The sequence below is a fragment of the Macrobrachium rosenbergii genome, chromosome 3 (genome assembly GCF_040412425.1).
Source record: "Macrobrachium rosenbergii isolate ZJJX-2024 chromosome 3, ASM4041242v1, whole genome shotgun sequence".
Taxonomy (NCBI): domain Eukaryota; kingdom Metazoa; phylum Arthropoda; class Malacostraca; order Decapoda; family Palaemonidae; genus Macrobrachium; species Macrobrachium rosenbergii.
In genome coordinates, this window is record NC_089743.1 from 70,315,695 (window position 1) to 70,604,052 (window position 288,358).

The window sequence follows — 288,358 nt, forward strand, 5'->3', positions numbered from 1 at the left end:
AGGATCTCAGGCCCCCAATGGGATGTGACTCGGCTCCTAAGGGAGCCTGGCTCGTGCACCGTGCATGTCTTTACGAGTCGTCAGACAGGATCTGACCAAGACCATCTTCCTGCTAGCCCTGGCATCAGTGAAGAGGATTTAGGTGAACTTCATGGGCTTTCCTTCAATGTTAAAACACTGAGGGATGGGGATCAGTTATGCTCGATTTCGCGGCAAAGACTCAGAATCCCTTGGTCCCTGATGCACGGTTGAGTCCTTCACGATCCCCTCCCTAGAGGACTTTGTAGGTAATGAACCAGACAAGATGCTACTGTGTCCTGTTAGAGTGTTGTGGGCGCTATCTGAAGAGGACTTGACGCCTCCGGTCTGAGTGTCGACAACTCTTCATTAGTACTGGCTTTAAGGAAAGAAGTGTCCAAGAACCATCTCTTTCTGGCTTCGTGGAGACAACAAGGAGCGACTTCTGTTGCAGGAGAAGACGACACGCCAGCGCTGGTCTGAGATCTCACGCGAAGTCCGCAGCATTGGTCCGCCCTCGCATTCCAGAAGGACATGTTGTTCACAGGTGCTGAAGGCAGGTGTGTGGTCCTTCTACTCCGGGATGTTGCACACAAGTCCTTGACACTTTTTCCTTGGGTCCTGTGGTGGTTGCTCAACAAGCTGTGTAGCTACTCCTGCTCCTCTAACAGGACAGGTTGCATCTCGCTAAGTTGTATGGGTTGTGATTGGGAGAATGAATGTGGGAGGACTGGCCTCTCTTCTTCTCTCCCCATCCTGGCTCTCTTCCCACGGCAGAGGAGCTGACGGCTGCTACAAGCTGAATCTGGTGGTTGATGCAGGTAAGCATCCAACGGAGCTCTGCCTCTATTTTCCTGCTCAGGTTGATAGAAACAACCCCACTCCTTCCTCTTGCAAGGGGGGGAAGGAGACTATGACAATAAGACAAAACACAGTGCTTGTGATTGCCTTTATGTCATCCGACGTCAAGTTCTTTCCCAGCCTACTTTGCATGAACTGACATTTCCTCTTTCATGCAAAGGGACCCAGAAGTCTGACAATTGATCCTGTGTTTCTTATAACCCAATAATTTTGTCAGAGGTAGTTTTCCCTTCCTCGCTCTCATTGACCAGGAAGGAAGACAAGGTGGTTAACTCCAGTCAGTTCATAGAGACTCACTCAGATTCCTCCTCCAGCCAGTGAGTTCCTAATGTAAAGGGCCGAGGGTTTGTATATTGTTGGAACAAATCACAATTTTTAAAAGTAAATTGTATTTTTCTATAACCAATATAAACCCGAGGTCCTTTACATTACATTTTTATGCGCCCACCTCATGCCACCCCTCAATCTGATACCTAGGCCGAAAGGCAAATTGGAATGCTTATATCCGGCAGCGGTACTCCTACTTTCCAGACGGTAGTTACTGCCTAACCACCTTGTTCAAAAGTTCAACAGCCATTTCCAGCCCACGCTGAAAGTAATTCCTAGACTGGTTTGTTAGAAAATACAATTTACTTTTAAAAACTGTGATTTTTTAAAAGTAAATTGTATTTTTCCTAACTATACAAACCCGAGGTCCTTTACATTACATTTCATACCCACCTCATGCCACCCCTCAATCTGAAACCTGGGCCAAAAGGCAAATTGTAATGTTTACATCCGGGCAGGGGGTACTCCCGCCTCCCGGTTGGTAGTTAACTGCCTAACCACCTTGTTTGACAGTTCAACAGCCGTTTCCAGCCTACGCTGAAAGTAATTCCTAATGTAAAGGACCTCGGGTTTGTATAGTTAGGAAAAAATACAATTTACTTTTAAAAATTGTGATTTTGCCTTAAAAGTAATTCTCGGATGTTACGGCATTCCATTATAAAGTAATCAGTGTATGTTACGCCTTTTCATTAGGCATTAGCTTTTGCAATTCACGAACTGTTTACCAACCATAGGCTACTGGTGAGACACCAATAATGTTTTTGCTTTAAAGTAATTTTCAGATGTTACGACATTGCATCACTATCTTTCATTAGGCCATAATTTTGGCAATTTATGATCTGTTTATCGGCCACATGCTTTGCGCAAGCCACCGATAATTGCCTTGAAAATAGTTCTTGGGTATTTTGCCATTTCATTAAGCCTGTAACTTTTGCAGTTATGATTTATTTACCGGACCTATGCTCCCTGGAAGCCTCCAGTAAATAAATTTTTTTACATAACCGTCACACCTTCCTGTGCAGAACTCAAAGTGTTAGGCAGAAAGTAGTAAGGAGAGAATTGGGAATTTTTGTTGGCGGCTACGAGTTGACATTCTCGACATCCGAGAACCATCTCACGCTACGAACCTTGCTGGCACCAATTCTCTCCTACTAGCCATCTTACCACATGCTCCCACACCTGGGTCCCTTGCTTCCCTTTCCATACCTTTGCCAGTCTTGTGTCTTGGTTAACAGATGTTAACCTTGTTATAGTGAAGTGTAGTGCAGTGGAGGAGGTGACTACTCATCCCCCGATGCTTCTAGACAGAAGGACCCTGTCAAACTCCCCTGCAAACCTGGGAGGAAGCAAACTGGAAGTCCAAGGGAGGTCGGGGGGGTTCCACACGGGTTGTTGCTCCCTCAGTCGAGCCTGTTGCGGTCCCAGGTATCAGTAGACAGCCACTGGAAAGGCGTCTTGTTTAAGGTAACTATCCGCCCCTATCGGATTTCATAAACCCAGTCCGTCAGACTCCCCTAAACCTGGGAGGAGGCATACTGTCGGTCCATGCGAGTCCGAAAGGGTTTTGCCCTGGATAGTTACCCCTCAGTCGAGCCTATTGTCCGTAGGTCTTGATCGACAGCCATTGAAAAGGCGTCCATAAAGATGTGCTTGACTTGGCCGTAGTGGCACCGATGATGTTTTTTCGGTTATGGATCCCAGTGTGAACAAGATTAGGATTCCAGTGTGGACAAGACTTTTGGGATCCCAATGTGGTTAGTTATGGATCAAAGTGTAGACTAGTGGCACCAATGGCGTTTTTTCGGGTATATCTCAGCCATTGTAAAGATATATTTCCCAGTTTTGGTGCATCAAGAGAGCGCCCAAGTTCTGAGCTTCCAAGGTACGAGCACTCTAGTTCCGAGCTTCCAACTTCCGAGCGCCCGAATTCCAAGCTCCCAACTTCTAAGTGCCCAGATTCCAAGCTCCCAGCTTCTGAGCGCCCCAATTCCGAGTTCCAAGTTCCGACCTCCCGCGTTCCGTGCGCCGGAGTTCCAAGCTCCCAACTTCCGAGAGCCCAGTTCCAAGCATTCATATGTGTCTGAGTGCCCAGTGTCCGAGCTCGCATTTGCCCGTCCACCTGTGTCCTATGTCCACTCGTCCTCCTGTCCGTTTCGAGCCAGCTATCAGTTATCGGACACCACACTTGGGACTACAGATGCTACCTCTTCACTTTTCTATGTCGGTTTCGTGCACTCCTTTGCTTCGTTGGAGACCATTCAGCTTAATCTTAGTAATTTGTTGGGCCTGTTACACCATCCACCAAAAGTCTAGTGTCTGAGTATCCAGTGTCAGAGCATCCAGTGCCAGAGGCTGGGCGCCTTGGATTGTTTCCGTCCCCTGTCATGTGAGGACTTGGAAGAGTTTTTTCCACCCTTGTTTTGTATTCTCTAGAAGGAGATCTCTGGTGCTCTCTTCTACTGTGAGATTCACACAGTTGCAACGGGCTATTGCTACCAAACGACGCCGTTCCGACACTAGTCTCGGAGCTCTCGACATTTTTTTCTTGAACTCTGCTCCTGACAATGGGCTGCATGACCACAGTTCTTCATTTCTCTCTATTAGACCGTAGACGAAGGTCAAGAGGGAGACGGTCCAGATAGATCTTTCACCCATTCTCCAGGACAATTGGATAGGAGCTTGGATATGCAGGGAGCACTCTTCCAGATCCCTGTCCAAACTCCAGAGAGTTTTTTAGTTCCGCCTTTTGGAACAGGGCTCCCCAATCATGGGTCTTTGCTTTGACCTCCCGATTACTAGCTCTTCCTGCATTTGACTTCCCCTTTTGTCTGGACATTACTTCAGTCTTTACATGTCAACTGACTTCATTATATTCAAAGAAAAGGGGCTTGGAGGCTCTTGACAGTAACCTTCACCAGGACAGGGAAACACAGTCAGACACCTCTGTGTTGTTTCTTAGCCCAGGTTTCTCATTTAGTTGGATTTCCAGTGGTGGCTGTCTGAACATGACGTGTGCATGGGAATTCTTTCTTCTGCTGACCTTAGTTCTAGTCTTCTCAGCACCTCAGATCTAGGTCAAAGGAGCCCATTTGAAGAATCGGGAAGATGTACAGGACTCGGTCCTCAAGAAGAATGGAACCTCAATTATACTTTGGAGAGCTAAAGTGAGCCTCTTATATCCCGAGTACTGCTAGACCCTAGCTCTTTGGTAGTGTGTTTGGATTAGACCTCAGTCCTAACACATCTACTTAAGCAGGGAAGCTGGATCCAATGTTTCCTCTCAACCAATCAGCAGAATTCTTCCTCTGTTGACAGATCAATCAAGTCTTAGTCATTTGATTTATTCAGGGACTAAGTGTTGAAGGATCTACTGGGCCGTCAGAAGCTTGTCCTTCCCATCATGGCCTTTCGATCCCCTGAGTTGTCAGAATCTCATTATTGTATGAAGGAAGCCAACCTCAGTTTCCAGTTACTGGTGGACTCTTCAAGATCTTTCCCCAAAGTTGTCTTCACAGACAACCTAGCTTCAGAGATACTACCACGGGGGTCCGATCTTGCCCCGACAGGCGCTGGACTATCCATAGGATTGTCTTTCAAAGAGTCTTCAAGATTTGTTGCAGAGGCTATTACAAGATTCAGAAGTCACCCTCTTCCTCTGTCTCCCAGACTTAGTGGTTCTCTTCCAAAGCTGGTGTCTCAGACTCTTCGTCTCTTCTTTTTAGACACCTCTGACCCTGCTGCAGATTACCTCTTTGTTTCTGAGAAGATCTAGGTTCTCTTGCTTTCCTTGAAGCGGTACCGACCTATGCGTATCTTTGGTTAAGCACAGAGACCTGGATCTTTCATCTTCTCAAAGACCTCCCAAGCTAGGAAGCAAGAGATGTGTTATCCTCATTTTTCCTTTGATTTTAGCCAAGAACAAGGATACATTCGAGACCCAGATCCGTTCGTTCTCCCTTAGAGCTTAACGGACATCCTTGCTTCCAGGAGCTCCGGCCAGCTCCCGAATTCCTAACTCACCTGGTGTCCAGCTCACGTGACACCAGCTACAACCTGGCACCAACGCATGCTCCAAGCACCCAGGACCACTCACCAACTCTGATGGAAAAGAGTGAACTCTGTCCAATTGGAGTTTTTTTTATATATATATATATATATATATAAACCTGAACAGGATTTGACAATCTAGACGGCTTTCTTGCCCTTTGATGTTTGGTCAAGAGCCCCTCTCCCTTGGATTAAGATTGCACTGTCCTTCGTCCTTAAGAGAATTTCTGAAACACTCAGATTCAGAAGAACAACTTTGCCTTCTTTTAGTGAAAGCTAAGGTCATCCGAGCAGCTTCTGCTTCTTTAGCTTTGAGGCACATAAGTCCCTTACTTCCATTTGGCATCAGCCTTCTGGAAGTATATCGTCCTTCACGTCTCATAGATACATATGGCCATTACTTCCATTCTGCATCGACCTACTGGAGGTATAATGGTCCTTCATATCTCACTCACTATCTTAAGAAGTGAAACCTAAACGTCTAGCCTTGCTGGCACTCGGCTCTTCGGGTGCCAGCTACAGTCTGTCGCAGCTTTAGAGCTTCCACAGCCTTGAGCTGCTAGCTTACCTGGCATCCAGCTCACCTGGCACCAGCTACAAATCTGGCCCCAGCTATAGAACCCCCAACATCCGGAGCTTCGGGCTCCCCAGGTGCTCAGCTTGCCTGGCACTAGCTACAGTCTGGCGCCAACTTTAGAGCTTGTGGCTTTCGTGATCTCCCAGCACCTCGGCTGGCACCCAACTTGCTTGGTGCCAGCTGCAGTCTGGCACCAGCAATATTTAAACCAATCCATGAGCTTCCACAGCTTGCCTGGCGCCAACTCCAGACTGGTGCCAGCTAAGTAGCATGTAAATTCTGCAGTACCACAGGATAGTGACTGGCATGGTATGGCAGGAGGAAGCATAAGGTTTTCTCCTACTGTCTCTTCACCTTCTGGTGAGGTATAGAGTTTTTTTAGAAACCAGGAGGTACAAAGTACCTGGAACACCCACCACTCTCAGTGGATGGGTTGTGGTGTTATTTCAGTGTAGGTGACAGTGTATCTGGTTGTTCTTTACATTGGTACTGCGCCCAGGGCAAGGGCACCTATTAAAGTTTTGCTAGCTATTTGATAACTCCTTGGCTGCATAACTTCCACTGATGCTTTGGTAGCCATCGGAGTACTCCTTTGCTACAAAGCTCCCACGTAAGTAGAGGCAACCAAGGGGCTCTACCACCACCCCAATACAGGTTAAGTTGAGTGTCAACCAGTTGCAGTTTTATACTGCAGGCTCTCTTGACTAATAAGGAACGACAAGCTTTGTATTCAGTGCTAGCAACTTTTCTGTTTCAAATTCACTACATGACTTAATGTTTTTGGAGTAGAATACTATGTCCATGTATCCCACCTGTTGTCAATGTGGGTTTCAGCTATGTAATTACTTGGTAAGTTATTTATACAAAAATTATGTTTTCATAATAAAGTTTTATATATACTTACCAAGTAATTACAGAATCGGTGCCCACCCTCCTCCCCTCTGTTGGACATAAGGCATAAAAGGAATGAGAATTGTTTGCTAAGCTCCAATATTCCATTAGTGGGACAGGCTGATCACCTACACAAACTATATTGAAGTGCTACCTGCGAAATTTTGAATCTAAGCTGCTGTTAAAGTGGAAACTATAGCTATGTAATTACTAGGTAAGTATATATAAAACTTTATTTTATAAAAATGTCATGTTTGTATGCTTAGGAGAAATAAAAATTGCTTTGTTCCGACACGATATACAAACCATCGATCCTTTACATTAGGAATTACTTACGGCAAAGCTGGACAGGGCCATTAAACTTTTGAACAAGGTGGTTAGGCAGTAACTACCGCCAGGTAGGTGGGAATACCCGCCTGCCCAGATATAAACATTCCGGTTTGCTTTCGGCCGTCATGCGTTGTAGACGTGTTTTCGGATCTCTTGGCCTGACTGTCGTTAAGCTCTTTATTATCCCAGTGTGATCTTTCTATAGTTTTGTGTATATATTGCGTGTGTTTGATATTTATTAATACAAACCCACGATTTGTGATAGCCCTGCATAAGCCGTCGTTCCTGTGTCTGGGTCTTGGGTTTGATGGCCAAGGGCGTATTTAGAGGGGCATAACCGAGTGGCAGTGCTTCTTTTCCAGTAGCCCTTTATTAAGATACTGAAGGCGTTCCCCTGTACATTCGGAGATATTAGATTGGGACGTAATATCTTCGCTCCCCTACATTGATCGGGACATAAGAGTTCGTTTCCCTTCTTGGGCTCCCACCCTCCGTGTACAAGGGCATGACTACTTTGTCCCTACTAGCGATGAGTGTTGTTTTCGCTGCCTGTGCTTAAGTGTTGCCGGGGGAGGTTGCAGGCATCATCGGTAAGTTCCACTTCCACGGCGCCCTTGGTGGCCTCCCCTCCTTCCTTCTCTCTCCTTGTAGGTTCTTCCTTAACTCTCCTTCGGTAGAGACCTCTCTCCATCGCCCTCTTCGCTCACTCATCGGGTGAAGACCGCGAGGGGGGGGGGGAAGTAGTCGGGTGACCTCTTCTAGGGGCCTCCTCTCACTGTGTAGGGCAGTTCCCCTCATAGCGAGAGGAGTCTCCCTCAACTAATCATCTTTGCTTTTTCTTTCAGGTTGACAGTGAGCATTGCAGACACAGCAATAGTTGGCTGGAGATCTCAGGGGATATCTTGCATGAAGGAGTCCCGACATTCATTGAGTATTGCTTCGGGATCGACCACAGTACCTGGTTGAATGGCATAGTTCCACGTGGGGATCGTTCTGACCCTGTTCCCGCCGATGTGGATCGATCACTGTCATTGCTGGCCTTCATGTATGCTGTGGCACTGCCTCTGGCGTATCTGTGGTCCATCTGCTCCTGCTGTTTCCTATGTTATGTTCCTGTTAACTTGACGACAGTCTCTGGGCGGCTCTTCCTGGTCTCCTGTCACTGCTGGTGACTTTCATGTGACGTTCCTTGCCGTTGCTGTAGTTCCTGCCTTCCAAACCGCTTCCATAGCTCCTGCATCGGCTGTCCTGATCGTGCCTGCTGCTTCTCATGGTGGTCGTGCCCGGGGCCACTTCCGTTGTGTTCCTGCCTAGCTGCCCTGTAGGTTACAATGTCTGCCATCCTGTAGAAGATGTCAGTGTGAAGGTGAAGGAAATTGCCCTGTGGAAGTGACGTTCCTGGCCACTGCGGTAGCTCTTGCCTTCCGAACTGCTGCCGTAGCTCCTGCATCGGATGTCCTGATCCTGCATGCTGCTTTGATTTCGTCTTCTGCTGCCTCTTCCCTTCCTCTCCTGAGGTCCAAGGGGGTCCCGGGAACCGGACAGACCTACATCGGCCGAAGGAGAGGAAGGCTGCTGCTTGCCTCTTGATGCCCTTGGATGTCTAGGGACTGCCTCCTTCTGAGGAGGCGGTAGGTCTCTCGTTGGCTCTTCCTGACATTCAGGGTTGGAAACTGATTCGCATACCCCAGGGTTTTGTGTTTCGGGGGCTGCAGGCGCGCAGACCTCAGTTTGCGATCCCGTTCCCAGTCCTAGAGGTTCTGCCTTTAAGACGGGGGCTACTTCAGGCGCTCATTCGTGAGCCGCTCAGAGTGCTCGAGATTCTATGGAATATCGAGTATCCTGATCTGGTCTGGAAAGTACTCTCCCCGGCCCAGTTCGGGAGCAGTGCGAGAGAAAGGGCCGAGGCACCCAGGTGTCTCAGTTTCCCAGAGTGCTTGCCAGTGCTCAGTCAGGTTCCCAGCCTGGTGTCTCGATCCTGTTAGTTCAAACACCAGAAGAAGCAGGGAAGAGATTCTCTTCAGGAGTCCTGTGGGAACTCTAAGGGACTGCAATCTTCCTGGAGACATGTTTCTCTCGTTGGCTCTTCCCGCCCTTGGAAGGGAACCGATTTGCATTCTCCTGTGGGGTCTGGCGTTTTGGGGGCTGCAAATGCACGGCCTCAAGAGGCCGCGCCCTCGTTGCCAGTCTTATAAGTCTGCATCTAAGACTGGTTCTGTGCCTGGCTCTTTTCGATTTCTTAGGAAACCAAAAGCAGCCACTCCCAATTTTTGGGAGTCTCGTGGGTCGCTTGTATTCTATGAATTATGAGCGTTCTCCTGACGAGAGACACAGGACAAGAGAAAGTGCAGAGACACCCAGGTGTCTGGGTGCCGAGACGCCAGGTGTCTCGATACTGCCTGCCAGCTGCTTCGGTTGCTTGGCCGGGTTTCAGCCTTGTGTCTTGAACCTTAGGGTTCAAGCATGAGGATAACAGACACAGAATTCCCCTTTGAACTTTCTTCTCGAGGGGCCTCAGCCTCAAAGGAGTTTTGAGTTCCACCCTGTCCAGTTCTGATTTTGTTCGCGCGATCGGCTCAGCTCAGCCCCTGGTTGCGCTTGCGAGACTGGCTCGGCTTGCCCCACTTGCCTCCCAGTCCACCGCATACCACCCCTGGATCTCGTTCGTGTGATCGGCTCGGTTCAGTGTGGCTCGGCTTGGCCCCATTCGGTTTTCCGAATCGGATTCTCAGCTCTGTTCGAGTGAACTTTCTGCCCTTCCCAGGAAAGTGCTTTGCCACAGCACAAGCACTCTTCTTCCCCCATATGGCAGTAATCTCCTTTGGTTGATTATCGATCACAGTCTGCCTCTCCTGCTGGTCTTACTGGCAGGACAGGTAGAGGTACTCTTTCTCCTCATCTGTTCTCTTTTCCTCTCGGTTGTTCCGAGAGGCGCAAGACAGAGAGAGAGAGAGAGCTCCGACAAATTTGTCTTCAGAGCTCGGCTGCCTGGCGTGCTTTGGGTGTCGGTCCCCCGATTGGCTCGTGGTACAACCAGCTAGCCGAGGAGGGTATCTTGGGATCTGTCATGGTCTCCCTCCAATGAGAGAGGTACAGGAGTTTCATGATTCAGAAGCAGCGAGGGTCTTCCTCTTCAAGTTGTGATTGCCCTCGTTTTTCGGAACTTCCCGCCCACAAATCGGTGCGAGGATCTCCGGGACAGGACCGCGGCTTCCTCAATGAATAATCTTCATCACTCACAACCCTTGCAGTTCCCGAGGGGCCGAGAGTGTTGGGGACTGCCGCGGTCCTTGTTTGCGAGAGCGTTCTTGACTAGATGAATTCCTTTCTTCGGACAAGTACAGCAAACCCCCCATATTCATGGGAATGTATCTACCCATTATTTGCGGAAAATTTGCCCATTCACGGTATTTTCCACTGAGAAATATTCACTAATTACTGTATTTTCATATTTTCATGACTAAATGCACTTTTTGTGATAAAACTATTAAAATACTCACAAAAAGTGCATTTAGTCATGGAAATATGAAAATACAGTAATTAGTGAATATTTCTCAGTGAAAAATACCGCGAATGGTCGAATTTTCTGCAAATACAGTAATGGGTAGATACGTTCCACAGAGAAATCCACAAATACGTGAGTCCGCGAATCGTGAGAACGTGAGTATGGGGGTTTACTGTATAAGCATTTTTAGAGGGTTTTTCTTGTGTTTAAACTATCAAAATAGGCAGTTCAAAGTGTTTTTATAGGGGTTCTAAGTATTTGCGGACTTTAACTATTTGCGGGGCGGGGTGCGGTATGCATTCCCCGCAAATACGGGGGCGTTTACTGTAATTCATTCAGGTCAAGACACCAAACTTCTCCCCTGCCTCAACAGAGTACGAATTCTTGCCTCGGAGGGTCTTGCCGACTGCAGTTCTGTGGGCAGTTCTGGTGCTAAGAAGGACTTTGTCCCAGTTCGGATCTCCAGTTCCGTAAGTTCTGAGCTGGCTCGACCCTTAGGAATGAACCTTTACAGTACTTGGTTCTGCCTTTCACTTTCAGAGATTTGCCAGATACCACGGTAATCAAGGTTTGTACCAGGGGACTGACTTGCCCTTTGGACAATGGCCAGGACCTTTGGGTCTTAGTCATCTCAAGCCAGCCCCCCTCAGCTCCTAAGAAGTTCCAGGCTTCGGAAGAAGATTGCGGAACACATAGCCCTCTTCTTCCCTTCTAGGAAAGTGCACATAACTGTGTCTCTTTCCACCCTTTTTTCCATAAGGGAGGAGGGAAGAAGGAAAGAGAGAAAGAAGTATCAACCGGGAAGAAGTCAAGTCCCTGGAGCTGGCAGCAACAATGCTGAGGCCTTAGGTGTCAGCAATTCTTTTCATCAAACTTCCATCCCGCTTCCTCTCCGTGCTCCCGATTCGGGAAATGCCAGCCCGGCTAGAGCTAATTGTCTCGGTATCCTGTCATCTTGCAGAAGCTTCCCCGTGGTGGATTCTGAATGGAGGTCTGCTTCCATTCCTCCATCCTTCTTTCCTCTTCAGAGTATGAGGAAAGAGTTGGGCTAATGCTTTATTGAAGGAACCTTTGAGTATGCTTGCATATTCCCCTCACATTGTGTGTCTACTTACGGATTCACCAATCGAGGAATAGGTGCACACCTGCAAGATTTTGTCTTGAAGGTGTGTGACCGAGATGATTAGTACCTTCTCACACCATCCTGGGCTCAAGGCAGCCTTTTGGCCTCAGGAGAATTCAGGATGAGTTTTGCGACACTCAGTGGTTTCGTTGAACAACAAAACCACAGTAGTGGCATTTGTTGACAAACAAGAGGGAATAGTTTTTTCCTCCTGTTTCACCTGTTAACATTTGCAGGTACTCAAGTGTTGTATAGCGCACTTGACAGCTCAGTTAGCCAGATGCATTCCGGTGGGGATGTATTGGTAGGCAAACTTGGCCTCAGGTTTAAGTGATCGGGATGGAACATGCTGCTCACTCTTTTCTTCACGAAGATTCACGAAGAGACTGGTCAACCGAGAAATCCCTACCATCTTTCTGTTGCCTCCTTGCACAACAAGTCGGTAGTTTTTCTTGCTCCTTTGTACCAGACCCAGGGGCCGCTACGGTGAGGCATGCTGTCTTTTTGGGAAAAAATCGATATCTACATTTTGTTCATGACACTTACCTGCCAGATATATATATATAGCTGTATTTCTCCGAAATCCGACAGAATTTCAAAACTCCGGCACAATGCAGTGTGGCCAGGTGGTTAGTACTCATTCCCGCCGCTGGGAGGCGGGAATCGGGAACCATTCCCATTTTCTATTCAGATTTTCTCTGTCGCCGGTACTGTCAACACCTGTTGTCAGTACCTCCGTCTCTGGATTTCGTTGCTTGCTGGTTTTCCACTTAAGTATTCTCTTGACTTTTGGTATTGGACCTTGGATTGTGGATTGGCACACGCTTTTTTCTGGACTGTTTTTTATTTTGCTTATGACTGCTCTTTAATATGTCTGGATCTAGTTCTGCTAGTTTTCGTGTATGTTGCATGACTGATTGTAAGGTGAGGCTACCAAAAGCTTCGGTAGACCCTCACTCGGTTTGCTTGAGGTGTAGGGGGCATGTTTGTTTGATAGATGATCGATGCAAGGAGTGTGAGCCTTTTGTCTGATGCAAGCTGGAAGTCGTATGATTCGTATGTTCGCAAGTTGGTGCGTGACAGGGTCAGGAGGTCCTCCTCCAGGAGTGTGTGCAAGAGTCAGGTTATTTCCTCTCCTGATAACCCTAAAGTAGTTAATGTTGCACCTGTCCCTGTGGTTTTGCCTTCGGGCCCTGAGGTTGTGTCTGCGGAGGGTTTGGCCCTGGCGGAGATCATGAACACCATCCTTGCGCTTGAAAATAAAGTGACATCGCTTCAGAGTGTTGTGAAGTGCAGTGTTCCCCCTAGTGTTGTGGAGGGGGCGTCAGATCGGCCCCATAATGCTTCTAGGCCTGAACCGCTGTCAGACTCCCAGGACTCAGGGAGAAGGACATGTCAGAAAGCCGCAAGAAGGTTATGGGGGCTTCCCACGATCTGGCGATCGCCGGCGGGTCTATTGTCACTTCCCAGGCTGCCAAGGATCGTGCTTTGGCACGTATTCTCAGGACTGCTTTTCGTCCTCCGAGGCGTCCTCCTCGTAAGGGGTGGAACTCGGAAGGACTCTCGTCCTCTGAAGAGGGACTTCATTCAAGAGGGACGCTTCTCGTCAGTCTTCATCGTCCTGTTGGGTACTGTGAAGCTTTCCCACCACAGAAGAGGACCAGGACGTCGTCTGATGAGGACGTTTGTGAGCGTCCCCAGTCGCTCTAAGGAGAGAACCTTTTAGCTCCTGTGAGGAAGAAGAAGGCGCCCCTCGCCCCTCGTCTTCCCATAGGGTCAGCTCTCCCCCAGGCTTGATACCTCCTCCGTCCAAGAAGATTTTGTTGGAGATGCAACGGCAGTTGTCTTCTTATTGCAGAGAGGGATGCAGTGCCTCGTCGTCATGAGGACTTAATCCTGCCCGTCAAAGAAGTCCAGGAAGTCCCTCTCCTGCTCCTTTTTCTTCGTCTCCGTCTCCTGCTTCGTCCGCCTTGTCGCCCTGTTAGTTCACGAGTTCCCCGTTCGTGGCGCTGCGCCTAACGTGACGCCTTGCGAGCTGCTTCCCAGGACGCCTGGTTGCTGCTCTTCATGACACTCCTGTGCAGGACGCCTGCTGGACATTGGGCGGACGCCCGGATGGACGCTTCAGGACGCCACCAGGACGCCCCTTCCGCTGCTCTTCGAGACGCCTCCCCGAGCTTTCTCTTTCTTCTGGGAAAAGAAGATCCCTCTTTCGTATCGGACCTCAAGGCCTTCGTTCCCCTAAAGTGTTGGGTGACTCGGTTGTTTCACCTGTTGTTGAGGGAGAAGTTTCTGGCGACTCGGAGCCTGCTGACGTCGAGCTTTCTTCTGCTTCCTCTTCTTCCGACTATCAGGTGTTGACTGGCCTTCTTAAAGACTTGTTCGGAGATAAGTTTAAACCCTCGGCTCCTCTCTCTCCTCCTTCACAGTTGGCTTCTTCCAAAGCGAGGAGAGCGCCGGGGTTTGTGAAGATGACTTCTTCTTTGGCTACAAAGAGGGCTTTTAAGAAAGTCAACGCCTGGATGGAGGAACGGAAGGCCCATGGCAAGACCTCTTTTGCCCTGCCTCCGTCTAAGCTTTGTGGCAAGGCTGGTATGTGGTATGAGACAGGAGAGGATATCAGTCCTAGAGTGCCTTCTTCTTCTCAAGGGGATTTCACCAGCCTTGTCGACGCTCCCAGAAGGTCCCATCTGTCTACTGCTAAGGTTTCCTGGACTTTGTCCGAGACAGATCATCATCTTAAGGGACTCTTCCGCACCATGGAGGTGTTTAATTTTTTGGACTGGTGCTTGGGAGCCTTAGACCTTAAGCTGAGGAGCCCCGATTCGATCAGCCTGGGGGAGCTCTCTAGTGTTCTTAACTGTATGGACAAGGCAGTCAGGGATGGATCAGAGGAACTGGCTTCCCACTTTGGTACGGGCCTCTTAAAGAAGAGGGCCTTGTTTTGTGACTTTATCTCTAAGTCAGTTTCTCCTTCGCAAAGGGCAGAGTTATTGTTCGCCCCTTTGTCTAGCCATCTCTTCCCCCAGTCTTTAATTAGAGACATCGCTTCTAGTCTTAAGGAGAAGGCCACGCAAGATCTTCTGGCCCATTCTTCGAGACGTCCGTCAGCTCCTTCTACTTCAGCTTCAGTTTTGTCCTCCAGGAAGAAGCCCTTTCGCGGAGGAACTTCTTCCTCTAGATCGTCTCCGCGAGGAAGAGGTTTCACCAGAGGAGCAGCCCCCTCGAAACCTAGGGGAAAAAAGTGACTCTTTACGCCTCCAGACACCAGTAGGAGCCAGGCTTTATTTTGCGGGAGCCTGGAGAACGAAAGGGGCGGACTCCTGGTCCCTAAAGGTTCTAGAGAAGGGTTACAAGATCCCCTTTCTCGTCCTTGCCACCCCTGTGCATCGCCGTCAGGATCTGTCGCTTCTTACCATCGAGAGAAGCAACAGATTCTTTTAGACCTCCTGGAGCAGTTGATAGAGAAGAAAGCCGTGGAACAAGTTCTGAAACTGGATTCTCCGGGGTTCTACAACAGACTATTCTTAGTCCCGAAACAGTCGGGAGAATGGAGACCGGTCTTGGATGTAAGCATCTTGAACCGCTTTATTATGAAAGAGAAATTCAAGATGGAAACGCCCCAGTCTGTTCTCGGGGCTTTAAGGCCAGGAGATTGGATGGTCTCTCTGGACTTGCAAGACGCGTACTTTCATGTTCCCATACATCCTCAGTCAAGAAAGTACCTGAGGTTTGTGCTGGGGGGACGAGTCTTCCAGAGCTCTTTGCTTCGGTTTGTGCACTGCTCCCATGATCTTCACGGTGATCATGAAAAATGTTGCGAGGTGGCTTCACCTGGCGGGTGTTCGTGTTTCGTTCTACTTGGACGATTGGCTCATCCGAGCATCTTCTCGGGTGAAGTGTCTGGAGGACCTGACTTTGACGCTGAATTTGACGAAGTCCCTGGGACTTCTAGTGAACCAAGAAAAGTCCCATCTGATCCCGACGCAGTCCATCGTCTTTCTGGGGATTCAGATGGATTCAGTGGCTTTTCGAGCTTTTCCATCCCGAGAACGTCAACTGCTTTGCTTAGAAAAAGTCTCGTCTTTCCTAGGGAAGGAAACATGCTCGGTGAGGGAATGGATGAGTTTGCTGGGGACCATTTCCTCGCTGGAGAAGTTTGTTTCCCTGGGAAGACTTCATCTCAGACCGCTCCAGTTTTTCATGGCGGAGAACTGGAGGGACAAGGAGGATCTGGAAGAGACATTGAAGATCTCTCCATTGGTCAAGGATCACCTGAGGTGGTGGCTCGACCCCTTAAAACTAGCAGAAGGGGTTTCTCTACGCCTTCAGAGCCCCGACCTAGTGTTATTTTCCGACGCGTCCAGGGAAGGATGGGGAGCAACACTAGGAGGGGAAGAAGTGTCAGGCACCTGGAGAGGGGAACAGGTGTCCTGGCACATAAATCTCAAAGAATTGGGGGCTATCCTGCTGGCCCTTCAATTTTTCGAGGACCGAGTTTCAGGCCGAATTGTTCAAGTAAATTCGGACAACACCACAGCTCTAGCTTACCTCAAAAAACAGGGGGGTACTCGATCCCGTTCCCTGTTCACCCTAGCGAGGGAGATCCTGCTTTGGACACATGCACGGGGGGTCACGATCCTCACGAGGTTCATTGCGGGCGTGGAGAATATCCGCGCGGACCTTCTCAGTCGGCAACATCAGCTTCTACCGACCGAGTGGACCCTTCACGAGGAGGTGTGTTTAGAACTGTGGAGGTTATGGGGACGTCCTCTAGTGGACCTCTTTGCTACGTCCAGGATGAAGAGACTCCCTCTTTATTGCTCTCCTGTCTTAGACCCAGGAGCAATAGCTATAGACGCCCTCCTCTGGAACTGGAAAGGCTTCGATCTTTACGCTTTTCCTCCCTTCAAAATTCTGGGAGAAGTGATCAGGAAATTTGCAACGTCGGAAGGAACAAGGATGACTTTAATAGCCCCCTTCTGGCCAGCAGCGGATTGGTTCCCAGAGACCATGACCTTCCTGGTGGACTTTCCAAGGACGCTTCCCCTGAGGGTGGACCTTCTCAGGCAACCTCATTTCGAACGGTTCCACAAAAACCTCCCCGCTCTGAGTCTAACTGCGTTCAGACTATCACAAAGTTGGCAAGAGCAAGAGGATTTTCGAAAGCAGTGGCAAAGGCTATCGCCAGTGCCAGGAGACCTTCATCTAATGCGCTCTATCAGTCCAAGTGGGCTATTTTTAGGAAATGGTGCAGGAGCAACGGAATTTCCTCGACCACGACCTCTGTACCACAAATAGCAGACTTCCTGTTTCATCTCAGGCAAAAGAATAAACTGGCAGTCTCAACTATTAAGGGCTATAGGAGTATGCTGTCGGCAGTCTTTAGACACAGAGGCCTAAATTTGTCCGACAACAAGGATCTTCACGATCTCTTGAGATCCTTCGAAACTGTCAAAATTCCTCAACTCAGGACGCCTTCTTGGAATCTGGATGTTGTCCTGACGTTCCTTATGTCAAGTGCTTTCGAACCTCTGTCTTCGGCTTCCCTCAAGAACGTGACTAGGAAGGCTGTCTTCCTAACTGCTCTGGCGACGGCTAAGAGGATTAGTGAAGTTCAAGCCATTAGCAAACATATTGGCTTTAGGGGTCCTAATGCTGTATGCTCCCTAAATCCTTTGTTCTTAGCCAAGAACGAAAATCCTTCAAACCCTTGGCCAAAGTCTTTTGAAATCAAAGGTTTGACGGAGATTCTTGGACAAGAGTCAGAAAGAGTCCTGTGTCCTGTCAGGGCTCTCAAGTTCTACTTAGCCAGGACCAAGGAGACTAGAGGCCCATCGGACAGTCTGTGGTGTTCGGTGAAGAGACCTGATTTACCTATGTCTAAGAATGCCTTAGCATTCTTTTTAAGAAGCACTATTAGAGAGGCTCATTCTACCTGCCTAGAAGGTGACATGAGACTTCTGAAAGTCAAGGCCCATGAAGTAAGAGCCATCGCGACTTCGGTAGCTTTCCAGAAGAATATGTCCCTTAACGATCTTCTGGGTGCCACCTTCTGGCTTAAGTAATTCAGTGTTCGCTTCAGATCACTTCTTATGGGATGTGAAGACAACATTTGAAGACTGCTCTTCGCTGGGACCATACGTTTCCGCAGACACAATGTTGGGGGAAGAGGGCAATACTCATCCTATCCTTTAGGGGTTAGGTAGTATCTTTTAATCTTGTTGTTGTATTTTTGGTTGTTGGGTGGCCATTGAGGTGGACGTCCCAATTTTTAGCCTATGTTAGGTTCAATGGCTTAGATAGGCTCGGTCAGGTGGTTGGTCGTTGCTCCTTTTCCCTCTCAGTATGGTCGTATGATCTAGTCCTATTGTGGTCACGCCCCTGTGGATAGGTCATCTAGAACTCACCAGCTTTATAGGTCCCTACCTTGCTGGAGACTCTAGTAAAGCAGAAGCAGGCTTGGGTGACAGTAACCTCGAAGTCAGCTATGCTAACAGGTAAGGAACCAAGGCGTTAATCGCCTACATTTGTTTGTTTCCTAAATCCTATTCTGTCTCTTCCCACCTCAACGGTGGGATTCAGCTATATATATATCTGGCAGGTAAGTGTCATGAACAAAATGATATTTTAATGATGAAATAAAGTTTGTTCATACTTTACTCTAGGCAGATATTATACTTTTAGTGCCCACCCGCCTCCCCTCTTGAGACAGTGGCACTAGAAAATCTGAATAGAAAATGGGAATGGTTCCCGATTCCCGATTCCCGCCTCCCAGCGGCGGGAATGAGTATTAACCACCTGGCCACACTGCGTATGCCGCGAGTTTTGAAATTCTGTCGGATTTCGGAGAAATACAGCTATATATATATCTGCCAGGTAAGTATGAACAAACTTTATTTTATCATTAAAATATCATTTTTCCCTCTGTATTTGTCTGTTTTGCTAGGGGTCCACAAGCATTGCTCACCTTGAGTTACAGACAAATGCTTGAAGACTTTGCCTTTCACTCTACCTGAGAGCCGAGGCACTAAGAAGAGTTCTTGACCCAACCTCCTGTAGTAGCTACACAAGAAGTGGTTCTTCAGGCAGTACATCCCTGTGTGTTCAGGACTGGGAGACCTTCCAGCTTTCATTGCAGGCATAGGCTTTCTCGCCAAGTGGCAACGGATATAGCTGGATACCTCTTGAAGTCCTCTGCAGCACTGTCCCAGGAACTGGATCCACCTTTGCTGGTGGGTGTCGTTGACAGAACTTCTTGGGTCAGAGTGGCTCTTCAAGTCTGGACTTCCTTGTCTTCTCCGCCGAGGGTTGCTTCTCTCCCTTTCATTTGTGAAGAACGTAGGCCCTTACGACCTGGTCTTCTATCTGAAATAGCCGCAGTCTCCTCAGTCGAGACTTAGCTACAGACAAGAAGCTTCTTCGGTCTTGCTGTCCCAGGGAACTGTTCCCTGGGTGGCATGTGACTCTTGTTTAAGGTTCCTGTCCCATGCTCTGCACACGCCCTTACGATAGTCGTTGGATAGAGATGTGCCCTCTTAGGACCAGTTCTCATCTTGCTCCGACCTTGGTGTAGAAGATGGAAGAACAGGTGAAGGAGATCAATACCTCGACTCCTTCTCGGATGTCGTAGGTGGACTCTAAATCCATCGGCATCTATTGTCGGGTTCGAGTCCTGCTTGTTCCTTGGACTTTGTGTCGATGATCCAGATCATTCGTTACTTTGTCCTATTAGGGAGCTGTGGTACTTTCCAAAAAGGCTCGACATTCCTAACCTGGATGTCGTCGACGTTTTCGCTAGTACTTTCTCTCCCAAGGAAGAAGTGTCTAAGGACACATCTTTCTCCTGGCTTCGTGAAGCGGTCAAAGGAGGTACTCAGCAGCTGGCAACGACGATACCGGTACTTTCCACCCGAGAGCTCACGAAGTCAATGGCTTGGTCCATCCCTCGCATTCCGGAAGTTTCTGTCAGTCTGGAAGCAAGACGTGGTCTCATAGACCACACTCTTGTATTCCTGTGGTCTTTACCACAGGCCCTTGGAACCTTTTTTCCTTGGCCCTGTGGTGGCTGCTTAGCAAGTTGTGTTTTCTTACCCGGCTCCTTCAAGAGGACTAGTAGCATCTCACCTAAGGTGTTGGTTCTGGAAGTGAGAAGGATACCAAGAGTGACTGGCCTCTCTTCCTCCTCCTTCCCCGTCCTCCTACTTCTCCTCCTTCGGGATGAGAATAGGACTCGAACCAATACTTGCTGGATCTGGCGCTGATGCGGTAAGACTACACATAAAGCACCCATTCTATTTTTCTTCTAGAATCATAGAAGCAGTTCCGCTCTTTCCTCTAGCAAGGGGAGAAAGGAGAGACTGGCAGTAAGGGAAAGCCTATCTCGGATTTTCCTTACTGCCTCCGACTCTAGATTCTTCCCAGCCTATTTCATACGGGTTACGTTTCCTCACTCATGCGAAAATGTCCAGCATCTGATATTTGATCTTGCAGTTCCTACACTCTGATCAATATGTCAGAGGCACGTTACTCCTCCTCGCTCTTTTGAACAGGAGGACTACCCCAGGTGTGCAGAACTCCAGTCAGTTCAAGAGACTCGCTCAGATTCCTCCCTCCAACCAGTGAGTCTTCCTAATGTAAAGGACCGACAGTTTTGTATATCATGTTGGAACAAATCACAATTTTTGAAGGTAAATTGTATCTTTCCTAACTATACAAACCTGAGGTCATTTTCATTATATATTATGCCTGCCTCATGCCACCCCTCAATCTGAACCTGGACCGAAAGACAAACTGGAATGTTTACATCCAGGCAGGCGGGTATTTCCTGCCTAACCACCTTGTTCAAGAATTTAATGGCCGTGTCCAGCTTTGCCATAAGTAATTCGTAATGTAAAGGACCTCAGGTTAGGAAAAATACAATTTACTTTCAAAAATTGTGATATTTTAAAGTAATTTGTATGGGAATACCTTCAGCACAGCTGGAAACCACCCATTCAATTCTTAACAAGGTTGTTGGGTAGTCCCACTCCTCTGCCTGACAATACATTCACTTACCTTCTGGCCCAGGTATCAGAATGAGGGGTGGCTAAAGGTGGGCAGTCTATGTAAAGACCTCAGGTTTCTGTATTAGGAAAAATACAGATTACTTTAAAATTTGTTATTTGTTCCTAAACAAAACAAACCATTGGTCTTTGCATATGGAAGACTTACTTTTGGTGGGAGGATCTGAGTAAGCTTCTGAACCGACTGCTGGTTCACCTCACCTGGACCTCTCTTCCCGGTCACGTAGAGCAAAGGAGTCCTGTGCTTCTGATCTATTGAATATAATATGTGGTCAACTGCCAGACTTCTAGACCTTTCAAATTAATGGGTATTGAGAAGCATCATTAATTCGAAAAAAGTCTGGATGAATCTTTAGCGTTGGAAACAATAAAGCTACAGATAACCAACAGGTTTGTTTATTGTCAGTCCCTCTCTCCCCTTCCTAGAGAGAGGGTAGGACTTACTCCTATTGATTTAAGCACATTAGATAATAGAAAGGGTGCTCAGTAACTCACCAGCATCAAGCCCATTCTAGCACGACAGCATGCCAACCGATCGTCTGCCCATGGGGAGAGGAGGGTTATAACAGAGATAGGGAGGAGCCATTCACACACACTCACTCTCTCCTTGTGACCGTACATCTTAGGCATGATGCTACCTGTCCTGCTAGGGGAACTGGATAAGGTACACAACTTGTTAAGCAGCCACCTTAGGACCCAAGGAAAAAGTGCCCAAGGACCTATGGGCAACGTCCCGCATGCACAAGGAGGTGAAAGTGGTCTGTTGCGACCATACCCCTGCCTTCAGAACCTGTTGAACCGACAGGCTCTTCCTGAATGCGAGGGACGAACCAGTGCCCCTGACCTCATGAGCTCTGGCCTGGAACATACCATCTCGCACTTTGTCAGATGTAGAGTACCCCCATTTGTTTGTCTCATGAAGGCAGAAAGAAAACGGTGTTCTTGGACAAATTCTTGGTCGAGCCAGTACTAAGAAAGAGTCGTTGACACCCAGGCCTGAGCTGTCGAGTCCTCTTAAGGTAGTACCCAAACACTCTAACTGGACACAGTAGCATCTCATTTGGATCATTACCAACAAAGTCCTCTAGGGAGGGGATCAAGGACTCAAATCTGGCATCAGGGACCGGTGGATTCTGTGTCTTCGCTGCAAATTCCTGGACAAATTCAAGCAAGACAGATCCCCATCCCCTTAAGTGCTTAACATCAAAAGAAAGGCCATGAGGTTTGCCTACTATTTTCGCTGATGCCAGGGCAAGCAAAAAGACAGGCTTGAGGGTCAGGTCCCTGTCTGACGACTCTCATAGGGGCTGCTATGGTGCATGAGTCAGGCTTCGAAGAATGAGAGTCACATCCCACTCAGGGGGTCTGAGTTCCCTGGGAGGGCAAGATTGTTCAAAGCTTCTCATCAGCATAGGTTCCCTGGGAGGGCAAGATTTTTCAAAGCTTCTCATCAGCATAGAGATCTCCCATGAGGAAAGTTGAACGCCTTTCAGGCCCTGTAACCCCTAACAGCTGAGATGGAGAGAAGCTTCTCTCGGCGAAGGAAGACAAGAAAGTCCGCCACCTGCTGATAGTGGCTCTGACCAGAGAGATACCCTGTCTACAACACCAACCACAGAAGACGGCCCATTTCCCCTGGTAGACAGCAGCAGAGGACTTGCAAAAGTATCCAGACATCTCTGTTGCTGCTCAACGAGAAAAGCTTCTTGCTCGCAAGAGATGCTGGATAGTCTCCAGCTGTGCAGAGATAGGGACTCTATGGACTGGTGGAACTTCTCGATATGTGGCTGGCAAAGGAGGTTGTGCCAAGGAGGGATCTCTCTCGGTGCCTCGGAAAGCAGAGCTACCAGGTCCAGGTACCATTCGGTGTGTTGCCGCTTGGGAACCACCATAGTCATCCTGAAATTCGGAGTGATTATTACCCTGTTGATCACCAGACGAATCAGACAGAACGGAGGAAAAGCGTACGCATCGAGATTGCCCCATGTGTGTTGAAAAGCATCTACTGCTGCCCATAGGGCCAGGATGACCGAGCAGAATGCCAGCAACTTCCTGTTGTGCCGGGTTGCAAACAGGTCTATCATTGGACGTCCCCAAAGGACGAACAATCATTCTGCAACCTCTGGGTGTAGGGACCATTCTGTCCCTATCACTTGACACTGGCGACTGAGTTTGTCTGTGACTACGTTCCTCTTGCCTGGAATGTATATGACTGACAACTCCACCGAGTGTGCTACTGTCCACTCGTGCACCTGTACCGTTAACTCGTGAAGCTGAAGGGATACCAGTCCCCCCCACCCTTGTTGACGTATGCTGCCACCGTGGTATTATCGCTCATCAGTACCACAATACCCCATCACTCTATCCCAAAACTCTAGGCCACAGCCCTCTCTGGCTACTCTCTCGGCAGGAAAGAGACCCTCTCTCCACCACTTGCACATACAACCAGTCTGATCCTGGAACTGAACCGGGAACGTAAGCACTAGTGGGCAGGCTGGGATGGGAAGGTGAATGATCCCATTCTCGAGCCCTAAGCCTGTCTGACTCACATCTGTGGTATAACCCCAGGAGGTTGAGGGGACAAGTGAGAGGGGCCTAGTACACTTCACAGACCTACCAGAGGCCAAGGCCCTGACAAGAGAGGAAGGCCATGAGCGGTTGTCAACCCGCGGTAACGACGGCTGCACAGATCTGGGAGAGCAAACCTGTTCACACAAACATGCACGGCGGCTGACCTGGGGAGACCTGGGGAGAGCGCAGGCATTCACTCGAACGTGCACACGGGCGTGAACATAGACTATCCTGATGACTATGCTGGAGTCTTCTTTGACGCTTTGACCTATACAGGTGAAGAAGACTGGATGGGGGACCTCCTCATTGCTTTTCCAGGTGAATGGGACCGTGGACCAGCTTCACCTTTTCAGAACCCTGGCACTGTTTCCTTGCAGGAACCTGCAGGGTGTGAGGCAGTGCCTGCACACTGTGGGCTCATTCCCTCTCATTTGGAAGTGAAGCAGACTTCCCAGAACCCATTTTGGTGACACTGGGTTTCAAAGAAACCCGTGTACCTTCAGTGACACAAGTCTCCATGGAGATGCATATGCACACCGCCTGAAGCAGAGGTGGAAGGTTCTTCCCTGGTCCTAGTCCTAGGAGGAGACTTCTGGGAACCAGTAGTAGTGACACAGGTATAGGACGAGACCTGTGTACCTGTTGCTCCCGCGTCACAGGAATCTGGAGAACCCTGCTGTGGCACGGTCTCCGTGTCCATGGACATGGGAGAGCAACCAAGAGATCCCTGTGCCTTGTCCATGGAAGAGGGCTGCTTGTACAAGGGCCTACTGGCCTTCCTACAAAAGGGAGCAGCAACCTTCTTCCTCCAGTCTGTCCGTGTAATGGAACCTTTGGAAGAAGGGGAGGAGGTACTGTAACACAATGAAGATGAACTATGCAGTCTGTTCTTCAGCTTCCTCTTGTCACGTATTTCTCCACCAAGGCTTGGAGAACATCCCCTGAGAATGAGGATGTTGGAGGGAACATGGAGGACGACGGAATCGTGGCCGAGTGAATCACTGTAGGGGCCACAGCCGTGGATGTGGTTCCAGTCAACATCATAACCGTGGCCATAGTCACAATTACGGAGGCAGCAGTCAAGGAGGCGCTGAGATGGGAGATCAGAAGCTTGACAGGTGGCTCCCCGGAGATACCTAGGGAGGGCCAGAGCTCCCTAAGTTCCCCCAGTGTTCATTGCATTTCCTCCAAATCTGCAAAAGTCGGGTTAGAAGAGGCTGTCTCCCTTTGTTCTGAGAGGGATTCCTCCCCACCAGAACAAACAAGAGACCATCTGAGAGTTGTCGTCCTGGTCCATGCCCCTTCCCCCAATTGTCGGTGCAATAGGAGTACAAGAGGGAGAAACTTCTCCAAGAGAAGTAGCAATGAGAGGCAGCTCCACCAGAAGGAAGGAACTAGAAGGATTGGCAACCTTAGTGTTACCAGGGGCGTGTAACCCTGTGGTGGTCTGCCCCAGATATTTTAACCAAAGAGAAAGATATTTCCAGGGCAAATCCCTCTCTGATACTTTGAGAGATGAAGCAGATATTTCTGCTATCATCTCTTTTTTGAAGTGTGTTAAAATTTTTAACAATGTTTAGTTTATTTCTCAATATATTTATTACATCATGTAGAATTTTAATGACATTAAATTTTTTATTATGTATATATCGCATCATTCATTAAACTTCATACCTTTATTTATTGGTCACATCACTTCATTTTATTTATTAATCATTTCCTTCATGAATTCATAACCTTAACATAATTTATTTTCTCTTCATTACAGCACTGAATGGCCTTCTTGGCCCCAGTGCCTGGGCTTTTGCCCTAAAAATCATCTATCCATCCATCCTCTGACAATGTGCGGGAAGCCTTCCTCTTGTATTTCCTCTTCTTGACGAACTGCACCCATTGCTCTGATGGCCAAGAATGACACTCGTCACAAAGGCTGGAGAGGTTGTACTCATGCCAGCAGCAGTTAGTGCATAAAGAGTGAGGATCAATCTTGATGGGGGAGAGGTAGCATTTGCAAGGGACATTACCTATGCCCGGGCAAAAACAACATGAGGCTTCCCCCTTAGGCCGTAATGAGTCATGGGTTTGCATAATCTCCTCTTATGCAACACAAAAAGATATAATCAAAAATCAAAATATCACAATAAACAAAGAACGATCACACAGAAAAAAACAGGATCGGTTAGGTGCAAAACTGGTTTGGTGGGCAGAGGTAAGCGAGAAGCGTGCGAACTGTCCAACTGCCAGAAGGTAAGTGAATGTACCTATTGTCAGGCAGAAGAGTGGGACTACCCACCTTACCACCAGTAGTTAACTACCCAACAACCTTGTTAAGAATTGAATGGCCAGTCTCCAAGCTGCACCAAAGGTATTTCTATACGTAAAGACCAAGAGTTCATATTCGTGTAGGAATAATATAAACATTAGTTGTACCAACTAATTCATACATGTTATTTGGCTATACAAGAGACAGCACATTGCATTTAGAACAAACTAATGCAATGTAACTAATTACTCCATCACATAACATATAATACAGCACACTTGAAAAGCCATTACTGAATTCTGTGAATGGTTCACAATTGCCAATACACTGAGTTATCCTTGATGGATAAGGCTAAGCTTGCACATCACCAGTTCCTAGGTTAATTCTATCCAGCAGGCATTTCAATCAGTCACTGTGATTTCAGTGAAATTTATTTTTTATATATAAAAAGTGAATGTATGATTGTATATTTATGTGATGTACATGTATGTGGATTACATGGGCTATATTGATAAACCAGCTAACTATTACAGTATATAAAAACATTTCTTAGCTTTCCTAAATCACAAGAATATACATCTTTACAATGACATGGCTATCTATCAAACTTTTCCTCTTTATTTAATGTGCCTGTGAATCTTGCAGTTGATATACATACAGTTTTAAGTACTGTACAATTGTGAAAACTAACCATTTACTTAAATTGTATAACTAATAAAACACAAAGTTACAAAAATTCTTTTATTTATTCTACAATGTACATAACATGATTACAATGGATATGGACATGACATGGAGGATATGATGAAGATGAATGAAAGGTAATTATAGGACAGAGATCAAAACATAAGAAAATGTGAAACAATTATGATAAAAAAACTATTAAAAACCTCATAAGATCATGGAAAAATTTGTCTGTATAATTGTAGCTATATCATTAAACAATTCCATGATATTATATGTATTTTTATCTTTATTCATTATGAAACTGTAAGAAATTTATGGCAAGCATGATACTAAGTTTGCAAATATTCAAAACAATAATATAAAACAGTTAATTACAACAAGAGATTATATATATATATTGCTTGGGAAATATGAATAAATAATAGGAAGTCACTCTTTAAAATAAATTATATATCCATATGTAAATAAGCAGCATATATTAAGAGAGTATTTAGAGAGAAAGGGAAATGCCTTTCAAAATATATAAAGAATACTGTCATATTAGAAAAATAAAAGAAAAATAAGTGTTGATTAACATGTTGATTAACATCCTCCAGAAAGCACTATTGGGTGCAAGAAAGGCACATATAACATCAGCAAATATCTCCAGGGGATAAAATCCTCCTAAAACCTAATTGTTCACATGATAACTACCATCAGAAACAATGCAGTACAATACATAGTATAAGAAGACTATTTCACTTTGAATATTAACCTGTAATTATGATGGAAAATCTTTAATAATTCAAATCAAAGTTGAGAATTTCTTCCTTGAGGAGATTTGCTCAAAATATGGCCTTACAGTTACAATATTCCATAAAATCTTGCTCAAGAGACTCCACCTACTTCAAGAGATATTTTGTAGAAATAGACCTTAAAAGATGCTCATGGACATTTTAAGTAATAAATAATCTTGGTAGGATATACATCAGATCAATACCCACATGTACTGTATACAGCCAATAGAAAAAGGTAAAATTATTTTGACGATACAATAACAGTGGTAATTACAAATTTTAATTTCAGACTTGGCATAGCATCTTAAGAAAATTGATTTCAAATCCCACAATCCTAATCACTTCATAAAAAATGACCATAATAAAATGCTTGGAGATCCTAACAGGGGACAACCAGTGTAACCGAAAAACGGGTTCAGTGCTGTAACCTGAATCTACATAAATGATAGGATATGATATACTGGTAAACACAAGAGTGAACAGTAAACCATTATGTTTGAGCCTTTCATCACTTTATAAATCAATGTATGTAAACCTGGGCATTAAAAAAACAACTACAAAAACACACACTAAATAAGGGAAAAAGGTCACACAATTAGAACTGGTCCTCTTTAGGAATGTGATGGTGGAATACTTTATATATGTTAATGTCCTACCTCATCTTGACTATCCATTTCAATATTTTTTTTTGTTCCATTTTAGTCATTTTAGAAAAATTAGTTTACACTTAACAGAACCTAGTTGTATTCATAATGGTCTCAAGCAGCCATGACAAAGAGTTTTAGCAAAAAGAATTAACTCCTACAAAATCCATCTAAACAGATATACAGACATGACCAAACCTTTGAATTCATAGGACTCTCAATTTAATAGAACAAAGTCATTTCAGTAATATTTAAGTAAACAGTACACTGTATCTGTATTATCACATTTTCTCAGTACTGATACAATAACATCAAGGTCAGGATACCATAAATGAAAATATCTGTAACAAGGTCAAGTTGTAAACGTGTCTCCCTTAGTAATTCAAAGTAATGCATTAATAAGACCTACAGGAATTCTTCCATACTTTACCATCTTTGAAATATATATAAAAATTGCATATTTCCATTGCCCATGCATTAAGCAGTATCTAAGAATTATAAAATGGAACTGATCTGTTATTTTAGAACATTTAAATTGAAGAGCATTTAGTACTTTGATAAAACAAACTGAATGAAATAAATTCTTTAATAGCAATTTTCCACTAAACTTGAAATTTAGATTTCATTCAGTAACATAAACTGTCAGTAAATATTATGCTTTCATTCTACCAACTTGCATTCATTTCATCATGTGCTTTGTTGGGAAAAAGTCAGAGAAGATTCATGGATTAGTAATCAACACTAATAACAACTTGAAACTAATTCTGCAAATAGAGCTTCAGTTATCTCAATACCTTCATCTCTAGAGTACACAATGAATAACCTCAATGATATAAAATTTCCAGTAGTCTTTAAAAGATACCCAGTAACTGGAACACATTCATCTAAAATGAAATTACTGTGAAGTATTGTTTACAAAAGTACTAGATCCTAATTTGTCACTGAAGAAGACTTTTCAAATGACAGAACAGAACAACAAAACAGTTTATCCTGTAATTTTAAATGCTGTACTTTTATTTTACAGATTTTCATTTATTCTCTGAATGGCTATATGTCCACTGCTGGCGATGATATATACCTATTAAAATAAGGTACAGACCTAGCAAAGCAAAACAGAGAAAAAATCATGTACTGAAGCAATGTCCATGTTGCGGAAAGAAATTAAAACTTGAGTATAAGAAATTATTATCCCACCCTAATCATGCATGAAGCATTACCAATAACAGATAATAAGAGTTCCAACAAAAAAAAAAAAAAAAGGGGGTACTTTTGGAAACAGTTTTGTGACTGTCTCAAAAGTTGTAAGTACTAACCACTGACCTGTAGTAACTTCTTATCTAATGCAGGTAAAAATTAACCCTACAACAACATTTCAAGTCATATCATAATTGTCATCAAAAGCGATTAACTGTTTTTAATATACATAGGTATGAAGCAGTAAATATATGTTAAAACAGAGCACATCAACCTTCTACGCATTATGATATCACTTTGTCTATTAATAGGGTCTGGTAAAGAAAAAACAGGAAAATATAAACTACACATTCAGTTACAATTCTACATACAGTACTTCAGGCTGTAGCATGAACCCAATTTTAAATGCTGAAGGCCAACATTTATTTCAATTTCAGTCAAAATAAAAAGTAACCATTTAACAAATTTTCTAGTACATGTAAACAGAACTAAGGGATTGTAAACTTTCCTTGCAATTTCTGTAAAAGTGACTACAAACAAGATAGTTATTATGTATTAAATTCCTTTACAAAAACACCTAAAATATTAATAATTTTATTAAATATACTGCATGTATATTTAAAAGTTGGATACTAAATGATATCTTTAATTAAAACTTATTTTTACATCTGAATTTAAATGTCAAAATGTAAGGGATACAACTGACTGAGTTTTAAAAGATGCTAAGCATTAAAATTTATAGAACTGTACTATACTAATCATTGTCTTGTCACCACAAGTTCTAACACTTCCATACAAACATTAAATATCAAAATGTGAATCACATTAAAGTCTTTGAGGGCAATAGGCAATTACTAATTAATTTATATAAGTTATGACAATATCTAATTTTCAGTACTGTATTATAGTTCTCAGGCTATGACAAACAAATAGTGCTCAAAATAAGTTGTCATAAACAAGAATATTTTCTTCATATTCAAGAGGGCTTAACCTCATGCCAACAAATAAACCCTAATTTTTTGGCACAAAATCATTCTGGTGTCAGCCTCTATGACTGAGAATGTTACCTCATAAGCAGAGACTGTATTGTATAAAATACAGGAATTTGCTTCTTTGTTTAAGGAAATCGGACTTAACCCCTGACAAAGCTCAGAAAGCACGCTCAATACAGCTAATTTTTTAAACTTTATATTTCAGAAATACAAAGAACCAAAATAAACTTTTACTGTGTATAATGAATGTGAAATAAGCATCATGGAGCAAAACATTTGTAAAAAAAAAAAAAAAGGCAAAATTATATCAGGAAGTTAAAGGAAGTAGAACTATATCAAATGCTAGGCCAATCACTCAAGTCTCAATGTGCTACTGGTAGTAGAATATTTGTCTGTTTGATGAACAGTTTTACAATACTTGAAGGTTCACAATCACAGTCTCCTTAGTTCCCATACTTTGGGTAGTCATTTTGGGCAAAATTTCATCTGGGCAATTAATGTTTGATGGGGCTACTCGGTCTGTCTTTTGATTTCCATCCACTGCACATACTTAGTTGAATTAACAACAAACTGTCATGGTGTAAATGTCATATTGTCATGAACTTTCTAACCCAATATATTCAATCACTAAAGAGTAATGAACAGAAATTGTGTAAAGAAAAGATTCATACAAGAAAGTTAATAAATGCGATGGAAATTATTGACTTACCTAGTGAACAGAATGTCATACCTAGCTCTGGTAACATTTTTCCTTCAATCAAACTTTTGGGATATAGTCCATAAACCTGGAATTTTTTACTGTCCACCTTTAACTCAAAACTAAGATTAAATTCCTGGTGGACCAAAGTGCATTCTACAAATGGCAGTGAAAGAATAAAATTAACTGATAATCATTTCTGCAAACAAAAATATATGTCTGCCTGCATACCTCAAAATGTAGGCTTAATACACTTCAGCAAGATATAAAATATATTTTCACTCATATGTTACTTTACCTTTGCTACCGCTGATCTTGGCATGAAAAATGAACGATATCACCATTGGGGTACAATGCAAATGCCCTGAAACGAACATATAATGAATTTTAACAAAATAAACGTATAATAAATTTTAACAAAATACATTAGACATAAAAAATAAAAGATATTATGATTTATTCCCTACACCTTTGCCAATATTATGATTTATTCCCTACACCTTTGCCATCTTTACAGTCCAGCTTCCTAACAGAACACAGACACTGCATCACAATGACCAGCAAGTAATAGGATGTAACAGGAAGATGAAGAATTTCATAGGAACTTTTAAAGAAAATGTTTAAGCTTTCAAAGATGAAAAGAAAGTTACTTGAATCATATAAGTAATGGATTACTCATTAGAACACAATAGTTTGATAACAGTAAAAGATGGGAAATGGTAGAAATATTTGTCTTTTGTGAGTTTTGTATTTTTGTAGTCTGCTGGGAAGAAATGAGACAGGACTTAAGCTGATGTGAATTCCAAAGATGCACAAGAAAAACCTTTACTGAAAGTGACATAAAAGAGTGCCATCTAACAACATAAGCCAAACAACCTAGTACCTTCAAAGCCAAATTCTTTGGGAATGAACTTGAGAAGCTGTGGAGTGAGACAAAAGAAAGACACTAAATTTTGAAGACTTGGCCTTCCGCACAAAACAAAGGAATTTTAGGAAAGGTGGATTAACAGGTAACTACAAGTACACACGGTATCTTGAAGGTCAATAGAAGGCAGAACTTTTTTTTTTTTTTTCTCCAGATTGTGAGGATGAAAGGATCAAGAGAACTGAAGCTTTCTTGAGAGTGAAAATCTGACTGTAGAAGCTGGTTAGGAGGGTCAATGCTGAGTTCTTTGGCCTTTTTCCCAGCATGAGAATGACTGCGATACTGAGCTGGAAAGTTCTCAAAGTGATGGATATGAGTAGAAAGTGATTGGCCATGTAGACATTGGATTATCACTATTATTAGAGGCAGTCCCCGGTTTACGACAGGTTCTGTTCCTACGCCGCAGCATAAGCCGAAAATCGTCAAAAAGCCCAAGAAAACCTTACTTTTAATGCCCTGGGTGTATTGAAAACGATGTAAACTGCATTTTTATTGAGTTTTTCATCCAAAAAAAATTCCAAATTTTTATTATTCTGCCGTTTTGGAACATATTTCTTCTGTCGGACTGGTGTACAATACGTCATAACCCTGGAACATGCATAGTAAACCAGGAAATAATTTCTGATGAATATATTTGAAAAGCGTCGTAACCTTGGAACGTCGTAAGCCAGACCCATCGTAAACTGGGGACTGCCTATTGTATTTTTTTATTATTATTATTATTATTAAGCAGTTCAACCAGACAACTCAGTCGAAATCCTAAACTCCCATTCTTATAATTTTTGTACAGCTTCACAGATCTGGACTGATGATAGAGGGGAGTTGCCTGATCTCTGAAAAATCTTGATACAGTATTGGCAAAGCAACATAATAGCCAAGCCAGTGACCTCCTGGCCCATAAGACAAAATACTTGCAATGACCAATAATCATGAAAAAATTAATAAGCATTATACAGTACAATTTCTTGTAAAACCCAAAAAAAATTTATCTGAAAAAAGGAGAGGATTCTCTCCTACTACAAGATCCACTTTCTAGGCCTCATAGGCCTAATAAATCATGGAAAAAGGGCATTTATGGAGACCTAAACCAGATGAGAATTCAGAGGAGTTCACAAGCTGATGTAAAAATGTTAATGATGATGATGACGGTCTGACATTCACTATGACAAACTGGGAGTCACAAATATATTTAAACGTAATAGTTGACTTATATTATCTTCCTATGGTATTGGGTCATGCAGGCTATTCATCAAATATTCATGGGCATGGCCAGTTAAAACAAAAACTTATTTCAATCTGGCACTTTTAATTTTACTTCACTTTTTTTTAATGAATTCTATTTTCAGTTTTATTAATGCATTCATCCTACCAATAATTACATATAACCCATTTTAGTGAGGCTATAAAATTGCTTAAGGTTAATTTCATAATAATTTACACTGGCTTCATATAATTTATGGCATGAAAATTCCATAGCACATATAAAATTAGTGATGCTAACACAGATTTAGTTATGATCAGATGTAGATATAAAAAGAAATAAAATATCATATATGGCAATAATAACACAATATAAAAAAAAAACTGAAAATTGCAAGAAGGGTACACTTCTTTGATACAAACACTTGCGTGTTTGTTTCCCAATGACGTAATAAATGAATATAAATGTAAGACTGGATTTTAATTCAAAAGTAATTGTATTTTTGTTTTAAAGAGTGAGATTAGTCTTCCTGTTCATTGGTTGATGCAATGCTAATAAGTTATTTGTACTTATTTTAGCCCTGAAAACTGAAATTTTAATTTGATGCTAAATTTATGAATGATTAAAATCTGACTCCATACATTAGTTTTTCCTTAATATTTTTTCCTTAGCTTAATCTCCTGTAATTACTTTTGCTTCTTAATTAAAACAAAAAAAATGTCCTGAACATCAAGAATTCTGGATCTCTGAGGTTTTATTGTATACAGATCCTGAGATGGCATTTGAGAACACCCAGACAAGCACCGTAGTCAGATGAGCATTTTGAATATGGTATCCGAGATTTCCAGGAAGCAGGTGATGTTACTTATGAAAGCAGAAGATACAAGAGAGATTCGGCAAGCAGGTAATATTAATGTTACTATGTCGCAACACAAGATTCAAAGTATGACAGTGGCAGGTACATTTTAAGAATATGAGATGATATTTGGTTTCACTTAGATAAGGCAGAAACCATAGAGAAAAGATCCATTTGAGATCAGTGAACCCAAGGAAATGCTCCCATCAGATAGAAAAGTAACTGAGAAAAGTATGAACAAGTTCATAAAGAGAGAACCATAAGAGCATTAAATGTAAATGACATAAATGAAAGACGTCTTAAAAATGGAACTAAGAATGTGAAGCAACACTATGGCCTAGATCTGCAGCCTCTGGAATCTCCAACTGCATTAAAATTCACTTGCACAAAAGACAAGGGTAGCAGTGTACTGTAATATATACTGTATTGCTATCAGACTTTCCCACTATCTCAGAGCTTCTGGGTATTCTGGAGAGTAGATTGGGAATGGTGCCAGTTGATAAGATTGGAGACAGCATTGGTCCATGGAAGGTAGTTTGTTGAAAAGGGACACATACTACTCAAGGCTCTACTATCTGCTTTCGTTCCACTGCCTATTGGCATGGCAGGCATCCCCCTATTTGGAGGAATGTTGCAAACCTCAACCCCCACCCCCAACTTCCCCTACTACAGCTAGAAGGGGAGGCTGAGAGGGCTCCTGACCTTTCCTAAAGGAAGATAGAAGTTGCTGGAGTTCTTTGTCTGTTTCATGAAGGGGAGGTTCCCCGACACTGGACAGAGCGAGGCGTGGTTGTCCCATAAAGGCTTGGCCGGAGTTCACTTCCTCCTTTAGTGTGCACGCTGCAAGTCCTGGATTAACTAGGAGGATACTGATGTCTGCACAATCACATGTATGCAGCTTGGCATAATACTCATTGGAAATGTTATGTAGTGGTCTTCCAAGTTTGAACTCTGTTGCATGCACGTGATCAAGGAATTGTGTGTTCGTACACTGGAAGTTCTAAATGAACCAAGAAACACCTGAGGGTTTGTGTGATCATGCATGTACCAAAATGACATGATACCCAGTGGTATCATACAGTGGCAACCAGTCACACATGATGTTTGTATATGCATGATCTGGGCTGGGGATCATACACATGACGAACGGGAGGTAGTGCCAACTCTTCTTTGCATGCCTCAACAGAAGTAAAAATGGGAAATGTTCTGGAGAGACACTAGGAGTCACTTGTTCATGAGCATGCTCAAGAGAACCTGGTGTCAACCCTATCTATGGCAGATGTCCCACACACACATGAGCAAAGGCATCACCAACCAATAAAGAAGAAAGGTGCTCACTTGAAATCTAATGAAACTTTATGCGCGAGGGCTTCTGAGACCTCTTCTTTGTCCCACAGAAGGAAGATGAGGAGGAACAGGAAGATGAGCTCAACAATGAGGAGGAAGAAGAAGAAATGCACTTGGGTTTGTGTTTGTACAGAGAAAGTTGAAAATAAATACCAGCAAAATGAGGAAATATAGTGAATGGAAGCCAGGTAAAATGGTGATATGAATGTCAACATAGCTGGTAAAAAAATGGGCATAGCTTATTTGTATAGTTATTGGATGATTAATATAACATTTTTCTAGGACGAAAGAGGCTAGTAACATTTTTCTAGGACGAAAGAGGCTAGTCATAAAAAAAAAAAGACAATACAAAGCAAGGTAGCAGTATCTTTTGCAAAGTGTTTAGAAGAGACTAATGTCTACAGAATATAAAGGGATTGCTGAGCCAACTATCCTTTATGATTGTGAAGAAGGGTTGTTGAATGGGAGAAAATGTTGGAATGCACTTACTATCATTTGTGGAGTAAGAACAGCTGGCAAGCAAGCAGTGCAATTATAAGACCATGTGGTAAAATGTATAGCTTAAATAAAAAGATGGATTAATGTACTCAGAGGTGGTTTGGTCATGTGGAGGGAATGGAGGTTAGTGAATACTGTAAAGGTTTTCAAAGGAATCAGAGGGAAACAGAGAGAAAGTTGGGTGGACAGGATAGAAAAGATAATGGAATGGAAAGGCCTTAGTACTGAAGAACTAAAAGAGTATATGTACAAACGAGGAGAGTGATGCAGTGCATTTAGAGAGGTTTCCGTCACTACCACTGAGCCTTATGTGTAGGAATATGAAGCGGGTGGTGTGAACATTTTCCCCAAGGGTTTTTTCCTTGATTCACACAGAAGGAGAATGTATATGGCACTGGAACTATATCCCCTAGTAGGAAAAAATGCATATTAATGAAAATCTATTACAGTAGTTAGGTCTAAAATTTAAAATTATCAGTATTCAGTTAAAAGCAATGGATTACTTACGTATGCTTAGTGAACCTCCTATGACAAACTGCACATGATGTAACTTCAGATAGCGTTATTTTCCTGCTCTGACATGCAACTATATCCTTACTTGCCTAGAAAAAAATAGTGCAAAACATAGATTTAGTAATACTTTCAATTCCAATTACATCAGTTATTGCTATCTGTTGCAAATCAAGTACTGTACTGTAAATATTAAACAAAAATACATATTTTTAAACAAAATCTATTGTAAAAACACATACAAGTCTTCTCCTGCAGTCAGGTATGACTTCAGGGCTACAGAGCTCACATCATGTAATGGGAGGGGGCCAGTTAAGTAAAGTAATGAGTTTGTAAAATAAAAATTCGATATTGTTTCAAAAACTTTTTTTGATACACCCATTATTTGACATAAGCCTGAGTAGTAATTTAGGTGGGATGGCCTTCTGATTTTTTTCCGGCATGGCCAGACAACTGAAGCTAACACAGGGTCATGGGTTGGCCAGTGTCCTTGCTAGCAAGACCATGACTTGCATCTATACTAAATCGTAATAAAAGAAATATTAGGGATAATATACTACCGTGGTCTTCGTCATTCCAGCTTAACAGAGGAACAGAGGTCATTTTAACTAGATTAAGGATTGGGCAATGCTGTTTAACCCATCAGTTTTATTTTAGATGAAGCAGCCCTCCAGAGTGTGCTTACTGTGACGAGAGACACTAACAGTGGAGCACATTCTGGTAGTCTGCCCCAGATATTTAACCAAAGAGAAAGATATTTTCAGGGTAAATCCCTGTCTCTAATATTTTGGGAGATGAAGCAGATATTTCTGCTATCATCTCTTTTTTAAAGTGTGTTAAAATTGTTAGCGATATTTAATTTACTTCTTAATATATTTATTACATCATGTAGAATTTTAATGAAATTAAATTTTTTATTATGTATATATCACATCATTCATTAAACTTCATACCCTTATTTATTGGTCACATCACTTCATTTTATTTATTAATCATTTTCTTCATGAATTCATAACTTTAACATAATTTATTTTCTCTTCATTATGGTGCTGAATGGCCTTCTTGGCCCCAGTGCCTGGGCTTTTGCCCTAAATATCATACAACCATCCATCCATCTATACTAAATCGATTAACTAATGAAAACATTTCCTTAATCTGTCCTCAGTAGCATAGGAAAATATGACCCCAGAATGTAAGTCCTAGGATACAGGAAAAGGATAAGGAGAAGAGGAGGATGAATCAGACAAGGAAGTAACCGAGTTAGCTTTTGATATCACGGCTAGATGCGACTATTGGTCCAACACAGTATATATCCAATGATTTATGTCTCAGGTCCTTGAAGTAAAAATGCACAAAAGTCAGGAGAAGCAAAGATGCTTTTTACATATATCCTGCTCTACCTACATGATCCCCTCACCTTAAGGTGGATAGTTTCTTATTCTGAGGTGCATGAATAAGCCATTATAATGACCTGTCTTATTAAAGTACAAACAGTATTTTTTAACACTTCTGCTATATTCATACCACTTGATAAAAATAATCTTGATCCCCCTTTCATTACAGCTTCAGTTTCCCAAAGACAGTATTTACAGCTCTCCCTACCTGCACTAGTAAAGTGGGAATGACAAACAGGTAAAGGTTAAGGTTGTGCTAAATATGATTACATATTGGCCACAAAACCAGATAAATAACTCGGTCCTATGCTGCTCCAGTTCTTGGAATAGGAGACATTGCATGAATGGGCTTGCGATGTGCTAATGGGCAGGATGCTGCTGCAGTGGGTCTTTTCTAGTATCAGATTTAATATTACCTGGTTTGCTAAATTTTATTTTGGCTAAAGCTTAAATGTGGAATAGTTTGCCTAGTGCAGTTGTGGAATCTTTAAAACTCTAAATGTTTAAGCAAGGTGCAAACCCAGTCCTACTTTCTGCTTACATCTCCTAAATTCAGGTGTATCAGCTTTATTTTCTATTCCCTCATATTTAATTATTAAATCACGTTTTCCTATAACCTGCTTCTCTGCAGGATGACTTCCCTTTGGAGCCCTTGGTAACTATGTACAAGTGGGATGAGGTAACAAATAAATATGGAATATCACAGGGATGAGGATTGTTTTCTACTGTTTAATGATAATTGTGAGGACCAAAATAAAAATATGAAAATGGTGCAGCTCCTCCTTAGGTTGATACACATTAATAAATTTATCCACACGCTGACCATTACTTCCTGGTTCTGGGTCATTCCTATAATGCTTATGATTGCACCTTGGAGTCCACAAAGTTGGCTTTGTGGTAAAAGAACACAAATGAAACCAAGAGTGACTGTAAGGCACATCCAAGGTGTAGTGAGAAAGGAAATCAATGTTGTTGACATGAAAAAGACGATTTCAGAGACACTGGGGTGCTGCAATTATAGGTCACAAAATAAACAAGCAAGCACATGAACTTCGAAGATGCCCAGATTGTGCCTTTTCACTGGTTACAAGGAAGATTTAATATGAAGAGTATAATGAGGCAAGTAAGTCTCATAAGATGAGATTGATGCCTGGTAGTAAGCCTGTCTTATCAGCCTTCAGCTCCAAAGGTGTGGAAATCCATAAAAACATATCTGGCCCCATTTCTTTTAAGTGCTCATAGAAAGATTTGAAAGCTCTCCAATACATTGTATCTTACTCTAAGGAGGATTACAGGTAGATCTTTGCTAAAAAAAAAAAAAAAAAAAAAAAGCCTTGGTAATGTTGTAACTATTGCAGAGGCTAACCTCTAGGAGAACCAATATCTAGTTTTCCACAATTTTCCCTCCATGCACCATCTTAAGAGGGGTTACACAGCTGTATCAAGTGGGTATTAAAACAATATTTTCATTGTCTTTCATGTTATTTCTACTCCTTTTTTTTCTTATTTTATATTTTTTTATTGCTTCTGTCTCCCCTACCCCCTTGATCCCCTACCTACCACCCCCACCCAGGGCAGACAAACAGGTTTGTAGGGGGAGGGTGGATGTCTCCCATACCCTCCTGTTTCCTTATCTACCCCACCCCCACCTGGGGCAAACAAAACTGTTTGCAGGGGGTGGGTGGCTGTATCATCCTCCCCTGCTGCCACCTGGGGCAGGGCAAACAAGATCCACTCAGATTTTATTATCACAGATTATTTTTTTCTATAGTTTGGGATTCTTTTTCAAGTGAATGGGAATTGGCCTCATGAGACTGCTGTCATACTCAAGTATTACACTAATGTACTGTTTTCATGGAATAGCACCTCAGGCCCAAAAAGGAGCATTAGTGGGCTTGCATATGTTGCACCCTGATGTACCTTTCTGCCTCTCCCTTCTGTCATGATCTCTGCAAGGAGTCTGTTTTGGCAGAACTCGGAGAAAAGGCCTGTCAGCAGAACTACTGAGCCTGCATACCTGGGAAACAACACTACCAAGAGTTCCATCCCCCTCGATCTGGGACCACCTTGACATGAAGAGGGGGCTCTTGAACCCCAGGAATCTGTTCCAGGGTTTGAGTCCAAGAGTCCCTTAGACCATTATATATTTCTTGGAATTAATTTTTGTGGAATTTTCTGCTTTTGCTGAAATTTATTGGACCTGATTAACAGGAAAAAATATCATAACTGGGATTGGGTTTATATCCACAGCTAAATAGTGGGAACTGTAGTAGGACCATCAGCTGCCTGATAATGTTCAAACCTGAGAGATATCAGGCGGAACTATTCTTTAGGGCTGGACCACGGATTCCAGGGGGATCCGGTTCTGGGGATAGGACTCTTGGCATTCTATCTGGTTTGCCCATAACACAATTAGAGTGGGGGATGATAGTATTCTCGTAATATCTTCGGTCCTAGCAAGCACAGAGTCATTGGCTTCTGGGGCCATTATAATCATGTTGCTGCCATCCTGTGGGTGTAGGGACGTGGACATTTGGGAGTCAGTTCTCACTTTTGCCATTGGTGGAAGAATAATCCCCATGAAAGGCTGATGATATCTTTTTAAGGTTTTCAGGTTTATTATTATTTTTTTTTACCTCTCTCAAATCGTTGTGTAGCATTTGTAAGGTTTCGAGTACCCCTGGACCCTGTGATGGTCTTGTTCTGGCACAGATGAAAACCTCTGCACCCACCTTGGAGATTGAAATTTCTCCAAATGTTAATAACTTCTCGAAATATAAATTGACAAAAAGTAATAACAAATATCCTGATCCTCTCTGACTCTCCTCCCCTGACCCCTAGACATGCTTCATTGATGATGACTTCAAAGCAAGGACACGGACTTCTAAGAAATCTTCATCCAAAATTAAATCCTCACCCACAGCCAGGTTGTGTGAAAATTTGAGAATGCTCCATGAAGACTTACCAGTCTGTTATGATTATGAAATGATCTTGACAGCTCTGAAATCATTTGGAACTGTTGTAGAAATCAGGATGAACTTTATTGATAGTGAATCTAAATGGGAAGCGTGGATTACCTTTAGTAGCCATGATGAGGCTCTAAAGGCTAATAGTATGATAAAGTGCCATACAAATAGGTCAAGCTACAGTACAAGGAGCCTTAACAGACAAAGTTCCCAAAGACATGGACGTTTATTTGCCATCTAGATGGGCTCAGGATAAACCAGAGGGAAACCAGAATGCAGAAACAAGGACTCCTAAACCTCCCATGTGGATGGTGGCTTCAGCCATGAAGGAAAATTATAACTACTATAAATTTTGCAGGTTTCTTCAGAAAAAGATGGGAGAAATAAAGAGCGGTGATATTTCTTGTTTTTGGGAAGAACACCGTTCTTATTCATGCCAATCCACAACCCAAGCATGTTTGCTGACCTTGTTGGACATAAAAGATGATGAAATGATTACGTAAGATCAAGTCCCACTTTGGCTTTAGTTATGGGAGAGGGTACTATTTGATAAAGACCTTTATGACATGACAGAAGAAGAAGAAATTCTGATGAGTCCCACTTCAGTTTGTAAAGCACCTTCTCATGTCATATTTGAAAAATGAAAGGGTATGAGAACGTCCTTTCCAGCAAAGACCAGCAGTGCTATCATTGCTTTAAGTTTGGCCCCATCAAAAACTGCAAAAATGCTAGAATTTGTATAAACTGCTCTGTGTCCATCATGATGATGAATGTAATAAAAAGCAAATGTGTTAATTGTTAACTGGAACATAAATCCAATAACAAAAAATTGTGAAATTTACAAATTTGAACTGTCTGCATAAATGAAGCCAATGCAGAGCATATAATATTGGTTTTGCAAAAGACCAATTAGGACAACAACCTAGGACCTATGCTCAAGATCTTAATTAAGCCACTACCCCTATCTATCACTGGGGTGCAGTGGCAGCATCCGCCTAATGTAGGTGCATCAACCCCTGTGGTAGTGGCCCAGCCATCTGGGTCAGGTGCTTCAACTTAGCTAGAGCACAAGCCTCCAAGGCGAGGGGATAAGATGGCATAACCCAACCACCTTGGAATTGTCTCAGGAAGAGTCTCTGCCTGATTTATGAAGACTGAAGCAAAAAGCACTAAAAGAGGGACACTCATCCTCTCCTCCATTAAAGATGCATCACTTAGTAATAGATACTGAAGTAACTAAGCTCGAGGTGAGAACCCCAGCCTGGAATTTAAATAAACTGACAAGAAAGGTAAATAAAATGACACCAGTAAACCAACAGATAATAAACCAAACCTGTCAAAACCAGTCCTTTCCAAATCATCTCTTGATAATGCTCATAAACAAAAGAGTAAATGAGAAGGCTCCATTCAAAGGGCCTTCCACCAAGCCCAAAAAATAGTTTTCACATCAATACTACAATTGAACTATAGAGGTCTTAGGGTTCAAAGTGAAGAGCTGAAGGTATTGCTCCATGACCATAGCCCAGGTATTGTGTCTCTCCAGGAAACTATGCTTGGAAGCACACAATATAATCTTGGGTTAAATTATAGCAAATATAATTCTCCACCACCAATCGGAGCTAGAGCTAAGGGAGATGCAGCAATTATTGCACATAAGTCATTGCAACACTACTTGCTATCAATTAATACTCATCTCCAAGCTATAGCAGTAACTTTCATATTAGACAAGCAAACTGTAGTTTGCTCCATCTATCTTCCTCCTGATTTGGATTTCACTTACAATGATATTCATTTACCAATCAATCAGCTTCACATTCCTTTCCTCCTCCGTGGTGATTTTCATGCTCACAACTCCATATGGGGTGGGAACACGACAGATACCAGTTGGAGGGTATTATGGATGATCATAATATCACTATACTCAATAATGGAGCCGTGACTTACCATAACATTTACTTCAATACTTATTCGGCTATCGATCTGAGCTTTTGTTCATCTAGTGTTCACATTGATTATGAATGGTCAGTAAATGAATATCCAAATGGGAGTGACCACTTCCCAATTCATATAAAAACAGTTAAGGATCAGCCCTCTGAGGAACCTCACAAATGGAAGGTTGATGCAGCAGACTGGAAGAAATTTAGTGAGTCTGTTCACATGGACAAGAATGTAAAATCATTTCCATACATCTTGGAGGCATATAATTACTTCAATGACACCTCCATCAACAGTGCAATTACCTCTATTCCAACAACAACAGGGAACCCCTCTAGACCAGCAGTTCCTTGGTGGAACAAAAGCTGCAGTAGTATGAGAAAGATCACTAGAAAATGCTACAAATAGTATAAGAGGAGTTGGAACTGCCTAAGCCAAGTTATTTGCCAACATGCTGTGGTCAAGCAAAATAAATATATTTTAAAAGCAAAGAGAGTCATGGATGTACTACATTAATGGCATTAGCTCAAAAACACCATCCAAAAATGATATGGAAGAAAATTAAAAACTAAAATGGCAAGTTTGTCCCTGAACCTTTGCCTACCCTTAAGATAAGTGGTGACCTAATCACCCAACCTGATGGTCACAGAAAAAATTAGGAGAATATTTCTCCGAGAATAAAAAGTAATAGAGAACTACTCTAGAATTCCAAGACATCAGAAATGCCCAGTTTCTCTCGATTTAAGTGAAATAATTTGAACCATATAATGTGTAATTTACACCGCTGAACTCAAAAAAATGCCTTGCAGAATACCAAACCATCAGCCCCTGGTGAAGATAAAATACTCTATGAAATGCTGAAACATCTCCAGAAAAGTCAAAGAAATTTCTTTTAGTTATAATAAATGAAATCTGGGAAAATGGTAGTATTCCTAAGAGCTGGGAATTATCATTAATCCTCCCTATGAATAAACCAAGCAAGGATCCTGCTTTACCCAGCAGCTACAGACCAATAGCTCTCACCAATTGTGTTTGTAAGCTGATGGAAAAGATGACTAACAGACTTGTATGGCACTTAGAAACAAATAAATTGCTTTATACATTCTAGTTTGGCTTTAGGAAAAGTAGATCTACTGTACTTTAGATACCTTGGTCAGGCTCTCAAACCAAATACTGTACAACAAAGTTTTGCTAAACAGAGCCAAACATAGGAGTTTTCTTTCATTTGGAAAAGGCATATGACACAACATAGTGTTATGGTACAGTAAACCCCCCGTATTCGGGTTTACTGTGTAACCTGAAGAAGCCCCTACACTGTATCCTATCCTGATATGGTAAGATAAGTCAATTCATTGTCATATGGTTAACACACCTATTGGCTCTATCCCTCTATTCACTGTTACACCTTACAGGAGCCCCAATAAAAACATAAAAAATTAGCTGAAGTTTCTTCGGCACAAGCGAGTTTTCTGTCCAGTGATGGCCTCAGCCATGGCCCATAAAACTCTTAGCCACAGCCCATGAAACTCAGCCATGGGCCGGTGGTGGCCAATATTGCTGGTACCTATAGCACTGCTAGAAGTACGATTATGGCTAACTTTAATCTTAAATAAAATAAAAACTACTCCGGCTAGAGGGCTGCAATTTGGTATGTTTGATGACTGGAGGGTGGATGATCAACATACCAATTTGCAGCCCTCAAGCCTCAGTAGTTTTTAAGATCTGAGGGTGGACGGATACAAGTTTTCTTTTACAGAAAAATAAAAGGTGAGGTGATCCTTCACGTGGTTTTTGTGCCACAGTTTTTCTTAGAACTGCTAGACACAAAGGTTTCTTGCTTTCTGTCCCAATATAGTTGGACGAGACACCTTATCGTCATACAATTAACACACACATTATTTATCCTCTTTATTCACTGCTAATTTCCCACAGGAACTCTGAACAGAAGAAGGGAAGTGATCCCTCATATAACATTTGCCATGGACCATTCTCATCTGGGCCACTGGGGTTATTCTCTCAGGAATGAGACTATTTCATCACCTGTCATGTTCTTTATTTGCTCCTGAGGACCAGCAGCGGCTACACCATCAAAAAGCAGACTTTGGCATAGAAAAAACCTATTTTTGGTATTTGCTGTAAGTCCTCAAACCCATCTGCTTTCCCTGACAAAAAGGTATTGGAATCTTTGGTGGATGATTCTTTCACACCTAATAAAATAATGGATTAACTGGCTCAGTGTAGGCAAGATAAAAAACTTCCTTCCTTGAATCCATTTATATTACATCACTGTACTAACAACAGGACTATTTTCCAGCCTAGAATGGCTAAGGGAGAATTCATAATACTGGTCTCTTTGGGAGCCCAATTGCAACCATAAGGTTGATTCCCTTGAGGACTCCCAGCAGCTCTCAAAAATATGTTTTCCTATGTAAAAATCTGTTTTATACAAATGTTTGCCCATTTCTGAATCAAAACAGTAGGTAAAATCAAATAAATCATGACTCCTTTGAAACTTTGCAAGAACTTCAACACTAATACATACAGACCTGTAATTTGAGTGACTGCGTGAGTCCTCTAAAGATCTGCTTCTTCCTACAAATAGCACCTGTGTAACTCAAGGAGGTATGGATAAATGGCTGCAATACCTGCAACCTCACTTCATCTGGCAATATTTTTAATGCCTGGAAATAATGTAGCAAAAGTTAGCACTTTTATCAATATTCCCTTAATATAAAACATATAATACCTATGACGTCCAAACCTTTAAATCCACTTTATTTTATTTATGTTTTGTAAACCATGTTATAGTTTTGATACTTGTTAAATCTCCTATAATGAATGTCACAAAAGTTATGGTAAACAGGATAATACATTTTATTCACTAAATTCTAACTTGTGGAGAAATAGAATAATAATTTTATTTCATAATTATTATTAAAAAATATTCTTTATTTTTTATAAAAATTAAAGACTGATTGTGGGTGGAATAACACCTACAATAAAGCTATACAATACTACCTACAGGCTGTGAATATGATATGCACAATGCAAATAAGAGGCACAGAAAATCATGACTCCAAGATGGGTAGCTCCTACCTGTGATAAGTCAATGCAGTGTAGGTAATTCTGAAGGATGTTCAAAGCTGTTTCCACTACCTTCTGAGTTTGCAGCTTACTTGGAGAATTTCCTGGACTCTCACTTGATGTTACAATCAATTTCAGAAGTATGAGATAAACCTAATTGGAAAAAAGTAGGCTATATAATACATGCTTATGAGGTGAAATGTAAAAATTAAGTTTTAAAACAAAACAGATTTTTTCATATATGCTCATTGCTCATAATACAGTATAAGCCCCCATTCACAGTCTGAATGTTCCTGGACATGTATACACCATGTCCTGTAGGCAAAAGAAGCATAATACCAAAAACCAATGTTTGCACAAATGCATGCCTTTGGCCCAACAGTTGGCACCTATCTGTCCTCATATATGACTGATGGATTTTGTATGTAAAATGAACACGCACAGGAATCATATATAATCCAATTGCAACTGAGGTAGGAGGCTGAGTGTCCCAAAGTTTTGTGAGGGTCTGACAGATCTGATGGAATATTCTGGGAAAATTAGGTAAGCAGCCAAAGATCAAAAAATATCCCAACTGGGTACTGTAAGCAGCTGAACACCCTGAGAATAACAAAATCAGTTTAAAATTCCCAATATATTCATAGTAGTGTAGCATTTCCATGTATTGCATAAAATATGGCCAAAATTTCAGTTTTCCTCTAAAAGGTAAGAGAAATTGATAATTCCCAGAAATGGTGAACAATCCTCCTTAACTGATTAGCCTTGTTTTCAAGTCTCCACATACTCTTGAAGGATTATCGGCTTCAGCCTTAGCCTTGTTTTCAAGTCTCCACATACTCCTGAAGGATTATCGGCTTCAGCCAGGACACTTTCTAGAAGGATGATTCCTTCAAATATGCACATCCTCTGAAGTGAAAATCAAAGCCAGCATGGAGAGGAGGCCATGGCACTATCTGACTACTGATGGTCTGAGTTTGGTAACAAGGTCAGCAGCAAAGGGCAAATCCATGGGAGACCAACCTCCCGTATGAGTATCTCTTCCTGGCAGGTCATGTGGCTCTTTCATGTGCCTAGGAGATACTATGTCTAACAGGAGATTAGTTAATATATACAAATGCTGAAAGAACAACTCTTCAAGTAGTTCACAAAGTGCCCTGGTACAACTATAGAGAGCCAAGGAGAGGTCACACTTAAGGAGCTGGATTGACTTGCATAGTTGATCCTTTTGAGATATTGAAAAGCCTTTTCATACCCATGGAAACTGTCACTTCAATGCTTTGGAGTCCCAGCTATTGTGAGATGGTTGACATGTAACCTTCGATGGAGAAGGATGTCTGCGGTCACAAGAATAGAGATGGTGGTCATTCTGATTTCCATCTCACTTACAGCAACTATAAATCCAGTCTACTTTCTTATCATAGTCTCATCATCAAGAGCTGGTAGCAATAGGGGATGGCTGCAACAGCTACATCTGAGACCTACCTTGATAACTTCTGAGAGTGAATTTGCAGGCTGCATGGGAAGTTGTCATACTTCAGGAAGTACACTTGCTTCAGAAGACCCCCTAGGTTGGCAGGATCTTGGGATTATCCACTATCAGTCGAAGAAGGTCTGCAAAGAAGTCCCACTGTGGGCTAAAGCAGTGCAGTCAGCAACAAGCCAGGTGCCTGAGGTCCAGAACTTGGTTAGTTCTTGCAGGATCTTGGGATTATCCACTATCAGTCGAAGAAGGTCTGCAAAGAAGTCCCACTGTGGGCTAAAGCAGTGCAGTCAGCAACAAGCCAGGTGCCTGAGGTCCAGAACTTGGTTAGTTCTTGCCTCACAATGGAGGCTGAACACATCCAAGTTGTCTTTAGGCAAGAAGCAGCAACCAATTTCTAGGCTGTTGGATTCTGTTAAGTTTAAGCAAGCAAGTCCACCCAATGCATACCACCTCTAGGGCTGTGCAGACCTCCCTAAACTAAACCTGATGTTTCACTTTCCTGACAGACTTTGGGACAATTTCCACACTACTGGTCTCTGCCTGAAGAAATAAACCACTAAGTGATAGAGGTTTGGATCTTGTTTCTTTAGGTTCCTGAGATAGGTTACCCTGCCAATATTGTCATTACCTCAGTGATGTTGCCTTCTACTAACAGTAAATAATTAGAGATCTAAGACTTTTTTTTAAGTATACCTTAGTTTTACCAGACCACTGAGCTGATTAACAGCTCTCCCAGGAGCTGGCCTGAAGGATTAGACTTATTTTACGTGGCTAAGAACCAGCTGGTTACTTAGCAATGGGACCTACAGCTTATTGTGGAACCGAACCATTATAGAAGGCGAGGGTGAATTTCTATCACCAGAAACAAATTCCTCTAACTCTTCATCAGCCGGCCAGGGAATTGAACTCCGGCCCATCGAGTGACAGTCCGCAGCTCTACCGACTCACCCAACAAAGAGCATAGAGATCTAAGAACAAGCCATCAGTTTCAGAAGGTGATGTGCTGCTTTCTGTCTGCCTCTGACCAGCTTCCCAATGCTTGTTGATTTAGGTATGCCTTTTCATGTGTTGATGCATTCACAAATACATGAACTCCTGGAATCAGGAACTAAAAGGATTCCTTCTGAGCAACCTCAGCCTTGCCATAAATGTAAATGCAACAAAGCCTCAGCCAAGGCTACTGCTGGTGAACATCTACTGTAGTTGCAGGGACCTCTATGTATAAGTTGTGCGGAACAAGATCCTCCAGGGACAAAAATATGCTGTATTATAGATCACCCCTGGAGGACTTGCTTGTCACTGCAACTCTGGGTTAACCAACAGCAGTGTTCTTAGTTTGCTAAGGGACAAGTTTGCAAAACTAGTGGTGCCCTCAATTTTCAGATGTGATGCTTTTCTGTGTATCAGACCAAATGGAACTCATTCTCTGAGTGGTTCTATAAGCAGAGCACTGATCAAGTCAATGCCATTATTCCAGTAGTAGCTGATTACCTTCTTTACACATCACAACAAGATTACATGCCAGCTCTTTCTAAGATTTTTTAATTCCATGATAAAAATCTGGGGTCCTCAATACACTTGAAGAGATTATGTTAACACTTCAAGAGTGAAGCACTTGGGAAGTCTTTAAAATCACTGGAGTGGGGCTTTGTCTTGGTTCTCAGTAGTCACCAAGGCTCCTTTGAGCTTTTGAGCTAAGCCTCTCTTCCAGTCTTCATGTTAAAATAATTTTTTCTACTAGTTTTTGCTTCATATATGAGATTCAGCAAACTCTGAGCACTGTCCAGTAAGGTGAAGCATAACAGGGATTTGATAGGCCTCTCTGTTGCAACCAACTCTAACCAAGACCCAGTCTTCCAGCAACTGGGATCAAACCACTAATTCTTTTGCCACTCCTTCACTTGCTGCCCTTGTTAAGAGTAGGGAAGATCTCTTTGGTAAACATGATGACCTGACTTCATCTCCTGATGATGAAGAACTAAAGACAAGGTACATCATGATTTCCCCTTGCTACAAATTGCTGTCGGAAGGAAGTACCCCAAAATAAAATGGTCTTCTGCCTTTGGTGGGATTGTGATAAAATGACTAATGAAGAAACTTCAAGTCAAGGTTCAGGCTCCCAAAGTGGGGCCATTTGGCCTCACTGCTGTATAAAGAAACATGGATGTTACCTCAATTTCAATGGCAGGCACTTAAGGTGCCAATCTATTTTTGCAAATTTTTATCATAGGGATGTCTCAAATGGTTGGATTTCTTTTCCTTGTAGTCAGTGGTGGTGCATAGTCAGGTTGCCTCAGCTTCTGTTGAAGTTCTGGATCCCACTGATCTTTCTTCCTTCTTGATTTTTCTTTTTATTTGACATCCTTACGGCATAAATCTACAGAGCTATTAGCTTACAAGCCTTACAGAACTAAAGCTTTCGCCTGTCTTTTTTTCCACTAGAAATGCAGTGATATTCCCTTTATTTTAGCCCATCAGGGTTTCAACAAGACTAGTGTTTCTCTAACTCTTACAGAGCCACAGACACAATTGCTAATCTCAATCCCAGGTGCACTGCATGACAAATCCTTAGAACCCAAATAAGTGATTCATTGTTTCTTCTTTTTTATCTTTCCCACCTAAGTTGAATAATGGTTTTATGGCAAAACAAGTGAATTTTGTTTCCAATACAAACCCATTACTTATAACTGGAGATGTCTTCCCAACCTGCCTATTCTTACAAGCAGGTTTACAGACCTAAAATGTGTGTGACAAAAGAGTGGTAGTAATTATTGTGACTAGGGTTTACAGACACAAAAAGTGACAAGAGGGTAATGACTAGATTATCTGTAATTGTATGCTAAGAGCTTCCTTTGAACTAACATTTCTCTGTTTGCAAAAATACAGTTGTGCCCATGATTTCAGAGGTCCTAAAATCAGACTATATTATTCGTATTGTGTTTTTAGATGAAAAAATAAATTTTTATTTTGAAAATATAGCTATTTTCAGTTGCCCTGTAGTGTTTTCTACTGGACTTGGATGTAAATTACATGCATTATATACAGTAAACCCCCATATTAGTGGTCTCATGATTCGCGAACTTACCTACTCGCGGATTTCTCTATGGAACATTATATACACATTATTTGCTGAAAATTTAACCCATTCATGAGTATTTTTCAATGAGAAATATACACTAATTACTGTATTTTTCATCTCATTTTCATGACTAAAGCACTTTTGTGATAAAAGCTATTAAAATACTCAGAGTACTGCTTAAAAGTTATGATAGTTACGAGTTTGCAATTAATACCCGTCGACAATATTTATAAAATATTTTTAAATTTACGCATGGGCTGCAGGCAGCAGCGTGCAATCAGGCAGCAAGAGAAGCCAAATTACAATAGACCAACTTCTTTTCCTCCCATCTCTTTATCAATCTTCTAGTTAAAAAAGTAAAAGAGAATGATAAAAGTATTGTTAGTAACATTATACTCTTGCGTACAGCCGTAAACAACCAAACAAGAAACTGTTGTTTAGCTTATCACCGAATTGGATAACAACAGCCGTTTTGCTTGCGTTTCAACCATCGTAGTGTAATAAACAATTACCGTAGTTATAGTACAAATGACATTAAGCAGAACAGGACTGATATATTTTTACATTATACCCTTATTTGGTATGGATAAAAAAGATGCAAGAAAAATATAAAATTTAAGCTACAAATTGTAGCTGAAGCTGAGAAAACAATGTTCAAGCTGCTGTGATTATAAATTATTGTGCATCGGTAACATTGATGAAATCGACCCGTAATTAAAATGGGAGAAGTATTTTAATCAAGGAAACTAGGCATGAAAGAACAAAGTACGCCATTTTACGATAAGCGACAAATACATTAAAGCTCGTATTATGGTGATCGGTGAATGACGAATCTTTATTTATTTTGTTAAAACACAGGACCCCAAACGCTGATAATGTCATCTATCAACGAAAAAATAGCTGAATTAATTTCACAACGAGATGTATTTAAGTTATACTTCGACTTGAAAACACTTCATACAACGAAAAATAACCTTGCCCCATATAAATAAAGTATCTAGAGATTCATTTACGCTAACTAGAAGCAAGAAAAGCACTCTGAACTGAGTTAAATACAGCAAAATAAACTTACCGCATAATCGATTTCCTGACCAAAACACTGCTTGCTATGATCACAATTTATAATATAAAAGCAATATAAGAATACAGGCAGTCCCCGGTTTACGACAGGTCCAGCTTATGATGTTCCGAGGTTATGACGCTTTTCAAATATATTCATCAGAAATTATTTCCTGGTTTATGACGCATGTTCTGGGGATACGACGCGTCATACGCCAATCCGACGGAAGAAATATGGCTCCAAAACGGCAGAATAATCAATATTTGGAGTTTTTTTTTTATGAAAAACTCAATAAAAATGCAGTTTACATCGTTTTCAATACACCCAAAGCATTAAAAATAAGGTTTTCTTAAGATTTTTGACAAATTTCGGTTTACGACGATTTTCGGTTTATGATGCAGCGTAAAAACGGAACCCCCATCGGAAACTGGGGAATGCCTGTATATACAATATTATTGGATACAGTGAATTAAGGCATAACATTTTAAAAGATCCATGGCAACGATGCATATTCATCATGTTGACGTTTGTATAATACGATATGTGAATATAGAGTACAGTAAAATGTAGGCTAGGCTACCGTATCCGTATAAGATATATCATAGTGTAGGCTAAGCTAATTCTTGTTTGTTATTCAATTTCTCTTTGTACTGAATTATCATAAGTCACTCTGCATGAACCTCCAGAATTAGCTGATATTAATAATTATACCGTGTATGTAGAGAGTATACTTTGTAGTGTAAGCTATGCTACCATATATGTATACATGGTACCGAATACCCTAGGGTATTTGATATACGTTTTTTCCAACAAACGATGGGTTTTTTTTGGAACTTAACCCCATTGTAAGTAGGATAATACCTGCATTTTTTGTATTTTCTGTGTGTTTGAACCATCAAAATAGGCAGTTCTAAGTGTTTTCAAAAGGGTTCTAAGTATTCGCACGGGTTTTAGCTATTCGTGGGGGGTGTACGCATCCCCTGTGAATAGGAGGGGTTTACTGTATAATGGAATTGAGTCTATAACTGAATAAACTAAATATCTTAATATACACACAGGGACATACAGAAAATCTTTGATAGATACAGAGAGAGCAAAACAGAAAAGGGGCGATAACGAAATTAAGTGATCCCAGATGCTGAGTTTAACCATTTGTCACCCTTCGAATCAAAGTGTTTATCACATACAGCACTGGGCAGAAGAGCTGATTGAGATCTTGACCTCGCCCGGTGACCTCTCGCACACAACATTATCTTGATAACAACCGTTGAATAAATTGTATAGATAATTAAACTTGAAACATTAATGGAAAAGGGAAGCCCATCTGGATGAAACTTGGGAAAATTGTACCAGATTTTGACACAATGAATACCCATATATGCCAAGACTTTGGAAGGCTCAGCACTGAGAAAAAGGCATCAGGGCAGGGAGTGTGTGTGAGATGTGTGGAGAGGTGACAGTGAAAGCTCCAAGTGACTTGTGAGCTTATATAAAATTTCTGAATGCCCGTAGACTAAGTGAAATTCTAATTCCAAGAATTTTACAATGTGCCTAAGACTCAGTTACTACTACCCCTTAAAAATGTGGAAAAGTTATTCAGTTTAAAGACAAAAGTAAATGTATTTAAAGGGAAACATAATTTTCATTTAATCGAAATATTTAAAAGTAAAACTTGTGAAAATTTGGAAGATAGCCGACATCTGAGCATGATAAGTGAAGCTCCAAGATAGCTAATTATTGTGCAACTTGTTCCTACAGAAGTGAAAGCATGCAGCACAACAGACAGTTTTCAAGAAGTGAATACCTTCCCCACAACATATATTAGTAATGCCTGTATTTAAATTAAGTTCTGAACTTAACAAACAAGAATAATTCTTCATTAACAGTCTTATGGTTATCTTATCAGAAATGCATGGAACCTAACATGATTAAAATCTAAAACTCATAGAAAGAATAATAAATGACATTTAATTACCATAAGTTATCATGTACTTGCCTCACTTCCATTGCCTTGCGGTACATAATGTTTGTGACAGTACTCGAGGGCTTTTCCTATATCTCCCAGAATCATTGTATATATGGTCAGAGCCTGTTGGTGCTGTCCCAAACGACCAAGAAGTACAGTTCTTTCTCTGTGAAGCACTGTTGAGTAAAAAGTGAAATCATAAATGATCTCTAAAGTATACATGCAGAGGGGACTGCACTATATTTTTTTATAATGTGGGTAAAAAAAACAGTGATGATGGAATACTGATATTGTCAATATTACAAAAGAGCAGAGAAAAAACATTAAGGCTGAAGAGCGGCAAACAAAAAATCAGTTCAGGAATACAATAGGCAGAAATTACAAGAGGATACAGCCCAAGATTTCTGGTGAATTGCCCATACTGTGTATAAAAAAGTTCTTTCCTATTTCACTCTGTGAAAGTTAGGGGCAATACACATTCACTGTGAAAGTTAGGGGCAATACACATTCAATCATTTTAATTATGCTTGCTACAGATGATTGGAAGATCTGGTAAAATCTATGAAACATGGACCATCACTGGTACCACGTATAGTTTCCTTATGCTGGGTGGTATACATTTATTGTCCTCAAACCTTTGTCTGTGCATGCCATAGTCCCTTTACCGTTGCATTCACCAGAAATGGATTCAAGTTCCTTTGTTTAAGGGTACACATTTTTTTCTTTAAACCTCCAACTGAAAACTCATGAGGACAAGTTCCTTTGTTTAAGAGTACACATTTTTTCTTTAAACCTCCAACTGAAAACCCATGAGGACAGGGTCACCAAACTACAAAACCTAGAGGGCTCGAAAGAGAAAACAGCCTGCAGAGTGAGAGGCAAGTTATAGGAAAAGTTGATAAATAAATAAACATGAAGGAACAGAAAACAAAACCAACACACCTGAATTCAAGAGACATCAGCAGAAAGCAGGAATGAATTTGCTCTTTGCTTAAACATTTGGATATCAAAAGATTCAACATTTTTAGTTATGCCAAGTACTTTTTCCAAAGTTTATTTGTTTTTTACTTTACTTCATTTCTATGTATCCAATAGTTTTATTAATCATTTGTTATAAAAATTATTTGAAGATGAATATAATTTTCTGTTTTATTTGCAATCATGTACTGTAGGCTGTACAATATGTTTATCATTTTTAATTATGTATAGTTTTCCTACTGTACTTCTTTTCTCACTACATGGCATTCTATACAGATAGTTCTAAATCAGCTGATTGTATTATCAGTGTATACAGCTATACTGAGATGATAGCTATAGTGCAAGCTTGGAATCTAGCATGCCACTCAAAATACAAGTAGGCCTATTTCACAATACATTCAGATGCTAAGAATGCAACAGACTGCAAAAATATTTGTAACTCATTGCATCCACTTGTTTCCCAAGTTTGGGAGTGGCTATACCACATATTTTGTCATGCCTCCATATCTTTCTGCTGACTCCTAACCCATATTGTAATTCAGGGAAATAAGGTTGACACAAGCAGAAAATGCTGCTGACAATAGCATACTTCAACTAAATCAAGTTCCCCACTTGGACATGAAACAACCCATAATGTCATACATTTCAAAAAAAAAAAAGGCAAGAGAGTTGGTCTTCCTCTCTCCTAATCAACAGTAAGAATTATAAAAGCATAAGAATTAATTCAAACAATAATAACAATACCTGCCCTCCCCACTCCTCACTGCTGCATACTTGCACTGTGAAGGATTAAATATATTATCAACAACAACACTACATCAGTGAACTACTGTGCATTTCAGGGCCATGTCTTATTGATTTTTGTTGATAAAATCTTACCAAAGTATCAGATATGGATCATATTTTGGAAACAGCTATGTGAAGCCTCAGCCTAATTGGCAAAAATATGCAGTGCTATCTAATTTTGATAATTAAGGCACTTATCAGAGTAAATCAAAGAAATTTAAAGGAAAACTTAGCTAAATCTAGCAGGCTCGTAGACAGAGGCTAGTAAAAACATCATTACTGAAGGCTCTCCCACTCGTTGCTACTGTAGCATGATGTACTTTACTAGACACCCTGCCCATATACTTTATAAATGAAGACTCAGATGTTGGTAGTAGTAGTAGTACTGTAGTATATGGAATTCTCATATTGTTTCTTGATTCATGTCTCTAAGTACAGTACAGAAAGGGAATGGGCATCAAATGAGAATATTAATTGTGTAATACAGTTCCATGGCGCAATTCTCATTTCCTTTAACTTGAAATATGCGCCAAGGCTTACATTAACACTCTCCGTGAAAACCATTGTTACCTGGAGTTTCTGTTGCTTCATATTGTCTCAAAGGTTCCAGTTCATGTGTATCTGCTTAGTCCTGCTAAATGAATGTAACATAATGCAATGTACAACTCTTAACATTAATTAATGCATGACAACACAATAAATCCACAGTGCTTGGTACAGCACACTACTCCCCCCTTCATTATTTTATTTGTGTGCTTCTGTGACAGTTTTGTTGTTTCTACATACTTGATTCATTTACTTGAAGATGACACTAATGTTTGTTATAGGGTTGTTCAGTGGTTATCAGTGAGTCAATGTATTCCCAGTTTTATCTTTTTTTATGGATTTGAAGTAACTCATTCTCTCTCAATTTTCAGTTATTTTTGATTATTTCATTTACATTGATTATATATATATATATATATATATATATATATATATATATATATATATATATATATATATATATATATATATATATAATATATATATATATATATATATATATATATATATATATATATATATATATACACACACACAGTGCACTGGCATAAATTTCCCTTTGTTTAAGTGGAACAAAATTAAAGCCTTTTTGATATATATATATATATATTATATATATATATATATATATATATATATATATATATATATATATATATATATATATATATATATATACATATATATATATATATATATATATATATATATATATATATATATATATATATATATATATATATATATATATATATATATACACACACACAGGAGTCTTGACATAAATAAGAATTAGGAACAAAATTAATAAGAAGCCTTTTGTTTATATATATATTATATATATATATATATATATATATATATATATATATATATATATATATATACATATATATATATATACACACAGTGGCGCCCTTTGTTTAAGTGGAACAAAATTAAAGCCTTTTTGATTATCCTTTATTTTTTGAAAATCAGTGTATTGCCACGTTAATAGATTAATATAATATATTAGCAAAATTAATATAATGCTTATCAGTTTAATAATGCAGTAGATAACGCCCTTTTTTCAATTTTATATCTTATAATGTATATTTTCTTTATTATTTTCTTTAATTAATTTGTTAAATCTTAATTTTTCAGATATTTTATACAACCATGAGATTAACAAAGGAACAGAGAGTAAAAGCAATTCAATTGTACTATCAAAACAATAAAAATGGTGCTGAAATCTGCAAGATTGTTATCAGCTGAATTTAACCCCAACGACGCTGGGCGTATCATAAGTCGACTAAAATTGTCTGGCGGGTGACAATTGGACGACCATAATGCCGAAACAAAAAATTTCAACTTTCAGTCAACTTTGACTCTACGAAATGGTCAAAAACGCACCAGAAGCTAAAACTCTTACATTCTAGTAATAGACAATCATTTACCTTCATTTTTGCAACAAATTGGAAGTCTCTGTACAATATTTCGATTTATGGTGAATTTGAAAAAACTTTTTCCACGTCCGCGTAATCCCGGCCAAAATTTAGAAATTCTTTGTCATTTTGCTTAATTTTGCACAGTTTTATATTAGCCATTACTTAAAGTTTTATATATGAAAATGTGCGCAATTTCATGTAAAATACCCATGGTTGTAGCTTTTTGTCAGTTTGAAATATTTTCATATAAATCACGATAAGTGCAAAATTTCAACCGGTCAACTTTGATTGACCGAAATGGTCAAAAAACGCAATTGTAAACTAAAAATCTTACATTCTAGTAATATTCAATCATTTACCTTCATTTTGCAACAAATTGGAAGTCTCTAGCACAATATTTCGATTTATGTGAATTTAAAAAAATTTTCTACGCTCCACGTTTGTGGTAGCTTTCGGCCGAACATCTCAGAAATTCTTTCATCACTTTTGTCGTAATGTTTGCACGTTTTATATTAGTTACATAAAGTTTTATATATTAAAATGTGTGCAATTTCATGTAGAATGCAACAAAAAATAACTCATGGTTGTAGCTTTATCAATTTTTGAAATATTTTTATATAAATCCTACGATAAGTGCCAAATTTCAACCTTCGTCAACTTTTGACTTCGACCAAAATGGTTGAAAAACGCACTGTGAAGCTAAAAACTTACATTCTAGTAATATTCAATCATTTACCTTCATTTGGCAACAAAAACTGGAAGTCTCTAGCATAATATTTCGATTTATGGTGAATTTTTGAAAAGAACAAATTTTCCTTCGTCCACAAGTACGGTAACTCTGTAGAACATCTCAGAAATTCTTTGTCACTTTGTCGTAATGTTTGCACCGTTTTCTATTAAGTCGTTACATAAAGTTTTATATATGAAAATGTGTGCAATTTCATGTAGATACAAAAAATAACTCATGGTTGTAGCTTTTTATCAATTTTGAAATATTTTCATATAAATCGATAACTGCCAAAATTTCAACCTTCTGTCAACCTTATTTCCTGAAGAAAATGGTCAAAGAACGCAGTGTAAGCTAAAACACTTACATTCTAGTAATATTCAATCATTTTACCTTCATTTTGCAACATATTGGAAGTCTCTAGCACAATATTTCGATTTATGGTGAATTTGAAAACTTTTTTCCTTTCATCCACTCGGTAACTCGCCAAACATCTCAGAAATTCTTTCAATCACTTTGTCGTAAATGTTTGCACCATTTTATATTAGTTTTTACATATACAGTTTTATATGAGAATGTTTGTAATTTCATGTAGAATACAACAAAAAATAACTCATGGTTGTAGCTTTTATCAATTTTGAAATATTTTTCATAAATCATCGATAAATAGAAAAAATTTGACCTTCGGTCAATTCTTAATCGACCAAAATGGTCAAAAACTGCAATTGTGCTAAAACACTCAGTCTAGTAATATTCAATCAATTACCTTCATTTGCAACAAACGGGAAGTCTCTAGCACAATATTTCAATTTATGGTGAATTTAAAAAAAAAAACTTTTTTACGTCCACACGTTAATTCATGCATCATTTGTGATAATATTTTCTCTGTGTTGATTTGATCGTTTTACAATTTGTTATATACAAAATCATCGCAATTTAGTGTACAATACAAGAAAAAATAATCCGTTAGCTTTAATCCATTTTGCTCACAGCGAGTTGTATACAATTATATATGAAATTTTTTTTTCACGCTGTCATATATTTCAATATTTATATATGATAATGATATTTTTCATTTCTGATGGCTGCATACTAAAACTTAAGGCAACACAAAAAGGAGCTAAAAATGAACTCTTAATCTTAAAAACTAAACGCTATGATTTTTTGAAAAAATTTTTTTCCGCTTGGCGCTAACTCCCGAATGCTGCCGGGATACAGCAGACACTTTTGTAAATAGAGGCTCAGCATTTAAGGGTTAACATCCCAAGGGTGCAAAGCCGAAATATCATTTGTACTGAACATTATTAAACCGAATAAGCATTATATTAATTTTGTTAATATATTAAATTAATCTATTAACTTGTGGCAATACATTCATGTTCGAAAAAATAAAGGATAATCAAAAAGGCTTTAATTTTGTTCCACTTAAACAAAGGGCGTTACTTATGCTGCACCCTGTATGTATATATACAAAGGGTGTTACTTATGCTGCACCCTGTATGTATGGGGGTATGTATATATATATATATATATATATATATATATATATATATATATATATATATATATATATATATATATATATATATATATATATATATATATATATATATATATATATATATAACTTATATATATATATATATGTATATATGTATATATCTATAAAAGCAAATCCCACAAGGGAAAATGTGGATTTGCTTATACACGAAGTCACGATGCATCTACTGTGATTTTTTTAAGCATGTATGTGTATAAATATATGTGTATAAATATATGTGTATAAATATATACATATATATATATATATATATATATATATATATATATATATATATATACACATACAGTAAACCCCGTATTCACTTTCTCATGATTCATGGACTCAGCATTCATGGGTTTCTCTGTGGAACATATCTGCCATTATTAGCAGAAAATTAGCCCATTCATGTATTTTTCACTGAGAATATTCACTAATTACTGTATTTTCAAATAATTTTCATGAATAAATGCACTTTTGTGATAAAACTATTAAAATACCAAGTATGCATTTTACAGGTTTTTCTGTGTTTAAAAACTATCAAGTGGGCAATTCTATGTTTTTAGAGGGTTTAAGTATTCACTGTTTTAGCTATTTGCTGGGTGTGACACATCCCCCGAGAATATGAGGGGTTCACTGGGGTTCACTGTATATATATATATATATATATATATATATATATATATATATATATATATACTATATATATATACACATATTTCATTTATATATATATATATACTCATATATATATACACATATTTCATTTAAGTATATTGTTAATAGCACTCTGTAGGCTCGAGTTCGAGTCTCCGCCGGCTAATGAAGAATTAGAGAATTTGTTTCTGGCACAGAAATGTTTCTCACTATAATGTGGTTGATTCACAATAAGCTGTAGGTCCCGTTGCTAAGTAACCAATTGGTTCTTATCACGTAAAATAAGTCTAATCCTTGGCCAGCCCTAGAAAGCTGTTAATCAGCTCTGTGGTCAATGCAAAACTAAGGCATACTTTTTCATTTAAAGTATAACTACACTGTAGTGCTGAATGGTACTCGTAACTCAGTCCGAGCTTTTGGGCTATGCCCTAATTGTAATCCACTGATTATACGGAACTTTATTGAAATTGAAGTAAACATGAAATAAAAATACACAAATATTATAATATAAAATTATGTAAAAGGATATGCAATTGTTTGTTTAAGATTAACCCAGCCTTGTGCGAATCAGGGTCTTGTGCTTTGAGCAGACCATAAGTGAAGAACTTCTGATGGAAATAGAAAATAAAATTTCAATAATTATCGCACATCCTACTCAAGGTATTGCTTATTGTACAAGTGTCAAATACTGTATATGTCTTTCTATGATCATTATCATACTACTGGGAACCCTGCTATTACATCTGATGTCAGAGTTTATGTCACAACTAGCCTCTCCCTGGGTGCTTACTAAATTTAGCGAAGTTTCCCTTTACACTTCTTTGGTTTACTCAGATAAGTCCCTTAATTATCTACATTAGGTATCACTGCATATTTTTGCCAATTAGGCTGTGGCTTCAAATAGCTATTTCCAAAATACGATCCATATCCGATGCTTTGGTAAGATTTTATCAACAAAAATTAATTAGACATGGCCCTGAAATGCACAGTAGGTTGATATTATTGTATAATTAATGTAAGAAATTTGACAAGGCCACTGAATGACAACACTAGACTCATAGGGCTCTCATGAAGGATTTGTTCTTGTTGGAAACTAAAAATAGAACAATGAAAAGTTAAAGGAGTAAAACAGCAAAGTAAGAAGACATCAGAGGTGACAGATGAGAAGTAAAAGACAGAAAGCAATGCATCCAGGGCCAAAGGGATACTGCCAAGAACTTACAGTAAGGTGTATAGTCTGCCGTGCAAGACAGCCTATATGCCATAACCACTTACAGGGATATTTATAACTATTTTTCATTGCACTGTATTCTCTCTCAGTCACTGAATAATCAAGGGCTGAAACGTCTAAAGTTTTACTAACTTAAAGTGGATTAATTTTTAAATTTTGCCTTCCAACACTTTTACTGGGTTCTAAGCATTGGCTTTGGCAGATAAAATATTCACTGAAAAACTGTAATTCCTAACAATAGAAAAGTAGCAATGGAAATAAATCTTCAAGTACGTTCATAGCTGACTAAATAAAAACAAACTGTAGATAAGACTGACTTACAATCACTGTTGAAATGTGCTAGCAAGCTAGCCGGAGTGTAGTATTTTGATTCATTCAAAAATAGCATTAATCTGTTTCTTGTTTCTTCCTTTTTCTCTTTCTCCTGAAACAAAAAATGTTTAGAGTTTAGAGAGTACTAATGGAAACTTTTACTGAAAAGCAAATTGAAAAATACTACCATTTATTTACAGAATGAAATAATTCAGTTGGTTCACTGTAAACAATACAGTAATAAAAGGGTACTTCAGTTATGGTTTTGTTTACATACAAGTCAAGAAAAGTTGCATACACTGGTTAGGAGACAATGAACCCATCATTTTACAGTTGCTTGTTTTCCAGTCTTGCTCATTCAAAAGAATGATCCAGTTTGCCACTGGCAAATCTGGGTTCCCAAATCTTTATTGGCAGATCTGTGGGGTTGTAGGGGCAAATCACTAATAAATCGTTTATAAAATTGTATTTGCTTTGGCACTGAAAGTTTATGAATTTATGAAGGTCTGAGTAGCTATTTTGGCAGAAGAAACCTAAGCTGTTGTTCAGATACTAATTCTCAGGGAATTGGAACCAGTGAACTACTAAACAACCATATCTGAGAGTCCATGAAATAGGCCAGTGCCCTGTTAGTAAAGCTACACCAGTCTGTACTGCAGGACTGAATCATTCATGGACCACCACAGCAAGAAACAAGTTCCCTAGTTACCCACACTATGCAGTGAGTGACAAGATAGATAAAAGGAAGAGGAGTCACAGCGAGAAGCATCCTCTCCTTCCTTGGAGGGAATAAAAACCTGGCCTGTAGCTACAAGAGGACCAACTGAAAACGAGTCAAAGGATTTATGAGTTAAGCCCTAAGTGTAAAAATGCACACAAGGTACTTGGGGACATCCACAGAGCAAAACTGATCATAGAAGAAGATTCTGTATTTCCTTTAAAGGCTAAAGATGGTCTTAATTATACCAGTTTTATGCATGCTGGTGGATAAAAACAATCAGTTCCCCCTTTCTGAAAGCTTTCGTCCTAAGTAAGAAGATATACCCTGACTGCTCTTTCAGGTCAAACAGGAAAGTCTTCCTTGTTCCCAAGCTGAATAGGAAAGGATGGAATAGCAAATAAAGGTGGAAGATAAGGTTGGGAGGGAGTTGTGTTTCCACCTTGAAACCAAGCACATAGGACAGGTCAATATGCTCCCAGTTTTTTCTGTGAGAAACCTGGCTACAGAGGGCACTGAACTCACTTCCCTAAGTGAGGCTAAGACTACCAAAAATGTTGTCTTCATGGCAAGATCACTCAGATAAGCATCTTCCTAGGGCAGTTTTAACAAATGACAAGTCCCAGGATGGGGGCCGAAATATCCTACAAGAGAACAGGTTGAGGCTCTACTCTCAAATGCCTGCCAGAGCACAAAGCAGTAGCTTTTGATGGCATAAACTAACAACTCTCTCCATCTCTGCAAGAAAAGTACCAATCTGCAGCTAGCAGATCAGAGACACTGAGTGGTCATAGTCTTTCTTACTACACTAGCCATACAAGAACACTGCCTGTTTGGCCCTATAAACCTGACACTAAAAACTTCCACTGAAGAGACACTGCTGGATAGCCTCTATGAGTAAAGATTGAGGAGACTGAGATTCTTTGGAAATATCTCTAAAAGTAAAGACGAGCGGAGCTTCTTCCAGTCTGGAAGGGCTCTTGGAATGTCCACCAGACGGGCAAGAAGGTCTGAGAACCAGGACTGCATTAACCACAGTGAATTTTGAGAGTCGTGAGAAAACTGCTAGGCTGCCACAGTTTATGTGCAACTTTTGTCACAACTTTGCAGGAAGGGATGAACAGAAAGTTTTAAGAGAGCATGAAGCCTTTTTATCCCCTCAATTGTGGTTCATGCATGAAACATTATGTATACAGCTCCATTCCCAGATAAATTGCATCTTTTGATGCTGTTAGGTTTGATTTAGGCCCAGGTGTTGGCACAGGATAGTGAGGTAACTGAGGTGTCTCCACAGTTTAGTGGAGAGAACAGCATAATCAGCAATCATCAAGGTACCTGATCAGCCTGATAGTTCCTGTGAACAAAATTCTAGCCGGGACCATGACCATAACATGAGTGAAAACCTACAATGACATAGCTAGCCAAAAACAATGGACCTTGAACTGGATGAACATCTCAAAATACTTGTGGATTTGAACCTGAAAGTATGCATCTTTCAAGTCCAGGTGTGCAAAAAGTCACCCACCAGAATGGTGATGGACTGATGCTACTGCCCCTATCAAGAAAGGTGTCAACTGCAGGAAGTGATTCACAGGAGTGAGATCATAACAGGCATCCCAACCATGAGACTTTGGGGACATGAAGACCCAGCTATATAAGCATCTTGAAATCACTGCATACATCCTCTACAGATTCTTTTGCTATCATCAATCTCACCTCTATAAAGGGCAAGAAACTTTTAAAAATTCCTTGCTTATAACACAATTCAAGTAAGTTCTGATATCAATGAAGGGCTTGTCCCCAGAAAGGGATAACCAATAACCTTGTTCACAGGTCTGAACCATCCATGGGTCTGCTGGTTCCAGAATTTCTGGAGACAAGGCCCCACCACAAGCAGACCTAAATATATGTGGCTCAGAGTTCTGTCTTTTTATGGAAATTTTTGGTAAGGTGTTCAACCTTCTCTGCTCAAACGAAATGATGAGTATGGTATCCTCAGGGTAACAAGACAGGAAGAGATATATTGCAATGTCTGCTGGCTGGGAATTTCCCTAACCAGCTGAGTAAGAAAAACACTGCGGTCCATATGATAAGCTTTCCTCAGGTGCTTAAGTCAGAGGACAAGAGCATATTGGACAGACTTCTCAATATGGCATTCACCTCCTTTAGGACAGAAGTTCATCCTAGAAAATCTAACAGCCTCAACTAAATTCTTTGGGTTATCTGCAGCATCATCAAGGTGTCTACTAGTAGCACCCAACTTCCTCTCCCAGTGGCAGTGACAAGCATTTCCCTCAAGAAACGTTCCTGGAGTCTACTTTTGCTGGGTGAGTGTGGAACAGCCTACCCACTTATAATGTTGTCTAGGCATGACATCTTACAAAGGGAAAATCTGCAGAGTTGTTATAGGTTTACCTGCCCAAGCTGTAGAGCACTGCCCTGCATTCTCTCCTCTAGCCTAAAAGGATAGCATCCATAGAGACAGCTGTCAGATTGTTTGAATCATCACGATGGCTCTTCTGGCCTAAGGGGAATGTTGAGTTCTGCATTCTCACAAACTCTAGGGCTTCATAACAAAAGAAAAACTTTTTTGAAGAGTAATTTCAAAATTATCTTCCACATCCAGAACATGAATCTCCTCAGATTCCATTCAAAGCACTGCCTCTCAGGGATCAAAATTGCATCCCCTGATTTTAAAGTAAGTTTGGGAACAAGGTTTCACCTCTTGTGTAAAAAAAACTAAGACTACTAGCAATGTAGAATCAAATGTTTCCTGAACAAGAGTTGCTAACTGAAGGTACATCCAAGCAGGGGGGGCTCTATAATTATTTCCTGGTGCAACCTCTGCTAAATAAAAGGGGGAAGCCTCTTCAACAACCTTCCCAGAGGGTTAGATGATGCTAGTACCAGCAAAAGTAACAGAGTAGTATCAGCACAAATTCATAAAGAAGTACTTTGTGTTCAGACTGCACTGGGTTTTCCCAAAACATAAAGCCACATGCATTCATGTGTTGATGGCACAGTTGGAAGGAAAGCATATTGACCAAGGTAAGCAACAAGCACTTCACTTACCAAAGTGAGTGGTTTTGTGGGTGTGTGGGGACTAATTCACAAGCAATGAACAGTGCACTGCATTCATAGCATGCATTTGGACACCGAGTGTTCATGTGTGTGCAAGGAAGCACTGTGGTACTAAGCTCACTTTGATTCCTATGACACAAGTCAGCCAGCATTTGCAATCCCAAAGAAAATTCTCCCAAGGGTATAGGCCAAAAAATCCCACTCTCTTTTGAATGCCTAATAGAAGCCCTGTTGGTTGATAATTCTTGCTTAGTAGCGATAGGAAGCTAAGAACAGCCATGGAAAGCAAAACCACTACAACACTATTGCACTAATAGAGATGTAGATTTGCTGAACAGACCATATATGTTTGCTGTAAGAGGAGTGTGTAGACAAATTAAGGAAGCAATCTCAAAAACAGCAGTCCCTAGCAAGTAGGTCCTAGAAAAGGGCTTAAAACTAATGTTGAAGGATAAGCAGACAGGCCAAGTTCAGCGTATATCTCAGCACTCAGAGCATAAAGACAGGCCACATAAGAAGGTGATCAGCTACGACGGACAAGAGTGGAAGATCAATAGATTTTTCATGGAATCGAGAGACAAACCACCAAACGAATTCTCCAAAGATGTATAGAAGCAAGTAACTTTTCAACTTCTCATTCTGGATTCTGGAGGTTTTAGAGGCTGCAGAAACAGCACCAGTAGGCTTTCAAGAGGTAGTTAAAGCCAAAACAGAAGGGGTTACAGCCCTTACTTGAGATCCTGCTGGGATGCTTATATGGATTTTTACTATTATACAGGCAGTCCCCAGTTATCAGCGATCCAGTTTTACGGGGTTTGTTTAGCAACGAAAATCGGCAATTTTTGGTGCCGAAAATCACCAATTTCTGCTTATCGCCACCGATAATTGGGTACTGGTGCCGATACATACCTAACAGCAGTGCTGAAAAGGTGCCGAAAGTCGCTGATTTTCGGTTATCGTCACGCCGTCAGAATGGAGCCCCCGCCAATAACCGGGGACTGCCTGTGCTGTTGCCCCAACATTGACTTATTCCTATTATACTGTTGCCACTGGGACTAGGACCAATCTTTACATATCTCACAAGGAACATCCAGGCTTCAAATCTAACCCCAATAGGTATAACACAATAAATGAGGGGCTCTCTCTAAATAAGACGTAAAATTGCAGCACTGTATGCAGTACATCTACACTGAACCATTATCATAAGTTATTACAATAATTAGTTATTTAACAAATACCTAACTGATCACTTTGAGATGACTCAAAATTGCCAAACAGACCTTTTGAAACCCCACAATGTATGTCACCATTCTGTCAACAAAATTTCATGAATATCTAAGTTAGGGAAGTTAACCATCCAAGAAACATGAACCAGGGCTATACACTCCTAAAAGGGCAAAGATGAATAAAGATAAAAGATCAGTTATGAAAAAAGCAAACTGGTCAAGTTCTGGGGAAACAGTCAAACCATCTCTGCAGTCTGACAGACACACTCAGAATGACACTCTTTGGCTGATGAGGGACGTGGGAGCCCACGTGCAGATGGTGAGCCTGAATCTTTCAATTTTTTTTTAGGGACTTTAGAAAAGCAGCTGACATTATTAAAGGAAGCTGTAAAGTGATGGGTTTTTGTGACAAAAAAAAATGCTTGTATCATCAAAACTATGTATTTCCAACAAATGTGGTCACTAATTTTTAAGGGTAAGCATTTGAAACACTGGACACCATTTAAGGGTCATAAGAGGATGAAAAATCTACGTACTAAAGGATCCACGAGAAAAATATTAAATAATCAACTTCAGATGGTCTTTTAACAGAATATACCCTCATTACCCCCAGAAGTATTGTACTGTTATGACCATATGTAAGTACTCATTGCTTGAAAGAGGCTTAAATAATACATAAAAGCAGTTAATATGAAATCGTAGATTATAAGAACTCTATTATACATGAAGGATACCTCTAGGAAAATGTCCTAGCGTGACTAAAGGAATTTTAACCCTGTAAAAAATGGATACTTTTAAGACAGGAGAGATAAAATGAGCCCCTCAGAAATGACTGTCCTCAAATACCATAAATGACAATAAGAATGGTCAATTACGAAGGGAGAGCAAACTTACCCAAGACACAGGATTTCTTATTCAGTATTTTTTCTGACCATTTGTTCATCTTGCCAAAGATCATACTTCTAATAATAGCAATGAATAGGAAGAGAGAATAACATACATTCCAGCATCTAATACCACTCTAGTATAGAATTGGGAAACCATTTGTACTTACTTGTTCTATATTGACTGGGTCACTGGAAGCATATGGTGCTGTAATTATTCTGTGGTACTGCATTATAAGTTCATTATGAATGATTGGATTTGTGTCCTCCCATTCCCAAATAACGTGTTCCTGATAAAAAGAAAAAATTTAACAGACTAGATGAATACAAAAGTTTCCAAATAAACTGCCTCATACAACCAGCAAATTTCCCAAATTTGTTATTAGAAGCAATGCCTTGACTTCAACAAAGTATCTTTGAAAAATTACTAAAGTACATAAAACCTTAATATCTACAAAAGTCTAAAAATTCAGGTTTCTGAACAAATCTAGAAATGGTCTCTGGATGTAACAAAATTCTTAAATTATAAAAAAAAAAAAAAAACAAATTCTGGTAATTTAATGTCAAGAATATGATAAACACAATCAGTCAAATATCAAAATAAAGTTCACAAGCCCAAACAGTACGTCAAAGTCATAAAATCTGATAACTCCAGCAAAACTCAGTTGTCTCACAGTAAAACCTATCTTCAATTCTGCAGCATCAAATGTTCAAGGGTATTCTGCAAAAATAATATTGCTGAAAGTTCTATTGGTAAATCTAATAATAAAATGCTGGCTTTCGTTTGATACTTGGTAAATGTAATGGGATTACCCTTTCATGTATACAAAACTATAGTGTACACATTATAGTTTCAGTTTTGGAAAATTAAAAGGCTTTATAAAACAGGTTTTGACGAAGAAAAAACTTATTTTTGGTAGTCACTGTTGAGTCCTCAAGCAGTTACCCTTCCATGATCTACCAGAGCTCCACGGTGACCAAACTGATCAAAACCTGCTAGAAGAAGAAGTGTTTATTGTGCGTGTGCCACCCGACACACCATCGACAACACACCGACACGAAGACCAAAAAACCATTATTTCTCTTGGTCAATGCAGGATGATCCCTTGCCAAAATCCCATGCATTTTCATCAGGGAAGTGGGAGGGTTTTTGAGGACTCAATAGCGACTACCAAAAATAGGTTTTTCCTACATCAAAACCTGTTTTTTGATGGCGTAGTCACTTGTTTCATCCTCAAGGAGCTTTACAAAGAAACTGACAGGTGACAAAAAGGCTTAAGCTCACAGTTTTTAATCCCAACACCCCAAAGAAAAACCATGTCTGGTCTGAGGTCAAGCCACAAATTTCAAGCCCCATTCTTTATTCCAAATACTCCTCAGGTTTTGGTACCAAAGAACAAGGAACTATACACGATCTTATGTTTTAGGACGTATTTCTACAGTGGCTTACCTATGCATGCTGGGTTTGGTTGCAGTATTGCTGCACCCCTCCAGCAATAGTCAGCATACCCAGCCATCAAGAAGACCCCTGGTTTTCCACTGTAGTGCCTAGGGGTTAGGACTAACCATGCCACCTACTGATACACAGTGTAGTCAAATTTATTTGAGCTCATCACAATAATGTTTTAAAAATACTGTCTCTGATGACCATCCTGTACATTTGGAGACTTCTTCAAAAGAGACATTTCTGAAGAAGGCCAACGACATTCTTACTTTCCTAATATCTTGTGACCTAGGAAAAAAGTGTGGATTTGCCTCTTTAATAAGAGACACTACAATTATTCTCAGCCCTTGTAGAGAGAGTGGTTTATTTGTGCTAGGGTGTAAGAGAATCGGACCCTCTGGGACATTTCCCATGACTTCTTAAGTGCTTGAACCAGGCATAATGTCTTGTCTGCTAAACTGAGTTTTCTTATCAAAATAGGGGACTTCCTTCTTGAAAGATTCTCATTCTTGGCTATGAGTGATGGACCACGGGACAATAATAATTGATCGTCAGCTGTTTGCACGATGTATTGTCCCTGTCTAAGAGAGCCCAGTTCACTAATAAGAGCTCCTGAAGCTAACACAATCAAGAAGATCACCCTTTGCAGCATGTGAGTTGTGGTTGTATTGGTTATGCAGATTGAGGCTGATAGAAGTCTAAACCTTGTTCCAGGGACCGGAAATTGGAAGCCTTGCAGATAGGCTACCAGTCGTAAAACTAGGTTATTTTGCCAGGCCTGGGATTACTTGTTTATATATAATCCTAGGCTTATTTGTTCTAAGATACCGCTTAAACCAATAACAGGATATTTCCTAAAATGTTCTTTCTTAGCCTACTATAGGGTACTGCCTAATTCAGATTATTTAAGATCACTCTTAAATGTATAGACTATATAAAAATAGAAATTTACTAATATATAACCTTATAGTTAGGCTACTATTTTTGTCTAACCCAGGCTATTTGATCTACTGTATAAAACAGTAACCCACTAATGTGTAACCTTATAGCTAGGCTATCACTGACTCTAATCTGGGCTACTGCCTAATCTACATTTATTGCAGCTTGGAATTTAATATCCTCAACACACTTATTGGGCACAGCATGGAACCTGATGGCCTCTCTTTGGAGATTAATAATTGTCTTGAAGATGTCTGTTGTTTCCACAAGAGCAAAGCATCTTGAAACAATGAGCTAGGCTGCCTTTATATCCAGCAGAATAGTGGGTTAAGGAGTAGGTGTCAGGACTTCTACTTATGGGAATGAGTTCTAAGACTTAACACTGCAGTTCAGGGACTTTGTCATCCCAGAGAATGTAGGGTGTCTTATGGGTGTGTTTGTGAGAATTGAAATGCATGCATATAAATAAGCACTTCAAAAGTGGTATACAAATGCAGAATAGGCATTCTATAAATAAAGGCATAGTTAGAAATGGGCAAAAAAAAACTACATAAATAAAATGGGACAAGATATGGATGTTTCACCTCAGATAAATTGAAAGGCTATCTGCAGTTAAAAAAACCACAATCTCAGTGTCCCTCCATATAACAAAGGAAGTTGAGTGGGCACTGATCTCATGAACAATTATCCTTACCTGACTAGCCTTGTCTTTGAAAACCTTTGCTTACATTCGAGAAATGACCTACCTCAGTCAGCAGAACACTGCATTCTTGGAGGCAGGGTTCTTTCACTGGACTACGGACAAGAAGAGTCTGGAACCATCATCTAGATGACTCACCTTCTTAAGGTAGTTGTGGATGGTTTTTACTGGACAAAAAGAAGGCATGGATGGCATAAGGGGCAATGGTTTGTTCTCAACTGCTAGCAGTCTGAGTCTTAAGTGATGAAGTCAGGAGCAAAGAACTGACCAATGGAAGACATTTAGCTTACTCTCACATCTTTCAGACCCAAAAGCTACCAGGAAGACGGTTTCCACTGGTGCTGAAGGGGGTGCAAGACTGCACAAAACTAGTAAAGTTTCCACTAGGACAGTTAAATGTCCTATGAAGAAGCCATCTTTCAAAACACAGTGCAAGAACTTTCTTAGACCCATGGGCATAAACACCTGAAGGCTTTTGAGTTCAGCACTCAAAAGAAGGTTGTCCTAAAGACTTTAATTTCAGAAACTGACAGTTTCTCCTGGAGGTATAAATGGATAAAAAATCTGAAATCATGGGAATAGAGGCACTAAGCAGATTAATGTCCCTCTCTCTGCACCAGCTATGAAATCTGCATAGCACAGCCTGACAGACAAAGGTTGGTAAAAATGGGCAATGGCTGCAGTAGCAACCCCTGAAATGCCTAAACATTTGAGAACTTGCTAGCCTCCAGGTGTGAAGCTGCAAGCTGCCTAGGTTCAAGAACCACTGTGTTAATGAAACAAACTACTAGCATCCATATATCACAAGATACCAAAAAAGGTACAAATAACCAATTGAATGCACTCCTGAATGAAGCTGAGGAAAGTTTGTTAGGAACACAGCAAAAATACAAATAATACAAATAGATGAGAAAAATTCATTATTAGCTGCAAGGAGTACAGTGAACAGTTACTCAACCCAAAGAACACAGAAAAATATTACATAAAAAAGTACACAAAACATCAGCAGATTGGACAAACTATAAAACAAGAATGTTATTACTAAGCCAGACAAGAATAGGACAGAAAGCTGAGATGTAGTGGAAAAAAAACTTAATTTTCAACAACACAACCTAACTATTCTAAATAACCTAATACTAATGAAATATGGCCTAAATTAGCATAAAACCAAGCTGGGGCTACTCCTATGGAGAGAAGAAAATATGTCTTACCCATCCAGAAAATTATGTCCAAATGCTTATTATTTCTCATGGCATTCTACTGAAAAATCTACTTAGACATAATGTGGTGCTCTTTTTTTATAAACTAAAAGATAAAAAAGTTTGCAAAAAACAGTCATTAAAGCAAATTCACTATAACTGGCAGTTTCAAATCAATTGTTTAACTAAAAATCACATAATTATTATTATTCAGAAGGTGAACCCTATTCATATGGAACAAGCCCATGGGGTCCATTGACTTGAAATTCAAGTTTCTAAAGAATATGGTGTTCATTAGAAAGAAGTAACAGAAGGTAATGGGAAATACTGAGAGAAGAGATCACTTATCAAAAAAGAAAAAATAAATTAGCATATTAATGTAAGTAAATTACTAGAATACAAAGAGAATTGTATTAGGGTATAAATGTATTGCATCTTCGCTTGAACTTCTGAAGCTCCAATTGCATGACATCCTTAGGAAGGCTGTTCCACAGTCCAACGGTGTGAGGAATAAAGGACCTCTTGAACTGAGAAGTTCAACAGCAAGGCATATTTACTGCATATTGGTGCTACTGTTCAACAAATCTGGTTGCTCTCAGCAGGAAAAAGGGGATCATGGATCAATTGTGAATGTGAAAATCTTTCTTAAAAAAATCTCTCTTAAAATACAACTTATGAAAAATTAACAAACAAAAGACCATCTGTCAATGTTCCAAGTCACAACTGCTAATTAGATAACAGAAACATACCACAACAAACCACTCTGTCTAAAAGAGATAAATCTCTGGCAGAAGCAGACATCCACATAGGAGAACAGTATTCTAGTAAAGGAAGGACAGATGATCTAAAACAGGTTGCAATGATTTTATCACTGCTATAAATATATGAGGTCTCATGTACAATACCTTACTTTCAGGCACCACTTCCTGACACTTTCATTAGATGTTTCTTAAAAGTAAGATGTGAGTCAAAAGTTACACCAAGAATAGTTAAAGCTTCAGATTCATTCAGCAGAGTCCCAGAATCCCATCCACCTGAAGGGGGGGATGGGGTGGAAAATCTGTATGAGATCTGCTAATCAATAGTGTTTTAATTTTAAGTTCAGCCTCATAACCCACCAACTACACCATTCACTAATCCACTCCTTTTGACATGAGACTAAGGGCAGCTTCATTTTCCATAAGTGGAGATTTTACTACACCCACAAGTGTTGCATCATCGGTATACTGAACAATCTTGTTTTTCAGGCCAACAACCATATCACTTATATATGCTAAAAATAACAGTGGATCAAGAACACTGACCTGTGGAACTCTAGACGCAACAGGTCTTGGTTCAATAACCCATCAACATATCCACCCATTTCAAGATTCTTAAGTTTATACATAAGTGCCTTGTGATTTACTAAATCAAAAGCAGCACTAAAACCTGTTTGAATTACTCTACACTTAAAACCCTTATTAAGATTCTCTTGCAAATGGCATGTTAAATCTAAAAGAGCATTGCAGGTACCTAACTGCTTCCTATATGTATATTGCCTGTCAGCTAACAGTCCTGTACATTCCACATGCTTATACAGCGGCTTTAAAATAAGTTTTTCTGCAACTCTGGAGAGCACAGGGTGAATACAAATTAGCCTGTAGTTACTGCAGTCTGCAGATATGCCACACTTTGGAAAAGGCACTGCATTACTAAGTTTGCACCTTTTGCACTGGCAAAATTACACTGCATGATAATGAAGTGAATAGGCAAACTAAGGCAATCACCAGACAAAACAGCAAATGAGTCTCTGGAAATTTGATTGGTGTACTCAAATTTCCATACAGAGATCAGAAGAGTGAAAGTGCAAACCTTCCTGTATACACTTACCAATTTACTGCCATTTCTTTTTACAAGGAAAGACTTTCTAAGGTAGTTTATCAACCTTGAATTAAGGGTATTAAAAGTAATGGGTTTGTTGTGAAACATACTACTGTACTATCAGTACTAATTTTCAAAAAATTGAAAACTTTTCTTGATAATGAACCAAAGACAAAAACATCTTACAAGATACTCCATGACTAGTTGTTGGTCGTGTCTTCGGAGGATAGATAACACTCTCTGTCTTGAAAGATTCTCCACTTCTCCAGAGCATGCTCTATCCCCTATAAAGATTCTTAGAGCATCCTTGGGATGGGATTTCAAAACCCACTCTGAATATTCACCTATCAGATCTATATACTCAGGTCCTATGGAGAGAAGAAAATATGTCTTACCCATCAAAAAAATTATGTCCAAATGCTTATTATTTCTCATGGCATTCTACTGAGAAATCTACTTGGACAATACTAATTCTTTATTATTTCTAATGGCATTCTACTGAGAAATCTACTTAGACAATACTAAATTTTTATAACTTTCAAAGATGTAAGCTTGCCAATACCTAGTAAAAAATTTATTACAAGCTTTCCTTATACTAAGATTTGAGCAGCTACATCTATCTCAGTCCCTTCCACATAAACAAAGAAGTTACTTGTATGTACTGAACTGCTTTTTGACAGCTTATAGAAAAATATCAGAGACTGACAAATATCTGCCATCCAAAACTGGATTAACATTTCAATGCCCTCCCTGCCAATTTAATAGTGATTATGCTAAGAAATGAAAGCAATAATTTGATAACTACTGTAACAAAACTTACCCAGATTTTGGAGATAAGAAATGGTGTGGTCATGACCATACAAGACTGACTCAGGGTTATCGGAATGTCTTTGCAAAAGTTGGAGAGCTCTTTTGTGATGGCCACGACTGCGATAAAAATAAACAAGCTCACTAAATTTTTCATTTTTTCTCAGAAGGCGTTCACCTTCCTGTAAGCTAACTCGAGTTTCAGGCATCCTTACAAGAGATTCGACCAAGGTGTTGTTATTTGTCTGTTAAATAAAAAAGAGAAAACCATGAACACTGGAAGTACTGTGTACAATAACTCTTATCAATCTTAAATGTGAATATTAACAAGATTCACAAACTTTTCCTTACCAAGATAATATATCTGAAAGCATCTACGTAGCTTTGGTCACATACTGCTACAACAAAAGTTAGGAAATAGAATGTCTAATTACCTACAACTGTGACAATGTTCTTTCAAACCTATATTGAAAGCACTTAAGACCTTTGTTCATATCATCACTCTAGCCCATGTTGCTTGCAAGTACCACTATACTCACTCTATGGTCTGGTAATGCTTTTCATGGTAGTTAATGCTGTGCTTGCAAACACCAGTTCTTTGCAGGCCTAAATCTGACAAATGATGATACTCGTGATGTAAGACTTCACATCAGTTATCAGGCAGGACTGCCAAGGTTCACTTGTCCCTAGTTTTGGTAATTTTTTTTTTTTTTTTTAATATTTTGGAGAGCAATATGCAGAACCCTGCATGGCTTTTCTATGGTGCAGGAAATATAACACTAACAAATTCCCTGAGGGATATTCACTTACAATGGATCAACCTGACTTTGGATGATTACCACTTTTAATGAACAATTACTTTTACAAAACAATCCTTTTCTGACTAGTTTTAAAGTATGTTCCTTGCCATGCAGAATATGCTCTTTATTATTTTAGTAAATTTGTGAAATAAAGTGCAATACAATAACATCATAATAACATCTAGGGCTGATCATAGTATACATGTTCATGTTAGGCAGAGAGAGAGAGAGAGAGAGAGAGAGAAGAGAGGGCTCCAAATACAATCAGCTGTTGTTTGCTCTTTGTTATGGACCATAACCAATAAAACCTTTATGTAAAATACACATGCTATGAGCAAAAATATTCATGGATAAAGCTAATGTGCAACATGGGAGTAACAGATGTTTTGCTTGAATTTTTGTCAGATTTATTTTGCTAATCAGCATTTGAGGTAGTGTAAAAGGCATTTTGCAAAATGTTGAAATTTGGTAATCTTTCCTTAAAATTATGTTTCTGGTTTATTGGTCAAGATTAAAACAATCCAATCTATTAAATGATTTCTTGACTTGAGATACAAACAAATTACATGTACACTGATACTATATATCCATTTGCATACCAAGCAAATTTGGTAAAAGTCAATAACCTCCCAAAAAATATCTGAAATGTAATAACTTTACTTGCCAATCTTTCATGCAAGTTTTTGGAATTTTTAAAGTAAGTCTTACTGCTTTACAAGTTCCAAAATTATAATACTCTCATAATTAGCGAGTAAACTGCTGAGTGCTCATCATCTTGAAAGGGTTGGAAACCACTGCTCTAGTTCAATGAAGTAAATGACCAATCTATACATTACAGTACTGATTATTAAATAAGGTCAGTATAAATGCTGAAGAATAAGCTTGTGATATGATATTGTACATGTAAAGAACAATTACCTTACCTCAATATAACATCTAAGCAAGGTTGTATCAATGACTTGGATCTTCTCTTTCAATGAAGTAGCTGCTTTACCACTCCCACTGCTAGCACTAACATGAGTAATATTGCAATCACTAACTTCATCAATATCAATCATGCGATTGATGTAACGACGTTTCATCTGAAAATTATGAAAAGAATCCGTTTTGAGCTGAGAACTAAGAGAGTTACACTAATTACCTCACAAAGTAACTTTCATATAGTCCTCCAAAGATAGAATAACACAATGTAAATGATTAAATAAAAAAATGAATCATCAAGCACACACTCTTTATAATGCATTACATTATTGTTATTGCTATCAGGGTTATTTCATTAAAAGTAATGGCTGAATCAATTACATTACTTCCATAATAAACAATTTCCTGTCTGTCAGATATTTCCCAGTTTTGCGGGATTTAGATGAACAATGAAACGTCCCTCATATTCATTAGTTCTCCTTGGAGGTTACAAAAACACACTAGAGCATGTCTTTTTCAACTGTAGAAAATAAGCAAAGTAAAACTGCAGTAAGAAACATACACTGTAAATATGGGGGACTATATTAAATGTAATAAGGTTTATGCGTCATACCTACATGAGGCTTAAAGCCAACAAACATAAGCCGTGATCCAGTCACTGGATATGAAAGTTTTTGCTGTTGAAGCCTCGCTAACCATCTCGGGGTTACCTGAGCATTTGGGGTATCATGAAGGCATGGTTTTGGGGGATGTATCTTGTAGGACAAGGTCAAAATCAAGAGCAACATCATTGGTCAATGTGAGGATTTTTTCTAATAGTGGTGAGAAGGAAGAACACATCCTGTGTTAAGGAAGGCTTTCATTGCAATATGCCTAGCACCTCATGGAATACCAATTGTAGTTATCAAGGTCACTATCAGTGATTTATACAGATGATATGATGTACTGATACGTTGGAGTCATGCTGTGTTGATCCTGATAGTGCTACCTCCTGGCATCTTCTCAAATGTGACATGATACCTTTTTAGAGAGCTGTAATGCGGTCATGCTGATGTACACACCAAGAACAAGGCATTAGAATTAGTGACCATGTTCTTTTTCTTCAGATCATCCAGCAAAAGCAAGACCATGCTAATTCTTATCAAGGGGCATAATGTCTTCATGGGCTTCCAGAGAAAGACTATAAATTTATTGGTCTGGTTGGTGTTAGAGGGAGTAATGTGATCTGTAATAATGCTGTTAATAATTAATAGGAGTAGTCTACCATATATCAAGCCCAGAGAATGGATGCTGCCATCCCAACAACAGTATGACTACAACTCACTTCTCCAGGAGAATAACTGTCCACCTACATGAAGGAGAGGTCTACCAGCACTTAATGTGGGAAAATGGTAGCGCCCACCAATGCCAGCAGATAGTAAGGGACACTAAGATCCTGGACAATGACATGGATTACCACTGCCTCTGTTATATGAAGGCCCTTGCCATCCTCACAGAAACTTGTTGCTAAATGTAATCCAGGAGACCCTTCTTCTGACCATCAGCAGGAAAACAGTGAGGCCCACCCCTGGGATAACCCTGCAGCTGCACGTTAATTCGAGCAGTGCCCCAGTTAAAAATCCCTGAAGGGTCCCTAAGAGCCATCCTGAAATATGCACAAAGAAGGCTCCTTTTTCCACTCACAAGGGCCACATGCATAGATAAAAATACGGTGTGGTTATGGGCTCGCCTTTAGAAGTGCTTTTTGCCAACTTTTATATTAAAAAGCTGCACATCTACACATTATATTGATGATATATTTGTACAGACCAAGGATTAGAATGAAACTGAAATATTCCACCGCACACTCCTAGAATACAGCTCTTTTAATTACACAGTTGAGTTCTGTAGTAATGGCCAGATCCCCTTCATCAACTCCTCGTCTGCCAAACTGACAATGGCCTGAACACTTCTATTTACATGAAGAAGACTAACCTCAGCCTCTGCCATAATGGAGATAGTTAGTGTCCTTCAAGATATAAGAGCACCACCGTCTAAGCCTTCATAAGAAGGGCTTTAATGCACTGTCCTTCTTGGCAAGGCACTCACCAAGAACTAAACTGCATCTCACAAGCTAACACAGGCAGTCCCCGGTTATCGGTAGGCATGGTTATCGGCGATCTGGTTTTTCAGCGCTTGTCTAGTGACGAAAATTGGTGATTTTTGGTGCTGATATGCGGCAATTTCCACTTATTGGTGCCGATACATACCTAACAGAGGCGCCGATAACCGAAAATCAGTGATTTTCTCTTATTGTCAAGCCGTTGGAATGGAACCCCCACCGATAACTGGGGACTGCCTGTACAGAAATATGTATGGCAATGGATTGGTGGTACAACAACTGTGAGCCCACAGCTTTGTTAGAATTAGAAGGTGAGGATACATTTTAAATACGTACCTAAAATATGAAAATACCAGTATGAAAATCATCACAGATAATATCTTCACCACCAATGTCAACATGCAGCTGGACCTCATCATTTATTATCAAAGAGCTGCACAAGAAATCTAACCATGAAAAATAACTCTACACCAATGAGAGACCCTCTTAAAGAGACTAATGTGGTATACAGATTCAAACACCCAGTCCAAGAAGGTCCTGGCTCCTATATTGGTATGGCCACCATGAAACTGGCAAGGAGGATCTCTTGCCATGTTGAGAAGGTGCCATAAAAATCCACATAAGAAATGGCCACCATATCAGCATCACAAGGAATGCAATAGTGGGGAATACAGAAGTAATTGGAAAAGCCCCAGACCAAAGACACCTACAGCTACTGTACTTAAAGACACTCTTGATACAGCAAGAGAAGCCCTTATTGAATACCACTCAAGAAGTGTTCCTTCTGCCTACCAGCATTAGATGGTTAGATGGTTTGTTGCTCATATAACTGACACTGCAAGAAGCAACATGCCCGACCATGCAACACAGGGCTTTTTCTGAGAATATTTGCAAGGGAATACCAGATAGTGACGTCACACACTAGCCCGCCACTCAGCAAGGGTGCAGCAGCAAGACCATCAACCTTAAGTTTTTAGCTAATGAGGACATCTCACCAGCCAATCAACAGTGCACATTTTCTCCTCAGCCAATCAGCAGTCAGCATACATTCAACCCACTGCTGACCATCTTGTATACAATGAGCAGGACTTGCCACGAATGACAGCATGCTTCTGCCTTTCGGCATGATCATGCTCAGTGAAGCTAGATCAAAAGTGACAAGAATTTGTCCTGAAGAAATTAAGAGTTAAACTTCACTGGATAAAATAAGTTTGGAGATTGACCCCACTGAACAGTACAGATACAGGAAGAAGAAAAAGTAAAAACTAGATATTATAGCATTGTGGTGGCATTCAGAAGTTTGGATTTGTGTGATGAGACTTGTGTTTGGATTTGTGTGATGAGACTTGTGTTTTTAGAACCATTATATTGTTTCATTTGTGTTTTTTTATTTTTAATTATATTTATTTTGTATGTTTGTTAGTATGTGATTGTCTAAATATTTGTTTGTTTTTCTTTTTTAATTGCAATTTGCTTGAGCATGTTAGGGTTGAGTAACTGAGCTCCCCTTCACTTAAACTGTGAGAGGCTGTACTGTATGTGGAGTAAAGAATTAGGACGAAGACAGAGACAATTAGAAGAGTAATTAAGTAAATATAAGAAGAGATATAGCCGAGGAGCGAGAACCTAGAGAGAGTGTGGAGCAGCCAGATTGAAGAAACCTTAGCATTTTTTTTTCAAGCTACTGTTGATTTGGTCGTGAACTGTTTGATGGTCTTGACACTTAGTGGCTGATTCTGTGCTTTTACTAGGAAAGTGTTGATTTGGGTCATAGACAGTTTGACAGGCTCTGAGCTCAGTGGATGATTCTGTGCCTTTCCAGGAAAGTGTGGATTTGATCATAAACAGTTGGACAGCTTTTAGGCTTAATGTGTGTGATTCTGTGCTTTTCTGGGGGGAAAGTGTTGATTTTGGCCATAAACAGTTTGATGGGCTCTAGGCTCTGTTAATGGTTCTGTGTTTTTCAGGAAGCGGTGGCTCTTCTGGCTTGAGATTTGTGTTAGTTGTGCTTTCTTGGTATAGGTTCATGTACATAATTTATCTAAGTCATTAAAACATTTTGACAAACTTTAGTGCTGCATTAAGACTGAAAGATTAGCTTACGTTTCCATTCTGTAGGTTAATGTTAATAAATTACATTAAGGACAGTCAGAGCTTCTAAAAAGACCACTTCTTATCAAAAATTACAATTAAAATCTTAAAAGCCAATAACATTTAAAACTGTACCATTTAAATATAAATCAGGATACATATAAAAAAGTGTTCTGGATCAACTACCTATCGTACATTATCATCATCCCTAAGGCAAAAACTAAGGTCTCATGCAGAGGTCCTGACATGGTGATCCTAAAAATATCACTGACCCACTTGTGAAGCACTGTGAAAAAAGTGTCATCCTGGAGAACCTGTAGAGTCTCCACAGTTTTATCATCCAGATCTTCAATCAATGCAGCTATCGTTGGCCGAGTCAAGTCTATCCCCCCTATGAATTGAATGAGTGCTGGGAATGCTGGGGGGAATTTCCATAGTCCTAAAGGCCAAGGCATAGAAGTTTGGGAAAGACCCATACCTGACAACAGGCAAGCAAGCATTGTACAACATGCAGCAAGTGAAATAAAATGACAGGATCTATAATGGGGAAGAAGCATCACCAGAGAGAACTGCAAAGGAGAACTAGCAGTAGGATGAGAAGATCCAGATGGACATCAAGCAGGAGAAATCACAATTGAGAGTCAGGGTAATCACAGGGAAAGTAGTACCACAAGCTGCAGTGTTTCAAACAGAAATCATAACAGTTTCTTTTACTGTGATGTTTAGGAGAGAAAAAACTCAACATTTGACTGTTCCTCAGAAAAAAGAGCAGTTGTGTATACAAAATTGCCAACAGCCAAAGACATAAGAGGGGCTGACAGCACAATGAGAAGATTCAGCACTGGGCTCTGTAACTGCAAGTTCAGAAACTCCCTCCTTGCAATGCTTCAGAATACTCTTAAGAGGGAGACAGATCTTGGCTGCAATTCCTACTATCAACAAAGGCACTCTAGGAGATGGGTTAACATGGAGAAGGATGTCTTCCAAACAATATATATGAGCAGAGGCAGAAGACAAAGGCACAACAGAAAACAAAAAACAAGAAACAGAATCAGAATCAGAAACCATCAGCATAGCTGCAGTCAAGGTTACAGTTGGCAGGGTAACAGGATTTCAGTTCATGTCATGGCAACTATGGTGGTCACTAGCAATAATGCAGTCACTGTGGAGATGATATGAAGACCATAAGCATCTCAGAAGGCAGAGGAGGCAATACTGGAAATGGTCCTGGAGTTAACAGGCCAACATTGTGGATACAAGTCTCATCAAAAGAAACTTTACTGCACAACCTTTCAAACACAGGAATGTCTTTTTTGGGGAACACTTATCTAAAAAGACATAAAAGAACAGCAAAGGTTCTATCTACCTCCTCACATGTAGGATGTGGCTTATTGAAAATTACTACTAAAATTCCCCATGAATATACAAATTACAAGTTATTGGAATTAATAAAAATAAAAAATAACCAAAACCTTATAAATGCCTCCTAAACATGAATGAAACAACAATAACCTTACATTGCTGGCGGTAATGAAATTAGAAAAGGAGCACTGCCGAAAAATACTGAGAACAGAAAACAAAGGGAAACTGTTACTGAAATTCAATAAAGAAATTTACTGAAAAAATCCCTGACTGCATTAGTAAAAAATAAGACCAAAATGAAAGGATAAATATACAATTCTCATATTCACAATAACCTCTCAGCACTGAGTCCACTTGCACTTATACACTTAGTAATTTACAAATCATATGGCTAAACATCACCAGAATGCAAAAAGAAGTAAAAGACAAATGAATGAATAAATGAAAATGAAATGCACTTCATACAAAATACAAAAAGATTTCAATCCTTAAAGAGTAGCTCAAAATGTCTGCACACAGTGGAGCCATATAGAAGTATGAGGCCTTGAAGGATGATGGAGTGTGGTCTGGGCATATGCCCTGATTTATCAAGCCGTTGCAGCTACAAAAGCAACTGCATGGAATAAAGCTATATATGATAAATGGATATATAAAGAACAGAAATCACATTTTAGATGCAATTTCTTACACTTGGCCGAAAGTAACATTAATACATGTGATGCAGTGCAAAAGAAATTTATATATATACCTGGCAAACACAAGACATACATGGTAAAACATCAGTTAAAAATGATAAGGAATATTGGATTCTCAAGATAAAAGCCAATTCCAGGTAATAATTGAGACAAAAAGCTATCATTGATGATATATGATAGGAATAAACATCACTTTAGACAAAAAGCTATCACACAAGACATGCAAGAGAAATACTTAGCCCTAGTGAGGCCTGTTATCTCCTTCACCCACATCCATACACACAAACACTGCTGATTAGCCTCTACTAACTTGTTTCCTTATTCCTCACTCATACAAACAGTACTGATTACCTCTCCAAGTAAGTTTAGGGAGGTATCTTAAACTACCTCACTCTGCCTGATACCAGAAACTGTCTCTTATCTGGCAAAATCCAATAATAGACTGTTATCGTGAAATTTTACTGAGACACATTTTGATGATAGGTTCATATTCAGATAGTTCCTCATTGGACAGGTTGGTATCGTTCTCGGATAGCACTCTGCTGGGCCCGCGCTCTATTCTCTGACCAGCCAATGAAGAATTAGAGAAATTTATTTCTGGTGATAGAAATTATTTCTCGAATTATAATGTGGTTCGATTCCACAATAAGTTGTAGGTCCGCCATAGGTAACCACTGGTTCTTAGCCGCGAAAATAAATCTAAAATCCTTCAAGCCAGCCTAGGAGGCTGTTAATCAGCTCAGTGGTCTGGTTAAACTAAGGTATACTTATCTTTATCATATTCAGATAACTCATACAACACAAAATTCCATTATAATTTTAAATGTCACAGAAACAACACTATGTCAGGATATTTTTTGTTGTGGTTAAAAGATTCACTTGTGCATACATTTGTATATTTTAATTATAACAATGGGAGCTTTTGCATGTTTTTCAACATTGTTCTTAAGCTACAAAATGAAAATATGAAAATTAGTCATAAAATAAAATAAAGAAAAAGTATCAATATTCTAAAAATAAACAAGAAAAGTAGTCACAAGGGAAATTCAACAGTTGTTACATTAGGAATGACTTGCTTGTCAAGTAAGAATTTAGTGACATTCAATTCGGTATCCTCAACAGTCACCCAAGGGCGGATCATCAGCCATTAGAGTCAAGATTATACATATGTACAGGCAGTCCTGATTACAGGCTCAGCTTACGCGTTCTTCGGCTATTCATCAAAAATTATTTCCTGGATTACACCAACTAAAGGAAGAAAATATTCTCAAAAGGGGAAAGAATGGTCAAAATTTTTAGGTTTTTTGATGAAAAACTAAAAGAAAATGCAGTTTATGCTGTTTACAAGACATCCAAATGATTAAAAGTAAGGTTTTATTACGATTTTCGATGATATTTTGGGTTACGACGATTTTCAGCTTACGATGCGGCATCAGAACAGAACCCACGTTGTAAACCGGGGCTGCCTGTGTATTAAACTGTGGATCTTTTAACCATTATTACACATCTTTTTCAAAATATGTAGTCTGACCCTTTACAATGATAATTTCCGTGATAAATGAATTATTTGGATACTTACCTACTGTTAAAGTTAGTTTTATCTTTGTTCCATTTGGTGTGATTGGCATTTAAAAAAAACTCAAAATACGCTTGGTTAACCCGCTCGGACTGTCTCTGTAGTCATCTGTTTCCCACCAGATGGTGCTGGAATGTTTACATTCTTGTCATATTTTTTCATGACCACCCACTAAGATGTGGGGAGGCTGGGGGGTTTCCACTTTAACAGTAGGTAGGTATCACAATAATTAATTTTATCATGAAAATTATCATTATTTAGAATGACTCTTACCTACTGTTAAAGTTAGCAGACTACCACAATGAATGAAGTGGGTTAGTGTAGCCAGAGAAACAGTGTACATCCAAGTGAACTAAAAGCTTTTTAAAAGGGAAGAAAAAGCTTCTCCACATTCCTGCCTGATGTGTGATCCTTACTGGTAAGTACTGTCATCAGACGTTGGCACCACAACAGGGTGTAAGGTCCTCATATCAAGACTTGTCAGAGGATCCTTACAGGGGGAAAAAAGGACTCTGTCTCGTAGAGTACTGGCGACTCCTGTGCCTGAGTCGCAAGCCCATAACCAACAGTTCAAAACTAAAGACAACTACCACCATCAGATAAGGTGTGCTCCTATACACCAAAAGTGTGCCTTCATGCTCCCACAATTAAATAGTGGAATTTCTAACAACTAATAAGATAAAAAAGAAAGCAAGGTTACTATCATAGTTGGTTCAAAAGAAAGAGCCCCCACTGCAATGAAAGGACTAAGGGCTTAACACCTCATGCTAAAATTGAACATTCACAAATAATGAGACAAAAACAGTTACAACTCCCCGGAGCTGCAGGACAACCTTCTCTAGAGGAAGGTTTCAAAGGAAATAAAGACATGTTTACGGTATGGAAGCCATGAGCATTATTTCCAAAAATGGTAAAAACTCAGGAATCAACTCTGTGTGCACAGACTTTAGCCATCTTAGACATAGGAGTGCTTGGCCTTCTAACACCACAGCTAAATTCTTAACTTCTCCTCTTACGGGTTTATGACCATCCAGGTAAGCCCTTAAGAGTTCTAACTGGACATGACACAGCCATTATTCCATTGCTACCTAAGCAGTTAAATTAAGCACTGTCACAAATCTGGGAAGGGCTTACAATTCAAAGTCTATCCTCTAAGCAATGAAGGAAAAGAGAGAAGTTGCCATTAGAGCAAAGTCAAAGAATGAGACAGGGCTTTAAGCTCACTACTATAATCTCTTACTAGGTTTAATCTGGACATAAAGACAGCCACTTCTTCATTGTCTATCAAAGCAGTTAAATTAGGCACTGTAACAAAACTGGGAAGGGCTTCCTCCTATACAGTATATCTTTTCTCTAAGCAAAGTGTCTTCAAAGTTCTTAAGTGATGCCTTATCAAAGGGCTTAACTAAGGTTATGTTAACATCTGACGGCTTACGTCTAAATTTCATTGTAAAACATGATTGAGAGACCAAAGTCCCGGCACGAAAGATGGAAAACCTCTTCAAACTTTAAATCGTGAGTAATGTTCCAGTCAGCATGATGCAGAACTGAAAGCAATGTAAAGTGGTATCCTTGATTGCTGCAAGAGAAAACTGCTTTCTGTATCTGAGATACTGGCAGAGCTTAAATCAAGATATCTAGGGGAATGGTTGTTGGATATCACTCAGGACAAGCACCAAGATCAAAAACTGACCACTATTACTGATACACAAGTCTAACAGTGGACGTCCTTTTAGACTTAAGGATTGCTTCCTTGGCCATTCTAGAAATGCCTTTAGCTTATAACAAGCAATTGACAATCTCCATGCGGTACGATGAAGTATGTGGAGGCTTGAAGGAATCTTCTCAAATAAGACTCTGAAAAGATCCTTCCTGGACGAAAGAAGATGAGGAACATCTACCACCAGAAAAGAAAGTTAGGGGAACCATTCCCTTGGGGCCACGAAAGCGTTAACAAAATCATCCTTGTGATCTGCAAAGTTCTCAACTTGTTGAGTATTCCCTCAAAAACAGCCAACACAGGAAAATCCTAAAGGTCTAAATTTGACCATTCTAGAAGGAAGGGATCCACTGCACGTGCCTGAGGATCCTGGCATGGAGGGCAGTAAACTGGCAGGGCAGTGTTTTGGGCAGTCGTGAACAGATGGGTGTCTGGGTCTCCCTAAAGGTCCCACAACTTCTGGCAAACCTGAGGCAAAGAAGACTCTGACTGGAGACCTTGCCCTTACTGCTGAGATGGTCTTCAGTACCAAGGTTTCTTCTTAGGACAAAATGAGGAAATGGATTTGTCTCTCCTTGTCGTCTTATGTGAGAATCGAGACTTGCATAAGACTATTCTAAACTATCAAGAGCTGTAGGATGTTTACACTTTCACTTCCTGACATCAAATGTTTCTCAGAATGGCCCCTAAATCTGCCTCCAAGACATCTGACGACAGTGTAAAGGTTCTTGAGGCCTACAGGCCAACCCATATAGTTCTCAACAGTGGTTGAAAATTGTTATCCTTCTTTCTGTTGGAAAAAAACTTTCAACATGGGATAGTTGATCCTCTCCTCAGATAGACAACTGACTGGGTTAGAAAAGCATAGATAGTCAGCCTTGACAAAATGTCCATTCCTAAGGTTAGACATAAAACAAAATTCTCATCATAACAAATTGGTGAGAAATGAACTGGTCGTCAAAATATGGGATAACTACAGTACTCTGATACCAGGCAGATGAATCCACACTGCTAAGACTTCAACTCACAGGAGAATACTTTACTTTGACTGAAGGAGTACCAGGAAGTAGAAGTGCACGTCCTACATTTTGAGAGAACTTATCCTTTGCCCTTCTGAAAAGCTGCCAGGACTCAATTGAATGACTCACTGAAAAGGGGGTGATATGAACAAACTTTTCTGTGTGAAGTGTGGAGAGAAAGATATTTGGAATTTGATGGGGGTAAAATATAACCAAAAGTACAAAATATCTTTTGCCGAGAACCATCACTACCAAATGTTCTAATTGACACTTTGCCAGACACATCAGAAAATCTGCACACGGTCTTCTGAGGATCCACAAAGCCTACTTGAACTGGGAGTTCAAAACTTCACTTAAGGTTACATGTGTAAAATTTTCAACGAGAATGTGAGCCAGAACTCTACTGCAGCAGAACTCGAGAGTACATTGGGAAATTCTATGTGTAACTTTGGTGCAAAGGGCTAGACCCTAGAAGGAAGACTTCAAAGGTAGTGCTAAGAATTTCTAACCTCGTGATCCAAGACATCTAAGGTGATGGCCTTAACACTTAGGGGTTAAGGAGACAATGATGGACCGCTGTCAAAAACAGCTACTAATGGTTGAGCAGGGCTACTATATGACTTTACACAACTATTTCTGTTACTTTAAAACAGAGTTGCAAAAGGAATAAGACATTCCTCCCATTAGCCTCGGAAGTAGGTCTATATCATCTTCAAGACTAATATAACTATTACCATCATCATATCTTAAATGTATCTATTTATCTGTGATAGATTGCTATATCCACCCCTATGTCCCAAAATTTGGCCACAAAGCCATTAAGTCAGTATTTATTTTTAGATATGAAAGCCTAACCTATGGCATTTAGGCCTATGTTACCCTAGCCTAAGGTATAGTAAACATGGGATAGCTTAGCCTAATGTATTGTAGCCTATGTTGATTTTTTACCTATATGCCTTATAACATAGCCTTCAAAATTTGGGGGGGGGATGTAGACAGAGCAGACATCATTATATCTACATACATAAATACATATATACAGATGCAAGCAAAAACATTACATACATATAAATATTACTCTTACACTAATTGAGCTGTAATGCTAAGAATGAAATACCACATTCAAAGGTACGTTCATCTCACAACATGCCAAATTACCTTACTAATTAGAGGAGTCTTTGATTCCTAGGTCCAAGAACTAGAAACTGCAAGTTGAACAGAGGAAGGTGAAAAACATATAATGTATGTAAGACCTAACCCAGGTCTAAGCAGGTTCAAAACTGAAAAAGATGCAGTGGCAACCGAGAGCCAGCATACACTAAACAGTTTCTGTTTCTCTTCAACTGTTTATCCATCTCCCAAAGGCTCTACATTCATGATAATGCACCCCACCAAAATCAGTGTTAACTTATTTGTTTTAACAGGAGCTGAGGTAGAAGTAAACTAAACAGCACCGGTTACGGATTCAGCTTCGGCAAAAGGAAGCGAAAACGGAATGCAAGCTATGCATAGCTTAAATACTTAAGAAGAATCAACCAAATCACAATTGAAATAAGGCCACCGTGAAACCCTCAGTCTAACCAGAGGACCACATAACGTCAGCAAAGACGTCACGGGATGCTGGTATTAAGTACCAGAGGTGGGAAAGGAAGGGGATTCTTGCATGATGTCACCTCGTAACCCTTCAACAGTCAGAGCTGTGTAACCATGAATACATCCGAGAGGCGAGTACTTGAAAAGAGAGAGCAGAACTGACACACAGCTCAGAATGACTGAGGCAAATGTAATATGACTAAATTCCTAACTCTAGCATCCGCATACATCACAATACACTCTCCAAAAGGGATGGAACAGGAGCCAGCTACCGTTGCCAACTTAAGAGGAAAAACCGCTATGTTTAGCAGATTTCAGGTTGTCATAGTTGGTAACACTGGAGCCAATGAATGGAAGAGAAAAACAGGAAAAACAGTTGAGAGAGAGGTGTTGAAGGGTACAGAACCTTGGTCCCGAGACATGTCTTGGTTCCCTGTCAGAAGAGACAATCAACTGACGCAAGGCAGTCCAGAGGGCAGGCTATAGACAGATGCCAAGGCTCCGACACCTTCTCTCTTGCAGGGGAAACCGAAAAAGGTTAAAAACTGGGGGGGGGTTGATCTTGGCCCTAATATTTTCTATTGAAATCCTATCTAATAAAAGAATCTCCTGAACCACATAAGGAGCAAAAGAAGGCTGAGCAGAATGAGAGAGAGAGGAATTAGAACCTAGGCTATCAAGTAGGTTAATGGAGGAGAAGCAACATCGGAAGACAAAAGGAAAAGACTGAGTAGGCTTCTGGTGTGCCCTAACTGTCTACTTAATATTGGCCTCCGATACTACACAAAATTTACATCCTCTCATCAGATCACTCAAAATACATATCAAGAGAACCACATTTGTGCCTGAGCAGCTAGTCTAACATAGGCAATGCGATCTTGCAAAATCTAAACATTCGGTTTTCACAAAGTCTTCCCTATACAGCCTAATGATTTCATCTCTGCTTGTCGTAGGTGACATAAAGCAAAAACAGAAACAAGCACAATACCGTACAGGAGAAAATTAGCCAGATATCACCAACATATTACTAACACCGATCTGTATAACAGGTCGGCATGAAGAAATATGACACGAACATAAATATTCCAGCACCATCTGGTGGGAAACAGATGACTACTGAGACAGTCCAAGCAGGTTAGCCAAGCGTATTTTGATTTTTTTTTAATGCCAATTGCACCAAACTGTGCAAAGATAAAGCTAACTTTAGCAGTAGGTAAGATTCATTCCAAATACATAATTTTTTTTTATACAAACCCATTAGTTTACATAGCTTTTGTGCATCTGTGCAGCCTTTTGTGGATCAGCACAAGGTTTCAGACACCCTTCCTGTTCCAACCAGCTGTATATGCACACCAATTCCATAAGCACAAAAACAGCTATCTGAGCCATTTAATGTATTGTAATGAACAGCTGAGGCAAGAAAGAAGGGGCAGGTTTCCCTAAAAGATGCATCTGTACGGATAAATTTTACTTTTCAAAATTACATTATCAACCAATTACTTTTGCATAACCTTTTGTTTCAAGATCACAGAAAGTTATAAACTGATGAGTTAAAACAAGAGAACAAGGAGACCAGTCTGCAAATGCATATTTATTGTTCCTATACTGAGCACAAATTTCATGAGTGTCTGTCTCAAAGGAACATAAACTTCTAACACTAAGAACCACCTACGTTGAGCTTTTCCTTAACAGAAGCATGTCAAATATTGGTAAGCTAGGCATACTATATATGCATATTCATAATTGAAATATGTTGTTGATGAATTAATTTCTTGTAAAGGTAGAGTACTGAAGAAGCTTAAGGCTAGAGTAAGAAGGTAGTCTCACTTATGTTTAACAAATACTCTGATGACAATATGATATGTTGTTAGATCTGTCGCAGACAAAGGTGGTGTGTTCAAGAAAGTAACCTATTTGCCAGTTTTCAGAGTTATGTATTTTGTATTCAAGTGTAACATTGCTTTGTTAAAATGTTAGTAAAATCATGTCCTGTTATGTTGGTAAGTTACCATGTGTTCGTGAACTCTACTGCATCTGCGTGCATGTCATGAGTTGTGTCTGGCAACTCCAGGTTACAGTTTTCATTATTTTTGTATGTCAATGCCAACGCAGGTTAAATTGGTTTGCTCATATCCTTCTTAGATGTTTTGAGAGACAGAACAGTCTCAGACTTTCTGCAAATTTGTAATGAAGGATTAAACATCGATCAAAGATGATTAAATGACAACCTCCAATGCCATTACATACACTGCATGTTAAAAAATATGAGCTGCTATTAGTTAAGTAGATTAGGAAATATAATCTTCAATCTTTTCAACTCCAAAACTAGATCTGGGCAGCAGCCTATGCCCCATTTCTGTGACTTTCTCATCACATGGTTCCAGGTTAAGAAGGAAAAGCTCCTGGCACAACACAAAAAAAAAAAGAGATGTACACTTAAAACACTATGAAGAAGAGGGTTAAGAAAGAATTCCAGAGAAAAACTAGTGGGTGAAAATCAGAAAAGGTGGTAATTCTGACTGAAGTGAAGATGATAACCACAAATAATACCTCTCAAACGAATACAAGGTTGAGCAAAGAGGGGTACACATCATCCTTTTGGAAGATCAAGACAATGTTCATAAAATTTTAGTCAGCTGATATTTTGCACTGAAGTGATAGATGCATATGAGTAAATATTTGTAAGCATGTAACCTCATCCTAGACACTTAGATAGTACAAAGTCAAATTTAAGCTAAGTCTTGAAGGTTTTTCATATTCTGAATTATTACTCATGTTACTTTCTTTCCATAGTTTACTTTTATGTATTTATAGTTCAGTAGTTTAAACATACCAATTAAAAATCCAAATTGATATTTCACATACAAAAACTGTTTGTCAAATCCAATTATATAAAAAAAAATCCCATTATTTATCAAAAGTTTGTAGAGTTCACTTTAAAATTTTTGGGTGCTAATCATATTATTTTACAGTACCATCACTACCCAACTTACAAACAAGTTACGTTCCAGACGGCCATTCGTATCTTGAATTGTTCATAAGTTGGTTTGTAATATGTAGTGCATAATTTATTATTGAAACTGAAATATTTCCTGTTTGCATTCCAAAGTTAACTCAAGGGTCATATATTATACTATTTTCACCGTATTTTTAAACCATGCAGTATTATGAACAATTACTTTGGATGTTAGAAAGGTAAAAAGAAGAAAATAAAGTTTAGATTCAAGTAACATTCAAAATTTAGTTTCCATGCTTTGAAAGTTATGAACAGGAGTAGCGTCTAACATTGGAAGTTCATAAAGTAAACAATGCACACCACCGTCTATTGAGAAAAATGCACACTAAACTGTTCCAATGGGGGAAAGGAAATATATAAAACAGTAATTCATCAAAGAACGAGTTAAATCAGGAAGGTGAAAATAAGTAGGAACATTTTACATGTATGAATGAATTTTCTCACGGTTGTAAGAAGTATACATATTAGTCAATCACAAGAATAGTCAGGATAATCAAGGAAGGGGTTAAATGAACAGGTTCTTCTGCTTCCTCGTGTGGCAGAAATTCTCACTAGGCAGAATAGTAATGCAGAGCAAAATTTGAACTCCTGGGTGGCAAGGGGAAGCACTCGGAACACAATTTTACCTTGTGACCCTGTCTGTTTGTATCTCTGAGTGTTCGTAACATGAACGTTCATAAGTAGGATAGTGACTGTACTTTAATAAATATAGGCAACTTAAAAAAAAATTATTAAATAGAATATAAATTAATATAAAAATAGAATTAAAAATCTCACCTCCAGCAAGAAATGAATAAGCTCCTGAATAGCACTTTCCATCTCTGAAGAACTCAGGGAAGGCACTCGACCCGGCAGATTTATTTGGAAGCGAAATTCCTCTGGCACCATTTTTGGAAACAATCCAATAACAAATGCCAACTCTGCAAAAATGAAGTAACACAAAGTATTATTTCAAAAAGTAGTTAACTTATACCTGTCAGTATTCTAATTATATAAAAAGTATATAAAAATTCACTTTCTTTGATGCTACTTCATTACCATAAGAAAAGGTTACATCTTATACTAAGTTAAAGAGAATCTGCAAAACCCAGCAAGCAATTCTCATACTGTATTATATAATCACCAACCACTGCCTCACTTTGATTTAAATCCAAACAGTCCTAAATGCAGAGCCACCTCACTCCATCCATGGATCTCATATACAACATTTATATTTGTGCAGAAACTTCTGCAATCTGTATTTTTAATTATCATTTTTAATATTTTTTTTACTATTATTCTCCACATAATTACTGTCATTACCATTACAGTTATCAGCGATCCGGTTTTACAGGGCTTGTCTAGCAACGAAAATTGGCAATTTTCGGCGCTGAAAATTGCCAATTTACATTTATCAGCGCCAATAACCAAACACTTTTCGGCGCCAATAAACCCCGAAAATCAGCGATTTTCGGTTAACGGCGATTTTCGTTTATTGTCATGCTGTCAGAATGAAACCCCCGCCAATAACAAGGGACTGCCTGTATTATGAATTCTATTTTTTCTACTTCTTCAGCAACTGTGTGGACTGGCAATTATTGTTTTTATCATGTTGTCTTATGCATCTAGAATGTGTGTATTGTATACATATAAAGGATATTATTATCATTTCCCGTGACCAGCTGATGAAGAGTTAGAGGAATTTATTTCTGGTGATAGAAATTCATTTCTAAGCTATAATGTGGTTAGGATTCCACAATAAGCTACAGGTCCACGTTGCTAAGTAACCAGTGGTTCTAGCCACGTAAAATAGAATCCTAATCCTTGAGACCCCAGCCTAGGAGGTATTAATCAGCTCAGTGGTCTGGTAAAACTAAGGTATACTTAACTTATTATTATATTATTATTATTATTATTATTAAAAGACTCGTAGTTCTTGTAGATAAATTTGCCTATTATAAAGAAATTATATTTTTTCTCAATACAGGCCAATTATAAAAGTCATCAGTACTACTGTGAACAATTGCAAAACGTGATGATGATTCTAGTAAAATTGATATCATTGTATACCATATAACAGAAAACAAGATTTGATTATGAAAACTAATCCAAGCCCTGTGAGACAAACTGAAACAAAAGGTGGTTACAGTATTTATAAATCTGTTTTCAAAACAAGGTTTACTTCCAAATGACTGTCAAATCATTTGTCCACGCATGTGAAAGAGGAAGCCATACATTTAAATTTCAAAATGACCTTATACACAAATTGACAGAAATTCCCAAATTATTAATACAGAAATCATAGGAAGGTGTGGTCACACTTTATGGTCAAACATTTTGGAAATGCTTTTAATTTAAGAATAGAAACTAAATCTTATATAAAATGACTGAATTATTTTGTTACCAATGATATTTTTGTTGCCCACTACAAGGACCACTGACCTTCCACTCTAAGTGTGAATTAGCCTACTATCCTCTGAATGCTGCATGCTGGGGTTAGCCTACTAGCCTGTAATTCCTCAATGCTGGCTGATTCTGACCTATATCCTCAATTAGTTCAAACACACATACCATTTCCTGTCTACTATCCTGATTAATCACCATATTTTTATGGTAGAAGAAGATAAAAGAAGAAGAAGAAGATGATGACTCTGTATAACGCTGAGCTTATATTTTGCCTTCTCAGCTTGGCGTATAAGTCTTCAATTTAGCTGGTAAATTGTAAAGCAGCTGTCCAAAGTTCATTTATCATCTGGCATGCTGGTAGTACTTGCCACCACTAAAGGGGGTGAATGGGCACCAGTGGTACATGCAGGGTGTATTTATAACGGGGTTTACAAAAGGGGCAATTTTTTATTGGTTAGTCACAACCCTGCTGATTGATTACCACCTGGGGCTCTGCTTGCAGCTTGAGGAGGAGGGTAGATGTATCACTGTCTCAGGGGTGTGCCTCATTCTCCTGACTGTGGTCAGCAGAAGGAGGGTTTTCTGTAATATTTAGTATAGGTTTCCACCGCAGACTGGCAAGGGCCTCCTTATAGCGGAGGCGGCAGTGGTCCTTGTCAGTGTTGAGGATTCTGGTATTCCTTATGATCTGTTGGCACTGGGGGGCTTTGCCGTGTTCTTTCAAGCAGTGTTGGTACACCGCACCCTCATGTAGATGGATGGCGATCATCTTAGAAAGGCAAGCTGTTATCATACCAATGTAAGAATGGTGGCATCGATTCTTGGGGCACAGTATTTGACAGACGACTCCTCTCCTCTTTACGGGATCACTGCTGACAGAAGGGGTGTTCTCCATGAGGCACTGGGCAGTCCTTCATTTCTTATGATAGACCGTAAGGTCGACTTCAGGAGAGGTTGCATGAGCCCAAATGATCTTCAGGGCTGCCTCGTCCTTCTTGTATTCTGTATTCATGTATCCCCTGTACAGTAATTTTATGGTCCTTGTGCCCTCCAGAGGGGCACAACTCTCCTGCTGATGCCACCAGTCAACAACATTTCTCGACACCCTTACTACTTGACGGTACGAATATCAGTTGTTAGCTAGTGCCTGGGCGACATGTTCAAATTCATTGGAGGTGGCACTCAAGGGAGAGCAGTGGGCGAGGGCAAGTGCCGACATAGGCATTTATTACTGACATTTTGAATTTATCTGGGCATTCTCCACTGCCACTGAGGCAGAGCCCAAAGTCAGGTGGTTTCCTGTAGACCTTTGTGGTGGTAACAAGGACATCCAAGAAGGGAAGGGTACTATCAGCAGCTCTCTCGAACATGAAATGGAGGACCATTTCTTCTTCAAAATGTTCATCAGCAACGTTGACGGAGGTATTATCCATGTACCTCACGTACAAGGCAGGCTTTGGGATCTTATGGAAAACGCGCTACTCAATAACTCCCATACAGAAGTTGGCAAAGAGCACACCAAGGGAAACCCTGGTAACTCCGTCAATCTGAGAACATAGCCATCCCAGTTGATCAACAAATGGAACCTCTGTGCAAATCTCCAGCAGGTAGCAGAGGGACTCTTCTGAGATGTTTTAGTGTCAGGGATATTTCATCCCTGCAGACCTTGTCAAAGATCAACCATATGGTCTCGTCAATAGGCAAATTGGTGCAGAAACTCTATATCTAACGATAAGACGATACCTTGGCACGACAGAATGAGTAGCCTGTTGAGAAACTCCACAGATGATGCAATGTAAAGTTCATTCGGGACGTAAGATGTTAAAATTTTATTTAATGTCTTAGTGAGTTGGTAAGTTGGTGTTGGGCGCTGCCTAATTATGGGAGAAAGAGGGTTGTTGGCTTTGGCTTTGTGAATTTTTATGTTGCAGTAGATGTAGCCAACACCCTGGTTGCCCATAATCTTTGGAAGGTGAACGGCACCTACAGCAGCATTAATTCTTTCAATATGTGATTTGCTTCCCTCCTGATGTCATTGACAGGATTTCTCGTAATACGGAGGAACTTGATGGGTCTCCAAGAATCTTGTTGAGCTTCCTGAGGCACTCCTCTCACCTAATCAGGATGAAGGCAGCGGTTTTATACTTATATCCATACAGCAGATAAAACCTCAGCCAACATCTTAGTCACCCATAATCTTTGGAAGGTGCATCTACAGCAGCATTAATTCTTTCCATAATGCAGCTTGCTTCCCTATTGATGTCATCTACACCAGGAGGGAAGCAAACCACATTACTGAATGAATTAATGCTTCCATAGAAGCTGTGCATCTTCCCAAGATTATGGGTGACTACGATATTGGCTACATCTACTGCAATGTAAAAACCCACAAAGCCAACAACCCTCTTCCCCCATAATTAGCCAGTGCCCATCGCCAACTTACCAAGTGGCTAAGACATTAAATAAAATTTTAACACCTTGCATCCTGAATGAACTTTGCATCGCATATTCCATTGCATCCTGAATGAACTTTGCATCGCATATTCCATAATTTCTCAACAGGCTATGCACCATCGCAGCCTCCACTATAAGGAGGCCCTTGCCATTCTACAGTGGAAACCTATGGTAAATATTACTCAGGAAACCTGCCAACCGCCATCAGGAGAACAATGAGATGCACTCCTGTGACAACGATACAGCCACCCTCCTCCTCCTCCTTGAGCCGCAAGTTGAGACCCATGTCGGTCAACCAGAATCACAGCCAATAGGAAAGCTCCTAGGATTATAACCAACCATTGAAAATTTGCCCCCCCTTTCTTTTGTATACCCATTTTCAGGAATAAATACTCGCTGCATGTACCCCTAGTGCCATTCACCTTCTTCAATGGAAGCAAGCGACTACCGACACGCCAGATAATAAATGAACTCTGGACAGCTGCTTTATAATTTATCTGCTAAAATGAAGAAACTTATATGTTTGAGAAGGCAAAATATAAGCTCAACAGCATACAGAGTGCTTTCTTTTCAAAGAAGTTTGCTTCAGAGAGGGTCTTCCTCTACGATAATAATAATAATAATAATGATAATAATAATAATAATAATAATAATAATAATAATAATAAAAAATATAATGTATCCATACTTTTACATGCAATGATAAGAGATTATGTTGACCCAGGTCCATCTTATCTAACCAACAGTTCCTATACAGTGTAAGCATGCAGAATGCACGTACCTTTTTCCAAGCCTTACCTTGATACATAAGGTCCCTAGGGTTGGATTTTGCAACCTCAACCATCTCAGATAGTACCATTTTTGACAGTATGGGTAAACTAGTAACAATAATAATAATGAATGCTCAGATATATCTATAAAAAGACACATAAACTGTAGCACCATAAGGCACATCATTTTAACTTACCAGAATCACGATTCACTTCCAAAAAGAGATTCATGGAATCCTTAAACTGTTTATGCTGGAAGAAATAAAATGCCTGCATGTGCTTCACATGAAGCACCATCTGTTCTTTGACTTCCTTTGGCTCCTTTAGCACTTCCTAAAATGAAAAAAATGAACTTTTGTCAACAATAAGTACAGTATGCAAAATTTAATCCATTAACATATTAAAATATACAAGTTCCTATTTATAATTATGCTATACTACCTTGAACCAAGCACCAAATCACCAACGAAGGAATGAAGACTTGAGTTTATCTAGTTGGTTACCATCACTATAGGATACACAGACCTCTTGATGTTTACTGGATGGGCTGGGAGTATGCAATCACAGTAAAATAATGTAGTTTGTAAATTCCATTCATTACACTTATTGTACTCAAAATTTTGTAATAGTCCCTACAGCATGTTTATTTCCTATTTAAAAAAGAGGCAACATACAATGTTTCATCATTTTTGTTTAACTGGAAACAATAAAGTTGGTATCTGTATGTCTATCGATGGCAGCTTCCAACTTCTCCTTGGGCAACAACAACTGGGACTCAAAAATATCCCCATTCCAGAGCAACAACAAAGAGTCCACATCCACCGAGCAGCTTATCTTGGCTAGGGCTACATCCTTTCTCATTAAAATAATATTAGCCCATATGCTGGCACTCAGATTAGTTAAATATGAAATAGCTTTAGAACCAGATTAAAGCAATCTGATAAAATTTGTCTCCTCTACTGAACTCCTTGCTGAATCCGAAGAGGCAATCTTAGCTACAGCTGTTGACCATAAATCTAACCAAGATGCCATCTGGAAGATAGAAGAGGCCATCAACTCCAATGTAACAGCTTCCTGACATGTAAGGGAAGGAGATTCCATTCTGACTTGATCCTTCGTCAGACCCGGTCTCAAATGAATGACATCTGGGTTGATCCGTCCACCCAACAGCGGAACAACTGGAGTCAGTATCTCTTGTGTCGAGATAGAGGAGGAAAGAGCAACTTAAACGATCTATTCGACCATAAAGAGTTATCCCGTCCCGAAATCCATGAGTTTACATGACACAGGACTGACTCCGGGTGACTAGAGCACGACAATCAAAGGACGTCTTAATATCTTTATTAGGTCCTAAAAGTGCTTCAATTCCAGTAGGAGCAATCACTGACGGAGTTTCAGTCCTCTTCGACAGATTATTAAACTGACGAATCAGATCTATAACCTCTGCATAAGAGGAAAGAAACTCTTGATTTCCCATGTCTTCTGTTCCATTAACCATGTTGACACTAGAAGGGGAAGGCACCAGAATATCATGAACACTCATTCTCTAAGCCAAAGCACCCCTATCACACGACGCACGTCCGTCTTCTCTTGGCCTAGTTGCGTCACGCTGATGTCCGAGGGGCGACGATCGTTGAATCCTTTTTCTGCTCTTCAACAATGAACCTGGATGTCCCCGTTCCCTCATGTGTGACTGATCTTGTGACGAATTACATCCGTATCTATCTATACTTTTACAGCCGACATGTATCAGGGGACAACTAGGCACTTTCTTGGGAGATCTGGACCTTGAACGTCTGACCAACATCCGCACAACAATTTCACTGTCCAACTGTCTAAAAGACGAACATCCGTTGTCATCCATACATGACTCCTCCGCTTCCAGTAACCTAGATCTCCTGATTGGAGCGTTGTTATCTTTCCTCCTAACTGTAAATGGCCGTACAGGAGACACAGGAACTTCATCGCGAATATTATTCGTCCATTAATCCACCAAGGGCGACCTTCGAACGTTATTCGAAGACACTCCTGCTACATCCGTGCTATTCCTAAAACTGGAACTGACGAAAACTTCAGTCCTACATCCACAGGCTTCCTAGGCTTAACAACTGTGAAAGAACGATGACCACCAACCTCCGAGGCAGAGCCCATGACCGAATCTTGATTTTGCATACACACAGGGATGTGGTAGTCCCGGCTTAAAGGAGATGAAGAAATTGTCCTTCTTTTCTTGGCATGAGGAGCAGCCACAAAGTCCCTGATCCTCCAACACTCAACTGGTGCACGCACAGGTACAACAGCCGAATCCAACGAAGCCAATGACGATTCAGAAGAAGAAGGAGACCTACGTCTTTTCTCCTTGCATACCTTATTAAACTTCTCCTCTAACACTTTTAATTTCTCTATCACCGTTCTCACTAACGAATCCATCAACGTAGAATTTGACGTCATCTCAGAAGACGTAGTTGTTGTTATTGGCACGGAAAGGGTAGAATTTGACATCACCACAGTCACCAAGTTTAGAAGGTGACATCATTGATGGAGCCAGTTGTGACATCACTATACTGTACGAAACACGTGAAGAGTCTGTTGATACCACTACAGGCAATACCAAGGGAGCCCCAAAATGTGGTGGAATTGGTACCATATGTGTTCCAGAGGATGTTGTCGCACTCAACCCCATATAATGGAGGCCCGGGGGAGAAGGGACACCCAAAGAATGAGCGACTGGAGGGTAGTGGGAAGCCACGTAGTGAGACAACAGGCCATCCAAGGTTGGTACCCCTGATAGGCCTAGCATAGACCACATGCCCACCATCCTCTGAGCATCTGGAGCCGGAAAATGAGACAAAGAAGATGCCCCCATCCCAAAAGGAAAGAGGCATAACTAAGCATATAATTACCCGAAACCCCTCCAAATGCATCCCTCAATGAATCTATGGACAAACAGGAAAGGGCATGGAAAACTTCTATTACAGGAGGTGAAACAATTGGAACAGGCTTCTCAAAGGAAGGGACAGCATCATGAGGAGACTGAACAAAGGAAACTGAAGATGAATCCCCATCAATCCAAGATGGAGTTGTCTCCTTCCTCTTGTACTGACCCTTCCCATAAAACCTCTTTCATTGTTCCACTGACCAATCACAACATACAGAACAAGGATTAGTTGCATTACATACGTTCTCTCTACATCTACTACGCGTTGGATGAGGATCCATATTCGCTGAAGTTAGGAAGCGAGAAGGAGGAAAGCCACCAACACCAGGACATTTACTTTGCTTCTTACAAGATCCAGGAGATACACTCCCAGGAGGGTTAAGAGGATCCATTATATTTAAGCACATATCCATAAACAGCAGAAATCCACACACTGAAACACGGAAAGAAAGCAAAAATTGGCAAACCAAATCAGCTTTAGAGAGGAGAGAAAGAACAACAACACGTCCTCTTTCAAAGGCGGTAAAAGAGTAACTGATGGAGCCACGGAGTACTGCTTGGGTGTGGGTATGGGCGGTCCTGCATGACTCGTGACTAAGGACAGATGCCACTAGTCCCTTGCATATACAATTTTATTGATTTTACTGGATTCCAGCTGGCGCCAGAAGTTTATCCTAATGTTAAGACCAAGGGTTTGTTTTGTGCATGAACAACTTCACTTAGTACAAATTAATATTAAACTTGAGTACAGTAACAAAAAACCCAAGAACAGACCATACAATCAAGTCATTAACTCATAGGGGAAAACAAACATTATGCTTACAGTCATCAGCTAACAGTTTCCAGCACTCATGGCAGGTGCTTAAAGCAAGAAGCGATCTATAACTCAAAGAGTTCAGGAGGTGAAAAATAAGGGAAATTTTATAAACTAGGCTAAGGCTAATAAAGTAAGATGATAATGAAATTAGCACAGTAAATGTCATATACAATTAGATAAGAAAAATTTCTATGACACAAGATTGCAGGTCTTGAAAACATGAATTGCACACAAGAAATCCAACCTGATAAATTATATAATGTTTGTAAACAAAAGTGTTTTGGTCAGCCGCTGCTGGTTGGCATTGGTGGCGTTCCCACACATATTTAAAAGTGTATAAAGCCCACACACGCTGCTGCTGTTGTATATGTAATTAGTACCGTGATACGCCACCAGGATGGCACTTTGCTTTGTTTACATCCGCTAATGTCACAAGCTGTCGATTGCCGACGTAACTTATGAAATTTTTCTTAATTTTATGATAACAGACATTCAGTAATTCGGTTTATTTTTAATACTGTATTATTAATTTACTGTAATAATCAGGCTTGCTTTTCAATATTATTATTATTAACAACAGTTTTTGTGTGTACCCGTTACAGTACATTCTGGTAATGCCTATAGGCTACCTAGCCTAGCCTATGGCGCTGGGTCTACCATCGGTAATAAGGTCTCATTGGTCATATGACAATTTTTTTTTATACAGTATGCATTTAAAAATGTAAAAAGTGCTTCTAATACGGATTTCTCTGTGGAACGTATCTACTCATTATTCGCGGAAAATTAGGCAATTCGCGTTATTTTTCACTTAAAAATATTCGCTAATTACTGTATTTTCATATCGTTTTCATGATTAAATTCACTTTTGTGATAAAACTATTAAAATACTCAGGTATAAGCATTTTTAGAGGGTTTTTCTTGTGTTTAAACTATCAAAATAGGCAGTTCTGCATGTTTTTATAGGGGTTTTAAGTATTCGCAGATTTTAGCTATTTGTGGGGGGTGTGGTATGCATCCCCCACGAATACGGGAGGTTTACTGTAATTTGTGTAATGTTTTGTATAAAAAGGCAAGGTTGGGGTAATGACTGGTGGTCAGGAACAGATCAATCCATTTTCAGTTATTTCTTATGGGAGAAATTGATTCGGAATACTAAATCAAATCTCAACGTTTCTTCTGGAACGGATTAGCGTTGAGGACCAGGGCTCTACTGTAATGGTATGGTTAACAAAGAATGCACAGAAAAGCTTCTATTGAATGTAGAAAGTTTGAGGAGCATCAGACTACATAGCATGTACAGTAGTATACATAAAAGTCTATCTGTGCATACTGACTGATGAATTGTAATAAAATAGAAGAAAAACTGTGAGGTGTTTATGATTAATGGTGTATGGAATTGCTTTGTCAGGTGCTTTGAATCTCTGCTATGAATGCATAAAGCTTCAATAATCATTACAATTAAAATTGATAAATGGTCTATACTGTAATAGAAAAGAAAAAATAGAACAACCTGAATCATTACATAATGGTACTATATGGAAAGGTAAAGAAAACACGTGAAAATGTGTGCAGAAATTTGTGAAAGTAGTACGATATTTGCAAATTTCAGTTGACTGTCTATGCAGCACATGTTCAAAATGTGAAGATTTCACTGCAAAGGGTGAGTTTTCTGGCATGGTCAGACATTCTCTTCATAATTCCCTGAAAAAACAACTACATCCTACACATAACCCACCAGGGTAAGAGAAACTTTATGAGCTTTGTGATCTGAGAGACAGTAAAGCATTCTATATTGTATGGGGAAAAACAATCAATTTAATTCATACGCTATTCACATCAGGACAGGCTTAAAAACTTAGTTTTTTTAAACATTATAAAATTTTAAAAGTTAAAGGTATCATAACAATAAAATAAAGTATTATATTTAGTGATTGAAAACAGTAAATTACATTGTACTCTATGTGGTTTGATTGACTACCTTAGTAGGATACTGTTATGTACAGAATGAAATACCCATGAATAATGTCGTAAAATCTAACAAGTACCTATTCAAAATAAAATATAAGTACAAAGTTGTCTGTCACATAGAAAACTGGCATATGACATAGGTGTAAGACAAATGAAAACATCTGAAGCAATTCTATCTTTGTACACATATGCATATCAATAAAGCAATTTAAACAAAAATTCCACTTAACCTAGATACAACTTACTGGTGTGGATGAGTATAGACTACTGAGAAAATGCTTTCAGTATCAATTTAACAAAAAACTATAAAATTTGCCCAAAGTACACTGGAGCTTTTTATGATATGCTGGTTGTTTAGGGATATGCAAGCAAACACACACATATTCTCTTCTCAAATTAAACTTGCAAATAAATTTTAGTTCAATAATAAAAAACAAGGGCAAGATAATAGGTATCAATTGTCGGAACTAGCATCTGTATGTCTGCATCTTAGGTTTAAGAAGCAGCTTATAATAACTGTGCTACTAGAAGTAGGGGCTCCCCTACAGTGGGGATTACTCACTGAAAAGGAGACTCAAATCTTTATTCTTATTTCATCACTTAACATACAGTAAATGACACACCATTCTAAGCAGTTTGGAATGAGTAAAATATGAAGTGTATACAAAATGATAAAGAAGCAACTTGCAGATTTTTAACATGTAGTTCATTTTATTTTCATAAACTGAATTTTGCAGATGTTAAGTGTAGTATTAAAGTTATAAATGAGTACGACAATAATAAATAAAGGAGAACCAGGACAGCATCTAATTAATGGGGTCAACATGGATATACCTCAAAAATGACTCTCCTAGGCACCTAAGTTGCCTATTGAACCAAGATCCAGCAAAGAAAAACACAGGTGCTAATCCGTTAACTGCACAAACAGGTTTACAAATTGATACATGTTTTCCTTGTCAAATTTTGTCAATGGATTTAGCCCACTGTCAAAAACCCAAGAACAATACTGAACGTAACAATAACATACTTACCAGTAATTTCAAAGCCAAGCTAAACTTTTCTTGTTTAACCAACTCATTAACATGAGACACTGCTTGACAACGATGCAATCTCCATATGTGTGATATTGATGCAACATACACAGGATTCACACCCCTACAAAGGAAATGTATTGGTTACTTAGTCAAATTTTTCTCACACTTCCAAATTTAGAGCCTAAATTACCAGTACCATACTTCTGCTTTGAAAGATCACTATCCCAAACAAAATAAAAAACCTATACTTTTCCTAAAATTTATGAACACAAAAACTAACTATCTAATAATATAATAAGAAAGCATATGTTTTTGGCAGAAGAAAAAAATTAAACAGTCGTTTAAATTACAGCTTGACAAGTTTAACATATTTTTACATTCCATCACAAGAATTTTCTTAAAATGTGGCAATCTCACGCTTGATGCTGATGTCTAAAAATCTCAGAACACAAGATCAAGGAAGATCTTACATAATCTCTACTTAAGTTAATAAAAAAACAAACTAAATGGTAGAAAAATTCACACAGGTAGCTAATATGTGTAACATCCAACAAACTTAAAAATCTAAGTTTTCTAAACAAATTTTTCATACAAACAGGGAAGAGGATAGAGATGTACATAGGGTAAAAGAAGGAATCTAACTGGCAACTGGCAAGGGAAAAGAAAAGTTAGGAGGAAAGGAATCAGAATCTCAAAACAGCAGAGGGAAAAGAAGAAAATATTTAGGATTGTACTATGACCTAATAAGATAAAAAAAGATGTAAACATGCCAAATTATACAAAAAAATTAATAAAAGCTGAATATTAAATGATTCTGGAATTCTAGACGCAGTATTTTGAAAACCTGAATGACCAAATGAATATGAATTGGGGGAAGTTAGCATAACAGAAGTACATGTACCAATAAAGACCATAGCAACTCAAGAGGTTAAAAGAGCCTCACAAAAAGCTCCAGGACGATGCAGAATAACAATGTGACTTGATAAAAGCACCAGAAGAGCCAGTAATCAATTAGCTTACTAGAAGATATAAAAACCTGCTAAGTAAGAGGTATGATCAGAAGAATGGGAAAAGCCTAACAGTAATAGTATGCAAAGGAAAATGAGATGCCCTGCATATGGAGCTTACAGACTAGTTGAGCTTATTAATAATAATACATAATATGCCCAAACCTTTATACTAAGCTCCTGACCTAAAATTATTCCTATATAATATATATAACAATTTACACTACAAACAATATCTTCATCTAAATGGAAACAAGTTAACTAACTAGTACACTTCATTACTACTTGGAATACATACTCTAAATACCCAAGAAAATATATACAAATACCTTGAAAACTAGAAAATAAGCTAAACATATGAAAGTAGCAAAACAGACTATTACATAACTGTACAAACAAAACTACCTACATGGACTGAGGTTCCTAGATGATGTAAATTTCACTATTATCAAATAAAAGAAAAGGATAATAAAGTAAATAGGAAAGAAATAAATAATGGAATAAATGGTTAGATTAGCTGACTAATTAAGGTAATCCTTTTAAAACACTCCTAAATGCCAAGGGATCTATGCAAGCCATGAACCAGTCAGAAGACACACAAGAAGTATGAATTAGCTTTTAAGAATCAAAGGGTCTTTATTTGTATGCAATTTAAGACCAAGTTCTGCATTCTTTATCCTTTTGCACAAAAATAATGTGTCTGGAGTTTTATGTAGCATACACACTGGTCTATACTATTGTAAGTAACAGACTTACAGTAAAAAGACTTTTCTGAGTCCAGTCCCGTGTCAGCCGGTGAAATTCCATTACAGCACGAATTTCTAGGTATAACCTTGCTAGATATACCAGAGAAAAAGAGCTTTCAGGAAAGCTGAGGGGTTACTACCCCCAGTCAGGCAAAAATCTTCTTGGAAGGCGTCGGTATAAGAAGGGGTGAGTGAATTACCACTACCACGGAAACCTACTCGAAAGATCGCTCCTATCAAAATCCCCGAACAGAGCGGTGAGCCGTACAGCCCCCACACCAAACACCGCCAGGACGGCGACACCAGCGCCACCTACCTCATTCCATTTTCTAGCACGTGAATCTTCGGATTGTTTTGTGTGTGCTCCATTATTTGGATTTTCTACTGCTTCAACGATGGCATCGAGCAGCTTTACTATTTCCAAGTTAAGTACCATCTTCTTGTGGGGTTTTGTTCTATTTTTGGCTGTTATAGTCTCGTATTTTCATAAATATCGAGATCTTATTATGTACGCAGCCCCAGCCCCAGCCATGTTCGACAGAGGCGTCTCCTTCTGTTATTTTCAGTTGAGTCGTCTCCTGCGTCGTTATAGATTATTTCCCCCTTTGGTTCCCTTCCTGGTGGTTCCTTGCGGTGGCTCCCGCATGAATTACGATCATTGGCCTACTGGCCTTGGTGGGAGTGATGCCCGTGCCTAGGTACCCCACCCCAGGCTGGGTTCCTTTTGTTTTGGTCTTACTAGGCTAATTAATTTTATTGAAGATGGTGCTCTCGTAGTTTTATTTTTATTTTTATTTTTAGTTTTGTTCAGTGGTTTACCTCGGTGTTCGGCAGCCTCAGATCTAACCGCTTCCCGTGGTAGGCTACGCTCCTCTGTTGAGCACATTTTAGTTTTTATGAGTGTTGGTTATGTTTTGGAGTAGGCTTGTTAGCTTCCTTCCCTTGGCCCTGGGTGAGGAGTTCAGGTTGAGGGAGTTTTGTTGCTGTTTTCCTCTGGGATCGTTTTCGTGGGCAGAGTGAGCCCCTTGGTTCTCTTCCTCCAATTGGGGGAATCGAGCTCCTTGGATGTGTTTCCTCTAGGGCTAGTCGCCCCCTTGCCTGCCATTTTCGATCCCGGCTGGTTCTCGGCTCAAAATTTCTCTCCCAGTTTCTTCCTCGGTCCCTTTTACTCTTCTCGCCCCTAGCCTATACTTAGGTTAGGTCCATATTAGGCTTCAGCCTAACTAGGAGTCGGGCTTCGGGTTGGTTGCTTTCCAGTCATTTCGCCTCACCCAAGATTCATGGTCTGGGAGGTACGATGCAGTTGAGCGGGTGAGCTTCTCCCCGTCTCCTGTTCCCCTTCTGGTGGCCTACTCCTTCCTCCCCCTCCCCCCACTCCCTCCTTTCCAGCCTTGCTTTGCTCGTGCGGGTGACGCTAGATGGCGTTTTCTCCGAGTTCGGGACTTCTTTTGTTGGTTGAGGGATTCGCTCCCTCCCATATTGTCCCTAGCATCGCTGTATTGGAGTTGGTGGTTTGTTTACCCAACGCGCTTTCGAGTCACTGTTCACTCCGTCGGTTTACGTTGATACGGTATATATTAATTGCTTCACCCTATGTTATGAACATATGAGCAGTTACCCATCTCGTTTCTCCGGCGGGAAGTAAGGGTGGAAGGTTTTTTCATTATAGGGAACGGATCCCTCCGTCCTCTGGTGTTCTTACCATCACTTATTACTGTTTTTATTTATAATTTTTAGATAAGTCAGTTATCTACAGGAGTACTCTCCTTTATTCATTATATATATATAATAGTGAGTCCGGCCTATACCAGGGGTCTCCGCCGTTATTTTACTGGCAACCCTTATGGTTAGTTCCTGGTCTCTCTCCCATTCATTCCCCGGAGTACTCCGGGGTCTGAAATCCTACCTTCCTCTCTGAGTGATTTAGAGCTTATTGGCACAGTTTATGTTAGGGAGTTCTTCTCCGCCGGAGTATTCCGGTTGCAGTTGAATTTCCCGGCCTTGCCAGCTTTATTTTGCTTAGGGTGGGAGGTTCATGTACTTTTCTTCTTACAGACTGTTCGCTGTGAGGAGCCAGGGTGCACCGCCTCTCCAACAACCCCTCACGGTCACGTAGTTTGTCGGACCCACGCTGGTTGTGCGTCCGCCTTGATGACCTGATCGCTTTGGCACCCTGATGGTTGTGAGGTTTGCTTTGCTCTTTCTGCACAACTGTCCAGGACGAGTTGGTAAGTGACAGTCTCTACATCATTCTCATATTGTATATTATACATTGCTATGAGGCCCCGGAATGGTTTTCGCCCTTAGCTAATTGTTGGTTTTTTACAGGCGGACTAAAATTCCAAGAAGTCTGCCTTGGAAATCCTCCGGCCTGGGTGGCTGGGTTTGGAAGAAACGTCTGGCCGGGGAAGCCCTACGTCCCCCGACGCCAGGTTGAGGGACTTACTACCCCGGCGCACGGTGGCGGCCGCAGTGCCTGAAGATCTGGCCACCCCCATCATCCAGCAGATCCGGGATGAGACCCAGCCACCCCAAGCGGATGTACTCTGGCGGAGGTTTCGGAGGACGCCGCCGCTATTAATCTCGACCTGGAACCGATGAATGTAGAGCAGGACCAGGTGGTAAGTGGTGAGGTAGGTGAGGTTGTTGGGGCGGGCCCCCCATTATTTGACTCCCCTGCTTCATCTGTTTCTTCATTTTCAGGTTTTGTGAAGTCTTCCTCCTTGGGTGATAGAGCTCCATCTGCTATCCCCAAGTTGAAGTTGAAGACTTCATGGAAGGCGAAGGGCTTCAAGTCCTCGTCTTCCAAGAAGGCACTGCCCTTCCCCCCGTCGAAGGCTAAGGTCTCAGGACCTGTAGCCTCCGGGAGCAAGTCTGGTTCCTCCAGCAAAGGCGCGAGTAAGAGGGCTGCAAAACCCTAGCCCTCCTCGCCAACCTGCTTTCGATGCAGAGGCCTTTGCTAACCAACTGTATAAGCGTTTACGGAGGACCTGGACTCGAGATTTAGCAAAATCTCAGAGAAGCTTGCCAGTCATGATAATATACTGGCGGGAATGGCTCATCCACCCCCAGCCGAATCCACATATGTTATCCCGACACCGCGGACCTCCCGCCGCTTGATGTCGGTAACCCTTGGCGGTTCGCTCTCCGGGCCATCCAACATGATGGCAAGCTAACTTCTTGATGGTCTTGGCACGAGACGGTTGGAGGAACTGGAGTTCTTCCCCGATCTCCTGCCCCCTTATCCAGGCTTCGTGAGGCTCACGGAGGAAGCCTGGATTCGGTCGGACAAGGTTCCTAGGGAGACTGTCATCGCCCTAGGACCAAGCTCAGTCGGCTCTCCCGCGCACTCTGGACGGAGTGGCAGGCAGATAACACGGAAGTTGACTCCTTTCAAGGGGAACTTCACCATGTTCGCCCTGGGAGACAACCTTCCCACCCCTTGCTTGGACAAAGTCGCTCTGGCTACGGCGCGTGCTTTGAGGGTATTCGTACCTCAGCTGAGGGAGACAGACCCTACTTCCCTGGTATTCCCAGGAAGTAATGAGTTCTGGACAGCGCCCGTCCCACTTTCACGGTCGGAAGAACTGGACCCTTTGCGCCTCCACGCCAATTTAGCGAGCAGCTCCCCAAGCTGCCGGAAACTCTTTTGAAAGCGGAGTTTGATGCTCGGGTTAAGTTAGCCCGGTCGTTGAACTCCGTATGCCTCACTGAAGCCACGGCCGTCTCCTGCTCGGACGAGCCCTTCTTTCAGGTCTTGGCTAAGTCCTTGCTGGCAGGCTTCCAGTCTGACTTATCTGAGTTTATTTTGGCCAGACTGGAATGTAGGAAGTTCATCTTCGCCGATGCAACTATCCGTCACGAGCCTAACAAGCTCGTGAAAAGCTCGATTTAGGGGACCTAACCTCTTCCCTGAAGAGGAGGTCAGAAGTGTTATGGCTGAGGCTACGGGCCAACCAAAGTCTTAGTTCTCGCTTGGGGTATTTCAGCCTACAAACGTAAGACCCCAGAATCGGCCGGCCCCCAATCGAGAGGAGGTAAGCGTTTCAGGAGGCATAAGAGGACTCACCACCAGGCGGTAGTCCAAGCCTGCCCCGGTCTCGGCAGTGGCACAGCCTTCCACCTCTAAGGCCCACCCACAACAGTACGTGCTGGTCCAACCAGCTGCACCCTCATATGTGGCCTCACCGGCATATAACCCCACATATGAAGGCCGTGGTTATTTTCACGGCCTTGGAATAGGGTTACAGGGAGGAAGAGGTAAACCCCCTCATAGAGGAAAGCCCAATACCACCCCAAGAGGAAGACCTGGACGTGGTAGGGGGAATAAACCCGCCCCCTCCCACTGAGAGAACACAGGTAGGCGGTCGCCTGTTTTGGTTCAGGGACCAATGGACCTTCAGCCCTTGGGCACACAGCATTGTGTCCAAAGGCCTAGGATGGAGCTGGATCAAAAACCCTCCTCCTCTAACCAGGTTTTACCAGCCACCCACAGCAGTCCTAAAGGATTATGTGACAGAATTGCTCAACAAACGAGCAATAAAGAAAGTAAGGCACCTAAAGTTTCAAGGCAGGTTATTCACTGTTCCCAAAAAAGACTCCGATCAACAAAGAGTGATCCTGGATCTATCGCGTCCTAAATCGCTTACATAAAATGCGACAAATTCTTCGCATGCTTACGGTAGCTCAGGTACGGACTCTACTTCGCGTGGAGCCGTCACCACCTCTATCGATCTTTCAGACGCTTACTATCACGTCCCGTTGCGCCGGAACTTCTTTCTCAGTTCCTCGGTTTCAGACTCGGGAATCAGGCCTACTCCTTCAGGGTCATGCCCTTCGGTCTGAACATCGCGCCCAGGATATTCACAAAGCTGGCGGACACGGTAGTACAGCAACTCCGGTCTCAAGGGATATCCCTAGCAGCATATTTGGGACGACTGGATTATTTGGGCACCAACAGTTCCGGAGTGTCAAAAAGCCACGCCCATAGTCATCAGTTTCTGGAGTCGCTAGGGTTTCCAACTGAACAGAGAAAAGTCCCGCCTGACTCCGGACTTCCGGTTTCAGTGGTTGGGTCTCAACTGGGATCTGTCATCTCACACGCTGTCCCTTCCGCCTCCCAAGAGGAAAGAGATAGCATCTCTCACCAGGAGATTTCTCAAAAATCCATCAGCATCCGCCGGTCCCAAGAAAGGGTCCTTGGGTCTCTTCAGTTTGCCTCAGTGACAAACCTGCTGTTAAAAGCGAAGTTAAAAGACATAAACAGAGTGTGGCGGAGTCGAGCCAATGTCAAGCTCAGAGACAAGGTCTCCTCTATCCCTCAAATCTTAAAGACAAGATTGCGCCGTGGGCCTCGGTCAAAGGCTTGTCCAATACAGTTCCGCTTCAATTTCCCCCTCCGGCACTAGTAGTTCACACAGGCGCTTCCTTAGCGGCTGGGGGGATATTCTCCAAAACAAAAGTACAAGGAACGTGGTCCACAATGTTTCAGCAGTTCCATATAAACACCCTGGAAGCTATGGCGGTATTTCTAACTCTGAAGAAAATTCGCCCCCAACCAAGGATTCATATCAGGTTGGTATTGGACAGCGCAGTGGTAGTTCATTGCATCAACAGGGGCGGCTCCAAATCAGCCGAGTAAACCAAGTAATGGTTGCTATCTTCTCCCTAGCGAACAAGCACGGCTGGCACCTGTCAGCCACCCACCTAGCGGGGGAGTGCGGGCGTGGTGGATTCCCTGTCCAGGAATGCTCCGTTGGAGACGGAGTGGTCTCTGGACATGGAATCTTTCAAGTGGATTTGCCGCCGGGTTCCGGGCCTCCAAGTGGATCTGTTATTAGCGGAGAGCAACTTCAAGCTCCCCCTGTTATGTGGCCCCCTAACCTGGACCCTCAGGCGTTCGCCATAGACGCAATGACAGTAGATTGGAACAGTTGGGAGAAGATTTATCTTTTCCCCCAATAAACTTACTGCTGAAAGTTTTACACAAACTCAGGACATTCAAAGGTCAATTAGCCCTAGTAGCTCCCCTATTGGCCGAAGAGCAATTGGTTCCCTCTTCTTCAGGAACTGGGACTACGGAGTCTTCGGATCCCCAAGCCCATTCTGACTCAGACAGTACAAACCAAGACTGTGTCAGCTTCCTCAAGAATTCAGAATGCCCTAGTTTTATGGACTTTGTAAAGTTCGCAGCTCAAAAAAGGAGCTAACATTGACCCCGTCAACACTCTGTTTTTAGAATCAGATAAAAGAGATTCTACTATTAGACAGTATGACTCAGCAGTCAAAAAAATTAGCCTCCTTTCTAAAAGCATCTGAAGCCAAAATCATGACAGCTAATTTAGGAGTTTCCTTTCTTTAGATCATTGTTTGAGAAAGGCCTAGCTCCGGCCACTATTACCACAATCAAGTCAGCATTAAAGAAAGTATTTCTTTACGGCTTTAAAATCGACCTTACAGATTCCTACTTTTCATCTATCCCCAGAGCATGCGCTGCCTGAGACCAGTATCACGCCCACAGTCGGTTACGTGGTTTCTCAATGACGTCCCTTAAGTTAGCATCAGAGCTGGATAACTTTCATTGCTCTTATCAGGATCTGTTAAGGAAGACCTTATTTTTGATTAGCTTGGCTTCAGGTGCTAGAATCTCAGAGCTGTCGGCTCACTAGAGGTGATAATTATGTGAACTTCCTCCCGTCCTGGAGAGGTCCTCCTTTCCCTGATCCGAGATTTTTAGCTAAGAACGAAGACCCACAGGACAGGTGGTCCCCTTGGAAGGTGGTGCCCCTTCCTCAAGACCAGTCTTTATGTCCAGTTTATACACTTAAATCTTACCTTTCAAGAACTCCACAGAGTAAGTCGGGTCCTCTTTTTATCAGGGAGAAAGGTGGTACTCTTTCACTAAATGCTATAAGACAACAAATTTTATATTTTATTAAACAGGCCAACCCAGATTCAGTCCCTAAGGTTCATGATATTCGAGCAGTTGCTACTTCCATTAATTACTTTCATAATATGGACTTTTCGGAGTTATCTAAATTTACGGGTTGGAAATCACCTCAGTGTTTAAACGCCACTATTTAAAAAACGCCAAGAACCCTGAAATTTTCTACAATAGCTGTGGGAAGTGTCATCTCCCCACCTTAATTAATCATATCCTTGTCCTTTCCTTTCCCCCCCGCCCGCCTGCCTCATTTACTTTTCTGCTTATTCTCCTGGTTGATTATACCTCACTGCCTGGCTCCTCATATAGTTGTTTCTTGTACCTGTTAATGGAAAAAGCGTAATCTGATATGCCATTATTGCTCCTTTGTGGGGTACTGGACAGTTTTTATTTGGCTCCATGTACCCCAGATGGATGTATATATTAATGTTAATTGATTTTGTCTCTTACGTGTTTAGCCTAAGTTTACGTGTATAGTATTAAGGTTATATTTAGAGTTATTTTGTACACATTTCATGTTTCACCTTGCTTTAAGTAATTTTAAGGTTTTTTGGGGCTTTTTTCTCCGTCGTGAATCGGCCCTTGTTTCATAGTATTAAGTTTTTCAATGTGCCTTAGATTTAATATAACTTAGTTTTAGAGTTCTTGCTACACGAAAGAGATTGCTTAATTAAAATTATTTTGGTAAAACTTTTGCCTTTTCTTCAGATTACCCTTTATTTCTTTTTCCTGGTTGTTGCAGCCTTGGCATGATTCTCTATCACGATTTCACCGGCTGACACGGGACTGGACTCAGAAAGGGATTTTGACAGAGGAAAAATCTATTTCTGAGGAAGGTCCCGTGTCACCCGGTGACCCTCCCTGTATCACCTAGTACTCTCCCCTCCTCTTGCACATGCCAAGTCTGGGGTTAGTGCTAGCATGGAATGGTGTAGGGTGGCGCTGGTGTGCCTTGTCTGGCGTGGGTTTGTGTGGGGCTGTAACGGCTCACCGCTCTGTTCCGGGATTTTGATAAGGAGCGATCTTTCGAGTAGGTTTCGTGGTAGTGGTAATTCACTCATCCCTTTCTATACCGACGCCTTCCAAGAAGACGATCACTGGGGGTAGTAACCCCAGCTTTCCTGAAAGCTCTTTTTCTCTGGTATATCTAGCAAGGTTATACCTAGAAATTCGTGCTGTAATGGAATTTCACCGGGTGACACGGGACCTTCCTCAGAAATAGATTTTTCCTCTGTCAAAATCCCTTTTATGATATTTTGCAAACTACATGTTATTAATGAAAAGCTGAAATTATCAATAACAGAATACGTAATCAAAATTAAACAGATAATTCATAAGAAACAAATGCTACCATTGTCTTACTTTTTGGAGTTGGCGACTGCAACCAGCTTTGGTTTGTCCATGTATATACTTTGCACATCAATATTAGGCTCAGGAGTTTTAACTTCCACAGATTTTGACAGAAGTGAAATCAAGAAGGGTTTGTCATATGCTGTAATGAGAGAAAATTCTGTTCAAGCAATTTTTAAGGTAAATTCAAGCTCTCTCATACCAACCCATTACTTTACACCAGCCCTCTCTACATAAAAATCATCTTTAGACATGGCCCAAAAGAGAACTATTCTTCTTTTCCACCTTTCTGAATATGAATCTGGATCCTCAAGCAACCACAATGGTTTAAACTGGTCATTCTCAGCAGTCTGAATCAGCTGTATCATGGTGGGTAGGGAGGAGAGTCAATTATTAATATTAAGTAGTCATGGATTTGTATGTGAGAAAAATAAATGTTTTGTTCAAAATAAAATTTATTTCATAATGATTCTCGAGGGCATGCGTAGAGGGCAAATTTCTTGGAGGACTCTTGTCTTTTTGCCAAAAATAATGTTTTTTGCCCTTAGTGTGTATACCTCTCATACCCAGCATTTAAGCCAGAAACTTTTGTGTAATTACAGTTACAGCATATTAATCTGCATTCTCCCCCAATCAGTGCATTTGAAATCTTTCCTCCCCCAATCAGTGCATTTGAAATCTTTCAAGTTACAGTTCTCAAGTCCTACTGACATTGGAAAGTGGTTAAAAGAGTGCTGGGTATGTGTCAGTGCTTGGCCTTCCCCTTACTGCAAAGATGTCATCCAACCAACCTCCAGAGACCCTGGCACCTAACAATACCTGTGTCTCACACACAAAATCTGTACTCGCAAACAATTGTTTTTACTTCATGCAGTACCAATAGAAACACTCTGATGTTGAGTCTGTTATACAATCTGTCAGTACAGCCTTCTCCGAAGTCCATCCTCTAGAAGCAATCTGCAAGAATCTTACTCTCTCAAGAAAATATCACATATCACCAAGTGGCTAAGGACCTGCTCAGTACCCATCTATCCCGATGACCGTAACACACTGCCTCCAAGGGGACCTGCTGATCTAAGCCTGCCTGCATTGTACAACATGGGAGCAAATGACCTCCTAATGGTAAATTCATTCTCATAAAAAAGAGTGGATATGAACACTATAAATAATAATAATAATAATAATAATAATAATAATAATAATAATAATAATAATAATAATAATAATAATAATTGGCAGTTTCAACAGCATTTATTTTATATAGTAAACGCTCAATTCGTCTTATCAATTGCTTTTACATGGGCATGGTGGCAGAAAGGGTTTTTGCAGAGATCACGAAGCCATTTTTGTATGTCCGACATATTGATGACACCTTTATATGTGCTGGTTCCAGCGAAGAGATTGTCGAACTGCGTGCAGCCTTCCACCGACAGAAGTCTCCACTTCACCATTGAACACAGCAAGGATGGCTGCCTGCCCTTCCTGGATGTCTTTGTTGAGCTGAAGGGGAACTTGTTCTCTACCATGGTTTATACTAAACCTGCAAACCTTGGTATGTGCCTGAACGGCGACAGCGAGTGCCCCGAGAGGTACAAGAACTCCACCATCACTACCTATGCCAGGAGGACCCTTAACTACTGTTCATTGTGGACTGATACTCACCATGAAATGGAATAGGCTTCCCAGGTATTAGTTAATAATGGTCATCCCAATAGGAGCATCCAGGCCACCTACAGAAGGACGATGGAGAAGTGGTACAACCAAGAGCAGAGACAAGATACACTCGAGATGATCACCCTCTTCTACAAAGGAAATTACCACCAACGAACAGGCCCTGAAAAATATCATTAGGGACAATGTCGCCCCCACCGACAGCAGCAAGAAGATCCAACTGGTTATCTTCTACAGGAGCAAGAAGACATGCAGTCTAGTGATGAAGAACAACCCTGCCCCTCCCCAAGATCCCCTGAAGAGGACGAATGTCATATAACACGCCATACGTGCCTTTCCGAGATGCCCAGACTTCATCAACATGAAGCATCCATACACCTCACCAAACAGATCTCCTGCCATGCCCAGGAGGGAACCATCTTTAATCACTGTAAGACTGCCCACAACCAGAGGATCCGCCGCAATGACATTGTCGGGCACTTCACACAGGGAAGGAAAAACCGAGCCTTAGTGTGATTCAGGAGACCTTCCTTCTCCCTACAGCTGTCAGGAAAGCCGAGGACAACCAGGCAAGACCCACATCCCAACCTGCGCCCCTTGAGGACGACCTCCAGAGCACCGAAGGTGACCGTCTAGCAAGATCGGCCCCCGCACCCACACACGACTCAAAGACGGCCTGATGTCGAGGACGACGTTAACCCTCGCCCCAAGGACACCCTTCCCACACCTTGAGAATGATCGGTTAATCCGCCTTCCTTGAGAAATTGCACCATCGCCAATCAGCAGTAGGCTTAGATCAAGGAGAAGATGGCCAATCAAGAGCCGCCTTTCTGATGATGTCACGGCCCAACAGCCAATGAAAACAAAGCAACTAACCCTAGAAGCCCACAGACATGGATAAAAGAGGAGAAATCCACGCACTACAGCCACTGCATCCTGCGATAGTGTCCTGAATGATGCCCTTACGAGAAGGGCGAAACTAGTCGACACCCCGTGAGAGCTACCTCCTACACATCACTATACCACCGGAAATGAATATTGGTCGATTGCTCGCAACCATTCCAGGGCAAGAAAAGCAATTGATAAGATGAAATGAGCATTTACTATATAAAATAAATGCTGTTGAAACTGCCATTTTGTTTAACAAAACTTGTATTAAAGAAGGTCTTTTTCCTAATAATAATAAAAATAATAATAATAATAATAATAATAATAATAATAATAATAATAATAATAATACTGTAATAATAATAATAATAATAATAATAATAATATCCTTTATTGTGGCTCAGGCCTATATACATGGAATATACAAATATAATACACACAAACTAGGTACATAAGGTAACATGATAAAAATAATAATCGGGAGTATCCACACAGTTGCTGAAGAAGTAGAAAAAAAATAGAATTCATAATAATGGTAATGACAGTAATTATATGGAATATACTAGTAGAAAAAAAATATATTAAAAATAACAATAAAAAATACAGATTGCAGAAGATCAATTTCCAGCTGGGGACCTTAGGTGGTTACAGAAGTCAGGTCCAGAAGGTTAAACACGAATACTGAAAATTGCAAAACTCTACAATGATATTAATCACAGTAATAATAAAGTAAAGATACCAATAATAACAAGAAACATAGAAATATAATAATAATAATAAAAATAATAATAATAATAATAATAATAATAATAATAATAATAATAATAATAATGACAGGTGCTTCATAATTGCAAAAATAGAGAATAAGTCATTTAAGGAACAAATACCTCATTATCCCATCTTTCCCATAATTTAGATCTTCTTGCCTCACTGCTTAGGATGCTCTGTATGAGCGAACTGATGCCGTTTCTCAGTCGGGTGATCAGACTGGATATTGTTCACCTCACAATGATTTTCAAATTATCCAGGCAGTTTTCTATGAACATCTGCGTAGCAGAGTGATAGTGGGGAGTGTTTGTGAGGTCTCAGAATGTCACTGTGAACAACAGTGATAAGTCTCATGGTCTCTTGGGTATAGTTCATCCAAAGGGAGCACCCATATATACTATAGCAGTACGAGCAGAAGAGCAGCAGTTTTGTTTCTCAGTGACAGAAGGCAAACCTCCTTGCAATCAAGTTGCCAGCTGCACATAGTTTATGATGCCTCTGTTCTATGTCTGCCGTATCTTTTAGGTCGTCCACGATTATGTGGCCCACATACAGAAATTCATGCATGAGTTCCAGATGATGACTTCCGAGGAAAATTTGTGGTTTTGCAATAAGCTTAAATGATCTCGGGAGCAGCGACATACACTGGGTCTTGGTTTCGTTGTATAGGATATCAAATTCCTCTGCATATTGGCAGCAGGTGTTGCTGAGTCGTTGGAGACCTTGCACTGATGGGGAACTAAGAACCATATCGTTGGCGTAACAGAGATTGTTTATTGTTGTTTCTTTGATAGTGCATCCGATTGGGAGTGAGTTCAGTTTGACATTCAGGACATCTGCGTACGTGTTAAACAGGTATGGAGAGAGAATACCCCTTTGCCAGAGCCAGTTTAGGGAGCCAAAGATGTACGACAATATGTTACCCCATTTGACACAGAATTGCTGTGTTGAGAACCAACAACATAAAATGCCAATTAGATACAGCGGTGTGCCTCGTTTGTGCAGTCAGGAAGAGCTTCAGGTAGTATACTCTGTCAAACGCTTTTCTCACATCTACAAAACATAGGAAGACAGGAGAGGCTGATGACAGGTAATAGTTCAGCAATTCTTCCAAGATGTAGATGCAGGTGTCAGTTGAGTGGTTTGCTTTAAAGCCGAACTGGTTGTCAGTAGTATGTAGAAAGGGGAGAAGTCCCACTAGAAGAACAGACTTGATTATCTTCGACGCAATTGTAGTAATTGCAATCGGGCAATAATTGCCAGGGTTAGCTGCATCCTTTAGCTTGTTTTTTACTAATGATATTAAGTGAACAAAGAGTAGGGAGTCTGGGAGAAACTGGTGAATTATGCACGCACTGAATAGAGCAGCTAGTAAAATGTAAACTATTGGATGGGAGAATTTGAAAGCTTCAGCAGGCAGACCATCGCAGTCGGGCAATTTATTATTAGGTAGGTTGTTTGTAGCACCACTGATGTTACCTGGCGTAATACGATCGGCAAAATGAAACTGAATATCAGTAAGGAGGTTATTTACACCCCTTCGGTAGTCTTGATCGTTTATGCAATTCAGGGTAGTGCTGAAGTGATCGCCCCATATTCTTGCGAGAGCCTCGTTGCCAATGGCTTCTGTTCCCTATGACAGCTTTTTAGTTTTGGGATTTAGGAACTGAATGTCCTTCCACAGACGAGGGTAATTGCCAGATTCTAATTTTCTAGACATTGCATCAGCTCTTAGTTGCTTTTCATTCAGTCTGCAGTGCTTAAGGGCAAGTTTGAACTGTGCTCTAGCCTGCCTCATTAGCAGTGCAAAGTGTCCTTCCCCCGGGCTACCACTTTGCCTCCACAGTAGAAACATTTCTTGTGAATGTGTATATAGATCTTTAACCATGTCATTCCATCCAGGTATATTACGAGAGTTGCCTTGAAAAGATCTAAAGGTATCCCTGCCGGAGGCATGCATCAGAAATTATATTTGAATACAATTCTTTCAGATCTCTCCTGTAATGGTCATTTCTATATTTTGGGTTAGTGCACAGTAAGGTGTCTGCTGGTTGAACTATTGACTGCAGCCTGGTTTCTGTGGTTTTCCTAAAGGACCTGGTTTTCTGTTGGTTTTTAAAATCCAAGTTAACAGCAGGTGGGTGATCAGTTAGGGGGTTCACAGTAGGGAGGGATGGGGTACTGAATGACACCTGTAAGGGGATGTGATCATAGCCCATTGCAAGATCGTAGCGAATGTTGCAGGCCACAATGGAATCATGAAGTTGAGGGGACGTGATGCAGCAGTCTAGCCAGGAGGTTGTAATTGTGCCCATTCTGTTCTGTACATTGGTATAGGAAGAGGGAGGGAGAAGCATCACATGGCTAATTTGGAGAGCGTGATTTTGACAGAAGCGAGTAAGTTCGTTATAAAATTGTTTTGTGGGGTGAGAATTAAGGTCCCCAATTATACAAATATGATCAGCAGTAGAATCGTGAATAATGCTGTGTAACTCACCTAGGATCATGCAGTACTGATCAAAATTATAAACATTAATCATTAGGATCTTAGAGTCCCCTACTGTCACTTGAAGCCCCAGCAATCTATCACTCCTATAGGTCAACACATTCACCATATTGTCTAACGATTTGTGCCACAGGAAGGAAAGGCCCCCTTTCAGGTGACCTGTTACAATGTGATCTGCAACTTGCATCGATGAGGTCGAGAAAGCTCTGAAGTCTTCATGCAGATGGCAAGGTCATGAGGCCAGAGGAGCATTTCTTGTAATGCAATGATGCCTTTGAAGTTTTTGCAGAACTTGTTTAGGGGAGGAATGTTCCGCTTGAGGCCAAAAATATTCCAAGAGATCATATCTAATGTATCCATGGCAACTCACAAAGATGGGAAATGAATGAGTTGATGATTTGGGAAGTGATCAAGGGAATATGGGAAACCCTCAGAAGACACACAGCAAGCCATAAACATTTTAAACAATACAGCCTAAAGTTCAGATACTGAAATTGATCTTCACAGGACAACTGACATGAACTGAATGAGAAACACTGGATTCATGACCATTCAGCCACCTTTGGAGGACAGGTGAATACAGATTTGACTGGTCTGCCACAATATTCTTTTGTTTTTGCAGACTGTCACTCTCCCTGCTGGCATGGGAACAGAGAGGTAAGTTCATTTCAAATTAAAAAAAATGCTGTATAAGCTTACATCTAAGACTATAAAAATCTTGAAATACTGCACCTGCAGCAGCTCAGTCCATTTACCTTACAATTTAGTATATACCAAACAGTATATTAAAGCAGTACTGGATAAACCCTTAAACTGACAAGTAACCTTGAATATCACTTTAAAAATTATACAAATATATCATAATTCAATCATAAAGACCTTTAATTTAATCATCTGAGGTAACAATAAATTTGCACAGCCTTACAGACTTAATCTTTCCTGCTCTTAATTTTAAAATACTGATAATTTTCACATTCACTCTGAATGAATTTTAACCACTGAATTTCAATTATCTCACAATCAACACATATTACTCGTAAAATTAGAGTTAAACTGAACTTGACTTTTCATATTTGTAAATACTTGTAATCCAAAAAATCTTCGATACAATTATTGATCAATAACAGCATTACTATAACCAGAAGGAGCACTCAGTGCAAAAATGCATCTCATATTTTACTTACCCATGCCAGCTGGTGTTTCACCCCATTTTAAAGTGTGTTCAAATTTGGCATTTCCATCACTATCCATGATAACTGTTTCTTTATCGTGAGCCAACACCAATAATCCTTCTTCTGGTACCCCCAAAAGAAGAGGATCTTGACTCTTACCCGTACCAATGAGTTCTTTCTGCTCTCCTGTTAGCTGAAGTAATTACAAAAAATCCTTTTACATATGGAATGAGTAAAATTATTCTAATTCCACATTCAATGTGGATTTATGCGTTATTACTCACATTAGTCCCATTCTTCCCAGATTCTCACCATGAATAATTTTGGCAATAGCAATACATCATGGCTATAACTGGAGAAGAAAAAAAACAAAAATACTATTTATGCTACTTAATGCCAACAAAATAAACTGCATACAATTTATTTTCCATATACAGAGGTGCACAAATATTCTGCATGTCCAACAGTTAATTAGCATAAATATGCTAAGGGAAAAAAATAGAAATTCTGACAAAAACTTCTAAACCTTGGGTGAATGCGTTTTAAGAAAAATTCTCTCAAAAATATGGTACGAACACTTATCAGTATTAAATCAGTTATCTTGTTCCATGTATTATCATCACTGTTCAACATTAAGCAGTTTCCCATGACAGGGATGGTTCCTAAGAAAAAACTATGATCACTGTCATATTCATGCATAACTGCTAAACTGTGGATAGCCCCAAAGCAAAAAACTACTACATTAGCAGCCTCATACAGCTATGCAGAAACCTCATCAATAATGCATCAAACCCCCTATGCATACATACATACATACATGCAAACAGCACCATTCACCTCTATCTTCCACATGTTCTCTTGGTTCGAGGATGTTGGGGCCCCTTTCTTTCCCATAATCTTTCATGTCATCTAACCAGCCCTTTCTAGGTCTTCCTCTCCTTCCCAACTATTTTGGATTGTCTACTCTTCACCAACCTGTCATCTGTACTTTTTCCACATAACCGAAAAATCTCAAAAATAGTTGATCCACCCATTCACACACACCAACCCTGCTACACCTCTTGACATCACCACATTTCTCTTCCTTTCATGTCTCCTTATGCCGCATATACCACTTAAACAATTCATCTCTACAGCTTCCCCCATTTTTTTTTATTTGCAGTTAACAATCATACTTCACTGTTTTAGAGGAGAGTTGGCCCCAACCATTCCTTCACACATTCTATCCTTTGTTTCCGTACACAATCCAAGTTTCCTTCCAATCTTTCACAAACATCCTGCTACTTTCTTTCCTTTACCTCTGTGACTACCATCACCTGAAATACCTATTTAAAATACCTATACCTACATTAAAATTATTGTTGCTATTATCATTATTATACCCAAGTTAAAATTCAGAAGAGATCAAAGAATATAAAAATCATAAGCTACAGTTTTAAACCATTCAGATTGATAATGAGCACTGAGCAAGCTCTTGAAAGCTGTCTGTATTCAATCTTATTATACTCAGAAAAATTAAATGGTGGATTATCATTTACTTTGTATTATGATACTACTATACAGTATATATAAATCAGGAGTGGGTAATAGGCAAGTGGCCAGCACACCTGATCATATACAAAAGTACTGCAAGATCTAGTCAAACTGACTATACCTCAGGTGAAAAATTCTTGCGTGAAAGACGCCAACATTTGCAATCAATTTTATAAATTTTTTCAAAACTTTATAAAGCAGGCTTTGTAAATCAAGTGGTTCGAGTTATAAAAAAAAAACCCAACTTCGGAAGTCAGTTTCAACAAAGGGTACTGGAATAAATCATTTAAGGGATAAATAATATCAATGAATGGTTAAACCAGACAGTGGAAATTATGTAAAGACACACTAATGAAATCATAGGAGACAGTACTGGTAATATATGACAAAATAAGGTTATAAAATCCATGTCAGAAGGTGACTGAAAACCAGGACTTTCAAGTACTTTCGTAGTTTATTCTACTTGAAAATGTAGAATAAACTACGAAAGTACTTGTTCAAAGTCCCAGTTTTCACTCACCTTCTGACGTGGATTTTATGATATTCTCAAGGAAGCGTCCCTTCGTGCTGCATTGGATGAGAAAATAAGAAGAAAGTAGTGAGGGAGGAAGAAAAGGGAAAAGACAGAGCAAGAAGAGGATAAAATAATCTGCAATGAAAGTAACAGTGAAGCCAAAAGGGTAGTAGCAAATGCCAAAGATAAAGCACATGATCAGTTATACCAAAGTCCAGAGACAAATTAAGGCAAAAGACAGATTTTCTGTCTAGCAAAAGCATGAAACAAAAGCACAAAATGACATAGCAAACATAAAGAAAATAAAAAAAAAGATGAAAAAGCACTAATGAAAGAAAAGAACATTATTGTGATGGAAGGAGTATGTTGAAAAACTACTAAATGGAGAAAAGATGTGATTCATATGGGGAAATGGGCCTAAAAATTTTGGAATAGTTAATTAGATAATGAACAGAGAGGTAAATGAAGCTCTGGGAGAGATGAAGTGGTAAAGCTGCTAGGCTAGATGGCACACTTGTAAAAGCATAGAAGATATTGGGGACAGAGGGAACAGATATACTGTGGAAACTAATGAGGAAAACTATGGAAAACAATATTATATCAGAAAAATGGAGAGAGCACACTGAGATGCATGAGTTGAAAGAACTAAAAGAATTAAATTAATGGCCTATACAGTACCCTATAAACATTTGAAAAAATTTATAATATATGTCCCTAGACAGGTCATCAAATTTAGGAAAATGACCAGCCATGGTTTGATGATACAGGCAGTCCCCGGTTATCGGCAGCCTCGGTTACTGGCGATCCGGTTTTACGGCGCTTGTCTAGCTTGGCCAACAATAACCAGATTTTTGTCGCTGATAAATCGACAACGGCGCTGGACGATTTCTGTCGGCAGCGCCGCTAACCGGTTATCGCGCCGCTAACTGGGGATCAAGCATATCACTGATTTTCGTTGTCGCCACGCTTGCCGAACGGAACCCCACGATAACCGGGATCAGTTTGTACATAGACTAGCCTACCATGACAAACAGACCAAATTCAACGCATGGAAACAAAGTCATTCAAATGAAAATGACACCACTTTTGTTGAGTCTTGGCGTGCTGTGAATAGAACTTACTATACAACCGAGAGAAATTGAAATAATTCCTTGAAGAGGAAACTTGAAGAAATTACTCAGCCTCATCTGTGGTAGACCAAATTGGGTCAGGCTTGTCTTCCATTCCACCACTACTAACAGATAATGGTAGATTAGTTACTGGCCTTAGAGAAAAGGCTGAACTGCTTCATCGAGCTTTTGAAGCTAAGCAATCAGCTGAGGATGTCCCTCTCCCTGATACTTGTTATCCTGAACCTATTCTTACAAAATCACAATTTTTGAAAGTAAATTGTATTTTTCCTAACTATACAAACCTGAGGTCCTTTACATTAAGAATTACTTACAGCGAAGCTGGAAACGACCGTTAAACTCTTGAACAAGGTGGTTAGGCAGTAACTACAGTCAGGTAGGCGGGAATACCTGCCTGCCCGGATGTAAACATTCCAGTTTGCCTTTTGGTCCAGGTTCACATTGAGGGGTGGCATGAGGCGTTACTTTCAAAAAAATATGATTTGTTCTAACACGATATACAAACCATTAGTCCTTTACATTAAGAAGACTCACTGGTTGGAGGGAGGAATCTGAGTAAGTCTCTTGAACTGACTGGAGCTCTGCACACCTGGTCGAAAGAGCGAGGAGGAGTACCGAGCCTTTGACATATTGATCAGAGTGTAGGAACTGCATGATCAAATGTCAGATACTGGACCTGTTCGCATGAGTGAGGAAGTGTAACTCATACAAAAAATAGGCTGGGAAGAATCTAGAATCAGAGGCAGTATGAAAACCGAGATAGGGTTTCTTGGCCTGTCAGTCTCTCCTCTCTTCCTTGCTAGAGGAAGAAGCGGAATTGCTTCTATGATTCTAGAAGAAAAATAGAATACTTCGATGTGTGTCTTACCGCATCAGACGCCAGATCCAGCAAGTATTGGTTCAAGTCCCTATTCATCCTGAGAGAAGGGAGGACAGGGAAGGAGGAGAAGAGGGGCCAGTCACTCGGTATCCTTCTCACTCCAGAACCAACACCATAGGCAAGATGCTACCTGGTCACCTCTTGAAGGGATCGGGTAAGAAAACACAACTTGTTGAGCAGCCACCATAAGGCCAAGGAAAAAAGGTTCCAAGGACCACGCCTTGCTTCCAGACCGACAGAAACTTCTGGAATGCGAGGGATGGACTAAGCCATTGACTTCATGAGCTCTCGGGTGGAAAGTACTGGTATAGTACTGGTATTGTCGTCGCCAGCTGCCGAGTACCTCTTTCAATCACTTCACAAAGCCAGGAGAAAGATGTGTCCTTAGACACTTCTTCCTTGGGAGAGATAGTACTAGCGAAAACATCAATGACATCCAGGTTAGGAATGTCAAGCCTTTTCAGAAAGTACCACAGCCCCCTAATAAGACAAAGTAACGACTGATCTGGATCATTGCTACAAAGTGCAAGGAGGAGGGGAACAAGAAGGACTTGAACCCAACAATAGATGCCGATGGATTCGGAGTCCACTTACGACCTCTGAGAAGGAGTTAAGGTATTGATCCCCTTCACCTGTTCTCCCATCTTCTATGCCAAGGCCGGAGTAAGATGAGAGATGGTCCTAGAAGGGCGCATCTCTATCCAACGACACTTGTAAGGGCGCATGCAGAGCATGGGACAGGAACCCTAAACACGAGTCACATGCCATCCAGGGAACAGTTCCCTGGGACAGCAAGACCGAAAAAGCTTCTCATCCGTACCTAAATCTCGACTGAGGAGAAGAAGGCTACTTCAGATAGAAGACTAGGTCACAAGGGCCTACGTTCTTCACAAATGAAAGGGGGAGAAGCAACACTCAGCGGAGAAGACTGGGAAGTCCAGACTTGAAGAGCGACTCTGACCCAAGAAGAAGTTCTGTCAACGACACCCACCAGTAAAGACGGATCCAGTCCCTGGGACAGTGTTGCAGACGACTTCAAGAGATATCCAGCTATATCCGTTGTCGCTCTGCGAGAAAGCCTATGCTTGCAAGAAAGCTGGAAGGTCTCTCAGTCCTGAACACACAGGGATGTACTGCCTGAAGAACTGCTTCTTGCGTAGCTGCTACAGGAGTTTGGGTCAAGCAGAATTCTTCTTGATGCCTCGGAAGCAGGGCTATCAGATCGGGCTAAAGGTGAAGTCTTCCATCATTTGTCTGTAACTCGGGGTGAGCAATGCTTGTGAACCCCTAGCGAAACAGACAAATATGGAGGGAAAAACGTAGATATCGATTTTTCCCAAAAAGACAGCATTCGTCACCGTAGCGCCCCTGGGTCTGGTATGAAGGAGTGCAAGGAGGCAACAGAAAGATGGTAGGGAACTCTCAGTCGAGCAGTCTCTTCGTGAATCTTCGAGAGGAAAGAGTGAAGAGCACATTACATCCCGATCACTCCAAACCCGAGGCCAAGCTCTACTCACTGGAGCATCCCCACCGGGAATCCATCTGGCTAATTGAGATGCGAGTGTGCTATAGAACACTTTCAGTACCTGCAAATAATCGACAGATGAAACAGGAGGAAAAAACGATTCTCTTGTTTGTCGATGAATGCCACTACAATGGTTTTGTTGTTCAACGAACCACGAGCATCGCAAAAACTCATACTGAATTCTTGAAGGCCAAAAGGCATGTGAGTCCATTCTCCACCATGGGAAGCTTCTGCAAGATGAAAGGATACCGAGACGATTAGCTCTAGCTGGGCTGGCATTTCGGAATCGAGCATGGGAGGCGGGGATGGAAGTTTTATGAAAAGAATTGCCGAGACCTAAGGGGAAATAGATACTTCTCCCTGAAGGAATCCATTCCCAGATCTTGCAATGTCACTCGTCAGCTCAGAGACTTGATAAGTATCATTTCATCCAGGCATCAGCAGTAGGAGAACTTCTTCCTGGTCGATACTTTCTTTCTCTCTTTCCTTCTTCCCTCCTCCCTTATGGAAAAGAGGGTGGAAAGAACTGATTATCACTTTCCCGAAAAGGAAGAAAAGAGAGGGCTGTGTGTTTCACGATCTTCTTCCGGAAATCTGGGACTTCTTAGGGATTGAGAGGCCTGGCTTGAACTCAAGGTCGAGCCGAGATGACCCAAGATCCCAAGGTCTTGGCCACTGTTCAGAGGATAAGACGGTGCCCTGTTTGAACCTTGATTACAGCGGTATCTGGCAAATCTCTGAAAGAAAGGTAGAACCAGGCAAGGTTTGTTCTAAAATTCGAAGCAAATAAGACTTACAAACTGGAGATCAAATTAAGACAAAGTCCTTCTTGGCACCAAACTGCCCACAGAGACTGCAGTCGGCAAGACCCTCCGAGGCAAGAAGAATTCATACTCTGTTGAGGCAGGGGAGAAGGTTGGTGTCTCGGCCTGAATTAACTCCTTGTCCGAAGAAAATTATTCATCTGGTCGAGAATGCTCTCACAAGCAAGAACTGAGGCGACCCCCGAAACTCTCGGCCACTCAGAAACTGCAAGAGTTGCGAGTGGTGAAGATTATTCATTGAGGGAGCCACGGTCCTGTCCCGGGGATCCTTGCGCTGACAAATCGGCACAAAGTTCTCAGAAAAATGAGGGTGATCTCAACTTGAAGAGGCAGACCCTTGCTGCTTCTGAAGTGTGAAACTCCTGTACCTCTCTCCTTGGAGGGAGATCTTGACAGATCCTAAGAAACCCTCCTTGGCTACCTGGTTGTACTGTGAGACAATTGGGGGACTGACACCCAAAGCACGCCAGGCAGTCGAACTCCGAAGACAAATTCGTCAGGGCTCTCTGTCCATCCCGTGCCTCTCGGAACAGCCGAGAAGAAAAGAGAACAGGTGAGGAGAAAGAGTACCCCTACCTGTCCTACCAGTAAGACCAGTGGGAGAGGCGGACCGAGAGTGATAATCAACCAAAGGAGATTACTGCCGCACGAGAGAAGAAGAGCACTTGTGCCGTGGCAAAGCAATTTCCTGGGAAGAGCAGAAAGTTCACTTGAACAAAGCCAAGAACTCAATTCGGAAAAACCAAGTGAGGCCGAGCCGAGCTGCTCCAAACTGAGCCGATCACGCGAACACAATCCAGACCGGGTGGTATGTGGTGGATTGGGAGGCAGGCGGGACAAACCGTGCCAAGCCAAGCCAAGCCAAGCCAGTCTCACAAACGTGACCAGGGGCTAGGTGGAGCGAGCAAGCCGAGTGAGCTGAGCTGAGCCCAGCCAATCGCACAAACACAATCGGAACTGGACAGGGCAGAACTTGTCTGCTGTGAACTAGTGCTAGTTTCCCGAACTCTAAACTCCTTCAAGGCAAAGGCCCCTTGAGAAGAAGGTTCAAAGGGGAATTCTGTGTCTGCTATCCTGCATGTTCAAAACCCCAGGTTCAAGACACATGGATGAAAAACCCGCCAACGGCCGAAGCAGCTGGCGAACGTGTCGAACACCCGGGCGCCGGCACCGACACCCTGGGTGTCTCAGCACTTCTCTCGTCCTGTGTCTCTTGTCAGGAGAGTGCTCGTGATTCAAAGAATTCAAGCGATTCTGAGACTCAAAAAAAATTGGGAGAGCGGCCGGTTTCCTAAGAAACCAAAGAGCCAGGCACAGAACCAGTCTTAGATGCAGACTTCTAAGACTGGCAACGAGGGTGCGAGAGTCAGTCCATTGTAGTGTTGCAGGACTCCCGAAGGGAACCTCTTCCCTGCTTCTTCTGGTGTTTGAACCGATAGGATCAAGACACCAGGCTAGGAACCCGACCGAGCACTGTTAAGCACTCGGGGAGCGCTTGTAGTGCTGGCAGGAAGAGCTGACTGAGATACCTGGGAGCCTCAGTCCTTTCTCTTGCACTGTTCCCGGACTGGGCCGGGAAGAGTACTCTCCAGACCAGATCGGGATACTCGATATTCCACAGAATCTCAAGCACTCAGAGCGGCTCGTGAACAAGCGCCAGAAGCAGCCCCCGTCTTAGAGGCGAAACTTCTAGGACTGGGAATGGGATCGCAAACAGGTCTGCACGCCCACAGCTCCCAAAACACAAAACCCAGGGGTATGCAAATCGGTTTCCTAACCCACAGGTCTGGAAGAGCCAACGAGAGACCCACTGCCTCCTCGGAAGGAGGCAGTCCCTAGATGTCCAAGGGCATCAAGGGGAAAGAAGCAGCCTTCTTCTCCTTCAGCCAAAGGAGGTCTGTCCGGTTCTCGGGACCACCTTGAACCTCGGGAGAGGAAGGGAAGTGGCAGCAGAAGACGAAATTGAAGATAAGTTGAAGAAGACGGCAGCTACTTCCACAGTGGGACTTCCTTCACCTTTATTCTGACATCTTCTACAGGATGGTGGACACAAAACATCATGGCCTCCAGGAACACAATGGAAGCGGCCCAGGACACGACCACCAAGAGAAGCAGCAGGCAAAATCAGGACAGCCGATGCAGGAGCTACGGAAGTAGTTTGGAAGGCAGGAGCTACCGCAACGGCCAGGAACGTCACTTCCACAGAGCGACTTCCTTCACCTTCACTCCAACATTTTCTACAGGATGGTGGACACAAAACATCGTAACTCATGGCAGCTGGCAGAACACAACGGAAGGCGGACCAGGACACGACCGCCAGAAGCAGAAGGGCACAATCCGACAGCTGATGCAGGAGAATGGAAGCAGTTCAGAAGGCAGGAGCTACATGCAACGCGGGAACGCACATGAAAGTCACCAGCAGTGACAGAAACGATCAGGACGGCTGTGGCAGGAGTCCAGGAAGAGCCGCCCAGAGACTGTCGTCAAGTTAACAGGAGCATAACACAGGAAACAGCAGGAGCAGATGGACCACAGATATGCCAGAGGCAGTACCACAGCATACATGAAGGCCAGGAATGACAGCAATCGATCCACATCGGCAGGAACAGAGTCGGAATGATCCCAATGTGGAACTGCCATTCCAACCAGGTACTGTAGTTGATCCCGAAGCAACATTGAATGAACATCAGGACTCCTTCATGCAAGATATCCCCTGAGATATCCAGCCAACTACTGCTGTGCCTGCGATGCTCACTGTCAACCTGAAAGAAAAAGCAAAGATGATTAGTAGGGGAGACTCTCTGCGCTACGGGGGAACCACCCTGCAGCGAGAGGAGGTCCCTTAGAAGAGCTTGCCCAGCCGCCCATGGCCCCCCTTTGCAGTCTTCGCCTGATGAGCGAGTGAAGAGGGCGAAGGAGAGAGATCTCTACCGAAGGAGAGATAAGGAAGAACCTACAGGGAGAGAGAAGGAAGGAGGGGAGGCCACCAAGGGCACCGTGGAAGCGGAACTTACCGATGAAGCCTGCAACCTCCCCCCCGCAACTCTCCATAGCGCAGGCAGCAAAAACATCACTCAGCACATGTAGAAAGGAAGTAGTCATGCCCTTGTAACGGAGGGCGGGAGCCCAAGAAGGGAAGCGAACTCTTACGTCCCGATCAATGTAGGGGAGCGAAGATATTACGTACCAATCTAATGTCTCTGAACGTACAGGGAAACGCCTTCAGTATCTAAATAAAGGGCTACTGAAAGAGAAGCATCACCACTTGGTTATGCCCTTCTAAATACACCCTTGGCAGTCAAACCCAAGACACAGACACAGGGGAGCAACAGCTCATGCAAGGCTATCACAAATCGTGGGTTTGTATTAATACATATCAAACACACGCAATATATACACACAAATACAGAAAGATCCACCAAGATATTAAAAAGCTTAACGACAGTCAGGCAAAGAGATCGGAAAACACGTCTGCAACGCATGACGCCTGAAAGCAAACTGGAATGTTTACATCCGGACAGGCGGGTATTCCCGCCTACCTGGTGGTAGTTACTGCCTAACCACCTTGTTCAAGAATTTAAGGCCGTGTCCAGCTTCACCGTAAGTAATTCCTAACGTAAACGACCGATGGTTTGTATATCGTGTGGGAACAAATTTATATTTCGCTCCAGGGATGTGAAGAAAATTCTGGATAATCTTGATGGCTGGGGTGGAGAAGATCATGATGGTTTCTTCCCTTTGGTTTTACAAAAGTTCCCAGTTTGTTATCTCCCAAGATTACGAGATTCTATAGATTTTTATGCTGACGTAGTATCTTTGTGGATGAGTGCAAGCTTAATAATATACTGCCTGTTCCAAAGAGCTGGATATCTGCAGACTGCAGTAACTACAGGCCAAGCTCTGTTCCCCGTGCTCTCCAAAGTTGCTGAAAAACTTATTTTTAAACAAATATATGCGCTGTACGTGGAATCTAAAGGATTGTTAGCTGATAATCAATATGCATACAGGAAGCAGTTAGGTACCTGCGATGCTCTTTTAGACTTGGCATGCCATTTGCATAAGGGTTTTGAGCACAGAGTAATCAAATAGATTTTAGTGCTGCTTTCGATTAGTAAATCACAGGGCACTTATTCATAAACTTCAGAATCTTGGAGTGGGTGGATATGTTTTAGAATTATTTCAAGATTTCCTTACAGGTAGGCAGCAGTGAGTTGCTGTGGATGGGATCTTTAGTGAACCAAGACCTATTGTGTCTGGAGTTCCACAGGGCAGTGTTCTTGGTTAACTGTTGTTTTTAGTGATATGGTTGTTGGCCTAGAAAACAAGATTGTTCGTGTATGCTGGGATAATGCAACACTTGTGGGTGTAGAAAAGTGCCTTCCTATGAGTAATGAAGCTGCCTGTCAGCCTCAATCAGACATGGGCCAGATCAGGGAATGGTAGTCAGTGGGGTATGAAAGCTGAACTCCAGTAAAACGACAACACTATTGATTAACAGATCTTGTACAGATTTCCCACCCCATCCTCCCTGGTGGCTGGAACTTTGCTGAATGAGCCTGAAGCTTTAACTATTCTAGGTGTACTTTTGACTCATCTAACTTTTTGAGAAACATCTAATGTTTCAGCAAATGCCACACACAGTTAGGTATTGTTAGTTTGTTCTAACGCCTCATAGTATTTATAGCAGTAATAAAATCAATGCAACCTGTTTTAGGTCATTTGTGCTTCCTTTACTGAATACTGTTCTCTGGTGTGGATGTTTGCTTCTGCTAGAGACTTATCTGTTTTAGATAGAGTAGTCTGTGGTGGTAGGTTTCTGGTTCCTAATAGTGGCAGTTATGACTTGGACCATAGACGGATGGTCTCTTGATTGTCATTTTTTTATAAGTTGTATTTCAACAGAGATCTTACACATCACAATTCATCTCTGATCCCTTTTATCTGCTGAGAGCAACCAGATTCACTGAACAGCAGCACCAATATGCAGTAAATGTGCCTCGTTGTCACACTTCTCAGTTCTAAAGGTATTTTATTCCTCACACCGCTGGACTGTTTAGCAGCCTCCCAGAGGATACCATGCAATTAGAACTTCAGGAGTTCAAACGAAAATGCAATGCATTACTACCCTAACACTATTCTTCTTGTATTTTAATAAGTCTTTATCTATTTATCTATTTATTAATTTTTCTTTTTAGATAAGTGGGATCTCCTCTTTCTGTACTTCACTTTACTTCCTCTTAATTCTTCCTAATACACACCACAATCTTTGGAAGCTTGAATTTCAAGTCAATGGCCCCTGTGGGCTTGTTCCATATGAATAAGTTTCATCTACTGAATAATAATAATAATAATAATAATAATAATAATAATAATAATAATAATAATAATAATAATAATAATAATAATAATAATAATAATAATAATAATAATAATAATATTCTTTATATGCATGCAGATAAAAGTAAAAAAAGCTATTTACTAACTATGCAAATTTCCCATAAACAAAAGTGCCCTCATGCAAAAATATATCATTAAAGCCTAGAAAAGTTTAAGAATATAAACTTTAAAATGGCAAATAAACAAACAAACATATATATACACAAATAAATTAGGGCAAAAGGGTAAACATTCTAAACCAGTACTTTATCTGTAGTTGGAGAAGCTTATTATTCCCCCTTTTAACTGTTTTTTCATTGACAAGAATATTTTTGCTGCTACTTGAGCTATAGGATCATTTACAGTGTGATTTGTAGTTGCCTTATGTTGGATGGTGACCATAAAACTGAAGTTCTCAGACTCTTAAGTTGTGGTGCCATGGCCTTTTAAAGTATTGGGGGGTTGGCCTGCATGAGTGCCCAATCAAGCAGTTTTTAATTATTTATTTTGTTGATGTTTATCTACTATTAATTGCATATAAAGTATTCTGTTTTAATTAGTTAGTTATTATTAACCCTTTGATATTTTGGGGGGGTTCCAAAATTCGCCAGTGCAATTCTCACACTGATAATGGAAAGTTCAGTGTTCTTTAATTACTAACGATGAATTTATTCATCATTGTATACATCTGATTTTAGTATCATTTAGAAGCAAAATAACTATACTTTACTGTAATATGTTCAAAAAGGAAAAATAACAAAAGGTCAAAATGACATGTTAATAGTTTGCTGAAAATTTTTGGTGTATAACATCACATATTTGATGTCATCAAAATATCTATGGTTGGGAAAAGGACATTTGATATCACTAGAATATCAAGGGGTTAGCTACACAATAGTCAGCTTAATTTTTGTTAACTTATAACTAGACCTATTCATTGTTATATAAAACCAGTTCCACTCCTTTCTTCACTTTTCATTTTACTATATCACATATGGACATTCTATTTAGTGGAAGCTTTTGCGCAAGATTATGGGCTCTGGGCTTTTTCATAATAATAATTACACCCATCTGATATTAACATCCATAGCTCTGGCAGTCAAGACACTCAGTTCTTAATTAAGAGAACGACACACCACTGGTAGGCTACTGGACAGCGTAACATGATGGTATTAAGACCCCTTGACAGAATCTAGATAATGGCATTCTGCTAAACAAGCAGCACACATTAACTCTAGTGGCACATTTGCTTCAGAAGTTATAAGAGGTTCCTACTGGAAAATAGCCATAAAGTAACTCTTCCAATAATGGTTCCAAATCATAATTACCTATATTGGTAAATGGAAACCACAACTACTTTAGAAGATAAAAAGAAACACTGTTAGGGGCCAAAGAGACTGCACAAAACATTTATTATTTCCTAGGAAAGTACTAAAGAGAAAGACAGCAAACACGGACCTGAATTTCACTTTGACAAAAAGAAACTAATAAAGATTTGAGGATTTATAATATCTGAGGTTTTATGTAAAACTAACCAAATAGCCCCACCATTTAAACACCTCTTTATGCATTCAAATGTAATTAGATTTATGCAGGTGTTGCCCTTTGAACAAAATCTTGTCTATTTAATTATTGAGGAAAATGAAACCATCATAACTGATGCCCAATGACCTCATGAAATTAAATCTTAGCTTGTAAAAGATGAATAAGTTTATTTTAACCTTCTAAATTATTTAAGTATACTGCACTGAGCATTCATTGCAAACTCATCCTCTGGAAGCGCAATACAAAGGACTGCTAACAAACAAGGACTTCAAAGTACTAACAAAAACTATGACAAATTTCTGTATTTGTCACTATATCAGACTCATCCCAATTTTGAAATCATATAAAGTACTAAGAAAATTAAAAATACCAATTATTTACTTGACCTTTGCAGGCCTTTCAACTAATGTTTTTTTTCCGGTATTCAGATATTATAGAAAAGATAGGACTGGACAACCTATACTGTATGTAGTTATGCTCGTCAAGACCCTTTGCCAAATCCCAGTTGGATGGTTTACGGGATGATCCTTTCAATTCAATGGAAGATGAAAAAGTACATCATTAAAGGAGTAAAGGTATAAAAAGCAAAGACATTGTTTGTTACACAATGAGAAGGGAATGGGACGACTGGCCACAGTTGTTTGGGCATGGGTGATTTTGCTCAGCCCTTTAAGCACCAGCTGATCTGGCACCAGACTTTTGGGGGTAAGCCATTTGGACCATTTCCTCTGGTAAAGGTTCGTCAGTGATCTTCCACAGGAATTACTGAGAGTGACTGCTGCTGCCTCTGAAAAGCCACTTCTTTCAGAAGCACAAAATCTCTTACTCTCCTTCAAGAAAGATTCATGTTCATAAATTATGAACCTCTTAAGAGTTATCACGGTTTCTGTTGCACATACATCCCAGCTTTTACTTAGTAGCTAAGATTCTGTTACTCATATCAAATCTTTGAAACTTGCATTTGGATCACTAAACCTATATCAAACAACAAAGTAACCCATCAACTTTCCAGACCTAAACTTATCACAGTATGTTCATAGTAAGCTACAAAATTAAAGATTTTTGTTAAAAAATGAATGAGTATTGTAAAGTACATGAAGACCAAAGCCCAAAGGTATCTGATCAGATGAAAGGCTACTGTAAAGTAATGGGTTTTTTGTAAAACAAATGTAATTTTTAAAAAATCAAATCAATTTTTCACACAAATTCATTCCTTACACAGTATACAGAGTGAGTCCCCAGCTCCCAACCAACCTGTCTTATGGCTAACTGATCAAAACATGGAAATGGTTCAGTTGGCTGTTGAAAACCTATGGAATAACTGACACAAGCAAGGATCATTTGTTACCTACCTTTTAACTATCTTTTTTTCTTTTGTGTAGGACATTTCACCAACTATGAAATGGGCTAATTAAAAGCATGGGCTTGCATGCCAAAAGTGATTTTGCTTCTGAAAAGCAACAATCTAGTAATTAAGCAATACTTTTTTTTTTACTCCAAAGATATCTTCCTTAAATTTAACATAAAAAATGGAGATACCCATAAGGCTTACATAAAATGTCTAGAATTGTAAAATGTGCTAAAATTACCCGTTATGTAAACACCAATTAATTTATAAATCAAAACATTCCTAACCTGTACAGCAACAAATCATATTAACACTTATTAGTTTGAGATACATACTATACTTTGTTACGTACATTTTTACAAAGTGCTATCATGGGACTGACTCACTAAAATGACATTTACTTACTAGAAAATAAAAATAATTTATGGGGTAAAATTTTACCTTATAGCAATAAAATACTTTTACTTGAATATTCTGGCATACCTGCACAAGCCAGTAGTCATGCTTATATGCTACTGCAATAGCTTCTTTGCACCAAGTTATTGATCGTGGGACATCTGGGAGTGCAATGTCCTCTCTCAAGTTGTGGAACTTCCGTGCTTTCCAGTAATACAGCTGTAAGCGCCTCTTAACAGCCACTGCCATGCGTACTGTAGCAACAGTTTCTCCAGTGAGAGATACCTGGTGCTTTAATATAAATGAACAACTTCAAATTAGGTAAACATCCCATATATATGAACTCCTACTTCACGTATGTTATACAGGCGGTCCAAGGTTATTGGCGGGGGTTCCATTCCGATGGCATGACGATAAACGAAAATTGCTGATAACCGAAAATCGGCGCCTCTGTTAGGTATGTGTCAGCACCAAAACCCAATTATCGGCGCCGATAAGCGGAAATCGGCGCATATTGGTGCCAACAATTGCCGATTTTCGTTGTTAAACAAGCTCCGGAAAACCGGGTCACCGATAACCTGGGACTGCCTGTACTGCCAAGAACAGAGATATGGTGGTCAACAGTAGTTATTAATAGAAGAAATTAGTCAAAATAACCACAGACAGAAAAAAGCTGTGCTATTTGCAACATTCCTACACCCCCAGCTTCTTTGATTTCTGCCTGTAATTTTCAACCACTCCCTTTGGTCCCTTTTGACATTGTTTATCTTCAATTTTTACCTCTCATGTAAGAATAAATCCTTTGGTGAGCTAACCAGTCTAGAAATGTGAATCAGTGGTCTCTTTAAACTAATTTACAATAATAATATGCCTCCATGGTGAGTATACTCTTTTAAAAGACTCTTACAATGTATCTGGGTGCCTAGGAAAGCTAAAACAACTAATACAAGGAAAAACCAATCTCAGGTTTTGGAAAGGATACTTCTATATATGTAAAATGTTCACATTCATTAGACTTAAATATTGTTTTCAACTTTGTTTATGACAGTACTCAAATCAAACTTCTCATTTTACTTGTGATTAGTTCTTACTTAGAAGGGATGCAGAGTATCAACTCTCCAGTATGAGTCTTATCTGGTTATAGATCAATAAAGGAGTTAAGATACAGGTATTACAGTAACTCAAGAGTTCCAGGTACCCTAAGATGTTACAAAGGATGTTACAAGCTAAAGGTAACAGAAAATACATTGTAATTTCTTTACAATGTCACATATTTATTCATCCAAATCATCGAAGAAACTTTAGCCCATTTCAAAGGAAGCCCATTTCAAAGGAAGAGAAAAAGGTCATCAGCCAGCATTCCACACAAGAGTAAATCCCCTGGGTCTCTAGCAACTGACAGAATAAAACTTCTTGTTGTTCAGTCCATAATCTGACAAGTTAACCTGGGCAGGAGGGGGGGAGCTTGTATAATCAGTGATGTGTCTTTACGATAAAAATACAAATGCTTAATTTAAGATTTATTTTTTAAATACTTAGCTCTCCATTATACAAGCAGTTCCCGGTTATCGGCAGGGGTTCCATTCTGAGGAGTCCCCGGTTCCGTTCTGAAGGTGTGATGATAACAGAAAATAGCCGCTAACCGAAAAGTGGCGATTTCTGGCGCCTTTTTGGCGATTTTTGGGGATTGTCGGTGCCAAAAAGCACTGATTTTCGGTTATCAGCACCTCTCTTAGGTATGTGTCAGCGCCAATGCCTAATTATCGGTGACAATAAGCAGAAATCGGCGATTTTCAGCAGCAAAAATTGCCGATTTTCATCACTAGACAAGTGTCGCAAAACTGGATTGCTGTTAACCGAGCCTGCCATTAACCGGGGACTGCCTGTATAGCTTTTAATTCTGCGCCAGCGGTAGTTCGACAGATTGAAACAAAAAAATAAGAACACTGGGTTTTCTATGAATATCCATCTTCTATCCATCTACTTCCACCAACTCCCACCAGGGGACCAATAGGTACAAACACTTGTAGCTAGTCACTCTATTTCTGTCCACTTTGAATGTGGGGAGGTAAGGAGGGCAATTTATATAATGGAGAGGTAAGAACTGAAAAAATACATCTTAAATTAAGCACAGTGTTTACATTTTGAAATGAACATTACCTCTCCATTATATAGCTAATCCAGCATTTGAAAAAGGTGATGGGCAGAGTGAAAATCAGCCAACCCTTTAAAGGCTACTTAGTAACAAAATATTTTGTACAAAACGTCCCAATCTAATATCTCCGAACGTACGGGGGAACGCCTTCAGCATCTAAATAAATGGCTACTGGAAGAGAAGCATTACCACTCGGTTAAAATACGCCCCTGGCCATCAAACCCAAGACACAGCGCAGGGAACGACAGCTTATGCAAGGTTATCACAAATTGTGGGTTTGTATTAATAAATATCAAACACACGTAATATACTGTAAACAGAAAAATACATTAAGATCCCACCTGGATAATAAGAGCTTAACAACAGTCAGGCAGAGAGATCTGAAACCATGCCTGCAACGCATGATGGCCAAAAGCAAACTGAAATTTTTACATCCGGGCAGGCGGGTATTCCCGCCTACCTGGCGGTAGTTACTGCCTAACCACCTTGCTCAAGAGTTAACGGCCATTTCTAGCCTATGCTGAAAGTAATTCCTAATGTAAAGGACTGACAGTTTGTATATCATGTCAGAACAAATATTTTGTACAAAACAAGTGCTTGTTTACCTACAGAATTCAATCCATAGACTACTACTGCCACCTTAGGTGGACTGTCACTCAAGTATGAGATCCTCATCATGAAGATAGCTGAGGTCTCTTTGGAGGGTGACCCCCTTCAGCAGAGCCAACGAAGGATAACTAACAAGTACCTATGTACAAAAAGGTGTACTTCTAGTACTCAACAATGAGTACCTCCAAGCTTCCCAAATATCACAACCAGGTTTAAAAAGCAGTAGGCCAAAAAAGGCTGCCTAGTGATTCAGGACATAATATCCCCTAAACAAACCAGAGGAGTTAATGCTCTGCAATATGCAATCGTACTTAATCTCTGCGCCATGAAGATAAACCAAAGCAAATACAAGATTACCATGCCACTGAGTTACTTCAATATCTTACCCAAAGATATGTTCTTTCCAAATTAAAAGTTGTAGCCATTGCTTACATGTCAACTGGCTTGTCTTCCATTCTTACTTAACGAATATTCAAAAAATAAAAAACATCCAAAAACAAACCAACAGAAAACCAAGTACAATAATCTGTCAACCTCCTATTGGAACCAGTGACAAAAGTAGACTGACCGGCTATGAGTGTTTGTACCTATCGGTCCCCTGGCGGGGGATGAAGGAAGTAGATGGATAGAAGACGAATATTCATAAAAAACCCAGTGTTCTCCTTTTTTGTTTAAATCTGCTGAACTACATTTCAAAAATGTATTTTCTAGATACAAAACAGAGGTAGAGCATATTACGGTCAAGCAACTTCTTGAGAAAGATTATATAGTGAAGTATACAAAGTTCTAAGTGACAAAAAGGGAGTCAAGCATTGAACTGTGATCATGCTAGTGCCATGGCTATGTTGTTTAGATTAATTACACAAGGATATACTGTCTGTTGCTTCCCATCCTATTTCAGACTTGAAACACTTGGCATTCTGCTCCCTTTGGCAAAATGTGAATATATAAAAATATTTATGGCTCACAATGAAACAGATATCTCAAAAAGGATAACGAACTAGAAACTGTTACTGCAGGGACCAGAATAAGATCAGGTAAAGGAGATGCATAAACATCCAAGGATATTATTCTCAAAATGTTCTGCTCTAGTCAAGAAAGCATAAGAAACTTCAGATGATCCACACTCCCAGGTCCATAGTTCTTACATTACTCCTGAGAAAAGCCACTCTTGCCAAATTTTCTGACAAAGTTCACACCATATCTTAGGTGATGAAGGAAAGCTTGTAGAGCTAAAATAGCTGACTCTGCCTTCACAGAGGTTTATCTCTTCCTGGAACTATGAGTGTGAGAAGAATCAAGATCATAGATGGAGAACATAGTCCTTCACCCCCATCCCAATGGGACTTCAGAAGTTGCCTTTAGTTGGAGAAGCTTGACTCAGAAATGAGTACAGGCACTAATTTCTCATTGGAATTCGGTGTCCTCTCCTTCACTGCTGCAAGTTAACAGAATAAACCCTCTGAGCCTCTCTCTTGGGTCAACAACAACTGTTAATTTGGTTGGACTTATTCCAAAGAAGATGGCTGGCCTTATGGCTTGTAAGAAACAATTATTCCATCTAAGAGAAGGACATTTTGGAATCATTGGACCTAAAGGATGCATGCTTTCAGGTACACTTCAACAAGCCATCCACGATATTACTCTGGTTCTCATGGCAAGCTAGGGTCTTCCAATTCAAAGCCTCTGGTGTCACATCTCATATCTTAACTCTTCTTGATTTTGGACCCCCAATTATGTTAAGCACTCTGGTAGGGTTTGTTAGTGAGCCAGGTGTTTGTGCAGAGTATTTAAGGAAAAAAATTTTTTTTTCTTTTCTGTTTTAGGCATGACTGAATGAAGAGAAACCAACCTCTTCCCCTCTTTGGGTGTTTGATGATGCTCTAGAGGCCCTTATGTGTTTTGATTCTGTTGTGCACCTTTTAGTTTGGGGCTGAAGCCCTTTTGTGTGTAAGAACCTATGTGAATTTGCCAATGTTTGGACATTGAGTGGTATCAAAGAAAACACTGCGCTAAATTCAAGAGTTTATCATTGATGACCCAAGGCAGGTACTGATTTCATCCGCCTTTTGTGAATAGTATTAACCCTTAAACGCCGAGCCTCTATTTACAAAAACGTCTCCCGTATGCCGGCGGCATTCGGGAGTTAGCGCCAAAACTGAAAAAAAGTTTTTTCAAAAATCACAGCACGCTTATTTTTTAAGATTAAGAATTCATTTTTGGCTCCTTTTTGTCATTGCCTGAAGTTTAGTATAACCATCACAAATGAAAAAATATCATTATCATATATAAATATTGAAATATATGACAGCGCAAAAAAATTTCATATATAATTTAATACAAATCACATCGCTGTGAGCAAAACGGTTAAAGCTGATCGGGTTATTTTTTCTTTGTATTGTACACTAAATTGCCATGATTTTGGTATATAACAAATTGTAAAACGATCAAAAGCAACACAAGAAAATATTATCACAAAATGATGCATGAATTGTGAACGCTGACGATAAAAAAATGTTTTTTTCAAAATTCACCATAACCAAAATATTGTGCTAGAGACTTCCGTTTGTTGAAAAAATGAAGCCTTGGATTAAATATTACTAGACTGTAAGTGTTTTTTGCTTACAATTGCAGTTTCGACCATTTGGTCGAAAGTTAAAGTTGACCGAAGTCAAATTTTTCTATTTATCGTGATTTATATGAAAATATTTCAAAACTGATAAAAGCTACAACCATGAGTTATTTTCTGTTGTATTGTACGAAATTGTGCATTTTCATATAAAACTTTATGTAATGACTAATATAAAACTGTGCAAATATTACGACAACGTGACGAAAGAATTTCTGAGATGTTCGGCCGAGTTGCAGCAAGAGATGTAAGGAAAATTTTTTCCAAAAATTCACCATAAATTGAAATATTGTACTGAGACTTCTTAATTTATTGCAAAATGAAAGTAAACGATTGAATATTACTAGAATGTAAGATTTTTAACACAATTGCGTTTTTTTACCATTTCGGTCGCTATTAAAGTTGACCGAAGGTTGAAATTCTTGGCAGTTATCGTGATTTATGTGAAAATATTTCAAAACTGATGCGCTACAACCATGAGCTATTTTCTGTTAGATTCTACATGAAATTGCACACATTTCATATAAAAGTTTATGTAACGACTAATGTAAACGATGCAAACATTACGACAACGTGGTAAAGAATTTCTGATGTTCGCCGAGTTACCGCAAGCGGGATCGTAAGGAAAAAGTTTTTTCAGAAATTCACCATAAATCGAAATATTGTGCTTTGAGACTTTGGTTTGTTGCAAAAATGAAGGTATGATTGAATATTAATAGAATGTAAGAGTTTTAGCTTATAATTGTATTTTTGACCATTTCGGTCGAGTTAAAGTTGACCAAGGTTGAAATTTTGGCAGTTATCGTGATTTATATGAAAATATTTCAAAACTGATAAAAAGCAAACCATGGTTGTATTTTGTTGTATTTTACATGAAATTGCACATTTTCATATATAAAACTTTATGTAACGGCTAATATAGAACAGTGTAAAATTACGACAAAATGACGAAAAGAATTTCACACATTTTCGACCGGTCACAAGGGGCGTAGAAAAAGTTTTTCAAAAATTCTATAAATCGAAATATTGTGCTAGAGACTTCCAATTTGTTGCAAAATGAAGGTACATGATTGAATATTACTAGAATGTAAGAGTTTTAGCTTACAATTGCGTTTTTTCGACCATTTTCTGGTCGAGTCAAAGGATGAGAGAGGATGAAATTTTTTGTAGTTTTATGATCACGTCCGCGGCACCCAACAGACAATTTTAGTCGACGTGTGATACGCCCAGTAGGCGTTTAGGTTAATGTACTGCTACATTTAAGCTGTGAGTTGTAGCTGAAACTCAGAAAACAATGCTCAAGCTGCTAATGACTATAAATTATCATGCATCGGCAACACAGATAAAACTCAACCGTAAATAAAATTGGAGAGTAAAGTATTTTAATCAAAACTACTGGGCATGAAAGAACACATTACTGCTGTCTTCATGCCGATAAAAGATAAATACACAAAGCTCATATTATGATGAAATCAAGTGAAAATAGCAAAAGGAATCTTGATTTTAGTACAAAAAACAAACATGCCCCCCAACAGCCGTTATCTATTAACAAAAAAAATAGCTAAATTAATTTCACAAAGAGACATATTTAAGTTATATTTTGACTTAAAAACACTTTGCATAACGAAAACTAACAATGTCCCATATAAATAAAATATCTAGAGATTCATTTACGCTAACGAGAAGCAAGAAAAGCACTCTGAACTGAGGTAAATACGTCGAAATAAACTTACTGGGTAATTGATTTCCAAACCAAAACATTGATCGCTATGATCACAAACAATTTATGATACAAAAGCAATATTAGAATACATACAATATTACTATATTGGATACAGTGAAGTAAAGCATAACTTTTTAAAAGATCCATGGAAAAGATGCATATTCGTTGTGTTGATGTTCCTATAATACGATATTAATATGCGAATATAGAGTACAGTATAATGTAGGCTAGGCTACTGTATATGTATACGATATACCATAGCGCAGGCTAAGCTAATTCTTATTCAAATTTCTCTTTGTATTGAATTATCATAAGTCAACTGTATGAACCTCCAGAATTAGCTGATTTTAATAATTACTATACCGTATATGTACAGAGTGTACTTTATAGTGTAGGCTAGGCTACCATATATGTATAGATGGTACTGAATACCTTAGTGCAGGCTAGGCTATATTCGAAATGTGTTTTTTCCAACAAACGATGGTTTTTTGGAACCTAACCGCATTGTAAGTAGGATAATACCTAGATGATTAACCCAAATATTTCTGAAAATGGAGGGAGTCTGAGAAAAATAAATGTAATATCACTCCTCAAACTTATAGTACAAAGTATATTGTTAATATCTCTACCCTAGTCATATGTCTAAACCACTAACTTGGCTCCACCAAGAAATGGGACAAAAGAAAAAATAAAGGTACAGTAATGGACAGAGAAGCTAAGACTTGTGCTCCCACACTGTATGGAGCTAAGACAAACAAAGGAAATCATAACATGATTAGTGAGTTCCAATAATGAATGATGCTCAAAGTAGATTTAGACCAAAAACTTTTTCTTCAAGTGATAACTCTATTCTTGACTAACATAGCACTGTTCCAGTAAGTATAGCATAGGCAAAATAGGAGTTTATACTGTATATGAGCACATAAAACACAATACAGTATATTGAATTGACAGAGGAAACATGACAATTTTATGATAAAATAGTTTTATATATACATACCAAGTAACTACATAGCTATTAGTTTCACTTAACCATGGCAGTTCAAAATTTTAAATTTGTGGTAACGCACTGTTGTTTTAGTGTAGGTGACTAGATCCCACCCACTACCGGAGATGAATAGGTACAATAGTGCTGAAGAGCCCAATTCATTTGTGCCCTATGTCCATGAGAGGGGAGGTGGGAGAGCTTTGATCACGTAGTTACTTGGTAAGTATATATAAGCTTTATTTTATCATTTTTATAAATATTCTGCTGTTCGCCCTCTATGCAGTTTTATTGTAGAGAAAATACACGAGCGACAGGGAGACGTCTTTGTCCGAGCAGGGTAGGTCAGGTATTTCAAAAAAATAACGTCCATAGCAGGAAGAGGTAGCATTAGGGGCCTAACCCACAAGGAGGGTTTTCACCCAGTAACCTCTAATAACGGTGGACTTAAGCTTCTTTTCCTTTATCCTATGCATTCAGCGATGTCTTTGTCAAATTTTCAGATTTGCCTGGGGCATAGGGCATGGACGCTACCAACTGCCTTGTTTTGACCAAAGAAGGTCAGAGAGAAATTGCCAGTGTCTGAGACACGTGTCGTGTGTACTACCTTCTTTGTACTTGCCCTCTGAGTGTTTTCCTTGCTATTAGTGGTGGAAGATGGCCGGTTTCAAGACTTCTGAGTAGATCCATTGTATCATAAACAACCTTAGTCCCACGGTGGGTCTGAAATGTGCCAAAAGTTTTCTTGATTCCCTGAGCTGTCTCTGTTTGTATTTCCATTTATTTGTTTCCCTCTTCTCCACCATCTACAATAACCCATATAAACAATTGTATGAAGTCTAGAAGAAGAAGAAGAGATTAAGAATAATTTATATTGTAGCGACGATTAGCTATTCCGGTAAATGTGGACTTAAGGGAAGGGATTACATAAATGTTTCAACATTTGAGCAGCCTTGTCTCTCGATCCATTGGAGGAGAAATAGCCTTTTACCAGTGCTAAATGGCGTCACGATAATCCGCTGTGTTGAAACCTTACTGAAGCAAAGGAAGATTGACTGCGTCCAAGGATTGGGCGATTGTTCAAATATTTCCTAGCTCACTACATATTCTTTGTGTCGGGGTTTTCTTCTCGACTAGTGACTTATTCAATTAATAATCGTCTGTCTTTGAGGTTAAATTTTAGCTTTTAAATGACAGGTTACGTGTGTTCTTGGCACTCAGGGCCTCATAAATTACGTTAATCACGTAATAAACTCATCAGCCAAGCCCCCACACGTAACACATAATAATGTCATTTTTATATAATTAACTTACCAAGTAACTACATATCTGAATCTCACATTGACAGGAGGTGGGAAGCATGGACATTTTCTATCTAAAAACACTCAAAACAGGAGATGAATCTGAAATAGAAAGGTAGCTAGAATTGGTGTTATGCTTGTTGTAACCTTACCTGGTGAGAGAGCTGCAGCAGGAAGATACTGCCTCTGGTTGGCACTCATCTCAACCTGTAGTGACGCGGCAGTAAAGCCAAGAGTCGTCTCTACTTCAGTGGAAGAACCTTGCAGTTGAGGAGTACTCCAAAGTCTGACAAGGCCTTACAAAATAAATGCCCTTGCCCTGGGTGCAGTATAATAAATACAACCAGAAATTCATTACCACACAATATTAAAACCATTACCCAACCATTAAAAACCAAGGACTGGTGGGTACTCCTAGTACACGGCACCACCAGGCATCCCAAAAATCAGCATCCTTTAACAAGGTGAGGAGACAAGAGGACTGGAAGGTATATCCCCTATCCTTCTTCCCACAATACCATGCCAGCCACAACCAATGGGCCTAACATATTGCAATTATTATAGACCGTCTCCACATCACGCAAATAATGGGGACACTGATTTTGACTTCCAGTAAGTTGACTGGAGAATTGTGGAGAGTGACAAGTTCTTCTTAAGAGCCAACAAAGTGGCGACTCTCTAATCTCATGAGCTCTTACTTTAAAAATAGGGAGATCGTCTTCTTGAATCTTCAAGTATGACTTGGAAATAAAATTCTTTAAAAAGAAGGCCAAGGCATTCTTAGATACCAGTCATGAGGGGTTTTTTACCGAACACCATAGATTCTGAGAGGGACCTCTAACCCCTTTGGTCCTATCCAAGTAGTACTTAAGAGCTCTAACTGGGCAAAGAATTTTCTCCTGATCTGCTGGTCTAAGAATATCTAACAAGCTCTTGATGGTAAACGAACAAAGCCAAGGGTTGGACAGGGTTTCATTCTATGCCAGGAATCCAAGTGTGAATGAGCAGACCGCATCTCCTTGCGAAAAACCCACTCGCTTACTGAAGGTATGTAGTGCGCTAATCCTCTTTGCCGTAGCTAAAGCAACTAAAAAGACAGTCTTTCTGGTTAAATCTCTCAGCAATAAAGCATGAAGGGGTTCAAATGTAGGGCTGGAGAGTCAACTGAGGACGACATCTACATCCAGGCAACTGATGTAGATTTCTCTTGCTTGGAAGTATCTCAGGACTTAATTAGATCGCTTATGTCTTGATTAGCAGACAACTCGAGAACTCTATGTCTAAACACAGAGTTTAGCATAGATCTATAACCTCTGACTGTAGACGTGGCCAAGCCTTAAGAGGACCTCAGAAATATTAAAAAATCAGTGACCTATGCTACAGAGGTTTTAGAAGACGATACAATGTGTCTTTGGCACCAGTCACGAAAGATTGTCCACTTCGCCTGGTAGACATTAGCGGAAGGCTGATGTCTGCATTTGGCGAATGCTTCTGCAGCTTTTCTTGAAAAGCCCTTCGCTCTGACTAGCTCCCTGACAGTCTGAAGCCTGTCAAAACAAGAGCAGATAAGCCTAGATGGAAGCAATGGAAGTGAGGCTGTTTTAGAAGGCTTCTCTTCTGATGTAGAAGTCTGGGGAAGTCTATTAAGAGACTGAGAAGTACGGGAACCACTCCTTCTGTGGCCAAAACAGAGCTACAAGCGTCATAGACACGTTGGTGTGGGTCATGAACTTGTTTAGGACTTCCCTCACCATGTTGAATGGTGGGAAGGCATAGCTATCTAAGTCTGGCTAGTCCTGGAGCATGGCATCCCGGTGTCCATGCCCGAGGGTCCAGGGCTGGAGAACAGTTGATGGGGAGGTAATGGTTCCCCATCACAAACAGGTCTACCGACGGTTTTCCCCACCGTTTCCACAGGTCGGTGCACACCTGTGGATTCAGTGTCCATTCCATCGGAAGTACCTGTTTGCAGAGACTTAACTCATCTGCCAGAACATTTAACTTTCCTTGGATGAAGCGAGTTATTATCCTGGTAAGGTTGATCTCTGCCCAGAGAAGAAGATCCTTGGCTGCTTTGTAAAGGGAGAAGGAATGAGTCCCTCCCTGATTTTTGATGTAGGCCAATGCAGTTGTGTTGTCCGAGTGGACTGTGATTGTCTTGCCGTAAGTCTCCGTCACAAAATGTTGAAAGGCCAAGTGAATCGCCTTCAATTCCCTTATATTCATATGTAATTTCTTCTCTTCCGGATATTTCCATGTCGTTCAAAAGCGCCTCCTAACCCAGATCTGACGTGTCTGAGTATGTTAGGTTGGGGTTCAACGGGTGCAATGACTTTCCTATTGAGAACCTCTCCTCTGCAAGCCACCACCAAAGGTCCTCCTTGATCTCGGGAGTGATGCGGAACATGAAGGAGTCTGGGAGAGTTTTCCTCTGCCAACTGCCTTTCGGCGCAGAAAATCGCTGATTTCCACTTATCGGCACCGATAATGGGGTATTGGCACCAATACACACCTAACAGAGGCACCAATAACTGAAAATCGGTGATTTTTGGTAATCTGCGCTGAAAATTGCCAAAAAAGCGCCGAAAGTCGCAGATTTTCAGTTATCGGTGGTTTTCAGTTATAGTCACACTGTCAGAACAGAACCCTCGCCGATAACCAGGGACTGCCTGTACTGGGCGCTTCGACACAGAACCGTCGGACACTACACGCTCAGAAACCAGGCGCTCGGCTGCTGGATGCTCAGACAACTTGGATGAGGAACAAGGTGGTTAGGCAGTTAACTACCGATCCAGGAGGCAGGGGTACCGCCTGCCTGGATGTAAACATTCCAATTTGCCTTTCGGCACAGGTTTCAGATTGAGGGGTGGCATGAGGTGGGCATGAAAGGTAATGTAAAGGACCTCAGGTTTGTATAGTTATGAAAATACAATTTACTTTAAAAAATCGTGATTTGTTATGACATGATATACAAACCATCGGTCCTTTACATTAGGAAGACTCACTGGTTGGAGGGAGGAATCTGAGTGAGTCTCTATGAACTGACTGGAGTTCACCAAACCTTGTCTTCCTTTCCTGGTCGATAGAGCAAGGAAGGGAAACTGCCTCTGACGAGATCAATTGTCAGACTTCTGGGTCCCTTTGCATGAAAGAGGAAGCGTCAGTTCATGCAAAGTAGGCTAGGAAGAACTTGGAGTCGTTGATGTTAAGGTAATCACAAGCACTGGGTTTGTCTTACTGTCATGGTCTCCTTCGCGACCTGCTGAACAGTATCTCCGACCGGAGAGATACCCCATCCAGCACCAGCCACAAGAAGGACCACTTTCCTGATATGCAGCTGCGGAGGATCATCGGTACCTGGCCATCTCGTTGCTGTCTGCGATGGCCCAGAAAAGCCTCTCGCTGTAGGAGATGCCTGGCCTTTCTCCAGCCATGAAGGCATGGACTGCCAGGTGATACCCCGCTCTCACGTGAGTTTGACACAGCAGGTTGGGCCAGAGATATCTCTCGGTAGCCTCAGAAGGAGGCTGGCAGGTCGGGATTGCAAATGGCCTGTGGCCATTTGGGTGCCATGTCAGAATCATTCTGAGATTTGGGTGATCATCACCTGGTTGGTCTACTCTGAACGGGCAGACAGGATGGAGAGAAAAGCGTGGCGGCGGTGGTCCACAGATGCTGGAATGCATCCTCTGCAATGACCCATGGGTCAACATGACTGAACAAAGACCTGGGTTTTCTGTTGTTCCGGTGGTGCACAGATGGATGACTGGATGACCCACAGGTCGAACAGCCTTTCTGCGACTTCGTGTGAAAGGATTCTACTCCGATCACCTGATTCTGGCGGCTGAGCTTGTCCTGCCACGACATTCCCTCTTGCCTGGAAGGTACCTGGCTGATAGCTCTACCAGGTGAGCCAGAACCCCACTCATGCACCTGCATTGTCAACTGATGGGCGGGAGGATGCCGTTCCCCTGCTTGACATGCCACTCCCGTGTGTGTCACTCCTGTAGTACCTGAGGTGTCCCCATCACTCGATCCAGAGCTCTTGGAGCCAGGAAGGCTGCCTAGAGTTCAGGATGTTGATGTGAGCGCTTGTCGTCTGGGGTGCCACTCCCGAGTCAGCAACTCCCCTCCAGGTGTGTGCCCCACCCCTCGGTCAATACATCCGAGAACAGCAGCATGTCCGGAGAGGGTATGTGGAATGCTGTACTCCTGTCAAGAGGTTCTGTCATCCATCCACCAGTCGAAGGTCTCTCTCACCTCCTGGAAAGAGGGATGAGAAGGACTGGTGCTCTCGGGCCTGGGACCAGTACTCCTTCTAGTCTCCATTGTAGAGCCATGGTGAAAGACGCCCATGAGGACCAGCTTCTCAGGGACGACAAGTGACGATGATGACTTGCCATTGCCAAGCTGGCTGTTCCTCGGGTGAGAACAGATTATTACCGCCTTCGCTGAACTTACCAATCTGAAGTCTAAAGGAGAAGAACACAGCCTTTTCCGTGTCTATCAGCATACCCAGTGCTATCCTCTGCTTGGGGTTGAGTCAGCTTCTAGAGTTTACCACAATCCCAAGATCAGCAAGCCTGAGGCCAATCCCTGTCCTCAATGTGCTTTCTGACGGGAGCTCTGAGACCAGCCAGTGAGATGCCTCGGTAGATGTATCTGATGCGAATGAGTCCCAAGCTGACCTGGAGAGAGGGCACCGCAGAGAGGGTGGTGAGTGACAGAGTGCCCCTGGTGGAAGACCGTCTCCCGAGGATAGCGGAGAGTACTTGAAGGGCAGATGAATGAGTATTTGGAAATACCCACCCTTCAAGTCCACCGTAAGCATGAAGTCATTCTCCCTGATGGAGGCGAGCACGGATTGTGCCCTCTCCATCGTGAACCAAGTCTGGTGAACGAATCAGTTCAGGGGAGAGAGGTCTATGACCGGTCTCCAACCCCCTGTGGCTTACTCTACAAGAAAGACACCGCTGTAAAAGCCTGGGGACCAATCAGACACGACTTGCACAGCACCCTTGCTCAGAATGGCTTGCACTTCTTGTTTTAGTGCAGTATCCTTCAGTGATCCTTGGACGTAGGAGAATTGGTGAGGGGTGGCCGAGACTCGAAGGGTAGATATCCCTCCCGAAGGATATCCACTATCCAGGTCTTGGCTCCATATTGATGCCATGTTGCCCAGTGGCACGACAGGCAACCCCCCACCTTCAGCAGCAGTTGGGGGGGGGATGCTGTCCCTAGCATTTCCCCTTCTTCTTCTTCCCCTTCCCCCTTTACCAGATTGGAAAGAGGGCTGAAAGGGGTGGGAAGACCCACCCTTTACAGAGGAAGAAGAAGGCTGGGTGTTCCCAGGGGATCCATTCAAAGACTGGGACTTCTTAGGGGCCGAGGAAGAGCTAGCCTGACCCGAGGGCCTGGCAGCAGTGGAACGTGAAGACCTGGAGGTCTTGGCCATTGCCTGGTGAACAAGGCAGTTGCTGTCATCAGCCTGATGCTTGTCCACTGCAGTGTCCACCAACTCCCTAGGGAAGAGAGAGGTAGACTCCAGCAACTGTCTGTTCTGCAGGGTCATTGCCGACTCGGGCCACACAGACCTGGCGAAGAGAGAAAGAACGGCGTCTCTCCGCTTCAGGACCAGGGTGGCCCACAGGTTTGCCGTCTGGTGGGTGAGGTAGGAGATGGCTCTACCTCCAGACTGGCACAGTCTCCCGAAAGCGGAGTCTTCCCCAGGTATGATAGCCCCTGAGGAAGCAGCCACTTTGGATACTGTGAATGAGCACAGATCCAACCAGGAGACTGCCTGGAAAGCTGCCATGGCGGTGGCTTCCAGGGTTGCTGCCTCTTGCTGCGAGAGAGAAACACTCTCTGCAGTAAGTTGCTGCAATAAGAGACCCGGGCCTAGGTGAACCAGGTCTGGGTCAACCTGCTTAGGCAGCAATGCCCTCTCCGAGGGTGTATAGAAGCGCTTCCGACAAGGCAGAGGAGGGGGAAGCAGCTTGTCTGAGCGGTTCAATCGCAGGGAATTGTCTTCCCCAGACAAAAGACCATTCACTTGATCGAGGACCTCCTCGGCAAGCGTGGACCATGGCAGCCCCACCAAAACCTTGGGTTCCTTTTTCAGTCCCCAAAAAGATTCGAGGCACGAAGGACAATCCAAGATGAGGCCGTAGTCCCTTCCCCGAGGTTGTTGTGCTGACGAATCAGCGTAATTACCTCAGCAAAAGTCCTCTGTATCTCCGGGGTGTCCGCATCCTAGGGAAGAGGACCCTCGAGTCCTTCCAGGGTGTGGTCCTCCTGATCTACTCTCCCTGCAGGAGGGAGAACCTCGGCAGACCCCTGTGATCCTTCCTGCACCCCGCGGGCCTACAGCTTGGCTGATCCGAGGACCGAGCCAGGCACATACACCCTTGAGGTAGAACTCTGGGGAGACGACTCGCCGGAGTTCTTCCTGTCCGACTTGCTCCCCCTGGGAGGAGCTCAGGAGGTTGAGGGGACAGGCAAGGAGGATCAGGCGCTCCCACTGGTCTTGCTGGCCGAACCAGCAGGAGCGGTCACCAACCCGCAGTGGTGATGGCAACCCGGGTCAAGGAGAACGCTTTTGCCTGGGCGAAGCGTTCTCCCGAAGAGAGCGGACCGGCTCATGCGAGTCGAGCACTCAGCTTCCCCCAAGCCAGGCTGGCCACAGGAACGCAGCTGAGGACTGGAAGGAGTCGAGCGCATGGCTGGCTGGTGAGAACATGTGCTGTCCTCTAGAAGCGCCCCAGTCTTCTTCGAGGCCGAAACCTCTCGGGAAGACTGAGCAATCTGTCTCGCCAGATGTCCGGACCTGTGGGACCGGCACACCTTCCCAGGAACCTTGCTTGGCACTCAAAGAAGTGCTAGCAGGAAGAGTTGGAGCACCTGCTTGCCCAGACTCTTTCTCCCATCCTGTGCCCGAGTTGGTACGGAGAGAGGTTTCTCCACTACCAGACCAGGGTACCTGGGCTCGGCGCGGCTCATGAATGAGTGTCCGACACAGAAACACTGGCCTTAGAAGCTGGCTTCTTTGGCACAACAGAGGGAGCACAAACCGTGGTCTGCAAGCCCTCGGCTCCTGATACGACTGACCCGGGGGTCAACGAATTGGTTCCCTGGCCCGTGGACCGGGAAGAGCCAACGAGAGATCCCACTGCCTTTCCTGTGGAAGGAGGCAGTCCCTTAGAAGTCTTGGAGTGAGACTCCTTAGCGGGGGAAGAAGAAGAGGTAGCAGATGGCAAGGACAATGAAGACGAAGATGAAGAAGACAAAGACGAAGACGACGACACCTTCCTAGACCTCTTCTTCGACTTCTCCTTCATCATCTTCTTCAGGATGGCAGTCAGGTCCCCATCGGGAGGAGCAGCAGAAGACACAGGTGCAGCCAGAGGCCAGAGGCGGGCACAACCGGGTAGCGAGCGTTGGTGCTCTGGCCCCAGCAGCCCTACGGGTGCAGGTGGAACAGCGAGGCCAGGAAGCCAGAGACGGTGAGCGGGTGGGGCAGGTGGGCATGCAGAGCAGAAGCAAGAGCCAGCGAGTCAGAGTAACGGGCGGATCGGAGTTGAGGAGAACAAGTGTGGGTCGGCAACAGTTGGAGCAGGCACGGGTACGCAGTAACCGTTCTTGAGGGCCAGGCGAGATGCGAGGCCAGGAAGCCAGGAGGCGGCATGGGCGTGGCAGGAGCGGGCAGACACCTGGGTGCCCAGGAGCGAGGCCACTGTCACAGGCAGCTTGCCAAATGATGTCATGGTGACGGTCGACATGGTGGATGTGGTGGCTGCTTGGGTCATCACCAGAGCGCTGGACAGATGAGATAACAAACCTTCCAGTGATGGAATGCCAGGAAGACCCAGGTGCAGCCAGGCAGAAGTGAGGTCAGATACCTGGCTACTGAGAGATGCCTCCACGGCCAAACCTGAAGAAAAGGTCGGGTCAAAAATGGAAGCCTCTACTCGCTCCAGGGGAAAAAATTCACCCCTTGAGCAAGGAGAGGCCCCAGAGAGGATGTCCTGATTGTTCGCTCACCCGCGGCCCTCCACACCCGACGAAACAAATGAGGAAGAGGAGGGGGAGTCCTCACTCAAGGGAGAGGCAGCAAGAAAGGGAAGCTTTCTGGGAGGGAGGAAAGATCCCGATGAGTCAGCCACCAAGGGAGTCGTCGGGGGCGTATAACCCTCAGCGATGCCTTGGCAGGCTTCCTTTGGTACTGTTCCTGCCCTCAAACTTCGCCCAGTGCTCGGCAGACCAGGAACAACACTCAGTACAAGGAGAACTGTGCAAACACACACGTCCTCTGTAAGTGGGGCAAAGGGCGTGTGGGTCCATATCTACGCTAGAACGAAAAGTATTGCACTTCTTCCCTCCCCACCCTAGGACATGCTGGGGGAAGGAGGGCCATGGGTTGCCAACATTCATGTTGCTCATAGCAAGAAAAACAAGAAAGGCCCCACCAGGAAAAACAGCTCAAAGGCAGTCAGGGCAGAGAGCAAGAAAACACTTCTGCAGCGCATGACTGCCAAAAGCAAATTGGAATGTTTACATCCGGGCAGGCGGTAACCCTGCCTCCCAGACAATACTTAACTGCCTAACCACCTTGTTCGAAAGGTCAACAGCCGTTTCCAGCTCTGCTGAAAGTAATTCCTAATGTAAAGGACCGACTGTTTGTATATCGTCTCGGAACAAACTGCAAGAGGGAAGAGGACTGTGCTCTTGTTCCAAGGGAATCTTACGTGGGAGCGGGGAAGTGTGCTCAGTGGAAGGAGCATGCCTTTTCAATGAGCTTGACACTTTTGATAACCTTTTACGCCCCCTGTCCACACTGGTGTATGCTCCCTGTCCGCACTGGTGTCCGAATCACTGGACGACAGAGCACGCACATCCATATGAACTCCTTTCTAATGGCTAACTGCCGGGCCCTGGGTTTGATCAACAAACTCGGTTGAGAGGGCAACTACCTGTGGGTAAACCCCATCGACCTCCCTTGGACTTTCGGTTTGCTTCCTCCCAGGTTGGGGGGAGTCTAACATTGACCTTTGTCTAGGAGCATCAGCGGGACGAGTAGTCACCTCCTCCACTTGCACTGCACTTGCACCAACATTAATTGCACTTACCTGATCCATAATGGCCTGTAACAGAAGACCCAATTGGGCTACAGTATTAACAAGCAGACCAAACTTTTGGTCAATTCTTGGTTCTAGGCTGGCGATCGCATCGGGTTCTGAAGACTGGGAGCCAGGTAACAGAGTTTGAGGAAAAGCCGGAGGGCTGGCGATTGGGGAGAACATGGTAGAGGTGTAGAAGGCACAGGTTGAGAAGCAATATTCAGTGCAGAGAACCTGACTAGCTAAAGCTTTAGCCTCGGCTCTAGCAGCCGCCTTTCTCTGTCTGTCTCTTTGGAGTCTATCTAGATGTGGTTCCAAAACTTTCCATTTACCCTGATCCCAGTCTTTGCATCCGCCACATTTAAGTTCAAACGAGCAAATTTGCCCTCTACAATGGCAACACAAAGTGTGCAAGCCATACTTAGCAGAAGTATGACTTTGCTGCAATACCTAATACTAGACACGCTAGAATCTGACATAACAAGTCACAAGTCTGAATAATAAACTAGCTAAGCTAAAAAATAGCATGCTGCCAACACAAATGAATACTTCCTAAAGGCGAAAGATACAACCATCCGGCGAAATTCAAATCAGAGCTGCTCAACCAAACATGTACAGTTGTTGACCGGCAGAAGCGAATTGGGCTCTTCAGCACTGTTGTGCCTATTCTTCTCCAGTAGTGGGTGGGGTCTAATTACCTACACTAAAACAATAGTGCGTTACCGCAAATTTCAAATTTGGAACTGCTGTGGTTACGTGAAACTAATAGCTATGCAGTTACTTGGTAAGTTACTCATATAAAATAAGTTCACATTCTCAACATCAGTTGAACACTTCTGTCTCTAATAGGCCTAAATCAATGTTTTTCATAATTCTTTAAACTTGAATTAATTTTCTGAAATCACATAAAAATTACACACTTAATACCTTTATATCCAAATCAAAGGCTGATGCACCCCTTGTCTGAGGCATGGTTAAGAGAAGTGGCAAGTTAAACACTGTCAGATCATGTACACTGATAACACCATCTGAAAAAAATTAGTAACTGTCAATAACTGTGGGTTTGTTTAAAATCTGGAGTGCTGTCACAATGAAAAATAAAATAGGAAAAACGTTTGGCTTCTGACACAGTATTTTGAAATTTTCACAATGCACTGTCACTGCATAAAAATGTCCTTATTTCATTGACACCCTATAAAAATGTCTTAATTTCTAAGTACTATAAGAACTTACAACTAAGGAAAATGTTTTTAAACCATATTACAATAATTATTTTATATAAATGCATATACTGGATCAGACTTATTATTAGCACATTTTGTTTGACCAACAAGATCTATGGACACTGGTTCCCAAAAAATGATATAAAAAAATTTGGCAGCCAGCTAGTAACCTTGTACATCCATGAACATAACCTCCAGTACAAAACAACTCCTTTCCTAGCAAGTGTCCACAGTTTGCTCGTACAGTTCCCCATCTAGTACTATTTTTTGAGAAATGTCCTGATAACTTTCACCTTCATCCTCATCAATGTTGTTATTTTATGAAACAAGTGTTTGGGAGATTTCAGTTTTTTCAACCAGTACATGATTACTGTACTAGGATAGTAGTTTGATTAAAAGTACTGTATTTCCTATGTATGCTAAAGTTTCAGCCTTACTTTTGCTGATTAATGTAGGTGTGCACCAGCTTAATTCTTTTTATTCATATAGCTGGTGATTTAGTTTGGGTTACTGGACTAATTCTTGGTTAGCCTTTTTTTTGTTAATCATTTGGTTTTGCTGACTTTTGAGTTGTAATTTTGGTAAATTTATGTAATTTGGTCTAGTTTTCCTGCCTCAGATACTTTGGTGATTTTTCATAAGTTAGCTACCATTTGGTTCTTCATACTGCATTTAGTATAGTAGGCTTTGTTATCAAGATTTAGTTCAGTATCTTCAATTTTTCTTTATTTTTTGTTTCTTTTTACTGTACTGTTTTTGCTGGTTTGCAAGCATACAGCTCTGCCTTATTAGGCTTTTTGTTATTTTTGCACTGTATCTTTTACTTCAACTTCTTTTGTGCTAAGAGTGTAAAATGTTGCAGCAAAGGTGAACCAGTTCATATGGTACAGCTTGTATATATATGTGAGAAGCATTAAAAAACCCTCATCTTTAGCATAGTGTTTGGTGAAGAAAAGGTTGTTCTCCATTCTTTATTGCCCTGCCTGACAGGACTAGCCAGCTGAGCAATGGATACACTTTTTTTTTTCTCAATGATGTAGTAGACATATTCAGATTAATTCTGTGAATCCAAGCTTATCTTCTAAACACGAATCTTGTTTACCTTTCTTCAACAATGAATCTTTCATCAATCATTGGGATCCTTTGCCTTGGTGAGTCTTTATAACAGGTACTTTTGTGACACAAGCCATGACTTGACCAGCATTTTCTTTGACTTGGTCCACTCCTGCTCCTAGCTCAGCCAAGTTTCTACCCAGTGCTGTTACAAGACCTTCTGATGTGGCTTGTGCCAAAGTGGAGGTGCAATACCAGATTCAAGGCCCAGAAGTATAGGGTTACCCTCATCAGGTGTGGCAATGCAGCTGGCTTCATGCTAAAACCAGGCCTCATTTACAAGGCTGCAAACCCCAGGGCCCTCAAGAATTATACCAAGTACTTGCTGCCTGTGTTTTGGTTTCACAACCCCATGGCCTGGATCACCAAAGCCCTTACAGATCATTGGTTCATCCAAAGCTTCATCCCTCAAGTTCCACAATATCTCAATGGCTTGTGTATGGAGTTTCAGGTGCCGTTGATTATGGATAATGCTGGTGGCCACCCTGTCGATCTTTATTACGAGGGAGTCCAGCTCAAGTTCCTCCCTGCTAACACCACCTCTCTCCTCCAGCCTATGGACCAAGGCATGATCCATGCCTTTAAGGCACTCTACACCCATAAACTCCCTCCAGTACCATGAGAATGCAATGGGCACTGAACATGAATTTACGCTGAAGGAGTATTGGCGTAAATTCACGACTGCCACGTCTGCCCATCATCGACTGGTCTTTGGCGGACACAAAGAAAGAGACCCTGAATGCGTGCTGGAGGAAGTTGTGGCTGGAGTGTGTTCACGATTATAAGGGCTTCTCTCCTGAAGAAATTCAACATTTGACCATTGAGAAGGAGGTCCATTTGGCGAGGATTATGGGTGGAGAAGGCTACGATGACATCACCAAGGATGAGCGGTGTACCTCATTGATGCCACGGACTCCTGACGGACCAGGACGGAAGACCTGACGGTCTGCCAATGAGGAAGAAGACACGCTTATGGTTCAGGAGACGAGGAGGCGGATGATACTTGTCTTTTGGAATGTCTGTCCCAACTTAAGAGGATAATCAAGGAGGTGCAGGATGCGGCTACGTTATGGGATCTTTACATGGAACGCTCCTTAAAGTTTTCAAATGCCCTTGATGCAGCATTGGAGCCCTATAATCAAACCCTTATCAGCATTAAGAAGCAGTTGCCTATTACCATGTTCATCAAACAGACAAAGAAAGACCCTCCAAAGCCTCCCAAAACCCCTGAAGAATTGCCTGAAGTGATTGAAGCACCTGAAGTGTCTCCCCAATCGCTGAAGAGCCTCCCCAAGCGCCTGAAGAAGTGCCTCTCCAACTGCCTGAAGAAGGGGAAGAGGCACCCATAGAGGAGATGTAACTCATCTGCTTTGCTGTGCAGTCATATCTTCATCATCATTCATTGGACTGCACAGCTAATTCATCATCATTCATCCATAGTCAACATTCATCACTGGTGAGTACCCATATGATTTACATATGTAATCTTATTATTAAATACTATATTAATATGCATATGTATTTTTGTTCTCTCTCTCTCTCTCTCTCTTTTGAATTACGTACATACCAATGTTTCCCTTGTAAAAGAAAACAGGACGGCATGAATAGTAACTGTATGAAGGAAAATGTGTGGCTGAATACTTATGGGGGACTGGATTATTTTCATATGTAGCTGTAAGCCATATAGGCAGTCCCCGGTTATCAGAGGGCTTGGTTATCAGCGATCTGGTTTTACGGGGCTTGTCTAGCGATGAAAATCTGCAACTTTAGGCGATTTTCGGCACCGAAAATTGCCGATTTCCGCTTACCGGCGCCGATAATTGGTATTGGTGCCGATACATACCTAACAGAGGTGCTGATCTCAGGTTATTGGCAATTTTCACTTATCGTCACATTGTCAGAATGGAACCCCTGCCAATAACCGGGACTGCCTGTAGTATGCACATATATTTTTAAGTGTAAAATGTTTAAGATGACTTTGAAATTATATTAATAATTAATTTCAAAGATTAATACAGTAATAGGATAACAATTTAAGGTATACAGGCAGTCCCCGGTTTACGACGGGTCCGGCTTACAACATTCCGAGGTTACGACGCTTTTCAAATATATTCATCAGAAATTATTTCCCAGTTTACGACGCATGTTCCAGGGTTACGATGTGTCGTACGCTGATCCGACGGAAGAAATATGGCTCCAGAACGACAGGATAATCAAAATTTGGAGGTTTTTTTGATGAAAAACTCAATAAAAATGCAGTTTACATCATTTTCAATGCACCCAAAGCATTAAAAGTAAGGTTTTCTTAGGATTTTTGACGATTTTTCGGTTTACGACGCGGCGTAAAAACGGAACCCCTGTCGTAAACCGGGGACTGCCTGTATTTGATGTAGGATGATACTTTAAGGTACACATTTGGTATTTGAACACTTTCAAGATAGGCAGTTATAAGTGTTTTTAGAGGGGGTGGTTAACTATTCAGGGGGGAGGAGGTGTCTGGTATGTATCCCCTGCGAATAAGAGGGGCCAACTGTACCCTGAATTGGGGTAACGCTTCCCCGAGGATAAAGTGTAGGTACTTGTGAGAGGAGAGATCGATGGGTATTTGAATACACATCCTTCAAGTCCACCATAAAAATGAAGTCGTTCTCCCTGTGGAGGGGAACACCTCCCCTAGCGTCCTCCCTTCTTCTTCTTCTTACCTTTGCCTCCTTTTCCCAACTGGAAAGAGAGTTGAAAGGAGTGCAGTTGTGTGCCCTTCTTGGCAGAGGTGGACGAAGGCTGGGTATTTCTGCAAGTGCCCTTTGAAGCTTGGGTCTTCTTAGGACCCAAGGAAGAGCTAGCTTGACCTGAGGGTCAAGTCTCAGCAGCACTAAATAACCAGGCAGCTGGTTCTTGGCACACTCAGCCTACCGCATCTACTAACTACCTGGGGAAGAGATAGGCAGACTTGGGTCCTACAGACCTGGAGATCCGATTCAGGACTGCGTCCCTTCTCTTCAGCACCAGATTTGCCCACAGGTTTGCCACTGCCATCTGGTGAGCCAGGTAGGAAATAGCCCTACCTCCAGACTGGCACAGTCTCCCGAAGATGGAGTCCTCTCCAGGGGTGATCAAACCCAAGGCGGCAACCTTGGATACCGTGAACAACCAAAGATCCAGCCAGGTGACTGCCTGGAGAGCAGCCATAGTGGTGGCTTTCAGGTTCGCTGCTTCTTGCTGAGAGAGGGAGACCCCTTCTGCAGTAAGTTGCTGCAGCTACAGACCCAGGCCTAGATGAACCAGGTCCGGGTCTACGTGTTTAGTCAGCACTGACCCCTCCCTAGGCATGTAAAAATGCTTCTGCTGAGGCAGCGGAGGGGGAAGAAGCTTCTCCGAACGGTCTGATCGAAGTGAATTATCCTGCCCAGAGACCAGGTTGTTCACTTGATCAAGTACCCCTTCAGAAAGTGCAGACCATGGCAGCCCCACCGAAGCTTTTGGTTCCTTATTCAAACCCCAAAAAGACTCAAGGTGAAGGAACGATCCACAGAAGCAGCCATGAGCCCTTCCCCGAGATCATTGTGCTGATGAATCAGCCCACGGTCTCAGAAAAGGTCCTCTGTATCTCAGGGATGTCTGCATCCTGGGGAAGAGGATCCTCAAGTCCTTCCAGCGTGTGGTCCTCCTGATAAACTCTCCCCACAGGAGTGAGAACCTCGGCAGACCCCTGGGATCTTCCCTCGACCACTTGGGCATATGACCAAGCCAGTCCGAGAACTGAACCTGGAAAAAGGCCTTTGTTGTAGGACTCCAATAAGAAGAAACATTCTCGTCGGAGTCCCTCCTGTCCGACTCATGCCTCCCAGTGAATCCCCAGGAGGTTGAGGGGACAGATGAGGAGGGATCAAGCTCTCCTATCTGTCCTAATGGAAGAACCAGCTGGAGAGGAAGGCCGTGGGTGGTCACCAACCCGAGGTGGCAGCAGCGGCACGGGTCTAAGAGAACGCCTAAGCCGTGGCGAGGCACTGTCCTGAGGAAAGCGTAAAGGTTTTTTGCAAGCACCCGTGCACTTTCCTCTGGCGAGCGGGGTCGATCACACGAATGTGAACGAGGGCTGGCCGGAGTCAAGTGCTCGAGTGCCATCCGACGTGAACTTGTGCAATCCTTGCAACTTGCTCCAGTCTTCTTCGAGGCCATAACCTCCAGATGAGAAGACTATACAGGGAACCTCCTCACTGCATCTCTGGGTGCTCGGACCCTCGAGTACAAAGGTCTGGGTTGGGAACCTGTCCGAGCACTGGAAGCAGGACTGGCAGGAAGTGTTGAAGCACCTACATGCTTCAGCACTTTCCCCCTCACTCTGCCTCTCTCCTTCGACATCTCCTTCAGGATGGCGGTCAGGTCTCCCATCCAGGAGGGAGCAGTGGGAACCACCGGAGCCGCCAGCACAGCTGAGGCAACAGAGGCAGCCAGGGCAGCAGGAGCAGCTGGGGCAACAGGAACAGCAAGAGCAACTGGAACTGCAAAAGCAGCAGGTGGAAAGGACACTGCGTACTGGGGAGCAGGAGCATGCACAGCAGTCTGGTCCACCACCGTTGAGGTCGTCAGGGTTGGGACGTGCACAGACACCGACATGAGAACCTTCACAAACACAGTCATGGTCACCGTTTTCATAGTGGTAGTGGCAGCAGCATGCATCACCACAGGAAACTCCGGAGCATGTGATGCCTTCAAGTGCGCCAGGATACCTTGAACTGATGGGGCGCCCGAGAGACCCAAGGAGATCCACACTTTACGGAGCTTGGCCACCCGACCTGAAGAAGGAGACAAAGTCGGGTAAACGGAGGGAGACCCCTATCGCCATGAGGGAAAATTTTCCCCCTCAGAGCAAGCTGAAGCCCCCAAGAAGAAATTGTCCTGATCGCCCTCCCCCAAACAACGATCTTCACTTGATGGAGCAAGTAAAGACGAAGAGGGAAAGAGCGCTCCCGAAGGAGAATCGGCCAAGAGAGGAAGTTTGGCAGGAGGGAGAAACGAGGAAGAAGGGTTAGCAACCAAAGGCATAGTTGGCAGCAAGTACCCCTCCGACAACACTTTGGAAGCTTTCCTCCCGTACTTTTTTCTTCCTGTAAACACTCAGCACAAGTAGAGTCCGGGTTACAGTCATGGCCCCCGCAATTTGTGCAAAGGACATGAGGGTCAAATCAATGGGCAATCGAAAGTGGGTACAACCCTTGCTGTCAACACCAGGACACACATGCTGGGTGATGTCCTTCCATACACGTTTAGATGATTTGAGGGCTTGCATATTCTACAAATATCAAATACACAAGCAGATGTTATAATCACAAAAGAAAACAAGAAAGATCCCACCAGGAAAAAAGCAAAACAGCAATCAGGGCAAAGAGTCAGGAAACATGTCTGCATCATATGCCAGCCAAAAGCAAATTGGAAAGTTTACATCCAGGCAGGCAGGACTCCCGCCTACCAGACGGTAGTTAACTTCCTAACCACCTTGTTTGAAAGTTTAACAGCAGTTCCAGCTCCACTGAAAGTAATTCCTTATGTAAAGGACCGAGGTTTGTATATTGTGTAGGAACAACTGGTCTTTAGTGAGTCAACCTTTCTTTCTCTAAGTTTGTTGCCATGACCAACTCAACCAGTGCTCAAGATTGTAGCACTGCTCTCTGGGCCGTCTTAGCCTTTATATCCAAGTATGTACATAACCTTTCCCTCAGTCTTACATCCACCACCACATCCTACCATATGAGGCAAGTCCACCATGCAATCTCAAGCATTCCAAGGGACACGGTCGGCCCAAGAGAAAGCTAATGTGTGTATTCTTCTCTCAAGGAACATAGTCTTCCAGGGTCATGAGCTGCTATGTCTAAAGTGATTGGTTAGTTGGTCTCTGCACCTGTACTATTGTATAGAAAGTCCAAACCATTTGACTTGCTCTCTGGTTTTTCTACTATTCACAGTACCCCTCTGTTTCACAATACTCCAAATAAATTCACCGAATCAACCTAACGCTTATATTGTCATTAGGACTCAATATGACAGATGGGTTTGCTAAGAACAAAATAAGTTTTTATAAACTCAAACATATTTTTCATACAAATGCATTTATCATATACTGAATTGCTGGCCTTACATCCTCTAGTTCTCAGTATACCAGATCTAATCTATGCAAAAGAATGAGCTGAGCAGTGTCTATCAACTGACAGGACAGGTCCACACACACAAACAGTCACTTAAAGGTATCCTGTATTTTTTTCCTTCGCACTTCAGAATGATTGTCTGGGAACACATGAATTCAATTTGGACTAAGTATGTTTGATGGGTTTGAATGAATAATATCTTTTATTACAAAAACTAATTTCTAATGGAGACCAGAACAGCTATGAATTCAGACAATGCTTACTTCTGTAAGCTCTCCCATTTGCCATCACTACTATCTGTTGCAAATACACTCAAGTTATTTGACAACTTATATCAGTACAACCTCATACTGTCTGCTTTTTTAAACAAAGGCTATCAATTATGTTAAATCAATATTGGGAATAACGTCACTTGAACATCACTGCCAAAGTTCAAGTCAGGACACATTAGCATCTTGTGAAGCTATGCCATCAATAAGAGTGCTAGAAGATGCGTTCACTATCATATGTGTCTAATGATTCCCTACTAATGTATCCTACTATTGTAAAAATTACATTTTTATGATAAAATAAAATTTTATATATACTTACCAAGTAACTACACAGCTATTACGTTTCATTTATCGGCAGTTTAAATTTGAAAATTCGAGGTAGTGTAGGTAACTTCGCCACACTCATGAATGGAGATGAATTTTGAAATAGCAAGTAAACATTGATAAAATGTTTGTTGTAACCTACCTGGTGAGAGAGCTACAGCAGCAAAATACTGCCTCTGACGTGGCTCATCTCAACCGTAGTGGCATGGCAGTGATGCCAGAGGTGCCTCTACATCAGTCAGGCTTTGTAGCCGAGGAGTACTCCGATGGTTGCCCAAGCATACAATAAAACACAAAAGCCCTTGTCCTGGGCACAGTACCAAAACCAAGACCATAAAAACAAGTTACATATACACCATATAAACACACCAATTACCATAACCCATTCATAACAAGACACAGGCACTCAGTACCCCGCAACTTCCCAAAACTTGAGAACCTAAGTTCAAGGCAAGTGGATAGAGGAATGTAAGAAATACCCCCTATTAAGAAATGCCCCCTATCCTTCCTCCCCCAACACCACGCCAGCCACAGATAATGGACCAAGGGTACAGAAGTTCTCATAAACAATTTCAATATCATGCAGATAAAAACTCACAAACACTGACTTGCACCCTCAGAAGATGGATTGCAGAATTGCAGAGGGATAAATTCCGCTTGAAGGAAAGCGAGGTTGCCACTGCCCCAATTTCGTGGGCTTTAACCTTGCAAAGTGGCAGTCTTTACTTGAATCTTAATGTGACTGAAATCATGTCTCTCCAAGAAGAACGCCTATGCATTCTCGGATAAAGGATGGGTCGGATCCTTAACTGAACACCAGAGGTTAGGAGATGCACCTCTGATTCTCCAGTCCTCTCCAGATAATACTTTAATGTTCTTACTGGACAAAGAGCTCTCTCTTGGTCTGTAGGACCTAAAATGTCTGTTAAACCTTTGATTGTAAATGAATGGGGCCAGGGAAAAGAAGGTGTTTCATTCTTCACTAAGAACCCCATAGTAAAGCAACAGACCGCATCTTCTTGTGCAAAACTTACCTTCTTGCTCAAAGCCTGCAACTCACTAGTTCTCTTAGCAGTAGCCAGAGCAACTAAAAAGTCTTCCTTGTAAGATCCCTGAGGGATGTGGATTGAAGAGGTTCAAAGAGACGACCTGAGAGCCATTTTAAAACAACATCTAGATTCCAGGATACAGAATCTGACCTCTCCTGTTTTGAAGTGTCTAGTGATTTGATTAGGTCACCGATGACTTTATCAGTTGACAGATCCAGACCTCTATGTGAATACTGAGTTGAGCATTGCTCTGTAGCCCTTGATCATGGCTGTAGCTAATCCTCGGGAGAACCTTAAAAATAGCAAAAAATCTGCTATTTGCGCTACGGAGGTAGAAGCAGATGATACATTGTGCCTTCTGCACCAGCTGCATAATATTGCCCACTTATTCTGGTAGACATTGGAGGAAGACTGGTGTCTACATCTTGCAAGTGCTTCCGCAACCGATCTCGAAAAGCTTTTCGCTCTGACAAACTTCCCAACAGTCTGAAGCCTGTCAGAGCGAGAGTGGATAGTCCTTGATGGAACCAGTGAAAATGCGGATGCTTGAGCAGATTTCGTCGCTGTGGGAGTAATCTTGGGAAATCTACAAGGAGATTAAGGAGATCTGGAAACCACTCCTTCTGTGGCCAAAAAGGAGCTACCAGTCATTGACATGCTGTTACGTAGGAGAAATTTGTTAGTTACGTCTTTCGCCATGCTGACTGTTGGGAAGGCATAGATGTCCAGGTTCGACCAGTCCTGGAGCATCGCATCCATTGCCCACGTGAGAGGGTCCGGGGCTGGCGAGCAATACAAAGGAAGTTGGTGATTCCTCGATGTGACAAATAGATCTACCGACAGCTTTCCCCACTGTTTCCACAGGTCAGTGCATGCCTGCGGATTCAGTGTCCATTCCGTGGGTAGGACCTGTTTGCAACATCTTAATTTGTCTGCTATGACATTTAGTTTGCCCTGTATAAAGCAGGTGACAATCTTGGTTTGGTTTTCTTGTGCCCAGATAAGATCATCTCTGGTCGCCTGATACAGTGAAAAGGAGTGGGTCCCTCCCTGATTCTTTATGTAGGCCAGGGCTGTCGTATTGTCCGAGTAGACTATGACTGTGGAGCTGAAAGTTGTTCTTGCAAAGCGCTGAACGGCTAAGTGTATTGCCTTCAGCTCCTTCACGTTGATATGAAGTTCTCTCTCGGATTGTGACCATGTCCCTGAAACTTCCTTGCTTTCTAGCAGAGCCCCCCAACCAGATCTGATGCATCTGAATGTAATGTGAGGTTGGGGATGAGAGGGTGTAGAGATTTCCCTTCTGCAAATCTTCCTGTTACGAGTCACCACCGAAGGTCCTCTTTGATCTCGGGAGTGATCGGGAAAACAAACGAGTCCTGAAGAATCTTCCTCTGCCAACTGGTCTTTAGAAAAAACTGTAACACCCTCGTGTGAAGTCTCCCTAATGGAAAGAACTTTTCTATGGATGAGAGTGTTCCCTAGATGACTGGCTCCTACACTCCCCCTCGGAATGAAGTTGCACAGAGGACCTCAAGAAGACTCTTCTTTTAGCCCAAGAGTTTTTATCCACTTATTGGCCAAGCACGACAGGAGAGAGAGGAAGTTCTGAACTGTCCGAACGCAGGATTGGATTCTCTTGTTGGACATAAAAACCTGAAAAGTCCGAGAGTTGATCTTCATTCCCAAATATAGAATTGACTGACTCGGGACTAATTGCGATTTGTCTAGGTTTATCAACAGGCCCAACTCTTGGGCTAACAGAAGAGTCTTCTTGAGGTCCTCTGCGCAACTTGATTCCGGGAGTGGGGAGTGTCTAGGAACAGCCAGGAAGTGCAGTCTCAGTTAAAGACAAGTGTTGATCCCCATGAGATGTAGCCACTTTACTAATGGGGCGAGAACATGGGTAAAAACTTGCGGGGCTGTTGATAGGCCGAAGCACAGAGCTTGAAACTGGAAGACCTTGTCCTGGAACACAAACTGCAGATATTTCCTGGCTTCTGGGTGGACTGGAGCGTAAAAATGTGTGTCCTACATGTCTATAGTCGCCATCCAATCTCCTTGATGGATGGAAGATGGAACTGAATGGGTGGTTTCCACTTTGAATTTTGTAGTTTGAACACAGAAATTCAGCGCACTGACATCCAGGACAGGTCTCCAACCTCCCAATGACTTTAGGACAATGAACAGGCGGTTGTAAAACCCCGGCGTGCTGACATCTTCGACTACTTCTATGGCCCTCTTAGTGAGCAGAGACGAGACTTCTTGTGACAGGGCCAAATACCTCTCTGAGCCTAAAGAGTAGGCTGCCAAGTTGACAGGAGAGAAAACTAAAGGAGGTTTCTCCCTGAACGGGATGGTATATCCTTCTCTAACCACCTCTAAAACCCAGGGTTCTACATTTCTGTCCTCCCACTTGCTCCAAAAATGTAGAAGCTTGGCCCCCACTGGTACACAGAGGATAATACTGTATCCTTACTTGCGAGAGGAAGGTTTGACTGCTGATTTCTTGATTGGTTGAACGGATCTAGAATACGCTCAAGAAAGGGGCTGGAACCTCCCCCTACTGCTTCGAAATGCCATTCTGGCTGCAAAAGATGAGGAAGATGAAGAATGTCCAGACTCCTTCGGATGTTTGTTGGACTGAGTCAATAAGTCTTGAGTAGATTTCTTTTGCAACTCCGTTGCGATATGCTCTATGGTGGCATGGGGAAAGAGACTATGCTGATCTAAAGGAGCTAAAAGAAGCACAGATCTCTGGGAAGGAGTGACCCCTTTTGAAGTGAACGAACACCACTGTTCTCACTTCTTAAGCACTCCCACCGCGAGCAAGGCTGCCAGCTCCTGGGATCCATCCCTGATAGCCTTATCCGCATATGAGAGCACTCCCAGCTAGTCTGTAATGAAGTTATCTTGGAGAGTGGCACAGTCTTCTATTTTCTTTGCTAAGGCGCCAACAGTATAGTCTAGAAAACTTAAGATCTAGAGGACCTTAAAGATATCCTTCTTCAAATGATCGAGTCCTGAGGTCGTGAATAAGACCTTGGATGAGGAGGAAGCAGATCTCAGTGACGAATCACTCAAACTGGAGAAGTCCCCCTTGGGAGGAGGCAGAAACTCCCAGCAGCGAGGCTTCCCCAGTAACATACAACAAGTACCTCCTATTAGATAACCGAGAAGGAGGCACGCAAAATACCGCTTTCCCCAGATCCCTCATCTGTTAGCCAGCTCTCAATGCCTGACAGAGCTTTCTTCGAAGACGACGATAGAACCATCTTAGGCAGCCTAGAAGTTTTCGTAGTCTGTCTCATAATAAAAGCCGAACTCAGCAAAGACGGAGTCGCTGGCGAAAAGAAGTCCGGGAAGCAAAACAAGAAGTAGTTCAAAAGAGAAGCATGGACTGAAGAAGGCTGATCCTGTTCTACATCCTCTTCTTCAGACGAAATGGGTGAAAGAGGCAAATCCTCGGGCTCATGAGTCACTGTCGGTTTGTGTAACAGATCTAAAACAACTCTGTCTAAGCGTTGCTGACTTGGTTCCAGAGAAGGATCCTGAAACAAATGAGAAGTGGAGTGTGGTGCCGGATGCCTGGATGAGCTTAGCGCAACTCAGAAGGGCGACACACTGAATGACAAGCGCATAACAGACTTCCCCATGTTGATCTGGTCCCCAGCACATCAGATCCTCGATCCCACTGTGTGCTTGGATCTGCATCCCTAACGCCCTTGGTCTGCAGGTCCACTTGATGAATGGATGCCTCAGATCCACTAAATACTGCACTGGATCTCTCAGATCCCACCACCTGGATTCCTCAGATCCCACTATATACTTGGATCCTCCAGATCCCACTAAACTGGAGCCCTTGGATCCCACTGGATGCTCGGATCCTTTGGACCCTGAAGCACAATCTACGGATTTCTTGGAGACCCGCTTGGGTGACAAAAACTGACACTCTGACACACACACTGTAGGTGACACATTAGACGGATCATCCCAAAAACTACATGATGGTTTGGGACTCTGATCCCAATCTCTGGTCCGCTTGCATGGGATCGGAAAATCAGACTCAGCTGTGGATATCGGCCTTTTCTGTGGTCTGGATGCACTTTTAAAGCATCAACTGCGCTTCTGACTCACTTTGCACTTGGATTCGTCAGATCCCGAATCCGAATCACTCGATGAAACGGCATGAACTCTGATATGGACGCCTTCTCTAGCGGCTGTCCGCCGAGTCCTGGGAATCTCAAACAACAGGCTTGGTTGAGGGGGTGACTACCTGTGGGCAAACCCTATCAACCTCCCTTGGACTTACGGTGTGCCTCCTCCCAGGTTTAGGGGAGTTTGACAGGGATCTTCATCTACGAGCGTTGGTGGGACGAGTAGCCACCTCCTCCACTGACACAACACTTGCACCGTAATCTCTGGCACTAAACTTATCCATAAGGCCCCTCACTGAAGCACCTGTTCGAGCTACAGTGTTAACTAAGAGACCAAATTTCTGGTCCATTCTGGCTTCCAGACTGGCAATGGCATTGGGTTTGGAAGGCTGGAAGTTGGATAATGGAGTCACAGGGAAAGTCAGAGGACTGGTGAAAGGTGAAAATGCAGTTACAGAAGTCAGAAGGGCATGCAAAACAGGAGAACCCTGACTAACTGAACTCTTAGCTTTGGCTTTAGCAGCCACTCTCCTTTGTCTGTTCTTCTTAAGCTTATCTAAATAACTAGTCAAAGTTTTCCATTTCCCCTGATCACATTCTTTGCATTCGTCACAAGTCAAGATTGAAGAGCAATTTTGTCCTCTACATTGAAAAAAAATGGTATGAGTCATATTTAATTGAAGTAAGACTGGTATTGCAGCCTTTGCTGCAAAACCTACTGCTAGCAGAACTAGTCAGACATCTGAATAAAAGGCAAAAGTCCAAACTAAATAAGCTAATACAATTAGCACAATCGCTACCAAGACAAAGAATACTTCACCAAAAACGATGAAAACCATTCAGTGAATTATATTAAATCAAATGAAAGCTGACGTCAACAACCATGTTAAGCTGTCAACCGGCGGAAATGAATTGGGCTTGTTAGCAGCGTTGTACCTATCATTCCCTGAAACTGGGCAGGGAGAGTTACCTACACTAAAATGTTGGAACGCTACTGCGAATTTTCAAATTTAAGCTGCCGATAAATGAAACGTAATAGCTATGTAGCTACTTGGTAAGTTACTTATATAAATTCAACCATTTATGCTGTTTTAAGAGGCACTCTAATGTGAATTTAGCAGAGTGACACACTTCATAATATCCACTTCATGAATACAGAGTGTTTATCAATTCCTATAACATCTACCGCAAGTCATACTGTACCAATTTTTACCACATGCTATCCTTTTTAAAGTGCATAAGTTTAGTACCACCAATACAAATAGTAAAAGTGAGTTTTCATATTAAAATAACATTATATAAAGGATGCTGACTAGGCAACATAGCTAATAATCTAATGAATTATGAAAATTTATTCGCACTAGCACATATGGACAGAAATGGTATGAACATACAATTAAAGGGGATGAGGAACTTTTAGTCAGACATCTGGTAAGTACCATAATCAAAGGATGATGACCTGCAGAATGCCCCAAGAAATCATGGAAAATGCCACAGAAGAAGGCTAAAACACATGGCAATTCAAGCACACAGTGCACACAACATGATGATAATTACTAGCACATGAAGTATGTCACATTTACAAAACACCCATCCACATATTTACAAAGCCTCCAAGCACAGCTCATTCATAAAGTATCCATGTACACCAAATATACAAAGAATTCAATTACATCACATTTCAAAATACAACATCCAAAGTTCACAGGCAGTCATGCTAGCTTCTACCTCACACTAGTCTTTTCACAGTGAATGTACAATGATAATACTATTCTGTCTGGTAAAAGTGAAAATTATAATACAATTACTATTTTTATGCTGTTGAGTTGCATAAAGCATGCTAACTAAAGAAACATTAATAATAATCTACTGAAATACAATCTAATTCACACTAGTACATGTAGTATATCACATTTTCTTAGCAATATATCTAATACTAAGCTGGCAATCTCATTAAAAAGAGCATCTAGAGAAACAGATAATTGCAGTTCTGAGAACTATAAAAGGAAGCATAAGAAATGCATTACAGCTACAAACTATTTCTAGCAAACTATTTGCTAGAAACAACAGACAGCCTCTATGAAATGGCTACAATAGAAGAAATGACATTATGAAAAGACCAGATCTACAGTATCAACATACCTGGCATGTTCTCATTGCATCTAAGAACTTTTCCTTGTATTGGTATAACACTTGAAAAACACCTCAGAACGACTGACTTCTTTCTAAAAATTTTCAAATCCAAAACAAAAAACCAAAAGAAAAATTTTTATAAATTATAAATAACAACCAAAATAAAATATAAAACAAAATGCCTCATTGGAACATGCAATACATACTTGTTTTCTCACCTGACAATGATACAATGATCTGGTGTTCTGGAACAACTTGAACTTGTGAGATTGGCTTTCTTGAGAAATTCTTGTTAGAGCACAGGAGGGACACGTCCCATCTTCCTTGGGAGGTTTCTGTCACAGCATACATAAGCAGATGACCCTGCCTTGTACCAACTACTAAGTTATCCTCTGTAACAAAAGCATCAAACCAAAAATTATTTGCAGCACCATAATTACAAACTAAAATTGGTACTGGATTCCAGAAAGACATTTCACACTTTAAAATTACCTTAGTCCCATGTTAACACAGGACAATATTTACCAACTATCAAAACACACGCACTTGAGTTTTTCATTTGCCAAATATCAGTATGTACCTCATGCACTAAGAATAATGCTAAACAATGAATCTATCCCTATTGGAAAACAAATTATTAAATATGTTTCCTAAAGAAATGGTTGTCATTATTTATTCAAGCACGGAGAAAAATAACATTTTTATGATAAAATAAAGTTTTATATATACTTACCAAGTAATTACATAGCCTATATTGTGGTTTCAACTCTCAAGGCAGTTTAAATATCACAATTTTTCAAAGTAAACTGTATTTTTCCTAACTACACAAACCTGAGGTTCTTTACATTAGGAATTACTTACGACGAAGCTGGAACCAGCCCTTAAACTCTTGAACAAGGTGGTTAGGCAGTAACTACCATCAGGTAGGAGGGAATACCCGACTGCCTGGATGAAAACATTCCAGTTTGCCTTTTGGTCCAGGTTCAGATTGAGGGGTGGCATGAGGTGGGCATAAAATCTAATGTAAAGGACCTCAAGTTTGTATAGTTAGGAAAAATACAATTTACTTTCAAACACTGTGATTTGTTCTGACACGATATACAAACCATTGGTCCTTTACATTAGGAAGACTCACTGGTTGGGGGAGGAATCTGAGTGAATCTCTTGAACTGACTGGAGTTCTGCACACCTGGGCTACTCCTCCTGGTCGAAAGAGCGAGGAGGAGTACCGCGCCTTTGACATATTGATCAGAGTGTAGGAACTGCAAGATCAAACGTTAGATACTGGACCTTTTCACATGAGTGAGGAAACGTAACTCACATGAAATAGGCTGGGAAGAATCTTAAGAGTCGGAGGCAGTAAGGAAAACCAGAGATAGGGTTTCCCTTATTGCCAGTTTCTCCTTCCTTCCCTTGCTAGAAGAAGGAGCGGAATTGCTTCTATGATTCTAGAAGAAAAATAGAACGGGTGCTTGATGTGTAGTCTTACCACATCAGACGCCAGATCCAGCAAGTACTGGTTCGAGTTCTATTCTCATCCCAAAGAGAAGTAGGAGGACGGGGAAGGAGGATGAAGAGAGGCCAGTCACCAACACCTTAGGTGAGATGCTACTAGTCTTCTTGAAGGAGCCAGGTAAGAAAACACAACTTGCTGAGCAGCCACTACAAAGCCAAGGAAAAAAGGTTCCAAGGGTCTGGGGCAAGACCACAGGAAAACAAGAGTGTGGTCTAAGAGACCACATCTTGCTTCCAGACTGACAGAAACTTCCGGAATGCGAGGGATGGACCAAGCCATTAACTTTGTGAGCTCTCGGGTGGAAAGTATTGGTATCGTCGTCGCCAGCTGCCAAATACTTCCTTCAATCGCTTCACAAAGCTAGGAGAAAGATGTGTCCTTAGACACTTCTTCCTTGGGAGAGACAGTACCAGTGAAAACGTCGATGACATCCAGGTTAGGAATGTCGAGCCTTTTCGGAAAGTACCACAGCTCCCTAATAGGACAAAGCAATGACTGATCTGGATCATCGATACAAAGTGCAAGGAGGAGGGGAACAAGAAGGACTTGAACCCTACATTAGAAGCCGATGGATTCCGAGTCCACTTATGACATCTGAGAAGGAGTCGAAGTATTGATCCCTTCACCTGTTCTTTCATCTTCTACGCCAAGGCCGGAGTGAGATGAGAGTGGTCCTAAGAGTGTACATCTCTATCCGACGACTCTCATAAGGACGCGTGCAGAGCACGGGACAGGAACCCTAAATTAGAGTCACATGCCACCCAGGGAACAGTTCCCTGGGAAGCAAGACCAAAGAAGCTTCTCATCTGTACCTAAATCTCGACTGAGGAGAAGAAGGCTACTTCGGATAGAAGACTGGGTCACAAGGGAACAACGCAGATATCAATTTTTCCCAAAAAGACAGAATGCATCACTGCAGCGGCCCATGGGTCTGGTACGAAGGAGCGAGAAAACTACCGACGTTGTTGTGCACGGAGGCAACAGAAAGACGGTAGGGATCTCTCAGTCGAGCAGTCTCTACGTGAATCTTCGTTAGGAAAAGAGTGAAGAGCACATTCTGTCCCGATCACTCAACCCCGAGGCCGAGCTCGCCTACCAATACATCCCCACCGGGAATGTATCTGGCTTACAGGTGTGTGCCTATTCCTCGATCGGTGAATCCAGAAGTAGACACATGATGTGAGGGGAATATGCAAGCATATTCGAAGGTTCCTTCAATCAAGCATTAGCCTAACTCTTTCATCTTATTTCGAAGAGGAAAGAAGGATGGAGGAATGGAAGCGGACCTCCATTCTCCACCATGGGGGAGCTTCTGCAAGATGACAGGATACCAAGACGATTAGCTCTAGTTGGGCTGGCATTTCCCAAATCGGGAGCACGGGAGAGGAAGCAGGATGGAAGTTTGATGAAAAGAATTGCCGAGACCTGAGGGAAGTAGATACTTCTCCTGAACGAATCCATTCCCAGGTCTCGGCAATGTCGCTGCCAGCTCCAGAGACTCGATAAGTATCATTTCATCCAGGCATCCGCAATAGAAGAACTTCTTCCTGGTCGATACTTCTTTCTCTCTTCCCTTCCGCCCTCCTCCCTTATGGAAAAGAGGATGGAAAGAGACAGTTATGCGCACTTTCCTGGAAGGGAAGAAGAGGGCTACGTGTTCTGCGATCTTCTTCCGAAGCCTGGGACTTCTTAGGAGTCGTGGGGGGCTGGCATGAACTCAAGGTCAAGCCGAGATGACTAAGACCCAAAGGTCTTGGCCATTGTCCAAAGGACAAGGGAATAAGTTGAAGAAGACGGCAGCTACTTCCACACAGCAACCTCCTTCACCTTTACTCCGATATCTTCTACAGGATGGTGGACACAAAACATCGTAACCTCTAGGGCAGCTAGGCAGGATCACAATGGAAGCGGCCCAGGACACAACCACCAGGAGAACAGCAGGCCCTATCAGGACAGCAGATGCAGGAGCTACGGAAGTGGTTCGGAAGGCAGGGGCTACAGCAATAGCCAGGAACATCACAAGAAAGTCACCAGCAGCGACAGAAACTATCAGGACGGCTGAGGCAGGAGACCAGGAAGAGCCGCCCAGAAACTGTCATTGAGTCAACAGGAGCATAACGCATGAAACAGCAGGAGCAGATGGACCACAGATACGCCAGAGGCAGTGCCACAGCATACATGAAGGCCAGCAATGACAGCGATCAATCCACATGGGCGGGAACAGAGTCGGAACAATCCCAATGTGGAACTATGCCATTCCAACCAGGTACTGTAGTCGATCCTAAAGCAACACTGAATGAACATCAGGACTCCTTCATACAAAGATATCCCAACTGAAATATCCAGCCAACTACTGCTGTCTGCAATGCTCACTGTCAACCTGAAAGAAAAAGCAAAAATGATTAGTAGAGGGAGACTTCTCCCGCTTCGAGGGGAACTGCCCTACGCAGTGAGAGGAGGCCCCTCAGAGGAGGTTGCCCAACCGCCCATGGCACCCCCCACCTCACAGTCTTCACACAACGAGCAAGTGAAGAGGGCGAAGGAGAGAGATCTCTACCGAAGGAGAGATAAGGAAGAACCTACAGGGAGAGAGAAGGAAGGAGGGAAGGCCACCAAGGGCATCGTGGAAGCAAAAGTTGCCAATGAAACCCACAAACCCCCATCCCCCTCGCAACTCTCTATGGTACAGGTGGCGAAAACAACACTCAGCACAAGTAGAAAGGAAGTAGTCATTCCCTTGTACATGGAGGGCAGGAGCCCAAGAAGGGGAGCGAACTCTTACATCGCGATCAATGTAGAGGAGCGAAGATATTACGTCCCAATCTAATATCTCTGAACGTACAGGGGAATGCCTTCAGTATCTAAATAAAGGGCTACTGGAAGAGAAGCTCTACTACTCGGTTACGCCCCTCTAAATACACCCTCGGCCGTCAAACCCAGACACAGGGGAACGACGGCTTATGCAAGGCTATCACAAATCCTGGGTTTGTATTAATAAATATCAAACACACGCAATATACAGTGGAACCCCGGTCTTCCAACCGGTTCGGCCGGGGAAACATATGATGTTTGTAAACAAAGAATACGATCCGAGTCCATATGATGTTTGTAAACGCCGCTTGCTATTAGTTGGCGTTGTTGGTGGCGTTCTTCCCACGCACATTTAAAATCACTTACAGTAGACTCTGAATGGAATTTACCATAAATTAATACAATCCTGAACATTTACAATGTTTATGTAATTACAGTAATACCGCGTCATCGCCACCAGGATGGCACTCTGGTTTGTTTACATCCGCTTGCCACAAGCTGCCGATGCGGCGTAACTTAAGACGTTTTCTTAATTTTTATAACAGACTCTACAGTACATTTGGCTTATTTTTAATATTGTTTTATTAATTTAATGTAATGACCAGGCTTGTTTTTCATTGTATTTATCATTAACAACAGTTTTTGTGCGTACCGTTACAGTACATTCTGGCGTGCATATGGGCTGCCTAGCCTAGCCTGGCCTTTCGGTCTACCACTGGTAGGCCAATTTTTTTTTTTGATACAGTATGCATTTAAAACTGTAAGAAGACTTCTAATAAGGTAAGTTATTTAACTCTGAACTTATTTAATTGTAATGTGTGTAGTGTTTTGTATAAAAAGACAAGGTTGGAGTAGTGACTGGTGGTCAGGAACGGATTAATCCATTTTCAGTTATTTCTTATGGTCGAAATTGATTCGGAATTCGACAAAATCGAATCTCGACATTCCTTCTAGAACGGATTAGCGTCGGAAACCGAGGTACCACTGTATACACAAAATACAGAAAGATCCGACTGGGATAATAAAGAGCTTAACAACAGTCAGGCGAAGAGATCCGAAAACACGTCTGCAACGCATGACTGGCCGACAGCAAACTGGAATGTTTACATTTGGGCAGGCGGGTATTCCCGCCTACCTGACGGTAGTTACTGCCTAACCACCTTGTTCAAGAGTTTAACAGCCGTGTCCAGCTTCGCCATAAGTAATTCCTAATGTAGAGGACCGATAGTTGTATTTCATGTCGGAACAATCCTAACGTAAAGGACAGATGTTTGTATATCTTGTTGGAACAAGCACATCTTAGAACATATGTAAATCTCATTTTCAGCTCTGAAATGTAGTAAAACTGCAGAATACTGCCAGTTTACATCCAAAATGGGCACCATGTTTAGTACTAGTCCTTGAGGATAAACGTAAAAACATAAGCAAACAAAAGACGACAGGTGGGAATCATGCCACAGCAGTAGTTGGCAGTTTTACCAAGAATGCTATTATTGTTTAAAGTAAAAATTTACCAGTGACAGGGTAATTCTACAGAAGAGCTTTGCACAGAGATATTGCTTAGTAATAATAGTTTTTGAATGAACAGTGTGGAAAAAGGTGTAGCCTATGTAATGCAGTACAGGCAGTCCCCGGTTTACGACGGGGGTTCCGTTTTTACGCCGCGTCGTAAACCGAAAATCGTCGTAAACCGAAAAATCGTCGAAAATCGTCAAAAATCCTAAGAAAATCTTACTTTTAATGCTTTGGGTGTATTGAAAACGATGTAAACTACATTTTTATTGAGTTTTTCATAAAAAAAAACCTCCAAATTTTTATTATTTTGCCGTTTTGGAGCCATATTTCTTCCGTCGGATCGGTGTACGACGCGTCGTAACCCTGGAACATGCGTCGTAAACCGGGAAATAATTTCTGATGAATATACTTGAAAAGCGTCGTAACCTTGGAACATCGTAAGCCGGACCCGTCGTAAACCGGGGACTGCCTGTACAGGTGTGATAAATTTACAAAGCCAATTTAAGGAATATGTAGAACTAAGCAATAACTCTGCAAGGGGTTATTACTTTGGAAATTGATTTTCCTTTAGTATTTAGGATGCTTATCAAGAATTTATGGTTATTTTTTGTCGGTTGACTGTAAATAACCTGTAATTAACCGCAGAAGTTGTATGCTGACCATCCTGGAATGCTATCGAGCATGCGCAGTGTTATTGGGGAGCTTTTGGTAAAAAGTGTAGTTTCCTTCACCAGGGGACCAGGGCGCAGAGCCCCCTAATTAAGTAACACAGCCTGCTAGGTTAGGTCAAGGTACATTTGGTTAGTATAGTTCCTTTTATAATAGGTTTCCTTGGCCAATCCCTTCTTGAATATATAACTCCCTAATGACTTGCGCATGCGCGGAACCATTCCATAACAATAACATAGCGGTCTTGTCTTTCTCCCAACATTTTCCCCCACCCAAAACTCCTTGTTCCCAAAGGGTCACCGGTAGAACTTAGTAGCAGCTCCGCAGCGGCGATTTCCTTCTAACTTGACTTTTTCTACAGTTTTTTGGTTAATTATGGATTTACCTTCAATTTGTGTCGCACAAATGTAATTAACCTGTAATTAACCCCTGAAGTCCATCCAACAAGGGGTTTCCATAAGCGATCTTCACAAGACAGAGCACGGGTACGTCTGTTTGGAAGTTCATATCCCATCCGGCAAGTGCAATAACTTGTTAACGTGTGGGTACCGCACACCCCTGGGCCAGTTCTAAACACAGCGAAGGGACATTCCATTTGGCCGACAACAAACAAATGCACTGCCAGTATCAGAAGCCATAAAAGTGTAGAAAAAACCAGTTTCCAAGGTAAAAACAGGCGCGGGGCTAATACTTAGAAATACTGGGTCACCAACCATGTTGGATAGATGTGAGGTTAATAATAACTGACTGACAATAAACACCACCACCTCCTTCATCAGCAACACTCCAAGTATGGGGAAAATCAATTTCCAAGGTAATAGGCCATGCTTTTACTTAGATTTACTAAGGAATATTCTGTTTTTCATGGTTTAGCGATCATCCCCGAGGGGCTGGTATTAAACACGGCACTCTGCAGGATTTTTCCTCTAGAATTAGCCTACCAAAAAAAAAAAGTTAAGCCTACGCTGGCCAGTAAACCCTAGTTCATGTTTTTAGTGAGAACCTGATTAATTATACATTTATCAATATCCGTCCTGATATTTAGCACATTTTCCTACTTTAATTATTCCATTTACCCATCGCGTAAGTCAATTTGCAATAGGTAGCCAATGTGCAATAATAATGAGTACATTGCATTACACTAGGACTCAAAATTGGGCCAATTCCAAGGATAAGCTGATCCTCACCATACGCAGTAAGAGCTTCAATCTGCAGGGGAAGCTTTTCCAGGATAGGTGTAGCTGTGTAGGCATTATTCATTCCTCTTTCAAATACTAGACTTTACCATAATACGTTAAAATAGTGTGGTTTGCGTTGCTGGTCTCAAACGCCTTTCTTCGTTTTTGTTTTGTTTACATTCGTCAGCTGATGATGGTAAGATCACGTGATCAGTGTAACGGTACGTTAGAGGGAGTGTCGTTGGCCACGTTCCTTTCATTGCACAACATTACTTAATGCAATGGTTTATTGGCTGACTTTTATGCAAATTGCTATTTTATTTATCTATAATTTTAAAATATTCTATTGTAAATTATTCTTCATTTACGCTAAATTATCATAGACTTTTCTTTTATCGTGACTTTGAACCTCCCTATAGTACATACTCGATAAAACTTGAAAATCATTCACATGGATAATAACTGCAAGCTGTAATTGTATGTCTGTACCATGTTTGTTTTCTACATTTCATTTACCAGATTTATTCTTCTATTTCACACAACTTTGCAGTCTGGTCTTCAAGTCTTCAGCTGTTCCAATTTTCCAACGATTTTTCTTTACTTTGCAGGGGAATAAATGCTGTGCATAAAACTTCCAAGCAATTGCCTTCTTATACATAACGCAGAAGGGTCATCAGCAATACACTGTACTATGGTCTATTGCTCTCACATACACTGCGCCATTCATATCAATCTTGCATATTCTGGTGCTTCCTGGCTATGCTTTCCAATACCTCTTTCATACCACCTACCCAGCATTTTCTAGTTCACCCTCTACTTCTCACTCATAAGACTTACGAATTATACACCTATTACCAACATCCGTTTATCATCCTATGTTCTTCCCACATTACCAAACCACCTCGAAATAAAGTAATTAGTCTCACCTACACTAATTCTTGTAACCCTTTCATTTCTTCTGTGCAATAGGCATACACTATGCAAACGTCCATGCACCACCTTCAAACATTTTTTTTTATTTGTATTCAGCATTCAGGCTTCTCTTCTATAAAGAGAGTTGGTTCCACAACTCTTGCCTACAGTTCCAACTTGGCTTTCATAAACAATTGACATATCTTCTCAACCTTTCACATACACCCTGCTACCTTCCTTGCTTCATTTATTCTTTGACTATCTCTTTTCTCATCCTACCACCTTCTATTACATTAACACTTGAACACCTAAACAGATCAACTACTGCATTTCCATTCTTCAGAATTCATATAAAAAAATCATTGTTCCATCTTACTGGTTATTATTTACCCGAACAACATTACTGTTGCTAACACTGACCCTCGACCTTTTCCTCTTCCAAATGCTTTCAACTTCTCAAGATGACTGCAAATTCTCTCTACTATCTCCTAACAGAAATGTATCACCCGCAAAGATTCGCGATTATTTTTTTGTTTTGTTTGCCCTCAGCCCAACAGCTTTGTACCTACCTCTGAGTTTCTTTCTCTAACTTCACGCGTCATTTTAGCATATCGCTAACTATAATAAACACCTACAGAAACATAGTTCACCATTGCTAAACCCGTTTTTACACTTTTACACTAGATTAGTCTTCCGTCCACATTCATTTCCGTTATGAAAAAACTTTAAACCGCTCTTAGTAACTTGTCTTATATGCTCTTACATACTCAACACTCTCAAGAATCCCTCTCTATCGATTCTACCATAAGATTTTATAGGTTCATCATGTCATACAGTTTTTCCTCTTACTTTCAAGCTTCTCATAAGCCTGTTTTATAACAAACAAATGGCCCTCACAACAGCTTCCTAGTTTAAACCAACTCTGTTCTATCTCACCAATCCTTCTGTTATTTTCTCAAAATTTTCTCAAAAACTCATCATACACAACTTCCCAGGTATTCTTCAAAAATGTTTTGACCTTATAATTCTTACAGACTCCTTGAGAATTGCATGCATCTGGCAACAGCAACTAAGGTCTCACCTTTTCATAAGTTGTATTTTAACAGAGATCTTTCACTTTCCAATTGATCCCTGATCCCCTTTATCTGCCGAGAGCAACCAGATTCGCTGAACAGCAGCCCTGATATGCAGTAAATGTGCCTCGCTGTCGAACTTCTCAGTTCCGGAGGTCCTTTATTCCTCACACCATTGGACTGTGGAACAACATCCCTTAGGATACTCGTGCAATTTGAACTTCAGAAGTTCAAGCGAAGATCCAATGCATTATTACCCTAACACTATTCTTCTTGCATTTTAATACATTTTTATCTATTTACTAATTTATTAATTTATTTTTTCTTTTCTAATAAATGAGATCTCTTCTTTCTGTTTCCCTTTACCTCCTCTTACTTCTTCCTAATGAACGCCATTCTTTGGAAGCTTGAATTCCAAGTCAATGGACCCTGTGGGCTTGTTCGACATGATTAGATTTCATCTTCTGAATACATATATAATTATAAAATAACACACTTGCCCTTCGATATGGCAACCCTAGGTATAAGTACATGTGGCAATGAACTTAAGCCTCCAAGTGGCTTTCCTTATGAAAAATGACCGAGTGCCCAAACATCTGCCTAGAGCTTCTCCGTCCTCTGCCTACTGTTTATCTATTATTTTTTTCATCCATAATTTGGCTAACCAGCCATGACCTGGAATTTTCAACAGTATGGATTCTTTATCCCTATCCATCATAATTGTAAGAACTCTTTAAAGTAATTTTATATTGCTAAAATATTAAAAAATTTATTATTTGATTCAAGTCTGTTACTATACCTCTTTAATTAGATAGACCTCAGGTCCAGTTACTTCAAAGTGGGAATGTTATTAAGAGATCAGTTTGCCAATAACAAATGTGACTTTATAGCTTGCAGCCTGCCTGTCCTTGTCCTTTGGTTCTCCCAGTCTGGCTATTGTTTCATTTTCCTAATTGAATTTGAAGTACTTTTAGGATCAGTTGCGGAAATTGATTGATCACTACAAGGATGTGAATATTTTCTGAATATAACCAAAATATAATCTTACGGAACGATATACAGTCTTGGCGTCAGAGTTCCTGCAGAAATTTCAGAGAACTGTAACAGAGTAATGTAGGTAAAAGTATCAGCTGAGTGCTGCAAGGTCAGTGAGCATGCAGAGACAGTTATGTAATTCTGTTATGGCGAAGAAGGTACTCTGAATGAATTAAAGGGCAAACAAAGCAGCTGGATAACCTCCTGCTAGTCGCAACTGACCTGAAGTTTGAGAAGCTTGTAATCCAAGGCTATGGTGAGTGAACCAGATTTTACCGCATCTTATATACCTAGGCCATCAAACTGGATACACTGTGTAATAATTGCTGTTGTCTGAGAGACTAAACTGCAGTTTCAGAGTGGTTTGATGGATAATGTGGCCCTACAGAGAAGTAATCATGGGTTCGAGGTAGCAGGGGACGTCAGACCAATCTCTCTTAAAAGCTGGTTGAGTAGCGAAGTTTTCCTTTGTGGAAAGAAAACATTGGTCCAGTTGTATGTATCACTGAATAATCCTCCTTTTCGAAATTTTTCCTAATTTCCTTTGCTGGGCAGTACATGTCCCCATTCATGTAAGACAACTGACACAGTGAAAATGGCCCCTTTAGTTGTGGACAACAGCTTTCGTTTTTCTGCAGAGGTGATTTTAGTCTTTTGTACGATTTCTTCCCATAACTATGTCCCTTTTTTATACGCTTTTATTTAGTTTGCTTTTTTGTCTCTTTGTTAGTTTGTCTTGGTCAAATCTTGTAACTCAATTTTTTACCTGTTTCCTTCAACCAATGGACTTGAAATTTTGCATGATTACTCAACCCCGGTGATAATACAACCTCACTTGATCAGTAGGTCAGCAGTGACCTCTAGTGACCCGTGACCCTACAGTGACCTCTCCCAGTATCTCAGGATTTGTATGAAACTCTTCGGATTTTTCACAACTTCTTTGACTCGGTAAATAGCTACAATCATAAATCGGTTACAATTTCTTTCAAAACTAAGATGTATTAAAATGCACTAAAAAGTGAAAAATAAATTTTTTGAGACACACCAGGATTCTCCAGCAATTAATCTTGCCTACAAAAATAAAAGCATGGGTGCCAAACATGGAAGGAAATGCTGCAAGAAATAAAAAAAATACATTTCTTTTCTTGTAGCATTTCCTTCCATATTTGGCACCCGCGCTTTTATTTTTGTAGACATGATTAACTGTAAGAAAATCCTGGTATGTCTCAAAAAATCTATTTTTCACTTTTTAGAGTATTTTAATAAAGCATAATCAAAAAATCTTTTGATAAAAATCCAAAAGAGAATAATATTATCGTGTTTTATACGCAGGTCCTTCGTCTTCATGACTGTCGAAACTGATCAGTGGTTGACTATTAGTATTCATAGTGTATCCATGTCTTGGGAATTTGTTTTGTACTTTTTAGTGGGTCATTTAAGTTCTTTTCCTTTTGCGCGTAGGGAAATATTATAGGTAGCCTATATATAAGTTCCAAGAAGGCCAAGAGTAACCATTCTGTGTAATGTACAACTAGACGTTTTGGAAGGTAACGCACCCAAGCTGCTCTTGTTTAATAACTAGAAGTAACTTTTTTTTTTCTTTTTAAGAAATTAGACTAGCCTTCAAATATGCATTGAAACTATTCGTGATCTACCTGCCTTTCTTTTTACCTTAACCAACCAAATGTTACCGAGAATATCATTCCAAAATATATGTTTTGTGCAATCACCTTGCAGATAGTTAGGTCTAAGCTAGCTTTGTTAACTCACCTGAGATATCGTAGTGTAAAGCTGAATAGATTTATAGTCTTCTTCATGGAAAACAGGCGAACGCACATCATTTGTAAGGTCATCAATCTTTAGCTTGCATAGGTCCCTGTTTCGATGAATGACATTGCTCAGCAGCTTAGCAGCAATAGAGCAACGGTAAATATCTGGATACGATGGAAGACATACACTGAAGTATACGACCCTGTTGCACTGTACCTACTGTCCTCCAAGACAAGCAGATCACTGATACGGCTTGCTAGACGCCTATGCAATTAAGAGAGAAAATAAGCTTCTGGTCTGTGCACAAACCATCTTCAGTCAAAATACTGAGAGAGAGAGAGAGAGAGAGAGAGAGATTTTGAATAGTTTGACAAGTTTGTCGCCGTCTAGATCAAGCTAGTCATATGCCAGAAAGGGCATTTGGTCCTGGGCAGCTCATAACACACACATTGCCAGCGGAAGAGAGATTAAAAAAAAAAAAAAAGTGGCATCAGTAGAATTTTTATCGGTAGTTTGACGAGTTGTCTATCTGAGTACAACTTCGTGTAGGTCGTTTTGTTTTGCACTACTAAAATATATATAAAATACAAAAAATTAAAGTAAAATTAACGAATAATCTCAACTCGGGAGGTGTTCAGGCATGGATGCTTTGCGGGGGGAGTGTCCGCTGCACTAAGGCCAAAGCCCATCCCCAATTGACTATAAATTAATTGTCCCATTTTTAATCTAAAATTTTCGTGAATCAGTTAATGTTGTATGAAAAATGCAAAGGGCAGCACAAATTTAGATTCATGTTATACTCACTTTGAGAAAACATACACCCATCGAATTTGTGTATAAAATTATTTCTCAGTGTCCTCGTAGACATTACTTATATGAGAATTAGTTGAAATAAAAAAAAATTATGCAGTATAGGTTTGGGTAGCAATAACTTGCTTGCTGACTTAAAACTATGAATCATCACTACCTCCTGATTATCAGCATGTCCACAATTTCCGCTTCTCTATCTTCCTTGACACGTATACTGTACGCTAGCTTTTATTTGCATGTACAGAAATGCATAAGATCGTGTATAAATCAAGCAGACTGGTATTCGGACTTTCGACCTCCCCTTCGTTGGATGAAAAACACACACACACACACACACACACACACACAGAGAGAGAGAGAGAGAGAGAGAGAGAGACCATGTTACGTTAAAATCAAGTTGCATACCCATGCATGTCAACTCTTTCAGAGTGAGATAGCTTTATTCTTGTTGTTGTTATTTTTGTTTATGATTAAGCAGGCGTTATGCCAACACGGGCTGTTGCTCATAGAGCAGCCCTAACCCCTTTATTCTTAAAAGTTTACCTGTTTTGACCAGGCATGCGGACTGCAAACTAGCGACAGGTAAACGTGTGAACTCCGGGCAGTTTCCAGACTGGCTGTTGTAACTGGATACTAAACCCGATTTTGGCGGCATAGCTTACGAAGATTTACAGGATTCCTCCTTAAAAGGGACAAAAAAAAAAAAAAAAATACAACAGTATGTAAGTTGTCATCGATGACTATACGTTACTATGAATAAAGTGCCAATGATATATTCATTTTAATATACATTTTAAAGATAGCTTGAATTGTAATAAAATATTCAACTCTTCACTAGGTCGATGCCTTTCAAAATGTTTATACGGTACTAAGTTGCTACAGAACAGATTACTATGTGCATGTCTTTCAGTATGTTGACAAGGTATTAGGTTGCTATTTACAAGAAACGATGCTGTGACATCTCAAGTTTTTATGGTGGTTGGATTTGATGTCCAGACTTGGATAGGGTGACAAGTGGGCCTCATCGACTTCCATGTAAACAGGATTTAGCCTGTCAGTGGTTATTTGGAACCACTGGATGGGGGAAGGGAGCTTACTATGTCGCTGCAAGGGGCCGTCAAAATTCTCCAGTGCCAGAGCCCATGCTATGGGTTATTTTCCTTGTTTGGCACTAAAGGCACTGTTTGAACCACGTTTTGACATCCATTGTAAGTGAATTTTTGTGTTACTAATTTGTCAGTTATCTTCCAAAGGGTAGGAAAGTCCGTGGACGAGGTTGAATACTTTCCTTTGAAGAGTGGCTGGCACAACGGGGGTCAGGTGGTGTCCCAGACTAAGGTATGTCTTATGTTGTTGTAAGGAGCATTTTCCCACTGCAGATTTGTTATGGAGGTGCAATAGGCTCTGGCTTAGGGTGGCCTCAGAGTTGGGCATTGACAAGCTCTTCACATTTTTTCCTCCGCTGGACTCTTGACTTCTATTCTGGATGGTGCGTCTGCCATTTGATTTTTCCTGCCAGCAACGTCATATGGTGCACCCAAATTCAGTGGTGGCCAAGAGCTGGCATTTTTGGCAGGGGAAGGAGAACTTGCATCTTGGTTGTTGGTAGCCTGTTTGGATGTAGAGGGTGTGTCTCTATATAAATGTCTGAAGTTTCAGGTGCTTATGGATATGGTGAGAAGTGCTGTACTTACCCCCGGTTGGGTCCAGTTTTGTACTGAAGAAGCCGAGGGTTGGGGCTTCCGGCTGACTGTTCTATTACAGCCCCTGTGGTGATGCTGCTGGGGTGCATAGTTAGAGTGATTTTGTCCTATGGATTAAGGAATACCAGGATGGTGGTGGATGCTAGGGCATTCTTGTTAGCTTTGGGGGGCGCCTTGTTGGACAGGGCACCAGTTTAGGGTCTTGGTATTTCTGTTGAAGGTGTGGTAGAGGGAGCCATGATTTGTGTAATGTTTGGCGGGAATTGGTTGTAATAGATTACCATTTCTATGAATTCATGGAGGCCTCATATGATAGTTGGAGTTGGGTATTTCCTGATGGCTGACACTGTTGCCAAGACTTGATGACCCTGGAGTTCAATGGTGGAGGCCTTGATGATGCATTTGTTTGAATCGACTACCAGACCCTTAATACAGAGTAGGGAAAGGAGAGCTCTGATATGTCTCTGGTGATCTTCTGGGTTCATAGGGAAAATGATGTTGCTGATGAAGATGTAGAAAGGAAGGTCACCAGGAATGTTGTCCATCAACCTCAGGAACGTGGCCCCTGAGTTCCAGAGGCTGAAGGTAGCATAATTGAAAATGAAGTTCCTTAAAGATGTGATGATTACTGTTTTCAGGGCACTGTCTTGGTGGCCTAGTCCTTAGAAGTATCCTTTCATCGGTCAGACTTGGAAAAGTTTCATGTCCATTTAGGACAGAGATGATGTCTGCCTTGCAGGGCAATGGAGAGTGGTCAGGCTCGAGTTTTAGGTTAAGTCACCTGTAGTCTCTACAGGGATACCAGGATCCGCCTGTTTTCTTTAGCATTGAAAGTGAAGACCAGGGGCCAAAGGCCTTGTGGCAAAGGCCCTTAAAGGCTTTTTTTTTTTGTAATGATTAGTTTTTCTTGGGGCAGAGAGCAGAATTTGAATAGACGGGGGGAGGGGAGCCTGTTGGTTTTATATGGTGGTATATTGTGCTTTGCTGGGGCCCCAGAAGTCTGTTTGAGTTCAGGCTTTAGGGTGCCTGGAAACTCCTACTGGAGAGTGTGGAGACCCGTAGGAACTACAGAAGAGATAGACTGTTACTTATGACTGGTGATGAGTGGTGCGATCTGAAAGTATGCTGGGTCCAGATAGTAGTGATGAGCAGCATTCACACTGAGCCGAAGTGTCCAAGGAAGCTGGTATAGAGCAAGGGAATTTGGATGTTGGCAACAAAGAACTCCATCCGGTATATCTTACCTAGTAGTTGAAGAGTGAGGTATTGGTGGCCATATGATGATATGTTGATGATGTTTGTGTCTACTAGGCATAGGATACTGTCCATCTTCTATTAATACAGTGAAAACAATCACCAATGCAGAGCATGATGGAGTTGGTGCCTCTTGAGATTGTAAAAGCCACCATAAGTTTCTTAGGTGGTCACCTGGCTCATTTTTTCTCCAGTTGCAGCTAGGGATGCAGTTCTTGGTGATTTTCCCAAACCTATGATGGTGTAAACAGAAGACTGCTGAGTGGAGTTGTCCTTGCTGTCATGTAATGTAAGGACACCTTTATAAAGCACTAGCTTGATTCTTGACTTCCTGGTCTTGGTCTTGGTCTTGTTCAATCGTAACTTGACAGGTGCTGTGGGCAGTAAATTGTGAGGCCTTGGAAGCCTTCAGCAATTCGTCCACCTTTTTCTCGATGTCTGCCATCAACATGCCGCACTCTGATTGGCTGCAGAGTGTGGTGGCTAAGCCAGAATTTGATAAAGAAGATTTGATGTTTTACAACACCAAAGTGAGAAGGTGTGATAAAAAACAATGTAAAATCCACTTTGTAAAGACTCGGGGACTTTTTCTAGGTAGTATTAAGAATCAGATGAAATAACAGATATCTGACATTACCATGATTTAAATTCTGACCATATTTCATTTATTTTATAACTGCTTTGGCCTCAAGTGAAGCCGGTCTCAACAGCAATTCTATTCCTATATACCTCAGTCTCATCACAGTGTGTTATTACCACTAATGTTCAAGTATTTAACTACTTTAAGACGTTTGTTAGTATAATAGTAAAGTTGATACATAAGAAATTTTGCATCTTACTGTCAATCTTTGTTAATTTCAGTATCATGACATATCAGTCAAACTTCTCCATACAGACTTTACATATGTAATAGACAATAACCTGTCGATTTTACTTGAATTTACTGCCTTGTGTTATTTTTTAAACAAACATACACAACTTCAGCTTTAACCGATTGCACTCTGCTCAAACACCTAAAAGTTGAACTTGGCTCATTTTACTGTACCATATATATATATATATATATATATATATATATATATATATATATATATATATATATATATATATATATATATATATTATATATATATATATATATATATATATATATATATATATATATATATATATATATATATATATATACATACATACATACTCTTGTAAGATGTATAAAGGATGATTTTTCCAGAAGGTAATGATATTGTGTAGTGTATTCTGTATATTAATAATAGTTATGTAAAAATGTTTTTGTAATGTCAGATCCCACAAATATTAATGATTTAGATAACTTAACAGCGTAAATTAATAATATGTATCTTTATAATAACGCAATAGCGGGAGAGAGAGTTTTGTCCCCCAGCCCATGTATTCTGAAGTTGTCTTAAACAGAATGTGAGGTTCAAGAGAAATGTCAAAAGAGAAACCGATGCTTTATTATTCTCGACAGGTGTTTATAAAACAAAAAGCAGACGGAAAGGTAGCGGGCGACCCGAGGCACCCCACTGCGTCCATACAGAATTCTTGTTTTCTGACAAACATAAAAATACGTACAATATTCATTACATGGCATATAAAAGGGAGATATACATATCGGCGGAAAGGCCGTACAATGATGCATAAGATGAGGTACATAAAGAATCTGAAATAAAGACAGGTAATATAATGACGTGATAAATGTACATCTGAAAAGGAGAAACACAAGAAAGGAGAGGCTCAATTTGTCGCCCTTACAAATAATCCCCCCCCCACCACCGGACAATAATTAGAGGAGCAATTATTGGATGAAATAACATTAATCACGGAGGCGCTGGGGCAGTAGAGTGGGCCCCTGCTTCTGGAGAACTGTAGGTGTGGGGTGGAGCTGACACCTGGGGTTGGCTGGATGAGTTTCCTGGGCTGCCCCGGGCCCCGCCTTGGTGGGGAAGCAGGTGCGTCTGCAGGCAGGTATTGAGGGGGAACTCTGGGGCACCTGCCTTCTTCTTTGCGTACTTCGCTGTCCAACAGGAATGTGGGTTTCAGCCTGTCGATGGTGATCCAGTCCTCCCGCCCGTGGATGTCGAGGAGGAATGCTTTGCTGGCTCGCCTGTAGGGCCTGGTTAAGGGCATCCGGCGGGCGTCCACCCTGACGAAGACATAGGCACAGGAGTGTAAGGCAGGTGAGCTGTAGATGATGGTTCTGTCGGTGAAGGTCTTGTGGCAGGGCGCGAACTTTTGTGTGAGTTCCCTCAACCTCACGAGGGGGGTGTTGGCATTGACGGCCGACGGGGGGAAGAATTCTCCAGGGACGGCCAGTGTTTCCCTGTAGACTTTCTCAGCTGGGGAGGCGTCGCCATTTGCTTTCGGTGCAGTGCGGAGACCCAGCAGGACCCAGGGCAGCTCTTCCTTCCGCCTCTCATCAGTGCAGCGTGCCATGAGAGCTGCTTGAAGAGAGCGGTGTGCCCTCTCGACCATGCCTTTCCTGCGGGGTTGTATGCTGTTGTGCTGTGTAGAGTTGTACTCATCAGGCGTGCCAAGGACCCCCAGAGCTCTGACAGGAAGGCATGACCCCTGTCAGTAGTGATGCTGTGTGGCACTTTGAAGCAGCTTATCCAACTGGAGAGAAGGGCCTCTGCACATCATGTTGTTGATGCTTCATCCACGGGGGTTGCTTTGGGCCAGTGAGTGGAGCGGTCTATGACCTTCAGGAGGTATCTGGCTCCCCCCGACTGTAGAAGGGGCCCGACAACGTTGATGTGGATGTGGGCGAACCGCCGACGAGGCTGGGGAAAATCGCCGATCCCAGACTCTGTATGCCAGGATATTTTGCTGATCTGGCATGGGATGCAGCTCCTTGCCCACTGGCGGCTGTCCTTGTTGATGCCATGGCACATGAACTTGTCAGTCATGAGGCGCACCGTTGTGTGCCCCGATGGATGGGAGAGACCATGGACTATGTCAAACACTTACTTTCTCCTCGAGGCGGGCACCAGGGGGCGTGGGCGGCCTGTGCTGGTGTCGCAGAGGAGAGTTGTGTCCGAGTTTGTAAGGGCACGTCTTCCCATTTGAGAGATGTCACTGCCATCCTGTAGTCCTCCATCTCTGGGTCCACTGCTTGTTCTCTCGCGAGGTCTTTGTAGTCGATGCCGAGTTGAAGGGAATTGATTTCTACTCTTGACAGAGTGTCAGCCACTGGGTTTTTCTTGCCAAGAATGTAGTTGATGGTGCAACTGAATTCCGAGATGGTGGTCAGGTGCCACTGTTGCCTTGCAGACCAGGTGTCCCCCTGCTAAGCAAATGCATGAATCAAGGGTTTGTGGTCTGTTAGGATTGTGAGTTCGGTTCCCTCCAGCAGGTACTTGAAGTGCCTCACAGCCTGGTAGATAGCAAGCAGCTCTCTGCCGAAGGCACTGTAGCGGGTCTCAGCTGGCAAAAACTTGCAGCTGAAGAAGGTCAAGGGCTGCTTGAGTACTGCACCGCAGGCGATGTTGCTGGCGCCCATTGTCAACCTGAGGGCAGCGGCGGGGTTGTAGTGAGTTAAGGCGGTGGCACTGGAGAGGGTCTTTTTTGTTTGAACAAATGCCTGCTGCTGCGGAGCTTCCCATGTTAGTGTTTTTGGTTTCCCCTTCAGGATTGATGTCAGAAAGACAACTAATCCGCTGTCCTGCAGGTGTTTCATGATAGTGCGGACGTGGCGAAGGTGTTCCTCTGGGGACCTGGAGAAAATGAGGATGTCGTTGACGTAGCAGATGCAGAAAGGCAGATCTCCCAAGATGGTGTCCATCAGGCACTAGAATGTGGTGCCTGCGTTCCTGAGACCGAAAGTGGAATAGGAAAATGTGTAGCTCCCGAAAGGCGTGACAATGGCGGTTTTTGGGATGTCGTCGGGATGTACAGGGACTTGGAAGTACGACTTCAGTAGGTCCATCTTGGAGAAAATTTTGGCTCTGTTGAGGGCACCTGCCAGGTCCTGCATGTTAGGGAGGGGGTAGTGGTCTGGTGTTGTTACCAAATTCAGGTGCTGATAGTCCCCACAGGGCCTCCATGAACCATCGGATTTCTTTACCATGTGGAGGGGAGACTCCCACGGGCTTGATGCCTTTTTACAGATGCCCATGTGTTCCATTTCCGCGAAGGCTCGTTAGGCATCTTGTAACTTCTGGGGGGACAGTTGTTGGAACTTGACATGGGTTGGTGGGCCTGTCGTGGTGATGTGGTGGAAGATGCCGTGCTTTGCCGAAGCCCCAGGTGACTGGCACAGTTCTGGTTTGAATACATCTGGGAACTCCAGTAGGAGGGACGTGTAGCTGTTGGCGGCTGTGGAGCAGATGGTGGGCATTCCAGGTCTGGTGGAGAGCTAACGGGAGTGACATGTTCCTGTGTTGAGGAGGCGTTGTCTGGCGATGTCGACTAGAAGTCTGTGGTGCCCTACAATGTCCGCGCCCAGCGGGGGGGAAACTTAACATCTGCTATGATGAAAGGCCAGTGGTATCTGTGCCCCAGGATTGAGATAGCCCTGGTCGTCGTGCCGTAAGTGCAGATGGGAGTTCCATTTGCTGCTATGAGGGCAGGTGTTGAGTCAGGTATTTTTTCTAAACCTTCCCTGGATGGCAGGAAGACCGACTGCATTGCCCCCGTATTTACCAGCAGGCGACGTTTGGAAATATCGTCCATGATGAAAAAACCTGCTAGGCAGGGGGAGTTGGATTTCGCAGCCACAGCTGTTACTTGTGGCCGCTTTTGTCATTTTTTGTGAAAGAACACAGAGGCCTACAGGTTCTGGCGTTGGTCCCGAACTTTCTATGGAAGAAGCACCACACTGTGTTTGACCATGTCCTGTGCTCTCTGAGTAGCGGTCTCCTCTTATAAACGGCGTTGATGTCTCCGTCGTCGTCGCCGTCTTCCTCCGATAGGTTGCAGGCTCCCAGGGCAGCGGCTGCGAGGACAGTGGCTTGTGTCGAGGCCTTGATGGCCTTGTATAGTTTCTGGGCGTCGTCAACTAAGGTATCCATGTCTAGGTTCTCTGCATCCCTTATCTGGGGCCGAACTTCCACGCAGGAGGCACTGAAGGAAAATTGCTTTTGTTAGGTCTATAGTCCTTTTCCTCCCTTTCTCATCACGGCCTGGGAGTGTTATCAACCCCAGCAGCTGGTCTCAGGCTTCTCTGGGTGATGCATCTCGAAGAGGCACAGAATGCTGGTTGAATGCGCCTGCGCTCTCTCGGACATGGGCATGGAGCAAGGAATTCAGCAGTTTGTTTTAAATTCATTGCCTGCTGACTTTGTCGGTTGCATGTCCAGCCAGGAGATTCTGTTGAATATACTTCTACTGGGAGCGCCGTCATGACTATGTCTGATTTGGTAGCATTGTCTGAGATGTTGCACAATGCAAAGGTATGATCTGCCGCGCCCGAACCATGATGTGCATGTTTTGCTGCGGGAAATGAAGCGAAAATCTGTCTGTGTCTGCTTTGTTGGTGAGAGGCGTACAGACGATGCTCGTGGGTTCTCGACGAGTTCTGCTTTACAGCATCTTACACTTCTCACGCAAAACGGGAAAAATGCGCCGTATTGAGTACGTTGATGGTGCTGATTTGTTCGAGAGGGTCGAACGAAATGCCAAAACGCGCTTTTGGGTGCGCCATATTTAGTCCGTTAATGGCACGGTTTCTGCCAGGTAGGTGCTATCAGAGCCGCTTTATGCGTAGTTAGTCACTAAAAGCTTTCTGATGGTAGGGTGCGGACCGTAGTTACTCCGTTAATGGCTGGGCCAAAACTGCGCTACCTGTCCCTGACCAGGGTCACCAGTGTGAGGTTCAAAAGAAATGTCAAAAGAGAGACTGATGCTTTATTATTCTTGACAGGTGTTTATAAAACAAAAAGCAGACGGGAAGGTAGTGGGTGACCCGAAGCCCCCCACTGCGTCCATACAGAATTCGTGTTTTCTAACAAGCATAAAAATATGTACAATATTTGTTACGTGGCATATAAAAGGTAGATATACATATCGGCGGAAAGGCTGTACAATGATGTATAAGATGAGGTACATAAAGAATCTGAAATAAAGACAGGTAATATACATGGCGTGATTAATGTACATCTGAAGGGAGGAAGCACAAGAAGGAGACGCGATTTATGCATGCCACAAATATCCAACATGATCACTTTTGTGTTTCTTGAGATGTCATCACGAGCAATAAGTGCATTAAGAGTAGAAATACCTGCGCTCTTCGTCTGATTATAAACATGTTAATCATATAATCAGCCAAGTGCTTGTTGTATCGATCGTGTTGAGATCTCCTCCAGAACGATTTTCCTTAAAGTCACTGACTGTTCTGATCATGTTTTATGTGACCGAAAGTCCAGAACGTTCTTTTGTGTCTCTTTCCCAAAATGTTTTAGAATATTCTATGGATCTCGGCCTCAAAATGTTTTGCCTTAATAATGACGTCATCTAGTTGTTTTTCTTCTAGCTGGAAACCTAAAAATTTGTTCATTCTTATTCTAGAGACCTTTTGTATTGGTTCTTTCTCTCTCTCTCTCTCTCTCTCTCTCTCTCTCTCTCTCTCTCTCTCTCTCTCTCTCTCTCTCTTTTTCTCTTTTTAAAGGAGAGAAGTTATTAACGTAAAATATTTGTGTGGTCATTAATATTGAACTTAGTTTTTGAGACCTAGCATTAGTTTTATAACAGTATTTGTAACGGCATCTATCAGAAAATTGTGTCAAGTGAATTTCAAGCTGCAGCAATTGAGGTAATCTTGTGAAAGTTTTCACAAGCTTGTGCAAGGTATTGTAATATTTTTTACAGTGTAAGTCATGACTTAAAATACTTGAGTGATTTTACACTGTATTCCATTTTCAAGATTTGTGTAATATAGGTCAATATATTAAGGGATTTTTGCTTTAGTAAATTTACATTGTATTTATTAAGTCTTTTACGAACTATGTGCTGGCCTGTCGAAGGTACATCCAGGGCAGGTGCAGCTGTGCTGACATTGGGGGTTTCCACAGTTACATACAGTGGGTATCTGACACATTCATTTGTGCTTTTTGATCATGGCCTAAGTGCATCTAGACAGTGTGACAGATGGATGAAAGCATTGTGATCCTTCGAACATCAAACCAGTGTTGTCATGCTTCTGGGGAGGAGCTATTAAGTGAGTGCATATATGTGTGCTCTCTCTAATGGTATATTATAAGACAAACAGACAATAGCTATGGACTTTGATTTGTGGCTGGGTATGATTTGCTTGTTGTGCAGTGTTAATGGATAAGAACTGCCGCTGTGAGATCCGTTATTTGCAGCAATAGAAAGTGAGGAAGATAACACATTAACACTTATATCTTTTCAGACATTATGTGGAAATGCCCAGTTTGTGTCGCAGTGAAACTCCTCTGATCCTTCATTATGCATTTTCCCATTTTGTTCTCCATTGTGCATTTTTCTGCTTTGAATTTGATTTCTTTTAACACCATGTCAGGTTTAAATATATGATACGCTTCTTTTAACAGGAATTCTGGGTTTGTCTGTGTGAGGACAACTATTTTGGAAGTGGTGTGCTTTTACATACTATATGACATTTATTTTGGTCTAGAATGATTATGACCTTTTTACTTTGTTTGGTGACCAGGGTGTTAGTCACTAGTATTGGTTGGTTTAGAATCATTAATCTGATTGATTGTGAATCAGAATTATTATAGGGGGTGTGAATCACTCCATTTCATGACCGTAGTTTTTGCTGATTTACTTTTGTTAAATTTGCAAATAAAGTCAGTTTTGTATCTGGAATGCCGACCCAACGCCAGGCCATCGCTGTCAGAGAATCTTAGTGATGTAAGATAATATGATGCTGTTCTTAAAACAGATGCCGTAAGATATTATGACCTTAATTGACATTGTGTAGGGCCATAACACACTTTATTTTCACGTCTTGTGTAATAGTGTGCTCTTAATGTTATTTGAATTATTTAATTCTTTTTTAATTGTTTGTATAGCTCTTTGTGAGCTTAACACTTTGCCATATTTTGTGTATTTGCATTCCCTTAGTTTTCGAGGTACTTACTTAATTTTGTTTCACATATTAACATTTTCGTAATTTAATTCTGTTTCATAATTTGATCTGAGAATTTATTAATTTTGTGTTTTCAAGTAAAATCATGAATTTTGGTTTCAAGTAATAGTAAAGTTTTTTTAGACTGTGAATTATGATTTTTCAATTTTGAATTAAAAATAAATTTTTGTATTTAAAATTTTTATAACAGTGCTTCGTTTATTGACCACCAGTGGTGGGATTAATTGTGTGCATAAGGCATAGTGATACACATGTTTTGTTCCTTTAGTTTTGCTGAAGTGAATCGAGACCAGGGAGACAGTTAAAGTTGTTTGATGGAGTGATGCCCTTTTAATTAACTTAAGCTTATATAAATACCTCACAAGTGTTGTGATAAACTTAGTCCGATTTCTCACATGGTTAGTAAGCTTTTTTAAGGGATCACTGTTGCCTTTAGAGTACTCAGTCAAATTTTATTTGTTATGAGAGTTCAGGTATCTGGCTGTAGTGGGGTTATTTTGAATTTTATGATTGATAAGTGTAATAACCAGGTACTTGGAACACTTCGTGACAATATACATGGTGTGTATGTGCGTATGTTTGTGTAAATAGGGTAAGAATTTTTCAAGGACCGACGTTGCTAAGGGCCAGCTTTGTTTATCCTCTGGGCCAACTCATGGGTTGTTGTGGCTTGTCGCCATACGATATATTTTATTCAGATATTGCTGTGTATCAAATTTTGTCTGTTTTCAGCGACCATCTCTGGCAAATTTTGACCGAATGACTTTTCATAACAGATTCCCCGACATACCATCTTGCAGTCTAATCTCTAAGTTAGTCTAAGGCGAATTGCAACTCGGTTATGACTGATTCATAGTCTTCATTGGCAATGGTGAAACAAGATCGGTAAATTCTGCTTTCATTGATTCTACACCTGAACGGCCATATTCTTTGAAATGAAAGATAACCGATATTGAAGCCCATCACCGGATTCTAATCTATTTGATAGCAATTATATTATTAAGATTACTATATGGTGTGCTTTAACGAAAGTCTCTGAAATGTCACTGTGCCGTACATTACCAAAATTAAGTTTCCTCTTCCTCGAGTCTTCAGCAGCTGATCTGCAGGCGATTTCTATTAACTTGACATCTGTCTGATCAGTTTCCAGACGGTCGCAAAGGCTACTGAAGAGTTCCTAAATATCTTACCGGCAGTGGAGGGAAACAAGTGATGTCTGTGGGATGCTGATGCTGCTCAGCTTATGGGTATCGTTCTCAGCTAGCACTCTGCTGGCCCGCGTTCGATTCTCCGACCGGCCAATGAAGAATTAGAGGAATTTGTTTCTGGTGATAGAAATTCATTTCTCGCTATAATGTGGTTTGGATTCCACAATAAGCTGTAGGTCCCATTGGTAGGTAACCAATTGGTTCTTAGCCACGTAAAATATATCTAATCCTTCGGGCCAGCCCTAGGAGAGCTGTTAATCAGCTCAGTGGTCGGGTTAAACTAAGGTATACTTAACTTTTTTTCTTATATATGATCTTTAAAATGTCAGCATTCGCTGGTGCTCTGAACTTTCTGAGCACACATTTTTTTGCCAACAGGCAATGACAGCATTCAAAATCAAGGCTTTATATAAATTTGAGAGATCCAAAAACAGACGTAGATGACTATTTACCTGTAGTTCTGTTTGGATAACAAATTTTCTCCCTTCTCTCTAGATTTCTTTCGAGTTATTGCAGAATGCCAAGCATCTGTGCGGTATTTGGTTGCTATTAAAGTGACATTTAATTTTTTCCCTTCCCTAGAGGCGCTGAAACAGGCCGAAGCGGATTCTCCTTTGAATTTCAAACAATCTACGCACCTGATAGGCCTATGCATCAGACATTTTCACATGATAGAGATGGACAGATGTAGATGCCGAGTGCGATGTATTATGGTTATAGGAATTATACAGCCATTATTTATGCAACGGAAATGTTTAAACTCTCAATATGACTTATACACCCTTCTGCACCTAAATGCTTTTACATCTTACATAAGTAAACTTCTATCTCCGTCAGCTGTCTATATAGAACTTTCGTAAGTATACTATATGCATACACACGTTCTGTTAAACGAAAGGCTGAGATCTTCGATCTTGCCCCTTTAGGTTAAGTGTTAAAAGACCCTAGAGTTATCCCCACCACCGAATGAGCTGACCTGTTCCCTCTGTCTTGTATTCGTGTTTTAAAGATACGTAAATGTTGGGAATGAGAACTGACAGCACCTGGCAAGACACAACTGGAAAGGGTTTTCAGTAATCATAGTTTGTTTTTATATGTTACGCGAAGGTGAAACCACGAAGTATTGTATCTTCATTTTCTCAAGTTTGAAGGAATTTTATTTTTGCGAGGCACAGATATTGCTAGTGTTCGTCATACTAAACAAAGAGAGCTCGTGTGTTCGATAGTGTGCATTACTCTTTAGTACAGGTAAAATGCTTTTAACTGCATCAAGAACAATTCACAAAGAGTTTTTGTTATGAGTTTACAGTAACCTTACTGCACAAAAACTGCAACTTGTAATTTTAAAAGTTAATATTGTGTATCAAGACTTCACTCTGTTTTTCATCAACTTGTATTTTATATGTTATATCAGCACAAGCTGCTGAAATCGCTTAAAATATTAAAAACTAAAATCAAAACTTAGTGTTGGTTATAAATCAATCACAAAATTTAAAATAGTGACTTGTCCATACAGTTTTTCATTTCACTTACTGCCGTATCTTAGTAATGCATGCTGAACTACAATGTGAGTTACTTTTTTTTTTATTTTAGGTTCAAGCCTGGAATAGGTAAAAAGCCATAATTTGTTCCCCATGCTTGCTTAAACATGAAATGAAATAAGACTTGTCTAGACGAATGTCTCTTATTAATTTTTTTTATATATCTTTTCCACATTAGTGACCCCCTGCCAGACTGACTGATCAGTTTTAGCAGAAATCTAAAACATGGACATAGAACGCTTGGTGATGACTCAAATTAGTTATTATTAAATTCTAAAGATGATTCTGACTTGGTCTCGACCGGTAATGGTCTGTAAAATGAGAGTCAACGAATTTAGGTGGCTATTATTATTATTATTATTATTATTATTATTATTATTATTAGATCATGTCAAGATTAGCGAATCCAACATCTCCAAGTCAAGAACAGCGAACCCAATGATCCCCATGTAAAGAATGGCCAACCCTTTCCGGTCCGAACTCCAATTCCACATAAGGATTTGTACTAAACACGGCGAAACAGTGATTCACCTACACTGTTTCGCCGTGTTTAGTACTAGGCCCCTGGGGTTGTCAAATGTATTTCGCCTTGTTTAGTACTAGCCCCTGGCGGATCAAATGTCTTGTACTGAATTATTCCCACGTAAAGAATAACGAACCTAATAACCCTCTTGTAAAGAATAGCGAACTCTGATGCGAGTGGGTTCGCTAATCTTGACATGATCCTTATTATTATTATTATTATTATTATTATTATTATTATTATTATTATTATTATTTATTTAATTTGTTGTTGTTGTTATTTGTTGTTGTTGTTGTTGTTGTTGTTGTTGTAGTCAAAAGATGAACTTTGTTCCTGTGGAACAAACCCAGAAGGGCTATTGACTTGAAATTCAAGCTTCCAAAGAACAAGGTGTTCATTTGAAAGAGGTAACAGGAGGTATAGGAAATACAGAAAGAAGAGATCACTTATTAGAAAAGAAAAAAAATGAATGAGAAAATTAATAAATAAATAGATAAAAATGTTACTGCATCATAAAATACAAGGAGAATTGCTTTAGGGTAGTATTGCATTGCATCTTCTTTTAAACTTTCGAGGTTCCAATTGCACAAGATCCTCAGGGAGACTCTTCTACAATCCAACGGTGTGAGGAATACTTCTGAAACTGAGAAGTTCGGCAGCGAGGCACATCTACTGCATAATGGTGCTGCTGTACATTGCAAATCTAGTCACTCTCGGCAGGAAAAGGGGACCAGGAATCAATTGTCAATGTGAAAGAAATGTGTTGAAAAACTGACAAACAACAGACTACCAGTCGTGGTCCAAGTCATAACTACTGATGTTAGGGAACAGACTTACCACCGCGAACCAGTCCGTCTCAAAGAGATAAATCTCGGGGGAGGCAGACATCCATACCGGAGAATAGTATTCTGGTAAAGGAACGACAAATGATATAAAACAAGTTGCATTAATAAAGGATGTTGGCAGCACTGTCATTTAATTGGATATCTGACGCGTGTACTATTTCCTGAGGGTCACAAAAATTAAGCAGTTCAATGGTTCAGCGGTTCTAACTTTAAACACTAAGTCACCCCATACTTTTGAACTCTGCTTTTGAATGTTACTTGGCCGGGGGAATGTAGTAAAACATTTTACCATTGGAACGATATTTAAGCTAAGGTTTCTCGGTCTAATTTTTAAACAATGGACATTTTAATCACTGTCAAATTATTTAATGCCATCGTCAGAACGTAAATTATCACGGGTAAATTGTTATGGAGGGAATATGACATCACGTCAATTTTTGATTTGTCCGGGTACAATCGAGGTTCTAGCAAGAAATTCAAGTGTTTCAACGATACGTTTATTATACTGACTATTTAAGAATGACACAAAAAGAGCAGATATGAAGCTAAAACAGCACAAACTGAATAATAGTATTAATATATATTAAAAAATTTAAAAATTAATAAATAGATATCATGGTTTTAGCATTTGAAAATTAATGCATCATGAAACGAATCGCGTATAGCCCAGAATAAACAGTACCTGATTACAATCAAGCAAATACTGGAACGACGTCCTATTGTGCTGCGCCATTTTGCATTTCTGCAGAAGAGTCTGTTTGTTTTGAGATAAATTCCCTTATTCAGTGCATCCGGGTGTCGTGGTAGTGAACTTAAGTGTGAGACATAATATGCCTGCGATTGTTCCATCAATAATTGCAGTTTGATTTGGCAAGGAGAGGTAAATTGATCGTGTTGGGAACTGCCTTTGGCAAGTGATTATGACCTACGGTGACACTTCGAGGTAGGCTGAACCCAGTTACAGTATATTTCGTCAAGCCGCATAAACCGTATCATTTCCTTAATGATCTTAGCATAGTCTTGTAGTATAGCGACGAGAATTTTTCGGTTCAGTTAGTGATTTAAGGATCGTGGTTTAACACGTCTTGTGGAAACCACGGGTAGGAGGATAGGTAGCCAGTGCCCTTACCTACCGTAGATTTTGTTCACGGCAGGTGTAGGGCGAGGTATCGTAGTAGGTTTATTTTCTTTTTTTCTTTTTCTTTTTGTAATTGTTATACGCCGCCAGCATGAAAGCGATCTAAGACGCTTCCTAACCAAACCTTTCCTATACCTACTAACCTTAGGCCAACTTTCGGCGCCGTGGCCCGTGCAGCCCTTCGTAGAATAATGGAGTGTGCCTAAAACATACAAAAAGATTTGTTATAGTTGGGGTACATCATGACCAAACCTTCCCTTAACTCAGCCTTGACCTTGGGTACTCTGCCCTGACATGGGTGGGGTTTTCCCAATACCCTAGCAAATCTTGGTAGATCCAAGTAATAAATACACGGCGGGTAGGCTACTTAGTGAGAAATGGCAGTTTCTTATAGTATTCTGGTTGCTTATTTACAATTTAACGTTATTTTTGGGGGGTCAAATGTAATTAACCTGTAATTAACCCCTGAAGTCCACCCAACAAGGGGTTGCCATACACGATCTTCACAAGACAGAGCACGGGTACGTCTGTTTGGAATGGTTCATATCCCGTCCGGCAAGTGCAATAACTTGTTAATGTAGGGTTACTGCCCCCCAAGCCAGTACTAAATGACAGTGAAGGGACATTCCATTTGACTGACAACAAACACATGCACTGCCAGTATCAGAAGTCCAAAAAATGTAGAAAAGGTAAAAACAGGCTAATACTTAGAATTACCCAAATATTTACTTAGGCTAGTACCATGACCACTCCCACGAGTGACATATTTAATGCCAGCCCCTTGGGAAAGAATGGCAAAGTATGGATAAAAGATGGTCAATATCTCAGTAACAGTAAACTTGCAATAAAGTATGATTTTCTTAGTGAGCATATTAAGGAGATTTAAGAGCACAGCATAAAAACTCTAATATTGAGTTGCATTCAAGTAAAATTATCCCCCCAACACCTGTAGTGTGATGATGTGCATAGCAGCATGATGCTTTTGGTATTTGCACAGGTGCTAACCTGGTTTGGGTTACTGCACATGCATGTTTTTTTTTTTTTTATATAATTGACCAATCATATGCTCCAGTTTAAACTTGATCCAGCCCAAACAATCACAGGCCTCGGATTTGGGTTGCTTTGTCGACCTTTTTCAGAATTCATCCATATGATTTTCACCTGGGATCATAATGGATCTCTGCCTCTGTTGCAACCTTACTTTCGTTGATATTACTCTTATAACCAGGGATCATGAGTTAACTTAAATTTTTGACCAGGCACAAACTTTTAAATTCAACTTATAAATGCCCTAGTTGCTTTAATGTGCTCCATCAAATAAATATAACAGGTTCTGATTGGGTGATTGTTCAGCACTATTACCCAATTTTATCGCATTCTAGGGTTAAGGAAGAGTTATGAAGAGTTATCAAAGTAACTTTTTAACTGAGCATGATAGGAACTGTCTTGCACCCTTACACTGAAACACAAGCATTTTCAATATGATACACATGGAAGTTAGTGTAAATTAAAAAAAAACATCCTGTAGGCTATAGGTCTAGGCTTCTAGACTGTGCAGCTCAAGGTTATACATAGTAAAATCAAAGAAATGGGCCAGTGTAGGACTAAATGAGAAATAATTAGCAATGATAATTTTACTGGGATTTTTTTATACACGTTAAAGAAAAGAGAATAGGTTTTCTCTATTCTGTAAGCCACTGTTCTATGTTCATTATGTTTCTGAACTCATATTAGGTGTAAATCTTCATCAATCCCCTTTTTTCTTGATTTCCTGGACCTTCCTGATGGTCTTTGTCCTGCTGTTTCCAAATTTACTGTTTTACATAAGCAACTGTTGTTCATCCCTTTTCTTCTCATATTTAAGCCATCTTATTTCCATTTTTGAGATCTGTCTTTTTTCCAGCCTCTTGATACCACATTGCCCTCAGTTCTTTATTTATTACGATCTTCCCACCTTACTCCGGCTTGAAATGTTAGTATTATCTGGTCACACTTTTTTCAGAAAATCTATTCTCCTTTTTAGTGCCAGTGGTTCTTCTGTACAGAGCAGTACAGGCCTTATGTTATTGAGGTAATTTATGGCTTTGGTCACAGTACAGAAGCATAGGGGGTGTGGAGTTAGGCTTCTTACCTTAGGCTTTTGATGGACTTTGATATCAACATTAAACCTGGTGACATAAAAATTCAACTAAATAGCGTAACTTGGCAGCACCATTATTGATGATATTGACAAGATTATTTGCCAGAGAACCCAAAATCATGAGGACTACTGTCAGGGCTTTTTCTGTAGTCTTTTTACAGAAGACTATCAGAGACAGTCATTGATCTCCACCATCTGAGTGATTTCATTCATCAAACTCTGTTCCATATGTTGTGTGTGACTTACATGATGGAGGGTGACTTCATGCTGTTGATAGATCTGAGGGATGCATATTTCCAAGTAATCATCCATTGGGACTTGGAGGTACCTCAGCTTCATCTGCAACAGACAGTCTGTCAATCAGAGCACTTTAGGCAATCTACTTATGTAGTGGTGCTCTGGTGAGTGTTCACAGGGGTGTCAGTTGGGGGCCATTTACTCTGGATCTGTTTGTTACAGGCTCCCCCTGAGATGTACAGTAATTACTCTGGAAATGGATTGACTTCCCAGATCACAGTGAAAAGGGAAAATCCAGTCTCCTATCCAGACAATAGATGAAGTACATTGAACAGGGAACTAAAGACAGTAACTTCTGCAATCTGGCAGAGGGATGTGAGATTGGTAGGGCCCAAAGTCAGAGTGAACTATGTCTGTACTCTCACTTGAGGAAAACTTAACCTGTGCAGGCATGGCTAAAACATATATTAAGAATACCCCTAGACCAGGCCAAGTTTAAGGTTTTCCAATTTAGAAAAAATCAATGGAAAGAGGAAGATATGCAAATGCACATGGTATAAGAAAAAACATTTTTAAAATTTTCTGTACCCTCCACGGGAAGTTGAAAGTGAATGCAGTAGTACAGTTTGTTCCAACGCGATATACAAACTGTCGGTCCTTTACATTAGGAATTACTTTCAGCATAGGCTGGAAGCAGCCATTAAACTCTTGAGCAAGGTGGTTAGGCAGTAACTACCTCCAGGTAGGCGGGAATACCCGCCTGCCCAGATGTAAACATTCCAGTTTGCTTTTGGCCGTCATGCTTTGCAGATGTGGTTTCGGATCTTTTTGCCTGACTGTCGTTAAACTCTTATTATCCCGGTGGGATCTTTCTGTATTTTTGTGTATATATTATGTTTGTTTGATATTTATTAATACAAACCCACAATTTGTGATAACCTTGCATAAGACAGCCATTGTTCCCCTGTGCTGTGTCTTGGGTTTGACGGCCAAGGGCGTATTTAGAGAAGTGTAACTAAGTGGTAATGCTTCTCTTCCAGTAGTCCTTTATTTAGATACTGAAGGCGTTCCCCTGTACATTCGGAGATATTAGATTGGGACGTAATATCTTCGCTCCCCTACATTGATCGGGACATAAGAATTTGCTTCCCATTCTGGGCTCCCATCCTCCGTGTACAAGTGGCATGACTAGACTACTTCCTTCCTACTTGTGCTGGGTGTTGTTTTCGCCGCCTGCACTTAGAGTTGCAGTTGGGGGGAGGTTGCGCCCTTGGTGGCCTTCCCTCCTTCCTTCTCCCTCCCTGTAGATTCTTCTTTATCTCCTTCGGTAGAGATCTCTCTCCTTTGCCCTCTTCGCTCGCTCATCGGGTGAAGACCATGAGGAGGGGCAGGGGGGCCACGGGCAGTTGGGCGACCTCTTCTAGGGGCCTCCTCTTGCTGCGCAGGGCAGTATCCTCGTAGCAAGACGAGTCTCCCTCTACTAATCATCTTTGCTTTTTCTTTCAGGTTAACAGTGAGCATCGCAGACATAGCAGTAGTTGGCTGGATATCTCGGGGATATCTTGCATGATGGAGTCCCGATGTTCATTCATTGTTGCTTCGGGACAGACCACAGTACCTGGTTGGAATGACAGTTCCACGTCAGGATTGTTCAGACTCTATTCCTGCTGATGTGGATCGATCGCTGTCATTGCTGGCCTTCATGTATGCCGTGGCACTGCCTCTGGCGTATCTGTGGCCCATCTGCTCCTGCTATTTCGTGTTATGCTCCTGTTAACTTGATGACAGTCTCTGGGCGGCTCTTCCTGGTCTCCTGCCGCAGCAGCCCTGATCATTCCTGTCACTGCTGGTGACTTTCATGTAACGTTCCTGGCCGATGCTGTCAACCATTTCCTGCCTTCAGCGAACCGTTTCCATGGCTCCTGCACTCAGCAGAAGTTGTTGGAGTGAAGATGAAGGAAGTCACCCTGAAGTGATGTCCGTGCCTGTTGCTTCTGGTGGGCGTGCTCCTGGTGATGGTGCTGCTTCCGTTGTGTTCCTGCCTAGCTGCCCTGGAGGTAACAATGTTTTGTGTCCACCAGCCTGTAGAAGATGTCAGAGTGAAGGTGAAGGAAGCTTTCCTGTGAAAGTAGCCACCTAGTTCTTCAACTTATCTTCAATTTCGTCTTCTGCTGCCTCTTCCCTTCCTCTCCCAAGGTCCAAGGGGGTCCCGGAATCCAGACAGACCTCCGATGGCCGAAGGAGAGGAAGGCTGCTTCTTTACCCTTGATCAATGCCCTTGGACGTCTAGGGACTGCCTCCTTCCGAGGAGGCAGTGGATCTCTCGTTGGCTCTTCCAGACCTTCGGGTTAGGAAACCGATTCGCATATCCCTGGATTTTGTGCTTCGGGAGCCGCAGGCGTGCGGACCTCGGTTTGCGATCCCATTCCCAGTCCTAGAGGTTCTGCCTCTAAGACGGGTGCTGCTTCAGGTGCTTGTTCGCGAGCCGCTCTGAGTGCTCGAGATTCTGTGGAATATCGAGTATCCCGATCTGGTTTGGAGAGTTCTCTCTCTGGCCCAGTTCGGGAGCAGTGCAAGAAAAAGGGCTGAGGCACCCATGTGTCTCAGCTCTTCCTGCCAGCATCACAAGTGCTTACCAGTGCTCGGTCGGGTTCCCAGTCTGGGGTCTTGATCCTGTCGGTTTGAACACCAGAAGAAGCAGGGAAGAGATTCCCTTCGGGAGTCCAGTGGGACTTATAAGGGACTGAGTCTCTTCCGGGAGAAAAGTTTCTCCTGTGGGGTGTGGAGTTTTGGGGGCCACGAAAGCGCGGCCTCTCGAGGCCATGCCCTCGTTGCCAGTCTTGGAAGTCGGCGTCTAAGGCTGGTTCCGTGCGTTGCTCTTTTCGATTTCTTAGGAAACCGAAAGCGGCCGCTCCCAATTTTTGAGTCTCGTGGGTTGCTCGAATTCTGTGAATCACGAACGCTCTCCTGACGAGAGGCACAGGACGGGAGAAAGTGCCAAGACACCCAGGTGTCTGGGTGCCAAGACGCCAGGTGTTGCTGAGACACCGGGTGTCTCAATACTGCCCACCAGCTGCTTCGGTTGCTTGGCCGGGTTTCATCCTTGTGTCTTGAACCTTAGGGTTCGAACATGTAGGATAGCAGACACAGAATTCCCCTTTGAACTTTTTTCTTGAAGGGCCACAGCCTCGAAGGAGTTTAGAGTTTGGGAAACTACAGTAGCACTAGTTCACGTCAGACAAGTTCCTCCCTGTCTAGTGCCAGTTGTGTTTGAGCGATTGCCTCGGCTTGCCCGCCCCGCCCAGCCCCTGGTTGCGCTTGCGAGACTGGCTCGGTTCTGCTTAGCTCGCCCCGCCTGCCTCCCAGTCCACCACATACCACCCAGTCAGATCATGTTCGTGTGGTCAGCTAGTTTCGGTGTGTCTCAGCTCGGCCCCACTTGGTTTTTCCGAATCAGGTTGTCGACTCTGATCGAGTGAGCTTTCTGCTTTTCCCAGGAAAGTGCTTTGCCGTGGCACAAGCACTCTTTTTCCCTTGTGTGGCAGTAATATCCTTCGGTTGATTATCGTTCATGGCCCGCCTCTCTTGCTGGTCTTACTGGCAGGACAGGTAGGCGTACTCTTTCTCCTGACCTATTCTCTTTCCCTCTCGGTTGTTCCGAGAGGCGCAAGACGGACAGAGAGTTCGGCTGCCTGGCGTGCTTTGGGTGTCAGTCCCCCGATTCCCTCGTAGTACAACCAGGTAGCCGAGTCGGGTTTCATGGGATCTGTCAAGGTCTCTCTCCATGGGGAGAGGTACAGGAGTTTCACTCTTCAGGAATAGCAAGTGTCTTCCTCTTCAAGTTGCGCTCTCTCTCTCTCTCTCTTTTTTTTTTTTTTTTTTTTTTGGGAGAACTTGGCCTGAATTTGTTGGCACGAGATCCCCAGGACAGGAGCGCAGCTCTCCCAGTGAATAATCTTCATCACTCGTAACCCTTGCACTTCCTGAGGGGCCGAGATTGTCAGGGATGGCCGCGGTCCTGGCTTCCAAGAGCATTCTTGTCCAGATGAATTCTTTTCTTCGGACTAGGAGTTCATTCAGGTCGAGACACCAAGCTTCTCCCCTGCCTCGACAGAATACGAATTCGTCTTGCCTCGAAGGGTCTTGCCGACTGCAGTTCTGTGGGCAATTCTGGTGCTAAGAAGGACTTTGTCCCAGTTCGGATCTCCGGTTTCGTAGGTCTCGAGTTGGCTCGATCCTTAGGAATGAACCTTTACTTGGTTCTACTTTTCTCTTTCAGAGATTTACCAGATACCTTGGTAATCAAGGTTCGTACCAGGGCACTGCCTTGTCCTTTGGACAGTGGCCAAGACCTTGGGGCCTTAGTCATCTTGGCTCGACCTTGAATTCAAGCCAGCCCCCCTCAACTCCTAAGAAGTCCTAGGTTTCGGAGAAGATTGCGGAACACAGAGCCCTCTTGTTCCCTTCTAGGAAAGTGCACATAATTGTGTCTCTTTCCACCCTCTTTTCCATAAGGAAGGAGGGCGGAAGGGAAGAGAGAAAGAAGTATTGACCGGGAATTTCTCCTGCTGATGCCTGGATGAAATGATACTTATCAAGTCTCTGGAACTGGCAGCGTCATTGCCGAGACCTGGGAATGGATTCGTTCAGGAGAAGTATGTATTTTCCTTAGGTCTCGGCAATTCTTTTCATCAAACTTCCATCCTACTTCCTCTCCCGTGCTCCCAGTTTGGGAAATGCCACCCCGGCCAGAGATAATTGTCTCGGTATCCTGCCATCTTGCAGAAGCTTCCCCATGGTGGAGAATGGAGGTCTGCTTCCATTCCTCCATCCTTCTTTCCTCTTCGAAGTATGAGGAAAGAAGGCTAATGCTTGATTGAAGGAACCTTCGAATGTGCTTGCATATTCCCCCCACATCGTGTGTCTACTTACAGATTCACCGATTGAGGAGTAGGCGCACACTGGTAAGACCTTGTCTTGAAGGTGTGGGACCGAGACAATTAGTACCTTCTCATCACCATCCTAGCCCCAAGGCAGCCTTTTGGCCTTCCAAGAATTCAAAATGAGTTTTCTACACTCACTGGTTTCGTTGAACAACAAAACCACTGTAGTGGCATTTGTTGACAAACAAGAGGGAATGGTTTTTGCCTTCTGTTTCATCTGTCGACATTTGCAGGTACTTGATTGTTCTGTAGCACACTCGACAGCTCAATAGCCAGATGCGTTCCTGATGGGGATGTATTGGTAGGCGAGTTTGGCCTCGGGTTTGAGTGATCGGGACGGAATGTGCTGCTCACTCTTTTCTTCACGAAGATTCACAAAGAGTGCTCGACTGAGAAACCCCCTACCATCTTTCTGTTGCTTCCCTACACAACAAGTTGGTAGTTTTTCTTGCTTCTCTGTACCAGACCCAGTGGCTGCTAGGGTGAGGCCTGCTGTCTTTTTGGGAAAAAATCGATATCTATGTTTTTCCCTCCGTATTTGTCTGTTTCGCTAGGGGTTCGCAAGCATTGCTCACCCCGAGTTACAGACAAATGCTGAAAGACTTCGCCTTTCGCCTGACCTGATAGCCGAGGCACCAAGAAGAGTTCTGCTAGACCCAACTTCCCATAGCAGCTACACAAGAAGCAGTTCTTCAGGCAGTACATCCCTGTGTTTTCAGGACTGAGAGACCTTCCAGCTTTCCTTGCAAGCACAGGCTTTCTTGCCAAGTGGCAATGGATATAGCTGGATACCTCTTGAATTCCTCTGCAACACTGTCCCAGGGACTGGATCCGTCTTTGCTGTTGGGTGTCGCTGACGGAACTTCTTCTCAGGTCAGAGTTGCTCTTCACATCTGGACTTCCTCGTCTTCTCTGCCGAGGGTTGCTTCTCTCCCTTTCATTTGTGAAGAACGTAGGCCCTTGCGACCTAGTCTTCTATCTGAAGTAGCCTTCTTCTCCTCAGTTGAAACTTAGCTACAGACAAGAAGCTTCTTCAGTTGTGCCGTCCCAGGGAACTGTTCCCAGGGTGGCATACGACTCTCGTTTAGGGTTCCTGTCCCGTGCTCTGCATGTGCCCTTATGAGAGTCATCGGATAGAGATGTGCCCTCTTAGGACCATCTCTCATCTTGTTCCAGCCTTGGCGTAGAAGATGGGAGAACAGGGATGGGGATCAATACCTCGAATCTTTCTCGGATGTCGTAGGTGGACTCTGAATCCATCGGCATCTATTGTCGGGTTCGAGTCCTTCTTGTTCCCCTCCTCCTTGGACTTTGTGTCGATGATCCAGATCATTTGTTACCTTGTCCTATTAGGGAGCTATGGTGCTTTCTGAAAAGGCTCAACATTCCTAACCTGGATGTCGTCGACCTATTCACTAGTACTCTCTCTCTCTCCCAAAGAAGAAGTGTCTAAGGACACATCTTTCTCCAGACTTCGTGAAGCGATCGAAGGAGGTACTCGGCAGCTGGCAACGACGATACTGTTACTTTCCACCCGAGAGCTCACAAAGTCAATGGCTTGGTCCATTCCTCGCATTCCGGAAGTTTCTGTCAGTCTGGAAGCAAGATGTGAGACCACACTCTTGTTTTCCTGTGGTCTTGCCCACAGGCCCTTGGAACCTTTTTTCTTTGGCCCTGTGATGGCTGCTCAACAAGTTGTGTTTTCTTACCCAGCTCCTTCAAGAGGACTAGTAGCATCTCGCCTAAGGTGTTGGTTCTGGAAGTGAGAAGGATACCAAGAGTGACTGGCCTCTCTTCCTCCTCCTTCCCCGTCCTCCTGCTTCTCCTCCTTTGGGATGAGAATAGGACTCTAACCAATAGTTGCTGGATCTGGCGCTGATGCAGTAAGACCACACATCGAGCACCCGTTTTATTTTCTTGTAGAATCATAGAAGCAATTCCACTCCTTCCTCTAGCAAGGGGAGGAAAGAGAGACTGGCAATAAGGGAAACCTTATCATAGGTTTTCCTTATTGCCCCTAACTATAGATTCTTCCCAGCCTATTTTGTAGGACTTACTTTTCCTCACTCATTCGAAAAGGTGTAGTATCTGACATTTGATCTTGCAGTTCATACACTCTGATCAATATGTCAGAGGCTTGGTACTCTTCCTCGCTCTTTCGACCAGGAGGAGCAGCCCAGGTGTGCAGAACTCCAGTCAGTTCAAGAGACTCACTCAGATTCCTCCCTCCAACCAGTGAGTCTTCCTAATGTAAAGGACCAATGGTTTGTATAACATGTTGGAACAAATCACAATTTTTGAAAGTAAATTGTATTTTTCCTAACTATACAAACCTGAGGTCCTTTACATTACATATTATGCCTGTCTCATGCCACCCCTCAATCTGAACCTGGACTGAAAGGCAAACTGGAATGTTTACATCCGGGCAGTCGGGGATTCCTGCCTACCTGACGGTAGTTACTGCCCAACCACCTTGTTCAAGAGTTTAACAGCCGTGTCCAGCTTTGCCATAAGTAATTCCTTATTGTAAAGGACCTCAGGTTTGTATAGTTAGAAAAAATACAATTTTCAAAAATTGTGGTTTTATTTTACTCTGTTCACTGCTTTGGCCCCAGTTTAATCTGTGGTTGCTCACCTAGATTCCTAAGATGTCTTGAACTTTTAAGTGTTGTTTTATGGAAAGGGGATGCCACTCCCATAACTTCAACTAGTATTTTTTAGGTTTTTTAAATTTAACCTTCATAAGCTTTATTTTAAAACAGTTTAAATCATGCAGGCTTTACTGAATAGAATGTACCTTGCTGCTTCTCCTGGTAATACCTTGTTTCAGAAGCAAATTTTATTTAAGTTTGTGTAAACTGTATTGTAGCATTAATTTTATGACATATGTTAAATAAAATATTTTTCTTATTTTCTAGGTGAAACAATGTTCTGGAAATACAATTTTGGTTCTTCGGCCCACATAGAAACACTCTTACAGAAGGACGTAAGTAGCCTGTTTATTTGACAACAGATTAATGTTCTTGTTTTGTCTTGAATGGCTTTTGAGGATAAACACTGATCATTTTCATTAAAGTGCAAATTCAGTTGTGTTACAGTACAGTATATGGGAATATGCTGGAAAAGAGATGGAACCGAGCAAAAATAGAATTGATAGATCCTCTAGCTTGTCAGAATCTTCAACATTTTCACTACATAGTTTTTAAATTTTAAAAATTGTAATTTACTAAATACTTTACAGTTAATTTTTTTTTTTTTTTTTTTTTTTCAAGAACAAACCCTTTGAGCCATTCTTATGAAAATTGAGAATGTTAACTCATTGGTCATTAAACATTTGTTTTTTTTTTCACATTAACGTTTCCCTAGTAGGTGGTGGCTCCAGAGAAAAAATGAGTCAACATTCAGTAATAAATTCTTGCTGTCCTTTTAACTGGTTAATTGGGGGTGGACCCCTGGTGTAGAAAACTTCCACAGCAAAAAGTGTTTCTTACACCTACACGTCAGTTACTAGCAGCACGTCAAAAGTTTCTTGCACACTGTGCCAGTCATGTTTTATCTTTGTCACACACCTGCACTTCCTGGATATCATGGCCCCTCATTTCCTCTGCCTCTTTCATGTCATCTTTATGATTTTTTCTAGGTCATCTTGTCTGATGTTATCATAATACTTATAAAAACATTTTTTACTAACTAATTGTCCAATCTTCCACATGACCAGACTTTAAAACTACAGAAATACCCTGAACTTGCGTGATTCGAGTTGCACGAATTCACAGACATGTAAATTTTGTATTGGAACCTAAATAATTGTCATACACAAGTTTTTCACAGACATGCGAACATTTGCGAATACTGAGAAACCCCGCAATAGTGTTTATATTTAATTTTTTATGTTATAAGTTTTCAAGCTTTTATGTGTAAATTAAATAACATTAAATAATTAAAGTAATAATTTCTCTCTCTCTCTCTCTCTCTCTCTCTCTCTCTCTCTCTCTCTCTCTCTCTCTTACTGAGATGAGAGAATTTTTATGGTACATGTATATGGTTATTTGTTTTGTATAATAAATATTTTACCTAATAATAAGTACTAATTTTCAAACATTGATAGTAATAATAGTAATAGTAATAATAATAATAGTTGATAGTAATAATAATAATAGTAATAATAATAATAATATAACTGTAATTACAAAATTCGTATGTGATACGTATTTCAAACAAACAAATGCCTTTCCCACATCTTTTGTTTGAAGCTCGAAGACAAAGCTGTCAGACATGTCGAATTAATATGACAAGAAGGCAGAGTGTTGCTGATTAGAGGGTCAAAGGTTTCTCTCTCTCTCTCTCTTCTCTCTCTCTCTCTCTCTCTCTCTCTCTCTCTCTCTCTCTCTCTCTCTGTGTCCGTAATAATTCATAAAAAATTTCACTCTCTTAAGTAAGGACAACTGTTATTTTTCTCTTTCTCTCTCTCTCACGTTCATAGTTAGCACAGCCTATGTATTACTGTTTTTCTGTATGTCTTTAACTGTACAGTAGATAATTTCTCTCTCTCTCTCTCTCTCTCTCTCTCTCTCTCTGTATGTGTATATATATATATATATAGTAAACCCCCGTATTCGCGGATTTCTCTGTGGAACGTTTATACCCATTATTCGCGGAAAATTCGCCCATTTGCGGTATTTTTCACTGAGAAATCTTCACTAATTATTGTATTTTCTTATAATTTTCATGACTAAATGTACTTTTTATGATTAAAACTACTGAAATACTCAGGTATAAGCATTTTTAGGGGGTTTTTTGTGTTCAAACTATCAAAATAGGCAGTTCTAAGTGTTTTTAGAGGGGTTTTAAGTATTTGCAGATTTTAGCTATTCACGAGGGTGTGCGGTACGCATCCCCTGCGAATACGGGGTGTTGACTGTATATATGTATATATATATGTGTGTGTGTGTTTCCCAGTCGAGCGGAAATTTCATTGCTTACCTGTTACTACAAAGTCGAGACGTCCCATCTATTGGTAGCATTGATAGTGACCACATCAAAAGGCTACTGGTAGTGCATATCTGTACCTACTCACTCTCTCTCTCTCTCTCTCTCTCTCTCTCTCTCTCTCTCTCTCTCTCTCTCTCTCTCTCTCTCTCAGGTCTACAGTGAAACAAGCTTTACCCAAAATAATTTATTTGACAGAGTCTAACATAACTATATTGCAAGAAACAAGAGACGAAATAAAATGGAATACTGTATTAAAGTTCCCAAAAGACCTATCATATTAGTCTATCATATTTTAACTAATTAATGTCTTTACACTGTAACTCGCAATAGGTCCAAATAAGTCAAAGTCCAGTAAATTCCCAATGAGTACATCTTCAACCTCTTTATCAGCGAAACATCTGAAGTCAAATCCCTTATTACCAAAATGCATAAAAATAAAGATATAGGAATTCCTCCCATGTTACATATAAAGTACACACAATACAATAAATGCCTAAAAAAAAAAAGATACTGTATAAATGAAAAAAAGCAATCTACACTTTGGGAAATTAAACGTGGTTCCTACCTCCAAACAGCAATGTTCACAGGCTTAATCGATAAATCTTGAACCACAGACTCTTCACTGAAGACTTTTAATAGTGTTCAGTGTTGGTCCTTGAGTGATCATTTTTCCCATAACTAATCCCTTCACACCCTGGGACTCCACCCAAAAGAAATGCACATACACACATTTACACCGGAACTGGGACATATCAGGCGAACACACTCACAAAGTCATGTGACAAGTTCCCATGTCTTGAGAATACCTGACATAACAGTTTTACTTAATTAGGAAATGCGTCAGGTAACAGCTAAACATCCTCTCAAGGATTTTTAGAAAGTTTTCCTCCACACTTGTTAATTAAACATCTACTCTTTATTGTAATTCATGACATACTTGTGACCTATAAGGTTTTCAGATGCTCGGCCACCGAAAGAAATGCTGCCCCCAGCACTGGGGAAATAACAAATTGCTTAATTTCAGATTTGTGCAGATGGACAGCCACGCCCCCTGGCAGGCTGATCTTCAGGTGAGGTTTACTCACACAATATTTTTGTGCACAGTAAATACCCCACTTTGCGAAGAGTATGTTAGCAAAGGCCCCAATCACCAATAAAATAGCAATGAGGAGGTACTGATTCTGCATGAGGAAAGGTTCATCTTCCAGCATTGAAAGTGGTGGAATTGTGGCGATCACTCCCTAAAGGTGGCACTGAAATAGCCTTTGATGTTCCCCCCCATGAAGATGCCACATGAAGATACAGTAGTAGAGTTGAAGATGCATGAAGATATATTTGCCCCAGAACTTGAAACCTGGCATGACCAGTCTACACTTATCAAATATGGGATCCTCGTGAAAAATGTATCAGATGAATTATGGCATTGGATGGAACTTTACCCAGCCCCAGAACACCGCGTGAGTCTTAAAGAGGCCATCTTGTACTCATGTTGGAATGTTAAAGTCAGTCCAAAGAATCTGGTTTGTATAACATCATCTCACATCCTAATAGTCCAGCATTAATAGGCGTAAAGGTGCTGCATCGCAAATATATCTATCGCAGACAAACACATCTGACTTATAGTTAACAGCGGTTGAAACTGGTCCCCCAGGTACATCGTCTCACTCACTATCGCCTGTTGCTGACATTAAAACCATAGGAATGAAAGCTGTATGATATAACTATGAAACAATTTCAAATTTACTAACTGGAATGCCTAGCCACCCCTATCAAATTTTCCTTTTAAAATACCATAATACTGATACAGATTCTCCACAGTAAAAATTACCTGAGAACCATTGGGTATGCTGGGCATTCATTAAAGTCGATTCTAAAGACCGAGAGATAAAATATCTCCAAATTTCCTTTGGAAGTGGCACCACACCGCCTTAACCTGTATTTGAATTTCTGATAATACAGATTCTGCTTCTTTCTCAATATTCAACAAGATAGTTTGATAAGAAGACAAAGCTATCATAACATCTAAGTCTCCCCCCACCCTATCAGCTGTGACCAATAACCCATTTAAAGATGTCCTTAATGTCTCAAAACCCTCTTGTAATTTCTCATTACTATTGTAAAATCATCAAAGTTTTACCCTGGTTAGCTAATTCTGCCGATACCTGTTCAGTTCTCACCAAATTAGCAGTTGACATAACGGCTCCAATTAACAATGGCGCAGCCTTCCTACTCCTTCTAGAAGAGACCTGAGAAGTTGCAGAACCTAAATTTGGAGGCCATGTTAAAGTCGTCTTAATCATATCCTGAACCCCAACAGCTGTAGCATTAACCCTTTAACGCCAAACCCTATTACAAAAAGCGTCTCCGTATGCCGGGTTCGGTGAGTTAGCGCTGGCGGAAAAAGTTTTTTCAAAAAATCACATACGCTTAGTTTTTAAGATTTAAGAGTTCATTTTTGGCTCATTTTTTTGTCATTGCCTGAAGTTTAGTATGCAACCATCAGAAATGAAAAAATATCATTATCATATATAAATATTGTAATATATGACAGCGAAAAAAACTCAGTATAAATTGTGTACAAATCGCGCTGTAAGCAAACGTTTAAAGCTAATGACTTAATTTTTTTATTTGTATTGTACACTAAATTGCGATGATTTTGGTATGTAACAAATTTTAAAACGATCAAGCAACACACAGAAAATATTATCACAAATGATGATGAATTAAATAACGCTGCTGGACGTAAAAAAGTTTTTGTCAAAATTCACCATAAATCTAAATATTGTGCTAGAGACTTCCCGCTTGTTGAAAAATGAAGTTTATTGATTGAATATTACTAGACTGTAAGTGTTTTTAGCTTACAATTGCAGTTTTCGACCATTTCAGTGGCGTTAAGTTGACCGAGAGTCAAATTTTTCTATGTATTGTGATTTATATGAAAATATTTCAAAACTGATAAAGCTACAACCATGAGTTATTTTTGTTGTATAAGTAATTAAATCGACATTTTCATATATAAAACTTTATATAACGACTAATATAAAATGGTGCAAATATTATGCGATACAACTAGAGACGAAAGAATTTCTGAGATGTTCGCCGAGTTACGCAGGAGATTTTAGGAAAATGTTTTTTTTTCAAAAATTCACCATAAATCGAAATATTGTTAGAGAGACTTCCAATTTATTGCAAATGAAGGTAAATGATTGAATATTACTAGAATGTAAGAGTTTTAGCTTATAATTGCGTTTTTTACCATTTCGGTCGAGTTAAAAAAAGTTGACTGAAGGTTGAAATTTTGGCGTTATCGTGATTTATGTGAAAATATTTCAAAACTGATAAAAGCTACAACCATGAGCTAATTTCTGTTGTATTCTACATGAAATTGGTACACATTTTAATATATAAAAAGTTTATGTAACGACTAATGTAAAACTTGATGCAAACATTACGACAACATGACGAAAAGAATTTCTGAGATGTTCAAGTTACATACGCAGACGCAGGGAAATTTTTTTTTTTTTTTTCAATTCACCATAAATCGAAATATTGTGCTAGAGACTTCCAGTTTGTTGCAAAATGAAGGTACATGATTGAATATTACTAGAATGTAAGAGTTTTAGCTTATAATTGCGTTTTTGTGACCATTTTGGTCGAGTTAAAGGACCTAAGCTTGAAATTTTGGCAGTTATCATGATTTATATGAAAATATTTCAAAACTGACAAAAGCTACAACCATGAGTTATTTTCTGTTGTATTGTACATGAAATTGCGCACATTTCCATATATAAAACTTTATGTAATGACTAATATAAAAATAGTGCAAAACATTACGACAACGTGATCGAAGAATTTCTGGCGCGACGTAAGGAAAAGTGTTTTTCAAAATTCACCATAAATCGAGATATTGTGCTAGAGACTTCAATTGGTTGCAAAATGAAGGTAAATGACTGAATATTACTAGAATGTAAGAGTTTTAGCTTACAGTGCGTTTTTGACCATTTCGCCGAGCCGTGAAGTTGACGAAGGTTGAAATCTTGGCACATCTTGATTTATATGAAAATATTTCAAAACTGATAAAGCTACAACCATGAGTTATTTTCTGTTGTATTGTACATGAAATTGCGCACATTTTCATATAAACTTTTATGTAACGGCTAATATAGAACAGTGCAAAAATTACGACAAAATGACGAAAGAATTTCTGAAATTTTCGCGAGTTACCACGCTGGCGTAAGAAAAAGTTTTTTCAAAAAAAATTCACCATAAATCGAAATATTGTGCTAGAGACTTCCAATTTGTTGCAAAATGAAGGTACATGATTGAATATTACTAGAATGTAAGAGTTTTAGCTACATTGCGTTTTTCGACCATTTCGGTCGAAATAAAGACCAAAGGTTGAAATTTTTTGTAGTCGACGTTTGCTACGCCCACTGCATTCAAGAGACAATTTTAGTCGACGCCATTCACGCCAACAGGCGCGAAGGGTTAAGTAAACCTATAAGTTACCAGATCTGAAAACAAGAAAAAAAAAATCTGTATATCTATAAAACTGTATGGTATTTTGCACCTAATTTGATTATGTATTGCAACATACAAAAAAAAATGAACTCAGGCAATTAAAGATTTGTATAACTCTACGGACCGACGTCCTCCTCAGTAAAAAAAAGAAAAAATTGTCAGACACAACAGTACATCACAGAAATTAACCCATAATATTCCCATTAACTAGTCTTTTTAATTTTAGATTTATGTGGCAACCGAGACACTCCCATATTTTCATCATGAACAACAAATCTAATCCCCTTCTTTACTTCTACAACCCGAAAAGGACCCTCAAATTTAGGACCTAGTTTATAATTCAACTGATTCCTAACATTTATTTTCACAAAAACCCCATCTCCCACGGCAACTTTAACTCTGTCTGGCTTTGCATTGCTCCTGTCAACCATATCCTGAGTTTTCACTTCAAGATTCGTAGCAAGACGCACATATCTCTCTTTAGCAGTAGAGACCAGTGATTTCACTGTATCATCACCCAATGGAATAGGTAATAAATCAAACATGCCCTGCTTTGGGTAGCCAAATAGTGCTTCATTTGGAGACATTCCAGTGGTATCACTAACCATACAATTGATGCTATGCTGCACCTGTGGAATATATCGATCCCAATTTACATCATTGCCCACTACAGTAATTCTGAGAGCTTCAATTACCTTCCTATTTGCCCGATCACTTAGCCCATTAGCTTCTGGTCTATAGGGAATAATAGTGACTTTCCAAATGCCCATCACACTCGCAAGACACTCTAACGTCTTGTTCACAAATTCACTCTCATTATCTGTAATCAGCACCTCAGGAACCCCATAACGACAAATATATCCATTATAGAATGCGACTGCTACCACCTCTGCTGTTTTATGCTTCAAAGGAAAAATCTCTATAAACCTAGTTAATTCGTCAACAACCACCAACAGGTGCCTATGGCCATAGTAGATTCGCAGAAATTGGATAACAGGTCCATAAGGACCCTAGAAAACGGTCTACTGGGAATAGGAAATGAACCCAGTTTACAAGAAATGACCCTCGATGGCTTACACGCATTACAATTTGAACAACCTATCACAAAATCTTCCATTGACGTGAGCATATTCTTCCAAAAGAATTGTCCCCGTATATTCTAGTACGTCTTCTCAATACCCAAATGCAGACTGCCAGACCTACAGTGAACTGTATCCAGAACCATAGGTACTAAACTCCTAGGAACAACTATTTGCGTCATATCACCCTTATCCTCACTATTTCTCAGTTTGTATCTAATCTTCCTAACTAACAAATGACCCTCTAATTCAAGCTGCCAAAGGCAACTTATAACACTTCCTAACTAATTCCCATCTAAGAAACACTTTTGCATCTGCCAAAATCTCACTCTCATCTTGTTTAGATTCTATTAAACTAGTTTAGATTCTACTAAACTAATATCCCAGTCTATGCAATCTCCAGATACATAACATACATGAGTACCATCTGCATCAGAAAAACTTTTGCTAAGGGCGTCCGCTACAACATTATGTCTACCCTCTGTATACCTAAGCTTGGCATTAAAGTCCCTGATTGTCAGATACCACCTAGCTCTCTTAGGGGAAAGATCCGGCTTATTGAAAAGATCCAACAATGGCTTATGATCCGAAAGAACCTATACTTGATTTCCCATGAATAACATCTTAAAATGAACCAAACTAGACACTACGGCAAAGGCCTCTTTGTCCACTACCGACCATAGCCGTTCATTCCCACCCCATGTCTTAATCTTCCCACTGTAAAATGCAATCAGATGGAGTCTTTCATCGAACTTCTGGCGAAGGCAGGCCCCTATACCATCATGACTGGCATCTGTCACCAACATGAAAGGACGTTCAAAGTCAGGAAATTTCAACCCTTGGGGATTAACTAAGGCACCCTTAATATTCTGAAATGCTGATTGCTGTCCATCACCCTATACAAACTGCACATCATCCCTCAGGACATCTGTTAAAGGAGACACTAAAGTAAAAAATATTTTCACAAACCTACGAAAAAATCCAGCCATGCCCAAGAAAGACCAGATCTGTTTCTTGTTCTTGGGAGTAGAAAAACCTGCAATTGCCCAAACTTTATCCTTGTTCACTTTAACACCCTCCTTAGAAATGACTTGACCCAAATATACTATCTGCTTCTTCAGAAAATTACACTTGGCTAATTTTATCTTCAAACCCGCTAACGTAAGCCTCCTAAGAACCTCTAAATATTCCTCTACAGAATCAGTAGCAACTAATGTGGCATCCACGTAGATAAACATGGATTTTCCTAACAAGCCATGCAAAACTGTATTCATTAGCCAAGTAAATGTCATAAGACCACGTGATAAACCAAATGGCATATGTGTGAACTCATAATGCCCCTTTGGCAAATAGAAAGATGTGTACTGTTGACTCTCTTTAAACGGTACTTGCAAGTACCCTTGCATCAGATCAGTTGAAGAATAAATATTCTTGCCCCCAATCTCAACCAGTAAATCTGGCAAACATGCCACAGGGTAATGATCAGGAGTGGTTTTCTCATTCAGCTTCCTAAAGTCCTCACAAACTCAGACTGAACCATCCTTCTTAGCCACCACTAACAAAGGAAAATGAAAAGGTGAGGAACCAGACCTAACAGTGCCTTCCTCCTCCCACTTATTAACCTCTTGCTCTACCTGTTCTCTAATTTTAAAAGGAATCCTATATGAAGGGACAAAAATAGGCTTAGTCTTATCCTCTAAAGGAACCTCGTGTTCTAACACATCTGTTAACCTTAACTTATCCTCTTTAAGTGCGACTGTGTCCGCAAACTCGGCCAGAACATCTTCCACACCCTCAACATATTCTTTAAAATCAGCATTGGCTAAATGATCCTTAAAAACCTGCCTCCTGGCCTGTAAATCTGCTTCTGAAAATCCACATGTCCCCAACAATAGCAACTGAATTACCGTCATGAAGCCAGTCAACAAAATCGACTGCTTAAGTACCTCAGATAATTCCGAACTGAATCTTTACATTTTAGCAATTCCACCCAAGTATCCCCTGAACTCAATACATTCCTTATAGAACCCATACACACTACCCCCTTCAGCTTTTCGCTACACTCATCCACACACACCTGTCTGGATTTATGCATGCCTTACACTCGATCTTTCACCATAGAAAGCATACCAGGACCAAGAACCACATCATCTGACAAAACCCCCTTTAACACTTCCTACCTACTGAAACATGCTCAGAATCCACCCGCAAATTCTTGTGCACCCAATCTGTCATCATCATCCACTCTACTTACATCCACTCCCTCGTAAGGCATAAAAACACAGAGTACTCCAACAGTTATGCCACATAGCCCTGTATGAACCGAGATTTTGTCTCGAACACGGTGGATGACCCAGTAACAATGTATTTCCCGAAGCAGCCCCTCGTATAACCAAAAATATTTTTGTAAAATTTCTATCCCCAAGAGATAAATCCACATCTACATAACCCAAAACCTGTAACGTATTTGCTTGAACATCACATACTGTCTCTTTACCAGGTCTCAAAGAATGATTGGGAAACATAGATCAGAACAACTCATAATTCATCAAATTAACAGAGGCACCTGTATCTAAAAATATTCACATCAACCCCATACACAGACCCTTTTACCTCTGGCTTCGCCTCTTAGGGTTCCCCCAGAAGTCCTATATCATAAGAAACAACCTTTTTATCTCTTCTTTTGCTGCTCGGTCCACCAAAAATTTTGTCGGCCCCTAGAGGCTCCCGAAAAACCCCCTCAAGGAGTTCTCCTACCAGCCAGACCAGCGGTCTGAGGTTAACTTCTAGACTCATTCTGTTCAAGAAGACTGCAAAACCACCACCCATGATATGCAAACTTGCAAGCGCCACAATATTTCACTCTACAAAACTTATTAGTATGGCCCTGCCTATTACAATTATAACAACGTCCAAGCTACAAAACTTATTAGTATGGCCCTGCCTATTACAATTATACAACGCCTGGAATCCTGAACTACGCAGAAATCTTACCATCCTCTGTTTTGGCACATAACCTCATAACAACAGTCGGAATACTCTGTATGATGCTTCAAATAGCCCGGAAGATTTTAGGCATCCCGGCAAAAAGGAGCTATCTACTGTAGGCATTTTTGACTTGTGCTTAATAACTTAAGAGAACAGTAAATTATCGTCCAACCCCCTTTCTATTTCCTTGCCAAAACTATTTACAGTAGCATCAGGGACGTCATTCAGGATCCACCCATATTGCAATATTTTCTCAAGATTCTCTATTGTAGTAGGCTGTACCGAACCTATCACTAGGTGTAAGTTAAGTATACCGTAGTTTAATGAGATCACTGAGCTGATTAACAGCTCTCGTAGGGCTGGCCCAAGGATTAGACTTATTTTCGTGGGTTAGAAACCAATGGTTACCTAACAATGGGACCACAACTTACTGTGGGGATCGAACCATTATAGCGAGAAATGAATTTCTATCACCAAAAATAAATTCCTCTAATTCTTCACCAGCCGGCGGGAGACTCAAACGCCGGTCTTGCAGAGTGCTAACCGAGAACGATATCGACCAGTCCAGCGAAGAACTTATCACTAGGTGTTCTTCTATCAAAGACACACTTGCACCAGTGTCAGCCAGCGCCCTTTGCTGTCGCTCTCCCACCCATATTTCCGTGATGGGCACCGTGACTTCCTTTGCTGATTAAGGGCGGCAATAGGCTCTTGCATTACCTTTCCTCCTTGCACCCTCAACTTTTGGGTAGGGGCAGCAACAGTTGGTGAAGGGCTGTCCACTACTTCTTACGGGGGTTGGTTGACTCCCCAACAAGGTGTCTCTTGTTCTTCTAGGGGCACAGTCGTTGTTTGGACCTGATGAGTGTGGGTGCAGTCGGGGGTCCTCCCGACTCCTTCACGCTGCCTTCCCCTTCTTCTCCTTGGTGTAGTGGGAGCATTGTTCTGCTGGCCATCATCGTTTTTTGAACATGTTCACGAGGTGGTCTGTTGCATTGCATCGAAAACAGTGTCGTGGCTCAGTGAGAGAGAGGCACTGGGCCCTCATGTGGCCCTCCCTTCCACTGTCCTTTTCCCGGCTGTTTTCCCCTTGCCTCTTTGAGGTCCCTGGGTGCGTGACGCTGTCCCCTGGATGGTTGGTGAGGCTGGTGGATGACTCGCTTGGTCAGGTTGTTTAACTGTTGCAACAAATGGTTGGGAGATGGCCTGCCCCCTCCCTCTTGCTTGTTGGCATTGTTCATGGTCTTACAGAAGTTGAACCTTTTGGCAGTAAGGCTTATGGGGCCTCTCTTCGCCAATAAGGAATCCCTCTATGGAGAATGGGAAGAATTACGCCTCAGCATGCGCAGCAGAAAGGCTTCTTTCTCTATACGGTCTGGTCTCTTTTCAGGTTAAGGGACTCGTGAGTCTTCACCACGCCTATTACATAATGCTGAAATCCAATCTCCACCCCATCATGGTCGAGGCTTTCTTTAGTTCTATCTTCTCTAGGTGTGGGGCAAACTATTTGGGTGAGGTGTTGTTTAAGTACCCAGTCTGAGGAATAACTATCCCAACTCCTGATTTGCTGTGCTGCATTTCCCAGTCACTTTTTGTTTTGTTTTGCACAATTTTTTTCTCTATCTGTCCCAGCCTACTTGCATTTCAATACACTTTATGAAGGTCTCGATTGAAAGGAAACCTGTAACAGTGCATGAGTTGTCAAACTCAGGCAATGATCCATCTGACATCGGTAGTTTTTCATTTTTTTTGACTGATCGCCCTTGTGGAGACGACGTGATGTCGACCGAAATTGTGGGTGGGTCGTTGGGCTTTTTATTTTGTGTTTCATTTGTTAATTTGTGCATCTCTTTTAACACGCGTTGGATAGTTGTTCACAGCTCTTTCGCACTGTCCTCTTCCTGGGCACTGTTGTTGTTAGCACTGGTACTGCTAGCACTGGCACTCCTGCCGTCGTGCACCAATTTTCTTCAAGTTTGCATTGTTTAATTCACCTTCACAATTGCACTGTTAATTATTATATATGACACCAAAAATGTGACCTGATTCTCGGCCATATATAGGTTTTACCAGTACAAATGAAATGCGTAAAATACAATTAACATGTATTTTCCTCGATAGTTACACGGCCCTGTTGCTAATGTTATGCTACTTAATTATGCAATTATAGTCGGAAAGTACTCTGAGGTGACACGCTCCCATCACTGTCTTTCAGACGTGCTTCCCAACCCATCAGCCGCTAAACCCTTACGGATCTTTTAAACATTTCAAACTGAATTTGCTTAGGTCATAGGCCTCAGCTGATTGGTCTCTTATAATCGAAAGTAACCAGTAAAGGCTTTGATGTATGACATTCATTTGAATTACCCACGCCAAACCCCAACAATCATACTGTGTTCGACGAATCAGCAGTATCTGTTCATTACTCTCTGATCACAGATGTACAAACAACCAGCAGATTTTCTGTTATGTCTCCAAAACACAATTTCTATATATATATATATATATATATATATATATATATATATATATATATATATATATATATATATATATATATATATATATATATATATATATATATACACACACACACACATTCACATGCATACACACATACATACATATACATACATATAGGCAGTCCCTGGTAATTGGCAGGGGTTCTGTTCTGACGGCATGACTATAAGTGAAAATCACTGATAACCGAATTTTCTTGGTTATCAGTGCCTCTGTTAGGTATATCGAAGGTTTGCGGACATGATTATCGTAGCGATAAGGAAATCTGCTCTGAAAATCGACAGTTTTCGTCGCTAGACAAGCCCTGAAAACCGGGTTTGTGATAACTGAGCCCGCCATTAACCAGAGACTGCCTGTATATATATAGAAATATCAACACACGATTATGTGTGGAACAGAAATAAATTTCTGACTTGCATCAGGATTGAACCAGGTCTTTCAAGTGAAATACCAGAGTGCAGCCAGCAGGCCATTACTGGAAATTGTAAAAGAGTTGGAAAAATGGAAACTATACCCAAGTTATTACCTTGGCAGGCTAACTGCCTAATTCCTGGGGTACAGTTGTACTCTGGTTCCAACTTCTTTTACTTCTTTTATGACTTGTGTGGCCTGCTTGGCAGTGCTATAGTGCTTTCATTGAAAACCTGGAGTTCAATCTGATGTTAGAAATTAATATACTAATATATATATATATATATATATATATATATATATATATATATATATATATATATATGTGTGTGTGTGTGTGTGTGTGTGTGTGTGTGTATATGTATGTGTATAAAAAAATATACCTGAATTTTACCAGACCCACTGAGCTGATTAACAGCTCTCCTAGGGGTGGCCAAGGATTAGACTGATTTTACGTGGCTAAGAACCAGTGGTTGCCAACTAGCAACGACCAACATTTGGGAAGTCTGAACACATTATATGAAATGGATTTCTATCACCAGAAATAAGTTCCTCTTTAACTCTTCATCCAACCGGCCGGGAATCGAACTCCATTGAAATAGTCCACAGCTCTACGACTGTAACAACTTAAGAGCTGTGTGTGTGTATATATATGTATGTATGTATGTATGTATCTACTATATATATATTATAAATTTATCTATTTCTATTTATCAATAAGCTGTTTATATATATATATATATATATATATATATATATATATATATATATATATATATATATATATATATATATATATATATATATATATATATATATATATATATATGAATATAGAAAGGCCCATAAAACCATTATCCCAAATCCATCGGAGTTAAACAAATTAACGTGATACTTAAAAACAAAAGGGCAAGCGGAGCTTACAAGATACCGTGTAGTGATTGTCAGGACATCTCGTGGCGAGACAGGTATCGCTCTATAGCAACAGAGCACAAAAGATCCAATGCTACGCCGAGAGTTCAGGAATTTTTCCTACATATCAGAAATACAGGGCATGCCATTAACTGGGTGGGGCGGAGCTGGTTTCAAAAGTAGCTGTCCGTACAAAAGAAGGATGCTGAATCTGCTATCATCAATCAAACCAACAATATGAACCTGTCAGGAGGACATTGAAATCGGATGACATCGGCTAATTTTAATCCTCAAACCCCTCATGAAGAAGATGACCGAAAACGCGACCGCCAGATTCATCACAAACAGCTAATGAGCAAAACCACTAGGGAATTTGGCATTCTCCCTAAGAAACGCCAATTCCATAACATCGGAGGCCTAGGGCCACACCTTTTATGTTTTTGTATATATACCATTGTAACTTTCACTGTCCATATTCTACCAGGAACAGGGCACAGAAAGCTAGTGCCAAAATATATATGTTTCAACGTTTAAATAGTGTTTATGGGCCTTCTTATATTCATATTACACTGTAGTATTACAGGAAGACATATATATATATATATATATATATATATATATATATATATATATATATATATATATATATATATATATATATTATATATATATATATTAATATATATATATATATATATATATATATATATATATATATATATATATATATATATATATATATATATATGAATCCCAGGTTATTGGCGGGTTTCGATCAGTGTGTGATTCCCTAAAATCGCGATAATAGCACCAATAACCAAGCATGACCAATTAACGCGATAACCAGGAATGTGTCAAAAATTTGTTATCGTCGCCGCTTAAGACAACGCCGTGGAACCTCGATCATTGATAACCGCGTGCCTCTATATATATATGAATATAAGAAGGCCCATAAAACACCTATTTAAACGCTTGAAACCATATATTTTCGGCGCTAGCTTCTATGCCCTGTTCACTGGTAGAATATGGACAGGTGGAAACACATAAAGATGGGGACCTCTTACGCCCCATAATATCTAGCAGGGCTCTTTCATGTACAAATTATCAAAATGGTTCGTAGACTTGTTATCACCCTTTCTAGGAACCTTCTCATCCTCCCACATCAAACATGCAGAGGATTTCATACAAAAATTTAATAGTTTAAATATCCTCAAACAACATCAAATTGCTCAGCCTAGACGTAGCAGTCATTATTTACTAAAGTCCCGATTACGTGTGTTGTCTTTCTTAGAGGAAAGTTACAACCATATGAAGACCATTTTCCTCTTGGCATAGATAAAAAACTTAAAACTTATCAACTTCTGTGTAACTAACAACGTGTTTTCTTTCAATAGTAATTTTACAAACAAAAATTTGGCTGTAGCATGGGAAGTCCCCTATCACCCTTCTAGCAAACTTGGCATGGAATATTTGAAACAGAACTTTTGTCGTCTATCAAACCCCATAATATGATATGGCTTGAGATACGTAGATTGATATCTTTACTTTCTGGGATAATAGCTGGGGGGACTTTAATGAATTTTTTAATAGGCTAAATTAAACAGTTCCAGGCTCATAAAATTTAAAACAGAATGGGAAAAGGACGGAAAACTGCCTTCCTAGATGTACTGATCATAAGAAACAGAACAGGTAATGCATTTACAGTATAGTAGAAACCCACCGCTGTCTCCTACATTCATTTCTTAAAGCTACCATGACGCCTCCGTAAAAATCATGGTAGGGTGCAACTTATTCTCAGAGGACTTAGGATATGTTCAAATGAGTACCTGGATAAAGAATTTAACACGATCCGCCAACACCTAACGCAACTGCTATATCCACCACACATTATCGAGAGGCTATTAACAAGCGAGATAAAATATACTACAGAGGTCCCACACAACAGACAAATAGATTTCAACAACAAAAATAAAGCTCGTGACGATGAAAAAACATCCAAAAGGCCTCCCTAACAACTCAGGCCTAACAATCCTTTCATTTTCCATTATCCCAAATCCATCGGGGTTAAGCTGGATTAACGATACTTAAGAACAAAAGGAAGAAGCCGGAGTTCAAGATACCGTAGCAATTGTCAGGACATCTCACGAGGCTGAGACAGGGTAGATCGCTCTCACAAAGAATAACAGAGCACAAAAGATCAGTATGTTACTGAGAGTTTGGGAATTTTCCTACATATCAAATGCAGGGCATGTCATTAACTGGAGTGGGGCAGTTGGTTTTCAAGTAGCTGTCCAGATAAAAGAAGGATGCTGGAATCTGCTATCATCAATCAAACCAACAATATGGAACTGTCAGGAGGACATTGAAATCGGATGACATCGACACCTAATCCTCAAACCCCTCCTGAAGAAGATTGACAAGAAACGCCGACATAGATCCACGCCAAACGGGGAGCTAATGAGGCCAAAACCACTTCAGGGAATTTGGTCATTCTCCTCCTAAAAACGCCACCTCCATAACATCGGAGGCCTAGAGCCACACCTTTATGTTTTTGTATATATACCATTGTAACTTTCCACTTGTCTATAGTTCTACCAGTGAACAGGGGGCATGGTAGCTAGTGCCTCGAAATATATGGTTTCAACGTTTAAATAGTGTTTTTATGGGCCTTCTTATATTCATATTACACTGTAGTATTACAGGACAGACATTCATATATATATATATATATATTATATATATATATATATATATACATAAACCCCATATTCGCGTTCTCATGATTCGCGGACTCACGATTCACGGGTTTCTACTGTGGAACATATCTAGCCATTATTTGTGGAAAATTCGCCATTTGCGGTATTTTCACAGAGAAATATTCACTAATTACTGTATTTTCATATAATTTTCATGAATAAATGCACTTTTGTGATAAAACTATTAAAATACTCAGTTATAAGCATTTTTACAGGGTTTTCCTTGTGTTTAAACTATCAAATGGGCAGTTCTAAGTGTTTTTAGAGGGGTTATAAGTATTAGGATTTTAGCTATTGGTAGGGGGTGTGGTTCACTATATATATATATATATATATATATATATATATATATATATATATATATATATATATATATATATATATATATATATACAGTATAAATTTATCTATTTCCTACTTATCAATAAACTGTTTGTTTGTTTGTTGGAATATGTACAGGTTATCTCCTGCTTAGGTTTATTGATATATTTTTAGCTATATTGAGTCTTTTTGATCAGTTCTTGATGTTTGAATGTAATGGTCACCTGATTTTGAATTTCATATATACATTTTTTGCAGGATGTCACCTTATACGAGCTTATGGACGAGGCGGAGCTCCTTCAAGAGTGTAAGGCGCAAAATAAAAATCTCATAGACTTGTAAGTACTGTTAGTGATTGCTGATTCTCCCCACTTGTTTGATATTACTTGTCGATTTGTTGTGATGAAAATACAAATTGATAGTCTTGTATGTAGGAGTGTTTGTGGTGCAATCGGGTTTTGGTTATTTAAGCTTGTTATTAAAGGGGTTATAGCTAGAGGTAGGAATGTGTGTGTACAAAATACCTACTTTCCTGTGTGCATGCCAGGACTCACATGGGTTAACCATGGAATATGTAATTTATATAGAAACTGTGTGACAGGCAAGAACTAGGGAATCTTTTCTTCCCCAGTTTAAATGTTCTCTACTGTCTTGTTTCTCAAATTGCTGGAATGTTCCCATAATATTATGACATAATATGATTGTTTTATTAATTGCTTTATAGTATCAGATTATGAAGCTAGCACCTCCATCTTGATTTATTTTTTCTTTAGCTGTTCGTATCTCATGCCTGAACTATCACATTCATTGAGAGCTTGATCAGTTTTGTATCCTTGGGGACACTACATCTCACACCATGCATAATATGATCTTCCAGCACATTGCAGTTTTGAATCACTGCATAGTATTATGTAGGCACACACATGCCCTTTTTTTTCCTCATGATTTTGCTGCATTAGGTAATTCATGCTGTATCATATTTGATAACTTTCCTCTGTTGCAAATGAAACAACCCTTTTTACTTTTAAACATCCTAGCAATTGTTTTTCATTGTCTAGGCTACTGCTATATTTTCATATTTCTGTTTCATACCTGCTTAATATTCGAGTGTGTTCCCATGGTAACAGAAGTACTCTACTTATCCGATGACATTATGCTGCTGCTCCTGTGCCTTCTCCATTGTTACTTACAAAGTTCAAACACTGAATATCCTTTACACCTTTTACATTTTATATTCATGAATATCTCTTGTGACACCATCGGTTACATTCAGATGGTATGAAGTGCTTCCTACAGGTTCTGCTATTAACACTCAACCATAGCAAGTAGTGACATCCAAGGTCTTCTCTCTCTGCACTCCTTTGCAGCTTCCTGTGTTGCTATGAGAAATTATAAAAGACTTGGTGCTGACCCATGATGCAGACCAAGGTTCATCTCACATTTTCCTGTATGACTATCTGCTGTTTATTTCTGTAGAGTATATCACACTACTATTAATATATACTTTTCCCATGCTCTTTCAATCCATCTCTTCATTTATCAGTATAAAAAATATTTTGGTCAGCTCATGAATGATTGATTCTCCTGCTGCTTTAGCAGTTTGGTTGTTATTGGGTTGTTATTCTGTTGTTAATGGAATTTCTAATTTTACTCTGACTATAGTACCAGTAATCCTTCATATTTAAGCAGGCCTATTTCTTCTTGTAGGTTTCTCTGCTAGCCCTAGCAACTTCTGTTTATAAAAAATTTGTAGTGTATCATACGTAGCAAGGTTTAATTTGTGGTTGTCTTCTCTCGGTATAGTTATGCTTTTTGTTTTTACAGTAAATGTTAGGCTAAGGAGCATCTGCCACATACAGATTGCATGTCCATTTTGTTTTTACAGTAATCATTCTTAGAAAGAACATATTAAATTTCTCATTTGTAATTTATTCTTTTGTACTGCAGTCTTACAAAAGCTGAAGTCCTAGATGAGTTGGTGTGCTTGGTGGTCAATGAACCAGCAGTTGATGGGGAGTTGCAGATGAGATTCAAGTATGCCAACTTAGCTGCAGAGCTTCTTACTGCCGATGTTCCAGCGATCATTAATAAGTTGGTGGCATCAGCTAACTTACTCGACATTCTGTACAAGTAAGTAAAAGGACAAGTTGATTATAGGGCAAACAAATTATTGGAAATAACTACACAGTGTGCAAATCAAAACAACTTTGTTGGGTTCTATGATTTTTGTACATAAAAGATACTAATGATCGCTTTACTTTAGCCAGTTGTCTATCTTCTTCAGAGAGCAGATCATTCAGAAGTGTGTTGTTATTTTATTAAGATACAGGCAGACCCCAGTTATCGGCAGGGTTCCGTTTCTGAGGGTGTGATGATGACCGAAAATCGCTGCTAAATGAAAATCAGTGATTTTGGTGCTTTTCCAGCAATTTTCGGGGGTTATCGGCGCCAAAAAGTGCCGATTTTCGGTTATCAGCACCTCTATTAGGCATGTATCAGCGCCAATACCCAATTATTGGCACCGATAAGCGGAAATCGGCAATTTTCGGCGCTGAAAATTGCCGATTTTCGTCGTTAGACAAGTTCCATAAAACTGAATCGCTGTTAACCGAGCCCGCCGTTAACCAGGGACTGCCTGTATAAGTAATGTTCTTATGACTGCCCATTACTTTTACAAAGCCTGTTTTTATCACAAACCCACTACCTCAGTATAGCCTGAACAATAACTTGAATGTGTTGCTGCCATCCCAGGCTTGATGAAAAAGGGACCTGAGGAATATGATTGAGCTCTGATTCCTTGAAGAGTGCTAGTCAAGCTCTGGTGACTATCAAGGGGACAGAGTATTTCCTTGGCCGATTTCCATCTTTTGTGCCTGTAACTTTTGTTTAACATTATATAATAAATTTTATATTCATACTTTTCTCTCACATTTTTACACTTTCCATTTCCTCAGTATAACTGTCCATGCTCAAATAAGTGTGCCTAGACATATTTTAGACTCAACAATAAAATTTTTAGTTTATTATTATCCAGGAATTTCATTTTATATAAGCAATTTACCAAGTAATTACATAGCTATAGTTTCAGTGACCGGCAGCTAGAATTTTAGAAATTCGTGGTAGCGCTACTTTTGTTTTGGTTAGGCGACTAACCCTGCCCACTTTTGGGGTAAGAGAGGAACTAGCCCAGCTCAATATGTTTCTGCCAGCTGATGGCTGTACAGCAGCCCTTAGCAGCAGTATATTTTTGGAGTTCTTTAGCTTCTCAGTTGTTTGTAGTACTAAAATTGGTAAAGTTTTCTCTTTATGGTAGGCTTTTGGGATACTTAGACAGTGTCAGTTTCTTTTTCAGACCTAACTACCAATTTTGACTGATATAATCCTGATCTTAGATATTCTAAGCTTTGTTGACTTTAGACTTGTTGGCGATGCCTGATTCTGATTCCCAAGGTTTTCGTTATTGCAGTATAGGCTATAATACTAGAATAACTATAGCCTTTTATGACCCGCGCACTCTCTGCACATCTTGTAGGGGTCAAGTTTGTTACCCAGACTTGACTTGTAATGATTGTGAACATTGGGATGTCAAAATGTGGAAAACTGAATAGTCATTTGTCAAAACTGGACAGAGACAAAAAGAGAAAAGCGGCTTTAGAGCCAATAGTAAAAAGACGTTAGCTAGTCAGGTTCCTGCTAAGTCTGTGATTCTGTACCTTTTATTCCTCCTAATCCGAGTTCTCAATCTGTTCCACCATCTCCTCCCCCCGGCTCCCTTACTCCCAATCCCGACACCATTGCCTGCCTTGAGTCGAGAGTTAATAAGAAATTTGAATTGTTAGTGAATACAGTGGAACAGGTAGGTGCTTCAGGAAAAGTCCTTTTGGACAAGTGCAGTGTAAAAAGTGTTGGTGAAGTGTCAGTGGAGGAGGTGGCTATCTGTCCCACCGATTCTCCTAGGCAAAGGTCTCTGGCAAGCTCCCCTAAGCCTGGGAGGAACCAAACTGGTAACCGAAGGAAGGTCGGTGGGGTCTGCCCACAGGCAGTTGCCCAATCAGTCGGATCTGTTGCCACTTCCCAGGCCATGACAGAGCACCACTGGAAAGGCTTCTCTATAGAAGTGAGTCGTCTTTCTTCTAGTCTTTCTAGTTCAAGTGATTTGAGTCCCAGACGCCAGTGGCGTTTTAAAGATGAGTCTCGTCCTTTGAAGTCCTTTGATGTGTCTCTTTCCCCTGCAGTTTCTGTGAAGAAGCCCAAGGAATCTTCTCTAGCAAAGCTGTCTTGCAGTTTTTGGGACAGCTCTGAATGTTTCCAGCCCGAGAAGAAACCTAAAAAGGTTCAGAGGTCTGGTTAAACAAATCATTTATAACTAATTAACCCGGAGTTAGAGGGACAGCTTTCAACAGCTAAACGTCAAGTCCCTTCTCACAAGTGCTCTTCTTTGGCTAAGATCGTGGCCGAGCACTCATCAGTGGCGCCACAGCGTTCTCCTGGAATTAAGAAGGTGACTGAGCAACCTTTAGCACCCGAGCTTCAAGCTCCTGCTACGCTTATTGACTCGGGACCTCCTTGTACTTCCAAGCACCCGTTAGCTCCAGGTCCCTAAGCGCCCGAGTCTGTAAAGTCTGCATTGAGGCCTTTGGCGCCAAAGCCCCCACTTGGCTTTGGAACGTCTTTTATTAGAATGTTTGGTTCTTTCTGAGCGCCTGTCGGCACCCGAGCCTTTTTCTGTGCATGAGCGCCAGTTGGCTCCTGAGCTTGTTTTGTCTTCTAAGCGCCCATGTCTGCAGATCCTCCCCAGGCACCAGTGCTCCCTGTCACTTCTTCTTCTAAGCTCCTGACACCTGCTCCTGTAATGGGGTTTTGGAAGAGAGAGCAGGGAAGAGCCTCCTTTAGTTGCCCTCTGTCGAGGCTCTTTCAGAAGAGATATCTGTCGTACGCAACTGGAGAGGCCCCGTCCCTGGGAGCTTCTCTCTCCTCCCAGGGGGACTCTGGTTTGATAGACTCTTCCTGGAGGTCTGCTTTCAATTCTGCGAAGATCCTGTTCTCGACTTCGGAGGTAGACCACTTGATCAGACACCTGTTTAAAGTTTTCAAGGTGCTTAGTTTTTTTTAGATTGGGCAGTGGGTGCCCTTGCTCACAAGGTCAAGGATTGTCCTCATGTCCCAAAGGACTGTGCCTCAGATTCTATGGGTGTTATCTCTTGTCTCGTCAAGGGTATAAGGGATGGATCTCTGGAGCTGGCTTCCCTTTTTACGATGAACTTTTTGAAGAAAAGGCAGCTTTGGTGTTCTTATACCACTAAAGGAGTGAACCTTTTGCAGAAGTCCACTCTTCTTTTTTCCCCTTTGGATAAACAACACTTGTTCCTGCAGGCTACAGTTCTTCAGATTTCTTCTGACCTTCAGAAGAAAACTACTTAGGACCTCCTTGCTCAGTCTGTGAGGCGCCCTAGAGAAACTCCAGCATTCTCCTCTAGGACAGTATCCCCTGTCCAACCTCAGCCCTATCGTGGTAGGGGCAGGCAAAGAGGCTTTCCCAGACCCCGTGCGTGAATGCCCGGTTCGCCTCTCGGTCAATCAAGAAGTCCTCTGAAACTCCCTTACGTAAGTGAGGCCTGTGTCCTCTCCGTACGCCAGTAGGAGCAAGGCTCCTTCGCTTTTAGGAACAGTGGAAAGTGAGAGGAGCAGAAACCTGGATTGTGGAAGTTTGAGGGAGGGATACTCCATTCCCTTCATACAGAAGCCTCCTTTGACCAGCTCGCCAGTTGTGTTGACGGCCTACTCAGTAGGTTCTGAGAAGTTTTCTGCCCTCTCCCAAGAAGTGTCTTCCCTCCCCGAGAAAGAAGCCATCAAAGTGGTCAAGGTTACCAGCTCACTGGGGTTCTACAGTCAGTTATTCATAGTCCCCAAGGCCTCAGGAGGCTGGAGGTCAGCCCTGGATGTAAGCGCTCTGAATTTGTTTGTTGAGAAAACCAAATTCAAAATGGAAACAACCCAGTCCATCTTAGCATCCATTTGTCAGGGGGATTGGATGCTGTCAGTGGACATGGGGGACGCATACTTTCATGTCCCAGTTCATCAGGACTCGAGGAAGTTTTTAAGGTTCGTTTGCAAGAACAGGGTGTATCAGTTCAGAGCCCTTTGCTTTGGCCTAGCTTTGACGCCCCAGGTTTTCACGCGAGTCTTAGCTCCCATAGCGAAATGGTGACATCTGATGGGGGTCAACATTTCACTCTATCTGAACGATTGGCTCCTTTCTCGGTCGAAGGAAGCATGTATGGAGGACCTGCAAAAGACCCTTCTAACCCAGGAGATTGGCCTTTTAATAAATTTTCAGAAGTCGCATCTAACTCCTCCTCAGGAGATAGCATATTTGGGGATGAGGATAAACTCTCTGACTTTTTAGGTTTTTCCTCCCAAAGGATAGGATCCTGCCTTCAGAAAGTTGAAAAATTCCTCTCCCTTCAGTTTTGCTCTGCAAACAACTGGATGAGCCTTCTGGGGATCCGCTCTTCCTTAGAGCAATTCATTTCTCTGGGAAGACTGCACATGTGGAACTTTCAATTTTATCTACGAGCCAATTGGAACAGAAAGAAGTTTCCGGACACTTTTGTTTTCCCAATAACTCAGGAAATCAAACAGGACCTGCTGTGGTGGAAATCAGGAGACAGACTGTCTCAAGGAAATCAAGAGACGGACTGTCTCAAGGGAAGTCCCTCCTTCCTCTGAGCCCCGACCTAGTGTTTTATGCAGATGCTTCAGACCTAGGTTGGGGAGCTCTCCTGGGAGACAGGGAGGTCTCCGGGATTTGGACTCCAGAACAGAGCATATGGCATATCAGCGTAAAGGAGTTGAAAGCAATTCACTGGGGATTGCAAGATTTTGCTCTGGAAGTGTTCAGAAAGACAGTGATGGTCCATTCGGACAATACCACGGCACTGTCTTATGTCAAGAAGGAAGGTGGGGGACACTCTTTTACCCTTTGTGAGGCAGCAAGAACTTTTCTCTTATGGGCGGATCGAAACTAGACAAAGATCCTATCCAGGTTTATTCAAGGAAAATTAAGTGTCGTAGTGGACGAACTGAGCTGCCGAAAGCAAGTGCTCCCTACAGAGTGGACTCTGGACCCATTAGTGTGCCTAAAACTTTGGAAACTGTGGGGAAAGTCAGTTCTGGATCTATTTGCAACTGCAAAGAACTTTCATTCTCCTCTGTATTGTTCGCCAACCCCAGATCCACAATCATGGGCAACAGATGCAATGCTTGTGGACTGGTCGGACAAGGATCTGTATGCCTTCCCTCCATTCAAGATGGTAAGGGAAGTCATCAAGAAGTTCTGGAAACACCGAAATGTAACAATGACTAATAGCACCATTTTGGCCAACCCAGGAGTGGTTCCCAGATGTGTAAGAGCTTCTGACAGACATTCTGAGGCTGTTGCCTCAGAAACTAAATTTACTCAAACAACCACATTTCAGATGGTTCCACCAAGGACTGTCCACTCTGGCCCTGGCCGCATTCAGACTGTCAGGAAACTGGTGCGATCGAAGGGATTTTCAAGGTCGGTTGCAGATGCTATTGCTCGATATAGACACCAGCCCTCAAGCAATGTATATCAAGCCAAGTGGACAGTGTTCTGTTCTTGGTGCCGAACGCATAACATCTCGTCTTCTAAGACAGCTGTGGTGGAAATTGGAGATTTCCTGCTTTATTTAAGATCTTCTAGGGGACTATCTTCCTCAACCATTAAGGGTACAGAGTAATTTTGAGCTCTGTATTTAGACACAGGGGAGTGGATCTCTCCTCTAATAAGGATTTGTCTGATCTTAATAAGTTGGTTTGATACTACCAAATGTAAGGAAGAGAAATTAGTAGCTTGGAACCTGAATGTGGTCTTAAAGTGGTTGTCAGACCCCTGTTTTGAACTTCTAAGTTCAATCTCTATGAGAGATTTAACAAGGAAGACTGTTGCTGGTAGCATTGGCCACAGCTAAGTGTGTTAGCAAGTTACGCACATTAGTTAGAGAATTGGTTTCTCTCAGGGTAATGCTATTTGTTCATTTACCCTTGGGTTTATAGCGAAGAATGAGACCCCTTCCAACCCATGTCCTTGTTTCTTTTCTATCAAAAGTCTGGCCTTTTCTATCAGAAGTCTGGTAGATGTCTTAGGGTCTGAAGAAGAAGAAAGGACCCTTTGCCCTGTAAGGGCACTTAAATTCTGCTTGCAAAGAACTGAAAATATTCGTGGTGCATTGAGCAACCTTAAGTGCTTAGTGAAGAATCCTTTGTGTCCACTCTCGAAAAATGCCCGGGCATTTTTTCTTAAGGATCTTATCCTTGAGGCTCATTCACAGTTTTAAGATTCGCAGTTTAAGAATGATGACTTACCATTAGTGAAAGTGAAAGCACACAAAGTGAGAGTGGTAACCACGTCCATGGCTTTTAAACATAATTTGTCTCTTTCCTCAATTATCCTGACATAATGGAAGTGTATTGGTCAATATTTGCCTCTCATTACTTGAGCAAAGTTGAAACTATATATGAGAATTGCAGTACCTTGATTCCATTTTCGGTTGCTGGCATGGTGTTGGGAGAGGACGTGAAGGAAGCATATCTTCCATACCTTTTTTCTTCGCCTTGAAATAAGGGTGTTGAGTTGTAGGGGAGCCTGGGGGTACTATGCACGTGGAGTGCCCTCCAGTTTGTTTTTTCTGTTGGGTACTGGTTTTTAATTTATGGTCTGGGTGACTACGTTCATAACTCTGGTTGTTTTTTTGTGTACGGTACTGAGCCCAGGTCAAGGACAACTTTTAAATTCTTTATCTGCAGTTGGAAAACTCCTTCGCAGTAAAGAATCCTTCCTGGTTATATTGCCACGCCACCACTGGTTGAGATGAGTGCTAACCAGAGGTAGTATTCTCCTGTAGCAGCTCTCTCACCAGGTAAGGAACTAGCAAACCTTTTTTAATGTTAGTATTTTTTTCTATTCTCATTTCATTACAATTTATAATATGTTTGAATAGACAGAGCCATGCATCCCACCTCCTTCAATGTGGGATTCAAGCTATAATTACCTGAAAGTTGCTTATATAAAATGACATTTTTATAATAAAATAAAATTTTATATATACTTAGCCTCAAGCAATTACATGATCAGAGCCCTCCCTTCCCCCCTCGCATGGACAAGAAGGCATAACATATTTGAGCCCCTTTGCTGGACTAGTTCCTCTCTTACCCTGAAAGTGGGTGGGGTTAGTCACTTAACCAAAGGAAAAGTAGCGCTACCGCGAATTTCAAAAATTCTAGTTGCCAGTAATAGAAACTATAGCTATGTAATTACTTTGTAAGTATATATAAAACTTTATTTTATTATAAAAATGTCATTTTTATACGGAAAAGGGTGGTATTCCAATTACAAGTCCCTGCTTCACTTTCCATGATATTACTTGTTTGGTGTTACCAGAGTCCCCTGATCCCAACCCCTTGATGAGGTGGGGGTGGGCCTTAGGGATCCACTGCAGGGAGGGTATGCTCTTTTGCACCTACTCTCTCTGCTGTGGATTCAACTGAACATTGGGACCTGTAACTTTTACTCTGCCTCCTATAAATTTTCCCCGTCCCTTCTTCTTCCTTCGTTGACGACCTTGACATGGTATTGAATTACTGAATTCACTGCTCTTTCAAGTTGATGGAGGGTGGAGTTAGATGGCTTGCCATTCCACTTGTAAAACTAGAGTACCCAATGTGGTCGAACAAGGGGAAAGTTTTATGTCAAGCCATGCCCTCAGTGCTGGGTCCAATCTCAACGGACTGATGACCCTTAAGGCACTGTGGGTATGGTGTATAAACAGGTGGGGATCCCAGGACAAGTTAGCACTTTTGGTGACATTGTTGCTCCTCCCCAGTTGGGCTTCCCTGGTGAGAGGTACCTCATCCTGGTCAAAATTTATATTTTTCATTGCATGGCAAACACAGCGAACCTCCCTATGACTTTTGGCACAGATATGGAATGTTCTAAAGAAAGCCCAAATTACAAAATTCAAAGTGGTATTAAAACAGTGCCATTTACTAAACCCAAAAAAGTAACTGTCATCTTGACCCAACCTTGACCCACTTTGACTCCCCCTTTGGGAGTGGAAGTTGGTCAAGGTTTCTAACCTTAGAAACTGACCAAAGAATATCAGCACTCAAGTTGGAAAGTTAGTTATTGAGCAGACATTCTGTGACTGAAATGTCATTTAGACAGATAAAAGAAAAGATGTGACTTATAGAAGCCACAAGAAAAAGTCAGTCTCAAGATTATTTATCAATAAAAAATATAGATAACATAAATATAAAAATAACATGATACTCTGAACAGTATTCAGGGTACCATTGTACTTCTTGAGAATAATAAAGAGCCAGTTGGAAAGAATATACTATTACAATAGACTCACGTAAAAAGAGATACCCAAAATTTCAAAAATAATATTTGAAGGTCAGTATATACCTCAGAAAATAAAAATTTTAGGCCAAACCAGAGAAAAGACCATATGTCCCAAAGCTGCTACAGTGTCAAAATTGTAGTAAATATGGGCATGCAAAATATTTACAAAATATGACATGCCACACAATGGAAGTGCAGGGAACCAAAGTGTATAAACTGTGGGCAAGACCATCATGCAAGGTACAAAGAATGTATGTACTATACAGAGTTAAGAATATTACAAGAAAGAACTAGGATGTCTGTATGAGAGCTAACTTATAATTGAAAGTGAGAGGAATTCAAGATCCATCTAAGAAACATACATATTTTTCAGTAACAGGAACCATTCATGAAATAAAACACATACAGATAGAATTAACGGAGCAGAGAAAAGTAAATCTTGAGGAAATTAATGCATTGGAAAAAAAAACTCAAATGGTAAAGAATAAAGAAGATACAAATGATATGGATAATATTTTATCAAACTCATTTGAAATATTAATGCAAATAGTAGCACAAGAAGATACTATTACAGAAATAATAGAGGAAAGTTATGATCGACCGGAAATTAAAGCTAAAAAGAGACCTTTGGAGAGAACACCACCCAAAATGAAGAAACCAACTATTATTAGAGAAACTTTGGTTAAACCAAAGATAGAGGATATGAAGAAAGAACAAAAACAAAAGCAAGGTGAGAAAATACCTTTATCTTCTAAAATACTGTAATAGTAAAACCTATGGATGTAGATATCCAAAACACTGAAGAAGTGGAAGCGAATCATACCATAGGTAACAACGATTATATCAAGGAGATTACTCCATCACCAATAATTGGTACAACAAGAACAAATGAAGCAAGAAATATATATGACATGTGCAGATTTAATGATTGTTTCATTGAATTGTGCAGTAATAACAAAAACATAAAAGATGATTTAAGAAATTTTATGAAATATAGACAAAAATAAATGACTGATTTGAGCACCCATGAAAAGGGTTGCATGTACATTGAACACTTAATATATTATGAAGAAAAACAAATGAATGTTGTAAGTTATTTGAAAAAATCCAAGTTGATAATACAAAAAAGAAAGTAAAACTTGACTTTAATAACTTAATATTTTTAATAGCTACATTATACAATGGAATGTAAATGATCTGCAGACCAGATTACACATAGGAGAAATACAAAGATTACTAAAAGAATATGAACCAATGATATTATCTATACAACATGTCAACAAAGCTGTATCAACAATAGGTAAATACACCTTAGCACCTACATCACGAGGGGAAGAAGGAAATTTACCTACAGCCATATATGTACAATAACAGATTAGTTTAAAGTAGCTTATGACAAAGTACCCGCAAACATCGCTGACTTGCAAATATCAGGTATTAAAATCCAAATAAAAAACAGTAATTATGTTATTTATAATTTATACAATCATCCTAATAAAAATTACAAATGCTCACAACCCCATATAGGACTATAATTGTACAAACTTAAATAGAGCAGGAAATAAAGTAGAAGAATTCATGGATTCAAATAACATGTTGAATAAATGGTGATGAAGTCAGCACATTTTATTAAAAAACACATGGAGCATTTTCCTCAGTAGACTTAACTCCATGTACCTCAAGTATAGTAGACAGATTAGATGAATACAGTTGATGATTTGTACACTAGTGATCATTTCCCAATACAGGCAGTCCCCAGTTATCGGTGATCCGGGTTTACGGGGCTTGTGTAGCAATGAAAATTGGCGATTTTCAGTGCCAGTTTCTGCTTGCTGACGCCGATACATACCTAACAGAGGCGCCGATCCACAGTTATCGGCGCCCATTTTCAGTTGTCACTGATTTTTGCTTGTCGTCACGCCATCGGGTGGGGGGAACCCCCCCCCCCCTGATAACCGGGGACTGACAGTATTAATTTCATTATTACAAAATGATCCTACAAAACATGTCCCTCACTATAACATTTATAAAGCAGATTGGGAGTGATATGATTGCATGCTAGGAATATCCCATTTGAATATTTAAAAGACCATAATGAAACTGATAAATTTCTTGTTGATTTCATTAAAAATGCCATTGATAAAGCAATACCAAAATCAAAACCACATCCAAAAAATGCAAGTTTCCATGTTGGTCTGATAAACTAAGAGAATTAATAAATAAAAAACACCGAGTTGGGAGACGACCAGATAATTTAAATGTCAACAAAATTAATAAAACAATACTGATATTACTTGGATATTTACAAAAACTAACTATATTAGAAATTGATACATTAAAACCTCTGTACAACAAAATTTCTGCAAAATTTAAAAAGGAAATAATTCAAGAAAGAATCATTTCATGGAGGAAATATGTATCAGGTCTCTCTAATAATACTCCCATACAAAAAACATAGGAAAAATTAAGGAAAATAAATGGTACCTATGTTAAACCACCTCAACATGCCATGTTAAAAGATGGAAAAAGAATACTTGATCCGAAAGAAATGAGTAATGTAATATGAGAAAACTTGGCAGATGTAAGTAGTGATAAAAATTTAGATGAACACTTCTGCACAAAGAAAAATAATATAGAATTAATAACAGTAAATTTTAAAACAATAGAAGATACATATTATAATTGAAAATTTAATATGGAAGAGTTGGAATATGCTCTCTTGAACAGCAATAAATCTGCTCTTGGAGGTGACAATATTTGTTTCGAGATGATCTGCCACTTTGCACCTTTGGCAAAGTCATACATATTACAGTTTTATAATCATTTATGTCTTTGAAATTTATTTCCTGATGAGTGACAAAGCTGTAATAATTCCTATCCCCAAACACAGAAAGGATCCCAGTAGTGTAAACAATTACAGACTAATTTCTTTAACTAGTTGCATATGCAGATTGTTAAAGAAAATGGTAAATGCTCGACTAACATGGCACATTCGAGAAAATAAAATTTTGACTCCCATTCAGTTTGGGTCACATGTAACTTTAGATTCTCTCTCTCTAACTTGGAAGACCATATACATAGAGGGTTTGAACAGGAACATATTACTATAGCCGTATTTTTTGACATTGAAAAGGCATACGATACAATGTGGAGGTGTGCTGTATTAAAAACTCTATATAAAAACAGCATCCATGGGCAAAAGGCATATGATACAATGTGGAGGTATGCTGTCTTAAAAACTTTATATAAAAACAGGATCCGTGGGCAAAAGGCATATGATACAATGTGGAGGTATGATGTATTAAAAACTTTATATAAAAACAGCATCCGTGGACATTTACCTAGGTTTATCCAAAAATTTTTGACATTGTAGTTTTCAGGTGAGAATTGATGATGTTTTGTCCAGAACATTTCCACTTGAAAATGTTCCACAAGGAAGTATCCTTAGTGGCACACTTTTGCGGTAAATGATATTAATAATCTACCTATTTGAATTAAAAGTGCCTATATATGGATGATTTTGCCATATATTATTCAGCATCTCGAAAAAAACATGCTGAACACATGATTAATAAAAGCATAATAAAAATAGATGAATGGGCCTCATCTGTAGGCTTTAAATTTTCCATAGATAAAACTCAAGCAATCATGTATAAAAATAAAGTGGGAAAAAATGAAGAAATAGATTTAAAAATCAGAAACCATAATATACCAGTTGGCCAAACAGCAAAATATATAGGATTAGTATTTGATACTCACTTGAATTAGAAAGCTCACATAATTTGCATGATATCAAAATGTAAAAGAGCATTAAATCTAATGAAAAAACTATTGAACACTACTTGGGGAGCCAATAGACATACCCTTAATGTACTGTATAAAGCTACAATACTGTCTATCATTGATTATGGAAGCAAAATATATGACTCGGCATCAGACACAATACTGAAAATGTTAGACCCAGATCACAATAAAGGCCTTAGAATATGTTCAGGGCTTTTAGACCATCTCTCTCTCTCTCTCTCTCTCTCTCTCTCTCTCTCTCTCTCTCTCTCTCTCTCTCTCTCTCTCTCTCTCTCTCTCTCCTCTGTCTCTCTCTCTCTCTCTCTCTCTCTCTCTCTCTCTCTCTCTCTCTCTCTCTCTCTCTCATAAAGAGTGCTCTGAGAATTCAAACAAGTGTCTCCAACAAAAAATTATTTGGATTATGAGATGTATTTATAAACAATCATCCACCTCCTTTCCCAAGTAGAGCTAGAAGATTGTTTGAGTCGCCCGAATATAAATATACAATTACCTTTAATAGTAAAATGATCTCCTCCGTGGACAGTGAATAAAATGAGAATTTGTACACATTTAAAATATTTATCAAAAAGTTATTCATATACCCAGAACACCGTAGACAACAAACAATAGAGCATATAAGCCGGAAAGGTCCACATTACGCATTATACACAGGTGGATCTTAATCAGAGCACAGAGTGGGATATGCTGCAGTATCCCAAGACGAAATGTATGAAATCTCTCTCCACCTAATAATGCTTCAGTATTCACTTCAGAGTTGCAGGCAATTGCTTCAGCCATAAAAATAATTTTAAAAACTTTGTTCAATAATAATGTGATTTTTTGTGACTCCAGAAGTGCTATAGAAGCTATTCAGAGTTACAAACCAAAAAATTATATTATACAACAGATTAAGTTATTACCCCATAAGTTATGTAATAATGGGAAAAATGTTGAAGTATGTTGAATCCCTACTCATATGGGGATCAAAGGAAATAAAGAGGCTGATAAAGCAGCCAAAGAAGCAGTGCATATGACAAGATCGAGTGTAAATATCCCTGTTAACGACTGTATAACACATATAAAAGTAGGTATTATAAATAAATGGCAAAATGTTTGGAATGAAGAACCTGAAAATAATAGTATTTAAACTAATAAAACCTGATGTTAGAAAATGGAATTCATCGTACCAAAGAGAGAGACATGACAAGTAATTCTGACACGTCTCCAAATAGACCATACTCGTCTGACTCATGGACACTTAATGAGCAGCCCAAGTGACCTGGCTCCTGAGTGCTCAGAGTGCAAGGTGATAATAACCGTCAGACATGAAAGTCAAGTTTTGGAAATAAATCAATGTAGGAAATTTTGTCAGAATCTTTTATAATTTCAGTTGTTCCGATTTTGATGTTCATGAGAAGCTGTAATTTAGTTGATAAAATATAAATATAAGTAAATTGATGAAAATATGAAAGCCCTTAGGTCATTTAATGAATTTTAAAAACAAAGTTTTAAAATGTTACTTAACTTATGCCACATTTTATTTGGTTTTTTATTTATTTTTTAATTTAATTTTATTTTTTATGTATGTATGGAAATGTGGGTAAATGTATATGTTCCAGTGTGGAAGCGTGTGCCTTTGTGCAATGTTTAGTTTAATTTTCATTTATTTATCACCACACCGAATGAACCACAGGTATTAGGTCCTAGAACTTGGCATTTGGCCTAGACCAGGTATTTTATCCAAATCCTTCAGGCCTCTATGACGGCTGAAAGTCAACTCACTGGTCTAGTTAAACTAATAATAATAATAGTTTACCTTGGATCCACAGTCCATCTCAGGCTCCAAAGCTCAGTCCCAAAACTCTGGCTGCATCTTTTGTCGTTACCTCATTGAAAGGATTCAAAGGCTCTAATCAGTGTCAGAGTGCCTGTAGACATCTGGACATTCTGCAAAATTACAGTAAAACTTGATTGGTCATCTAGTCCCACGGGAGAAATTGCTTCCTTGCAGTCTGTTTTACAGTCAATCTTTGCGGGTTTAGCTCAACACAGTCTGGTTGTCAGGCTTATAAATGGATGATTGGAATTTCTTCATTGATGGAAGGATCATTAAAATTTGTTGGTGGGAGTCCCTCTCATTGTCATTTATAGAAATGCTTCTTGCTTTTTATCACCTCATTTCTTTAGTAAGTTCATATCAAAGTCATACACCAGCAGCAGCAGGCATCTGGTCATGAAAAGAGAGAGGTTGTTACATCAACTGTTTGGAACCTGAGGCAGCCCTCCAGTTACAAGAGGCCTTCAACCCACAGTGTGTCCAGCAGGACTGTTGGTGGTATTTTTGGCAGTTTGGTGATTGTTATCTGTGTCTGCATTTGCTATGTCTGCTCTATTTCTTATTCCAGATGTGGTTGTGGCCAGTCCCTCCAGCTGTTGTTGATGTTCATTTTCCAATTTAACTTTTTGCAGGTTTGCTGTTGAATCCTTGGACTTAGAACTTTCCACTGTTTGCTTCAGGTGCTCTTTTGATAGGATGAGAGCGGTGTAAAGGGTGCTGTGCAGTGCAGGAGGAAGCACTTTCCTCATAGGTCACGGAATAGGCTTTTGAGACTTGCTATGATGGCATCCACATTGTTCATATAGAGGAGGTTTTGATACAGTTTTTGACCAGAGAGCTTTTTGACAGTCATCAGCAGTAAGAGACATGACCTCTGCTGGCCACTATGACCAAGGACTTCATGATTGATATTGAACAATAGACTGAAAGCACAGTTATGGTCATCCATTGGCTTTTCTGAAGCAAGCACAGTATAGCATGTTTCCAGTTACATGAGGAATAACATTTAGAGGACTTCAACTTATTCATTCCTTCACCAGTTGTACTGTTGCCTCCTGGTGCTTACATGATGAACATTTTTGTCATGTTTTCCTGTCCATTGTCATTGAACAAGGCATTCCTTTAGTTTTATTAGATCCCTTTTGGTAGGAAGGCCGACTGGAGCATTGTATCTTCTCACACCACCAAATTGGCCATACTTCATCTTCTTTGAGCAGGCTCAAGTAGAAAAGGACTCTTAATTTTCCTGAGAGGGTCATATCATACCACCCATGGACTTGCTTCTTGCTTTTTATCACCTCATTTCTATAGTGAGGAGCGCATATCAAAGTCATACACCACCAGCAGCAGGCACCTGGTCATGAAAAGAGAGAGGTTGTTACATCAGCTGTTTGGAACTTGAGGCAGCCTTCCTGGGACAACAAGCCTTCAACTCACAGCGTGTCCAGCAGGACTGTTGGTGATGTTTTTGGCAGTTCAGTGATGTGTTCTGTCTCTACACTTGCTATGTCTGCTTTATTTCTTATTCCAGATATGGTTGTGGCCAGTCCCTCCAGCTGTTGTTGATGCTCATTTTCCAATGACTTTTTGCAGGTTTGCTGGTGAATCCTTGGACTTAGGACTTTCCACTGTTTGCTTCAGATGCTCTTGCGATAGGATGAGAGCAATGTAAAGGCTGCTGTGCAGTGCAGGACGAAGCACTTTTCTCTTAGGTCACGGAATAAGCTTTTGAGACTTTCTATGGTGGCATCCACTTTGTTCATATAGAGGAGGTTTTGATACAGTTTTTGACCAGAAAGCTTTTTGATGGTCATCAGCAGTAAGAGACATGACCTCTGCTGACCACTATGGACAAGGATTTCTTGATTGATGTTGAACAATAGATTGAAAGCATAGTTATGGTCATCCATTGGCTTTTCTGAAGACCTTTGTTTTCCCAGCTGTAAAAAGATTTCTGCTGCTACATCTAAAATTGCTTTATGTAGGTGTAACATGTTCCCAGTTACATAAGGAATATCATTAGAGGATTTCAGCTTATTCATCCCATCACCAGCTGTACTGTTGCCTCCTGATGCCTACATGATGAACATTTTTGCCATGTTTTTCTGTCCATTGTCATTGAACAAGGCATTCCTTTAGTTTTATTAGATCCCTTTTGGGTGGAAGGCTGATTGGAGTATTATATCTTCTCACACCACCAAATTGGCCACACTTCCTCCTTATCATGGAGCAGGCTCAAGTAGAAAAAGACTCTTATCTTCCTTAGAGGGTCATATCATACCACCCTTGCGCTTGGTGTTGATTAAATATCAGTTGTCTGCATGGCTGAGAGGGGACATCAGTTATCTGAGAAAGTGAGGCTGTCCTGCACGTGAGATTTTTCCTATATTAATAGAGCTGGTCCCCTGAATTGTTAAAATTCTGGGGGGTAAGCTGTGATTAAGGAAATATCTGGCAATCTTGCATGACACATTTAGATGATTTTATGAGTTGGGGCCCTGAAGAATCCGGAAGAATCATTGATGGAGTGGAGCAGCGGTCAACTGAGGAATGAAGTGGCCTAGTAATCACCTTCAGCCTACTGATCAAATACTTGCAGCACACTTCTTTTTAGGATAAAACAATGGGAGCAGCAGCAGCATAGAGAGAGAACCTGGATCATATTTTTTATCTCTCTTATGTATACCTGTGCCTTCACTTCCTCCAACTGGAAATAGTCAGACTTGGTAGCACAGAGGCTATGTACTTAAATTAGAGTTCAACATTTTGGCTCTGCTGCTTTGTCCTTTAGCAGACACAATCATAGGCCTGCTTTCAGTTATCAAAGTTGTAGCACCAAGCAAGCCCTCAAGCCAAGCTATCAGTCCTATATAGGGCATCTTTTACCCCTGGAGAAGCCGATTCTATTCAGCCATTACTGGAGGCGGAGGTTCTCTTGGTGGCAAGTTGAGATCACTTGGAGAAGGCATTCTTCTATATCCTTGGCTCAGAAGTTTTTTTAATTATTTTTATTCATATACATCAAGAAATGAGAAGGCTCACCACCTAGGGTGGTATGCATTGGGAACCCGATTGCAGGCAAACATGAATGGCTTATTAATCTTTTGGAACTGAAATTTCCAAACTTTGTAATGATGGAGTATGCTGGTCGTGACTAGTATGCAAGGAACCTGAACCACAGCCTCTCAATTTTTGCTCAAACTGAATCCAGCAGCCTGCAGACTGCACACTAATGTATATGCCTGGTAACAGCTGGAATGTCTTCTCTTTGTTCTGGGATATTTGAAGGCCACTATATGTGAGCTAATTTTTAGCAAAAAGTTCATGATGAAACAAATGTAGATTCTTTTCTTTTTTGATCCTATCAAATTATATTTTTTGTTGATTGGAACCATTTTTTTTATATTGCTCATCCACCCTATCCCATAATTAACTCAGAGGTTTTGCTGAGGGGATTGTTTAAGGTTGAGGGGGATTTACAATCACTTTCTAACAGTGGCATTGCCCACATGAGTGATTGCCAATATTTCTCACTGTGAATTTTAAATGGCTGCCCTTGGAAGAACTAAATATATAAATATTGTGAAAGCATATTTTGAAAATGTTTTTATTTATCATGGACATTATAAAATTTTTTTTGCCATTTTATGTATGGGAGTGTCTACAAGGCTTATTTAAGTTACCATGTTCAGAGAATAGTTTCTGGTTTCAGTGGCAGTGCGCATATCATTGCAGTTGTAGATGTACTAGGAGCATTTACAAGATTTTGAATTTCAGGGTTCTGGTTCTGTTTATGTCATTTTTACTACCAAAGTGGGTCTAGGAAGTTGTGATATGCATATTCATTATGCTACCATTGACCAGGGAGCTTTTAGAAGTAAAAAGTTTAATATTTTATCTTTTATATTTGATTTCTTGTATGTGCATATATTTTTATGATGGAAGCCCTTGTGATTTATTTAGCTAATACATTGTTTTTGCACTTGTCAGGTTTTTAGAAAACACAAAGCCTTTGAACCCTCTTCTAGCATCATTTTTCTCCAAGGTGCTGGGCATGCTGGTGCAGCGTCGTTCTGAGCAGGTGAGTTCGTTCCTACAGAGACACACTTGATCCTCTTTCATGGACCTTTTTTCTGTTTCTCCTTTACAAGTCTTTGTTCCCTCTTCTATCTTCAGTTATATACAAACTGAGTAACTAAAGGGCTGGTAGGGAGATAGGGCTGTTGAAGATCTAATCTACCCTGTATTAGAAAAGTGCTAGCATACTACTAGTGTATTGTAGACTATTTGTATGTTGTGGGTATGTGTTTTGGAGATTATAGCAACTAGTATAACATTGATCAATTCTGGAACTTATTGAATTTAAGGAGTTGTACATTAGCTAAGGCAGTATGATTACATTTTAGTACTGAATAACCAAAAGTTCGAGTACCAGGTCATCAGACCAAACTTTCATAAGCCAAAACTGTGATTACATATGACATTAACAAGTGAATTATATGTTAAGAGAATGGCCACAAGAAGAATAACTAGCTTATCCATACCTTAATTTGTACAAACTATGACCATTTTACCTGTTGTTTATAGAGTACATTGATACCCCCATTTAAGCGCCAAACACTTGTAAATTTTGGATGGGACTGGAATTTGTATTCGTAGAGAATGATTTAGTATTGGATGTAGGAACGCACAAGGGTACAGTTATTATTTCATTTTTTTCATGTGAAGGCTAGTGGGGTAGCCAGTAAAAGATAGAGGGAAGAAATAGTCTTTGAACTGTGCAGTTTTATAATAACAGATTTCTATCAGAACAATGAGGGAATTGGGTCTTATGAGTGTTATAACACTCTCAGTATGAGGGATTCTCCTCTAATTTGGTTGGAATACTGGCTGAAATAGTTTTAGTAGAAATGATGGAGATAAAACTTTACTTTTTAGGGAAATGTTTTAAGGGATAGCTAATGTGTGGATAGCGATCAGGCAAATTGCCACGTATACAAGAGTAGTGTTCCAAATAGGAATAGAGAAAGCCAAGTATTATAATGGTGGCATGATCAGCAGTAGAAGCTGTAAATGACTGGTGTCCCTGCTCTCTTGATTGGATGCCCAAGTTTAGTAGCAGTCAAACCAAGGGTCAGTATGGAAGGAATGAGTGGGTTAGGGGAAACAAATAGTTATAAGACAATAGAGGGAAAAATTTTTTTTGAGTAATTTCTTCTTTTGAGTAATGAGTATGTGTGTTCTGTAATATCCATGGTAATTTGTGTGGATTGAAACAGAGGATAATTGATTACATATATGTAGAGCATGCTTGATTGCCACGTAGGTAATGAAGCATTTGAATTTTAATGCATTGAAGTATTGTGCTAAGTTTAAGATTTTCTGATGATTTAAAAAGTTTAATAAGTTAAGTTGTGTATATTAGAACTAGTAAGCCGTTGTGTCATAATCGAGTAAAATAAGAGAGGGTGGAATTAGCAGTTTGTAATCGTAGGGATATTTACCTTTCCAAAGCTCGGACAAAGGTACCATCATTCTGTACATTAGTGGAGATGCGGTGAAAAAGGGTAGTCTGAGCTGAACAATGACAAAAATAATATGGTCTAACTTGCATATTATTATATAGAGATTTTACAGTGGTTAAGTGAATGTGTAGGTCATCATAATGTGGTATATATGTATAATAAGACTGTGTAGCTAATTCCCTTTATCTGTGATGTCCCTGATGGTTTGTACCCTTGAATAAAACCTCATATAGTAACATGAGTATTCCATTTAGATTATGGTATGAAGCCCCTTGAACTTTTTGTCTATTTTTCTCTTCTGTGCATTTTCTCCCTTTTTCATCTCTTCATCTTGAAACCTAACTGTAGAAACTATGTATGTAATAAAAAGTGGTGTTTTAGCCTCATTTTAAGGTTAATAGGTAACTGAAATGTACAACTATACAGGAGTCGGTTTCAGGAAATATTACCGTCATTCGGCTTATAAGAACTTTGGTTCTTTAAAAGAACTTTTCTCAGTTCTGCAATAGTTACTGATAGGTTTGTTTTCAGAGAAAATTTTTATTACTTGAGTGCTCCTTTGAATCCCCAGCAAGGTTTACCAAAAGTTTGTAAAATCTATGTAAAGGTCTTCCTCAGAGACTGAACAGATGGTCTTTGTAATATAAATTCCTTACTGATTTTTTATCAAATCTTTATTTTATCACTACTGTTAACACTTGTTTCTTATGGGATGTGTGGCATAGATTTCTTAATTTTGCTCTGTATGGAATTTAGGGCAGTGCTTCTTAAATTGCAAATTGACATTTAGAGTTGTCAAAATATTAAGATTGGCACAGAGTCAGTGGTTTTGCCTGATTTTGATGACAAAAAACATTGAAAATTGACTTTTCATCATATAAAGGACTAATTAAACATTTCAAATGTCTTTGTTTTGTATCATATACAGGAGCATATGGAAAATAGAATTTGAGAAAAAAAATTGGTGTCCAGAACAGAAAGAATACCATACGTAGGGAAATGGCAGTAGGCCCAAGATAGTGTAAAGGAATGTTATTGTTTTAGTCTTTATTTCATTATCTCTTGTTGCAGTAGTGTTAATAAAATTGTAGCCTAGAACATTGGGTATGCCTTTTGTAAACCTCTTGGCATAATCATTTATTTTCATTAAAGTATTGAGTTCTTATATAAATTTTCTCTGTATTGTGGCGTACAGTTAAGCATGGTTAATTGTTGAATGTATTAATTGAAGTCACTTGCTTCTTCCATTTTTCTGTTGTAATGCAGCTTTCATCATGTACTATTTCTTTTTTTTTTTTTTTTTTTTTTTTTTTTTTTTCAATATTTCGATTTTTTCTGTCTCTGTAATAGAAGTAAAATCCAGTTCACTGCCGACATCAAAGTCGTCTTTTCACATCTATAATTAACTATGATTGACTGGGCTATTATGTCTTTTGGGCTCTGTGGAAGTAGGTAGTAGACATCTCCTACTCCTTGGTCTCCCGAATTTCTCTCCCCCCTCTAGTAAATGGTCAGTTCCCAATCCTCATTTTATGTCTCTAGCATTGGGATCTTTCAGTAATCATATGTAATGCCACTTCCCAGCTACTGGAGAAGGCAATATCATCTAGTTTTCATGGTTTCTTTTTCCTTTTGTATCTTTTTTCATTCAGCATTATTGATCACACCAGCACTGAAATACCATTGCAAATGTATGATTATCAGTCATTTAAATAATTCAGAATTTTATATTCTTTGAAATAATTTTGGAAGCCCCCTCTCTGTGTTGCTGACTTTATTTAATTACTTTGGTAGGTTTTGTATTAAGGAGCACATTACTTGAGGTAATGTCCTTGGTTTCAATAGAATTTCATTTACATTTTCATTAGATATATTATTCCGTTTGATGTGTCATTGACTAACTATATAAGTCTTAATGAAAGCCTTCTTGAATGTGGTCTTTTTTTATATATGTGAGACCATGCCAGCTTCAAGATGTATAAAATTTGATGATTGTGCATTTGTCTCAAATCTAGAACTTTATTGTTTCGGTGCTGTTGATCAATTATTTTTCATATTTATATTCCTTATTTTTTTATTTATATTTTTTCACCCAGTGGGAACATACATTTGAGGTTGAATTGGTTATGTTGTCTTGCTGCACACAAATTTTAGTAAGATGAGGTCAATATTTGTGTAGCTCTGTATCTTCTCAGAAGGTTTTCAGTTAAGTAGTATTAGTTTTAAAAGTTCTTGTAGTCATTTGGCCTTCAAAATCTTAATTTCATTTTGCATCTATGTTGAAACTGTTCTTTTCAACTTGTATTGAACAGCTTTCAACTAAAATTCTTGCTAGCCTCAAGAGATAACAAGTACAATACTATATGTTTTTGAGCAAGTTCCTCAGTTGAATGTCTCAGAGGATAAGTGTTATGTAAATTACATTGAACTACTGTAATTGTCTTTATGAGCAGTGACAAGAGTGGCATTTGTAATGTACCATAACTGTCTCTTAGGCTGGCATATTAAGGGTAGACTGGAAATAGAATGCTGCTTAGCTTGACAAAGTGCACTTTTTAAGTCTTGTTGAGGATATGGTAAGGCCATGCTGTGCTTTGTAATTTAGTATCTTATTTCAGTAAATTGTAAATTTACATATTTTGAAACCTTCCAACAGGACACACCATGTAGATACTGGTGAAAATTCTCTGAGATGATATTTAATAGAACAAATATTGACCTAAACCTGTTATTCACTTGTATCCAAGTTCAAAGTCAGACAGGTTACTAGATAGGGACTGACCAGGAGTACAGAGTGCTAGATGACCGCTGGGAATGCAGGTCAGCCTACCGCCCTCCAACTCACACACACACACCCATCCCAATCCCTTCCCTCCTCACTTCACACCTTCGTATAACACAGCCAAGTAATGAAACCGTTTTACATAAAGCGAGACTTTTAAGAATCAGATGTGATGAAAGATAAAAAGGATCTTCAAACTGAGAAAATAAAAAATGGAAACTTCACTAACATCTTCAATTATTTTTGGTTATGATCTGCTCCTAAATAAGTCATTGCCTTGTGCATTTTCTATTTATGACTACAGTATTAGTTTATTTTGATGAATGTACTTTGTTACTTTTATTCATAAAGAACTTGGTACGACCATATTTCTGTTCGATGCCTTCAGCCAGTAAATATTAAATTATTCTGCACACTGGAAAAAGATAACCAATGCTGGAATTTTGTTGCTTTTGATTTTAGAATACTGGGAAGCCTGTTTTATAAATAAATGTTGTTGATGGGGTAAATTTTCTATTTTAACCGTGGATAGCGTACACCTTTCATGTAAAATTCTTCAGACATGATGCCCTCAGCCTGTAAATATATATTATGCAGTATCGATGACAAGAGACAACTATATGCAGTCATATATTTCTTTTGATATGATATACTGCTCCTGTTGAGGTGTAGTACAACGTAATTAGACGAAACTTCTGATTGTCACTGAGATTAATGTGAATTATTATATTATTGTTATTGACTTGTTGATGTGCTATCACAAAAGCTAAGTTTTCTAGAGCATGTTTAATCTTACCTTCGTTAAGTTTAAAAGATTTACTGTAGCATGATTTATGTTAAATTGACCGAGTTGCTGTTACATTTTTTATTTGATCTTATTGAATGGAAGATTTTATGTGCCATCATTCTGTCGTTTTGGCTAAGTATACACGAGCGCGTGTTCACACACATACGGAAAGTGTGTGAGCGTTTGTCTCGTAATTCCATGCGAGGCTAGATGTTGCTGGAACTGTGGGTGTGAAGGAGGAAGGCCCCCACTTGGTAAGCTGCTGCTGCTCTTACTCTGCGTCTCGACACATTCTTATAAAATGTATCTTCTCTTCTCTTCTCTGTAGAACTGGTATTCCTATCAGTTCACTTGCTTCCAGGTTTTGGACTTTCTTAAATCAAAAGGAGATTTCGTAGATCTGGCAGTGAGGCACGTTGGAACGTCCGCCATCATGGACCTCTTGCTAAGACTAATATGCAACATAGAAGAAGATGAATTCCGTCAAGTTGTGCATCAGGTAAGAAACATTTTCAAATTGTCCCAGGTGGCCATAACTTTTTAATAATGTTTTCCATGCTGGTTTTTTTTATATATTTTTGTTTTTGAATTATTGCAATTTTCTGTACTGATGCTGGAAATAGACGATACAAATATTTACTACTGAACAACTTAATATGTATAGTTTGCTGAATGTTGTCTGAAACCTTCTAAAGCTGTGCATGTTAATTTGTTGTTTACTTAATAATATATCTAATATTACTTTTTATCGATTTGAAACCTCTCATTTTACTAGCAAATGTATAAAAATAAATACAGTGCATTTTTATTAATAATAAATGAATATGGGTACTTATTTAAAATATTAAAAGAAATAAAAACACGGGGGCGGATGAACGGATATAGCTTGTTTATACAAATTTCCCACTCAAAGGGACTGAGTTACTGCCACTGGAGTTACTAGTAAACCCTCTGGTGACATGTAGAAAGTGTTGGATGCAAAAGGCAATTATCTACCTTGTTTTCCCGTGTTTGTAACAAAATCGTGTTGTATAAATACACTTTTTAAAACAAAAGCAACCCCCTTCTTTTTCTCTCTCTTCTTGTAAACGAGACAGTTTTGTAGGCAAGTAGCCTACCTGTGTTTACTCTCAGCTTACCATGGTTTTATTAGTTATTTCCACATATTTAATTTGTTTCACTTATGATTTGATAAATTTGCCATTTTCAGTGTTTCCTTATCCTGAGTTACGCCAAGTATTACATAAGTAATATTGCACTATAGACTGGGCTCTTTCAGTGTGTTATTTTTAAGAACACTGTTTAAAAGTTATCATTCTTCCTGTGTTTTATTATAACCACTGATTTCTCATTTTGCCTTATCATGGAGTGTGTGTGTGTGTGTAAAACACTTGTGTTTAACAACTTAAGTATATGCTGTGTCATTTCTCAGTGATGGTGCCAAAAGCAGATTCATTTTTAGAACACCACTGAAAAGCAATTAATCATTTTCTACTGTATTGGAATTAGTGAATTTTCATTCCACCTCATATCACACCGTTTAGCTCTATTTGTTTTTTTAAGTTGACTCAATATGGTTATTACACATACCATAAAGTTCCTCGTTGGACAAGTCGGTAGAGTTCTCGACTAGCACTCTGCTAGGCCCGAGTTCAAGTCCCGGCTGGCCAATGAAGAATTAGAGGAATTTATTTCTGGTGATAGAAATTCATTTTTCGGTATAATGTGGTTCGGATTCCACAAAAAGCTGTAGGTCCCGTTGCTAGGTAACAAATTGGTTCTTAGCCACGTAAAATAAGTCTCGTCCTTCGTGCCAGCCCTAGGAGAGCTGTTAATCAGCTCAGTGGTCTGGTTAAACTAAGATATACTTAACTTTACATATACCATAACAGTACACGAGAATATTTTACCACTTTATAATTTTTCATCTCAGATATCATGTTCACATTGACAATAAAATATTGATTAAAAATATTTGTTACAGAGAGAGAGAGTACAGTATTCACAAGACTTCATAAAAAATATGCATGCAAAAAGCATAAAGAGACATGAACTTGTAGAAGGTGACTCAGAGAGAGAGAGGGGAAGTGTTATTGTTGATCAAATGTGAAAGACAAAAAGCAAAGTCATCATTTTGGAGGATAAGGCAAAGGTAATAAGCTACCAATACCCTTTGCTACTCAGATGTGGGAAAGTGAATAAAGAAAATGATGAATAAAGAAGACTGCGAACAAAGAAATTGGTGAAATGAACAGTGAATAATGAAGCAAATGAGAGAGGATAAATAAGGTCTTAGCTTACACATCTCGAACATGATGTCAAGGGTTGACACCAGAAGCAAACACCATATAAGGAGTAGAGACAGACAAAGAGTTGCAATTACAGTGAGAGGAAGAGCAGTCACAGTAGCTGAACTTGACTTTTACAAGCTCTCTCTGGAACCTAGTATTTTTTTCAAGTCCAAGTTTGGACTAAGCGTATATCAGTCTAGAGTCCGGTTGACTTCTCAAGAAGCAGCAGTTAACCCAGGTGGAACATTTATATTTTATAAAAGGTATAATAAAGAAAAACCCTAAGATGTTTTTGCATCAAGAACCCCTAGAATATGTGTATTCAACTATTCCCAAAAGAAAGATAGATGCCAGATGCCTTCCGACTATGCTACCTTCGACTAGGATAGAAGATGGCCTAGAAAATATATGCGGTGAGACTGGTTGAATGATTTTTAGTAGTTAGCGCAACGGGATTTGCAAAGGGGGAACTGTGTTCAGGGCCGCTGAACTACTGAATCAGAAGACTCTTGCACGTGACAAGATGGCAGTTAAATGTCCAAGGCTATTTGGTTTACAAGGGCAGGGGCAGACCACTCGAAGAGCCAGATAACAGGATTCTGGAAGAGAACTCCAGGTTAGCATTCAAATCAAATGACTTTCTCAGAAGAAATTACTTATGCACGATGGAGGAATTTATCAGTTAGATTGGATTAGCACTTGGTAACACTATGGTGCGAATGCTGTAATTATTATCACTGAACTAATTTAATTTGAGCTTCGGACAAGGCGTGCTAGGCTGTGGGAAGCAAAGGGGCTTTGTTTTAGGAAAATGAAAAGTTAGAAAATACTGAAAATGGAGTGAAATTCACAAGAAGAAAAAGATACCTGGCAGTCAGTTGCTACTTCAGATGTACCTTATTGTATCTGTGCATGGAGCTCACTTGCAAAAGGTGAATTTCGGCCGCAGAAGTCCCGAAACCTTGCCAGTGTGGACAGCAACAGGACCGCACTAACTATGTGAGGCTACGGTCCTGCTGGACAAGTGTGTGTCCAGGCAGGGCGCGATGCATCTTCCATTCGGGTTCGAGCGTGGGCCCATGAAGACATCGGTCGATCTCAAAACGCAATTTCAGCTAGCAGAAAGGTCGAATGGAAATAGGTCATATGGCTAAGGCTACTAGGGTCAGCATAGCAGCCCAATTATGTTGCTAGCTAGCCCTACTGTCCCTAATGGCGTCCTCCCCACCCAAAAATCATGCAATTCTAGGGCTAAGAGGCCTGTATGGTCTCCCAAAATCAGACGATATGGGGTAGGCCTACTTAAGTTCACCCCCCTTAGTAGAGTCTCCTCCAGCTGCCATTAAATTTGATTTCTAGTAACGGGCTGAAGTGACGAATTTTCTTTATGTGAAAAAAATTATTATATATATATATATATATATATATATATATATATATATATATATATATATATATATATATATATATATATATATATATATATATATATATATATATATATATATACACACATATATATATGTATGTACTGTATGTATATACAGGCAGTCCCCGGTTATCGGCGGGGTTCCGTTTCTGAGGGTGTGATGCTAACTGAAAATCTGTGATTTTCAGAGCTTTTCGGCGATTTTCGGGCTTATCGGCGTTCGGTTATCGCCGCCTCTGTTAGGTATGTATTGGTGCCAATACCCAATTATCGATGCTGATAAGCGGAAATCAGCGATTTTCACTGCCGAAAATTGTTGGTTTTCATAGCTAGACAAGCGCCATAAAACCAGATCGCTGTTAACCAGGGACTGCCTGAGACAGTCTCCAGTTTATGATGGGCTTGGCTTACGATGTTCCGAGTTTACGACGCTTTTCAAATATATTCATAAAAAAACTATTTCCTGGGTTGCACCGCATGTTCCAGGCTTACAACGCTGACAACGCCGGTCTGACGGAAGAAATATGGCTCCAGAGTGGTCAATTTTGGATGGTTTTCTGTTGAAAAACTCAATGTAAATGCAGGATAAATTGTTTTCAAGTCACCCAAAGAATTAAAAGTAAGGTTTTTTATGAATTTTGACGGTATTTCAGACAACGCCAGTCCGACGACGATCGGAAGAATTATGAATCTAAAACAGCAGAATGATCAGTATTTGGAGAGTTTTTATTATGAGAAACTCAATATAAATGCAGGATTTGTTGTTTTCAAGACACCCAAAGGATTGCAGGATTCGTTGTTTTCAAGACACCCAAAGGATTAAAATTAAAGTTTTCTTATGATTCTCGACGGTAATATTTGGGGTGACTCGGTGTCCAACGCATATGACGGAAGAAAATTTACATTCATGATTTTCCACAGAGCAATATTCACTAATTACTGATTTTATTTTATTTTCATGACTAAATACATTTTATGATGAAAATTATTTACTAATTTTAAATTATTAATATTAAGGTAATCACAGCAAAGTATCGATAAAAGTTAAATTAAAATCCTGTGAAATCATAAAACTGCTCACCGATGTAATCGCTTCATTCAATATCTCTCTCTCTCTCTCTCTCTCTCTCTCTCTCTCTCTCTCTCTCTCTCTCTCTCTCTCTCTCTCTCTCTCTCTCTCTCCTCGAATAATTCACGAATAATTTCACTTTTGATATTTAAGTAAGGCCAACTGCCCATATCTCTCTCTGTACTGCATATATCCTTCAAAGAAATATCGGTTACTGTATATAAACATAAAAATATACCAAAATCCCATCATTGCTTGTGTGACAATTTTTTTTATTGCTTTGACATAGGGTTATGATGATACCGGCTCAGGGGATTGGAAGTAGCCAATAACAGAGCTCGTAGCAACCCCTTCTCTCCGTGACGATACGCTATTGGCTGGCAGGACTGACAGTAGCCAATAACAACTTGTAACAACCCCCTCTTCCCCTTCACGCCCTCCTTGACGACATGCTATTGTCAGGAAGGGTGGGATTTTAACCAGTCACAAAGCTTGTACCTCACGGGCTTGGCATACACTATAAAGAGGGTGCATAATATTTTTTTTACTCTCCAACGAGAGAGAGAGAGAGAGAGAGAGAGAGAGAGAGAGAGAGAGAGAGAGAATGACTGCGTAAGATTTTTCAAACAAATTTGTGGGGGATGACGACTAACCATGTTTGTATGATATATAAATGACACCTAATAATAAGAGCTAATTTTCAAATATTAATAAGATTAAATAATAATAATATACTGAAATTATGCATTTTCAAAGTAGACTAAGGGCAGAAGATCAGTTTCTCCCTTCCTTCCTTCCTTCCTCGTACTCTCTCTCTCGCCAAAAGGTAGAATGAGAAATGGGTAGATATAAATAGATACTAAGTTCAGCCCTTCACTCTCTCAGGAAAAGATACCGCTAGTTTGAGCCTCTTTACATATGCACACTGTGTGTGTGTGTGTTCATGGTGCTTTAAAAATGCAAAGTAAAAGTAGTAGTACCCTACATCTTTGGAAGACAAAGAAAAAACAATTTTTTGTTGTTGTCAGTCGCAGTAAAGAGAAATGGATTAACATTCCTTGAGAGATTAAAGAGATAACTCTCTCTAATAATGGCGCTGGGGCGCTTTTATAAGATGCTGGTGAGTTGTATAACAGAACATCCAGTCTAGGTTAGTATTAATTGTCAGTATATGTGATTATCCTCATCTCTCTTTAAACAAAAGGGATTGGAACGTGGCCAGTAGAATATTTTTTAATATTATTGTGACTTGGTCTTCTGTCATATGCAGGAAACCTAGGTTCTTCCAAATTTCTTAAAACAAACTTCAAGAAAGCCAAGGTCTGGCACAGGGGGGTTCTTCCAGTTCCAGCATCACACAATCCAGGCTGTAAGAGTCATCCTTCCCCTGCTCACATATATGACTGAGCAGCTGTCATTTCTGGGGTGGAAGAATAATAGAAGTTACACATTTACAGAAATTGCGTTTTTTTCCAACACATACAAACTTAAATTCTTTTATCGTAATCCCACCTTATAACCAACTCTATATTTATACCTTTTGCAGAAGGAAAAAGTGATACTGATAGTTAAGTGAGTTAGTAGGACCTGTGAGAGCAGGACCCTCACCTCCTCACTTGTTTGGTTCTAGTTACCTACCCGGTTACCAAGCTTCAATGACTGGACCAGCTTTCACCAAATCAGATATGTAAACTACAAAAATTGCAAATCGTTCTTGTATTGCAAACTCAGCACTTATAAAATCATGGCTCTGGTTGGAGCAGCCTCTTTTAGCATTACCCTGTAGGTTAGGTAAACAGGCCCAGGGCCTGTTGGAGTTGAAGCACCTCTGAAGAAATTGCATTCTAGTGGCACCTCAACTTTTACATCCAGTTTGGAGGGGGGGGAGGGTGTTTCCCCTCCTGGCAAGTATTGAAATCCTTTTAGAAATGAAGATTAGCATACAGCTACTCAATACAGTATCTTGGAGCAACTTGCTTGGCATATTATTCTATCCTATTATTTTTTAGATTTCCAATTAAGAATATTTAACTTATATTCAGTTTTGGAGAAATATTTCCAAAATGAATGGCCTCTGAAAATAGATACAATACAGTATGTTACAGTTTAGCCTAAGAACATGACTTAATGGATATGCTTGAAAAATTGTAATGTACACAAGTACAGGAATTGTACACAGAAGTCATGCAATTAAAAAAAAAAAAGACCATAAACATCTGTGTCTCTGTTGTAACATAAGTTACAAAACACTCATAAAAATCCTTCATAGAATGAATTGGCTTTGTTATAATGCTGAAGCTATCATTGCCACCCAGTCATTAATGTAGCTCAGTTGTTTTTAATGTCCCATTTGAGACTTCTTGAGAAGCTAGGATGAGCTGTTCATGATTTGAGCCTTTGTGCAGCTATCTTATATTTAGCTGGGTCACAGTAGATGCATGGTTAAATTCACAAGAGGCACATCTTGCCACTGTTTCCTGATGGATTGTTCATTTGTTCATTTGACTATTTGACCGGATTGTAACAAAGGTGTAAGATTAAGCATAAGGGAAGTTGTGTCACTGTATCCAGATGAACCTTTTGTGCTTATAGTTCTAGAGGTAGAGTATGCCTGTGGCTAGTGCCACTGATACAGGTGAGCCAGCAGAGACAGGTACATCACTGTCACAAGAGCAGCTAACAGCAGAAGCCAATCAGCAGTCACGTAAGTGAGAGCTAGTTTGACAGGTGTTGGCAGCACTTCTAGAAGTTGCATGATTATGATATTGTCATGAAGAAGAGCTCCAGTGCTTCACTTACACCCAATATTGGTCAGAGTAATGCGCCTAGCAAGTGGTGCTAGTTAAGTAGCTATGAAGGCTGGAATAATGAGAGTGGCATGCAGAATTGGTGTAAATGTAAAAAGGTTTACTTTCATTTCACTGGTGAAGAAAATTGTTGAATATACAGTACAATGAAATGCATTTCTTAGTCATTTTTCATGGTTGGCTAGCTTCTAATCATCCAGAAATCCCCAGCTCAGATGGGTATGGAATGAGATCTTTAGAATATTTCCTCTGCTTTTGTGCAAAGGAAAAGCAGAGAGTTCTCAATCAGGTGGAAGGGTGCTTAAAACTCTCTAATCCCAATTGAATTGTGAGGGAGATCTCTGGCAGGGTAGGAGCTGGCTGATCATGAGAGTACTGGAGTAATGAGTGTTGATGAACATTCAGTGAGTTTCTCAAGTGGAGGGAAATCGTAGAAGTTGGAGCACCTTTCTTGTCATACTGTAGAGGTTTCAACAGGAAGGAGTCATAATGAACAGATCTTCAGCTCATGGGACTTCTGTAAGTAACAGATCTGTAACAAAAGGAAAACTGCAAGTTTAAAAGGCAAATATGGCTACTCCAGGTAAAAAATGCCTATATTTGCTAGAGAGAGAGAGAGGTTGGTATTGTGAATGTTTCAACATTTTACCTGAGCAGTCACTTAACCAATAGTGGTGGTGGATCCTACCAAAAACTAGTAAATTCATATTGGTAACATGGCTAAGGTAAAACTTAATGCTTTGTCATTGCCAACTGCCTGATCTAAGGATGGCAGGAAGCTCCAAGTTATGCTTGAAAGCCAAAAAAGAAGACAGGGCCTGGACATCATGGGCTTTGATCCTGAGGGAGACAAGGACATCTTAGAAGCTGCAGAATAAGCCTGGGTAATAGCATGGCAAAGCCAGTAAGAGATGGATCTCTTTAGGACTTGGGAGATACTGGTGACTCGTATACAAGAAACCTAGAGAAAGGGAACAGAATGACTTGGTGCATTGCAGGTAATCACAAAGACACCTCACAGGATACAGAAGATTATCCTCTGGTTGGGGTAGCAAGTGGACAGAAACGAGAACTGTCCATGCTGGAAGACTGAGTCTTGGACCACACTATTTTGGGTGTGTAGATGTAGAGAAGCACTTCTAACAAAGGTTCATAGGGCTGAGTGGTGAGGCTGCGCAAGACTAAGGACAAAACCTAACTTGGAGGCTTCATAGGGGCTATAGAATTAGACTTCCTGAAATGACAAAGGAGAATGGATTCCTGAAATGACAAAGGAGAATGGAGAGGTTAATGTTATTCTAATGTTAAGGCTTTGCTGAATAAAGACTTACAAAAGGGCATTGTTAGATCCTTGACAACCAAGTGTTTCCTGTCAGTATGTTAAGGCAGGAAGATGTTTACTAAGGTTGGAATGAGGCTGAGAAACCCACTCATTACAGCAAGCCGTGAACCTTGAGGAGATAAACTGGGGATGTTTCTCAGAAGTGAAATTGTAGTCATGAATGACACTTACAAAATTAAATGAGTTGCATGTAGTTACTGACAGTTTTAATATAAACAATCTGGATGGTAAGGAACCATTGTGTTAGACCTGCTAATAACTCAGAATTTGGTAGTGTGAGAGTCAGAGAAAAAAAAGGTGGTTCCTCAAAGCTTTTCAAATTTTAGAATTACATCACAGAAAAAAGATAGTTTCAAAAGCACTGAAGTTTTATCATAAAATTTTCAGAATTTCCTTATGAACAAACCTCTAAACCTTATGTGCCCCATGTACCTAGTACTCATTGACATTCTGAGAATCAGCCACAGAGAGAGCATAAAGGAATTTGTGTCCTTGGACCTTTTTAGATTTTTTAATTACAGCGATAAAGATTGTTACAAAAGCATTGAATATTTATTATAAATGTTATCATGAAATGTACAAAGCTGTGTAATAAATTTTATCATAAAATAAGAGCAATATCCGTATGAATAAACTTAGAAACCACTCATATCTTGTTTACCAAATTCTCCCGACAACATGAGAATCAGCCAGAAAAGAAGTTGTCCTTAGCCCTTCTCAGATTATAGAATTATGGAGAAAAAGATTGGCACAAAAGTATCAATGTCAAATCATAAATTTTTGTCATAAAATGTACAAAATTATATCATATTTTTTATCATAAAACATGCAGAGAAAGATGTATTTTTTGAATGACGGTACACTATACAGTAACGTGCTCTGCAGGATAAAAGGTGTGTTTCAGTGACAGGAAATACAATATACAGTATTATTAAGTAAAATTGGTGATTATGAATTCAGTCAAGTACTGTAACATCACGTTAGGCAGCACCACACAGTGTCTATTAGCAGTGCTGCCTACAGTCTAGCTGCCCGTTAAAGGACTTAAAAGACATTTTTACTTATTTTTTATAAGTTCTTCAGACATATGTTTAGATGAACTGACATTGACTGGACAGATGTCGAAGTGAATTCAACTGTATAGGTGCTTTCCATCTCTTGATCATTGTTAATCTTTGGCAGGAATCCTGAATAATGGAAGGATGGTAATCACTCGTGCAATTTGACCAGGGACCTATTTTTCATCTGGGATGTTGGAATTCCTTACTTAAGAGCCCCCATCTGTGCACCTCATATAGTGCGCTGAAGGCATTACTCAAGTTTGTTTATGGTGTTCCTTTGTCCCTTTGCTGAACTCACTTTTTAACCTTGTATTTTACCTGTTCCCACTTGTTTTCTTCCATCTTGCTGTCCAACCACTCCATCTCCCCCCTTTTTGCTGTCAAGCATTGAATTGCTGAAAGTGCTCAAGTGTTTGGCTGCATAGCCAAATTTTACATTAATCAGTTCTTAATCAGGAGCTTGATCATTTTGTAAGCTCTTGATTTCTTTTACACGTTCCTTTGAGGATGAATTATTTGCTACGCTATCAGACAACAGGTTTCAGTTAAGATAAACCTTTTTTTGGTAGCTGCTGTAGTCCTTAAACTAATGCCTTCTCTCAGTTATTTATTGTGTGGAGTCAATTGCTCGCACCAATGGACTTATATGTTATCATTGTCCGGACAGAATGATAGTGATGTGTATGATCCTGTCGAGTTATCTGGGGATTGTAGACAGTATTCCAGTTACTTAGATAGTTTATGAACTGCATGTTAGTAATTCACTTGTTCAATCTGTTCTTGCGCTGTACCATCATTTATTCCTTACATTTCTGATGTTAACCCTCCTCCCCCTTACTCAGTCTCCCTGTCTTTTGCTTCTTATTCCTCACCTTTTGTCAGCTACCAATTTGTACTAATGGCCCTTCCTCTTCCACTGCTTTTTGTGTTATACAAATGACTCCAGCTGTTGCCTCAGCTGGGTCATCTCTTGAGTCAAGCTTTCGTCTCTTCTGGATTTGTTGAAGTACAAGGCAAGTGATTCTTCTACTGCAGTGACATTATGCAAGAACCGAGTACAGGCAGTCCCCCGGTTATTGGCGATCCAGTTTTATGGCGCTTGTCTAGTGGTGACAGTAACTGGATTTTCGGCACAGATATGCGCCGATCTCCAGTTATCAGCGCTGATCCCCAGTTATCGGCGCTGATCCCCGCTTATTATCGGCACCAATAGCCGAATATCAGTGCCAATAACCAGGGATCGGCGCTATTATCACCGATTTTTGGTTATCGTCACGCTGGCAGGAACGGAAACCCCGCCAATAACCGAGGATTGCATGTACCTTCTTTCATCCAACCATCTCCATCCTAGCCATATTGAGAGTCGTTGGCTCACTCCCAGCTGTCTGCTGCTTCCCTTCCACATCCCCTGACATTGTTGTTGCCAGTCCTGAGTTTGTTATGTTAGTGTCTCATCCCTGAGGATTTACCAGATTCTGCTGCCCTGAATCTTCCATTAGACTTGATGGATTTTGACCCCTTTTCAGATAATTATCCATTGGTGTTTAAGTACTTGTTTGATTGCACTGCTGCGCTTTACCCTCACCATTTTACCGAAGATGAACTGTTGATTGGCAGTTGCTTTTGTCTGCTTCTACCTGGGCTCTTGTTCAGGCAAGTAAGAAATTAAAGTTATCTGATTCTGTTAAGGCTTATTTTGAGGCAACGTTGACAGAGTTATCCCTTAAATCAGGTCATCAGAAAGTGATTGCTTTGGATCCGTCTTTTAGAAATTGCAGAGAGCTGGGTAGTATGATACAGGAATGATGCTTGATCTTTGTCCTTCTCCTTTCGAGACACTAGTTTTTTCAAGTTGCTTAACCCAGTGAAACGTAGAGGTTTCAAAACTGGAAAGGTAATTTGTCCTTATAGAAAGGCAGAAGCATATGAGATCAATATTTCACTCTGTTGAAGCCCTTTCCCTTGTTGAACATGCTTTTTGTAAAATTGCTTATTTATTGCACCAAGTGAAACACGGTACTCCTGAACAAGAAACAGTTCTTAATGAGTTGTTGCCTTGATAGAGCTATTTCAGACACTCAGGAGAAATGTTTCATATTTTTAGTAATTCAGTTTTGAAAAAACAAGAACAATTAATTTCATATCTTGTAAAGTAGCTCCAGCCAAACAGTCAGTAGCTGTTTTTGATGCATCTCATCAGCGTCTCCCTAATCCCAAAGTATTTAAGACCATTGCTGAAAATGTTTTGAATCAGTAGAGAATTCTTAGCACAATCTTTAAAGTCTTCATTTAAGCATCCTGTGCTTGTGCCTGTGGCCGGTCCTGCACATAAGTGTCGTGCAGAATACCAACCCAAGTCATCCTCCAGTTCTTCCTTTCTAGGAAGCCCTTTTGAGGTGGTCAAGTTTCACATTATAAGGGAGAGAGTCAGAAAGGCATCTGTAACTGATGGTTTGAGCCCAAAAGGTACAGCAAGAGGTTGTCTACGGAGCCTTGGCGTGTCTGGCAAAGCTTTGGAGATTTAGTGAAGGTTCTCAGGGATGGGTACTTCATACCTTTTGTAATACTTCCTCCCCTTTAGTGTTACTGATATTCTTCCTTGCGTACCATCACACAAAGAATTTCCAAGTTTTGCAGGAGATCATACAGTTGTTACGCAAGGAGACGATTGAGCGAGTTTTAGAAAAGTCACTGGGGCTTTACAGTTGCCTTTTTCTCGTTCCCAAGGCCTTGGGGGCCTGGAGACCAGCATTAGATGTGTTCAGTCTTAAAAACTTCATTCGTTTGACTCCCTTTATGGTGGAGTCATCCAGTTCAGTTCTGGCAATTTTCAGGAGACTGGATGTTTTCTGTCGATATGCAGTCCTGAAATATGAGTTTCAGATCAAAAGAGGATATCAAAATTGACAGTAGCAACATCCAAGTCCCTTTTTATTTTTATAATCCACATATATTGCCATATAAAATTTTACACTTGCATGGTCGATTCTGTGGACCAGGATTAAATTCAATATTGCCAGAAAGAAGCAGCAACATGTAAAACAGGTGTAAAGGAGTATTTGCAAACTTAGCAAAAACAAAGACAGGAAAAATATATCCATGTAAAATCAGCATTGAAAAGTGTATGCACCGAAATGAAACTGGTCAACTGGGAGGAGCTAGCACACCCAGCAAAGACAAATGCACCGCCAGATTTACCAGACACTGAAGGAAGGACATTAGTAGTAGTTTTGAGAAGGAATTCTTGGGTAAAAGAAAAAGAAAATGATAAGGGTGAGGAAACCACTTGCTAAACCACCAGGTATCCTCATTCCTTATACTAAGCCTACCCTACATACCTTTGGAAAAATAAAGAGGAAGAGGGAACTAACAGAAAAGTGCACTAGAGTTTACCCCAAAACAAGGGAACTCCAATCAAAGTCATTGGAAGACCCCAGTAAAAGGCTATGGTACTTTCCAAGATAGAACAGTGGTTTATTTTTGAATGGCCTTCTCCTAGAAGAGATGCTTACCAGGCTAGTGTGTATCTTCTACGCTACAAGAAAGGATAGATTGAAAAGGGTAAGAAGTGTAGGGTGTTCATTGTTGCCAAGTGTGTCTCAACAGTAAAAGATATGTAATGAATATGCCAGAGTATTATGAGTCGGTGTAGGTATAGAAAGAAATTCATTACCAGAAAGGGACCCAACAGGAGATTTAACTGGCCAATCTTAGATGGGACCTTAATCTTGCTGGTGATAGTATTTCAACGTTATGTCCTTGAGGGCTTTTTCAGTTACTTTAACCTAGAAACCTAGCATGAAGGCCACTTTCCAACACTTCACCAGCTGATACTGAAGTGAACTTATTTTGAATTTGCTAAATAGAACTAGTTTTTCTAATGAGATCAGATATCCTATCCTATCATAGTGTGCCATATTTTTACCAGCAATTGGGAATGTCTGAGGTATAGGTGCGAAGCTATTCCTGTATTTGAATCTTTTCTTCTAGTGGTTGAACAAGTTCCTTATTGGTATGTAGCAGCCTTCCTAGGTTTATGTCCTATGTTGAATGGGCTAGGTCCAACTTTTTCTTGCTGACTTATAGGCTCAGAAACTGGCTAAGTTGAGGCAGACTGTTGTTGGAAGTTTCTGCTTGGGCAACATCATCACCAATCAGTCGTCAGGGAATTTGCTCTTAGTGTCATGGTTCTGGTAAGTACTTGCAAAGCTCTTGAGTGACCAAAGCACAGAACTCAAAATTTAAAGATCCTCACATACCATATGAAAGAAGATTCTGTCCATCCTGGAGGGAGACCCTCCTTAGACCTTTGCAGTGATGATGAGCTGGCTATAAATTTCCAGTCATTGTAAACACCTCTTCTGTTCTCCACTTCTGTAGTATAATTGAGACTTCCTCTTCAAATTCTTGGAGTTTCTCCAGCCTGTTCAAGTAATACTCAAATAGGATCAGCAAAAGTGACAGGTGGGGTCATCTGTAAGAAAGGATTACTATTCCTCCAGAAGACGTGCCCCAATGGTGAGAGAGATAAGGGAATCATCTCCTCCTCCTCCTCCTCGTCTTTTGGCAAAATTGGATGGTGTCCTGGATCCTTGCTGGAACGAAAGGGCATTCTTGGTGGCATTTACTAACCACTTCAGAAGGAAAAAATTATTTTTGTAGTCTGTAAGGAGGGGAAGATAGTGAACATTGATTCTGAAAGGTTGCCTTCAGTACATCAAAACTACTGGTAAATAGCACTTGCATCGCCAAGAGTCCATTCTTGCCAGTTGAGTAGGGACACACCCCATTTGGAAAAGTGATTGAAGTGTTCAGCTGTTGGTTGGTCAATACTGGAAGGAACTGTGCTGATTCATAAGAGATGTTGAACTATCCTCCCCTGAGTAAGAGTTGAGGCAGGCTTGTGACATAGTTTCCCTAAGCATTGGATATTACGTGAGAGTTGGTGGAGGGGGGATGGTCACTGGAAGATTTAGCTGATAAGATTACTGTCATTCCTTCAATTAGTGAGAGATCTCTTTTTGCTATCTTTAATCTCTTAGACATAATGCAAGCTTATCCTTTGACATATATTCGAATAGTCCATACTCGTTTGACACATGACACATAATGAACAGTCCACATGGCCCTCCTCCCAAATGCCCAGAGTTCAAAGTGATGATAACAGTCAAGCACGTATTGTGTGAATGTCCAAAATACAACCTGCAGTGATCACCAAATTGTTGGAAAGTTTGTCTGAATCTTCTGATTTTAATGTTCATGAGGAACTGTGATTTAATTAATAAGTTATAAAAAAAGTAAATAATAAAAATACAAAAGCCTCTAAGGCATCTAATGAATTTTAAAACAACAAAATTTAAAAATGTTACTTAACTTATTCTGAATTTTAATATACATTTTTAGTGAGTATATAAGGAAACATAGGTATAAATGTATTTGTTGCTTGAGTGTGTTCCATTATGAGAGCGTATGCTTATGTACAGTTATTAATTTCATTTTCACTCATTCATCACCATACTGAATGACCTATTTGGACCCGGGGCTTGGCCTCTGGCCTGGACCTGGCATTTCATTCAAATCCTTCAGGCCAGCCTTATGAGAGCTGATAGTCAGCTCATTGGTCTGGTTAAACTATTTTAATAAAAATAATAATACCCTCTGACCTGGAACACTTCCTTTCTGATCGCGGGCATTGTTGTAGCTCCCTGCTGGTATCCAAATTGGAGCAGTCTGTTAATGGTGAAAGATCCCCCTTAGATATCTTCAGAATTCCTCTGGGTGGATGGTAAAATTTGACGGTGATCATTACAGATGTTGAATAAAAAAAAAAAAAATAGAAAAAAGCCACAAAACCAAGAATAATAATTGTAGATTCAATTATGTGCAAAATTAATGTACTGTATAGAGAAACAGACATAAGAGGAATCTCTTATGATCTAAAATTGCCAAGCATGAAATGGAGAAGTATAAAAGAAAAAAGTTCTTCAAGTGAAAGTAATAAAAATTAGAAAACAATGGATTAAGTATGTGTGTGTGTGTGTGTGTGAACGCAATAGTCACTAAAGAATTAGGTTTGATGCTGAGGAGTGGCACAGAGTGGCTGGTCACACAGTCAGTGTTGCTTTTTTCCCTGTCATAACAGGTTGGTGTGGTTGGGGATTTCTTTTGTAGAAATAAGGGGTTTTAGTGAACTTAAGAGATGCAGACTTAAGGCTGACTAGTAAAATAATAAAGTTCACTGATGACAAAAAATTGCTATCAATTTTGAAAATAATACAGCAATAATATTGTTTTATGGTAAATGCTATTCTTCCTACATAAAGGCTTAGGAGTGGACATAGGTTTTTAAAAAAGAATGCCAGTTATGATTTTATTAGTAAGAAAATAGTTATCATCATGTGAGAGATCAAGAAGATATTTGTCATCAGTAGAAAGATCAGGAAGATAGTTGTCATCAGCAGAAAGATCAGGATTATGGCTGTTATCAGGAGAAAGAAGAAGAAGCCAGATGTTATCAGGAGAAAGATCAGGGTGGTAGTTGTCATCAGGAGGAAGATGAAGACAGTTATCATCTGCAGAAAGATCAAGAGGGTAGTTGTCATCAGGAAAAAGATCAAGAGTATGGTTGTTATCAGGAGAAAGAACAAGAATAGTTTTTTATCAAGCGAAAGATCAAGGGAATGGTTGTCATTGGAGAAAGATTAAGAAGATAGCTGTCATCAGGAGAAAGATCAAGAAGGTAGTTGTCATCAAGAAAAAGATCAAGAGTATGGCTGTTGTCAGGGGAAAGAACAAGAAGAAAGTTTTTATCAGAAGAAGATCAAGAGGATGGTTGTCATCAGCAGAAAGATCAAGAAGATAGTTGTCACCAGGATAAAGATCAAGAAGATAATTGTCATTAGAAGAAAGATTAAGAAGAAAGTTGTCATTAGGGGATAGATCAAGGAGATAGTTGTCATCAGCAGAAAGATCATGAAGGTAGTTGTCATCAGGCAAAATATCAAGAGTATGACTGTTGTCAGGAGAAAGAACAATAAGACAGCTGTTATCAGGAGAAAGATCTAGGAGATGGTTGTCATCAAAACAAAGATCAAGAGGAAAGTTGTCATCAGGAAAACGATCAAGGCAATAATTGATATCAGGAGAAAGATCAAGAAGGAAGTTGTCATTAGGAGAAAGATCAAGAAGATAATTGTCATCAGGAGAAAAATCAAAAAGATAATTGGCTTCAAGGGAAAGATCAATAAGATAATTGTCATTAGGAGAAAGACTAAGAAGATAGTTGTCATTAGGAGATAGAAAAAGAGGAAAGCTGTCATCAGAAGAAAGATCAAGAAGACAGTTGTTATTAGGAGTTAGGTCAACTAGGTAGTTGTCGTTAGGAGAAAGATAGAAAATACCATTATCATTAGGAGAAAGGTCAAGAAGATTGTTTTCATTAGAAGAGAAAGATCAAGAAGATTTTTGTCATTTGGAGAAGGATCAAGAAGATAGTTGTTATAGGAGAAAGATCAAGAAGATTGTTGTCATTAGAAGAGAAAGATCAAGAAGATTTTTGTCATTGGGAGAAAGATCATGAAGATAGTTGTCATTAGGAGAAATATATCAAGAATATACTTGTAATTAGGAGAAAGGTCAAGAAGATTGTTGTCATTAGGAGAATATTAAGATGGTTGTCATTAGGAGGAAGATCGAGAAGATTGTTGTCATTAGGAGATAGATCAATAAGACCATTGTCATTAGGAGAAAGGTCAAGAAGATTGTTGTCATTAGAAGAGAAAGATCAAGAAGATAGTTGTCATTAGGAGAAGGGTCAAGAAGATAGTTGTCATTAGGAGAAGGATCAAGAAGATAGTTGTCATTAGGAGAAAGATCAAGAAGATTGTTGTCATTAGAAGAGAAAGATCAAGAAGATGGTTGTCATTAGGAGAAAGATCAAGAAGATAGTTGCCAACAGCATAAATATCAAGATAGTTGTCATTAGGAGAAAGATCAAGAAGATAGTTGTCATTAGGGGAAAGATCAAGAAGATAGTTGTCATTAGAAGAAAGATCAGGAAGATAGTTGTCATTAGGGGAAGGATCAAGAAGATGGTTGTCATTAGAAGAAAGATCAAGAAGATAGTTGTCTTTAGGAAAAAGATCAAGTAGATACTTGTCAACAGGAGAAATATCAAGAAGATAGTTGTCATTACGAGAAAGATCAAGAAGATAGTTGTCATCAGGAGAAAGATCAAGAGGATAGTTGTCATTAGGAGAAAGATCAAGAAGATAGTTGTCATTAGGAGAAAGATCAAGAAGATAGTTGTCATTAGGAGAAGATCAAGAAGATTGTTGTCATTAGGAGAAAGATTAGCAAGTAAGTTGTCATTAGTAGAAAGGTCAAGAAGATAGTTGTCATTAGGAGAAAGATCAAGAAGATTGTTGTCATTAGGAGAAAGATCAAGAGGATAGTTGTCATTAGGAGAAAGATCAAAAAGACAGTTGTCATTAGGAGGAAGATCAAGAAGACTGTTGTCATTAGAAGGATCAAGAAGATAGTTGTCATTAGGAGAAAGATCAAGAAGATAGTTGTCAGTAGGAGAAAGATCAAGAAGATAGTTGTCATTAGGAGAAAGATCAAGAAGATAGTTGTCATTAGGAGAAAGATCAAGAAGATATTTTCATTGGGAGAAAGATCAAGAAGATTGTTGTCATTAGGAGAAAGATTAGGAAGAAAGTTGTCATTAGGAGAAAGATCAAAATAGTTGTCATCAGGAGATAGATGAAGAAGATAGTTGTCATCAGGAGGAAGATGAAGATAGTTGTCATCAGGAGATAGATGAAGAAGACAGTTGTCATCATGGAAAGATGAAGATAGTTGTCATCAGGAGATAGATGAAGAAGACAGTTGTCATCAGGGGAAAGATGAAGATAGTTGTCATCAGGAGATCGATGAAAAAGATAGTTGTCACCAGGAGAAAGATGAAAATAGTTGTCTTCAGAAGATAGATGATGAAGATAGTTGTCATCAGGAGATAGATGGAGAAGATAGTTTTCATCAATAGAAAGATCACGAAGATAGTTGTCATTAGGAGATACATGAAGAAGATAGTTGCCATCAGGAGAAAGATCAAGAAGATAGTTATCATCAGGAGAAAGATGAAGAGATAGTTGTTATCAATAGAAAGATCAAGAAGATAGATGTCATTAGGAGATAAATGAAGAGGATAGTTGTCATTAGGAGAAAGATCAAGAAGATATTTGTCATCAGGAGAAAGATCAAGAAGATTGTTTTCACCAGGAGAAAGATCAAGATAGTGTTTGTCAGGAGAAGATGAAGAAGATAGTTGTCATCAGGAGAAAGATGAAGAAGATGGTTGTCATCATGAGAAAGGTCAAGAAGATAGTTTTCATCAGGAGAAAGATGAAGAAGATAGTTGTCATCAGGACGAAGATCAAGAAGATAGTTTTCATCAGGAGAAAGATGAAGAAGATAGTTGTCATTAATAGAAAGTTGAAGATGATAGTTGTCATGAAAGTTGAAGAAGATAGTTGTCATTGGTATAAAAGTTGTCATCAGGAGAAAGAAAAAGATAGTTGTTATTAGGTGAAAGGTTGAGAAGATAGTTGTCATTAGGAGAAAGATCAAGAAGATGGTTGTCATCAAGAGAGAGATGAAGATAGTTGTCATCAAGAGAGAGATGAAGATAGTTGTCATCAGGAGAAAGAAAAAGATAGTTGTTATTAGAGGAAATATCAATAAGGTCGTTGTCATCAGGAGAAAGATCAAGATTTAGTTGTAACCAGGAGAAAGATTGGAATCATGATCTTTAGTTACTTTCAGATGTAAAAGTTGAGAAGAAAGCCCGGAAAATTCTAGGGTACAACAAATACTCATTTACTCTCCTAGTGAGAAGGACAGAAGGATTAGTAGTAGAATAGGAAAGAGCAACCTGATAAGGCAGAGATGATAACCCTTGCCAGAAAAAGTAGTAGGCAAAGCTGTGGTAACAAGTTAAATGAGGGCCACATGAGGACTGTTTTGCACCAAAATCTCTGGCAAAAGAGAGACTGATAGATGACCATTTATTCAAATGGGCCATGCTTGAAGAGTGCAGAGCTAGATTGGAAACTGTTATTAATGGTTGAAATGGAGGTTTATGGACTTTGGTTGGTACCTAGGAGCTTTCACAGAGGGCATTTAAAAAACTGGGCAACTTTCTAATTAAGTCAGAGTTGTCACAGTTGGAACTCAGGTCCAAGCCTCAGTGGACAATGATATGGGAAAAAGCTGCTGTCTCCCTAAGTCGTAGATAAAAGATATAATTTCTGCATAAGAAGAAGATGGAAAAGCTTGCAGTTACTGGAATAGAGGCATTAAGTGAAAGACTATTCCTTGCATTACACCAATAAACACAATCCACCTGCTTATATAAAGGGAAGCTGATGTACATGGTGTCACGATTGTGGCTTCTGCAAGTCAGAAACCCCCTTCCCCTTTTTTTGGATAATCAAGTATGACACAAGCCAAATGTTGAAATTGAAAGTCCAGCTGTTTTTAATTTCTTAAAGAGAGGAAAAATCCTGAGCTTGTCAGCTACCTTATCCAAACGGTTGTTGAACCACACTTGCTGGGATCACAGTGGAGCAATGAGGATCAGTGTATTGTTCAATAACCCTTGCAGTTTTACTAGGACCTCCCAGATCGGGCCAGAGATGAGAGACGCATTGACGTTCAGATTGTCCCATGACTGAATCATCATGTCCATCTTCCAGGCTGCCAGTGGAGATCCCATAACTGCCAAAGAGCCTTGCAAATGCCAATGTACATTGACTATTTTGAGGAAAAACTTGGAGTCTCATGCTCAGTGTTGCTATAACATGTCTGTGGCTCCTGGAACAAACCTGAGCCAAAGATTTTCCACATGATGTTCTCACCGTATGAGGACATTTGTGGTCAATTGGCACAGTGATTCATTGAGTGGGTGCCTGCTAGGTTCTTCAAGCAAGGGATGATAGCTGTGTTGTTGAATGAATCAGACTCTGTCTCTCCAGTGATGATATAAAAACTTTGAGGCCTAGGAAAAGGTCTTCAGATCTAAGGTTAATATGAAGAAGCTTTTCCTCTTGAGACCATGTAAAGGTATTTCCCCATTTACGATGGGGTTAGGTTACAAAAACCCCTCCATTTATTGATTAAAAAAAATGTAAAGTGAAATTAGCCTAGCCCATGCTAGGGTATACAGTACAATGTATACATATACAGTAGCCTAGCTTACACTATGCCAACAGCCTACCATGGTTTTGTGACCATTGATGTATTTTAATACAGCAATTTCCTTATCAGAGATAAAAATGTGTAGGCTATGTGTAAACTATAGACCTAGGCTAGCCCAGGTGTTAACTCATAGTATCCATTTGCAAAAGTCAAATAGGCTATTACAGCTGTATTTAAGATAAAGGTAATGGTAATGAAACTGTTATTTTACTTAGAGAATCCATTTATACTGTATTATATTGTATTGATATATTGTTATCATAATAAGTATACGTGGCGAAAAAGTGATTCTTAGAAACAGCTGATTCAGCCTACTACCGAAAGAATTAGGAAAATTATTTTTGTTGCTAAAAGAAATTAATGTATTAATGGAATTATCATTAGTTTTGAACATAGGTATAAAATGGGTATACAAATGTAAACTAGCATAATTTATTTATGTTAAAAGTAAAATACCTCAGTCACAAAAAACGGCTGTTTCCCGCCGATTCGTTTGTTTCCCATTGTAAACTCTCTCTCTCTCTCTCTCTCTCTCTCTCTCTCTCTCTCTCTCTCTCTCTCTCTGTACATATCCTTTAATGAAATATAAATTACTGTTTCACAAAACATAAAATTACGAACATTCACGACGCCTTTGAATGAGTGCATGCATTCGTAAGTCCATGTTAAATTTTTCTCTCTTTTTTTGCTTTGCTTGTTTACTATACCTTTTTATTACAAGTTTAGTTTATTCTAGGTATGGTTAACACACATGACAGTATACAAGTGAATATTTCATGTCTAATCACCATAAAAACATTTAAAACGCTTATTTCATATACAGGCAGTCAATGGTGGGCTTGGTTAACGGCGATCCAGTTTTACGGGGCTTGTCTAGCGACGAAAATCAACAATTTTCGGTGCTAAAAATCAACAATTTTCGGTGCTGAAAATCAACAATTTTCGGTGCCGAAAATCACCGATTTCCGCTTATCGGCGTCGATAATTGGGTATTGACACTGATACATACCTAACAGAGGTGCCGATAACCAAAAATCGCCAATTTTCAGTTAGCGGCGATTTTCAGTATAGTGTAATTAACACGCTACATTTTCATTGTAGAGCCAAGGGTACCAACCCTTTTTAAAATACTCAAGGGCAAATCTGCCTCCTTTACAGCTTCAGTGTAACGCTCATAATATTAAGCTCCTTAAGTTTAAATAATTAATAGCAACCCCACTGATCAAACTAATAAAATCACCAAATAAGTTTTAATTCTATTTTCCTGAATAGCCTGAAGATAACCAGAAGATTTTATTAAAGTTCTATAAATACCTTGTCCACCGTAATACTCGGATCAGCCTCCGTCCCCCATCTGAGAGTAAACAGAGCCCCCTCCTAAAACCTTTCGCCTGGCACTAATAGTAGGCAGCAGAGGCATAAATCACATAGAACCAGAAAACACAACCACAGGATATAGTCTCAAAGACTTAAGCTTATAATTCTCTACCATCAAATTCAACACGTACCCCACAAACCCACCGACCAGGCTAACAGCCAAAGCAAGCAATTTTATAGGCAGAGTCAAACAAATTATAGTAGGAGCTGGAAATACAAGCCAAGAAACAGCAGCCCCAGCCCTCAACCCAAGTATCGGCCTCTGTTATCAGCGATCTGGTTTTACGGCGCTTATCTAGTGATGATGATAACCAGATTTTCGACACCGATCTCCATTTATTGGCGCTGATCCCCTGTTATCAGCACTGATCCTCAGTTATCGGCGCCAATCCCCGGTTATTGGTGCCGATAACCGGGGACCGGTGCTATTATTGCCAATTTTTGGTTATTGTCACGCTGTTGGGGACGGAACCCCTGCTGATAACCGGGGACTGCCTATGTAGGCAAGACAAAACCCAACAAACGGAAAACCGAAGATGTTACTCTCCGGCTCTGTCTCTGCGAACCTTGGGTATAACAGCCATCGACCAGGCAACATTGAAAATATCGCTTCTCGTCCGATCAGTGAAGTTAGCAATGATTGGGTCAGGTCAGTACTTGGAAGGTGACCTCCTGGATTCTGTTGACATCTAGGAGACGTCTCTCGCATCCATGGTTAGAAACTGGGATTGGTCGGTACTTGGATAACTGACCTCCTAGAAACTAAATGCTGTTGGCGCCTAGGAGACGACTTTCGCATCCATGATTCAACTCTTAGGCTTACAACTGACTGTAGTTTTGCTTGATCCACAACCCAAGGAGAGAATATTATGTGGACCTTAAAACAGTTCTTTTTAGACTTTCAAGAGTCTCAAGATCCAAGATAGACACTCCTTGGTGTGATAGCAATGACACCACGGTAGTGCCATGGTCAACCTAAGGTCCTAGTGTCCTTTCATCTGCTCTATTGCAGTGCAAGTTTTTGAGCAGACAGAACAACATTCAGTACAGTGGCCAACCAGACATCCCAAGTAAGATGGATGTAATTAAACAATTATTTGCCGAAGTCAAGAGATAAGGACATTTGATTTTGGCACCTTCCAGAAATTCATTCAACCTCTGAAGAAGGTTGATCATAGTCCTTCTTTCTTGATTTACTGACGTTGGCGCTGTTCTGTTCTGTCATCTCACACCTTTGAATAAAGTAAGACATCTTTGGTATCCATTTACACCTGAAAGCTTACACCTTTTGTCATTCTGCGTTTCGAAAGTGATCAGTGAGATGGATCATTCCACTTCTATGGTCCTGTGGTGCCAGTGACAGTATGGCGTCTTATGTTGCCTCCGTAAAGACTAGACTTTCAACTCAATACCAACGACTCGTTCGTTAGCTTCGAGTTGGTCTAGAAACTGTGTCCAAATTCTCATTTCTCTTGACTAGTGAGATGATCAAACAAGCGTACCCTGCAACTTCTTGGTGGACATCAGTACATTTCGGACCAGATCTTTTGAGGCCAGGCATTCAGGAAGAACCTTTTGGTCGCGTACTAGGATGGAATGTAATTGTGCAGATAACATTCATTTCCTTTTACCTTGGGATGTTGCCCATAGGTCCTTGGGCTCCTTTTCCTTGGATCCTATGGTGGATGCTCAACAAGTCAAGTAGTTCACCCAGCTCTTGAGGGACAGGTTGCATCTTGCCTAAGGTTTGCCTCCTCCCTTTCTCTTGCGTTCTTTCCTCTTCCAGTCGGCAGAGGAGCAGCAAACGAGCTGTCACGTACTGGACTGGCATGCATGCAGGTGATCTAGATGATTGAGTATCCTATCTATAATGTAGCTCTATTTGGATTAGTAGATGCAAACCCTTTCTTCTCTCTAACAAGGGGAGAGAGGGACTGACTATAAGCAAACCAGTTAGTTATTCTTAGCTTTATAGTCTCCGACACTAGGGGTTCATCCAAACCTTTTTGAATCAAGGATATTACATTCCTTTAATTCGAAATGCGCAGAAGTCTGACGATTGAGCATCTCTCTTGTTCAATAGATCAGAGGTATGGTGTCCTTCCTTTGCTCTTTTATGACCAGGAAGAGAGTACCCAGGTGAGCTGAACGACCAGTCAATTCAGAGATTTACTTGGAATCCCCCCTCCAAAAGTAAGTCTCCCATATGTAAAGACCAAGGGTTTGTATTCATGTAGGAACAAATGACAAATTTTTAAAGCATTAATTTGTATTTTTCCTAACAAACAAACTTGAGGTCTTTACATAAAGGGTCACCTCTTACCACCCCTCATTCTCTTACTTGGGCCAAAAGCTAAACTGCATAGAATTGAATGCACACCAACTTGGTGGGCAGTACTTCCGCCCCTACCTTCGGTAACTGTTACCATAACTACTTGCAAAAGTTTAACAGCTGGATTTCCAGCTCTCTGAAAGTTAATCCCATATGTAAAGACCTCAGGTTTGTTTGTTAGGAAAAATACAAATTACTTTAAAAATGTCATTTCACAATATTGATCTTGCTTGCATTGCAACCATAATGCATATAAAGTTTTATACACATACTTCCACTTCAAGTTACCTTAGGAGTGACTCACTTGTACACCAAAAGCAACCAGAAGGACTTACAAGAAAATAACCTTCTTATTTTAAAAGAAGTGTTACATAGGCCTTGGCATTAATATTAGTAAATGTTACATAGGTTTTGGCATTAATATTAACGAATGTTACATAGGCTTTGCCATTAATATTAATAAATATTTAGATTACAGTCGATCCTCAGCTATTCACGGATTTTTCTGTGGAACATGTCTCCAAATTATTCGCAGAAAATTTACCTATTCAAGGCTTTTTTCATAGAGCAACATTCACTAATTACTGTATTTTCATGTGATATTCGTGAATAAATACATTTTTTAAGATAAAAAAGATTTACTAATTTTCAAATATTAATATTAATGTAAACACAGTAAAATGGATTTTTTTTCAATGCATGTTTAAATATTTAGGTACAGTACTTAGAGAGAGAGAGAGAGAGAGAGAGAGAGAGAGAGAGAGAGAGAGAGACTTATGTCAGCCTTGGGAAAGAAACAGGTTTTTAAGCTTTCCCCTGGTAATAAACCAGTTTTCTCCCCTCCAAATAGTGAACCCTCCCATAGGAGCGACCTCCTTATAGTGAACCCTCCTGTGGCTACAGCTCCCTAAACAGGTTTTCTCACCTCGTTATAGTGCATACAGCTACGCCACTCAGAAATTATGTTGAAATATTAGTAATATTGAAATATTAAAATGATATTCAAGTGTTTTAGGATGATAGTTTAAGGTATATTTAGTGGTTTTTTTATAATAATTTTTAGAGGGGACGTCAAGTATTCATGGATTTTCAGCTATTTGCGGGTGGTTCTGGTCCCTATCCCCTGCAAATACTGGGGGCGTTGACTGTAATAACATCTTCCCAATATAATTTAAATCATTATCATTTATTCTTCAAAGAGCAGGTAATCTCTAAAAATAAATCTTTTAGTAAACAAGATTCCATCTCAGGAGCATTAGATTATTTTTGTTAGGTTTATAGTATATTATTTCACAACATACAGGCAGATTGAACATAGCCTAAACTTTCAAAATTCAAAGGAAACGTTTTATAATTCATAATCCTATTTTGAAAATTTTGCTACGAAAGTTGAGCTTATTAGATCTATTTCTATATGTTGTAGAGGCACTGTAGTTATGATGACCACTTCAAGTAGCAAGTTAAAGTACTGTCATTTATAGCACAGCTAACCTTAGCAGACCATGCTTTGAGCTAAGCATAAGAGATCATACTGTCGACCCCCGGTATTCGCGGGAGATGCGTACCACAACCCTCCCACAAATAGCTAAAATCACCGAATACTTGACACCCCTCTAAAAATGCTTATAACTCACTATTTTGATAGTTCAGACACCAAAAAAAAAAACCTCTAAAAATTCATTTACCTGAGTATTTTAATAGTTTTATGATAAAATTACATTTAGTCACAAAAATTATATGAAAATACAGTACAGGCAGTCCCCAGTTATCGGCGATCCGGTTTTACAGCGCTTGTCTAGTGACGATGATAACTGGATTTTCGGCACTGATATGCGCTGATCCCCCAGTGATTGGTGCTGATCCCCGAGTTATTGGTGCTGATCCCCACTTTTTGGCGGCACTGATCCCCGGTTATCGGCACCGATAACCAGGGGATCCGCGCTATTATCGCCGATTTTCGGTTATCGTCCTGCTGTCGGAAATGGAACCCCTGCCGGTAACCGGGGACTGCCTGTACAGTTATACCCCAAACTTGCACACTCCAAAAATGCTAATAATGCTTATTTCTAGAATTTAAACACTAAATATGACCCTAATCATGCTCCCAAAGTATTAAACTAACTTTTAAATGAAATTAAAGTTACTGTAATTTCATTTAAAAGTTAGCTTATTACATTATCCTTAAAAAAAGAAATAAATGGTTGACATACAAGTATAGGAGAGTGTGAAGATTAGTTTACTGTTTCTCTCTTGCCCTATTCCACCAATCTATTTTTAGAAGTCTTCTCAACCTCATTTTTAAAAACTTCTTTATGCTGTCTGTCTTTGTTTTGAAATGCTCCATGTCTTGTATGTTTAAAAACGGCACATTTACAGTTTGTAGATGGTGCAGGTAAAATTATATAAATTTAAAATTATCTATCTACTATACAGGTAGACATACAGAGAAACAGAATACTTGGGTTGCAGAGAGAGAGAGAGGGAGAGAGAGAGAGAGAGTTGTCATTACTTAAGAGAGTGAAATTTGTTATGAATTGTTACGGACACAGAGAGAGAGAATTACGTAAGAAACCTTTGACCCACTAATCAGCAACACTTCCCCTTCTTTTCATATTAAATTGTCATGTCTGACATCTTTGCCTTTGAGCTTCTTCACAAAAGATGAGGGAAAGATAATTATTTGTTTAAAATATGTATAACATATGAATTTTGTAACTACAGTTATTATTATTATCATTATTATTATTATTATTATTATTATTATTAATAATAATAATAATTGAAAATTAGTACTTATTATTAGGTAAAAAATTTATTTATCATACAAAACAAATAAATGTATACATGTACCATAAAAATTCTCTCATCTCAGTAAAAAGAGAGAGAGAGAGAGAGAGAAATTATTATTTTTATTATTTAATGTTATTTAATTTACACATAAAAGCTTGAAAACTTATAAATTACATAAAAAATTAAACATAAACAATAAACATAAACACTTTTGTAGGGTTTCTCAGTATTTGCAAATGTTCGCATGTATGTGAAAAACTCGTGTATGACAATTATGTTCCATGAAAAGTTCGTGTCTGTGAATTCGCGCAACTCGAATTGCGCAAGTTCAGGGTATTACTGTAATTAGTGATTATTTCTCTATGAAAAATACTGCGAATAGGTGAATTTTCCCTGAATAATGTGTATATATATATGTTCACAGAAAAATCTGCGAATAGGTGAAGCTGCAAATCCAGAACCACGAATAGGCAGGGGTCCACTGTATTAACCCATAGGGAAAAATAATGTTGGTCGTGAATTTACAAACTTATTAAGAATTTGCAAACTTATCAACATGTACGACATTGGAAATGAAAATAAAAAAGTTTAACACTGCTTGGCAGCCAGTATGTTGCGTCATGTTTGAGTACTGTTTGAATTAAGTCGTGCAAAGGAATTCTTTTCCTTTGATGTTTTCTAAGGTAAAAATTATCCCTTTTAGGGAACAAACCTTGCTACCTGAGAATTTTTAACTTCTCACTTGACTTTGAAGCATTATCTTCTGTTCTTGGAGATGAGTTGTTTTCTTGCACTTAGATAGTTGTTATCTCATTGTGTTAGTCGAGTTGGATGTTGACCAATAAAGTGCCAGAGAGAAGTATTATAGTAAGTAGTAGGCTAAGAAAAACACTTGACCACTTTTGATGTCCTGGAAATAAATTTTTTTTCCAGGATTTTTAGCTTTTGCTTTGATGTCCTGGAAATTAATTTTTTCCAGGATTTTTAACTTTTGCCTTCTTTGCAAAATCAATTGGATATGTCTATGAAATCTTGCCTTGCCAAGTTTTTAAATAGGCGTTCGATATACTGGCACTTCAGCTTATTAGGTTTCTTTACTCAGTGGATGTGTTGCCAAGTCCGGGGAAAAAAAGAAAATCCATTTTGTAGTTTGTGTTTTTTGTTTTACAAGTATGTTTGGTTATTTTATCTTGGGTGGCAAAGTTCTGACTGCTATGTACAGTGTAGGTCATATTGTTATGTACATGCTAGAAAATTCTAAGGTTTTTGAGTAAATTGTAATTGCATGTACTATACATGTACTGAACCTGCATTTCATAATATGCATATATGCATTACCCTACTGCAAATCATTGTTAGTCAAATGTGAAAAAGCAATTCCCTACTTGAATTTTTTTTTATGGTGTGAGCATGTGCTCTGAAATTCTAGGCTATGTGGTTTAAAGAAGTGTATGTACTGTACTACAGAATGGGAAATCTTTGTTAATCAAAAGTATAAAAACTGTTCCCTATGATAATTTTTCAAAAGTGAATGCGCCATGCTTCCTTGTTTCCTTGTTAAAGCACGTGCCCTGATATTTTATGATTTGAAGCTAAAATGCATGCAGTCACCTCAGCCTACCACCACCACCCCATGAATTTGGAACATCACTATTTGCTCAAGTACATACCAGTGGAATTTGGTGATTCCAACTCCGACTAAAATGTCCAGTCACCATAACCCATCAGGACCCCTCTATGCTTTTTACACACAATTTATGGTACATATCTGATATAGTTTGCTATTTTGATTGACACTTACTATATTTAATGTAATGTTTATATTTTCTCATCTTCAAGGTAAGGTTCTATTCTGCATTGGGTATTTTTTTTAGTGTGTATGTGTACACATCCACATGTATGTGAACATCACATTAGTAAACACTATACATGCTGTGGTGACCCCCCCCCACCTTCCTCCTTTTACTTGTTCTCTCTGGTACTGTATATCTATCAACATTTATTAAATTCAGTACCGTATTCAAATTGATACAGTAGTGTAGTGTTACATGTACGTACATGTATAAAAATGGCTGTGTGTGTGTAAGTATGTAGCATAACACTGAAATGCATTGAGTGCTTTCAACCAAACTTGGTATACATATGTCTTACTATCTAGAGAATAATACTGTGTCGGGTAAGACGTCACTAGCATCAAAGGGGGTTGGGATGGTAAGGGCTTTCCTGAAACGGGGCTGGCTCTGTCCATAGTCTTAGTAACTAAATAAACTCTACAGGCATATCATACCTCATTTTGGTATACATATGAACTTACTATCTAGAAAAGAGTACTGTGGGATAAGACATCACTGGAACCAAAGTGGGTTGGTGGTGGGAAGGGAGTGACATGTAAAAATAACTAAACAACAGCTATTAGTGTTTAATCCATAGTTTTCGAGATTGCTGAGATGAATAGTGACACTCGCGATGCCCTTTAAGTCTGAGTTCAGCCATAGGAAGGGGTGGTTTAGAAGGGATGAAAAATAAAATGTCAAATGACAGATATTAGTGTCTAATCCATACTTTTGAAGTCACTGAGATGAATAGTGACACTCCTGATGCCCTTTAAGTCCAAGTTCATCCCCGATAGGAATGGGTGTGAGAAGGGGTAAAATATAAAACATCAAAAATGCTGAGCAATGTAATTGAAGCAACTATTTTAACAGGAATGGGAGAGACTGTGAGAGAGAGTGAGAGGGAGAGGAAGTGAGAGAGTAGAGGGGTATTAGGGATGAGAGAGAGAGAGAGAGAGAGGGAATGTTAGGGAGGAGAAATAGGGAACAAGTGAGGGAGAGTTTTTGTAAGGTAATCAAACACTACTAGGTTCTTTAATGATTTAATTATAAATTTAAATGTAATGATTACTGAATTAGGCAATACAGTAGTTTAGTCTTATGCTTTAAAACTCCTAATTACATATACCCACTGCTGGGTATGATGATACTGTCAAGCAATAATGTCCTGCCATTCACTAAAATATAACCCAGTGCTTTGAGATAGGAGGTGAAAGAGTGCGCCTAAAACCCAGAGTGCAGCATGTCAGCCTACTATGCAAGAATTTAATTTTTTTTTAATAATTTGAAGATAGGATTTTTGAGCTCTCCTGCGAAGCTCTAAGAGTGAATTTTTGTTTTACTGAAATTCAAAAAACAGTTAGCGGTACTCACTGACCACTTGTATTTTCTTTGGCATCAGACACTTGTTCCCAAATATGCAGTCATGAAAATTGGACAACCATATGTGAAAACAACTAAAAAGTAACACTGATGCAGTGCCAGTGAACAAAAATGGAATGATCACTAAAAAAATAAAGGCACTGCACAAAATATTTGGTTATAGCATTCCTGGGGAGATTAACAAAGTTTAACAGTAGTTACACAGAAAGAGTAATTTGGCTGTCATCTGTAGGACTGGTTATGCACAGTAGAAATTTCTCAGTCTTGATTGATACAAATAAGTTTGAGTGGGTATATACTTTTCCATGGAAATAAAATGAATGGGCTTACTGTGAAACAAATATTTTTAAAATTTTGATGTGAATCCAAAGCTGGCTTTTGGAAATTGTGGTCTGTTCATTTATTTATGTGGAATATTGCACATCCTATTTGCTTTGCAAATTACTTTCATTGTTTTCTTTTTCAGTGGTTGAATGGCAGCCATTTAGTTGAAAGATTAGTAGAAAGGTTATCACCTGATGCTGACCCAGAAGAACACTCAAGTGCCGATAATTTATTATGTGAAATAAGTACCTCTTGTAGAGATGTTGGTAGTGACAGCTGTCAAACTAATCCTCTACTTTTATCATTAGAAAGGTAAGTGAAAATAATTTCAGTGAATGTTCAAATTTATTTAGAAATGGTCTCAAACTTTTGGCATAATCAGAGGTATCTGGGAGATTTTATTCTTTCACCTTGAAAATCAAGGTGAAGGTAGGTAAAGAGGTGAGGAGTGAGTGTGTTAGTTTATTAAGATGAGCAAAAAAATAACAAAAAAGAAGGGTTTGACCAAGAGCAAAGTAGATACTTGAGAGAAATGATTTTTGGTAAAGTTGTAGCAAGTTTAGCAAGTGTATTCTTAGTCAGATTGTATATATTATTAGTCACCTTGGTGTGGCTGATGAGAATTGGATTATTTTTGTAACATCTCATGCTTTTTTTCCTAATCAGATGGTTACTGATGAATGTTCCCATGTTACTGGATTCATGTCTGTCTCTCTAGTGTAACAGTGTTTTTATATAGTTATTTAATTTCAGTTACTTTATTCTGGTACACCGTAGTGTACAGTTATTAGCTTGCTTCTCTTACTCATGACTTGAATTTGTTGTCATATACAGCGGCACCTCTACTTAGTGGATTTGGTTACTTAATGGACTCGTCCAAGTCTAATAAAAATGACAAAGATACTTTGTATTTACCTGAGAATTCCAGCAAGTACGATAGTGTTATTGGACAGTAGGCTGTCTTTCTTATTTGTGCTGGCGAGGGTGGAGGGTGAATGAATGAACAAACTCTTTCATGTTGACTGCCTCTTTTCTGGCTATACCTGTGTGGGTGGATAGTGAACAAACACATGCACACACATGACCAATGTGTTTCAGGGCATATGCACAATTATGCATACCCTACACATATTCTTTAGAGATAGTGGATATGGTATCAGTGAGTCATTCAGTATGTTTCTTAGACATACTTTATGTTGAGTTTGGATTTCCAAGATGACAGACAGGCAGCCTAAAAGGTATTTTTTTTTTAAGATATCATCCATAAAATAATTGAAATGACAATTTATATTTTTTATCACAAGTCTCTCATGTATCATGTACTGTAGTCTATTTTATATGTCAAATTTGGGAATATGAATCAACTGTTAAAAAAAGTTATGGCAGGTGACAGCTTGCATGCTGGTTAAAGTTAAGTATACCTTAGTTTTACCAGACCACTGAGCTGGTGCTCAGGTCTCCAACAGGCAACTGCTTTGACTTGTGTATGTTTAGCGAGTCTTCAACAGCTCACTTGATCCACCCAGAATGTGCAGTTTCCTTTTTTCAATTCTAAATATTTTCAGTGAAGATTTGATATTTTCATTTGTTGAATGAATTTAAAACTGTTTCTTCCTGGTCGACTTTTTCTTTGATGATGGAGAATATTTGCTGCAGGAGAGTGTTTCCAACAATTATGAGAATACCCTATCCTTTGTGTAGGATGGAACTAAGGAAGCTTATTGTACTTTTTATAGTTTTCAGAAGAAAGCTACTGGTTTACCTCACATTTAGTAAATTTTTGTGCATTGGATATTTTGGTATTTTATTGTTGTGAGTTTAGTGGGACCAGCAAGTTCTAACTGGTTAATAGTGCAGCTTTTACTGCCTTTATTTGTACTGTATTATGGCTTAGTAGTTAAGATTAATTGTGTACTTCAGTTACTTTCTTTTTCTAATTTAAAGTTTTATTATCAATTTTATTTTTGTTTTAGGTTAAAAAGCAGTTTCCGTTGTTACTGTTCTTTGGATTACCCAATGTTATTACATTCAGATTCTGGATTATAAGTGATTTCTCGTCCCAAGTCTTTCTAAGTTGCTCTGCTGCTCCTTCCTTTACTAATCATGAAGCTGTGGAAAGTTCTACTATCCAGTAGAACTTTCCAACAAGTAAAAAATGCGCCAAAGTTTCTTCAGCGCAGTCTAAGTTTTCTGTAGAGTACAATGCTGTATGAAACTCTCAGCCGCAGCCATGAAACTTTTCAGCCACAGCCCGGTGGTGGCCTGCATTGTTGGCACTGATAGCAGTGCCAGATGCATGATCATGGCTAACTTTGACCTTAAATAAAATAAAAACTACTAAGGCTAGAGGGCTGCAATTTGGATGTTTGATGATTGGAGGGAGGATGATCAACATACCAATTTGCAGCCCTCTAGCCTCAGTAGTGTTTTAAGATCTGAGGGTGAATAGAAGAAGTGTGGACAGACAGACAGAAAGCCATTTCAATAGTTTTCCTTTACAGAAAACTAAAAACGACTGATGCTTCAAAATACAGCACTGGGGCACTGAGAAGCAACACAATGTTTCTACACCTTAGCTCTTTTTTTTGGCACATCCAATTCATATGCGATTTATTGTTGTGCAAGGAAATTTTTTTTATGGTTGACTGGCAAAATTGTGTTCCATAGTGCGACCAGTGCCCTGTTAGCAGATGAGGTAGAGAAGTGTCTCTAAAGGCCAAGCATTTGGTAGCCATACTCAGATGACCTCCTTTCCTTGCATACTGGTAAACAATTTTGATAGGAGGGACCTAGTAAAAAAAAGGATGCACTGCACCGAGTTTTGTGCATTAGACCTTAGAAATTTCTGCTTGAAAAGTTTTTGGACCAGCTCAGTAAGATTGGGACTTGAAACCAAGTACCCCATACCAAACCACTTCCTTTTGCTTCCTTTTAGCATTGCCTGTGTCAAGGAAGAGGAGAGTCTTATTCTGTGGCCAGTCAACATAAAGTACTTATATTTTCATAGTATGTGATTCTTTAGGAAAGTTTAGCAACTATTCGTTTTGACATGGAGTGCAAAGTCAGTGGCGTTACCAGTTTGAAAACTGCTTTCCATCTGACATACAAAGTTACCAAGCACTGGGTCACACAAATTTTTAAATAGGCAACTGCTTGGTAGTACCATTGCTCTTGGTATTATCCTGTCAAAGAATACAGGTGCATAGTTTTTTTACCATTAATGTATTTTTATACAGCAACTTGCTTCTCGGTTGTTACCATATTGTATTACCATACACAAGATAAAAATGTGTAGGCTGTGTGTGAACTATAGACTTAGGGCTGGCCCATAGTATCCATTTGCAAAAGTCAAATTAGACTATTTCAAAATTGTTATTTTACTCACAAAATCCATTTAAACTGTATTTTTATATATGATATATTATTGTAATATCTATAAAAAATAACAATCATCCCACCTGTGGCAAAAAAGTGATTCTCAGAATCAGCTGATTCAGCCTTCTACCAAAAGAATTAGGAAAATAATTGTTTTAGTTGCTACAAGAAGTGAATGTATTAATGGAATTATTATTATTAATTTTGAACATAAATGTAAAATGGGTATACAAAAGGTAAAATGATGTACAGTACTATATGTTAAAAGCAAAATCAATTAAATCCTTCACAATCACAAAACAGCTGTTTCCCTCCAATTCGTTTGTTTATCAATGTAAATTCTCTCTCTCTCTCTCTCTCTCTCTCTCTCTCTCTCTCTCTCTCTCTCTCTCTCTCTCCTCTCTCTCTCTCTCTCTCTCTCTCTCTCTCTCTCTCTCTCTCTCTCTCTCTCTCTCTCTCTCTCTCTCTCTCTCTCTCTCTCTCTCTCTCTCTCTCTCTCTCTCTCTCTCTCTCTCTCCATTTAATGAAATATGAATTACTCTATCACAAGCATGAAACAAACTCCAAGAAGTTCACGATGCCATCAAATGAGTGTGTGCATACGTGTTACAATTTTTTTTTTTTTTGCTTTGCTTGATTTACTGTACCTTTTTATTACAAGTTAGTTTATTCTAAGTATGATTAGCACACACCACAGTAAACAAGAGAATAATTCATCTCTAATTACCATAAAATATTTAAAATGCTTATTTCATATGTAGGCAAGACAAAACCCAACAGGCTGTACCAAGTTCACCGACGGCATGAAATGGTGTTTGCATAGTATGTACCCTGCTTGATTTACTGTACCTTTTTATTACAAGTTTAGTTTATTCTATAGTGTATT

At 40.4% G+C, this 288,358-nt stretch overlaps 2 protein-coding genes across 37 annotated transcripts in view; one reads left to right on the forward strand and one right to left on the reverse strand.

Moving 5' to 3' along the window:
- Nucleotides 1-26,305: 26,305 nt before the first annotated feature.
- On the reverse strand, nucleotides 26,306-178,174 carry LOC136825347 (vam6/Vps39-like protein). Of its 2 annotated transcripts, none has more exons than XM_067081603.1 (19): nucleotides 177,947-178,174; nucleotides 170,455-170,640; nucleotides 154,762-154,862; nucleotides 135,404-135,607; nucleotides 120,258-120,438; nucleotides 113,253-113,382; nucleotides 103,192-103,315; nucleotides 96,635-96,770; nucleotides 91,606-91,748; nucleotides 75,658-75,816; nucleotides 73,948-74,179; nucleotides 73,314-73,495; nucleotides 67,156-67,275; nucleotides 61,086-61,188; nucleotides 52,903-53,048; nucleotides 45,297-45,437; nucleotides 44,747-44,881; nucleotides 35,903-35,997; nucleotides 26,306-30,932 (listed from the first exon to the last, which is right to left on the reverse strand). In XM_067081603.1, the coding sequence occupies exons 1-19, from the start codon at nucleotides 178,017-178,019 to the stop codon at nucleotides 30,872-30,874; spliced, it is 2,652 nt and encodes an 883-aa protein (XP_066937704.1). In that variant the 5' UTR covers nucleotides 178,020-178,174; the 3' UTR covers nucleotides 26,306-30,871. The 2 variants fall into 2 exon arrangements, with proteins under 2 accessions (XP_066937704.1, XP_066937709.1); XM_067081608.1 differs by having other exon boundaries at nucleotides 170,467-170,640; nucleotides 177,947-178,137.
- Nucleotides 178,175-199,340: 21,166 nt separating this feature from the next.
- The window catches only part of fmt (phosphatase 6 regulatory subunit 1-like protein fmt), a 253,522-nt gene continuing 164,504 nt past the window's right edge, over nucleotides 199,341-288,358 (forward strand). For 18 of the 35 annotated variants that reach the window (XM_067081630.1, XM_067081689.1, XM_067081709.1 and 15 more), the window contains exons 1-7: nucleotides 199,381-199,646; nucleotides 210,080-210,147; nucleotides 227,920-227,999; nucleotides 229,609-229,791; nucleotides 247,698-247,788; nucleotides 253,130-253,300; nucleotides 284,240-284,409. In XM_067081630.1, coding sequence (XP_066937731.1) covers nucleotides 210,088-210,147; nucleotides 227,920-227,999; nucleotides 229,609-229,791; nucleotides 247,698-247,788; nucleotides 253,130-253,300; nucleotides 284,240-284,409 — 755 coding nt within the window. In that variant the 5' untranslated portion in view covers nucleotides 199,381-199,646; nucleotides 210,080-210,087. Of the gene's footprint in view, nucleotides 199,804-210,079; nucleotides 210,148-227,919; nucleotides 228,000-229,608; nucleotides 229,792-247,697; nucleotides 247,789-253,129; nucleotides 253,301-284,239; nucleotides 284,410-288,358 lie in introns of all 35 variants that reach the window. The other 17 variants (XM_067081757.1, XM_067081726.1, XM_067081848.1 and 14 more) reach the window with 7 other exon arrangements.

What these genes read in the sequence shown, in the direction of transcription:
- LOC136825347 (XM_067081603.1), bottom strand. Translation starts at nt 178,019, where the DNA reads ATGAATAATGCCTACACAGCTACACCTATCCTGGAAAAGCTTCCCCTG. An exon ending in TGAAGCTCTTACTGCGTATG is followed by an intron (nt 170,641 to 177,946) that starts GTGAGGATCAGC and finishes CTTTTGTTACAG; the next exon opens with AGGATAACTTAGTAGTTGGT. An exon ending in AGCACATTTCAACAGTGATT is followed by an intron (nt 53,049 to 61,085) that starts GTAAGTCAGTCT and finishes TTTACTCAACAG; the next exon opens with TGCTTCACAGAGAAAGAACT.